This window comes from Anser cygnoides, chromosome 2 (genome assembly GCF_040182565.1).
Source record: "Anser cygnoides isolate HZ-2024a breed goose chromosome 2, Taihu_goose_T2T_genome, whole genome shotgun sequence".
Classification (NCBI taxonomy): Eukaryota; Metazoa; Chordata; class Aves; order Anseriformes; family Anatidae; genus Anser; species Anser cygnoides.
In genome coordinates, this window is record NC_089874.1 from 128,996,153 (window position 1) to 129,284,510 (window position 288,358).

The 288,358-nt window shown below is 38.4% G+C and overlaps 1 protein-coding gene and 1 long non-coding RNA gene across 21 annotated transcripts; both read right to left on the reverse strand.

The window, feature by feature from the left end:
- Nucleotides 1–70,312: 70,312 nt before the first annotated feature.
- Nucleotides 70,313–234,734, reverse strand: EYA1 (EYA transcriptional coactivator and phosphatase 1). Of its 20 annotated transcripts, none has more exons than XM_048077011.2 (20): nucleotides 234,490–234,734; nucleotides 222,060–222,169; nucleotides 155,269–155,318; nucleotides 153,715–153,842; nucleotides 151,876–151,938; nucleotides 140,690–140,770; nucleotides 138,703–138,772; nucleotides 138,178–138,323; nucleotides 133,848–133,985; nucleotides 127,185–127,267; nucleotides 126,580–126,766; nucleotides 115,009–115,151; nucleotides 113,768–113,851; nucleotides 107,607–107,696; nucleotides 83,876–83,934; nucleotides 83,520–83,680; nucleotides 83,196–83,310; nucleotides 82,760–82,881; nucleotides 80,694–80,794; nucleotides 70,313–72,565 (listed from the first exon to the last, which is right to left on the reverse strand). In XM_048077011.2, the coding sequence occupies exons 2-20, from the start codon at nucleotides 222,090–222,092 to the stop codon at nucleotides 72,485–72,487; spliced, it is 1,935 nt and encodes a 644-aa protein (XP_047932968.1). In that variant the 5' UTR covers nucleotides 222,093–222,169; nucleotides 234,490–234,734; the 3' UTR covers nucleotides 70,313–72,484. The 20 variants fall into 20 exon arrangements, with proteins under 20 accessions (XP_047932968.1, XP_047932977.1, XP_047932974.1 ...); XM_048077020.2 differs by lacking the exons at nucleotides 222,060–222,169; nucleotides 234,490–234,734 and adding exons at nucleotides 167,139–167,274; nucleotides 168,701–169,815; XM_048077017.2 differs by lacking the exons at nucleotides 222,060–222,169; nucleotides 234,490–234,734 and adding an exon at nucleotides 162,522–163,241.
- LOC136790193 (uncharacterized) lies at nucleotides 179,767–189,643 on the reverse strand. The gene is made up of 3 exons (XR_010829715.1): nucleotides 189,244–189,643; nucleotides 187,010–187,124; nucleotides 179,767–186,362 (listed from the first exon to the last, which is right to left on the reverse strand). It is a non-coding gene; the product is annotated as an uncharacterized lncRNA (long non-coding RNA).
- Nucleotides 234,735–288,358: the final 53,624 nt, after the last annotated feature.

A 288,358-nucleotide genomic window follows, 5' to 3' on the forward strand; every position in this document is an offset into this window, starting at 1 on the left:
CAGTGAGCAAATAGATATAGAAATACAGATTCACATGGATACATGCTTCTCACCAGATCCTTTCAACTCATCATGGCTTCTCAGGGACAGACAGAGAAACCTGCAGAGAAATGGCTTAGCACATGCACACACTTTTCCAGACACACAATGAGCAATGACCAGAGGACATCACTTTTACCAGCACTCATGAGTTACGTATAGTACTATAGTTATTGGACAATTCATGAAGTGCAGACAATATGCTTAGTGATGGACCCACTTTGGTTATTAGGCTGGAAAAACATCTGCTTCTAACATCCCAACCCTTTTGTTTCGTGGTTACCAAGGCACCTTGCACAAAAGACAATAGCAGGCTGGCCACCTCTGCCCAGCTTCCCCAGCAGCCTGCACAGTGCATCACCACATCTGACTGGGACATGGACGGGAGAGGTGATGTGACAAACAAAGCTCCTTTCAGCATCTTATGTTTAGTCTCTGCTAGGAATGTCTTATTGATATCCATACTGTCATTACCTCTGAGTGTGGACATAGTTATACGGGGATAAATGCAAGCATATGGCTATAACGCTTTGCTACCAGAGGAACTTATCATGAGACTAAATCATGCTCCTAATCATGTGGTCAGCAAAAATTCAAAGTGCGTAAGGAACATGCACTGTTTTTAAAATAATCCTCTACAAAAGGCTTCACTGCCACAAGGTATTGATGTGAATAGGTTTCTTTTGTGTAACCAAGCTAAACAAATTACAGTGGTATTTATCCTCAAAAGTCTTTTGGAAATAAATAAAATAAAATAAAATAAAATAAAATAAAATAAAATAAAATAAAATAAAATAAAATAAAATAAAATGCAGTACTTTCTCCATAAGACAAAATGTATATCATTTAAAGACAGCTTTTTTTTTTTTTTCTTTTTTTAATCTGGGAGAACTAAAAGATTGTGACTGAATAAGAAGAGAAGCACCACACATGATATATGCAGAGAAAATTGCTTTCTTTAGAGAAAGAACTGTTGTATGTGAGGCTGTTCTGAGAGTCCATCATTATAATTTCCTCCATAAAATAAAACTTCCTCCTTTCTTACTATATGTTCTGACACACACAGTTGTCTCCAGTGCTAGTGGAAAGAACTCACTGGGCACTGTGAGTACTAAAGAATGGCCTGCTCTTTCTAAAATATATCCCAGATCACTTTGAAGTGCATCATGCTATCAAAAATAGATGTACTTACCCTGTGCTTGCAGATTTTTCCATTTAGAAAGAAAAATATTTCTGCTTGTATGCATGCTCAAAGTCAGATACCAAAAAGCCTGGCTCATGTTTTGAGAACCCTTAAGGTAAATAGTTGGTATTTTTAAACAGGTCTGGCCTTCACAGAGACTGCTGAATTCCCAAAGAAAACTCATTAAAAGCTCTGCCAAACCCTTTCAGTGACCTCTGGCTGCTTCCTGAATCACCTCAGACTTTGCTAACACAGTCTATTTTCTGTCCTTGTAGCAAATTTGTAAAAGGTATCAATCTCTTACTTATTCATTGCTGATCACAAGGGTGCGTATCAATAAAGTAAGACTATTCCTATAGTCATCAACTTTGCATGTTCTTATCTAAACACTTAGAAAGGCTTTGGGTTTGACTAGGCAGAATTCACTAGCCACATATAAAAACCATAACTAGCAAAACTGAACACCGATTCCTTTCTTCTCTCCATAGATACTGCCCTCTCTGTCCCACAGAACTGTATTTCCAGTGGACTAACACAGAAGTCATAGGTAAAACTGGTAGTATGGACTTAAGAGAAAACATTGAAACCTATATTAATAATCCTATTTGCTTCAGCTCATTTCCTTTGAGGTCAGAAGTTAGTAAAAGATCCAAGGAACTGGATTAAACAGCCTTTAAAGGTTTAAAGGTTCCCCAAATTTCTGTAATCAGGTCAACTTCAGTCTGTTTTCAGTCAGAAAAAAAAAAAAAAACAAAAAAACCCGATGACCAGAACACAGAGATGACTACAGACTAACGTGGAAACAATTGACTGAAGATGTCAGGGGCATGAATTTCAAAATAGAGATGGTGAAAGACTTTTTTTTTTTTTATTTCACACTTTTTTCATTTTTGTTCTGGATCCTAACCCTAAAATAAGCTACTAGAATAACAAAAGAGTGAGGTAAGTTCCTGGCCATATTTTAGGTTCAAATTTTCTCCTTATATGGTTAAAGCTTATTAAACTACACATCTGTCTTTGGGTAATGGGGACATAAAGTGTACACTGAATGCTGACAAAGCCAGGTTAGTTTATTTTCACAAAATATCATTTGAGACTGCTCTTGCTTATATAGAAATCAGTAAGTACTCTTCCTGCAAGTTTGATCCTTTCTTCCTTTTCTCCTTAAAATGAAAGCACTTTAGATGTCCACCTTCCAAATTCTTTAATATTATTAGGTCAAAAAAACATGCCAAAAAGTTTATATTGCCCACTATTCTGAATAGTAAGCCAGGCAATATCTATCACCTGATGTATTTGTTATTCTGTCCATCTGCTCTTGCACATATAAACTAGCCATAAAAAAATCAAGAAAATTCTCTTGGGTGAATGGAAGATTTTAAAACTGACTTGTTCTCAGACACATTTAAAAAAAATTACTTCCAAATTCCAAATACAAAGATCCTACTTAAAATGCAGTCTCTGAAAACACAACTGGCAAGGTGGCAATGACAAGCATAATGAAGTGGGAATTAATGTTACCATAAGATTAAATATTGCATAAGAAAAAGATGGAGGAAAAGTATTCGAAAGTGCCAAAATACCTGCCAAGTACCAGAGTATCCTTCAGCTGTGTTGAATTTGAACAATTTCCCATTGTATCACATCATCCATTTCTAGGCCACCTATAATTTTAAAGCTGGTTTGTTAAGTAAAGCACACAACAACAACTCAATAAAATTGAGTAATTCCCTGGAAACATTTTCAGTTCCTTCCATCTTCCTTTCCCTTCACTGCTCTCTTTTAGAAAACAGGGAAGTGAAATAAATTTAGAACCATGTTTTCCTGCAGAATGGCTAGCTATGAATATCAGGTTTTAAAGACCTGCCACCTGCATTCCTTTTTTTTAAGTTCAGAGAATTGTATTTACTGCAGTCATTGCAATAGTTGCCATTTAAAGGCTAAAAAAACCATGGAGGAATCAGACTGTGCAGCATTACTTTAGGATTTTTAAAGGTGGTCTGCATAGAGGGCTGAATGATGAAATATTTATTACCAACACAACTTAATATCTACCAAAATATTTTTCTGACTATTTAAACTATAATTCAACATTTATGGTGGTCACAAGGATGATATCTACAGATCATTCCTCTTAATCCTTTTACCCCGCAGGAAGTTCTTTGGGTCTTTATGTATTATCATATCAATGGCACTGGAGAGACTACAAGGCCACCAGTGTGTCAGGGAATTGGGAATACTAATATCCCCAGGCAGGGCTTCCCAGCTCCTGAGGGCTGATCTTGCTCTGTCTGGAAGCATGAATACATGGCAGAGGCTCAACTCATAGCCATAAAAGCATTTGCATGCAGTTGGGACGTGCTGAAGAGGGAACTGGTGCACTGTGACCTGTTGGTAGAACAGCTCTAATGCAGACTATTCCTAGGTAGCTCTCAACCTGCTGAGCTGTTATCTACCTATAATTTAACACATGCCTTAGCGAGAGAGGAATTTCCAGGAGGGAGCTGAACAAGGGGAAAGATCACAGGCTTCTAGAGACTTCCCAGGCATAGGATCTGGCACTTCTCTGGTTCGTTGTTCTTCGCACCTGCCAGGCACGTGCACACAGCCTGAGAAATGGAGATGGAGATGGAGAGCTTTCTGTTTGATGCAAAGACGTATGTCAGCAAATTACTATATCTATCTGTTTAATAACATATATTGGCTACTCTTTGGCCAGAGCTTTACTGTAGTTGCCTTTGGCCTGTGCAACCCAACGGCATTTCCTGTCCTAACAGCAACTCCACAGATCCAGCCTTTATGTACACATGTACAAGCAAAAAAATCTGCAAATACATAAAGGTGAAATGAATGGCATGAGGTGAAAAGAGTCAGTTGTTCATTCTCCAGAAAGGACTAGCTGTGGGACTGCCTGTAGTTGCACGGTGTTGCAAATTCAGGGGCACAATCACATCTCAACTTTTGTGCTGCAAATTCAACTGTACTGGTACTTGCATGGCAAGAGTATGTGTAAGAGTGGGGGTGGCAACTAACAGAGGTAAAGAAAAGGTGCATCTGTGCAATCCTGAAAAGGAAATATCTAACCACAGCTTTCTTTGTTAAAGGCATAACTATGTCATCCAGCTTCATCACTGTGATCTGTCTGAATGGAGGAACTAGGTCTTTTACTAATGCAGTCTGCCACAATCATTTTTAGGAGGTTGGTTTAGCTTTTGTTTCATTTTTGTTTTTGTTTTTAAATAACCCCACTTTCTTTCTTCCACTAACATTTTGTGCACTTTCTGAACACATTCAAAGACTGGAACAGTAGAAAAACATCCCTCAGGAAGCATGGTTTAACAAAGATGATGTAGTAAGGACGTGTTTTGGAGAGAACAAACTTAACATCCTACATTCTTAATTTTTCTGCTACAGAAACGAATCTCCAAAGATTGCACCCAAATCCCTGGAAGTTCACTGAAATCCAGACAGGATTTTTGTATTTGTGTTAATGTCACCAAAGAAGTAAAGTCCAATAAATACTTGAATTCTGTGTCTGCTCCAGTTTGTGGTTCATTGATGAGAAAAGTACAGTCCCGAACTATACCTATCTTCTGGGGTATTATATTCTTTTTCCAACTGTGCTATCTTGTTTAGATCTGCTGTCTTGACCAGGAGAAACTACAGCTTGGGGTACAGATGATTGTGTCATTCCGGCTCAGGTTGACCTGTTTCTGGAAGGCATCTCCTGCTCTACTTCAAATGAGAAAGCCCCATGCTGTTAAAAAAGATATTTATTTATTTATTTAAATATCAAAAGGTAGTTTGATGTATTGTTTCTTATTTCATAGAAATGTAGTGTAGCAATGACACAAATTTGTCAGTCAAAGTAGATTTCTAAAATACAGTAATTTTATGAATAATATGTAATTGTTTAGGAAAAAAAATCAAGAAACAAAACATATAACTGTTTTCAATAAAAACATGAAATGTAATTTAGTTCAAACAAAACCTGAATTTCTTTTGAAGTTATGGTATGAATTAAAATTAAAATTTGGGAAATGCTTATTACTAATACTTTTAAACCTTCTACAAAACACTAAGGTGAAGGACAGGTAGTCTCTGTATTCTTGACATTTGAATACAGCCACGAAGGTAGAAGGAAGGACACGTAGTACGTGGAGCTATATCAGGAAAAGATATTGTTCCAAAATAAGAATATAAATCCCATTTTAACCACTGGTGACCTACTGTAGATAGAAGTAAAGCAATGCAGGCTGTATTAGTAATATGCAAAACACAGCAAGTTGAGGAAAAATTTATTAGGCTTTAAATTGCCAATTCTTGTCAGCATAGTGTAAGTTTTATACTAAAACAAAAATATGACTCTAACAGAATAGATAGTGAATATTCATTTACTTCTTGAGCCTTTCAAAAGTAATATTACTTGCAATCGTTCAGGAAAATTAATATTCATGCAGCTGTTTGATTTCAAAACTTTTTTATATGCATATAAATATTTAATATTAAATTAAACAGGATTATTTTGGGAATAGATATTATTGTGTATCAGGTCAAGAGCAAAAGAATCTGAATATGAACTTTGCTTCTAGAGCTGGAATCAGGAGGAAAATGAACTGGGAGTTTTAGTAAAAAACACTAATGCTGCACTAGTTTTTAAAACTGTAAATTCAATTTTTAATTCTTGGATAGACTTTCCATGTTATGTTAAAGCAATTTACCCCCACGCACCATGCTCTATATTGTCATTTGATGCATCCTTATTGCTTCTCCAGGTATTAAAGGGGTATGATATGTTTTCATTTCATTAATCTTCTCTCAGGGGGCAGTGATGAGTTCATCCAACTCTCTACTCTCAAGACTGAAAATTCTTTTCAATTAAAAAATCATCTCCACAGATGGTACTGGCATTAGCAGCAGTCCATTCTGTCTACAACAACAAATATTGAGATATTTCAGGAATTACCCTATAAATCACTGGACATGGAATGATCTGCAGGATTAAAAAAAAAAAAAAAAAAAAAAAAAGGCAACCAGAGTTAAGAAGATGAGAATCTGGCCCATATGGTTTATTGTCTCATCGATGTATCAGTTTCATCACTGTGTCTGGACAATTTAATTGCATGTTAAGGTGAAATATAGTGAAAAATTTAACGAAGCTATTAACTGTAAATACGTTATCCAAAACATTAGGATCACAAAGGTGATAATAGAAATGGTTTAAACTCAGGGAAAAAGCTCTGTTAAAGGGGACTAAAGAGACCATTTATTGAATAGGATGGATTTCTTCCAACCCCCTATGTGCAGAAAGCATGCAATGCGTGAATAATTCATCCAGAAATTCTATCGTGAAGTTGTATCAGTTTCCACAGTAAAACCTGGCTGTGGAGGAGGAAAATACATCAACATCTGTGACAGGCCCTATGAAGAGACAGTTGCAAAGCCTTTCAGGCACCAGGAGCAAACCAAAATATAATAAATTCACTGAGTGTCAAATTTGTGTCGGCTGAATAATGACACCATATGTCTGGGTTGCTGTGTCACTGCAGGCTGCCCCACAAAAGCAACCCCCACGCCTCCCATTCTCACACCCCCCCAAAAGACACCCCCATGGCTTTATAAAGTATGTGTTGGCAGGGGAAGTGCTTCAGCTACTGTTTTCCACCCTGAAGATGGATAGAGACCTACTTAATAAATGCGATGCTTGGCCGTTCTTTTAAATCGGAGCTCACCCAGGTATTTTATCCCCATCTCCACCTAGGTGAAACGGTCACTTCCAGTCCAAGGCGAGTTCTCTAATTTATCATCTGATCAAATGGAGGCATCCGGGCCCAAATGGATGGTTAGCATTCCATGAGAGACAGCCTTTTCTCAGCCTGAGGGGCGTGAAACAAAGCTTAAAACTTGATCTGGAGCTGGCTGACGGGACTGGTGGCAAACCATTGCTACTCCGCATGAGAGGCTCCGTCTTGGTTGTAGTGATCTTCCCTGCAGTGAATAAAGCCAATAAATTCTGGTCTGGTACTTGTGCCCCAGAAAAAGGTGCTGACTGCACTGTTCCTACTGTCTGATCCCTGCTGGCAACTGCCAGACAAATAAAACAGGAGAGAGGAAAGGGGTGGGGGGCGGGGGGAACAGCAAGTTTTATGCTGTTAAATTGACTTCTCTATACAGCAAAAAATAGGGACAAAGAGTGAGGACTCAGTCTTTCCCTGAACTATCTGTGCTAACAGGTGAAATCAATCCAGCTGACATATTTGACTCAAATCCTTGGAAAAGCACCTAGACTTCTCTCCAGCTTCTTCTACAAACTGTCTCAGAAGCTGCCAACTTGCATTTTGTTTTAGAAAGCTTACATTTTGTCAGCCAGAGCTCCCCTGCTTTAACGCTGTGACTGCTGTTCCTTATCCCATAGCCACCTTGCCCTAGCTGGTGCCTTTTAAAATTCTGTGTTTCATAAAGCTCCATTTAAGAAATGGAAGTAAAAGATTTTCTGAGCATAATAAAAATGATCTAGAAAAAATAAATAGGTAACTGGTTATTGTGTAACAACTAACATATTATATGGTACGGTGGCAAAGACAGTTATGAGCTCTTAAGAGAATATCAATAAGTTATTATTCTCCCTTGTAAAAAAGAGGGATATTAAATAAACAAAATGTGAGATCAGTTAGAATATTTTATTTATTTATTTTTTAATTTCAGGAAAGTAAAACAAATGTGAATATATGTAGGATGGAAGAATAGTAGGAAATTTTGCTGCCCAACAAAATGCTGTATCTGTGACATCTGGGCAGTAGGAATAATCCTTAAATCCCTAAATACACTTGCTCTGAGGAAGGGAAAACAAAGTAAGTAGAAAAAAGCAAAAAGAAACATCTACTAGAACAAGTGAACTCCACTGTGAGTTTTTCAGTTACAGACATCTATCTGTCATCATTGCTTTTATGAATATCAGAATCAGTGACAAGTCTGTCAATAGAAGAAGAGGAAAATGAAACCATGTCTTTAAAATAGAGGTGAAATATATCATATATATATCTGTGGGCTGTCAAATTAATGTGCACATAGAAAACGAAAACCAGAATGCCCTCTAAGCAGGTCATTGAAATAAGGAGGTTAAAGTTATACTAGAATAGTCTTGGTTTGTAAGTTTTGCTCATTTACTGAAGAACTAGAGATGCATGAATAAAATTTTGTTTGTAAGAAAAAAACAATAAAAGTTTGATATTTGGTTGAAGATAAACTTGTAATTTGCAATGAACATTTTGGGCAGAATTGAACTCTTCATAGTTATTGAATGGCTAGCTGATTGCTATTTGCTTTTGTTGACTGTGCTTTATGTGACTAATCATATAGCAACTATCTTACTAATAAACAATTGCACTTTAAAAAAAAAATATATATATAATTAAATACATGGATTTCTTGTCAAGATCTTCTGGGGTCCAGTGGAAAAGGTGGTAACATTTGGAGACAGGGCTTACAAATGTATAACTAGTGAATTTGACAAGTTAAAAAGCCTTCTGTATTGCACCAAGTAGGCCATTCCATGGAAATACCTCTTAGAAATGTAGGTAAATATCAGGCTTATTGAATAATGAAAGAATAAAAGGGTGTTTTGTATCATCTGATTTTCACAGAGCAGTTATGTGACTGTGGGTAATTTCAAAAAGAGAGGTCATATTTTTTTTTCACACTGATTTGACTTATTCCAATGAAGGATTAGAGATCCCTATACACTCAAAGGTTCAGCAAATTCAATCTCTGTGAACTTTAGTGCCTGATTTCTCTAAGTCCTTGTGTCAGTAAGTTTTGGCTGTGAAAATGGACATAGTAGCAGTTTTGAATACAGATAATTAATGTTTCAGCTTGAACTAAGTCAACTCTTGATAAGTTTATCAAGAGTTACTTGGCAGCAGAGTTTACTACTTGGCAGCAGCAGCAGTAATTTCTTTCCAGACTCCTCATCAGTCTTCTGCTCGCCTCACTCAGCTCTACTCAGTCCCTTCCTGCCTTCTTTCCTGCTTTCTCTTTAGCTCTCATCCCAGTTTCTACAAGAACATTCCCGTTTTGTCTCCCAGTGCTTCTGCTCACACTGACATGATGGAAGTTAGCCAGCTTCTCCCAGACAATTCAAACTCTTCTCTATCCCCCTTGGCTTGGTCTCTAGGGAAGGTAAAGCCCCAAATGCAAAGACAGCATCAAGGTTCATTCAGTGTCTACAGTGCCAAGCTCCTGAACATGACAACAGCCATTAGAGTAACACAATGCGTTTCAAACAAGTAGCGAAAGATGAAAAAAAAAAACCATACAATAGTGTCATCCATCTATAAAAACTCTCGAAAGAACCAAAAGGAGTACATTTCTCTTCTAAACTACTGCAATTTACTTTTTTTGGACATAGTCATGAAAATGGAGCTGGGATGAGGGAATCCGCTGCTTTCTGGAAGAGTAGAAACAGTCAGAGATATATGGGGAAATGTGTCTGTGAAAGTGACCTTTACCCCTGGAGCAGAGTGCTCTTTGATGCATAAATCTGAAGGAGAGAGAACCAGAAGGGGCTTTAGTTGTTGATGAAACTCTTTCTTTTTCAGTAATAGTGTAAGATAGAAAAAAAAAAAAAAAAGCCTGAGAAATGGTTACTTAAGAGGTATTAAAAAGGTTTTGAAGGAAAGTGTCCCAAAAAAGGCCGAAGAAACCTCAAGTTAATGACTAAGAGACTCACTGTGCTATATTTAGCTGAGGAAAATACACTACATTTGTTTGTTTGTTTGTTTATTTATTTATTTACTTATTTTAGAACAGATGTAGTCTGAACTCTCCCTGTTAAAACAGCAGGCTAATCTGTATCCTTCTCAAGAGTTTCAGGATTTTATACAGTTACAGAGTATTCAGTAGAAACCATGGGAATTTTACAGTACTGAGATAAAGCTCTGTGAAAGTGCCTATACATCTCCACAAATATTTCAAAACTCAGAATCTCAGGAGACTCATTTTGCACTTAAAACCAATACGTGAAATTTTGTGAGCATGAGATTTTGGGCAAAAGTGATCCATTTTGTTCAGTGGGCTGTATGCAAAGAAAAGCCACTGCACGTACCCTACTGGTCCTGCTACCTTATTATCTAAATTAGGAAGGCTTTTAACTACTGCATCCCCAAGCCTTGTGTAACAAATTAGACGCAGCAGTGGATTTCTGGGAATAGCTTCATTTCCTTTTCTTCCTGTCAAATTCCTCACAGCTTTTCAAAGCTGATATGGTCAGTCTTATGTGTTTTAACTGCATTTAGATGTGTGACTTTATTTTTCTGCTACGCAGAAAAAACAATTTACAAACTCATTTGCAAATATAGATTTAATGGTAGAACTGTGGACCTTGGCATTAGCTTCACTTTACTACTGTCTTGCCCAAACGTCTGCTGTGAGGTGGAGGTTCTACATAAATACTCAAGAAAACAAATGAAAACACCAGTAAGATGAACGCCAGCATTTTTCTTTGCTTGGCACTAAATAAAGTGAGCATGGAAATATGATTGTAATGGAATGTATTATGCAGTCATCTCAAGTAAAATACAAGAGTTCCCTGGCTGTATAAATCCAGGGGAAGTTAGTAGCCTAGAGCAAAGAACAGCTTAATCCAGCAGAGAAATGTTAGATATTTGATGCCACAGATGATTTTCTGGGCACTATCTTCCACCTTAAAAAATTATATAAACAGAATGTGAAAATATAGGAAAATGCAACCAAATTTCACTCTTTGAAATAAATATCTAGATCATGTCTGTCTTCATAGACATAGACATAGACATGGATACTCTCTTTCTAAGAACATGAGGGAAAGGACAGATGAAATTCATAATGTATTTCAGACAACCAATGGAGAACTGGGCATTGTAACACATGATATCAACCATATAATGAGCTGGAATATTCCCAGTAGAAATAGACTGAGACTTTATAGGTATCCAGATATGACATACTGAAACCATCAGTATTTATTTCTCTTTGACCTAAATTCTAAATTTAAGAACATATTCTAGAGGGGTAATATATTTTTGTGGAAATTGCACTGAGACAAAAAAGGAAAGAGAGAGCGGGGAAGGGGAAGAGAAAGTGGAATATTTCTATTAGTAGAGGTTTTTCAACTATTTTGATCTGATGCTTTGTTGAATCCACCAATTATTTGTTATGACTGATGTCCCATCTCCAAAAGACTTTTTGTCACATGGTATATATTCTGCAGAGTTTTATTACAAACCAGATGCCATTTCCTAAGCAAAGACAGAGATATAAAACACAAAGTTCAAATTGCTATATGGTCATCCAGTCTATTTTGCTAGGGTGCACTGGATTTATATAATGCTTATGTTTACATAAATTCATTTTCACTCTCAGTGTAACAAAAATGAAAAGAAAGAAAATATGTTCTACATAGCAGCACTGCTGCTTACAGCAATTCTAATAATTTGGTAGACTACTACTACAAGCACAATGGACTAACTTAAGCAGAACAGACTGCTCTTGCCAATTTTCAATGAATTAAGTGTTGAGGTCTGAATGAAGTGCATCGTGTATGCACTTGCCTATTGAGAACGTCTCCCTGATGTTTTGTTAGACTATTTCCTGTTTTGGCTTCTGTATAATTTTCTGAGAGCTGTTTTTGACTTTGCCTTAAATTGCAGTTTTCTTAATGTTTATTTCCTTTTCAATCTAGAAATCTTAAATGTTACATCCCCATCCCCAGATTATTGTGCTACACATAGTAAGTGTCAATGAACAATTGCAGACTTTAAAATTGGTCATCATTCAGGCTAAATAGTACAGATTTTTAAAATCTTTTCTCATGTGTAGGTCTCACCAGCTCCAATATTATTTTTACTAGACTTTTCTGAACTCTCTCCAATTTGCCCTTCTTCTTCTGGCAATAACTTCCCCAAAGTTGAGCACAGACTTTCAGGAACGGTTACACTGTAGTTGCACAGGAGAGTCATGATTGCCTTTGGTCCTTGTAAGGTGATGTTTTTCTCAGAGGAACAGCTCCTGAAAGAACACAGTTATTGTTTTTAAAAAGTATTGTGGTTATATTTCAGCATAGATCAGTACACAATACTTGCCTGAATATATTACAACTGTATCATGGCACAGAGTATAGACATAGTGTATGCATATTGATCTTATCCCATGGATGCCATGCCATGCTAGTGAATCTAAAGCATTTAAAATAAATATCCAAAACACTATTAAGCTGAACTCTTTATCTGACACTTTTTTATTTTTTTATTTTATTTTATTTATTTTATTTTATTTTATTTAAATTTTTAAACTTACATATTGTTTTCATTGTCAAAGAAATGTAAATGTCTTTCAAGGATCTTTTAAAAATTCATCACGTTTTGGTTTTAAATACACATTTAAAACCTTTGATGCACAGTTGCCCTCTGTTTTACCTGTAGCAAGAGCAGAAAACCTGTGAGGACCAGAAATCACCTCTAGGCATCAAACCTGCAGCCTCAAAAACCACTAAATAAGTTTTTTTTTTTTTTCCTCTCACACACATCACTTCTACACAGCAAAATATTTAAAGTGATGCCAGAAACATAAAGAAGATGAGCTACCTTGTAAACTCTTTGCTACCAGTGCTTGCCCTGGAGTCACAAGCCCATTGTTTACCTTGTCTTTTGAAGCCTGGGAAAGAAAAAAATCAAAGTATTTCAGGCTGCCAGAACTTTGCACACACAGACACTGGCATTGTGACAGGAAACACAGATGAGAAAAGATGTCTAGGCTTAAATATCACACTCTCCCCTGAGCTCTTCTTGGGAACTTGAAAGCAAGCCTGCTTCAAGGTAATGATTATAAAATCTTACACAGAAATGAAAGCACTGTACAGCTAATCTATTCTTCCTCTGTGGTTCTGCTGGGCATTTCTTCACCCAGACTCAAATGGGAAAAGAACTGGAATGTGTTGCTTGGTTTTCCTGTCCATGTTCAGCTGCTCCTTAGGGTTTGCCATTGTCCAGTGGAGAAGACTGCACCATTTTGCAGAGAAAGTAAAATATTTTCTAGGGTCACATACTAATTTACAGAATGGACATAGATCCATTTTATATTGAAAGATGCGGCGATGTGGCACAACTTGTAATAAACCATGTAGTTCTACTAGGAGAAATCCTCTCTATAAAAACATTATTTCTTCAGGAAGACATTCCCTTTTTCTCAGACCTTCCAAGTAAAGGTTTTTGCTCTCAACACTTTTCATCTGTATCTTCCCTGCCTCCAGGTAAATATTCAATTTACAAGGAGAAACTCTGTGCTGTAAACCACTCAATTTTGACCACACAGAACTTGCATTTTTCGGATGCTAAAACAAATTACTTCAGAGAACCATGTAAAATCTTGTACGCCAGCCATTCTGTGGTGTTAGAGAAACTAATCATGATGCTTAAATGAAGAATTAGACAACTTCTCTCTCACAAATAATGCCCAAAATATAATGCCCCAAACAAGACAGACTTTCTAAAAAAAGATACTATATTTCCTCTACTAGTTCTGAGTATCAGAATTGTTCCCCTATATCACAATCCTGAGATGTCCAAGACTTAAAACAATAACATGATCTTAATCCTTTTTAGGTTCCAGGTGTATGTGGTATGTCACCAGGCTGAGTAGAGCACCAGTTAAAACACTATTCTACTACAGCTAAGAAACCTTTGTATCAAAGACGGAAAAAGATATCCTTCCAACACATAGGTTTCTCTGTTGCTGGTCTCAGGGACTTAAAAATACAGAAATCTGGCAACGTATCTATCTTCTTCAGCTCAGCTTTGAAGGATTTTAAAGCAATTGCCTTTTGTTTCTCAGGCTAACCCACACAACCCACTTTGCTCTTTCTTATATAGACTATGCAGTGGCTGGGGAACAGAAAGGCTGCAGCCACATGTAGACACAATAAAAAAAGGATAAGGTATAACAAGGCAATACTAATCTTCCAGGTTATGCATATCCCAGTCATTCACCCCTACCCCTGCCACAACATTCCTTCAGGAGACCACCCTGTCACACAATATAATAAGGTGATACCTTCTCCCATCTTTTTCCCTGTTTTTTTTTTTTTTTTCTTAAGCAACATAACATCTTTATATTCCAGATGTTCACACTGAAAATCATTTCAATATTGCATTGAAGAATAAACTGTTCCATGATATTGGCAACTACCAGCTGAAATTCCAGTAACACACAATTTTAACATCAAGATCTTCTGTTTGAGCAACCTCTTTGCTCTGGGCTATATTCCAGCAACACCCTTCTCTATTGTCCTAGGAGCAGAAATAGGAACTGTGAATATGTGAAAACCTAGGGGAATAACTCCCTTTGAGCAACCGGTTCCCTATTTCATGAGGGAACTGTATTTGCAGCTGTTGCTCCTACAAGACCACCTGTACAAATTGTATCTGCCACCCCAAGACTATTGGTCTGCCTGTGAAGTTGCATCCCATCCACAAACAATTAATTTTTATTATGAGGAACTGTTGTAAAAATGTATTTTGACTATAATTTTGCCTGATGAATGTAAATTAAAAAATAAGTCAACAGCTAACTCTGAAGGACTATTTCAGGTAGCTCAGTATTTTTTGTGTCAAGGAAGGACTTCCACTATTATTCATTATCCCACACGTCAGTATTCTCAGTTCCAACATCTCTTTACCTCTGCTTTCAATACGGACAGAATTTCAAAATGCATCTCAAGTGACTCTAAAGACACTTGAGAACATTTTTGATAGAATCACAGAAATATTAAGGTTGGGAAAGGCCTCTAAGATCATCTAGTCCAACCATCCACCTACCAGAAAAATAGCCCACTAACCATGTCCTAAAGTACCACATCTACCCTTTCCTTAAACACCCTCAGGGACGGTGACTCCACCACCTCCTTGGGGCAGCCCCTTCCAATGCCCGACTGCTCTTTCTGAGAAGAAATCTTTCTTCATATCCAACCTGAACCTCCCTTGGTGCAACTTGAGACCATTCCCTTTTGTCCTATCACTAGTTATCTGTGAGAAGAGGCCGACCCCCAGCTCCCCACACCTTCCTTTCAGGTAGTTGTAAAGAGTAATAAGGTCTCCCCTGAGCCTCTTCTTCTCCAGACTAAACAACCCCAGTTCCCTCAGACGCTCTTCACAGGACTTGTGTTCCACTCCCTTCACCAGCTTCATAGCCCTTCTCTGGACATGTTCCAGGGCCTTGATGTCCTTGTTGTAGTGAAGGTCCCAAAACTGAACATAGTACTTGAGGTACAGCCTCACCAGAGCAGAGTACAGGGGGACAATCACCTCCCTGGTCCTGCTGGCTACACAATTCCTGATACAAGCCAGGATGCCTTGTAGTGCAGGATAATGCCAAAGTGCAGGAACTGGCACTTGGTCTTGTTGTACCTCATCCCATTGGCCTCTTCCCATCAATTCAACCTGTCCAGGTCCCTCTGCAGGGTCTTCCTACCCTCCAGCAAATCAACACTTCCACCCAGCTAGGTGTGGTCTGCAGACTTACTGAGGGTGTGCTCGATGCCAAATCATCAATAAAGTTATCAAACAAGATGGGCCCCAGCACCAACCCCATCGGAACAAGGTTTTTACCTCTACAGGTTCCAAACACAATTAGAGAGTAATGTCATATTTTTCTCTTCTATCCCAAACTAGGTAATAGTTTTGGTAACATGGAAATAGACCTTCTGTTCTAGTAGTGTAGCCCTATAAAACTTTAAGTCTCAGTATGCCAGGGAAGTTAACCAGATTTATACCATTCATATTTTCACTTGGCAATGGAAATTCTCTCTGTGTTGAGCATGCACCTGAGGTAGGTGACCTCTTTCTGAAAGAGCTCACATTTCTTTGGATAACATTTCTAACTGAAATGCTTAATCTTATCGCAACTATCTGTAAGTTCATCAGTTCACTCTGGAAATGGTTAGTGTGCATCAAATTCAAAACCGTCCACATGGTATATCAAGAAATAACTTCTTCAGTGATGTAGAGCTATTAAGAGAATAATACAAGCTAAACTCAGAACATTCACACTCATAATACTCTTGCCCCTGTATTTTGAATCCACTTCCACCTGCTGAAAGACACTTCTAAGAACAGATTTGAAAAAATGAAGATGAATCTGCTAGCTGTCAGCTACACAACTGAGTGAAAAAATGTGGGATCTTTAAGATACACTGAATCATTTAACAGCCCAATAGTTCTGGTCTTCAATTTGGGCTTTTTCTTTGAATAACTGGAACTGAGTGAGATCTCACAACTGGTTGTAAGCATAGTCATGATTTCAGTACCTTGTTTAATACCATAAAAATCTCCTTAAAAATGGTGACTACAAAGATACCTGTATGATTGTACCTGATCCTTCCTTGCTCCAACAGATAAAACACACATCCCTGCTGTGTGTGGAGGACAGTTTCCTTTTCCTCTTGTTTTCAAATATTTTTATTGCACTCCATTTGAAAGTACAGCAATGTCTGAAACCACTCCCATAAAAACTCAGGGTCTACAATCTGTCATTATCCAGTAATGTTTTCCTTGAGCCAACAATTACTGGGATTACACATCTTGCCACCATGGATATGTTCTTTATCTGTTTCTGCTTTAAATAAAAATAGTTCATGTGACATGAACTAGATTCTGCAACAAGCTCACAGCAAAGATAGCTGCTAGAAGTTCCCTCCACATTTGTTTACTTCTAAGTCATTACCCTGATGCTGTTTTAGTCAGCACAGATCAGACAAGCTCCTCTTGCAATTCATCTTCAGCAAAGCAGTTGTTCCAGTCAGGATACATGATTTTGGTATTACCATAATATTTTTATCAGCAGATGTTTCAAAATTACATGCGATGTTTAAGAAAGTTTTGTAATGTATTTAAGCTTTAAGTTACCATTATTTGGCCACAACCCCAATGGAATTTTAATGTATAGTTTTGTAGTAGTATTGACAATATCAACATCTTATTACTGTTAGAAAAACTTTTCCAGTTTATCCTGGAACCACAGTTTTCTTTCCTCACTTGTTCCCACCTTATCTTACTGTATCTTTTAGTTACATCATGGAAACAATGCGGTTAAGTTTCAAATCATATTATTCTTCATATGTGAAAAATTAAAGTTGTTTTCTATTTTTATTTTTTTTTTCAACAACAACAACAAAAGCAACAAAAGAAGCTCTGAAAAAAATGGTTAAAAGACCCTTTCCTGGCTTGGGAATTTGTTTGAGCTTGCTGTGTTAATATCTCACAGTGATTGAGTTATAACAAAACCACTTCATCCCCAAGACAACAGAAATTGTGAGATAAACTCTGGAAACAAATCAAGGATTTTTGTGGGGAAATTCATGTGGCCTGTGGAGCAAAAAGACTTGTAGGAAATGTCTTTGAAATCAAAGTTTATGAATCACTAGTGTCTATAAAAATTGCCTGCAGATGTTATAAAGTGCCCCTTCTGTTTTGATTGCCAAGAAGGTAAACTGGAAACACAGCGATGTAAAAAGAAGGCATACAAGGATTATCAGTATGTGCTGGAGAAAACTTTTATTTATTTTATTTTATTTTATTTTATTTTATTTTATTTTATTTTATTTTATTTTATTTTATTTTATTTTATTTTATTTTTATTATCTGTATCTTCTGTTGATGCAACTTCTGCAGCTGATATCAAAATACAGACATAACAAGTTACCTCTTGATTCAGGTTAGTTCTTCTACATTTGTGCTCTACCATTTGCTCCTAAATACAATTTAAAAGAGTTCAGATCAGAAATTAGCATTTCTGATCCTCCCACAAGCAGTAATCTACTTTTCTAGAGCAGCGTTCAAACCTCTTCTCAAATCCTTGCACAGCTTCATGACTTTCCTTGATGCTTTTTTGTTGCTGTTGTTGATTTATTTTTGCCTCCTTATTTTTATTTACTGCCCTATGTTTGGGAAAGGCTATATCACAGCCTTTCAACATTCTTTTCCTGGAAACAACAGGCAAATGGTAAAAAATTTCTTTTATGTATTACATAAACCAAGGACTGTGCCTGTTTTCCAGTCATTATCCTACCACTTATACAGAGTTTCATATAGACTGGAAAAGTCCTTATTGAGATGTAGTAATACTTAAAAAAAAAAAAAAATGTTAGCTGGTGACACAAGCCTTGCAAGTGCTGAAGCAAGGCAAAGTGTCTGTAACGCACACCAGGATTTCCCTCTATGGTTATTTCTTAGCCTAGCTAGCTGTTACTGAGTGCCATGTACACTGATATTGTCCATAACTGTCAAGAAATGTCCTCTTCCCATAAAAACTAATTTCGCGGAGCTAGTCTATCATCCCTGCCTGATTACTTTTAGCAAGCCTAAAAATATTTCTTCATTTTACTGTTAGAGATCTTGGCTTTTCTCAGCTTTCTAGGTCACATATTTAGGAGTCAGGAATCATCCTGAGATCTCAACTTCGGTTTGAGTTAAACAAACTTTGTGGGAATATTTTTCAGAGCAAAGGTATTTAAGTTTCACACTTATGAAACTATTTTTTTCCACTGCAGAAAATAGGGTGGGGAAACTACACATTTCCTTTGCTTTCTTTGCCCCTCATATGGATGGTTGGGCACATCTGAAAATAAAATCTGGCTGGGAAATAATTCACTGAGTTTAAGTAAGTGATGAAACAGCATGATGTATAGACTTAAACAAATTGTTCAGGCATGTGTGCATAATGCTTCAGATATGTAACAGGGCATTAAGAAATCTGGATTTTTTACCAAATAAAAAATGCAGTATATATTTCTAAACCACTCCCCTGAGCATCTATATCAAAGACGTTGCTTTAAGATTCTCATTTTCACTTATGCCACTGAATGTTGTGCGATAGAAGGGGGAAAAAGTTAGCTCAGCATTTCCTGTCCTTGGTTATTTTTAGAAAATTGAGGTACTGTATACATCTGAGAAACTGCTGCATCAACACAAAGCACTTTGTGCCAGGCTGCTCTAATATTGCAGCATTCAGAAGGAACAGAAAGAAAGGGTCAAAGCAGGTGATCGTCTCAGAGAGCCCTCCATCTGGTGTTAAGTGTGAGTGAAGAGTGCAAGGGGTGATAGTGGAGATGGCAATGATGCAGAGCCCAGGAGCATAGGCCCTTTTCTTTTTTTTTGGCCTCCATTTCCATTGACTGAAGAGACAGCTTAGAACAGCCTGGGAGGTTTTCCAAAATGGTTTTAGTGATTGAAACAATAATAGCTTCAACTTTGCTTGCACTGTCTACTTCAGCTTCCCAATGCTGAACCATCATGCTCAGTTTGAACGTAAGAGAGATGGTATGGGAAGAAGTACTTGAGAATGAGTCAAACTGGAATGAATCACTTCAGCATTTAAAAAGGTCACCTGCTATCTATAGTTCATTATTATTTGAGAGAGAAATCAGAGCTGCAAATGATACAAAAACATCTGGAGCAAAGTAGCTTGACATCCAAAGAAAGATGCCTCTTGCAATAAGGGACAGCAGCCCCCCTACAACTGCAGAAATATAGCGCCATAAAATATACAGGCTGAAGTGCGTATGGGTTTAATTCTCGTCTCACTGAATGTTTTTCCCATGTTCTCAGAGATTGTTATCGAAAACTCCACAGGACCCAAAAGGGCATTTCCATCCCTGTGACTTCAAGGCTGAGGTTGGGAGGCCTGTAATTCCTTTCACCTGCACACCACCACCAAGTTATCACAAAGTACCTGAAATGAAGTTATCACCCAGCAGAGCCTGATTGGATCTCATCTATACCCTGAGGCATGAAGCTTTTCCTACTCTCAGGTAAAGTCAGCTTTTCCATTTGTCATGGAACATGATGACTGCTAATCCAGCTAACCTAACAACCCCTACGTTAAACACCTACATAAACAACTCCTGTTTTACTCTTCAATTTACAGGGGTTATCCTTTTCTTTCCAAAAGGGCTGTCAAAATAGTCCAGCAGTCCTACTCATTTTGCATAATTAAGTTTTTCATTTCCTTGTTTCACTCATTATGCTTGATTCCTCTTGTTCAAATCTTGGTATGTTCAAAACATCAGGTTTTTCTGTTCCCTGATTATATAAGTGGTATCTTTATATTTGCATGAGTGTGCGTTGAACTTTAGTCTTCTGAAGATATATATTATTCTGCTAATTCTTTTGATTTGTTTGTGTTGTGGCCAGATCCCAAGAACTGATTTCTGCTATCGTTAGGCGTGAGCTTCAGCTACAACCTGAATCCAATGAAAGGCTCTATAACACTACAAAATGTGATGCAAAGTGATTTTCCTTCCACAGAGGAAAAAGGTAAGTCATTCCTAAACTCCTACCATTGCTAAATTATCTGATATTGGCAGTGGTTCAGAAACAATCTACAAACAAAATTATAATCGCTATGCCTTCAGTTTCCACAGGTCTGGCCAGAAAAGATTTCTCTCCCAGACAATATCCCATTTCATCTTGTTTCTTTTGTCTTCATCCCTTCTCTCTCTTCTTCGTACTTAATTTCTCACACTTGTTTCTGAATCATTTTCTCAGTCTCTGCTTTGGTTTCTCATTCCAATTATCCATCCATCTGTTAATAACAGAAGATGTGAGAAAATTCTAAGTGAATTTGATTTGGCACAAGTTTTTTTTTTTTTTTTCCTCTCTTCTAAATATGTTGAATTCCCAACTATAAATACTAAAACATGAGTGCATGGATTTGGACTCCTATAGTCTAGATTTTGATGTCTAAATAAATGTAATTGTTGAATGATTTTGAATATCTGCAGCTAATTCTGAAGTGTTAGGTGTTCTGTTTAGACATTTACCTATGAAATATTTTTAACTGCAGAATTTAAACATTTATGATAGCTACAATTTTTCTGAAGTGACCCACTATCTTGTCTAGAACTAAAAGTTTCATACCAGTAAAGATTTAAATGCTGCATTCCAGCCTCAGGAAGTCTTTTATTCCACCCTTTGAGTGGGTCACAGGAGCAAAAAAGACCAACAGTACATATTCAGTGATTGATATTCTAATCTGATCTTTCTCTCACTTATGCCTATGTAATAAGAAACTTTTAAAATAAATCCATTGATTTTTAGTGAATACTAAAACTAGAGATTAAAATAAGACCATAACTTCAATTACGAATCAGGTACTGTTTGAACAAACCCCTGTGATGATCTGAGTCAGATTACCGCCAAACTAATCCCTACCCCAGAGCAAGGCTACTGCAGTCTCCTAGGGTGCTGGACCCATGCAGGCCTGGTCGTGGTATGGGAGAGAAGGCAAAGGTCTCCTCGTCTAAGGCCATTACCACTTAAGAAAGCTGATCCATATCAGGGTGAAGAGAAAGGTGACCAGACTCAAAACATACTTGCGAGTTTGTCTCTTTTCCATACACATTTAGCTCCCTCTTTCTTTTATTGTTTATTTGTTTTGTTTAGGAATTCGGGAAGGAGAGAAGAAGACCCAGTTCCAGGCATGAACATCTATTAGAGGCCTGAGGCATTTGCACAGATTGACACCACGTGTTGCTAACAGAGAAATATGGATGGAGAACTATTACTGCCTTGTTCTGCTACAGCACTGATCCTACTCCACATTGATCAACTGTACTCTCACCTTTACAACTTCAGCTTGAGAGCATTTGATTTGCAGTGTCAGTTACGTGGCTGTCTCTCTCCCTGTCCCCACGAAGAGAGGAATTTAACTGGGAAAATTGGAGTTCTAATGGTTTAGTGGAAAGGCTACAATAAATATTCAATTACTTTATGTTTTTTATTTTTCTTAAGGACTTCAGCATAGTTATACATGTGCAGCCATAGCCTGAATAGTAACTTGAATAATGTCACATTTCTCATAACATGTTTAATTACAGTATTTCTTAGCCAAGTTAATGACATAAAAGTTCAAAAAGGAGCAGCAAGACCCTAATTAATAATAATCCCCTTTCTAAAGAATATACAGAAATTTGGGAAATTAGTATGGAGAGAACTATTGGTCTTTCTAATCCATCTTTTTTCTTTGGACTGCTATTCATTAGCCATGCCCCAAAGTGCTCTCTGCTCACTGCTGTTCAACTCCATGCTATTTGAATCTTCATCTTTTGTTAGACTTTTCAATATCCTAATTATGTTTTTAAGTGAAAAATCTCTCACTAAATCCCAGCATAAACCTCCTTCTCATTTCTAATTTCAAGTCACAGTGGAAACAAGACAATGACCATGACAAAGTCAGACTTCTTTGTATTACATTTGTTACATTTAAGTTGTCCTGTCAGCACCATTTTTCAGACCAAGGACATTCAAACTCTGAAAGACAAGCAATGGCTATAACATAGCCAAAGGCAAAAACAGCAAGGAATTTTCAGTAAGGATCTTTAGGGAAGCTTTTGTATGTGGGGATTTCTTTAGCTTGACATTAATTATTTAATTATTAAAGACTTTATTTTTTTAGACCAAGTAGAGGAATATGGTCAAGAAAAACATGTCTAGTACCAATTGCTATGTGGGTTTTATTGTGCCATTTGTAAATAAAGTTTTGGTTCCTAGATCCAATCTCTCTCTGAAGTAAAGGTCAGATCAGAGTGGGGAAAATGTGGGCAAATTGCTTTTTTTTCCCCATTAAAAGTGATGAAGAACTTCCTTATACAATTTAAATGACGTGCCTGTGGTGGTATGTGACAGATTGTCTCCCCACAATGCATTTTTCTTTCTAAACATCTTGTCAGTTTGCTTCAATGAGTTCTGAATTGTCTTATCTCTGCCCCTAGGGAAAAAAGTCAGTTGTCTTTATAAACTCATGTTTTAGGATGTTTTGAAAGTCTGGTCTAGTCTATGAGGAAGAGACACTCTGTGGCACGTTCCTTAGTCATGGCCCCAGTGGTGGCTGCATTCAGAGGAGAGCACATGTTGGAAAGTGATAGAGAACCCTTCTGGGCTCAGCAACTGTGAAAAATAGGCCATGGGAAGAAGACTGAAGTCTGCTCACCTCTTCTGAAATGGATTTGCATCATGCAGCCCAAAACCTTCAGACCATGGAAGTGTACTTTGTGTCCCCTCGGGTGGTCATAATCGAAGCATGGTATTTAAAAGTGTTAATCAGCTGCAAGCAGGAACATTAAACACTTAAAAAACAACAAACAATCAAACAACAACAGAAAACAAAACAAAACAAAACAAAACCCATCTCTTATGTGTATGACATTAGATGCAAAGTCTACACAAGGTGTTTCATAAGTAGGTGAAAGCTTCCAGAACTTCGCAATGAAGTATGGAGTTTGTAAATTAAATTCCAAAATTGCATGAGATGCCAGTTTAACCAGTTTCCTTAGAACCAACATGAAATGCTAAAACCAATTCAGTTGTTTATCAGTACTATCAGTATTTTGAGAGCTGTAACCCACTTGGTTCTCAGGATTTAGTTCTGGGGTCTGGCTGACATGGTCCCTACTATTAATAAAGTACATGTATTACCACGTGCTGTGAAAACCTCACCATTCTAGATGTTTACATACAACTCTTGTCTATGTAAGTAGTCTGTGTTGGATGTTGTGCATTTACATAGACCCTTGAATAGGATTATGGTTGCTTTGTATTTTTGCTTTTATAGTAACCATGGTTTCTGTAACTGCAGATGTAAGCTGGCAGGCACATTCTCCAGCTGACATATCTCGATGAAGTCCCATCTCACAAGTTCATGTCAGGACCAGCTTTAAAAACTAACAGCATAAAAATCTTAAAACATCACATAAAGATAGATGACAAATGTTTGGCTTTCTTCCACAAGCTGGTAAAGGGAAAGATATAGCTTTCTAAGCAGTCTTTCTCAGATATCTCACCATGCTGGACATTCCCCAAGCATTTGATCCCAGCTAAAAACATTTGTTCTTTGCTTTGTTCTGATCCCTATGACATAAACGTATTGTAAACCTCTTACTAAATCCCAAGAGAGAAACTCCTTCCATTTCCCAAAACCGGGATAGGAACCTCTCTTTAAAGACCAGCCAGAAGAGAACCACATGGGACTCGAGAAGGTTACCTTTTACGTACTTTGGCAAATACAGCCTCGCAGCATCCTTTCCTGTACAGGACTAGAAGCTGTTAGGAAAATTAACTATCTTAAATGATATATCTGTGATTTTCTCTGTCTTAATCAGGGTAGACTGATAAAACAGGAGGTTGAGGGAACTAAACACATAGGAAGTTTTAGCAGTTGCCCAAGTAAACGCTGTGCAGGACAAGAATTCCAGCAAGACTAAAGTAATTCAGGCTGACCCAAGATAACTCACTTTGATAAACTGCATCCCTAGTAATTTGCATTCTTTTATCTTGTGGATTGTTATTAAAAAAGAGCAATAAGAGATTAGTCAGTAAGGCAATAAAATAAGATGGAAGATTGGCCATTGCCAAAGGATTATGTGCAATACTGCCCATGACATAATCTACCAGCAAGGAAAATAAAAGAAACAAAATGTAATGCTAGTCTATAGTTACGTAGCAAGATAGTGCTGCTGACTTGCAGCCACTAGCTTTACATTTACACAACAGGTGATGCCTACTATACTTTATACAAAATGTATTTAGGAGATGGATGTGACTGTAATATTATTATTAACTTATTTGTTGCTTAATGTTTAAAATAAGATATGTTCTTACTTTTTCTTATCTTTGGAGAAAGAAATTGCGAAGGTTCATATGAAACACAGTCCTTTTGAAAAATGCCTATGTGGCTGGGCCCAACATGTCTTCAAGTGTTTGAGCACCACCAGCTCTTTACCTGAAGTATCTCTTTGCCTTCTTGAAAGTGAGTAAAGAGAACCAAAAAAACCTAACCCATTATGTTGAGACACAAACAGCTGAACTCAGCAGTCATTCTCAAAAGTGATCTTGACACCTCTCCTTAGCACCAGAAAATATTTCACATGGGCTCAGTTTGTCATTGGTGAAGATGATGAAACCCTGACATGACCCCCAGCCCGAAGTGACCTGGGAAGGTGACAGGAGGTGGCAGCGGGCTGCTGCAATTTTCTCACATGGCACAGGTGCGGTTATCCCCATCGTGCTGGGTCACAAGAAACAGGCACGCTGCCCCAGCTCAGTTGCTGGGCCATGGCCAAAAGGACATACACAGTCCTGGGCTGCAGCCGAGTGCTGCAGCCAGCCTCCTGTGCCTGAAGCCCACACACCAGATGCAGCTGGTGGAAATAAGGGCCAGATGTGTGAGCTGGATGCATAAAATGTGTAAGCTGATGCGTCTGCCAGCATCCCACATCCATTCATCCACACTATGTAAATCCCTCAGTAAACCCATTCAAACCTTGGCAGCCTAAACCTGCTTCCATCAGCACTGATCCCACCTGAGCCTGGCGGCCCTGACCATGTGGACAAGCCTGTGGGCACCAACAGCGCTGCACACCTGCATCACCTAACTTGTGTGCAAAGAGGGAAGAACATAGTCCTTCTTCAGCATCAACACACCTCGTGCCATGTCCTCAGACCATCGAGCTACGTCTGTATACAGCCCTGGCTGAATTTGTTCTGTATCTGTGCCTGTAGGTAGCTCAGTCCAGTCAAGCAGCAAGATGACCCACACATGGCGCTGGAAAACACAGGTGTTCTGTACATGTCTTGAGGAGAGCGTTGTGTTATGTGTCCTTACACAAAGAACGCGAGCATAACTTCTGCCCTTCTACATCTCTTGCTATCCATCTTAAATTAAAATTGTATTCTAACACAAGTTCTGAGTGCTGGCTAAGGAACCAGCAAACTCTGTACTTTAATCCTACTATCCTATTAATTTGCTATGTGACTCTGACACACTCTGCTCATAAAATACAGAAAAAAATAAATCCTAATTAGTAAAATCACAGGGACTATATTTTAAGGTTTATAAATTTATTTGAACATATTAAGTACTAGTGATTAAGCACATTTTTGTGCCTCTCTTGGAAGTTAGTTTTGTTGCTAACTCAGATGAAGGACTGGTCACTAACAATTTTTTTTTTCTGTATTTAGATTATCACCAGACATACAGTAGTGTCTACTTGGACTTTGTATATATTTTAATACACTCTATTATTTAATTTAATTATTTTAAAATATTATTATAAAATTAATTACTTGAAATATATTTTATTTTAATTTAATTACTTTAAAATATTAAAATATCTAGGTAAGAAAATGGTCTTACTATTGAAGTCTTCATTATCTCTGCTGCCACTGATCTCTTTTACTATTACATATGTAGCAATAGCTGTAGTGCCACATAAAATCACACATATAGAATGAATGATATACATATTTTTCTGTTACTGTATATTATATTCTCTTCATTATAACAAAATGTCTCTTCATCAGATGACTCTCAAGAGAATATGATCTCTGTGTTGAGATCTGAAGGGTTTGTATTATACATTTGCCTGGGGCTTTCATTATTAATAGGCCCTCCTTGAGCACCTCTTAGCTAACTGACATTCATTTGAGACCATTGGATTCCTAAACTTCCCTGACCTTGCAACGTTAATTCAAGATTCATGGTCTCAAGCAGAATGGATAAATCAAATAAAATATTTTTATTATGAGGTCTCAAATGTTGCTAAGCTGACAGCAAAATAGACACAATAAAATTATACTGAAAGATGTTTCTGTAGAACAATATTCTTTTATTCCTCAGTATGGTATTTTCATATTATTTCAATTAAAGAGAAACAATCATTTATCCACTTCCAGAATGGTGCTAGTATTTTTAAGTAAAAAAAAAAAAAATATAAAAAAATAGTACTAATATAATTATATTGTGTTTGTAGCCAAATTTTCAGTGAAAGATCTTTTAAAAATGATTTTCAAGAGTATTTGAACAGTCAGACTAACATCACAGGTTTTTTACAGTAGCTTTAGTCTCCACCAGCTATAGTATGTCAGTCAGTACAACTGTAATATGAGTCTCTAGTAGGGATAGGTATTGGATTTGTTTTATGTCAAGGCTTCCTTCAGATTTTTCCATAGACTCCCTGATGAACGGTTTTTCTTTTTAACCTGTCTTGAATCTCTCTTGTGTTTTGAGTCACTTACTGTAAGCACTTTGTTCCTTTGTTTCCAGCACTTTTAGAAACAGAGCTTGAGAGGAGAGGAGCCTCACAAAAAAATCCTGGCCCCTATGCAGGCAATGCCAAAAGCCCTTTGTTTTTTGGAGGTCCCAAACATCATGACCTTCAGCAAGGTACAGCAGGCAGCTGGCAGCAATGGTGGAAATCTGCCCTTTGCTATTCTTTCCACCAATGAAGCTGATTTTTTTTACCACAAACCATTCTACTAACCATTTCTTGAACCTTCATAAAATATTTGGGTATTTATAGTGCACAATAAGTACCACAGTCCTCAGGGTTCACTCCTGGTGCAGCTGAATATCCAGGAATCTAAGGGAAGGCTCATCCCCATGGCTTGGTTAGAAATTTTTCCCTCACTGAGTTCTTGCTAGTTCAGGAGAGCATGAAGTCCTACTGAGAGCCCCGGGAGGATTTCACCAACAAAAGTTCAGTACAGGTGTGGAAAACCAGGACAGATGATTAATAACATAGATGTCTTTGTCATGTAGTTAGGAGGAGATCTGAAGAAATAGGTGGAGAGAATGGAGCCCTTAGACAAAGGTAACTGTCTGTCTGCATGGACATGCTGTTTCATAGAAGATCTTTCTAAAATCTATGTTGGCAGGAGACATGTAAACCCTACGCCATGTACCAGTTACATGGCTGATCCTGAAATCCTTGTTGTTGTCACATTGCCCTCTACAGAGTGTGTATGTCTGCCTGAGGAAAATAATGTGGCATGTTTTCAGAAGTCCATCATTTTAATTTCAATACAATCAGTGGACCCTTTCTAATGGATGGCCAAAGAGCACTCTGCTTATACTTACACCTATCAAGGCACCCTAAAAGAAGAGATGATAAACTATGCATAAGGCTATTTGTGTACATAAGCTTTCTGAATTTTCCTTTGAAAGCAAATCACCCTCCCCAAATGCAAATAAGGGGAAGGTTGCATCTGATATGTCACCTTAGGAATATAAGTAAAGTGATTTGAATATATGCCTGGAAGTATCTTTTTCCACTGGCTACAGAAAAAAATCCAGGCTAATTGTCTGGGATAAATTATTCACTGAAATGAGGTTCCTGAACTTAGTGCAAATGTCTCTTTTGCCTAGCTCTTTTATCTTAGGGTTAGACTTCTAAAGGTGGGCATCCATCAGCTGAGGATGTGCAGACATTAGCAACAACATCTAGCCAGAGTGGAAAAAAAAAAAGCCAAAATATTTACAAAAGAACATGTCCTTATTTTTAATAAAAATTCTTCAGTTGTTTTGAAGACTTGCCCTCCTGGGAATAATTCCTTTGTGCTCATAGAGAAGGACATTTCTTCTGGAAGTTTTACCTCTTTTGATTTACTCAAGACAAAATGTTGCTTTCATCCAGAGGTTTGAGGCATAGAAGAGCAGTTCTTGTGTCCCACAGTGGAAGCCATCCCCTTGGTGAGCCAGGTTGGGCACTTCACAATATCGCTCCATCCTTTCATATTGTGGTGTCCCCTGGCCACACACGTCTGTGGAGGGACTTGAAAACAGTCCAAGTATAAAGTGAGTTGTGCTTGGGATTTACCCAACGCAGGACAATGCCTCAGAAAGTTTCATGGGATTTTGAATGTACTGAAAAGGTCACAGCAACTCACCGGGAGTTAGGGCAATACTAAAGCAACACAGAATACTGAGCAAGACCAGCTCATTCCCAGAAGCATCTGTGGTATGGCCAGTAGTGGCCCCTCTCCCATGGGGGTAAAGATGACATGGTTGGCAGCTGCCAAGGGGGTTGAGGCTAAGGAGTGCGGGTGCAAAGCAAAGGTGAGGCAGAAGCACCATTCACAATCTTGTGCATAGGAAAGACTGGGAAATATCATAGCTACTGCAAAGTGGTACAGGACAGACCCAAGGATGCTGATGGGCATTCAGCAGTGGAGAATAAAGTGCCAGCCCTGTTTGTCTGACTTTGGAGGGATGCCAAGGATTTTTCTCACGGGGAATAAATTATAAAATATGAGGCATCGAGTAATGTAATTAGCTCAATTTAGATGCACTATTGACATGACACTAGTGCTTATTACTAATGAATATGCTGCAAGTGAATCATTAATGATGTGAGTATCTAGCTACCATGCTTATGAATGCTTTATTGTGGAAAGGTGGAAAGTTCATTTAAGCTGCTGGATTTTGTGGGCCAGTTCTTTGTCTCACTGTCAGCCTTTTTGATCTGCTATTCTGAATTAGCTTTGTGAACAGAAGGAAAGAGCATGTGTTGATTTCAGAAGGAAATTGGGTGCCAGGGATAATGTAAATGCCTTGAATGCCTTCACTACATTTTGTTTATATCTGACTTACAGTTAAATGCCGGGGAAAGTAGTTGAAGGGCACAGAAATCTAGAAATATCTAATGGAAGCAAGAAACAAATTAGCAATGGGTAGACCTAGAAAAAAATGTGATGGAAGAAGAGCATTTACATGTTCAGAGGTGAAGGAGACATTTTCAGAAGGGATTTGCAAAGGTACAAAGGCGGCTGCAGAGGTGTGGCAGTGTGAAGAATAACGGTTGCAGGAATCTGCACTGCTGCACGTGCCATGTCCTGAACCTCAGCCCTGGTTCAAAAAACTGGTTCTACTCAAGCAGGTGCACTGGTAGGAACAGAGACTTCACCTGTGAGCAGGAACATGCCATCAGTGTGTTGTGAGACCTAAGGTGTAAGGAAGGGAAGATTTTGGCCAAGCCTTGTGCACGATTGTTAAACTTCGGCTGTGACTTTTGGCACTAGAGGGTTAATAATAATCCCAAACAGATGGCTTTGGTTCAGCTCCCTTTATTAAGACACAGCTCAGGCATGGTTGGATAGCAAATGGCATTGACTTCCTTGACTTCCTCTTTCTCATTCTTCCCTTCCCCTTTTATTTCCATGTTGAGTGTTTTTCTATTCTGTGCCTCCCACTACTTCAAGAAAATATGAAGTCATGAAGTCCCAGGTCTACTTTAGAAGCTTTGCCATTTATGCCCCTCCTTACTGTTCTCTCTTTCTCTTTCCTTTCCTCTGCCAACCCTTTTCATAACTGATTTTACTGGGCATGAAACTGCAAAAGCTGCTGCTGCATATTAGGGGCAGCGATGTCATTGAGGCCACCTCTGGAGTGACTCCTGGAGAGGAGGGAGGAAGGCCTGGACCCTTCACGTGTGGAACTGGACCCAGCACCCACCACAGCTGCCTTCTCACCATGGCAGTTGGTGCTGAGTGGTCTCCATCCATTACAGACTTCCATTTTGCTGCTCACCAGAGAACATGTGGACCTACCTACCTCAGGACTTGTTGCTACATTGAAGGATAGCTGCTTTTTAATGAGATAAAACAGGATACTCCGGATGCTGCAGGGATATCATGCTTTGTATTAACAACACTAGCTGGAGCCTCGTCAAACCCAAAATATTTTACAACCTTTTTGGAACATAGGCAATAGTATGTGGAGACCTGGGGTCTTGTGACAAGCTGGGTTAGTTTCAGATGTTGAAGCTGTTCAGCTGATGGGATTCTGTAAGCCCAGAATCAGCCCTTGTTATGTCCTTGTTAACTGACTGATGCTTCTCTATCCACATTTTCCCACGCAAGAAGAGACATATTTTTGAAAAAAAAAAAAAAGTTTGTCTTATGAGAAATACAGTTTTCAATTAGAAAGAAAAGTATAATTTCATTATGTTTTGAGGTATTCAAAATTATTTATCAGTTCAGAGCCCAGGCTGCTGAACAGACACCTTCACAGAGACCCTTCTCCCTGTAACCACAGTGTAACTTCCATTAGTTGTTTTGCATTTTCATAACCATCCCCAAACCCATCCTGAATTTCTCAATTTCATTCTACTATGTACTGCCACAGTACTCAATACAAAATTGTGTGTAGGAAGGACACTGTTGGATGTCAGATGAATAGAAATTGTATAAATATTGTCTTAAAAAGAAAGAGTTGTCTCCAACAGCTGCTTAATTGATGGAAAATCTCCATTTGACTGTGATGCCCCAGGCACAAACTTAATAGCTTTGAGCAAGATGACTTGTAGAGGGTTTTGTTTTACACAGCCCCACATCTTTTGTTGAACTTCCAGTTGACTAGCAAACAAGTCTGTCATGAAGGCAAAAATTAATCTGATGTTTCAGCTTGTGCATTGTTTTTTTCCTATGAGATTCACTAATTCAAAACCAAACCACAATCATTTGTGGGTAAACTTTTTATGAGTTTAGTTTCATTTTGTTCTGAATTCCTAAACAAGTATCTGATCTGTGTGAACATCTCCATGTTCAGATGTTCTCCATGTTCACTCACCAGCCAATGGGACAAACTGGTTTCATGATCTTGATCTCTGAACTCTTTTATGAGTCTGAGGGATCAAACCCAAAATAAAAGTATTCAGATTAGTAGCCTTTCTCACTTGGCTTTTCCAGCTCTGAGGAGGGAGGTCTCAACCTACACCCAGCATAGCCTCTTTTGCATGTTTTCCTCCTCTTAGCCCAGATGAGTCATGTGAACCATAGGAATCCACTAGCCCTCACTGTACCAGATTGCATCAAACTATTTTGACAAATATCAGGTTTTTCAATACAGTTGACCCAAAAAAGTCACACAGTATTTATGACTGATGAACTGAAACAGTTTCTCCTCTAGAGTTCATATGTCTCCGAGTAAAACAATAACTTGTAGAAAGACCATTTTCTAATAAAAAAATGTAACCATGCATGAACATGTGGTGCACAGTTCTTCATAGATCATGGAGTAGTTTAGCACAGTATATGGATTTGCGAAGGAAAACAAATAGACTCCATGAACAAATAGACTTAATTGCTTGTAAACTAGATGGTTTCTGTGTGCACCCTCCTGGTTTCTCTTTCTTGAATTACAGTATCTTGGAGGAGATTGTAAGTGATTCCCAGTTCAAAAGACAGCAACAGAAGGTATGATAATTCCCCTGATAGTCTTTTAGATAGACTTTTTTTTTTTTTTTTGGCGTGCTGTACATCAGGCAGAGTGTTACAATCTGGACAGCAGCTGATAAAAACTCTCAAAAAGGGAGCCTTTCTCTCCATATAAAATATATAACTATTTGCTAGCATTTGTTATGATTTTTTGCAGTAGAATATTTCTGTGTGACCATGTAATAAAAGGCCCCATAACTCTAATCAGATATTTGTGTACACAGCCTGAAAACCAACAAGGCTCTGCACAAACTGCAACCCCATATCCACAGCAAGATGGCTTAGATTTCAGGATCAATGCTCAAATTATCCCAATCTTGAAGTATGATTAAAAAAAAAAAAAAGTTTTTTTTTTTTTTCTGAATTAAGGGGAAGGAAATGGAAAAGCCATTTCCAGTGTGAACAGACATGTCTATGCCATAAACACAATCCGTGTTAGTTTCAACAGAGATGTCAACTGCCATTGTCAACCTCGGGAGTGTTTAATCATTCTGGTGGTAATATATCTTTAAGTATGGGAGGTGCTATTAAGGAGTTGTATTACTTTCTAAAAGCTTTTAACAATCTTTTTGCTTGAAATGACTACCCTGTTGCTAGGTAGCTTCTGGTTGTGAGCAAGCACAATATTTTCTACCCAGTATTCAGATTTTCAGTGGGTATTTTGTGCCACTTGTGTCACACTTAGTGGTAAAACTTTTGGAAGGGTTTGACCCATAAAGAGGACTGTACATCCTTGTTTATCCAAGTTCTGCTCCCCAAATGCCAAATATTTCCACTACATGCACACAGATGAACTTTACAGCACGTGCACAGTAAACCCAATACTTATGTCACATTAGACCTACTACACATGTGCATGGACTATATGTATAGTAAATGCGTGGAGGATCTGATACAAATTTAGGACACTACGGTTTTCTACATAGCACTTCACAGTCCATACTTATATATTTCTTGATGTCAAATTCTTAAACATAGTATGCCTACCTCCTTCCCCCATCCTCCTATCCACTGGGGGACCATTTTCAAAAAAGCTGTTTCCGTTTTGGATGCCTGGTGGAGGATGGTGTGTTGTGTGCTGAGCTCCTGTTACAGATTAGCTGTAAACAAAATATGGTAGGTCTGTAGGATATTTTGAGGATTTGTAAGAACTTGGTGTCTGAACCTAAATCTGTCCCCAACATCAGATGTTGAAACACTGGAAAACCTGTGTCTCAGTAGGTTTTCTTTCACCTGTTTAGCAACAAGATTTGAACAAATAATTAAATATCAATATTGGGAAGAAGAAGATCGACTTCAGGCCAGATTTCAGGCCAGCTGAGTGCCTGGCTGCCAGGCCAGCACCTCCCTGCTGGGGGAGGTGACCGTCCCATGCCCCCAGCCCGGCACAGCTGCTGGGGCAGCCCAGGACTGCAGAGCCCCACTGGGGCCGCATTCTCTTGGGCCGACCGTGAACAGGTGATGCTGCATAGCTGGAGGTCCTGCAGTGCAACCCACCCCACCTGACGATAAGCCCAATGAGCCTTAAGGCTCGTCTTATTAAATTCAGAAGAGAATTCCCTACACTGTGATTTCAGAGTTGCCTTCACCACATTTCTTTTCAGTACAAGCCACATAAATGTTTGGGCTCCTGCATAAAACTCTTTGTTTTTTGTAGTCATGTGCTGAAAGGTGGACCAGGGTACTGACAGCAGAGTTTGGCTGAAGCAGTAAATAGTCCTAAAAAGTTCCGTACAGGAGACAGTTTAATACATGTAACACCTGTACAAATCACAGTTGTGTATATTTTTCAGTCATTCCCTGAATATCTCACATACTGCAGAACCAGTGTCTGCATTAAGGATATAGTAAATTATAAATTAGCACTTTGTAATTTAATAAAAGGAGAAACATATCTCCCCTTCCCCACATTTTCCCCACTGGTTATTGCGGTGGTGATTAAACATGATTCTATGGATGCATATGGAAATGTTTATATATTTTGAGAGACAGCTGCAAATATTCAGTAGCTTTGTCATTTAGATTTGCATTGGTGAATATTCTTAATATTAATTTATGGGTGTACGAAAGGTGATTATTAAGGTAATTCAAGTCTCTCAGAATTTTCTATTTGAGATCTTTTATATACTTTATATCTTCAAGAACTGAGAAAGTTTTATGGAACTTCCATCCTCCTGCCACCTCCCAGATTTTTCAGAATCTCATGTTGTTCATTACTCGTGGTGACTCACTTCAAGAGAAGAAAGTGGATTTCTGACTAAGAGGAAGCTTACATGATGATTTTCTGATAAAATAACATCCTTCCAGTCTTAGAAACAACGAAAAAAACTAAAAACCACAGGTGAGCTCACACAAACCAGTAAGCACTACATCTATGCTGGCTGTATAATAATGACTGTCTAGATCATTTTTCTTGTGGTAGAGCTTAGCACTGTTGAAAACACAGTTTTCAGTTCACTGAAGCTGACTTACAGCCTGATTTATAGCAAATTTCTGATCAACTGTCTTTACTATCCCTTCTGTTTTTCTTCTCTCTGTCCTTTTAATCACTCTCTGGCAACTGAAGAGTTATAAAAGAGGGGTAATTTTTGAGTTTAAGCTGAACTTTCAAACCCATCATGTTCATGTTGGCTGGAATTTGGGGAAGAAGACTTCACAGGGGCCAGCAAACATGACTGCCCTGCAGAAGTGCCTGAAATTACCCATGATAATTGTTTTCATATTATCTGTACTGTAACTCTACAGTGATATATTTACTGCCTGCTCTGGCAGAGATGCACCAGCGCTATGTGGGCAAGTACATGTCAGACATTCCTGTGTTTGTAATTATGGTTCCTTGCACATACCAGATGAACTGAAGCATGGCACAAGTGCCTGTGTGTTTCTTCAGCCTAAATCCGTACACTTGCTCTAAGCTTTCACCAGTCTGGCAGAGGAATCTCTCGTATTCAGCCTTTTCTCTTCAGCATATAGAATTTTTTATTAAATTACAAGAGTGATGAAATGTTGAGACCATCTTCTGCACATCTGATACAAATCAGAAGGCAAAATTTTTACTCATATGAGCAGTTCAATTAATTTCAATGAGATCATTTTTGTGGGCTTATTATTCATGCTTGTGTGGGTAAATATTAGGAAAAATTGAGACTTTAGGTTTTTGTTACATTTGTTGTGAATGAATGTGACATAGCTGCAAAACTGGGAAGGGAACCTAGGGAAACTGCTATGTACCACAAAGGGTACTGCCAGGGAAATCCTGGTTCCAATGAAGTTAAGGGGAAACCTGATGTATAGGACAAGCTTCAGAAATATGGTGTATAACCACAAGAATTCTCAGGCATCTGATGTTAGTTAAATGGCTTAGAAATTTTACTTCTTACATAAAATCTAATATTAAGAATATTTTTGTTAGTTTAGAACTCAGATCATTTGAAGAGCTCTTCATTCCAACATATCACTTTTCATATGTTTTTTATTTTTATTTTATTATTATTATTTGTGGTAGAAGACTAAAATTTGTTCCCACTGTAGAACATAATTGTGTTTTGTGTGAAGTACTGCAGATGAATTGGGAGTATAAGATTTTTTTTTCTAATTAAAGCCAGGACTTTTGCCTAATTAAATCTGAGTAAGGATTTCAAAACTTAGGTCTGACAGTTTTTGTGTGTGTGATAATTTTATTGTGGCAAATAAATTAGATTCAGTCTTATGAAGCTACATTCACTGCAAGATGGAAAAACAGGACCAGGCCAAGAAAACTTCATATCTGCAATTGGTTGAAACCCCTTGTGAAACTGAGTGGTCCCAGGATTATGTTGAAACGAGCTCTGAGTGTCTGTGTCCAGGCTGCGCTGGAGACTGGAATGGTGGGGTCAGGGTTGCTCCCAGATATTCCAGCCATGTCCCTTATCCTCAGCAGGGACTTCTGCAGAAAAGTCCTGGGGGGTGGCATTTACAAAAAAAAACAAAACATGTGGTATATATGACATGGTGGAGGCTGTAGAGAAAAAATAAAGGCTGCTATGATCGTTGTATGTCAAAACATTCTGAAAAGTCTTTGAATCCTCCTTTTAAAAAAACATCCAGATACTATTTACAATTATTTAAGTTCCCTGTAGTGTAAACAAATTTACTCGTTAAAAACAAGTAAGTACTAAAAACAAATGTACCCAAGCATGTAAACCAAATGCAAAAATCTGCCAGTCATTTGTGAAAATGGTTTTGATTTGACTATATCTAAATTAGTGGGGGTATTATTTTCCCTCAGTACTACTGATGTGGTTTTACATAAGGGGTTTAATAAAATAGTGGCATTAGAGAAATGCAAAAAAATGTGTCAGGGATGTTAACGCCTGAAAATACTGAGAGGAAAAAGCAATAAGCACTGTGAATTTCTTTGAGCCAAATGTACCCTGTGTCATCTGTTATGAGAAGGAATCCAAAGCTACAGTGATAAGTGTTCAGTTGTTTATAAAAGTAACATAAATTGTGCTCTCATATTCTGCTTTTTCTATAGCACCCATGCAGCTCTCTCAGTCGTGAGCCAGGGAAGCAAGTCCCATTCAATTCCTGTTGTACTCAGTTTGTAAGCATCCTTTTGTGCATTGGTACAGCAGTGCCTGTAGACCCACTTTGTCACATTGCTGAAATGGTACATCTACGGGCCAAAGTCATAACATAAATAAAGAACTTTTTTCTATTTGTAGGTGGGAGCAGAAGCAAAATAGCAAAATGAGGGGATAAAATAGGGGGTCCTAAAATCAGACCTGTGCACAACACAGCTGACCCCACCAAATTCTCTGCTAAGAGATGTCTGAATCTGCATGTACTATGGCCAGGCTGTGAGGGCTTCCAGTGATCTTGATCCTGTAAAGCACACATTATATCAGGCATGGAAAAAACGTCTCCCATAGGAATCTCTCCAGGAATAAATGCCTTTATATTTCTTACATCTTAAAATGTATTTTTTGCAGCAAATGTATTGGTAAAAATCTTTGAGCTTAGCACAATTCCCATGAGAAGAAATGATAATATGGGCTTGTTCTATGCATAGTAACTGCATTCCTAAAACTTTGTGGCTAGTTTTCATTATACTTTTCCTGCACAGTATGGTAGTCAAATTAGAGAAATGTTTACTTAAATAGTTAAATACAGTAACATACATACTGGGACAAGCCTGCATAAATTTGGAACAAGACTCACTGACTTCCATGGAGTTTGTAAGGATTTATAGCGTTACTAACAACCTTTGACCCTGCTTCTTTTCTATATCTGAATATATAATGTATAAACCCCAGATTTGGAGTCTCCCAGCCTCTCCACATATTAACTCTTTTATCTGGTTTCAGTGTTTCAGCCTCAGGACCCATTGAGATTTCTGGCACTAAGGGTTCAGGATCTCCCTGGGTTCTACTCACACCTGCACCCTTCAGAGGTCAGGGGCAGTTTTGCAGCAGCAATTCATTGCCGACTGGCCTGAATAATCAGCATACACTTTCCTTTGCAATGGTTTTAATGTGCCCAAGGCATCTTGCATAACCAGAGCTGTCCTTGGACAAAATCTTCACCTCTCAGCCCCACACCAATGGATTGCAGTAGTTGTGCAAGCAGCCAGCATCCTCCTTGACAGCTCTCCTTCACCTCTGAGACATGCACACAGTGAAGGAGAGGCAGTTGTGTGGATCATAAAGCACTTATCTGTCCTAATTTGATCATTTGCTAGCCATTTGCAGTGGTAACTTATTAACTGCAGATAAGAGACAGCATTTTTTTTTTTCCCTGCACAGTGCAGTACAGGATGCCCTTGCAAGGAACAGGCTCTGAAAACATAGAAACTTGTAGAAGCAGAGGAGAGTTGCCAGCCAATTAAGAGATTTTTTTCCCTCCCTGGCCTGGTCCCTGCAGGTCCTCTGCATCCAGGGTAGCTTCCTTCCCAGGGACAGAGAAGGAAGAACTCAGGATTTGCCCCAAGTCTATGAGCTTGGTCCAATTAAAATCACAGGCAAGAGATTTGCCTGTGACTGGCCCTTTACAAGCTAAAATGGATTTAGCTGCAATTGTGTTTATTGTGTTTTTGAAGAGATTTACATATGGTTTTCTGCTCTGAAGAACACTGGAAAATGTGTAAAATACCACAGCCCATGAGACGAGCAAACCCTTTCTCCTTCAACGGCATCAGTGACTTCCAGCCAAATTAATTCCTGGCTGCATATGTCTGCAGTAAATCTTCACCTTCTTCAATGCCTCCATGTGATTTGCTGTCTCTAGGCATGCTGACGCCTTTTCTCAGTGAGAACTTTACAGCTCAATAGCCATAAAGAGACAGCTGGCCCTTTGGAGTGGTCACTGCTTACTCTCACCTCCTAGTTAGTTGGAATTTAAATATAGAGAAATGTACCTACAATTCTTGCTTGTAACACAATCGACGGGAAGTGCTCCTTTATCTGTTAGCTTATTACTGCATGGATATGTGCCTTAAATCAGCATTGGCTTTAGAAGTCCCTTTTTAATCACACAGCAATTAGCAGCGGGCTCAGTCTGCATGCTACCGATTGCTGAGGGGTCCAATCCTCAACCTGAACCAACAGGTCAGGCCCATTTCCAGCCACAACTGCATCTGTGCATGCTGTACACAAAAATCAAAGGCATGGGTAGGTGTTACTTAGGAAAAAACAAACAAGACAACAACAAAAAAACACGACATGATGATTTAGTAAAAGACAGAAACACCCACTTCTATAGTATCACTTACAATCAAATGTTTAAAATTCAAGGCTACCTTTAATGCCAACAGAATAATTAAAACATAAAACCATAGCTATGAAATCAGGGACCTGAGCTTGAATCGCTTGTGTCAAAACTAGTTTTGTGTCTGCTTTTATAAATAAGGAAAAAGCCTCAAGGCTTCTTCTAAAGCATTAAAAGGCTTCTTTTCACCTACCCCATTCCTTCCTTTCTCCATGTTGTGCTGGAGGTATTTTATTTTGGACATGATGTGTCAAACACCTAGTTTACAAGGCGCTGGGATTCTCTGTGATTTCCCATGCAGGAGCAGCACTGCTTTGTGCTTTACAGAGCAGGCAGGGCTGCATGGACAGTGACTGATTACCTTCATTTATCATGCTCCCAGTACCCTTGCAGGTAATCTGATTGAAATCTCCCACTTGCCAGTGGCCCTGGAGCCCTCAATTCACAGGACTTTTTGGTATCAATTACTGTTCTGGTTGCTAAGGCACTATAACACAGAGAGGATAAATTGCACTTGCCAATTGCTGAGAAAACGTAAGCCTTCAATATTACCTTTAGAAATCCTAAATTCAATAATAATTTCAGCTCTGTGGCTCCTGCTGCCACATCTCAGTCTGATGAGAAAGAATAGATGTTAAGGGTGAACTGTTGTGTCCAGGAGAGAAAGGACAAAGGACCATCAAGAACATCCCTGGGTCTGACTTGGCCAGCCTGTTGCTGTTGAACTGTTCATGTTTAGCTGACAACTAGGTTTAGACACCCTGTGCCTTCCCCACTGATGGGGATCGGGCACTGGATGCTGCCTCTCCTCCCCTCGTGGGGAGGGTGCTTGGCCCCAGGGAAGGTGTTTAGTGGGGCCATGAAACCTGCCCTTCTCTCCTGTGGTGAGGAAGGCACCTGCACAGGAGCAGGCAGCACTGGCATATGTTCCCCACTGCTCCCTCGTACAAGGAAGTCTTTTTGCTGCTGCTACCTCTTGGTTGAACCCTGTTTTGTCCTTTGGGAAAAATGAGTTGGAGGTGAGGAAATGGGATGGGTCAAAACAGCAGTTGTCTTGTTTCTCTGAAGTCAGAAAACCCACCACATTTCTCAAAGGCTGTAGTGACATCCCAAAATATGATAAGTAGAAGCTGTCTTTGCTTGATTGTTTCTATGACAAAAATTCCTACAGCAGGACCCAACCTTATTTTGGGCAGTTTCTTAAAAACTGCCTTTTCTGATGTGTTAATGGTACTTCTTTTTTAATTTTGTCACTTCAAGATTGGAAAAAAAATATATATATATTTTATTTTTTCACTCTGCTGTGTTAAATACTTCTCAATTCATGTGATCTGCCTTAAATTCTGCAATATGAAATCCCCAATTATTTCACCAAAAGTTTAGTCCTTGTGCTCCTCCATTATCCTCTGTAAAAGTCACAATCCTCTACCCTGCCCTCTTGGATTCCTCATCAATTTTTTTACCTAACTGAATGAAATGTTACCTTGTAGTTCCATGCACTTCAGAAACATCGTTGGGCCCTTCATAGGAGACCAGATTCAGAGGAAGACCATGCGTTCCTATGTTCCAAGATCTTTTGCTACCTTTTTCAAAATTCACCAAAAATAAGAATTAATGTATAGGTAGGGAGAGTTGTATTTTATTGTGCTTATTCTCTGTACTACTAATACGAACTTTTTCCCTGGAAATCCTATAAATCTTATTCATGGAAAGATGTCAGTTTTTAGACATGAAAATGAAACCATAAAAAAAAGTCTTTTTTTTTTTCAATTGCAGTATTCCACAATAAAATTAATTATTGTTTAGACAGTGATTTTATTTTCCTATTTGAAACATTCTTGGAATGGAAGATGCTGAATTGATTCACTGGCTTAAGATCCAAAATTTCATTTATTTAATGTTCTAGATCTCTGTTAAGTATATTTTCAGCCAGATTAGTAGCAGCATAAGTCTATGGTTTTGCTAGTCATATGCTGTATGGTATTATGTTACCTCAATAATATATTTTGAATACCACACACATGCATTACTCTACAATGGCAGGCACTTTGCTTCTGGCTATGCTCTCCTGGATATTTCCTTACACTTATGACTGACATCCACAAATACTTATTCTGTTTGTTAACTATGTATTTATAATTCAATAATGCATTCCAAGAACAATCACTTATGGCTTCAGGTACCTGGAAAGTCTGCAGAGCAAAGCCAACACATACTTGTACACATTTCATGACCATTTGCCAGCACATCCCACATTTTCCTTGACCTATTCCTTACTTTTGCAGCTTATTAAAGTAGAGCTTTCCTGAAATAAATATTTCTTTTTAAGGTTACCTCATCATTTGGACTACAATCACTTGAGCTGCAGATTAATTTCTGTCCTATTCAAGTTCTGCACATACAATAAGAAAAAGCCCAGTCAAGTATCAGAGTTCATGACCATCTCCCAAACACTTTTGGTCTTGTATGAACCTTGCTGATTTTCTATTCATAGAGCAGGTAGGAAGTGTTTGTATCAATGCTGTGCTATATTCCCTAGCAATTATTCTAATGAAGTTCAATTTATACTAAGGCTCTATATTTCCTAAGCTTTTATAAAGGAAAGAAAACTTGAAAAAAAATCATACAGCTGACACGCCTAAAAATGGTGACAGGAATACAAGATCAACAGAAGCCATTGAAAAAAGTCCCCTTCCTGGGCAGAGGAATTAAAAAAAGCTTATGGTAATGTAATTATGTTTACAATTAATTTAGGAAGATATTTTACTATGATCTGACTTTTCTCTTTGATACAGGTAGGACTCCTAAAGGAAGATTACCAGTGACAAGAGAAAAAATTGATGTGCAATGTGAGACTGTAGTATCATTTCCAAGCCTGTGGTTTTTTTACTTGACTTAATGATTTTTCTTGAATGTGAGAGTCACTGGACTGTGTCTTCACAAAAATTTGAAGTAAGAAACAGATGACAGAAGGCATTTTGTGTGATTTTATGAACAAATCAAAATTTCACTGGTTTGGGAAAGTCCTTACATCCTGCTCCCTCCCTCTCATTGCAGAATCTGCCCCATATAAGTGCATGAAGTCCTGTGTGCAGCATTACATCAGAGGTTCAGTGGGGCAAGAGGGTATTTGCCTGTTCTGCTGCTGTGTGGGAGCATTGGAATGTGTTGCCCAGGGAGGTGGAGGAGTCACCGTCCCTGGGGGCGTTTAAGGAAAGTTTGGACGTGGTGCTTAGGGGCACGGTTTAGTGGGTGATATTGGCAGTAAGGGGGTGGTTGGACCAGATGATCTTGGAGGTCTTTTCCAACCTTAATGATTCTATGATACTTTCGGCCACCTAATAATTCTTGTACATGAAAACATTTGTTTGAGATTGCTCAGAGCGGTTCCAGCCCTTAGAATGAGTTTTAGGAAAGATGGATTAGTGGCTATAACCCAGGTAATAACTGATCCAAACTTCACTTTAACCCTGAGGTAGGCCTATGACTTATCAAAACCAGTCTATATTTATAACACCTTAAAACAGAATCACTGCTTCTGCAAGTAGACTTTATTTGTAAAGCAAAAACATTCATCCTTACTCTAGAGACCTGGCAGACAGTGAGGGAGTGCAAATTCTTGGCCTCCACATAAGCAAGTGCCTGTAGGAGTGATGGCTGGCACAGCTGCTGCCTGGGTAGCCCAAGGAAGGGAAGAAGAGGTGGGGAGGAAGGTGGGAAGGTGGGAGGCCACACCTGCCCAGACTGTGGCACAGTCTGGGATGCAGCTGATGGCACAGCTCCAGCCAGCAGCAAGGTCAAGGATCCTGGACACAAGGCAAAAAAAAAAGACAGCTACCTGTTAACATCCTTAATTTGTAGGTAAGCTATCCCAATAGCACTTGTAGGATGAAAATAATCACAACTACCAGAGGGCTGTGTTCTAATTACAGTGTAAAAAATAAGCAAGGAGACTTTGCGACTGACTGCACCATTTTAACATTGCCAAACAGACCCAGAAAATTAAATTGGTTTGACCTGACTCTATGGCTTGTGTTATTTTTCAAACATATCTTTTTCTTGCCAAGGACATTCCTTCAGGAGTTTGTTAATCAAATTGTAATTATTTTAACATCACAAGCCACAAGCTGACACTAGGTTAATCACAGATTTATTGCTGCTACAGGCAAATAAAGAAAACCAACCAAATTTCAGTGGGTGAGGGGCTGTGCCATCACTGAAACCAGCTTGCAGCTGGGGTGCTCCCCTCACTATGATGGAGTAACACCAGGCACTTGTGGCCTCTTCAAGTCCACAGATCCCCACCGATGCAGTGAGGTGCCATGTCTGATGACAGCAAGCTACTCCTGCAGGAAGGAGACATCCTAGCAGAGTAAACACAATGAGAGCAATTCCTCAGACAGAAGAATTTTTAGCATTGCTTTAGCTTCTTGTCAATTTTCTTTGAAGGGTCACAGGAAATTTTTTCCTCTCATGGAGGAAGGCCACTGAGGCCTGAGGCAGACGTACCTCAGAGCTTGGGCAGGACATCAAGCACATGAGCATTGCCATTGCCTCCAGTGGGACTATTCTTGAGCTGAGGGTTAAACGAACAGTTAAATGCTCTCCTGGCTTTGTGTTTTACTTTGCACAGATTTTTAAGGCATGATTTCAAAGATACGGTTAATTTTCCTTAAGCATTAAACAATACTTCATACTATTGCAGGGTGATATAACACGACAGGTTCACTTTTTATGCCAAATTAAAAAATAAATCTGTCCTCAGTTTTCACCTGAACTTGACATTTCCCTTACTCTCTTTGTGTATAAATTGCAAAGTGGTAGCCTAGGGGAAGGCATTTGAAGAACTTGGTGTTTATAAATGGTTTATATTATATTTTATATATATAGGCAGCAGCTATAGTCTCCACTTTTAGGCCTGAGGGGAAGGCAATGGTTTCCTGCATCATGGACTCACAGCTCCTGTGTGTAAGCAGGTACACAAAGCTCCCTTTAACTTCCTCGAAATGAGCGGTGAGATGAAACATGCCCACTGATGGTTAACAGATCTGTCCCCAAAGACTGCTTTCCTCAGAACATGGCATTTGTTTACACTCAGCTAAAGCTTTTAGCATTTTCGGGCCTATAAGAGGATTTGGCTGGTAGCCCTGCTGTTGATTGTCATATTCCCTAGCTAGAAATGTCAGTTACCACTTTCCTTTCTTCTTCCGTTCATTAAACTTTTCGTATATTTTCTCTCTCGTTCCCAGGAATTAGTGATGACATGTGCCATTTGCATATTACTGTAGTCCTTCCAAGGGATGTGAGTGCACACACAACTTGCAGCTCTCAAGCCACCAGGGATTCAAGCGATGAGGGGCTACATAATGTCATCTGAATACTATTTGTAGCATAATGTGTATAGAGAAACCTATTGAAAAAATAAGAACCTTTCAGCCGGAACTGAATATGCCCAAATATTTCTTTTCTTTCTAACCTACCACTGAGCATTTTCTCTGAGGATGATATGAAGGCATTTCTGGAAATCCATCACAGTATAACTAACTGGAAGGGTCTTGCTGCTGAGACGGTTTAACCCACTCCTTTATTACCCATGGCACTGAGTCACCAGAATGGCCACACTGCTGGTTTCTCAGGTTTCCGGCTGAGGAGCCCTGGCTGGGTTGTTGCTGCACTGTGTCTGCCTGAGAAACCACCACGTGCTTTCTCTGCTCCTCTCCTGTGCTAACCCATAACGTACAGGGGAGAGACACTCTTAGAGAAGAAGACCTTCATAACATAGAGAATACTGGGTGGTGCAGGGCTGGGGGTCAAGCCCACAAAACAGAAGCTTCAGTTGTGTTTGACTGATGCAGTCCAGCTGCTGCTGACTCATTTTTGGGGGTTTCCACCCCAACTCCAGCAGCTCATTCCAAGACAAAAACCTCTGGGTAAAAAAAACCGCTGGGCAAAACCTCCATTATCCATTAAGGTTTCTCCCCAGGGTTCTTTCACAAACCCAAAGTGCACTGACAACTAATTCAGCCAGCAGAACTGAGGAGGCGATGGCCTGGGGGAGGTGGGTAGGAGCAAATAGCTGGGCATTGCTGGCTGTTGATTTCATTTACCTACCATAGCTGTCTTCAGCTAATGACAACACTGACCTGGAAGGCTTCAACTACACTGGAGTTGTTTCACTTAACATTGATTTAGCCAGAAGTTAGGAGCTTGTCCTAACTCATGAGCTAATATCCCTTCGGTGTCTAGGAAGGAGGCAGGAACCACCAGAAGGAATTTCACATCTTAAGTATGTGTCTTATGTGCTTTCAGAACAACTCATCTGACTCTGTCAGATCACCCTGGATGATGGTAAAAGCACAGGTTAGGGCAACCAGGCTATATGGATTTGCCTTGGACATCCAGGGACCCAATAAATCTTTCAAGACAATATCTTGTCCAGATTTCAGTAACACTGACAGACCAGTGAATACCCTGCAAGGGATACGTCTAGGATGTGTCTTCCTCATTGATATGGGTCTTAGAAATCCTTATTCATTTCAGACCTGCAGTGGGACAGGAGACTTTCTGTCCTCCCATGTCACTGAACACACTTTTCATTGCTATTATTACCATTATTTCTGTTTAGAGTAAAGTTGCCCTATCCCAAATGGCCAGAATTGACTATCTTTCTGATCTCAGATGGTTAAAATATAGGGAAATTAGTTGCATTTTAAAAGGTTAAAAATGGTATAGGCATGGCCACACTGGTTATAAACTAGCCTATACTTGTTTTTGCCAACCAGTTAGATCAGAGAACAATAGTAAGTAGCTACAGCAGCAGAGAGCTCAGCCCAGGCTGCCAAATCTACCCTTACTGAAATGTATCATATACCAATGCCAGCACTCCTTCTAAGCAGGGCTGCATCCATGGCTAAATCCAGCAGCTACACAAAAACTAAGGCTGCAATACACAAGTAACCTATGTGGTAATGAAATGTGCATGATCCTCCTCCCTGTCAGCCCCCAAATGACGCTCCAGATTCTCTTTAACGATTCTGACCTAGAAAGGGTGTCATTTATTAAAAGACCCACAGTAATCCCAGCTCAATTTGTGGCTTGGCGCTTGGCTTTTATCTGTGATGAATTAGAAAATGGTGTGGTTCCTCCCCACACTACAGGTTTCATTTTACTCTTCTTTGTGAGAAATTCTTCCCTTTCAACCTACAGACCTGGAAAGCATTTCAAAGCCTGTCCTGTTCATGTGATAGTTTGGTAATTCTTCAAAAACTGGTGAATTTAAAAAGTGACACTGTTCCCCACTTTCAATTCTTGAAGCATATCTCAGGGCCATTCAGGTTGTTTCCATCTTGTACCACTGCTGGAATTTCAGAGATAACTTACTTGATTTTAGCTGGTAAAACAATGTAATTTATTTTCTAATAATTCATCTGGATCAGCTGAACATCCATATCAGTATGAATACTGCAAAGGGCAAATCATCCTGACAAAATTTTTATTGAAATTGCCCAGGAAGTTGCACAAATTGCATATGCTGATGTCTACTTTTTTCAAACAGGCTTGTTTGACTTAAAGATCCTATGTCTAGTCATTGAAGCATAATGGCCTTCCCATTCAGATAAGACATACAGAGATTTCAGTGGACACTTGTACCTTCTGAAAATGCACCACCATAACTCAGATAGAAACAGGGTATGTATACATTGCACAATGGAGACTTCTGATGTAGCACCAACCTGAGCTAAAGCCAGAGGCATCATGTAAAGGACTGTGCACAGGCTTACTAGTGCTGCTGAACTGACAAATGCCACATGCTTTTGGAGGAAAAATTATGAAGCGGGAAATATTATTCTCTCTGCTTCAAATAAACTGTCATGATATATGTATATATATTAGTATAAAATGCTCTATAATTATTTTTCAGTTGTAAACTGCAATTTGCATGTGAGGCTGCACATCCTCCTGTTAGCCTCTGGACAGTCCAGTGAAATCTCTGCTAGACACAGTATGCAACACAGCCCAGCTGCTGTCGGATTCAGTTTCATTAGCCACTTCCTGCCTGTTCTGTGCTATTGCTGGGACTCTCAGTTATCCTCTGTCCCTCCTTTCAGTTCACTCCCCCCTCATTTATTCTCAGTAGAGTCATATACTGTAAGGTACATTAGCTCCGGTGTCTTTTCTGAACAGTTTTCAAAAGAACTGATATTTTTAAAGTATGCGCAGATGAGTGTATCTAGTTTCACAAAAGTGTACATAAATTAATAGGAAAGAAGGAAAATTTAGGCAGCGACTTCAGTGCCAGCAGTAGCAGGGCTGCATTTGAAGCTTGCACATCAGCATGTACTTTACACTGTCTGAAAGTGCAATGAAAGCATTGATGGAGAAGGGGAGGGACTGCCACAGTTTTGGAGAATGGATGCCTAACAAGCTCTTAAGGCTGCCTAGGAATTTTCTCCTTTTGCATTACTATTATTTTCCTTAAAGTGTCACCTTTCAAACTGGATTAGACATCTAAAGGACTGTTTTCTTTTGCAATTTTTTTTTTAGTTTACAAAACAGGTTAGTTTACAAAACATGGTCTAGTCATTTTTAAGTGCACCATTTTAAGTGCAATTTTTAATTTTATAAAAAATATTTTTATTATTATTATTTTTTTAGGCTATACGTAACTTCTAATTACTTATTGGATAGATTTTAATTTGGCACACAAATAGTGCCATGGTCTGAAATGTTCCTGCATTTCAACAGACTGGTGAAAGTCCATTTTCTTTTGTCCAGATTATCACAGTTAAGTATATGCAGCTTTGTAGAAAGCACAAAGTGATTGTTTTCCTAACTATCTGCCTCTCAGTTTTCTCCTGCCTCTGTGCATGCCTGTGTAAGTAACCTGAGATGAATGTTCAGTCTCCGAGGCTACAACTATTCTAGTAAATTAAAAAGTGGCAAGGAATGTTCCCAGGCACTAGGCTTCAATTGCCTGTGCTGCTAAATTTTTAAAGGAGGTCCCAGGGATGGCTTTGGCTCATGTCAAACAGCACTCACCCAGACAATACCCAGGCATGGTCTGAGGGCTAGCAAGGGGCAGAAACTCTTCCGAGTGGGCAACCTGAATGCGGGGACCCTGTTTTGGAGGGCAAGAGTGTGAAAGTGTGAGTGCAAGTACCAGTTGCTGGAGAGTGGTTCTAAGGACATTTAATTTAGTCTATGACTTTGATACATGAAGCACCTATAAAATATCCCTCTCATTTCAAAGGACCTGCTAATGGACTCACAGGAGCTTTGATGTACCATGATACTTAACCAAGTAAGTAGTTCTGTGACAGTCAGCAGTGTAACTCATACACTTGAGGTTAGCTCCATCCTTGTGACATCTCTGGGCTGGAACCTAAAGTATGTAATTTTGAGCTGTCTGGCCTCACTGAACTTGGATCTTCCCAGGGCAGTCTTTTGTTACATCATGAAAGGTATCTGAGGAGACACAAACTCAGCCCAAATTCAAAAATGAGGCTTTTTGTAGTGTATCCACTCTCTTTATCTGTTCTGACATATACAGCTTGTGGCCACTGACACTGTTACTCTGGATCTAACTTGCATAGTATAGAAACAGGAAAGGCATCAGTGATACCTCACGTCTCTTGTCTCAGCAGACTGATTACAGGACCTGTGTTGTCATACAAATTTGCATCTTCATAACTGCACAGCTTTGGACAAGGCCCGTACAGATGGAGGCCAACACGGCTGACTCAAAACTGTCAGGTGTCATTCATGTTTTAAATTGTCGAACAGAAAAGTTGGTGCATTTGTCACTTTGATGGAAAGAGAGAAAGATTCATTTTAACAGTTTGAAAGCTAGATCTCTGATCTAACCTGACTTATGTTTCTTTTGAGGGAGAAACTGCTCCAAAGGGAAATTTTGGTACCTCAAATGGTGGTCTTAAACTGTGTGGCTTCTGAAAGAGGTTTTTGAACGCTTGGCACCTTTTACATAGCTAGAAGTGAATCATACTCTAAATCTTTACATGAGTATTTGTGTATCTTTCTAAAAATATATTTTGTTTCAAATAGAAATAATGGGCCTGGAGCTGTTCAGTTAAATTGTGTGGGCTGTGTTCATATTAGAGGAATTTCACAGTACCTCTGGGTTTCAAAGCTACCGGTCAACGAAATTTTGCAAAGAGATGGCATGCATTGAATGAAACAAGCAAGACATATAAGTAAGAATAGTATAAACATAGATGGTTTTGCATTTTTGGGTCTACCAGAATCCAAAGATGTATACTTGGCATCAGTCTTGACATGGCATCATTTGATATTGGACAATTTTTGTGCCAAGCAGCCAAAATAACAACATTGGTTTTAATGTGAGGCTTGTTTGCCCTTGTTGTCTGCAAGAAGTATCAGCAGAAACATTGTCATAACACAAAAGAATTCCTATGGAGACAACTGAGCTTTGGTGATCGCTTATTTGTATGAAACTCTGGCCATGGTGACAACTCTGGCAGACACAGTGTAGCCAAATACTCACTGCAGTAACCAAGCTATGCAATCCTGACTAAGAAATAAGAATATTATGTTAGAATGGATCAGAAGGGCATCTGCTAAAGTTGATGGAGGATTAGAAAACATAAACATTTACTTACCACCTTTACCATCATTTATCAACAATGACAACCCCTTCTCCCCCCAGAAGTGAACTGTAGCCAAGAAGGGAAAGTAGCTAAGAAAAGAAGAGATTAACTATTTATTCAGATCAGAGATAGCCCAGAATGATGTGATCTAACATGGCATCCTGGTGAGGATGAGCTTGTCTGTAGCCTGTCTGGTGGTGTTCTGCCACGGTGTTTGTGCAAGGGTTCCCATAGCACCAGTTACAAGAGGAACGGAGTGAGCAGGATGCACAGAGGTTACAGGCAGTGCCTATCAGAGTAACAGGATAATCAGTCCAGCCTGATATAGTAACAAGTAGACAGCAAACAGTCTGGGTGCGAAAGAACAGCCCTGACAGAGCTGTATATCTTGATTATAAATAGATGGGCACATGGACTTCTAGTACTTATTAAAGACAATTTACCTCTCCTTCTACTGTGGACTAAAATACAGCAACTTTTTAGAAAGAAGTCCAGCAGCTCAGTCAGATAAAATGAGTTTCCAGGTCCAGAGTGCACAACAGTCTCATAGTGGGAAACATGAAAGTTGATTGCTGCTTCTCTTCTCCCACCCCTTCCCCTTGACCAATTTGTCGCATCTGATTGAGGCTGGCTGATTTTGCACTGCAGATGACAGGTCTAGGCAGGCAGTGCTGCTTGTACAGTAGAATCAGGAGGGAAGCCCAGGCAAATCTGTGCCAGCTCATGAAGTTAAAACAATTTTGCATATAAAAAGGAAACCATAACTAATTAACACCAGGCAGGTGGTCTAGCTGGAAATCTAAAATCCAAACTAGGTCACAAGGGAATATGGGACTTGGCAGATGAAACTGTAACTGAAATAATCTCCCAAGACCAGCCAAGTGAGAGCAGAGCCAACTACCCTTATGAAAAAATATTTCTGTGCCAGTCATTTCTGGGAAAAACAAGCCAAGGACAAATGACTGCAGCTCTCAGAATGAGCATGATTACATTTAGTCTTCAGAGCTTTGTTTCTAAAAGATTTTTTTTTTTTTTTTTTTTTGTTAATGCCAATCTTATTTGGTCAGATTCACAGTGAGATCAAAATCAGCTTTCATGGTGCTTTAAGGAAATTAACAAGGAAGAAGACTGGGGGGGTGTCAAACAGGAAAACAAAGAGGAGGGCATGAAAATCTATGTTAAATTTAGGTGGGGCTTGCAGGAAGCAAAAGACCCTGCTGAGCTACAAAAGTAAAAGCAGATACCAGCAAAGTACAGAGCTGGCTGTATATCAACCATAGTATCAGGGATTGTGGCTGTTACCAGAAGGGGGGAGGAGTTTTTTTTTGGAGAAAAGAAATGGAGAAAGTGAGATTTGTGAGGTGAAAGGCTCTGCTGTTATGCTGAAAATAAGGACCGATCAAATACAGGAACAGTGTCTTAAAACTTACCATGAGAAGCGTATGCACTCTGGGAAACTGAACACCCAGATCACATTTTCAATTGGTGGCCCTTAGGGATACAGAAATTATTCCCTTCCCTCAAGCTCCTGAAATGCAATCTCATGACATACCAAAATGAAAGAGAAGACTGATGGGGACTTACCCGCAAGTTAGAGAAAGAGCTGATAGATTTGGACTTTTAAAAGCTTATGAGAGCTTGCAAATATGTAATGTAACAGTATGTAAAAAGCCCCAGCTTTTCCTTCTGTTGAAGGTACATTTTTCCATTCACCTTAATATACCCATGGCAGAGTTCTCCGTGTGAAAAAAATTTAACTGTTCCTATAATGCATACCAAAAATACAGCAAGTAAGGTCAATTGACTAGTTTAATGGAGTCCTTTGGCAAGCAATTCAGTGAAGAGCTAATTGCAATCAGTGAGCAGGAAAGTAGCTCTTTAGCTTTAATCAGCCTCATGGTACCATTTATACCTACTAATATAAACATTATTATGGTAATTGTATAACAATTCATGCTTATACTTTACTAAGATTATAATTGTTCTTCTTTGCACTGCAGTGCTCACACGCAGTCACTCATGGCATTATACACACATCTAAAACACCAAGGGCCAAGCTCTTAGCTGCTCAATACTTGTATAACCTACAGATACCAGGTGGAGCCCATGTACTTTCATGGAGTCTTTCCCTTGCAAATATTACTCATCCCTATTTAAGCATCTAGGAGGCAAGACATAAAATACTAAGGGATCAGGGTATGTTGGTGAGATCCCACTGGAGTACTTGGAAGACCTACTGTCCCCATTTACACACTGCTGTTACTCTGGACCTTCTCCAGCCCTCAGCTCCGCATTATGCAGGCGGCTTAGGGTCAACACAGCCAGATAAACTTCAAAACTCATCAAAATGGATTGAGCCAATCCACTAACCCTGTGCTGAAGAAGACTAGGAAACGCACACCATTCCTAAAGCGGAGGCTGTGTTGGCATAGCAAACATCTGTCAGGGTGAGTAACATCTTCTGGCACCGCAAGGTCTGCAAGGTAAATGTGTCATGCATATGAGAAATGAGCCCAATGACAACAACTAGCTCTTACCCCAGGGACACAGAAGTGAGAAGTGATTTCTCACAAAAGGCATAGAAAGCTATTTCCTCTAGAAAACAATATGAAGGAGGAGAAAAAAGGCAAATATTAGGAGGACAAGAAAAGGGTAAAGTTACTGCTGGTAGTTGGAGTAGCAGCTTACAACACATTTTATAGCACTGAATGTATTAGAAGAACTGTCAAGCTTCTCTACCAAGCTAGGAATGGACCATGCAGGAGTTAGTATCCATTTTGCCAAGTGAGAGTTTAGTCCCCCTTTTCATATCATATTCTCACTAATTAACTGCTCCGGAGACATTGCCCTGCCAACTGCTTTTCTTGTGTGCCCCCAAAAGTCCTCAGTTCATAGAAAATAACTTTTTTTTTTTTTTTTTAATAAGAGCATTCTTACAGCTGTGCAGGGGCTGTATGTTCTTTAGTTACATGTTCAACTTTAAGCAAAATACTGTCATTCCTATAGGCACAAATCCTCTCTGAATGGCAGCTAAACCAGCTGAGTACCATCATTTTACAGCTCCATACCATCACTGACCTGCTGCAGGAAATTATCTACCCAAATCATTTGGGATCCTGGCGTAGTTTGTGCACAGAGGAATGGTGGACTAATTATGCAGTCATCATAATCTCTACAGAAACACTTTTCATTTTCTTGAGGGAAATATATTTGAATCTTTAAGAACCTTTGCTGCTTATATTAAAATTATTCTCTTGGACAATTATCATACCTGTTGACTTGGGCATTCAGCTGAAACTCAGCTATTATAAAAGCCCCCTTTGGTGATCTTTGTAAAACTTTTAATTATTTAGTTAAATAAAACATCAGTTGTCTTTTAATGACTAAAATACATCACTGCACTCAGTCTTTCCCCTGAGTTTACCAGGTGCATCCAAATAAACACTAAGAGACAGCTCTGTTATTATCATTATGTTTATTGTGCCAGATAAGTGCCTGTTGTATTCTAGAGAAAGATAAATAGCAGTCTAAGTATGCTTAGACTACTTAGCAGTGTAAATGAAAATGACAGGAAAAGAGGTTCTAGGAGAATGAAATAGAAGAAGGTCAGAGTTTGGCTCCCATGGAACAGAACTGAGAGTGCAAACTAACATTGCATGGCTATAGTGCTTCAAGAAGAATGTTAACTAATGTGTTCAGCACAGGTGACACAGCCAAATACCATTCTCTGACCAATTACATAGAGGTGCCAGACCTGAGATACGACCAAAGCACAGGAAAAAAATGCCCGGGGCTGGACTGTTCCTCTGCCAGGATACAGCAGCTATTCGTACGGCACTGAGCCCAAGCACATTGTGAATCCCATTTTGGCTTTGTTGTGCATGAAGTCTACAGGAAGAGAGTGTCCAAAGTGGCCTGGGAATCATATTATGGAACTTCTTGAATTTTGCCTGGAGGCCTTAGATGCTCTTGTCCCCGTCAGAACACGCGCCAGCTGCATTCATGCATGGCCCTGACCCCTAGCAGGGGAAGACGCAGCACTGGAGCTACCCATACTGTGTGAAACAGGAGTGGTCTTCAGCAGGATGAAAGGCTTCATTGAAGCAATGTCTCTTCTCCGTGTTTAATTAGCAGCAGAGTGACAGGGCTAACATCTTTGCTATCAGTCTTGCTGTTTTGTAACCATTTAAAGTTAAAACAACAGTTACCCTGTAATATATATTTAGGTGATAAAAATGCTACTGCTATTTTCACCCCAAATACCCTTTTGGGTGAAATCTGAATCATTCCATTGGCCTCCCTGGATTTGGATGATGCCAGTTTGGCTCCCTGACAGTGCATGCAGGCACAGTTCATGCAGATGATAGTGTTACCCTTTTCAACTTGATCAGCCTTGCCAGAAAACTGGAGGCTTGAAGGCTGTTCTCCTTAAGAAGAGAAATTAATGATGGAGTCAGGTAGCTTGTAGGCAGTTCTCCCTGGCTATGAGCCCTGCGTTCTTGAATACAGGTAGTATTGAGGGAGGGATCCCACAAAAGATCTTTTTCCTCATGGTCACTACTGAATCGGGCCATTCTTCAGCTTCCTCTCTACTTTTGAGCTTTTCTGTCATTCCATTTGCACAGCCTTTTGTACGAGAAGCACACACAAACGCTCACAGACATATATACATATATCCAAATACATACTAGTTAATGTACTCAATATAGGGCTGAAGACCCACTGCCCAAATTGTTTATTTAAGTTTCTGAGAAAGATCTTACATTCCTTTGAGTGGAACCATTGGTCTGTGCTCTGGGTTGAGAGGCTGTTATTATTTGAGCTATACACTTCTACAATGGTGCTTAATGGTTTTTCCCAGGGTTTTTAAATGCAGGGGGGCAGTTTAGTCCACTTCTCTTGGCGAACTCATGCCCAGCCTTTTTCGGACTGCTTGCTTCATTCAGTGTAGCCCTTGCTTGGCCTGCATGATTCCCTCTATACGTTGCTCTTTCATTTGGTATTGGATTTTCTGCACGTTTTGTATATTTTATGCACTATGAAAATCAATAAAACAGATTTAACAATGAAATGTTAATGAATAACAACTGAGATTGCAGCTGTTTCATTTTAAGATGCTTTTAATCTCCACTAGCAAAGCCAACAGCATGCTGTTGAATGACAATGGTTACCAAGACAGACACGCTGCCATCATTACTAACAATAAATTGCCGAACAATCTACATGGCTACAACATTGCTGTGAGTGATGTGAGTTCATTCAGTGAAGCTCCTGCACCAAAATCAAGGAGTCTCTGTGCAGTATCAATTTCAAACACCCAGATCCATGGAATCAGTCCATGAAGTGACTAAACCAGCACAGCCCAGACTCTTTCCATGTCTGCTTATCTGCCTAGGGACACGTGGGAAAGTTCAGGCAAACCAGTTTGAGGAGGGAAGTCACTGCACATAAATTACAGCATGCTAATCCCTTCCACAGATGCTCTCATTTAGGTGTAAAATGGTTTAAAGTTATTGAAGTTCCATGCCACCCTTGGCAGGATTTATTTACATTTCCTGTGTGAGGCTGTGGTTTGATGTTTCTAAATGGTCACTAGCAATAGCAGCTTAAGAGAAACTTCCTCACTTAAAAACAAAACAAAACAATGCAACACAACACTACACTACATAACACCACACAACAACAAACAGAACAAAACATAAAACAGCACCTTTTTTTTTTTTTTTTTGCTAACTGATTTTTTGGCCAGATCAGTCCTCCAATTTTATTCACAGTGAAGCTGCACAAATAATTGGTAACATGCTAGAACCTCTCTCTCTCTCTCTCTCTTTCCAAATGATGCTTATTCTGAATATACTGAGGTTTTATGCCCATATGTAACTTTAAGTGGTTAAGGGTGGTCATGTAATTAATCAGGTTCAAATCTGCAAATCTGCCATACTTACTAGCCTACTAATTGCAAAAATAATTTCTAATGAATGTCCTAATTAGTGCCATATACACATGAATTTTTAAGAAAAACAAAACAATGTTAATTCACAAGCTTTCTTCCTCAACCTGTGCTTCTGCAAACCTTTTAAGTACTTACACAGTTGCAGTGAAGCTTAAAGCAAAATCAATGAAAAACTTGAAGTCTGTGCTATCACTCTGGGAAGTGAGGCATAATTCAAGAAGTACAAAGCTCACTTCACTAAGATTGATGTATTAGGCCCGTAGGTACCTTGGACTCGAAGCACCTCAGAAAGGCAGGTTGCCTAAACCACACATACCTTTGCTGAAAATGTTGGCTGGGGAAGTCAGGATGGCAGAAAATGGGACTGGAAGCAATAGCAAGTCTGGGGAGGTCATACTAACAGCAACGCATAGGATTGCAAGTTTCCGTAATCAGTCTTCTAGCTCAGAGACCTTTGTGGAGATAAGAGACTTAGGGGAAGGAAGAGAGGAGTTGGAACTAGAGTGTGAATGATTGTGTATAAAGTGGAAGGAAACTATATGGTGATACCGGTTTGGAGTGGTAGCTCTTGAAACCCTTCCAAGAACCCCAGGAAAGGGGCCAGGACTTGATGACCTCAGGAGTTAGACCTGGAAGTGATATATTCCCTGACATGGAGATGGACTGGACATTCTTCCTGTAGTGGGGAAAACCTCATTAACTCTACAACAGCATAGCAGGAACTACTGAGCAGGTACTGCCTAACTAAACAAGAGGCAAGGACCTTTATTCTGTACTTTGCTGTGGTTGGACACACTGAATAAATACTGGTAGAAATGTCACTATGGTACCTGGGCCTGAGTATTAAATTCCATTGCTAAAGAATGTGCTCCATTCAGGTGCACTAGAAAATGTTTGAAACTCCTATTTAAAAATTCTCTTTCACTAAACCTATTATCTATTTAGGATTATTTCAACATTAGTCAGTAACATTCTTTGAATAATAGACTAGTGTCCAGCTCCCTGGCAAAACTCACCTTGCTCTGTATTATCATTTAGACTCCATCTGAAAACATCATTAATTTAAATAAGCAATAGAGACTGAAATAAAATTCCATTCATGCTTAACTCTCCAGTGTGGTTTTGAAAAACCTTTCTTCTTTAGCCAGTCTTATGTTACATGCTGGATGGTCTTTGCTTTGACCACCTCATAAAAAAAGGCTCATAAATACTTTTCATGTGTTATTTAAACTAGCGGTACTCCCTGAGGCACCATGCTTTTATTTTTAAAAAAATCCTTTGTGTATTCCTAAAACATTTCTAAACCAGTAGCAGAGGTAAATGTATATTTTAACCCAGGAAAGCCATGTTCTGTCAATATCAGGCCACAAATTTTCCTACTCCATGCTGATAAGAATAAAACATTTCCAGTAACTTCCACATGATTTATATCCTTTCCTTCTAAAAATCATCAATTTTTTGAGTATGAGAGAAAATAACTGACATGATTTTGCTTGACTCAATGCTTTCCAAGCCCAAAAGTGCATTCCTGATATCCTGCCTCAGGCGCGAGGAGCAGACCAAGAACCTTCCCCCTGCAGCTGCCTGGGAGTGCTCTGGAGGAAGGCGTGAGAGCAACCCCTGGGCTGGCCGATGGCTTGCCTGGAGAGGAGTGGGATGGGTATGGTGCAGTGGGCAATGACCGTAGAGCAGGTGGGCAGATGGGAATGCAAATCTCACCTGGCGTAAGAGACGTTTTGTGTCCCTCAGCTGAGAAGCGTAGATATCAGTAGAATTAAGATCTACTATAAGCAGAAGAGCCTGGACTGATGGTAAGTGTAGGAAACAAAAAATACACAGCAATATTGATAGGACATTACATTTAACCAAATCAAATGTAAAGAGGTACTTAAACCAAAAAGGTTAGAAACCAGGTAACCCATGGCAAGGGTTTAGACTAGATGATCTTTGAAGATTCCTTCCAGCCCCAACCATTCTATGATTTTATGAACAGCCATTAGACAATTACATAAACCCAGAAATCTCAGAAAATCTAGAGTGGTTCTTCCACGTTCCAGTTCTGCTCCTCATTTACTTCTCAGCAAGGGAAAAAAAAATAAATCACTATTTTTGGATTACAGCCTAAGAATATTCTTCTTGGCTCATGACATGTGGGCTTCTTTGTATTGTCTTGAATTCGAGCAGAAATTACATCATCATCCTGAGTGAGACAGGTGCTCTCATCCCATCCTCCTTCAAAGACCCAGCCTGCGGTGCCTACAAAAAGAGCCAACAATAAAACCAAGAGAGACAAGGCAGGATTTCTGAGCTAAATCTTTTCCTTAGACACTGCTTCTGCAGCGGCATCTCCTTCGACACATGGAGATCAGTTGGCAGAATGGGTAACGTCTTCCTGACTGCTCATGGTTCTTGCAACCTCTGCCAGGACCTGACAGGCCTTTAGAGGTTCACATTTCTTTAATGGATAAATCCCTATGAAACAATTTTGCATCCTTCCGCAGAACCTGCAAAAGCACTAGCTGTCACTGAGATAAATCACTATGATCCACTTACATCTTTCAATGTAGCTGACTTGCTAGATATGGTATTTTAATCCAAATTTTGCTGAAAACTGTTTACATATTATCATTAACACTTTCTCAATCAAATGCTCTTATTGTCAAAGCTTCATTTATATTTTCCTCACAGATTTTTTTCAATAAATACCGAGGGAAAAAAAAAAGCAAATCCCCCACTGCTTCCTTATCTATCCTAATTATTTGGTAGTGAATCACACATGAAAATATGAGGAAGAACAAGAGATTATTGAAGAGTTTAGCATTATATCTGGTAAGGGAGTGACAAAAGTGACCTCAAAGCAGCTTTAATAACACTGGAAATGAAGCAGTCTTTTCTGTATAATGATTTCTTTCTCCCTCTCTCACACCCAGATTGTACCCTTTAGACAAAAGAAAACCTTTCACAACACCATTACCATTCAGCTGGCACAGTAGCTCTAGGATTCAATTCCAGTTCAAATTTCATGACCCATGAAAGGCTGCTGGGCTGTAATTATCTGGCACACACCTTGAGGATAGCCAACGTGGGAGCCATGTCCAGGGGCAGAGGTGGAGGTACAAGCATTGCTTGTAGAAGCATTTCTCCTCTGAATACCTTACCAAATTTCACAGGAGATGAGGTTCCTACCTGCAAAGCCACCAACCTTGAATTTAGAGGGGTGGGAAATGAGTAGTGCTGTCTCAGTATGCTTTTGCTATGCAGTCACAAAGGATGACTGTTTTCTCTACTGTGTACCACAACCTGTGCATGACAAGGAGTCAGAGCTGGGACACAAGGAGACCCTCTCAAGGGACAAGGATATTCAGCAGAAGAAGAAGGAGGAGAAGGACTGTCTCCCAAGAAAAAAAATAAATAAATAAAATAAAACCAAACCAACAGAGCATCTGGCTGACCTAATGGGAAGTGTGGGGAGTAAAGAAAATAAAACAATTTAAATAGAAATAACACTGAATTTAAAATGGAAATGCATGTACAATAAAATACTGACACCATTGAAAACATTTGACCTTTTATTATAAGTTCAAGAGCTCATAGTGCCTCACAACTGCAACCATGCCAATGTCCCAACAGCCATATTGTGTATGATGTTTTCTTTACTAAGAGGTAACAGACTTCAGATAGAGCTGTTAGGTCATTTAGTATGACATGGGATCAGAGGACACAACCCAGCCTTCTCAGCCACCCTGGATCCCAGAGCTCCAACAGCCACCATTTGCCTTCCAATACACTACTGCTGACTTGCACAAGATATCAGCTCTACCTGGAAACTGTTTTTTTCATGACATGCATTGGCTTGAGGAAAAGCAGGCAATAAGGACAGAGACTTGTGGCTGCTGGCCATGCTCATGCTTTGCCTTCCTATGGGCCCTAGGACAGTGTCCAGGGCATGTGCACGCTGTTCAAGTCTGCACAGTGTTTAGTATATTTAGCTCTAGCTCTGATGGTGTTCAGGTGTCCCTGCAAGTACAGCAGAAGTGGAGTGAAGATCCTGGTTTCAGGAGAGGGCCATGCATAGCCACGCTGCAGCCTGATAGCTGGTCTGGCCGTGGAGCACTGCCTGCTCTCCTTCCAACTCTGGAGACAGATGGGTTAAGCCCCAGCCAAACTATTACAAGATATTTCAGCTAACATGGACTTTAAAATTAACCACAGGTGCTGGCATAGCAAGCAAGATGCTCTTTAAGCCAAGTCATTTCTCCTAGCCTGGCCAATCCTTTCTCCCAGGCTGCTGCCCACCATTTAGTTTCTGGGAGATAAGTAATGATTGCTGTCTTTCCAAAAGTTGTGTTATTCAACCAAAACCATTTATTTATTTTGCTGCTTTTAATCCTTTCCCTTCCTATCCTTTTATTTTATTTTTAAAGGTCCAGAATGGTTATTATCTACCCAGCAACCTCGACAACTCTTAAAAGAAGGAATAGTAGAATATTTGCAGACTGATGCAGTCAGCATCTGGCAAGCTGAAGTGCCGTGGCAAAGTCGCAGAGACCACAAGCTAGGTTTGTGGGCAGAGGCTTTTACCATTATCCTATTTGTTTTTTTAGGTCTTTGGTCTTTTTCAACAGCTCTGCCAATTAGTGTTACTAAAACATGGTTCTTTAGGATTTACTGTCTGCACTACAGAACTGAGGATTTGGGGAATTCTGGCAGAACAAAATATCTCTGCTGATGGATAAATAAGATGACAGTTGTATGGGTTCAACTTTTGGCTGAGTAATTTCAAATCATAGCAGTGCCTTTCAATTTATATTTGTTTGCCTTCTTCCAAGCAGCAAAGAAAACAACAAACCACTGCAAGTTTACAGGAAAATATAGGGATGTCAGAGTTGGTTATAGTCTGACCGCTAGGACTGCATAGTTTATTTTTTATGGGCTATATCACTAACAGCATGCTTAATATATATTTTGGAGAACCAATGATTAATTTTATTTATATACTTAATGCAATTGTTTCCTCCTGTCATTGTTTAGACAGGCTTAAATTTTGTACACTGTTGTTAACAAGTGTTATAATGAGTTTGAAACATAGCCTTTCTTCTAGCCATAGATATAAATACATGATATTTTGTTTATTTTACCTCAGGCCACCTTTGGCATACACTGAGCAGGAAGAAGAAACTGAAAATTCTCCTTCAAGCAAAGATATAAAATGGATGAGACATGAGGACCTGACAAGTGACTGAGTGACTTGAATTTAATAAACAGGAACCAACCTGCACAGAAGAGTCAGTGTGCCATGACAATAAGACGTAGATTTGTTATTCCACTTTTCACATTCTTGCAGCATTGCTACAGTGAGTGTAAGCGTATGCAATTAGTACTGTGTAATACCAAAAGGTCAGAGCCAACGGAGCTGAGGAATATGTTCTGCAGATATATGAAATAGGGCAGTACATGGAATAGCTTGAACCTAGCTGTGGCAGAGCACTCCCTGCATATAAGATGTTGAGAGTTTTAATGAGTAACATGGGCATGGTTCTATACACTGCTGTCTTTGCTTCCTGAATCATCATAGCACACAACTGACAGAAGAAGGTGATTGGTGGCTTCACAATCTTGGTAGGTTCACAACTGAGTTTATCTAAGGATGGGTGGGAAAGACACATTGTGGCCTCAGGTCCATTTGGGAACTCCTCAAGCCCACACTGATAGTACCTGTGCAACTGATGGTGGAAGTGAAATCCAAGTGACTAGGAACAGAAACATTGTTTAGAGACCTAAAGCATGATTGCTAGATATGTTTAAACACGTTTGTATACCAGTTCAGCCATTTTGTCACTTAGTTTTCCCCTTGTAGATTAAAAGCAATGTCATTTGGTTATTTAGGTCGATTAGTAAATCAAAGGGCCAAAATCCAAATCTCAGTTTTCTGCTCAACTGTGGGAATAATTGGACTGAACATCAGACTGCAGCTGTCCATTTTTGATTCTAAATATGACTGAAGGGGCTCTACTTTCCATTTCCAGTTAGAAAGGAGTGGATTAAAATATTTTTATCTTTTTTCCATCTATGAGAGCCAAAATCTCCCTACGTTTTATGCCAATGAATTAGAACACAAACCTCTGAATCTCACCTCTGAGTCTAATAAAATCTAATTAACAGGCTGATTTGAAAGCAGCATTCATAGTTCACCTTCAGATTTATGTTACTTAATGAAGCATTTACAATAGTCTATTCTTCTTTTACAAAACAATTAGGTCATTTCAAATAAGATTTTTATTTCTATAAAATTATTGGCAATTAGTTTGTCATCTGGATAGTAAAACCATCTGTCCAGAACTATTCCCACCAGGAAGCTGAGGGTTTAGAAATCCCATGTACTTCCATGCTTTAGAACAATACCACAAATATTCAGCAGAAAGCCACTGTCTAAGAATTAAACCGGTGTCTTGTGGAACAGACTCCTTTTGCCAGCATGTTTTCAAAATCACTAGAATGGTTTTAGAAACCTGACCAGAGACAACATAAGTGTTCAAAGTCCTGCCAGAGACCTACACAAGGTTTGAACATCAGTCTATATTTGGTACAGATGAAAGAGTAATTAGAAGCCTGTGGAAAATATTAGTATCTGAGCTGTAACTTCTTCTGCACATTTCAGGTACAGTATTCTCCATCTCATAGCAGAAGGAAATGTATTATACACTATTTTGGAAGTATTAAATAGCTTCTGTCTCAGATGTCAATGTTTAAAACATTGGGGTATCATAGAATATGGAGAAGGACATTGCACCCAGTAGGAAGACGTTCAAATGGCAAGAACAGTATCAGAGAAGTCAGTTCTTCAAACCAAAAAAGTGTAGGAGAAAAGATGGTCAAAAAAACAAACAAACAAAAAAAACAGCCTGTAGTCAGTATCTTCTCTCATCACCCAGTGGCCCAGCTCAGGACTTGGACTGCTCAGCAGGAAAGAGGAAATAATATAAAACCATGTTGTCAAGCAAAATAAGGTTCAAGAACCAAGTAAAAGTCTTCAGAAAAGCTCTGATTCAGGGATGCTATAGCAATGGTCAGGCTTATATAGATTTTACTTGTAGTGGAAAAACAAAAAGGCAATTATTTAGGAAAATGTCAGTCAAATGACAATGTACGGTTACAGATCTGCACAGATGTCCATAACTTTTGCAGACACTAATGAGTGTCCTGGTGTCTAGTATTTGTCATAGTTTAAGTTTAAGTTTTGATGGAAATTTAGTCTTTGGATTCAGTGGAAGTAAATTTTAGGCACCATAAATGAATTCCAGTTCTGTTTACCTGTAAGAAAAAAGTAATACCAAAAATAGTTCAAGAACTATCAAGACCACCAAAACTTCTCAGCTGTCATTTAGCAAGCAACTACATTAGCCTGTTTCCTATGTTAAGCAAGAACAGACTACGGCAATGAACATCTTTGCTCCTAAGAAGATACCGACATTGGCTCCATCAACTGTCCTGGGCATCCACCTCCTGACTTGGGTCTACTGCAAAGAAATATCCAAAGATCCTCAGCAATATCCTCAGACTCGCTACTTCACACAGCAACTGGTGTAATGGGGAGAGAAATCAGGCTGCAGAGGACGAAATATCTTAGATATATCAGATAAAAAAGAAAGAAATTGGATAAAGAGATAGACCAAGGAGTTATAGAAGGTTGGATTTCAGCTGGATCGTAAGAGCACAAAAAAAGCATTGCAGACATTCATAAGAGCTTATCTCTTTCCCATACAACTGATATTTAAAAGAAATATTGCAACCTTAAGTACTTGTTTCCATTTTAATTTGCAAATTCATTTATATTTGCTTTATTTTTCATGTTATTTTTCCTTGTCTTCTAGCGAATTAAGCATATAATAGGACTTTTTTTCAATTGCTATTCACATTCTTCTCTATTATTGGGGGTGAATCTGGGCCTTTTTAGTAGAATTTTAAATTCCTGTTTCATAAGAAGATAGCTGAAGCAGTCCTAGAAGATTTACCTGCCACGTAGCAGAGATACGACTGGACTAACCTCTTGTGACCCGGAAGTAATGACAAGTACAAAGTGGTATGTAAGTATATTTCTGAAACTCTGACACAGATGCTCTACTGATTGATTAGTGAGTAACATATAGATAATGACTGCATAGTTAGATTTAAGAGCTTGAACATGAATTTAGTGCAAGGTTAATAATCCCCTCTGTAATTACAACATTTATTGAGGTAAAAGGGAATTACATGATTATTTTTTTTTTCAATTCAGTTGCTCATCTTTGTACAGAAATTTGCATTTATGTACTCTGGAGAGAAGGGAAAATATGTATTGTTACTGCTGCATCTGTTTCAGTTTGTTCAGCGGATTTTTCTGAGGAAAGCAATGGGCACAATTATAATTCAGTGGCGTGAGCACATATTGCAGAGGCAGAAGCCTGGAGTCAAGTACCAGCTGCCACTCTGTATTGGGCTTACATGGCAAGGTTTTGGTAGCAGGCGGGCTTCAGGGGTGGCCTCTGTGAGCAGAGCCCAGCAGCTGACCCATGTCAGAAAAGAGCCAGCCCCAGTCGGCTCCAAAGGGACCTGCCTCTGGCCAGAGCTGAGCGAGAGAGTGAGGCTGGTTGGGCCTCTGGGAGAGCAGATTTAAGGAAGGGGAAAACAAACAAACAAACAACAACAATAAAAGCAACTGCTATGCAACAGCAGCTGAGAGAGGGGGTAGAGAAGCAGCCCTGCAGCCCCCAGGTGAGTGCAGCAGGAGGACAGGAGGTGCTCCAGGCAGGCAGCAGCAGTTCCCCTGCGGCCTGTGGAGAGGCCCCTGGTGGAGCAGGCTGTCCCCCTGCAGCCCACGGGTCCCACACGGAGCAGATCTCCACGCTGCAGCCCGTGGAGGAGCCCCCGGTGGAGCAGGTGGATGTGGTGGGAGCTGCTACTCTTGAGGGACCCGTGCTGGAGCAGTTTGTTCCTGGGGGATGGACCCCGTGGTACGGAGCCATGTGGGAGCAGTTCTTGAGGAGCTGCTGCCTGTGGGCAGCCCCCGCAGGCTCAGTTCGGGAAGGAACCCCTCGTGAAGCAGGGGCAGAGAATGGGGATAAAGTGTTATTGACTGACCTCAGCACCCATTACCCATTACCCTGTGCTGCTCTGTGGGAGGAGGTAGAAGAGGGTGTGTGGGAAGAAGATTTTTTATTCCTAGTTCTCACTGTTCCATTCTGTTAATAATAGGCAACAAAAACAAAGTACGTTAATCTCAGTCTGTTTTGCCTGTGGTAGTGTCTGGTGAGCAACCTCCATGTCCTTGTCCCAGCCCGTGAGCTTTTTTTTTTTTTTCATTATATTTTCTCCCCCTGTTCTGTTGAGGAGGGGGAGAGAGAGAGTGGTGTGGTGGTACTCATTGGTATTAAACCACTTCCACAAAAATTCTCTGATTCTCTAATATTGGCAGTCTCCCAAGAGCTGGATAGAAAGGGTAGAAAGTCAGAAAACAAGTGGGCAGCTGCCTTTGGGAAAGGGCTGTCAAGACATTGAGACGAGATACCCGGACTATGAGATGTGGTACCTGGGAAGGAGCCCGGTAGTTCTTCATGAGGCTTCCAGATCTCTCCATGGAGAATACACCTGCCCAGGTGAAACTGGGGGTGCCCCTTGGGTGGCCACCCACAGCGACACTTAGCATTGCTGAGCATGAGGCATTTTCTGGTCCAGAGCCCTAATGATGTGCCTGGGTTGTTCTGTGGTAGAGCCAGGAAATGAAACTTGCTTTCCTTAACCAAAAGCTAATTCACTCCATGTTGGACAACTCTTCATTCTTCCTGTTCCTTGCTTTGGATTGTTTTTCCCCAGATTTATTATTTCACATTTTTAAATCAAATTACATGTTCTCTTTCTAACTGCTCTCCACCTCCTCTGCATTTTATGTCCTGTCTCTGCAGTCTCAGCCACTCAGCTCAGTGTGATCTCTAGCTCTTATTTCACTTCCATGTCAGATCTGACTTCAGTTGGTAATGAAAAAATGAAGCAGTCGGGGGCTTCCTTTGCATATGTTTCAATCCCCACTTTGGAAAATTAATGCTGCATCTATGCATAAGACTGGAAAAAGCAGAGTGTCAAAAGTCAGTCCTCCAGTTGTCAGGCTCCCATGCAGAAGATTTCAAAGCGTGAGTGAGAAACAATGACCAAGCCACAAATACCTCTTCCTAGCATAGTAGCTGCCAGCAGTGGTGAAGCAAAGGAAAAGACAGGTCACAAATAAAATATTCACTCATGCATTGGGCTGACTTCTGCAAGGTGTTAGCTGGCAACATCAGGTAGCTTCCATGGGAGCTGACAGACAAATACTTTCCCTTTGGATAAATCCAGTACTTTTATGTTCCTTCTGTTGTTATTCTAGCACCATTAACAAAAACTAATAGCCACTTAAAAACCAGAGGTGGCAATGTAGAATATTAGTATAAAATGAAAAAAATATTTTTCCCTAGTGTATCAGAATGTGAAAGTTTATTTGCAGTAACACAGAATGAAATGATGATAAACAGTTGTAAAGATGGATGAGTTGGCTAGGCAAATATAAGAGTTTTATTTATATCCCATAGCTCTGCTGGAGAATGAGAGTAAAGGGCTTTTTATTTTGCAAACCATTTACTGTAAAGTTGGTGGGGCAGCAGGCTCAGTGACACACCATTCTAGTTCCACTGGCATAACCAAACTTGGCAACATCTACATATGTTATGGAGAGGTTCATACAATTTATATATATTTCACAATGGTTCACACAGTTTACTTATATATATTAAGGAAAGGTTCACACAGCTGACAGGCTGTGGAGGGGCTCCAGGACACATACCCCACAGATTTCCATATCCTGCTGGGGCCCTCCTGGCAAGGCTGTGCAGTAGCTGTGCAGCAGTGATGGGGACAGTGCAAGAGGTTCAGGAGAAGCCAGGAGAGGAACTGCAACCAGCCTGCCCTTGATTTACACCTGCCTCATTTGAGGACCATTTGAGTGACAGCATGGTCCCTGTTCTCCTTGCTGTGGCCAAGCTGGCCATACGCACAGCGACACAGCTGGGACGGGGTAGCAGGGAGGCTGTGGAGCCTGTCACTGCTCCCTGGTCCCTGAGCAGAGCAGTGGGCAGCTCCTGGGAGGCCACTTGGGACTTCTGGGTGCTTTGCTCCGTAATCCTCCCTGTTTCCCTGCAGACCCTCTTTGGAGCTCTGCAACCTTCACATCTCTCCCCTCTTTTCAGCCTGGAAACTGAGTGCTTCCCTCTGCACGTTCCCTGTTCTTTCTAGCCCATTGCCTGCATGAGGCAGCTGGAAGGTCTTAGCCAGTCCCTGGCTAAAAGGAGAAGACCGTAAGTGGCACTTGTGCAGTCTTGTCATTGACAAAGAACAGGGGACGGTTGGGGCAGGACTGGGCCTCTCGTGTGACACAAAGCAACATGTCTCTTGACACTTGTCCTCTGCTCACATTGCAGGGCAGAATTCAAGAACCATGTAATGGAGAGAAGCAGGAATTTGAAGGAAAATGCAAAGGAGAATTTCTAACAATTTATTGGTTTGCATTTTTGGGGCAAAGGTACTGATTGCTAAGCGTGATTTTCAGACATGAGAGACACACAATAATTGCTATTATTAATTTCACTTTCTTGGCCCTACCTCGAAGTTACAAAGCTCTAATGATTCTGATGCATTCCATTCTTAGAGCTAAAGCTATTGCAGCTGAACATTGCTGTCAGTGAAAACTAAGAAATGGAAACTTCAAGCAGTACTGACATGTTCTGAAAAGCAGACAACGAGCTTATATGTTAACTACATAACATGATGCTCTTCCACTCTACATAAATCCCTTTATTATTATTATTATTTTTAAAGATTTAAATAGTGTCTTCATGTGACATTCCTTAAAAAATAATTAATTTTCGGACTGCTGACTGGCTCAGAAAAGAAAGCCACCAACTTCAGAGGGCATTTAGCTGCCTTTTTGAGTAGACTAATTCCAAGAACCATTGATGCTGCATTGAAAAGTTGTAGACAGAATTTAAGCATCCAACTTCCATGGTGGTGCCAAATATATAGAAGCAGTTACTCAATTGGTCTTGGCTTTGGTTTTGCTTTCATTTGTTGGGCTGTCAGTTTTAAAGGAAAAGGATAGAAATATAAACGAAAAGCTCAATTTCATCATCAAAGTTTTGTAAGCAAAGGTTTGTAAAGCTGTAATTGTGACTTGCCACTGTAAACTTAATCTTTTAATGGATTACAGCAGAATAATATATTGCATCTGGCTTCTTTTGCTTCAAAAACATCGCGTCCTGTACATGTAATCATTTTAATATGGAAAAGTTTAAAATAAATGAGAGACTCGAGGCAACATTTTTTAATATGAGTATGTTTATTCATGTATCAAAGGAGCTGATTCACAATGTAGAATATTTAGGCTACGCAGGCTCCATCAGTATTGTCAAGTAGTGTTCAGCTACAGGCCTGACAGTTTTGGAAGCAAATGTTTGGAGCTAAGCAACACTTGGAATTTCATGTTCTTGGTTTAAGATTAATCTGAGATCAGAAGTAATGATGAAAGATGATGTCTTTAAAACATTGCGATCATCCACCAGCCTAAGCACCAAACGCAACACAACCTCAACAGAACAGGCAGTGCATTTTCACAATCAGTGTAGAAGCATGCCTGAGCAGTGCATTTGGTCCATTGTAGAGAGGAGATTGTTTTAGAGGTGGCTTCCTAAAGCATGGCTAACTGGCAAGGAGATTTCAGTCTCCAAAATGCCTCTAACCCGGTAATCACATGAGATGGTAAATACCAGAGGGTCTGCAAAAGTGAGTTGCAAAAACTCGTGAAATTACGGCCAGTATTCTTGTTCCAGAATGTGCCAAATCCTACTGTTTAGAAGAATTAATTCAACTTCTGTGTAACAGAGAAAACTCCTTCTTGAGCCTTCTAAGGGTAAGCAGCTTCCTACATATAAAATTCTGGCACCTGGTGGCATAGTGGAACTAACTGAATCCTTGACACACAGTGGAACTGTAGATATTGCAATAAGCAAAAGAAAAAGCTACACTGCAGCAGAACACGAGTAAACATTTGTTGTAGGAAAGGAAAAAGTGTGGAAGATACAAGAAAGTAAAGGTGTTTGGAACATGGAGACTGATAACACCACAGCCTAGTTTGTTGCCCATAACCTTTTTTTTTTTTTTTTTTTCTTTCCCAGGCTATTTTCCTCTTCTATGGGACCAAGGGAGATGCTAAAGGCCAGATACAGAAAGAATTCAAGTTACCTAACGTGGGACTTAGACACTGCAATGCAGCTGTCATCCTGTTCCTTACCCCAAATTATCAGATACTACAGTTTTCAGAGTTGGAGTTCCCTGTATTTAGCTGTCTGATCTCTTTAGATATATCCAGTCTCGGTTCCCAGCTTATTCACAGAGCCAGAATGGAGCTGGAAAGTAGACATTTCTTCTCATAAATCTTCTAATGCCCTCACTTGCCAGGCAATTCCAGCACCTCAGACACCAGTAGGATCAAGTGTCCCAGATAACGTGTCAGACATCAGTTAATTCTACAACATGCTGGGAATGGCTGCAATGCACTCCTTTTGGTCACTGCTGTTTTAATCAGGCAATTAGTTCAAAAAGGAGGTTTTGCAGACTTAATTCCCTTTTACCCTGAGAAGACACAAACTCACTTTTAACTAAGCCTCACACTTCCCACCTTGTAGCACTGTCCCTCTCTCCTTTGAAGCCATGCCATAATACAGCAACAAAACTCGGATCTCACTAGTCCAGAAAGCTTCTTTTCAAGGCTTGTGGTTGGAGGAGCAGAGAGGGCTCTACACCAGCCATTGCAAAAAATCATACATGGTTGATAGCACAGTATCTGATCCGGCTGATCCTGCTTTTCCATTCAACGCAGCCATACTCACCTTCTGGCTCACTTACTTTTCTGCAGTCTTCAGCTTGACTAATCTCTGTGCAGGTGGCATGGCAGTACCAGGAGGAATACCGTTTTTCTTGGGCAGATTAGTCTAAAAGCCATTAATTCACATGAACTTGTGGAAGGCTAGATGTGAGTATGGGCATACCCCTCGCCATCACTAAGAGAGAGAATCAAACCCACTCTTGAGTCAACACTTCATTGGTCTATGGTAAACCAACATGGGTCTGCTTTAAAAAGGTGGCATTGCCACTTCTTCCCTGATTTAAAGGGTGACCCTGCTCCATGCTTGTAAAAGACAAATGCAAATCTTTAACTCCCAGAGATGCTTGGGCCTGTAGATCCTCAGAGGTTTGGAGACTTGCCGTAGCCCAGAGTGAGATGTCTGAACGATGGAGTTAATCCATTCAGGGCATGTTTGCACTGGGGTAACCAGCAGAGGCACCACAGTACCTGACATTTAGGCACTTTTTATAAGTCACTTAGACACAGGTTTCTGGAACGCTGTGCACCAACTCCTATTTGTAGAGCCATTTCTGCACTGATCTTCTCTAGCTCCCCCTGATAAGCAAAACAACCCATCTAACTGAGCCTTTTGTAAGCTAGGAACAAATATTGTTATCCTATTTAACACCTCAGCAGGGCATAACCAGGTGAACGACTTTTGCCTTGGGACAGAAAAGAGAGATGTCTCCCCATTCCAAACCTAGAGGGCAAAAATATCATAGACTTGCATACAAGAGGATTGTTTAATATGTTCACAAATCAATTTTATTAATTTAAAACAAAATTAATGAAGAAAAATTCTGTACACAATTGTGGACACAACACACTTTTTGTACAATAAGGCCCAGATAAACTTTTATTTTTCAGTCCGCAGGTGACTAAAAATTGAAAAGAGACCAAAAAAAAATAAAAATACAACCAACTCCCCATCACTGTCTAATTTGCTTGAAGAAAAAAAAAAGGCTAATTATAGTCTCAATTCTAAAAACTACCCACAATGTGCTTTATGTATGTATGTGAGTACTGTGTGAATTCCAGTACTCATACTGGGTAAAGTAAAGCACATGTGCAAGTCTTGGTAGGATAAAAAACTCTTTGTTGGTAATAAAGCAATCCACAAACATTGAATTCTAGCAGCAATATGATTCCTCCAATAGAGAAGGGTGTTACTTTGCAGCTACATTGATGCTTTGTAGCTTTGCAGGTAGCTGTTTCAAGGCTGGTGTTTTTAGCAAAAGAAAACAAGAAGAAAAGCTGGAGAATGAACCAACAAAGCTGATGCTTTTTTTTTTTTTTTTTTTTTTTTTTTTTAAATGAAGAGATTCAAATCAGGCAAAGGGAATTGGTACAATTCAAGCCAAAAAGTCAGACTGACAGTTTATCTGACCAAGTAGCTCATGGCCTTCAAGATTAGAAAAGTCACAAGTCACAGACAGACACAGTCTAGGTTTGTCCTATAAGTGGATATAGAGAAAAGCAAATTTTAACTCCTTGGCAATAAGTATTTCAGTATTTCCATTGCCGGCAATGGATGTTATATCTTAGGAAAATCTGACTCCTGGTGGAAGAGGATTAAAAAACTTAAATGTATATGAGTATCCTTGTTCAATTTCTCCAAAATATTCCCATTTCTAATTTCTAAAAATAACGATGATGATAATTTCCTTTATTTTTGGACAAGACAAAAACTATTTGGTACCTAGATGCCAGTTTAAGTCATGTCTTAAAATATATTTGTGTTCTCTCTATATTTCTTTATGGAATGAATCTGTTAATTCATTTTTCAATACTCTAAAAAAGGGTTAATATGTTGACATTAAAAGAGGAAACAGAAGACAGCAATGCATTCCTCTTTGGTTGTGTATTATGTATATTTCCTTAGTGGGGTAAACGAAATTGATCTTTTCATAATCAGAGTAGGTGAGTGAGGAAAAAGGTAGAGAAGTAGCTGAAAAGAACAAAACCCAATTCCTATTGACACTTGACATCCATGCTTTTGGTCTTGACAAATTTATCTAAAAAAATCCATTATCTACATATTTATAACCAACGCATTGATAAGGCACTGCACAACAGTTTGTGCACATGTGGCCTCATTCTTTACCAACAAGGCATTACTATCTTTCAATAGCATTTACCTTAACAATATGTAAAAGAATCATTCATTATTACAAATTTACACAAAAAATTCTTCCTGTACATGATTGTCTCAGTGATGTACCTATTTGTTTAAATTAGACATATTTTAAACTACTCTGTAATGTGCTAAAATCAAAAGTAGTTGCTGTACCATAAGGCAAAGGCTTATAATAGCCTTTATTCCTATTATACATATCCTCAGTTATATGATGTCAAAATATAGTCTGTTCATAAATAAGTAAAGATGTACAGAGTACCCTGGGTATGAGAAACCAAAAAGTAAACCTTCTTTACAAGAAAATTACTCCACTGGTATTTTGAAAAATCTCAGTCTTCATTGTGCAATCAAGTTCGCTGTGTTGAAGAAACGGTGTGTGTCACATTGAAGAGTCTAAAAACAACAAAGCACTTGCAGGTCCTTTTTTTCTTCACAGGTACGAACCTTTTATTTCCTTTTTTTTTTTTTTTTCTTTTTTTTTTTTCCCTTTTCCATTTCTTTTTGGTAGCAAATACGGTAAAGATGAGTTGTTAAAACATTCGCATGGCTTATTTTCGTTGGACTTGCAGTACCAGAGTCAACAGCTGTTCTGAAGAAAGAGACATGCTCCTCCATTTACTGAAAGGGCAAGGGTTAAGACCAATTGCAGCTGTACGTCAACATGTTGAAATCACAAAGTTCTGTAGTCCAATGCTGACACAAGACACAGGCATACCGTCCATGGGCAGAAGGAGGCTCTGGGGTTTCAAAGTGCTGCTGAGCTGCTACAAGTACTCCAGTTCCAAGGCATGGTGAAGGGCCATAAGGTCAGAGTGGCTCGAGATCCTCCAAAATGGCATAGCATGCTGTGAACAGCACAGACAACATGTAAAAATAACCCAAAGCATTCTGGTATTTAGACCCACCCATTGTCTTTTGCATGAATAAGGTAACACAGCAAGGAAAAAGCAAGAGTCAGAGTTCTTAAACCCCCAAGCCTTTCACATTTATCTCTGGTTTCTCTGATCCCCCAGCATAAATTATCAATAATAGCACATCTATTTGCCAACACGAATAACAATGTCATGAGATCTTAAGGAAGGGAGGGATTTCTCATTTCTTTTTAAGAAAATCAAATTACCATATATTGCAGAAGAAAATGCTGTTTCTAGGAAAAAAAATAGGAAAACTATTCTATACATGAAGCAGGTGGGTAATTCGAGGAAGGGAACAGGACTTCATCAAAAAAAAAAAAAAGAAAGAAAGGAAGTGATAGTAATATTTACTATCAAAACATATTTATTCTTTGGGAAACTATCCCTGGCAGGTGAGTTATGAACATAGCAGAAGATGATTCAGAATAGTTCATATGTTGCTCACATCACTTTGAAGGGAATTTTATCCCGGTGGTTTGTACAACATCATTCTTTGTTAGCACTGATCTTAAAACATATTTTCCATATGGGACAATTTAAAAATAAATACATATTTTTTTCCTATTAACTGTAATAAGATCTCAGTCTGGAGCACAACTATGTTCGCAAAGAACCTGAAGAAACCAAAAACAAATACCAGAAAAAAGCACACATTACCTCATCCATGAAGGTTAAAAATCTGATTAAGAATACTTATTATCTTTAAACTGTAAAACAAGGATTATACTGTCAGCAAGAACTTTTGCATAAATAAATAATAACAAAAAAAAAAAAAGATAACCATCAGCTTTCTTCAGGAAAATTTCTATCAATCCCATGGGAAAATAGTTTCAATGCAACAATATTCTTAAGGTTGCACATGGCCATATTCACCATTTCATTGGGTCAGCTTGTGTCCAGCATCTTTAGGAGGCAAACCACAAGCAATTTACTATCACAATAGCTTCTGAGATCCCCAGGCACTTTATTGACAGTTTCTCAGAAAAGTTTTCTTCATCCTCCCTCAGCAGTTCCTGAGGAAATTCCAAATTCTATTTAAATCAGCAGCAAAACTCCATCTCTTCTGATCATCGCTTCTCTGCTGACCTCCCCCTTTAATTCAGGTCTTCATCCTCAAATTTTGAATAGAGAACAACTTTGAAAACAACATAAAAGCACGATGTGAAACCCTCTCTTTCCAGGTGCATGTTTAATGTGAACCCTGCACATTTGCTCTAAACCTGCCCCATCAATCAAACACCTTAGCACAGAGCTTATGATAAATTTGTCTTTAGAGCTCAGGTAAACATCTGTCACTATATAAACACGAATTATTTTTAGGAGGATAATGCTTCAATCCAGATATCAATGTGATGATGAATTGGGTTCAATTTATGGAATAAAGCAGAGATTCTTAAACCTAATTAAGTGAGTATTGGCAAGTCTCTCTGAAATCAAGTGGCAACTGCTAAGGAGTAATCATCGGTTTCTTTTGTGAAAGACGGAGGAGATAATGCTGGATTAATTAATATTAATCAGCAAGGCTTTGCTAAAGAATGGTGTATGACCAGCAAAGGAGCACTCTAAGGAATCTGGAAAGCATGCACCAAATTAAGGACAAGTATTAGCAAGTAGAATTGCATAATAGGAGGGACTGCAGAGTGATGGATGTGGGGCTGAGCACCCAGTGTCCATGTTTCAAGGTTTTTATTTCAGAATAACTCTAGTTTTCTACCATGGAAAAAATGCCCACTAACAGCTGGAGAGCATTTGGTGAGCACCTCTTGTTTAGTTCTGCCCAAAAGAAATCAAATTTTTTTTTTCCCCAAAAAAACCTCCGGGATGTTAGTCAAAGGATAGTGAAGAGGACGATCTGCTTTAGTATGACACTCATGATCTGGAATAAAATGTAATAGGGATGTGTAAACATATGTCCTCATGCAGAGTTTGCTTTTACAATAAAGAAATTTCTTCAGGAAGAAAATAAAATGACTGACAAGAAGGCACCACTGGAACAGTTCCTCTTCTACTTTGTTTTACTCTGGATTGTCACAAAGACTTAAGAAAGAACTGACTAAGTCTCAGCTTGAAGATAAATAAGTGAGCCACAGCTGTTTGGGGGGGGGGGATAATAATTCAGAGACAAGTGAGATGTTGGAACAAATGTTTAGATTATTTTCAAAACACTTTTACACATTACTTCTCTCCTTAAGAAGGAAGCATTAACCATGACATCTACTATTTCAGCATCTTCAATCTAGACTTCTATTGAGTTGCTTCTATGCTCCACCAGTAACAGAAACTAGATGCAATTAGCTCATTGAGTTACAGCTCCCAGTGTCTTTCCTGTTACACCACACAGACAGTCTGTCCTCTTCACTGTCAGGTCAGGCACCACTGCTTTCCAACTCAAATCTTTCCTAAGGATTCATTTATTGCATCATGCTCAGGAAGTGAATGAACAATAGCAAAGAGAAATAAAAATTCCTCATCATGCTGTTCTCCAGGATCTCCAAAAGCTTCTGTCTATCTATCACTGCAAGAGGCTGCAAGAACCTCCTGGCAGAACTTGTAACATCTGATAGGGGCATTACATCAAGGACAAACAGGTACAGGTTTGTGTTTGCAGCTGATCTGAGCCGTGTTTGCAGACTGGGGGCACTCAGCAGTGCCGCCTCCCTTTCTTGCACGGCTGCAGTTTCCCTCTCCTCTCACGAGCTGCGAGGCAGCATGTACCTGGTCTCCCAGGTCTCGCTGTTGGCTTGGCACCAGTTCTGCCTCAGCCACTGGGTCAGAGGAGCGTAAATTGCATACCAAAGCTGTCGTGCGGTGAGGGGTTTGGTGGACATCTGCCTTTGAATAGTGTCTATGCAGAAGCCAAGAGTCAATGACATGGAAGCCCTCCAAGGTCATACAGCAAACTAATGAATAGGGAGAATTGTAGTAATAAATTCTTGGCTTCCAGCTCCCACCTCATGCAGCTCCAGCATTATACTGCTTCCCTAGTAACAACCTCAGCATCACAGAGTGTACACACACCAGGCTTCTAGGGCAGTTAAAGATCCTGATTGTTTTAACAGAAGGTTTAGTTTCTGCTAAATCAAATCACAGCGATTCTTGCTAAGATGCCCATATGCAATATTGAGTTTTCGATTACCCTCAGCTGTTTATGGTCAGATTTTAAACCAAAACTTTAAGTGGTCATTATTTTGGCTATATCTTTGCAAGTTCGAAATTCACTTTAGTGTCCTCTGCTTTATTTATGTCTGTCTGTGAAAGGAGTATACCTCCATTTATACCATTCAGTTATAAGAGTGAGGTGTGGAATGAGAGCCTGGAGAGTCCCGTGAAAACAAAGAGGTTGTGTAAATCTCAGGATTATAATTATTTTCAGTTCTCCTGCATATAGGTCAAAGGACCGGCAGTACACTCCCAAGAAATGAAACACGCTAGGAACGCAGCGGCTGCACGGGGACTGGAATCTGCATGGGCGCTCCGTGCATGGGTCGAATGTGGCTGATTCAGATCTCTATCAGTTTGACCCTACAGCACAGACTTCTAAGACTTCTAGCTAAGAGGAGGGGAAACAAACGTGATACAGATCTATATATAGCTATATGCATGTGCCTGTGTGTGTATATGCAGTCTCGTACACATATGTGTCTATATATATGCATGAGTGTTTACTAGGTATATACAATAATTTTCACCTTATCTAAGAAAACAAATGACTGTACAAAAGAAAAATGCTTGAAGGAACAGAATGGTCATACAAAACCTTGCACATTATTCCTGTATTACCATGCCCCACATATCTACAACTATTGTCAACAGTGGCAACACAGCCATGAGGCAGAGGCCCATTTTTTCTTACTAAATGAGCAGACAAGAGTTTCTTTGGATATATATTTACTACATATTGCCTTCAGAAAGCCCTCTCTGCCAACACTTACCACAAATGTCATGCACAACACGTGTCTTCTATTCTGGGCGCATGAAAAAATGCTAATATCTCATTTACTACTGCGCGAGAATGGACGACAAATGCTAACCACTAATAAACAAGCAGTGTAACTGGATGCTAATGAAACTATGAGAAAGCTTTTCTTATTGCTTATTGGAGGAACATATGACTAGACTGGTAGTAAAACAAGGATTTTGTTTACTATTTCAGTATCTTCCAAGTAAATATGAAGCTTTTTTCTACTAAAAGGCATGAATCATTTTGAAGATATTTAATAATATATGATACTTGATAATAAATTCATTTATGACTGTTTTAATGAAATTTTGAAATGAAATGTGGTGGTGAAAGCTTGACTTTGTGTTAATTTGGTAAAAGCATGAAAAATTAGATTATTAATTTAGTAAATCTAATATTTATAAAATTATTCAATGACCTAAACATATTAAGGTAATTCATTTCTGAAATAGAAACAGTATTATTTTTCAGCATATATTTACTAAAAGAACCAATCTTCAACTATTTTATTCAACCAAATAAATGAAAGTGTTTCTATTCAACACATGCACAAACCAAAGACATTTTTTGATGGCAATACTGAAAAGTGCAGACTATCCTCCTTCCCTGAAATGAATACATATTTCTAAAAAAACCTTACTCCTGAGATTTGTGACACATTTGAATAGAAAACTCATAAGTTTCTGTCATCTTTAACAGTATTTTTGTTGTGTTTCTGCCAGATTTTGCTAAGCAGTCGTCTTTGCTTCCTACCCCAAACCTGAGCAGCACAGTGTGACTGCAAGCTTTAAAGCAGTGGCAGATTGGATACCCATTTATATTCTATTTATTGCTCCATGAAGATTTATGATTTTTCCTCTCAATTTCCCTCCAAAGCAGTGCAACCATTTCAGAGACAAAGGGAGAAACTGATTTGCCTAGGCTCTCCCAAATCACCTGATTTAAAATCCAGCTCCTCCATGGAGCGATCCTCCTCCTTTGTCTCATCTGGCAAATGAGAAACCCTTTGGAGGATTCTCCTAAGTAGGAAAATGCAGGACTTTTTTCTGCCTTATGGATACTTCCCAACTGTGTCTCTAAATGCAAATGCAAAAGAAGAGCTCAAAAAAAAGGGAAAAGGAAAAACAAAAACAAAACAAACAACAACAAAAAAACCCAACAACAAACAAGACAACAGAGTCTCTGGCAGAGAAACCTAGAAACTTATGTCACTGCAGTGGCATGCAGATGTACGCAGGGCAAGAAGGCAGCCCCATGCCTGGGCTTGCTGCAGGCACATGTCCCCACACTGTACCCATCCCCGTGCACCCCTTGCCTCTCCCCCCTCTTCTCTCTTCCCTCCTCTCCCTCTTCTCCTGGGGAAGCAGATCCAAAGGTAGCAACCTCCACGTGAACCCTGGAGCTACAGCTGCCCTGACTGCTTGCTGAACTGATCCAGAAGGGTACGATTTCTCCTCAGCCTGTAATGCAAACGTCCTGAGGATTTTAATTGTCTTATAAAATATTTTGCAGGAAGTGACAGCTCAGCCAAGGTGTTGATACCATGGCTTGTCCCATGCTGCATGAAGTGTAAGAGTATGCGGTTTCCTCAGTGTGTTGTATTTATTTTCATCGATCAAAGGAGGCAATTTACTAAAAATGTCTGTCCCAAATTTTTTTTTCAAAACAGCAATGACCTTTTCACCTGTATTAAAAAGTATGTATTATTGAATTTTTACAATAAAAGCAATAGAAAAAAGATTTTTTTCCTTTCTTTCATTGTATTGACTCAAGATTTAGATTAAATAAAGGACTAAAATGAAAAACCTTGTTTCATGATTAAGCAATTGACTAAATTATTGGTAAATTATTTTTAATAAAAAACCTTATCTTTATCACCTCCTAAGCTTGAAGTTCAGCTCTTTTCACTAAAGACTCGGAATAAAAACCTTTCATATGAAATAGATTTGAATTTATATGCTCACTTAAAAATACTCACTAGAGTAATCAGTGAAGGGCTATTCAAACATTAAAGAAGGATGTACTGTCTGTGTCCTATGTAAAGAAATGCACATACACTAAGGGCTTCCCCACAGGCCAAAGCCTTTCAGCAAAGCACAGTACAAAGGAATAACATAAAATCTGTCCCTGCCTTGAGAATATCTCAAAATCCAATATGCTGATGGAAAGGAAGCCCCTACAGTGTGAGGGGGATAAGAAAGGTAATGGAGACAGTCACGTCAGTTTGGGTTGATGGGCTTCACACTTTCTGTAGGGGTAGATCCTGGTTTCTTTCCACACCCGCTGGAGAAGATCTAGGCTTTTACAATTTTCTAATACAGCAATACCATTTATTCATTAGGCAGGGCATATGTCTTAACCTTAAGCATAATCTAGGGTGCGTTCCCATGCTTACTCCTCCTTATAATGCTAAAAAAAATCTGAGGAACGGATAATCAATAAGGCATCATCTGAGTTGGGAGCAGCTTCCAGTACAGCAAGGCACTATGTGGCTCTTTCTCTTGAAGCATCCGAGGGCAAACCCTGCTGTCACAACTTGCAATGGTGAATTGTTTTTAGGTGGAGCAGGACAAAAATCAAAGAAGCATTTCCCTTAATCAAATTAATAGTTTCTGCAGAAAGGCTGGGCTGCTGGTACACTTATTGACTTCTCTGGCATTGCTGTAGGAGATAATTTAATCCAGAGCATCTAACATACTTTAAATCTGAAAATTCCTTCCACCAAGAAAGAATATACAGAAGCAATGGCACAAAGGAACTTTCTATGCTGCTACACCTCTTAGCAACTGGAAAGGCTTTTTCTTATGCTTTTCTGAATCATGTTTCCTGTTGAAAAAAGCAGTGAATTAGATAATGTTACCAAAAAGGACTACTCCTGCCATTATCATATACAACACTATTTCACCGAGCAACAGAAAAGGAACAAAGAAGATTTTTTTTTCTACTGATCTTAAATGCAGCTTTTAAAATGTAATCATTTACAGCGGGAAAACATTTCTCTGCAAAGATGAAAGGCATTTCTGAAGGAGAAAGGAGCAAACTGTTCCCGTCCGTCCGCCAAAGGGATATATGAAACTGATGCTCTGCAAAGTGCCGGGACAAGCCGGGAACCTGCCTGAAATGCTCCAGGGGCACAAAAACCAGATTTCATGAAGCAAAACCAGTCATTGGTGCATCTGGTAAAATGCCATCTACGCTAATTTGTTTTACTCTGCCAATTTAGAAAGTTACAGTGGAAACAGATATAGAAGTATCACAGAAATTTTTTGTGGTAAAAGAGAAGTTGTGTAAAAGCAATTTACCTGTAAAAGGAAGCAATAATCAAAATGCCCATTTTCATATTCTTTCTCCTATTGTTCCAATAGTCAAAATTATGCCTCATTCCTTCAAGCGAAGACTCCATATCTGCTTCTCTTTGATAAAAGAGTGAGGCTAGGAATACTGCTTATTATTTGCCAGCAGGAAGTATTGCTCTTTAAGGAGCTTACTCCACACTGGGGAAAAAAAATATGATTTTTTCCCTTTCTCCCAGAGGAAAGAAAAAAAATAATAAATACACATGCAAATAGTATCCTCTGCTCAGTTAACTGAGGTTATGAATGCAGGACAAGCCACGAGTATTTACCTGAATACTGAGTTGAAATTATGGACCCACAAGAAAACTGAAATTTATGTGTAAGTACTCCAGCCCTACATACCTATTCAAGGTGTGACATATGTATTTCATACGGTCAAATAGCACACTGCTTTTGATCAGTAAGAATCACCATTTTTTGCTTATATTCATAACATCCGATGTGGTATTTTGGGATGCCAATGAAAACAGAACTATTAGTTCTTGGCACAGAAGCCAGGACCCATTTTCTGGCTCCTTTTTGAAATACACCAAACATACATAGCTAGCATAATGTGTCTTTTGGAGAACAGCAGGACACATCATTATCTACAGTTTTATGCAACTATCTACTAGATATGATCAAAATGTTATAATTCATAAAGCAAAGATACAAAAATCAAATGCCAGTATACACTGTTCCATATCTAACAAAAGGATGGTTTTACTTTCAGACCCCTGAAATCTTGAAAAAGAGCCATTACCTTCTTTGCGCCTTGTTCTTCTTCAACACCATCCCCTATAACCACATACACTACTTTCCTTCCAAATCTCTGAATTATTCGCTCAAAACAACTTTCCTTTCCTGGAAGAAAAAAACAAAACAAAACCAAAAAACAAAACAGACTATTCAGGATAGGTGGTCATGGGATATCATGAAATCACCTGCTACTACTTTAGCTTGGACCCCCCAAAACTTTGAATACATAATTGCAACTACTGCGAGAGAAGGGAGAAGAGCCTCTCCTGCAGGATGGCACCTCTCCTGGTGCTCCAAAGCCCACTGAAGCTTTGCTTCTGCCAGAGCAGCTGACAGGCAGCATTCAAATCTGCCCTGAAAGGTCCTTAAATGCACACGACATGGTAGATGTAGCATACCAGAGGTCTGCAATATCACCTTTCTTGTCTCCTGCACTAATCTGAGACAGGTTTCGGAGGGGATTTCCCCACCAGGAGAACTCTCTACCAGCTGTGTACAGCCAGATTCCTCAACAGAGTAAATTGATTGAATCTGAGTAGAAATTCTAGCTTTTTCTCTGCAACCTGTGACAAGATTAATCACAGCTCCTGGAACAGTAGTATCCTGACGCAGGAGGTTGCCAAAAAGATTTGGATTTAAAGGCCTGTAATCCAATACATGGGTAAGGTCCTTGATCCTACAGTGGGATCCATTAACTTGGCTCATTACTTCACTGCATAGACCTAGGGAAATGATCCCAATTCTGTACATACAAGGTACCGATACTGGGAAGCCAGAACGTAAGTGAATGCTTACGGTCAAGTTTTCTTAAATTCTCCCATTCTGAAAGATCCCTTCAGTCTGGTCATAATGCATGCTTACCTGTCTGTCTACTGGGTGTCTAGAGCAACTGACAGGAAGAATTGTAATTTTCAAAATAGTTATTTCAGCTACAGGACAATAGAAACCAAACCACTCACTGACACACTTTAACAGTAGCACTAGGCATAAAAAACCTGCAACACTAACTAGGTAAAACATTCTTGAAAATTATGAGTTGTGTCATGTTACAAAAATCTCATGATTTTCTGTGACAGTCAGTGACTGGACGCAGTATTCCAAAAGTACCTGCCATCCTGTGTTCTTAAAGTTATAAGTGAATATTTACTACTAAGTTGTAATTAAAATGTGTATTTAAAGTATTATAATTCAATGTTCTAATTCACCTTAAGGATTCTACAGACAGGTACAGTTACATTTCTATCCAGGAATTGGTTTTAAATCTTTTAGGGCACTGCTATCTAATTTCTATACAGAATTCTCAACCAAGTTTTTTAAAAAAACAAAACCAAACAAAAATAACCCACCATTTTTTTCTTGGCCATTTGAGCTTCCTGTATTATAGATACTTAAGAACACATTAAAAATGTTTTCATGTAGCCCACAATTTTGAGGGAATCTGAGACAGAACAGATACGTCATAATCATGTTAAAAACTACAAGCACCATTGCCATCTGGTACCATGTACCTCTACATGCTCATAATAACATCTTTTATATTGAACCACAAAACAGAAATAAACATTTGCCTGGCTGAAGCTTATTACAGTCAGTATGAATGAACTTAAATAATTACATTCCGCAACAAAACATTCTTGCTTCTGGTAAATTGTTTACCAAAATTTGCTCCAGAGCACATGAAAATCAATGCAGCCAAGGCTTACCTTCACAGAATTTATTCTGTTAATCTGAGATGACTGCAGTGGTCTCTACCGACAACCTACCAATAAGCCATCTAAGCAGCAATATGCATTCACAATTTTGAGAAAACACATAACAAATATGATTATATTTCCTTCTAACAGAGGCTGCATCACTGTTTATAGAGATTAATGAAGTTTTCTGTGCTGGATCATGACATACATAAATAAGCACTTTTAAGGTGCCTTAGCATGAAATGTATTTCATGAGATCAATTATTAATCTGTATACTTCTAAATATGTATTAAGAAAAAATACATAGAGACTACAGTAGCTTTTCATTTAGAATTACAGCTACACATATAGCACAACATTATAAAAATAGCTCACCTATTTTAGTTGCGCTGTAAATATTCTCTATGGGAAATACTACCCCTAATCCATACAACAAGACTTTTGCCAGAGCTGGAATTAGTTGAGTAGTTGTTACAAGAATATTCACACAATTTGTCCTGTGGAATAGAAAACACAAACATTTTTTTTTTTAACAAAATGAAACAAAAAATCAAATCAAATCCAAACAAAGAAAACCTTATCCCTCCCATCAGAACCCTTTATCATTATTATTGTCACTTACTTTGTGAAGAAACTTATTTTTCTCCACCTTATGGCAGATCAAAGTATAGAACATCAGCGTCAGACCGGAACAAAGAATGAGAAGAAGGTCCCCCAGGCCAGTGTTTTGTCCACCAGACCAGGCAGCCTCTTCTAAATCACCAGCAGACATCCTAATGTTTTGTAACTACTCCGTGCTCTTCATACTCACCTTGAATGAATAAGGGTGAGTGCTTTCAGTGCAAGTGTTAACCAAGAATCTGTCAGAGCTTCAATTTCTGCTCTTAGTTGTAACCATGCCTCTCTTTTTGCTGGACCAAGAAGACCTGCGGAGTAGATAAGGGCATGTCTGCACCGAAATTAAGTGACATTCTGTCATTTTCCTTTGCTTTCATTAGTTCAGACACAAGTTTCCACACAGCGCCAACTAAACAGCTTGTTAAATATTACAATGTTAAAAAAGCAACAGAAAACAAAAATCCTTCCTTTTTGCTGCTTCTCATTCATATTTGTTATATGCTTCATAGTCACTTGCCTCCAACATTGTTTTTGTAGGTATTGTATATTTCTTTTACTCGTCTGTAGCGGAAAGCCAATTTTCTCATCCAGTCGACTCCTCCACGCACGCCCGTTGCGAGGCACAAATTAGCACTGGTGGCAGCTGCGGGAAAGCCATCCGTTCCAAAGTTATAGGTGCTATTTAGAGATAAGAAAACCCCAAAATTAACTGAATGCAATAGGCCACATTCAACCACCAGCTACTCACTGCTGGGTTGCAAAGGCTAAAACAGCTAAAAAGACAATGGGCTACTGTAAGCGTTACAGCAGTTTATCACTTTCCCAGGGAGGAACTTGCAAAGCAACATTTTATCTCTGTCAGTTCTCTTGTACCTTAAATCTTGACCGTTGTCATCTGAAGACACGTCATCAATGTGAACCTGGTCGCATTCCTAAGGTGAAAGAAAGACTTTAGGATTTTCTTGATCTTGCAAATCTTAAAAATAAAGCTATAAAAAAACACGAGCAATCTACTCATCAGGGATATTTTTAATTGTGGAAATCAGTAGATGGCAGTCTTGTTAAAACAACTATTTTACCTATTCCTTGTGCTCATTTCTTAGAATAAACACACACCATGATTAGCTACTACTGTTAAATGGCTTTCCAAAAACACATTTTTGTGTTTAGAAAGGAAAGTGGTTAAAAACAATTAGCATATGTGTTCCATAAACGTTCTTGTAGCCTTTCAGGTACCTTAAAACATCATGCTGCTCAAAGCTGATTCAGTCAGTGCATAAGTGTAACTGAAACCAGACATTTTGGTAAATGTAACATATTAGAAAAATTAAACCTGATGCTAACCGCCAATGAAATTATGACCTCTGATTGCTGTTGAGCCACACACCAACACAGCCTGAGGCCAGCGTTTCAGAGGACTGCAGACGAAAAATCTGTTCCTAGTTTGCCATTCATTTGAGAGTTGTGAGTTTCCTTCTCTCTCTTTGGTCTTAGTGCATGAAAGCAGCATGCAATGATGAAGAAAATCTGAACAGAAATAGCCAGATGAAACCATCTTTCTTCAGCAACTTGCATGCAAACTAACACGGCATATTTATAATTACCTTTGTCCATCGCTAAATTTAAAATCATAATGCATATTGTTTATCCACTAAAAACTTTAAAGCATTACTATTAACGATTTAACATTTGGCAGGAAAACAAATAGACCTCTGGCACTGTAGATCAATCTCAATTCAGTGCCTGAAACATAATGGATTTGAGTTATTTTAATAATTTCCTCTTTTCTCACTTAATGTGAAATCCTATAACAAACATGATCTATTTTAAATATGAAAATATTGCAGTCCTTTATTTTTGTGTTACTGCTTTCCTCTGAACAAATTTTTCTCTCTCCATGGATTTGTGAGGAAGGGAGGGAAGATAGAAGTGGAAAGAAACTCAAACCAGCTGTTCCCTAACAGAATTAAAATCATGACCCTCAACCCTTTTTCTAAAACATCTATTTTCCAGCCAACCCTCTCCCAGCAAGCAGCAAGCTCCAAGGAGGAAAAGACTTTGACCCTGTAACCTTCTCCTCCTCTCCTGAGGTCAACAACCTCAGATAAGAAAAGAGCTGAAGAAATCTATTTGGCCTCACATGATGGCTGTGAATTTTAGATTTTTAAAAACATGGGTCTATGAAAAATACCTCAGAAACTTTTCAAATGATTTTGAAGAGTAATTTGTGGTCTTTTGCACTTCTACAACATGGACTTCTTCTAATACACACTCTTGTATATTTTATATACAATAGTAATAGTAATAGAGGCAAAATGACAACCAGCACAGGAAAGACGACTGCATTTGCTCATATTTAACCACCATACAGTAAATTTCCTCCAAAGGCAGACCAAATGTATTAGATGTACAGACACAGCTGAAACTACAAGTGTGAACATGTGTTGCAAAGCTTTGAAAACCAACTTGGCTAAAAATCCAGAAGCTTCTTCAGCAAGTTATCAAATTCAAATAAAATAAGTTGTGTTGTTGTTTTTTAAAACCAAAAAGTAACTTTCCATCCAAATGCCTGTGAAGTTAACAATTGAATGTACACTGAGTATAAGCTGTTGAAAAGACACCCTCCAAAGTTACCCATTTTAGTTTTTCTTCCATTGCACTCAGTGTGTTCTATCTGGGTCTCCATGGATAGAAAACTTAAGCTTGAATTGCCAATGTAGTAGTGAAAATTATCAAGTCAATAGCCACCTCTGCCAGCTTGGAAATGATGAATGACAACTGGAAAAAGTTGCTGGAGAAAAAGATTCAAAACAAAAATTTTGGAGAAAGAGACTTTTTTTTTTGTTTTTTTTTTTTTTTTTGTAGCAAGCATAAAACTGAAAGAAGGAGTACAAGATCATCTTAAAGGAGAGGCTGAAAAAATGAATAACTTTACAAACTTCTTAATTTCACTCTCTCAGGTGAAAAACAGAATCATGACGGATGAGACCATCACACCTTAGATCCCACAGTTAGAGAGGACCTGAGGACTTGGAACTTTATATTACAGTGCAAGGTCTTAGGACCATCACAAGCCCTGGGATATGTCAGATCTTCTTCCCTTTCTTCTAACTGTCTATTTGGTAGTTAGAAAGTGAGAACTGAAATTAAGCAAATGATATAAATCACAGTTTTGAAAGAGAGATTTTGGGGAGAATACAAAACAAAACAAAACAAACAACAACAACAAAAAATAAAGACCAAAACTGGTGAAGTAAAGGCTGAGAAACTGTGTCAAGAAAGCAAGCAAAGTGAAGAAAAGGTCATAAACCTCACAAATTTCATGTGAAATACTGCATATAATGGAGAGCATCCTCTTTAGTGAGAAGAAAAAAGTCAAGTCAGCAAAATTTAAAGCACAAGTGATACATGTTATAATTTGGAAAGGACTGAAGACAAATGTGATTGACACTACGTTACAACTAAAGGAAGGTCACAAACAGTGCACAACTGTTTTGTTCCTCTTGAGTGGCAGGGCACTGCTTTCAGGCTAAATGTGAGATCTGAGTGCCAGGTATTTTTTCACGCTGTCTAGCTGACTTGACTTTGTGTTAATGACTGATGGGGTGCATTTTTCAACCCCTGAACATAGGAAGGAAAAACACTCATTTAGCAATTGCTCTTTTAGCAGTGAAGTTATTTAGCAATAACTCTTCAAATAAGCCAGTTACTTGCCCACTGTTAATTGATCTGGTCCAACTTTCTTTTTGAACACCTGGTGTTTGTTTTCATCTGATTTCTTTCTGTGGAGCATTTTGCTCTTGAGCAAAGACAATCACCTGAGACACTGTCCAGTTCCCTGACTAGGTATAAGCAAGTCCCCACATGTTCAACACTTTAAAATAGCAGTTCACTCAATATTCATCATAACCAGGGGTATAACACAATGAAGTTTTACATTGATCAACAGATAAAGTATGCATTTCCAATTAGTACTTTTTTGAAAAGATATAACATTTTACATATAAGATAATGAAAATATAAAGACTCATAAATTCCTCAATTACTTCCCAAAATAGCTTTTGTGGTGGGAACCAGCTTAGGGCTAAACAACAATACAGAAAACAAAACAAAACAAAACAAAAATGGATTGTTTGTAGGTTTATCATTTTAAAACTTTACAGAATATATTTAAAACTTTTGTAAGACTTTTGTAGGAAATACAGTACTAGTGTTGTCCCTCTAATTTCTCTGGCAAAGTGATATTTGAAATTAATATTGAAAGTCCCTGTAGAAACACTGCAAATACATGTTATTATGCAGATGTATTTTATTATGATAGAATCAGTTTAGTAGTCAGCTCCAAAGCAGAACACTAAAATTGTTGGATTCTCTTTTAAAATAGCCTGAATTGGCAAGTGAGGAGCAAAGTATCCCGTGGCTTATGTATAAAGATTATGCAGCAAGCTGTGTTTTGCTCCTAAAGGTGTTGACCTTGCAACTTCCGTGTATCCAGTTTGAAATCTTCATGAGGGACTACAAGTGATGACATGTTTGCACTGAAGGTTTAGATTTCAGGCAGGCAGGCTGAGATGCAGCTCTGTGCTTTGGGAGCTCTCTCTGGAAAGCTAAATGCAGTTCGTATAGTTCAGGGATAATATGTTCAGAAGTGCAAAGCATCTTAAGACACCTAAATCCTATTCTTGCATAGGTCCACCTAAATTGCACTGATTTTAATAAAGCCATTGCCAAAGCACTTAACTTACCTTTGAAAATGGGATTTGGGTGAATAAAACATACAGAAATTATAAAAGACACTATGCATGGTGCCATATACAACTTCACTGCGTGAGGAGCAGGTACAGGACAGGACAGATATTCCCAAAAAGCAATTTAGGCTAGGTAAGTGACTCTGCTCTGACTCTCCCCCAGTCAGGGGAGACAGAATTATTCAGAGTGACTCAGACAGCTCAAGTGGGAACCCTGATCTCAAGTCTCCCACCCACAGGAGTTTACTCCCCTGCAGCTATGGTAGTACAAGCCAAAGGAGCCAGCAACATTTGCTGAAAATGTGGCGTTATTTAATAACTTCCTAGACAGTCAAGAAGGCTGTTGCCATAACATTTGCTCAGTGTTGAAAACACGCTCCACAAGGAGGAGGTATGCTGCCCTTTAGAGAGATAAGCATGAGATGGTGTGCAGGGAGCAGAGTCAAGCTGCACAGGCTGGGAACAGCAAGCTGCTGTCCTGCAGATGCATTTCCCCCTTCCCTTACAGCCAAGGCCAGCCAGCAATCAGAGGGTAGACACCCAGGTTGGTGCTTTTCCTTGGTCAGTTTTCTGAGAGGTCAGCACACTGACTTGATGGCTGCAGGGATGGGCAGGAGTGTGGCAGGATGGCAGGAGCAGGACTGGTGTTCGGGATAGCAGCCAGACTGCGCTCAGCACAGCAGCCCGGAGCTGCCTCGAGGAAGCACTGCCTGGGAGCTGGGGAGATTTGTTCAAAAGGCCTCATGGAAGAATTGTATTTTATTGCATTTGCATTTAATTCATCTTCTGCAAAGAGAGAGAGCCGGGCTTTTTGTTACAGAAATGGCGCCATGAAAGAGAGCAAACTGTGAAATGCAGGACGATTTAAAAGCCTTTAAGAGGGAGAACCCCAAATAAGCAATTGTGGAGAGAAAGGAGGTATTTTCCACATACTTTTAAAGTACAACCGTCGGTGAGGGAGGACTCTATCAACATGCTTAAAGCATGCTGAAAGCATGCACATAGATACATCATTGGTGATGGTACTAGGATTTATCATATAGCCTAGGGGAAAACAAGCCTTGTACCCCTCAGACCTTCCAATGCCACAACTGGTAGCTTAGCTTGAAACACATCTCCTGCAGCAGCTAAGTTAAACCAACAGATGTTGCACAGAATAATCAAGGCTTGTTCCTGCATTCCCTTCCATCAGCTCTGATTTGGGGCTGGGACCAATGGCAGATATATGCTTGCAGGAGCTCCTTAAAATTGCTGCAGTTTTTTGCTAAGTCAAAAAATGTCTCCAGTGAAATGCACTAAGCCAAAGAAAAACAATTGAAAATGAATGACTAGATGAGTCTACCCTAAGCCTTGTACATGGAAAGCTTCTGTCTTCTCCCTCCTCCATTCCCAGAGCATTTGCTAACTCCTTCCTGCTAACTTTTCTTCCTTCTCTTTTCTGTTTTTGTATGATGAGCCAAAAACTCCCAGAGATGCTCCAGTCATCATTCACAGCTCTTAAAATGCCTGAACCTATGTAGCCTTCTGGAATTGTTCCTTTAAACTAACTTCAGATTTTTATAAAGATTCATATGCAAAGCATTAAGTTATGGCAGAAATGTTCTGCGAATATTTATATTACTTTGTTCCTTCACTACCACCCGTCAAGTTGTGCACTTCTGCCATAATTATGTAAAATATGCCTTACTACTCAATTTACTGCAGGAAAATTAATAATAATAATAAAAAAAAAGAGATTAAGGCTGCTACAGGAGTTCCTCTTATCTGTGCCAATACCGCATGCCAAGTGGAGTGATGTAATGGCTAGCATGTTGATCTTCTACATTTCTGTGTTAAAAGACTAACAAAATAATAAGTTTTCTGCCTTTGAATAAACATTGAGTGTAAGATAACTGGACAACTTTGCACACTATGAAAAGGAATAATGTGAATAATGTTATGAACGTAACCTCAGAGGATGCCACAGTATTACCATCCCAAATCTGCTGACTATAGCTAAAATACATTTCCACATTTGCTTAATCTTCCTAAGTTACCATGAGAAAACTAACACCATGCTGTCAACTAACTGTTTCAATACCTTAGTCTGCAAAGTAAAATGACAGGAAAAGAAAAAAAAAAAAACGGAAAAAAAAATCCCAAAACTTCAGAACAAGCTATTTTCATTTTGCCTTTACATCAGCGTGTCCATTGAGACAACCTGGAAGCTGGCCAACTCACAGGAAATGATTGCTGGGATTCTCTGTTCCTCTCATATCTGTCATTACGCAATTATATCCACTGCTTCATTTTCCCTACTGAACGGTAGAGAAATGTGGTCATGTACATGTGAGAACAGATCTGGCATAACAAGTTAAAGCTGCAATCCTTTATAAATGTGGTGTATCTGAAAACCCTTAATTAAAAAAAAAATAATTCTCATGTAAGCTGCTATGTGTTAGGTACTTTTTTACAACAGGAATATCTCTGTGTATGTCTCGTCTAGAAATCAGAAATATCCCCTTTTAGGTTAGTATCTGCTCCACAGATATTTGGAACTTCTATAAACCATCACAATGTGTGTCTTTGGGAAACAAAGGTGCATACAAATTCCAAAGCTAGTTTGCTAGGTTGTGACTGACTTTTTTTTTTTTTAATTATTATTACAAATCAATTGTTTTCTCCATCTTTTTACTTATAGCTGATTACTCCAACTAATCTCTATTCTAATTTTAGAAAAATAGCATGCAAGGATCCCAATGTTATTTAATTACAGTAATTAAACTCAACAAGTAAATCTCCATTTTTTTTTCTTGACTGGAAGGACAGCAAAATCTCTAGTATTTGTGCAGTTTAGAAAATCAACATAAAGTGAAACAACACCACACGTGAACCTGTATATATGCACACCCTGTGGCAAATAAGCCTCTACTGTACTTGCTAAACATACAAAAGAACTCCACACTTCCTTTCAAGCCGAGGCAATAAAGGCTTAAGTGCTGAACTTCCTAACCCATCATCCTGGAATGCCTGCTAACATACAACATAAATCCATGTGAAAAAGCAGAGACTACGGTTCGCAGGTTCTCAATACTGGCACTCAATTGGCAGGACCTGTCATCTCTGTCTAGCCTGCACTTTGTGACCCTAACATTTTCTCTTCTTTCCCACCACAATTATTCGTCGCTGAAGAAAAAAGGTGCAGATTACCTGTGGGTCAGGCACAGGATATGAAGAACAAAGAGAGTTCTTGAAATCCACTTCATTCTGTCTGACAATTTGTGGATGAACAGTCAAGGAATTAAATCAGGCAGTGAAGACTTTAAAAACACTCCCATATTAAACTTAAGACTATAAAGAGAAACTTATAGTGTAAAAAAACAAACAAGCAAAAAGAAAAAAGAAAACAAAAACAAACAAACCAAACCAAAACAAAACAAAAAGACATGTTTCATGGTTAAAATGTCAAATCAAAACAAAGAAATAAAATTAAGGTTATTAGCTATAAAAAGATGGAAAACTATTATAAGCATGGAGGACTAAGAACTGAAATTATTTAACAAACTCGTTGGAGATGATGACTCAGAAGTTCTCTAATGCACTGGACATTTAACTGCTGTAAAATATACAACAGAGCCCGTTATTTTCTAATAGAAAAAGAGATTAAAATCCTATTCTGCTTGCTTGCATGAACAAGTGCATTTGGATTAAATACAGTACTCCCAAAGTAAACAGTATTTGTTCCAAAATAAATACAGATCTCATTCTGCAATTTGTGTTTATTGCAGTAGCTACGCTAAAATCAAGGTTTACATTTTCTTTTCAGCTGCACCTTGTAACTGGGAGAATCCAACTTAAAATAAACTATGATCTAAGAAATATCTATATAGCAACTATTATGTGCCAGTTATGTTCCCACAGCAAAAGAAAACACTACTTTGCTAGTTTGCTTTACCTTACGAGTGTAATGAAGCATGTATTTCAAGAACTGACAGCAATACATTAGGATCTTTCCATTTTCTGTTGAAAAGGTAGATCAAAATGTAAAATCATACTTGGTCAAAGGGTCAGCAGAGCTCAGGACAATCACAGTAAGTGTAGTCCTCTAAACCCCAGAGCTTTCTCACTTGCACTAGGGTGCAGAGTGCCAGGCCAACAACAAACTCTTGCTAGAACTCCAATAGAAAAATTTGCCATTCTATTTCCACACATTTTGCAGGTAAGACAAAGCAAGAGGACGGTATCAGAGAAAAAAAAATTACCAATTGACAGAAAAGGCTAAATACTACTCAAGTTTATCTTTTTAAAGAGCCTGTGTAACTCCTGGAAAGGGCAGTGCTAAGTTCAAAATGTCAAATCCACTTCAAAAGTTCAGCACTTCACATTGTAAATACCTTCTTTACGACATGATTCATGTTATCTACAGATATATACTTTTGAAAACAAAACAAAACAAAACTTATGACTAAAACCACCTATGACTAATGAAAGCTAGTGAAAATAAAATAAAAATGTGTTTAAAGAACTAACAAAAGTCATGAACCTGGTCAGCATGTCCTGAATTATTCCCAAATGTGTTAACTTGAAAGTATACTTTAGGAATACATACATTTTATTGAAACTATATACTAAGGTTTTTCAAAAACATTTAAATTTCAAACAATTTCAAAATTAAACTTATGAAATGACTGAACTGTCCACAGAAGCCTTAAAACAATGTCTCGTATCTCAGGAAATGAGAGTGCTCTTGCAGTTTACGTGGAAACTTTTCACAAGAAGATGCGACCTCTCTCATTTCTGTGTGACCAATTCATTTAAAAAAGCTAGCGGGACAAAGACTAGGATTAAAATTCTCTCCAATATTTTTTTTTTTCAGTACAGGCAGCTAAAAGTTTTGCTCTATAGGCAGCCTAAAGAGCTTTGCACAAAACTTTGCATTTTTCTCCCTTCCTTTCTTCTCCCTCCCCAGATGTTGTTGGGCAGATGATCTGTGGCAGAAGCAGGGAGTCAGCTGAGGCAACACTGCCTTGTCCATCTGGAGCAGAGGATGACTATCTGTTTTGCCAAAGCTCTGGAAATGTTAGTTGGCAGGGCAGGATCTTTAGTGTCACCTTACAGCCTTACATTTATAAAAAGGGGGAAGGAATAGGAATGTAAATTAAGTGATAAAGTGATGTTATGAACTTGGTAGGCTTGCTAATTCAGCTGAGTTGTATGCATGTAAAGACCACTCCATCTGATTTTCTTGAGAAAGGAAATCATACAAGGCTTATCTTCAGTGGCACCTAGTTTGAAGGTACTCATCACTGGTCACATGAAATAATTTATGTGATTAATAATTGCATAAGCCTATAGGTATGGTTTTCCCAAGTGAACTATGGAGGTATTTGTTATTCTTTGTAACTCATACTCATGAATCACAGCAACACATTCCACAACAGCCAGGCATCATACATTTCAGATGGGTCAAAACTTTTAGCTGGGTTTTGCACATACCAGCAAAGCCACAGTTCTGCCTACAAATAAATACTTTGTTTTGTTTTTCTGTTCATTTACCTACAGCTACATATACAGTCTAATTTAGTTCCACATTCATGAAGAGGAACTTCATGAGCTTTCTGCAAGTCACCCATGGTTGTAATATCACGTAGATGACAAACTATTTCCAGTCACTCCTTCATATACTTATCAGGGAAAACTCCTTACCCTGATTTGTATTTCCTTTCTTTTCTTTCCTTCCTTCCTGCAGTGAAACTGAGCTGTTCTTGGATTGCTACTGTGAAAAAACAAATGCAAATAGATGGGCATTTTGCTAAGATAACTCCACTGCAGTGCCTGCTGGAATAGAGTTCACAATCATTGGTTCATTAGAAAGTGAAATCTCCTAACCGTTGTAGGATTTAAAGTACCTTAAAAATTAGGTTTGCATCTAAAAATAAACATAGTGCTGTAAAACAAACAAAAACACCTTTACTGAAGTTTTTGAAATAATCACATTCTGTTTTCTTAGAATTCTCTATTACTGAATGCAAACCATCAAAAGTTAAATCATGGGATTCACATGAAACATACCTAGCCACAGCCTGGTCAGGAAGTTGGAAGCTCCCATTACAGACAGTACAGACATCAGGAGGAGGTGCACTCTTATTTCAGCCCAAGTTTCAGCCCCTTTCTGAACAGATGTTCCTTTGGAGGTCCTGAGTGACTCAGACTACTCTGGATGACCAGAGAAGTTCAGCTGCCGTCCTTACAGTATTCGGGGATTGGAAGGAGATAATTCAGCCAGTTCTATCTGAAGTTATCCCCTCTCTGCAATCTTCCATTACATTTCACTGGCAAAAAAAGCTTTTTCATCAACCTGTCCTGTATTTGTCTATTTCTGAGTTTGATGGCCCAGAAATCTAGTTTAACCATGCCCTACATACCTTCCTACCTGTTTTTGTAATACCTGACTAAAGCTGTTTCTTATTCATCATCCAAGTAACCACTTAAGAAGTAAAAGGCCCAATGTCCACCAACACTTGCTAGGTCCATCTTCCAACCAGCCAAATCAGGCTAACTTTGCCAAAATCAGACAGATGCCTCATAGCTGTAGAACCAGACCTAGTAGCCTGAATATGAACTTCTGTCCTTTTCTTCATTGCTAAATGAAGCTCATTCAGCAAAACCCATCACTTTCTTACATGCTGGACTATTATATTCTCAACTTTTGTATTCTTAGCAATCAATATTCACATGATCAACATGAATGATTACATTCAATAATCATAAAGAGCTGATTCTGTTTTTAGCTGCATCTTAGGCTCTATGAAATCTACTTTCATACAAAATATATTTCTTTTATAGACTGGTATCTAAATATTTTTAAGGAAGACATTCACATCATGCAAGAATGCACATGCTATTTTTTCTAGTGTGAGAGAATATGAGAACATATAATGTCCTTAAGAAATACATTTACTTTGGCATCATCTTTGTCAATATTTACTTTTGGGTCAGTCTCCTGTCTACCTCAAGAGGAGATAATGTCGAGTCATCAACAGCACTGTTCCTCTGTACTGAATAAATATATATTTTTTTCTGACATCAACACAGCTAGGTTGTTTTTCTTTGCCGGTACATCATTGGTGATCTCAGCACAACAAAGAAAATTCATACCATAATGCTACACTGAGTTCTTGTAATGTTCAGAGACTAGTTTGCAAATGAAATGTTTTAAATAGAACAGGGGTAATTGTGCATAAGAGAAACAAAGAGCAGGAAGCACTCCAAGTCGTGTTTACCCCTTAAGCAGCTGCTACCCATTGCTGAAAAAAAAACATCCTAACCAAAATAGTAACATCCCCTGCTATCTTTCAACAGCTTTCTTTATGAATGATTGAACGATTAAAACTCATAGAATTGCTACATGGTTTTGAGAGAATCATTAGTTCTATACAACTTTACAACTCATCTTGAATGAATGATAATACCAGCTCTAATAGAGGTGCTGCAGACCAAATCAATGGTTTAAACTTTGGAGCATTCTGAAAGCTTATCAAAAACAGTACCTAAATGAATTAACTGTTAATGCCAACTAAGTTCATTAACACATTAATGCATCATCCATTACACTTTCCTCCTAAAAATATTATTTCAAAAAACAAGTTAAAGTGATACTGAGAAATAATAATAATAATAATATATTTATAAATATTATAACTAAGAATTATAAAATAATATTAAACATCTATTCACAGGAAAATATCTCATTTCTCCTAATTATTTTAAATCGTACATACAAATATTGTATGTTATCTCAAAGACAGTGGTATAAATTTGCAGTAATTTTACTGATTTTGGAAGAATTATTTTATACCCCTGCAACTGAAAAGCTAGAAGTCTCACTTGCTTTATGGACAAAAGAAATAGGAGCTATTAAACAATACACACATACTATAACAAGTAACTTGCTTTGGAACAGATGTACTTAGAGGAGGAAAACTCTAATTTACTGTTGTTCTGATTTCTTCTTTTTTAATGGGTTACCCCATCATTTTATAAACATAATTTGTCACCAGCACCAGCCAGAGTTCTCTGTAACTACTTTTTGCCTTTCTTTCAGATCTGTTATCCCTGCTGAGAGAATCTACTAAAGAAGAATTTTTCATACTGACACCAACTGTAGTCTTGCTGTGAATAACCACATTCCCATAAAAATCATTCCATTTATTGCAAAGTTGTTGGCAGACCATAGGAATAATAGTCAACTCAGGAAACCTTTTATCCTGAAATCACATAGCTTAACCCTTCACATGACGATATGAAGTTTATATATAAAAACTATATTAGCACACTACTGATTTAATGCTTTAGGCCAGGCACTTTTGCTGTTGGCAAGTTTTTAAAATAACGCTTTCATGGTACTTCTTGTTTAATTAAAAAAAGACAAAAAAAAAAAAGACTAATGTGGAATCAACCAAGCAGTATCCAGGACTTTTCTCTTAATTTACAAAGTTGTATTTAAAATTATAGATTCTTTCCCAGTACCTGAAATAATACATTAGCATAGACGCTTGGGTGCATTTCTGATGATAATCTAAAGATTTATGTTCATACAAACCTTTTTCTATTTTTTCTATTTTCCTACCTTCATGTGGTAAGAGAATAGATGCATTTATTTACAATATAATGGAACAATTAAAATAAAATGACTTTGTGTGTGCGTTTGTGTGTGATTTCTCTGTTAGGCATTATATTTGCTTTGTTAAAAGCAAATCTATACCAAAGTAGTCTAGATTGGACTCAGGAAAGAGACATTACTTTTGTTATTCCTCTTGATACTTTGGGAGTCAGAGGTTGTTTCTATTCAAATTTATGTCTGAATTTATTAAAGTGATGGAGCAAAAAAGTCGGTGTATGTTTTCATTGCCTTTTTTGTTCTGTTTGTCAACCCTCATTTGTAGCTAATTAGGGCTTAATTTATGCTTTATTCATTTGAAGAAGTCCATAATGGGAGTTTTGTATTTACATACATACTTCTAAGAAATATATACACTTTTTTTTTTTTTTTTTTTCCCCAAATAAGTGAGTATCAGAATATTTGACTGGTATTGTTAAACTTTTCAGTCAGAAAAAAAAATCTTAGAAAATCTCTTGAGTTATAATTGCTGTTACAATTGGCTCTCTTCCATTCTTATCAGTGTTAGGAAGCAAGTTATTCCCTTGTGTATCCATACTTCACATTCACAATGTGGATATATAAAATATGTAGAAGAAAAAGAGGAGATCCTTCAACTGATTGCAATGATTTTCTACGGTTCAGAAAGGATCATTTGCTTAGATACATCTGATCTTTCTTTTGGCAATAATATATCAGCTGAGCTTAGTATTCATGTCATCAGTCTGTATTCTGCTGTCACTGAACATTTAGGAACTATAATCTCATAGCTGCATAGGACTTCAGGTAACTTTCAGAAAGGGCGCAGTGTCTCTGCCTGGACTGCCCTAGTCTGACTGAACAAGGATCTTGGAAAAAATAAAGCAAATACTTTGTTACTTCAATAACTCATTGTTTCCTTTATAAGCTTCCCACTTACATTTTAAAAATCCTCTTTAAATACTCACACTTTAACAACACACATTAAGATTGCATTAGTTCAGTAGTTAGAATCACCCAGCTTCCTGATCACATTCAAAGACAAACTTTTGAAATGCAATTAACAACAGTCAAATTTTTCTTTAAAACACAGAAAAATAAAAGTGATACTGCAATGAGTAACGGGAATAACCCCCTCCCCCCTTTCTTTAAAGTTTCATTAGACCATTGAACTGGATGAAATTCAGATAGAGGCCTTATTGTAACCACACTGAAACAGTAGAAATCTCCCGAGACCATGAAATTCAAACATTTTGGGAACCAACTTCAAGCACTCCTTTCGCGTTTTTAACTTTTAAACATTAACTTCTTTTTAAAGAAAATGAATGAAAGACATTTCTTAATTTTTATTCCTGTAGCAATATTTTAATATGACCCTCCTCCCCCTACCCCCCCCCCGAAAAAGCATAAACAAATCTACTTAAAATACAAGTGTGTGCATATTTTCTTACGATTTAAACTACAGTCCTAGCAGTCAGAAAACTGCCACACCAACACAAACTGCATGATAGCTCTTGAGATACTAGAAAACTGCACTGGTTATATTGCAAATTCATGCTAGAACTACACTGTGGTTGATTGAAACTACCTACCATGCACACTGCTGAGATGCTTATTTTGTGGTTTCAAGTATTTGTACTTATATGAGGATTGGCTAATATGCTCTCAGCCTGCAAAATGGTATGTAAGGATAGCTTTCCTAAAATAAAAGGTACGAAATTGTCAGACACTAAGAAACTTAAAGCACCAACCTGAATAATGCAAACTTGAGGTTTGCTCTTGCAAATGGTCTCAAATAAGCAGAGATTTTTTTGAAAAGAGCTATTATGTTCTTTCTTCAATTTATCTTCTTGCATCAGAAAAGTCCAATTATTGGGGGGTCGGGGGGGAAGGTTTGTTTGCAAGTGGTGGAATAAGCCCAAATTAACTGTGTTACATGAACAGAAGGGGGGGGGGGGGGGGCTGGCAAAGACATCTGAGTGTAAATTAATGTTGATATTAGCTGGAATAACTTGCACTCTTCAGTATTTGCAGCTTCACGAGGGGGAAGACTGGCTGTATGAGATTTTACAAATCTGTCAGCTAAAACAGAAACCCGAACACAAGATTTATTGGTCATGAATGTTACTTGAACTTGTGAAACATTTTTAGATTTTTAGATTATAAATCAATAAAGGATTACTTCAGAAACTTATGAATGCGTTATATAGAATTAGTCATAACTAGTGCATTGACATCTATAGCAGCAGACAGGCTTTTGTTCCAATGATACTCATAATATTTGGGGAAATGTAGAAAACATTTTGTTCGAATCAGGTCCCTGAAATATTAAAAGCCAAAGAGAAGCCTCTCTATGCAACAATAAATGAAAAGCAAATTAATTAATATCAATATTAACTGCTTTCATCATTAGTAACAACTATTTACTCACTCATTTGGCATCACCGTTCTATTACTTCAGACTTCTGGGATGAGTTAAACAATAAAAAGAGCCTATTCAAATCTGAAATGCCAATTCTGGCACTAAGAGGCCTTCTAGATGAATCCCTGAAGGATTATTACCTGGTTTTGGAATTAACGTGCTGAACCATCAAGCAGCATTTGTTCCTATCACATTTGTACTTATGCCATGATCTGCACTAGCCGAAGAGCTCTGTGGCATGTTATATGGGATGCTGCAACCCCTCAAGTATAAGAATTCATTATGGGCAGAAGTTTATATAGATCAACAATTTAGCAAGTCAGTGTTTTGAAATCTGTTAAAGGATTGACAACAAAAGCATGGAAATTTCCACTAAGCCTTAAACAAGTTTTTTTTTAGAACAATTACTTTGTTTCATTATTCATTACAGGAGAATTTTTAAAGCATTGTCTGGCATCATTCATATATACAAATTTTAATTTGTGTATAGAAAAGGGAAACTTTTCTAATGTTTCTCTTGCAATGAAAGCTGTCAAACCTGGGGTAGGTCTGTGATTCCAGTAACAGATGCTGCCTATATGCTGTTTTGATGCTGATATTACAGTGACTTCCAGGTACCTTACATACAGGCATGCCAAGCAGAAGCTGCACTAGCAGACAGTAGACTGCGTGGACTTCATACTGGTTACCGGCTCACAAACACAGACACCTAAAACGCTGCAGCGATTAGTGATGACAGATGGCCTTCTGCTCTGAATGTTTTTTTGTTTTTGTTTTTCCCTGTTGTTTTTAGAAATGCATACTTTACTTGAAAAGTTTAAATAACTCAGACGTGAACAACTACAACTAACCAAAAATCACCAAAAATAATTAAAAAAACAATAGAAAACAGATAAACAAATATAATGGAAAACTGGAAAGTTGTCTTGGATGCCTATTTGCAATGCTTTTTGTCTTTTTTGTTTTGTTTTAAGTTGTTTGAATACATGCATTTTCCAACTGTGTCAGCAGAGAGAGGATTTTTGCTAGGGTGTTCCTGAGGAGTAAGACATTAAAGAGACCAAGTTGAAGCATTGTTAGAGAGCCTACAACTGTATACAGTAACAACCACTAACCATCACTACATCCACCAGTCTGATGCCCCCTTTTCCTGTCTCCTTTCCCTCTTGAGTACTTTCTGATGGAATTATCATCCTTTTATCTGTAGACACCATCCTCCACATCATCATCCTTATCTACAGATAAGGGGATTAAGGCATGAAGAAGGAAACACTGATCAGGCATTACAAAGTAGTGGTGACCACAAAAAGGGACCTCATATTGCTACATTCCACTCACATATGTGTGCAAAATACGTGCACCAGACAACTGCTTAGTAAATAATGTCAGCAGAGGCTTACCCTGTAAATGTGCAGAGTCTGGAGCATAGTCTCAGACACAAAACAGTCTTGATTTGTTTTTTTTCTATGCAAAGAAGCTGAGAAAGCTTTTCCCTCTGGTGATCATGTTTTCACACTCCTCCACTTCCTCAGCCTGCCTGGCTACATCTGTGCAGCTCTGCCAATTGCCATTACTGACTGTGCACCTCCACCCAACTTAGTTATGCTTAAATCTAGGCATCACCAGACCTGACACACCTGCCTGAAGCTGGCTCTATGACATTGCCACAAGGTGTGAGAGAAAAAATGACGGACTTCCAAACTGCTAATAGCTGGCAACCTGATTTCCCAGCTTGCTCTGGAGCTTGCTCAAAGTCTGCACTTAAGGGCTGGCTTGCATCCAAGCAGTTCAATTGTTAGATTACTCGATTCTAGGACCAGATGTGCTAAAATGCCTTAAGAAAAAAAACAGGGCTTTACCCTACAGTGGTCATGGTTCTTTGAGATGTGCAGTAACCTGCACACAATAAGTCTGCTGAATGTTATTATTCAATAATGTGTATTATCATAATGCCTACAATCCCAAATCATGCTTCAGAGTGCTACTGTGCTAAGTTACCAGCCTGAGTCTGTGGTATATTAAAGTATCAGGTCTGAGAGGAAGTAGTTTCCCTTTCTCCTTCAGATTAAAGAACCAGAACATATGGCATTATTGCTTCAAAGGCATTCCTGCAGGGCACTGCATGGTACACGGGGGACATATCTGTGTGCATGGTCACTGAAGGACCTGGGAGGAAAGTCACTTAGTCTCCTGTGGTGTTACTGAGAGACCTACAAAGGAGAAAATTCTCAGACTGAAGAAAAGAAGAATATATGTCCCTGTCATGAAAAAAGGTCTCCTTGATGCCTAGAAGTGATTTATACGGTGCATATGCTTTCAACAGCAGGGAGTCAGCCTAGTTTCACCTGTAAGAATTGAAGGCAAAGGACAAAGAGGGACTAATTTTGTAGAAGTTTTGCTCTGGGATCAGACTTCATGGTTGCCGTGCTCAGTTTTAGCTGCTCTCTTTCTTAAGCCTGAGCTCTGTCTACACATCTCCCTAGAGCATCTCTCCTTGGGGCAATCCTTCAGTGCCCAGTGTCACCACAAACGGTATCACCTCCTGCTTCAGTGCCCCAGGACTCTGCTTTTGAGTCCAGCTACTGCAATGTGGGCCTTAGAGGTCCTTTACACTTCCTAAGTGAACAGAAGGGCTCGGAGTATTGCTGGGTGTCAGACATCCCTTTTTTTTTTTTTTTTTTTTTTTCAAGCAGTAAAAAACTGACCTCTTAGCTGCCTTCAGCTTGTAAAGGAATAAGAGGGAGTGGTAGTGCTGATATTAATGATAGCCCAGTGATGGGGAGCTACAAACGAAGACAGCAGACACAACCACATAGTAAATTATGCAGGAAACAACCCACAAAGTGCAGTTTTCATAAAAAATACCTGACGATTATTTTCTCCCTATCAATTTCTAGATCTGAGTAAATTCGAGCTAGCAGTTAGAGAGATGCAGGAGTTCTGGAAGGATTTATTGCCACATGAGTGGAGAGAGGAGATTTAAGACCAAACACTGACTGTGAGAGTGCAAGGATGCAAACAATGTTTATTCTTTGCTTCAAACTGTGAAAAGTAGCATCGATGTAAGTCAGCATCTCAGTGCTTCACGAGATAAGGGTACATTATCATGCATATAAAGTGTAGGATTTTTAAAATGTTCCCATATGAATCCAACTTTATTAAGCCTCCCAGGGACTGAAGAGACAGGAGAACCTCTTCGGGGGGGAGGGGGTTGCTCTCTGAGGAGGAGAGGCTGCAGCGGAGGAGAGGCTGGTGGGCAGCACAGAGGAGCAAAGCAGCCGGGAGTGGGAAGCCAGCACTTTGGCCCCTGCCTGCCCCATCTGAGGATCCAGCCTGCCTTGGCTCCACATGCAGCAGAGGGATGCACATCATGGGAACTGCATGTAAAACTAAGGTAGGCAACTTTCTGGAGGAGTCACCACACAGTAATATGCTCCTGCAATGTCTTAAAGGTTCAGCAATCTGAAGTAGTGAAAAACTTAACCATAAAGAAGTTTATGCAGCTCTTTTCTTCACACATACAGGACTATGATCTAAACATCCATCAGGAAGACAACAAAGAGCATCCAGATGGATTTTAAGTAAGAACTTTAAAAGAAATTAATATAGATCCCTGTTGTAACGCCTGCCCCTTGGTCCTTATTCCTTCTTTCTTTTTATTGTTAAAGTGGCAAATGTGCAAAGAAAGAAAAGAAAAAAGCCAACAGCAGTAATCCCAACTGTTAGAACTTTAACATCAATTATTTTTCTTTTATTTTCCTGAAGAACCAAAATCATTGTATTACAGTATTGCCTGCTAGCGTTCTTTTCTTTTGCCATTAAGAGAAATACCTCAAGTAGCTTGAATCTCATACCATACCGCCATTCATCACAAATGACTCCCATACACATATAATCATTTTGCATATAGAGCCTTCACAAATAAAAGTGAATTGTGAAGCCATGAGCATGCATTACGTATCCTTCACTGATGGAAGAAAACGAGTGCCAATCATCATTACTGTGCCCTTAGGAATGGTTTCATTTCTTAGAGGTGGTGAAATTAATTTTTTAATCGTTTTGTAATACATAAAATCTTACTTTGAGCCCTTCCACAAAACCTGAAATGAAAAAAACAGAAATAAAAATCCTAAAAGAGAAAAACAAATAAGCCTGACAAAAACCTATAGACTAATTGGAGTTTAATTACTTTAATAAAATTAAACCCTTAAAAAATATATCTCATTCATAAGAAGTGTTAGGTAAGGTTAAAAAAAAAAAGGCTTTGTGTGCCTGGAGAATGAATACATTGGCATTTCCAGCCGCAGTAAATAAAATTATAAGTCTCTAAAGGTACAGATCTAGTAAGATGGTATCATCTTGGAATGAAGTTTGCAAAGCACTGAACTCACTTTTTAAAATAAGGTGTTCATAATCAGTCACAAGCAGCAATTCTTCCTTCAGCATACCTAGTTATAATGGGCACCTGGTATGCCAAAGAAATGAAAAAGCTAATCTTTTAAGAGGATCAGTATACATACATAAATATATACAATCTTTAAAGATGCAATAGGTAGATGTCACATTTAAGTCCTATCATCGGCCTGCTAATTTCCCTAAAACACTTGAGCACACATTCTAAAATACCTAATATGTGTAATTGCTCCATACATGCCATTAAAATATTATACCCTATTATCCCTATCACAACATAATCAGCATGTAAAACTCAGACATTCTTCCCTGATGAGATAATTCTGGTTCTCTCGAGAGCTCTACATCAATGTATTTATTCACTCCTGTGCACAATTAAAATTCTACTACAGAACAGAATATGACATTTAAATAATGATTTTCAATACAGAAAACCTAAACTTCTTATCTTGCAGCCCAAAAGCACACTTCAGAATCTAATTTTTGGAAATACAGCACTTATTTTCTAATGCTTGGCCTAGTGTAGTGCTATAATTCCATTGTGAAATTACTATTAACTTAATAAATCATTGCTTATGATGACACTTAAATCATATTGTACGCTAGTAAACAATATTTTCTTTTCAGTATGTTAAAATACTTGTCATATATCTTTAACACTCTGTGTAAGAATATATAATTGCTCCTTCAAGATTTCAAATTGTCTGATAGTATATCAATTTGGAATCAATTACTACAAATAAATTTGTGCAAAGTGAAGCAAATAGGTCATCTCTTACTTTTTTTTTTTTCAATCTATGAACAACTACAAAATCAGGGTTTGATAACTAATGGTAAATCTAAGTGCAACTCACACAAGCAGAATACTGACTTACAGCTAGACAGTGAAATCAGACTGAACTTTTTCAATGAGTTTTAAAAATACCAGTAACATCATCATTATTATTGCTGTTGTTACATAAAGAACAACATATAGGAAATTAGCTGATTCATTTACTTGTCTGTATCTTGTATTAAGTTAGGATGGGTAAACTGAAGTTCTAAATGCTACTGTACGTGTTGGCATTTGTTCACTTTATACAAACTAAAAAAAGACTGCTGAAGTTTAGAGTTTAACCTAAAAAAATAAGTATGTCTCTAGGTTGAGATTTGAAAACCCAATTAGGTAATACACAAATCAAGTGATCCTTTAGAGATCACAACTGTAACTTTGTCCTTTGTATTCAAAATGTAAATCAAGCCTTCAGCAGTTTATAAGACAAAATACTTTCCCTCTAACTTGGATGACAAGAGAACTGTTCTGATTAGAGCTTTCTGGAAAGCATTGGATAAAAAGAAGATTAAAAAACATTAACTTGTGGTATCTGGAAAAATGTGCGTCATAGGCCAAAGTTATGATAGATGATTGCCTGCCTGTAAACCCAGCCTCTCTATATGTCAGGAAGGGTTCCCTCTGAGCCTGGGTGAGGAGAGCATCAGCTTTCAGGTTCCCGCTTTGGATTATGCCTAAACCCAAAGACGTGTCTCTACACGCAGGTCAGATGTTCCAGATCCATATTTGCCTGTCTTCATACTATTTCTGGGCAAGAATGTCCAAGCTCTGCAGCTCACTGGAACAGTTGCCTACTAACCTCTCGATCCATAACAGCCTGATCCAGACTGTCATGGACACGACACTCCTTAGGCCTGACCGGGGTCACCAGGAGATCTTCCAGACTCAGTACTTCGTCAGCAAGAGCAGATGTTTTGAGCCTGAGGCATAGCCAAGCCAAATTACCCACAGTTTTGGTGGAAGCCTGTCAAGATGCTGGGCAGCCTGAACTTCCAAACCACCAAACCAGAACTTTGAGTTTCTGGGATGGATGGGCGGAACCTGCTCTGAAGCCACAGACCTTGGGAGCCAGGCAGGCCCTGCTAATAATTGTGATGCCCAAAAGAATGACAAACTGCAGGTCCAGGAGGCCATGTACTTTCAAAAACAACGTGTCTGTGGCATATTAAAAAAAAAAAAAAAAAAAAAAAAAAAGAGTTCTGCTGAACTGAAAGCCTCAATTTTTGGCCAGGTCTACTCCTTACATGAAATGCAGGCTCTCTTCTTTCCCCTCCCTGCATACTTCTCTGAAGAGCTATGGTGATCCACAATCACAGAGCCACTCTGCCCACAGAACATGCCCGCTCCTCCCTTGGACGGGGACACAATCTTTCAGTTTAGAGCTCCTTAGAAATAAGGACAGGAACTATGTTCACTGTGTCTTAGGAGCACTGAAACATTGCTGGAGTTGTGTGGCAAACCAGGAAGAAACACCAGCATTTCCTTTCTCAGCTTTCCCCTACTCAGTGCTCATGATCTGTTGTCTAGTTGTACTGTGTGGAAATCCCAGTTCAGATCTGAACACTCCTGTGGTAAAGGCTGTACGAGCAGGAGGAGCAGGGGAAGCCTGTTGCTACAATGCCCTGCAGACCAGCACAGGAAGGATCCTTTTCTGGGGCCTCTCTGCAGCACACCCAGGGCAGTCTCCAGCACTTTGCCTTGATGTACCACCCATTATAAGCACAACTGCTCTCTCATGTATGAAGATAGACTACCGTATAGATATGGACAGTTACACTTGTGTTGGGAGACATGAGATAAAGTGGCTTGCTATGGGGCAAATGCAAAGAACCAAGTTTATCCTCTGAGCTTCTTGCTTCTATGAACTACTTGCATCGGTAGTTTTTTCCATACTTCAAAGTTCTGCTGTGAATAACCTGCTAAGGTTACTCACTTACTTACTGCTAAGACCGTAACATATCAATAATCTACCATCCCCAAGCTGTGGTTGATTAACTTCCATTAAAGTCACTGACATTAACATTCATGTGTCAAGAAGTAGCTATCAGTCTACTATGCATCTGGTCATGCACATCAAATGAAAATACATTGAACTTTATTAAATATGCTGGTAAGGTATATTAGTACTTTCTCTTTCTGTTCTGGATAAAATGAAATATAACCAGAAATCAGAAACAGATTTGGAAAATAACTAGCATTGTTATATTCTTCAACAGATCTGAAAAAACAGTCCTATACATGCAACTCACTAATGGCATTTCTTATATCCAAAAAGTATCATTGTTACATATAGCTACCTTAATGAAAAATAAAAAAAATACTACTATAAAATTTAAAGAAATCATCTATTTTACTGTAAGTATATATATAAAAAAATACTCCGCTAAGGAATGGAATAAAAAATAAAGCACATTTAAATAATTTCATTACAGTGAAAGATGCCAAATCATCTGTGAGTGGTTTCTTTTTAGATGAAAAGAAATCAAAATATAGGACAGATGTTGGACAAACCACATTTGAGGTCTATCACACACTGGCATTTTTCAAATGATTTTGGCTCATCTATTAAATAAGGTGTATTTTGCTTGATTTTGAAAAGGGAAACATCAGGAAATATTTAAAGGCCAATTGCTGCCAATTAACTTTGATCAGCAAAAGTTGCATTTGAATCTTTTAGATTCTTTTGCCTGTCTGGAATAACACACTATTCTAAAATCTAGCAAAACAACAACTTGATGATTAATGTGTGTTGGCAGCCCCACCACAAGCTTGCTTAACAGCTGGATTTTAAATAAACAGCTGTCTTCATTATGATGGGAAAGAAATCTGACTGTTTTCATGTTTTCTTGTTATTAAAATATGATCAGAAATTGCTTTTTCCCTTTTAAGATGAAACAGCCAGGCATTATGGTGACAGTCTCTTTCAGCAGTTCGGATAGTTTTAGAACAATCTCACAAGAACCGCCAAACCATAGTCTATGTAGGCTGAAAAAGCCCTTGGCATGCTGACACCGACTCCTCACAGCATGCTGCAAGCGAGAGGCATGAGCGGCAGAGAAACCTGACTACATAACAAATTGTACCTGCCACTGGGGAAGGCAGAAGACCCAGAGTAATAGGCCACGGCGACGGACAGTATATGCGACATTAATGATTTCCCTTGGGTTTAAGGTAATAACTTCCCCACAGTGGGATGTAAGGGAGAAATCTGTACCCAGACATTGACTGTTTATAGAAGCCAAAGTTTAATATTTAATGGTCTGTGCAGACTATTGCATTCCAGTATTTATAGAAGCTTTTGGTGTATCCACTTCTAAAACTTGTCTACTGTGGTCATAAACACAAAGACCCGTGAGGAAAAAAAACACTACCGCTTCAACTATTGTAACCTTTGAATGCCAACACATTTAGCGTAGATGTTACTGTATATTTAAATGACTAAATTATACAGATATTTTATAAATATTTTCATATTAAAACTGTGAAACCAGAAATAATTGTCAAACCATCTAGTAATACATAAAAAGAAACAAATGTTAATTAAACTCTATTTTGAAATAACGAACACTTACTTCTAAATCATTAAAGAATAGATGAGTGTCTGCCAAATTGAAAATCATCTCTTCCATTCGGAGTCCAAGAGACACTGAGGTTGGTGGATCCTTAAGAAATTAAGAGAGATTACCATCAATACTGTATGTAAACATACATACTAGAGTACAAATGACAGGAACTGTTTTTCAAGAGAAATTATCTGATGTATGAAAAGTAACATCCACATGTTCATTACCATTTCAGCTACTCTTTAGGCTTGTAATCATGCTAAGATAAACCTAAAAAATATGACCAACTCAACTGGTACCATGATTCTACAGAGGGACCTCTGTGGTCACACTTGTATTGACACAACCTTGTGCGGTCACTCTTGTGAGTCCATGTAAAGGATCACTGCCCTCTCTACAGAAAGGGAGGGATTCTACCAGAAGCAAATTAATTTCACCCAAAACGTATCCATATTTTTCAGCTGTTTACAAGTTTTATGATAACTGAGTGCATGATAATGCTATCAGTACTGAAAATAAACTCTCACTGGCCACAGGTGATTTGGCCCTGTGAACACCTAGGGACTTTAAAGAAAATCACCATTAATATTTTATTTGCAAATAGCAATTATATTTAAAACCGCTCCTTGATTCTACACAAAACCATACTTCAATTATGCTTTCAGTTGGGCCCACCCATGCAGAGTGAACAAATCTATTGTTTGTTATTAATACATAACACACTTTAACTTCTCTACAAAAATTACCATAACAACTTATTCCTTACTGAGCTAATAAACTCAAAAAGCATGTTCAGCATTGTGGTTACCAAATGCATTGCAGATGTTTGTCTTGTTTTGATATTTTTTGTATGTGTTTTATGTATTTTCAATCTGAAAAAAAAAATTGAAAAGAAAACCTAATATATACATTTGATATACAGTTTCTCATTTATAATGCCAAGTATATCCAACCACACAAAAGCATGAGTTTGAAAGAACATGCTGTATTATCTCATGACACCCTCTATTACCAATATTAGTTTGTTAGGAGTTATATTTTAAATACAACTGCAGAAGTGACAACCCATACTTTACTTAAAATAAGTTAATATTCTAAAACTGATGACAACTCAGAGTTAAAACCAAAAGATGTGGTCCATACTTTCCTTTTCCACCTCTCAATCAAATTAATAGGTGTTTCAACATGATCTCTGAACTTTCAAACATTTTTCTATAACTGCTGGTCAAAAGGTAAAATGTGTCAGTAGCAAACAGCTGGAAAAGAATGGTGATCTGGCAGCCTGTTTACCTTCTAGAAATGCCAAAATCCAAGTAAAACTAACCAGAGAAAAGAATTTTGGAAAGAAGCATTTAGCAACAAACCTATATGGAACAGACAAAACAACAATATTTGAACTCACACACACTAAAAGCAAGTAAGTTTTCTAGTATCAAAAAAATAGCCCTCATAAATGGGACAGAAAAAATGCATCATGCCCTTTTGTTCACTATAATGACACAGCTCCTAAAAATAAGCCTTCTATTTAAGTTCTCCCCCCCCCAAAAAAAAAAAAAAAAAGATCATTTTGCTTCCTAATTCAAATGGAAATACTTTAAAATATGAGCAAAATTATTCTGCCCCTCTATTTTCACATCCCCCTGTTTGTCTTCCTTTATGTTACTTTTGTAGGCATGTGAGGTGGAAACCAGGTGATGTTTTCTCCCTGGACAGGCCTGAGGTTACTTCCCTGTCACATTCCTGCCTATCTTTGAACCTGGCTACAACTCTGCCATTCTTCATAGCTCTTTAGGCATTTTTTTTTAAACCAAACAAGGATTTCTATTTTCCCTAAGCACTAATGGAATTCACACCACAGAATGCTCTGCTCTAGTTAACAGGAGTTAGATCCAGGACTAAGTGTCTAACATGCAAATGACGATCTTGATCTACATCTTGATCATCAAGTGATAACACAACATTGTACAATGAAACCCATTTTTAGCTTACATTTGTAAATAGGAACATCATTTTGAAAAGCAGGATAAATCAGCAGACACAGCAGGACATTGTCTATGAATCCATACAGTTAATTTTAAACGAGTAGCTGTGAATATATACGCTAATTTCAACTTATGCCTGACTTACAGTAAAAATTTCTGTTAAGCTTTTTATCACATATTTGAGTCTGAAAAAGATTTTTTTTTTGTAAAAATTTCTGTAGACCATGTCACTCAAAGGTATTTTTAAATGGTTGACAAAAAAGAATGTGGATTTCTCTAAAGTAATATTAAAAGAATGTCATTTACTAGGCTAATTTAATTAGAAGAAAAACAAATAAGAAAATCATTGGCACCTACTGAAAATGTCAGATTAAATACCATAAAAATGAAGAGAAGAAACAAAACAGGTTTCTCTTCAAAGAAGTCCTAATTCTTTGATTAAACTCAATCTTGTTCTATAGAAAGTTCCAATTAGCATAAAAACTGAGTTAAGCTGCAGCTCTGGATACCCACACATTTAACAGATGCAAAAGCTTTATCTGTGTTAGTGTTTTAGTTATCTGTGTAGTTACAGTCTTGCAACTGCTCTTGTAAAAAGCACAAGAGCCTTGGTTTATGGCACTGCAGTAGATTATACTCTGCTGCCAGTCATTACAGTGATGGCTGAAAACTAATAAAGACAAGGCTAGAATAAAGTTTTTTTTTTTTTTTTAAAAAAATCCCATACCAAGCCTTCTTTTGCAATTTTAAGCCACTAATTGCTAACTAATTATTGTGAGGTGTCACACAATGAGGAGGAAAGCCATCAATCTGTTCTTGTTTATCGGGATTTGCAGGTTCAATCTGAGTGTCTTTTCAGGTATGGTCAAAATCAGGTACAAATCTCTGGGGGAGGTACAGTTTAGCCAAAGAAAAGAAATACCAATGTCAAACTGCTTAAGCAGGCCTCTTGTTTTGAATACTGGTATTGGAGCCAAAACATTGTCTGTATGTCATTTCTAAATTCTACCCACTTGATTTCTTTGTTTTGCGGAGAAACAAGAAGCTGAAAAACAGGAAAGTTCACTTTGGGTACAAGGCTTATTTTCCACTTAAGCCTACAGGTCACAAATGAAGGGTTAAGTGAAACCAGGCTTTGTGTTTCTCAATCTCTAAAATATAATAAACCACATTAAAATAGCTTAAAAATTAAAGAATAATTCCTTTAAAGCATCTGAATATATGTGCTTTCACAGAGAACGGAAATGTGAAGACCACAGCATTCTAGTGCCAATGCATAGCAGTATTTCCACCTGCTTCAAGATGCTAAAGAAGGGTTCCAACTTTTTCCCAAATTCCAAAACTTCTTAAGTTGACATCTGGCTCAAAACTAAGTTTGTAGGTGTTAAAAGCCCTAATGTCAAGTAAAGTAACGATAACGTGACATTCGATCAACAGATCTCTCTATACATACAGAAATAGCCAAAAGCAAACTGATTTTTTTTCTTCTCTTCTGGACCTCCAAATCATCTTCCTCTGCTAGCTTCATACATATCTGTGAAATCCACAAAATTCTAAACAACTTTAAATAAAAACGTAGCAGTTTATACTGCTGCGCAACGCCAAAAAAGAACCATACTATTTTGTTCCAATGCTGAAGGACAAAGGCAGGGAGAAAGCAGAGCACAATAGCAGCAGCAGGAGAGCAGGTGATAAATAGGAATGAAAAAGGAAGAATACAGAGAAAAGGGTGGCATAACCAAGATGTTATGAGGAATGAGGAAGAGAATAAGGAAAAGAAAACCTATCCCTTCAGCAACAGGGCTGCTCATCATTCATAGTCATTCACCATGAAACTCACTCAGGCATTATGAGAAGAGCTGAGTGCCAAGCTGCCAAATCCCCTATTTAATTAGGATATTTTTGTTTGTTTGAAGTTTCAGCTTTTGTATTTTAATGATTATGTGAGCAGCTTAGATTTAATTTTTAAAAGAGCATTTCTAGCCCTCACCACAGTGTAGAAACACATAAGGGGCGAGGTTAAATTGCTAAAAAAGCAGGTGAAAACATTATTTTTTTCCCTAGAGTTCTGATTTTAAAGGACAGAAATCAATAGGAAACAGTCTAAAAATGTCCACCTCACACTGCTGCAAATAAACTTGAACTCTTATATGACAGTCAGTAAGCCAAGAGAAGCCACGATATGAATGAAACTTTAAGAAAATAAAGCAACAATGGCATGCTTGCACAACTATCTCTAGAAGCCAAGGACATGCACATTGCTGCCCTTCACCAAAAAGTTATATTTATCTACAGTGCATAATGCATTAATTCTTAGCATAAACACTAACGCCATAATCCTTCTTAACATCAAACTTTATTTCTGTTGTTAGCAGAGATGATATCCTGTAGTTCCTTGTTATGTGCATATATGTGCTGTAGTATAGCAACAAGTACAGCAAAAAGACAGTTGTCTTTCAGTGATGTGTAACTATTATTCTGCCATGTGCCGTGCAACAAGAGGTGGCCACGTAAAGGCTACATCTCAAGAAAACAGTGTCAACAGCAACAGTACTGCCATCAGAAGGCACCCCTCTCTTGCAGCACGCATATCTATGTGTCTTTGCAGCTGAATACCAGACACTTTCCTCAGCCTCAAGCATCCAGCAAAAAAGGTGTTTATATTCAGGACCCAATTAATGAACCAAATGGGAAAAATATGCTCACACAAGTACTTCTCGGCCAATGAGTAATTAGCCTTTTTCAGCATTTATTTATTTATTTATTTTGAGAACACTGGGATTTGTTCTCCTCTTTTTGAACTGTCACAGATTTGGTGATTTTGCAGTGCCATACAAAAGCTGGTTTTCGAAGGAGTTTGACATATACTCATAGAAAGGCTGAGAAATGGAAAACAACTTTTTGTAAATGTTTATTAGTCTATAATACTTCTGTTTATATGTATTGACAGAATAATTTTCAAAAGATCTAAAGTTCTAGTGTCTTTTTAACTATGTAAATATAAACTAATAAAACCTAAGAAACCAAGACTGCTTTTAATGCACATAATGAAAAAAAAACCTAATTATTTTCCTCAAGCAGGCAGGCTGCTATTACAGAAAACACTTCTGAAAATACACCACACCACCTGAACAAGCAAGAAGGGTTACAAAGAAATACTGCTTTAGATTTTCATAATGCAAAAAGCTATTAGAAGGAATTAAGAACCCAAACCAGACAGAGACTGGACTGAATCAGAAGTAGCTTTGCCCTTCACTCAGCTATCTATAGAATAAAACCTTTTACGACAAATACAAGTTTTACAAGAAGACAATGTGATTACATAAAGCCAGACAGAACTACCCAGTTATTCTTCATATGATAATTTTTGAAGATTAACAAAAACAAACAAACAAAAAAAACAAAAACAAAAAAACCCCCACCACATTCTTGTTATATCTCACTTGAGGTGAGCATGAAAGGACATAAAACAGATTTTAGCACAAGCTGAGACATTAGCTTTCAATACAATCCTGGAAAAACAAAGTCTGATCTCACTAGGGCATTCCAATCATAAATTGTTCTTATTCACCTAAGGCCATGTTTCTCTTCTGAGAATTACCTAGGAAACCCACAGTCTGCAGGCATATTCATAAGTTCAGTTACGATTTATAGACTGTGCATAATAGAAAGATTTGACTCATAAGCAGACTTTCAGAAACATCAGTCAATACATAGATTAAAATTAAAAAAAAAAAAGCTGAGTTAAAATATTTTAGACTAATCCATCTGTATCCAGAAGTATTCTTCCTCTTGCCTTCTCAGTACAGAGTACAGTCCAGTACTGATTTTTCAGGACTAAAACGTTATTTTTGTGCTCACTTGTGGAAGTTCTTCACTATCTCAGAGGAGTTAACTCTTTGCAGATTTGGAAGATATCAACAGGTTTCTCACACTCCATACCTACAAACAAAACCTAACGTGGTCAAAGTGTTACTCCCAATGCTGTTTAATTATTTAATGAAGATAGGACCTGAGTAAATGCAAAGAATGGGCACATGAAACAGCTTTACTCCTTGAATTTTTACATCTTCAAACACCACTAGTGGTTTGTCCCTGAAAAGTAAACTAATGTTCTTGTCTTTTCTGCGTACCACCCATAAAACAGTAAATATTACTGAAAATTTCCATTAGTTTCTTGACACTTACCCTTCCATATCTGTTAGCATAGGACCCTGTAAGCAAGGAATGGAAAATGATGATTGTCTCATCCAAATCCCAAATGAATACTCTCTGTAAAAAGAGAATCAAATCAACGTGTTCCTCTGTGAAGCTGATACTTGAAATGGAAAGTTAAAATTTGAATCAGTAAGCGCACAAATGAGAAAATTGTATTGAAATGGTTATATATTAAAACCATAGTTTCCTTGCCATTTATTTTCAGAACTAACATCTTTTTTTCCAGAAAAGGGTAATACAATCTGTTAGCTTTTTACTACAATTGCTATTATATCAAATTATTCCATTAGAATAAAATTATAGTCATTGTCAAATACACACAGAAAATGAGATTGTACAATATATTGTTTTAAAGCCAGATGTGAGATAGAAACCAAAATAAGTGAAGAGAAGCCTCTGAAAATTAAATCTTTTGCATTTGAATTCTGTATTTCTGTAAGTCTTACAAAGCAAAGTTCATACAACTACTCTTGAAAATGATGTCTAACATGAAAATAAACCAGTAAATTGTTGCTAAGCAGTTACATCCCCTTAATCTACTTTCATTTTTAATGGAATTTATGCACCTGAAGAATAAAAATTGTGAATTCAGATGTTGCATGCGTAAGAATTTATGGCATCAGTAAATATTTATTTTGCTTACAGCCAGTGGAAAATATGTGCTTTAAATTTGTCCTCTGACCACACACAAAATGATGTTTTAATGAAGAATAAAGTGTTCAAATACAAGTATTTAAACTCTTGGTGAGATTGTATTTCCCAAATACAAATGGGCTAAGCTTTTGGAAAGGATAAGTAATGCAGTGTGGACACTCATAGCTGTGGTGTGTCATTGGAGATGTGTTCTCAACATAAAGCATGGCCACTGAAGGGAATGTGAACTTAGCATGAAAGAATAAAAACCGCTATGTGCTAGAAGTGTCTCCTGTCCAAAGAGAAACACTGACATGGGAGAAGCTTTTTTTTTTTTTTTATCAAAAGGAAAAAGAAAAGACCAATATTTTTCAGAGAACGTAGATGCTCTTCATGAAGAAATTTCTTTAGAATAAGAACTCCAAAAGTCTTCCAAAAAAAAAAAATAAGGAAAGAAAATAAGGGCTCCAATGCCACTTTATTTTTCATTTGTAAATAGTATTTCTCTCTGCAAACTCTGCAAAATAAAGATAAAAAAGAGAGTCTATAACAGGTCAAAAACATCTAATACAGTATACCTCTAGGTCAGAATCTGGTGGTGGTGAAGGATTATTGTTTCTTCTGCCACGTCCACGTGATTTTCCATCTGAACTACGACGCAATCTATCTGAATCCGAATCTTTAATAGGTGTTGATGGACTATGGATTGTACTGTATTCTGCTGTATTAAAGAAACAAAATTTTTACTTTTTAGTTTAAACTTCAAAATGTTCAACTTGCTTTTTAGATGTGACATTAAAAACAGGATGTTCACAAAAGAGTTCTAACTAAAATAATTACAATGGCAAATGGCACTACTACATAAATTAGTTTAATCAGGTACAGGTTATATATAATAATAAAGAGAGAATAATTTATTTCAGTAAACAAATAAAGAATAAGTCCAAAAAATTTTAATTCCTTCAAATCATAAAAGATCATATGACTTCATAAAGAAAATCATGCTCTAAAATAATAATAATTTTAAGGGATACTAGCTTCATATTAATTCAATTCTAAGTTTTCAAACATGCTTTAAGATGATCATCATGATGACTGGTAGAAAAAAGAAAAGTCCATGTCTAAAAGAATTAACATGTAAAAAGTGAAATGTAAATGTTTAAAAATATTTTAAATTGCTTGCCACTTTAGCTTTAGATGACTATATTTGAGCCTTTTGAATAGAATTATTTCTAAATATAGCATGCAATTTTATTATTTTCTTAGGGCAAGTTCAATGAAAACATGCATAAACCGTGGAGATAAAATTTAAAGTAGTCTTCAAAGACTTATCAATACTGTACTTTTTCAATGAGTATATTCCAGAACTGTATTGTACACTAATTACTATGCTTCAGAAAATATTTACTGTCATTTAACAGGTAAGAAAATAACGATGATTTACTTATGTAATAAGAAAAATATTTTCCTGAAAACATGCCAATTGTAAGATGTTTTGCTATTCTTAACATCCACAGACTCAGTAACAGTGAAGTGCTTGAACGTTAAGAAAGCAGACAACCTAAATTATCCTTACTTTCTCATATAATGCCTCTCAGAAAAGCAACAACACATTTTAAAATCTCTTTTCAAGACTTTGTTTTGCATCCTTAAATTCAGAAAGAAAGGACTTTATTTTATTTTGATGGCTTTTTTTTTTTCCAAAAATAAAAATAAAAATAAAAATATATTTCTGTGAAGGTAGTTAGAATTTTCAACATATGATATATTTAACAATTTCATTTCTCAGTTAGCATTAACTACTATTCAGAGTTCAGTAGATGTGTATATTTGTTTGTCAATATTAATTTACTTTTCAATCAACCTAGGCCATGGCATTCTACTTTGAACAGACAGGTATAATTCTCACACAAGTGATCCTTTTTCCTAAAAAAACATCCTGTTGAGGTCAAAGGTTAGATTAAGGAGGAGACTCTGGACATCTGTGTAACACCACATACTCACAATTACTCAAAATAATAATGTTTGCTTGTGCTCAATTACAGAAAGAGGTCTCAAAGTTCTCATGTTCAGTCTTCAAAACTACACTTTAAAATTCATACATATTATCTATTTTATGTTGTACTTTCAGTTAAGTCTCTCAGGCTATGTTAAACAAAGCTGAGTAACAACTTAGTATTCAACACAAGGTAAAAGTCTTCAAAAGACACTCAACCTGTACTGAAAAGAGTGATTCTATGTATGTGCTTAACAACAAAAAAGTTGACACAGCTGTGTCAGTCTACATAACTAAAGGCAGAAACTGAATCTTAGAATATCATGTACATTCCAATAATTATTTTTTTTCATGAAAATGAACACTTCAAAATTATTCAGATTAATATATTGAGTGCTGATTGCTCTCACCTACTGTACTAAAACATAAATAAGAAAACAAAATAATTCAACTAGAAGAAAATTTCCCAACATTTTAAACTTAAATGAGTTTCTTGTCTGCTATACATTATTTTACTGGGTTATAACTTATTTCAAAGCTTTTTTGCATTGTTTTCTTTATTTTGCTTTTCTTTTTTCTTACGGCTTTTGATAATTTAAAAACAAACAAACAAAAAGATCAGAATTTGTTCAGCAGGTATATCGTCCAATAATACTTTAAATATGTGCTCTAAAATTCAGATGTAATGAGAAATTGCATTTCCTATTAACTAATTAAAATTAGGGATGCTCTTGGCCTCTGACAATATTTTTAGGAGTGAAACTTTAGATCCCAGTTTATTAAATTCTTCTCACATACATGATGTGCCTAAAACTTAATTATTAAACTTGGGGTACTTATAATAACAACAGATAAAAAAAAAAAAAGAATGGGTAGCATGGAAAAATTATAAGCAAAACTTCACGACTAATAAAAACTAGTGAAAAAATGAGTGTGCAGAGCAGAGCACGGTGAGTGCAGGGGAGGTAGTCTACCCATAGGAGCCTTACAGCTTTCCACTTTCACAGAAACACATTCATGTATATATACTGCATTCAAGATTTCAAACACTTGGCTGCAATTTTGAATAAAGATTCATTTCCATGTTCCCTTTACACATGTGAGGCATTTGTCTGAAAGGGCCAGATCCTAACCTGACAGAAAGGCTCCCAACCCCACCTGGGGATCCTAAGGTTGGTAGGGCACACAGTAGCCTGCCTTTTTTGGACCTACCGTACCTGCATTGTTCCCAACAGAGATGTGCTTCTCTTGTTCTTACAGATCTCTCTGGGCAATCTGCTCTGCTGCTTTGATAGCTATGCCATGACAAATAATACAACTTTAGCATTCCTTCACAGCAATTGAACCTCTGGGAAAACAGAGAAAAACTCTTCCTTTTATTGAATCTGTGTGTATTTGGACATTGTTCCCATATCCCCTTTGTTGTAAGGGTAATCCTTCCCTGATGGTCCTCTTTTCTAGGCTCTGATTATTGTTCTATTATCTCTCCAGAGTGGACACAGCAATCCAAAGCAAAGTAGAGCAAAGCTGTGCTTCTGTGTCTCACAGGCTACTCTTCCCTGGACTCCACTTAACAGGGGACAATTTACATTTGCTGTGATATTTTTAATAAATGTTAATTTCACCATCCCCAGATCAACTTCTGAGGAAAAAGCGACACTTAACTGGTTGTTTCTCAAGGATTTGGCCAAATATTACACATGAACTGAACACACAACACTGCTAATAATCAGAGCTTCTGCACCTACTTAGGAGATAGCCGCTGCGACCATTCTGCTACAGCAGCACGACAGATGGCAGTAGCCAATGGGTGAAAACGTGACATAGTGTGTGAGAAACTTGCCCATGTATGTAAAGGGAAACCATAGCATGTATTCTTTGGATTAAGGCTGCTCGACTGTGCAGCCTCAGTGTGCGCGGCTGGGTTACCAGCTCACTGACCAATGGTCACTCGCAGGTCCTCATAAGGAAAGCCAATTAAAGAATTCAGTATCCAGCTGAGCTCTGAGCCTTGACGAGCCCAAGCCCTGACAAATTCTGGAGCAAGAAAAACAACAGCGGCTGAGGGTACTCGGTGTGCCACTAGTATTTGGAGTACTGAGAGCGGTCTGTGGGGAAAGGTAGGGCCTGGAAGGAGCTGCCAACATTCCCCATCCCACATTTGTGCAGTTCATCATTCCTGCCTAAATGTATACCTCACACCTGCTCCTATTCAGATCACATCTCCATTTTTTGAGTTCTCCTCCTGTCTCCAAAGAACTCACAGCCCCTCTCAGCATGGTGTCATCTACATATTTAATAGGCAAACACATTCTGTTCCGTCATCTAAATGATTAATGAAAATGCGGTCTGGTACTGGGCCCAAGACAGACACTGAGGAATGCTGCTGTAGCCATCCTTCTATTTTAATAGCGAGCTCTTACTGGCTTCTCTCTTGACATGGTTTCCTAAACAGCTTTATATCATTCTGCTGTAGTTTTGGCTAGATTGCTTTATCCTAGTTTGCTTTTAAGACTGTTAAGTGAAAAGGTCTAGTTGTCAGGGCAGTGAAAGCCTTGCTGAAATCAAGCTGTATAGCCACAGTACATATTACTGTTATGCCTATTATTCTACATTCCCTGATATGAGTATTTAATTTGTTCAGCCTCAGCTGACTACATAGTAACATATTGTAATATTAGCTAAGGGAAATTACTATGTTTTTAAAGCACTTGATTTAATTGTATCCTGTTCTTGGGCACCACAAACACAGGGAGGTGCAGGAGAAAACCCGAAGCCCTACAGAACCGTGAGTGGAAGAGTGGGAGAGGATCAGCTCTTCACTGCCTGCCCCAAAACTCAAAGTACAAGGTCACCAAAGGGAGCTGGTAGAAGTCAGGTTAAACAAAAGAAGGAGGAGTTCAGACCACAGCTAGGAGATTTGTGTCACCTTTTCCCAGAAAATGCCTTGCTCTCAAAAGATTACAAGGGTTCAGGAGGAGCCTGGAGATATCCTTGGAAGAGACACATTGAGGGGTGCTACAGCCATGCCTGCATTAGTGGGTAGTACAGTTGAGTCTGTGGGACCAAACGGGTGGTGACAGCAACCCCGAGGCCACACAGCCTGTTTCTGGGACATCATTCCAGGCTAGGCCCAGCCTGGTGCCCTGAGCACCCTCGTTAGGGGCTGGAGGAATTAAGTGATGCAGGACACCTTTCAGGTCAGTTTTGTCTGGTGGGACGCCAGGACTGCTCTACTGAGCCAAAGCTCTTCTCTTCAAAAAAGACTCCTGCTCCAAATTAAAATGCTAATGTAGTCACATCCTAAACATACAAACAATGGCAGCTTTGAAATCCCCTGAGATGAAAAATATCTGGAAGCTAGAAAAGCGCTCAGGGCGAAACCTATACAAACTTTGCCTGTCCTCATGGCTCTCAGGCTGTCTGCTTACAGCCACTGTGGCAGGTAGGGTACAGGGACGGTTGATTCATCTCAACGACTACATTCATTTCTGTGTGCTACATACACCTTCAAAACATTATTTTAATGTTGTAGCAACAGTTATTCTGCATCCGTTAATTGACACATATAATTTTACATCTCTGCACTCCGTTCCAGGCTTTCTGTACCGAAGTGTTACAGCTTGTTCCTGCTTCACACACTGAATTTTCTCTCCAAACTTTGACTTGGACCAAGTGTAAAAGACTCAATCTTGATTTCTCTATACATTAAAAAACAACCAAATAAACAAACAAAACACAACAAAAATAAAACAACTAGCATCTTAAACCCAGATTCTATAAGTGTCTATCTCCTTTCCCAAGCCAGACAAAAATGACACATAACTCTGAAAAATAAAATATATTTTCATTCTGCTCTACCTGAAATGCATGAATCATACTGCAGTAGACTTTAAACTATGTCACAAGGAACCGTATAATTGCAACTTGACATGCAGTGTCACAAGCATATACGTCCATGCCACACAGCACTGTATGCAATTTTGATGGTTTTATGTCACACAGGAATATTTCCCATCACCTCATAAATTAGAATACTTCCATTACTTATGAATAGACAATAGAGTCACAGAGAACATTTGCAATACAGTATTTTGTGCTTCCTTTCATTTGTTACAGAAATTCCCCATAAGTAATTGCTGTATTTTCTTACTATTGATTTCACTAAACAGGAATAATATCAAATGACAAATCTGGGGAAAACTATCTGTCGCAGAAATCTCAAAATCTCAAAATTACTCTAAAGTACATATTTAGGTATTTCTCACTGGTGAGTCTGTAGGTAGATTTATTGACAAAAACATTGCAAATTTCATCAGGCTTTCCCTACTACACTGCAAGAGTATGCAAAAATGAGTAAATCCACATTATCAAAGTAATCCTATCTCATGTCACAATGTAAATTATACAAACAAGATGGGTCTAGGATAGTTAGTATAGCCAAATGTTTCTGCAAGTAGGTACATGTAAATATTTTCCATTTATATTACATCTAGATTTCCCTCAAATTTTATATTTAGTTTTGAATAAATATCTTAAATTCTCAGGCAAGCATTATTTCAGCTCCTGCATACTAAAATAAAAATTTAAGATACAGATAGTTTCAGTGTCAGTCTCATGCTATGATTTCCTGACTTTTGTATAAAGCTAAAAAAGATTTCATAAGCACTATATCAAGTTCTTCCTTTATGCTCTTACATAAAACTGGACCAAAACTGAACAATGCATTTTTTTTTTTTTTACTTTCTGTATAAATATGACCACTACATTAGTTGTAAGTAAAAGTACTAAGAAAGTATTGCAAGAAATACAACAATGTCTGCTAATGAGATTATAGAAAGAATCTCTAATGTTGTTTTGACCAAAAGCCAAAATCTTCTCCACGTGAAAAATGAATCTAAAGTTTGTCTATTGAAGACTATTAGCATACTGTTATAAGTTTGACAGAAATCCTAAATAGTCTGTTGATAAAAAAGCTATTAGATCTATAGGCAAAAAGGACTATTTATTTTGAGGCTTGGGTGACCTTTTCATTATTCAAAATAATGAAAAAAAATAATAACAGTATTTAGTATAAATAGCAGTAGACATTATGTATGACTATGTGCAACAACAACTCTCTTAACAGCGCCTGCAGTGGTCTGAAGCTTTCTCTCCAATTTACAGTGCTGAAGGAAAGAAAAGATGAAGCACTCCTATAATGGGCAGGTAGTACCTCTCTCAATTTCTTCCTTAGTCATTATTTATGGTTTTAAATGATTTGAAATAATTATTACTTTTAATCCTACAAAAAAAAATCCTATTTATCTATTAGAAATATATACTGAAAGGTGCATTAAGTTTTTATCTTGTGATGATGGGTCAGGCTATATACTGTTGAATGCAATGCAAGAGTTAAAAGTTATACATTGTCAATGTAAAAAACAGAAGAATAACCAATATCAGAAAAGTAAAACCAGTGTTATATTTTACCATTCATTACTGTATCCAATCTCATTTCAGTTTTTACAGAAGTTTCATTGTTTCCTTCCTATATAAATATATACTCCAGATTTACTCTGGACTTTTATTTATGAAAAAGAGCAAATAATTGAACACCAGTAATATACTGTGAATAAACACTATATATTTCTTTACAGGTAGTAGTGAAAAGTTGCCTGTAAAGTATCTTTGCTCTGTTTCATTTTCTTATCTTTAATTTATTGTCATGAAACTTAGTAAGGAGAAACTGTAAAGGTACTTCCCTTTCACAATACTATATACGCTATATCCTTTTGGGATATAGTGTTCAAGGAAAAAGACGTTTAGCCCTTAACAGCAAAATCGTGACCCATGGCTGAGAACAATGTTTGTTGGTTAGCAAAGAAATTGTGAGGTTTTCAATCTGCATTGGGAAGTACATGAATAATCTGGATCCCTCCCCCCCCCCCAAAAAAAAAGAAAAAACATACACCAAAAAACAAAACAAAACAAAAAAACAGCACAAAAACCTCCACCTACCAGTAATATTTTAAACAGACATTGCAGTTATTGCAGAAACCAAGAAAACTGAGATCAGATCTAAAGAACAGTGCAGCCCTCTCTTAGTAAGAAATAAGAAATATTATGTAATAAATCATAAATACAGCTTCTTATGAAATAAAAGGATAAATTCAGATTTGTTGTCTGCATTTCTAAGCCAAAATTTTCACAAATCAAGAAATTTCTGTTACCAGCTATGATGATGGAGTTGAAATACTGCAAGAGAAAATCATTAGAGCTTTAGAAAAAGTAGTCATTTTCTACATTAACTCTTATAAATACATGTTCTGGCCATTCCTCTTTGAGAGGAAACAAATTTGAGAACATTGGGTTGGGCATCATGGATTGATGCAAAATGGCTACTAGTCCAGGATAAATTTCAATATCAAGTAGCCAGTTAAGAGAATTCAAAAAGGCCAGACACATGCCTTCATCCACTGTTTCCAGGCATTTTTTCTGTCAAGAATTTCTTGAAACAAAGTTGGTATCTGTGTCTAATCTTTGAGTTTTTCTAAGATTGACAATGCTTGAACCAGCATAAATTTTCACATCAAGAACATGCTGCAGGAAGGAGCTGCACAGCTTACCTATATGCAAGACAAAGAAATACTTCCTTTTGTTTACTCTGAAACTACTTTAATGAATTTGAGTACTGGAAGGAATAGTGGATTTTTGCTCACGTGTACTTTTATTATTTTTATAACTTTAGTTATTATTACTTCTCTTATGTACTAGAGCTCAAATGAAAAATCAGCAATTTGCTGTTCATACCTGGGATAATTTATTCACGTAGGGATTTAAAGCTCCTCCCAGAACGAACCTAATATTCTACTGTTACTCTGATGAAAAGCATTTTCTACTGTAAAGTGAAAGTTAGAATTTTACAAGTGAAAAAAGCCACAAACCTTTAAAGATTCTTACTTTTGAATTAAAACAAAATTTCCAATGAAATCTGAAGTAAAGCATATGTTAAAAATGTTAAATGGCATACTAAGCTTTATTATTTTGTTTAATGATTTTCTGATTATTTCATTAGCAAAATTACAGCCTTCCCAGGTTCCCAAGAAAATAGCATTAATTTATATGTCTGATTTACGGAGACAGGAACTATCAACTTTTGTGTAATCAAGAGGTTTAGTGACCAATGTACAAGAGATTTTTCAGATCCACAAAGGGAAGAGAAAGAAGAAATACCGAGCATGACAAATTTCTTATTCTTTTGCAAGCATCCCTGGATGTCCTGGATCAAATGAGAAAAACGTGCATATTTAACTAAGGACTGTGGGAAACCATAAAAGGATTATTTTATATTTGAACAAAGAATTAAATACATTTTAAGTGAAAATATCTGTGCTTTCTGAGTTTGCAAAACTCTATTAAAAATGTCTAGAGCTCATAATTTCTCTCTTTTCACATTGTTTGTTACCAAACTCCCGTGTTTCACTTACTGGCAGAAATTCATGGGAACCCCCTATGTCTGTCAAATGATTCTGGTGCCTCTGTGAAGTCTGAAGGCTGTTCTGTGCTTGTCCTGGCATATTTCAGAACTGCACAGATTACATATATATTTTTTTAATACACAAGATGTCTAGGGCTGTCAACATCCACAAAGAACAGCTGCAATTCAGCAGCTGCTGCCCACCCTAATAAGCGGTATAGCAGCCTAACACGATGGCTCTGCACTGCTCCCCACTATCCCTTACATACGGTACTCCAATCACAGCAGAGACTCAGCAGTCCAACTTGACCAGATGTAAAATATTCTACAGAAAACTGACTAATTGTGATATATTTGCCCATTTTATTTTTATTTTTAATTTGGTTAGTTTGCTCATTTGTTCTGTGGATTTTTTTTTCTCTCTAATATGCGTTTCACTCATATCACTCAACCAGAATTCCCTTCTCCCATGCTGTTCCCTCTTCACTTTCACTTCCTTGCTTTATCTCCCAGACATACTGTGTAGGAGCTCAGCAGAGGTTGTGTGATAAGCCTAAGCAAGAAGAAAGTAAAAATTAATATTATCCAAGGGAAGATGTCAGACACAGCACTGGATTCACTGATTGGTCGCTGCTTCTACCAGGGTTCAGGGTTTGTGAGGCAAAGAAATGATCCTGCCTAATTTTAATATAGGAACCCAGCATGGTAGTCAGCCACCTTAAACTGCTCTCATACCAATGGAGAGACTTTGGTGCCTCTGGATGAAGATTATAGTTAAACTAATCTCTAAATATTTCTCTAGAAGTGCTGATCTCTCTCCCCTGACTAACTTAAATGCCTCAGCAAAATGCATTAAGACAAATGGAGAAATCAGTTACTTTAAGACCTGTTACTTGCAAACCATTTGAAAAAACTTTGTTTTGGGAATTATTGCATCAGTAACATAAAAGGAGAGAGAAGGCATTCCCAGCAATGTCAGAGTAGATGTGCACATGACTAAAGAATGGCTATGTCTAAGCAGAGCAGTGACAGGATACCCCATGAATGTATGTGGAAGCATAAACTTGATACATCCATGGTAAAGCCCATCACCTTCTTCCAAATTTTTAGACAAAACCTCCTTAAAAAGAATATAGCAGATCTGAGCCAGAAAAGAAAGCCTTTTGAAAATGAAAGTGATAGAGAAGTCCTGTCTAGGACTATGGAGCACAGAAAACTAATAGAAAGACTTTGACTAAACCACTAAATTTGAGCTTTGGAATAATACAGCTCCTCTCTCCATACATGCCTTTAATGTTGCTTTTAGGAAATATCAAATAGTTTTTTGTTTGTTTGTTTTTTGTTTGTTTTTTAAAAGTGAAGATCTTGCAAGAACCCCAACCCAGATGATGCAATGATTCAATGTAAATATCTTGATAAAAGCTAAAACTTAATCATGTTTGTTTTTCAGGGTAAGAAAAATTTATTGCTTCCAAGTTAAAAAGAAAAAAATAAATCCAAAAACTTAAAAAGAAAGTGAAAACCAGAATCATTATGCAGACTCCACTATACATCTGTATATTTGAAAGCTGCAGACACCAAAATGCATTCATATATTTAAAAAGATTCCCTTCTCAAATATGCTGATGCACTCACATGGGATCTTGTGTATATAAACACACACCCCAACTGTATTTTCTTCCCTACTTATTTTCAGAAAATGTGAGAAAAAGCACAACGCTGCATACACTTTCTTCACATACACGCTCATACAGAAAAACAACAGTGCACAAGCAAATTATATCAAAGCTGACATTGCACATGCAAGACTGGTCTCATAAAGTAGCTCAAGAAAACTGAAAACAATATTCCCCACAAAACCTCCAAAATAAAGCCTCTTGGTAGCATTGCCAAATCATAGCTGCTTTTCCACAGCTGAGAAACACACCACATTACTGAGAAATACATCTGCAAACTTGGACCTTCTCTCTGACAGATTTCAAACTTCTGCCATCTACTAACTACTGACATGCTTGAACTGTTAATTTTTTTTTTCATTTTTTATTTTTAATAATGGGAAAAGTATTTTTCACCCCTCATTTCCAAAAACAGCTGGAGCAGTTTGGCATACATGTTCAAAAAATACCTCAACTAGTAAAGGACTGCCAAATTCCGAAAAGAAAGGTAAAATGACTGGGAAAAAGGACAAACCACTGAAAATCTTTACTTAAAATGGAAACACTTGTGCAATTTCAACTACCTATTACAAGCATTATTATGTCCTCTGAAAGTGAAAAATACAAAAGCTCTCTTTCAAGTGGACACTCAGGCTGTGGTCTGAAGGCCTCTCAATTTCAGTCTTTCTTAGGGAAAATCAAAGGATTTTATCTTAATGAAGACAGAGCTCAAAAGCAGCAGGTTCTGGTTTAGTGTAAAGACTTTCCTATATCCCGCAAATTTTTAACACAAACATTTTACAAATAGATATAAAAACTTGTGTTTTGTAAAAGCCTTAAACTTTTACTGATCCCCGTTTCTCTTTAGTCTCTGTTCTGTTAGAATCTGTGCAAGACGTGTCACAGGCTGAGGATTAAGAAATAATAACAACAACAAAAAAAAAGCCGACGACTACTACACAGAAAAAAAAATCCAATTCAACCCCCTTTCAACTTACAAAAATGTGCCTCATAGGGACCATAAAATCCATGTAATTACCTGCTGCAGGATCTGTAACCGCTTGACTGGTGATGCCAGATGGTGGTTCTTGAAGCTGGTATGTTGCATTTGTGGAGGGTGTCGTCGGGCTGGTGTTGCTGTTTGTCATGTAATGCGAGGGATACGGTGAGCTATTATAATACTGTGCATATTGGCCCTGGCCAAAACTGGGATAAGAGGGATATTCCTGCAAGACAAAAATATGCAACTGAATAGACTATCAAAGTTTTGCTACTTTTTAGTATAAATTCCAAAATATAACTACAAACATATGTCAGGCTTTCAGCACGTATGCTTCCTGGACTAGATGCTATAGGACCTAAAACTGCAAAGCAGTAAAACTAAATCTATATTACAAATAATTTAGTATGTCTTCTCATACAAATAGCTTGTTAGACAAACTACTGAAGATGTGTGAATAAGAATGTCAAACCCAGATAATTAGTTCTATTACTGTAAGTTGACAATTTGAAGAAAAACATTCATAAACATTAATTTAACTTGAGAAAATAGCTTTCCAGAAAGCTATTTAAGAGCTACATTTTTTCAGTGGATGAGAATTCTAAGTTTGTCAAAGTTTCCTCCAGTCATATATACAAATTTACCTGCTGTGAACTATTAAATCCAGTAGAATTTGTGAGTGAATTATTTCCTGCATATATTCCTGATGATGTTGTAAAACTGCTGCCTGAAATGAAATGAAAAATTATGTGAATTACTAAAACACAGTATCGGAAAATAACTTCCATCATGCAATTATATTATAAGGATATGGCATATTTGTAATATTTCCCATATGCTGACTGATCTGGTTGTCATCAGGTCTGTAACATGTTAATACAGGGAAAGTGATAATTCATTGTTCCTATACCCTATGTTTCATTATTGAATTAAAACAAACAAACAAACAACAACAACAACAACAAAAAAACCACCACCCTGCTTTGACAGAAACTTGAAATTTAGACAGGAATCTGCAGACACCTAGGATCAGATAGCAATCAGGGTTTCTTCCTTTTCGTTTTTTGTCAAACAATAACTTTGAGCCTTGTCCTGAGAGATGCTGTCTCCCCTCTCCGAGCCCATGGACTCCACTTCTCCTGCTGCCTTCGAGCATTGTGTCTCCTCTTATCCCTGAACCTCAGTGCCTTGACGAAACAATAATAATAAAAAAAAAAAAGCCATAACACCCTTTTCAAAAATGCTTACCCTGCCTGTGAAGCCATTAGGATTCACTAATCGATCATAGACAGCCTTGGGCCGTAAAACTACTTTTTTGATAGAGTCTATCAGGCATGACACAAGGGAAAAAAGTACCTCTCTTAGAAGAGAGACTGAAGATTGAATTTAGCCCAGAGACTGAATTACTGCCTTCACCTCCCTCTCCTCTCACATCCCCCTCACGAGCCACCAAAAATAGACAGATGGGTCTCTTGTTTAATATCTAACCTGAGAAGCCGTTCCACTAAAAGGGCAGCAACCCCCTTTCAGCTGTTTTGCCCTTGCTGGTTATAACCCAGGATTGACACAGCCACCAGCTGAGACATATGGATGCACAGGGTGAAGCTCTGTAAGCCACCAGAAAGTCTGTAATGAGGCAACCTATTGAACTCGTACAGCAGGAGAGCACCAGTGAGCAAGGAACTCGCATCAAAGCACACGGGTTGTTTGCAGCCTCCCTCACCCCTGAAACCTGCTTAGCACAGAGGTACACTGAGATCTTGGAAGGAAAAGATGCACATGAGCAAAAGAGACAAGGAGGGATGAAAGCCAAGAGGGGGCCAGGTGTTACAGGTACACCAATAATCTGGTGTGCCCAACACAACTCAACAACGACATCTTACACAATTCATTGGGAAAAGTGACAGTTCTTGCAAATCCAAACAGCAAGGAACGCAGGCAGGGCTGCATGCTTAGCACAGCCCCTATAGGGCATTTGTGAGCTATATATGTTTTTTAAACAAACAAACAAAAAAAGTTTCCTAGCTATGACATGTCAGAAGGAAAAATATTTAAATGCTTCAATTGCAAAAGTTACTAAAAAAGCACACCACTTAAGCCTCAGAGTAAGAGATGTGAAATATGTCCGACAGCAGTGGGAGTAAAAAAATGAAGTTTAAACTTAACGTGTGATAATGACTGTAAACATTTTTCTTGTATTTGCTATTAGCACTAAAGCTCTGTGGTTGTTGATAGACGCTACTAATCCTGTGAACTAAAATCAGATTACTTCAGCAGAAGAGTTGACATCCAAGTTTAGCAGATAGTACAGATAAACAGTACTAATGAGAAAAACATGTTGTTTTAAATTTAATTTAAAATTGGAAAACAGATGTTATTTTTTATTATAACAAACCCCAGAGCCAAAATACAGCTGAAAAATGTTTTAAATTGCAAAACTTTGAAATGCTATTTTATTTCTAAGAGTGCTTTGGCTGGAAGAATGTAAGTTACTGTGTCTCTTTTATTTCTGCAGTTATTTCTGAGTGATGCAGTAATACATTCAAACACCAGTTTTATAGGTGCGTGGTTTGAACCATTCTGAAAAGATATGAAATGCCTCTCACAGTCATAAGGAAAAAATACAACACACAACTACAACCCACAAACCTTTTCTTGAATGAATACATTATCTTTCCACAGAACGTTTGGCAAATAATTTGCAAGAGCAAATGAGAAAAGTAATTACATGGCAGTCAGCATCTCTGCCCTCAGACAAAGACACACACATACTAACACACAGATCTCTCCCTTTCATCTCATGGTCAGCGCTGGCTCCTATGGAGGAGGGGTGGGGGTCTCCTAGACCGTAACAAACACGAAGCAGGTTTTGCAGAAACGGCTCTGTGGGCCACCCAGAACTACTGGCCTAAAGTTGCCTTTAAAATACTTCGATTTTGCCATTTGTTTTTTGAATAACCAGATGCAGCGTGGCATAGAGCTGCTGTCTCTGCATTAGCTGAACAAACACAAAAATAAGAACCTCCACGAAATGCGCAAGATTTACTGCGGCAAGTTGGCCAACTACGCAGCTTTAAAACGTGATAAAAGCTGTCAACTGCAGGTCAAAGGTCTATTTGGCAAAGAGCAAGAGCCCACATGAAAGCTGGGAAGCCCAGCCAGCATCGGAAGGCCGCCGGGCCCTGCTGGGCCCAGCGCGGCAGCTCCCGGCACAGGCTTCGCCCCCGCGCTGCTGCCATGGGCAGGATGCAGTCCTCCCCTGTGTATTTTCCACAGAAGCCCATTTGCTTTCCTAGCTCAGTCTCCTTGCCATGGGCTACGTCTATCATCAGGGCACAATATATGTGGCAGAAGTTTAGCGCAGCTCTCTTGGGAAAGCCGAGGACGGCCAGATGGGCTATTTAAGCTCAAGGTTTCTTCCGTTTGCTTACAGTGTTTAAAAATCTTTGGCAAACTCCCCCGTGTTGTCCTAGTAACTGCTTGGCCATCTAGCACGATATTTTTATACTGTATAATAATAACCGAATACCTTAACATTTACTTTTTAAGGATGAATTCCCAAGCCAATTGGTTAGTATATTCTGAAACATCACAGTCATTGTAACTAAAACAATGTTGGTGTTCACCACAGGTTTAGCACCCTTCCAGCAGCAGGCTACCCCAGTGCACAGTAAAAGCTATGTTTTTATCACAGCAAAGGGGATACTCAAGAAGACAGTTGCAAATGGAGCCCTCTCCTTGGCCTTTCCCCCAGCCCTTCCCCGCTTCATTTATCCTCACTGAGCAATCCTTGTAACCATGCCAATATAGGAACAACGGCCCATTCCCACAGTCATTAGTCATGTAAGTGGTCTTTCAACATCTATGAAGCAACTTATATGAAAAACAGCTTAAGGAACAAACTCATTAAAGCAAGGGCAGGAGCAGAGACAGGCAAGCAAAATTGCGTAGGTGCTCTTCCCATCCTCTCCTCTCCTCTCCTCACCCCCCATTACAGGGATAATACATCCCAACAAACAAAAATCCAATTACCAGAATAACTTCAGCAAGGAGTTGCACACAGTGATTTTCCTCACCATTTTCAAAAGCTGGCAGCCTCTTCCCCTGCTATTGTTCAGTGACTAATCATGCTGTAATTTTAGCAGGGTCAGGAAAAGCGCTGGGTTTAATTGACTGCACACGTACCGCGATGCCATGTTGTGGTGTTTCAGGGAGACATTCACCTCAGGGAGAAGAGCCAGAATACCTCCAAAGCTTTTCAGCACAAGGTAACCCCAATCAGGGAGCATAAACAGAGCAACTGCTAGGCCGCTAGGAAATCCCATTTACTGCAGGCAAGGATGCCAGCAGGGCCCCAAGTGCACTGTCATGTAACGCTTGTTTATGAAGGAGGTTGTGGGATCCATTATCTTCATTTAGCAGCTCAGCAGCCACACGCAGGAGATGAAGAACGGCTATGGCAGACTATGACAAGGCTGAGGCTGCTGCCTGCCCATGCACTGCTTGAGGGAAAGGGAGAATAAACTCATTTCCCTCTCTGGAGGTTTCTGTACAAACAACCAAACAGCAGTAGCACTACCCCAGTCTTCTGTCAAGAGAATCAATCCTATCCCTAAATAATAGTCAAAACTATGAATGGTTTCTCATTCCAAAATTAAACCAGGAAAGGGAAACAAAAGCTCCTGTTTACTTTTAACATCTGGTCAATCAAAAGGAAGAATTAAGACAATTTAAAGTCATTTGAAATACAAAAGTCAGACTAATGAAACCATTAAAAATATGAAACCATTCAAAGCATATATTCAAATATATAGTATAAATATTATACTGTCAACATTTAGCAGCAAGAAAAACCTGGTTAGCAATGAGATTGTTTTCTTCCTTAGCTTCTAATAACTCTACAAATATTTCATTTGAAACATTCTCCTTATTTCCATTCTTACACTCTGCAAGGTTTCTGCAGGAGACTAGTTTTTTCCTGTCCATACACTGTGGTTACCATTCATGAGCATGACAGAACTGATACATGCACCACAAGGACTCCCAGGCTCTCCCACTGCTACCTGTGTCTCCTGCCAAAATCAAACACCTGGCTATCTGTTGCCTCCTAAGTACGTGCAGTTCTCAGCCCAAGAACAGCCTAGCTGGAGAAGGACCCAGACTCAGACCACCTCCTCCCTCAGCCCTGGGAACAATACTATCATGAAATCAATGCCTGTGTCCCTCCTTCCTTTAGAGCTTCAAAAACAGGTCATCTTTAATACATTTCTTTTGCAGAATATTTTTAGATCCTGGTGTTTCAATGTGTACAGCTGAAATGCTTTTCAAGATCTTACTGTTCAACCTCTTGACAACTGCCACCCTTTCATGGCCTTGACAGTTATGTTCTTAAACACATTTTGCATGCTGCATAAAGCAAAGCAACACCTATTACAGATCTCTTATGTAGTCAATTGACTAAATCCTAGCTTTGCTTTACTAATGCCAAAGTTCACTGCTTACTCTTAAGATTTTCCAACAAGCACTCCCTCACATTATTCTATGCTGCTCCCCCTTTCCTTCCTCCAGCAAATGAGCTTCCCGTAGACATCTGCAAAACCACTTCATTATCCTCCCTAAAATCCCTTTTTATTGACATCCCTCTGCTCTGTATCTTACAAAATAAACCTTTAGAGTTGTTAGATAACCAATATGTGGTGACGAATATTTATTTTGCCTAAGCAATGTCAGCTTTATTGTTACATTATGCCCAGCTAGCCTGTATGTTTTACATTAGCCTCTGACTTATATGGGGACTATTTTTTCATTTTTCTATATAAGGTTAGCATAACAGGATCCCAATACATAACTGTGGCAGGAAGGCATTACTGCAACAAAAATTATAGGGAACACAGACATGATTATTCAATATCTGTATTGCCATGAATTATCAGTTCCTTAAAAGCTTGAATGTCTATCCAGGAGCTCCTCATAGCTGCTGTCAAGTACCTTGAGATCTCTTACAGACTGGTGTTTTGTTTTGTTTTAAAATGCTGTGGCTATCTGCAGGAAGCAAAACTAGTGACCTGGTTATGGATATATTTACTCAAATGAGTAGAAGTTCACCCCTAACTGGTGTGTAGAGAAAAGTTAGCATGCTAATCTTACACCATCTTCCTTTTCCTTGCCAGAGCACACTACAAGTAAGAGATACTTCAGATGTCAGATGGTCACTGCTGCCCCACTGAGCTACTCAACACACAGTTCAAAAGAGGACTTAAAAACAAAAACAAAACAAAACAAAACAAAACCAAACCAAACCCTCTCTTGCGTCCAAGCGAAGGACTAGATCAGTATACGCTTAAAACCATGGTACAAAAGCAAAACCTCATTCACTTTGTCTTTGAATGCACTTCTATGTCAAGTCATTTCAGAGAGTGCTAATGTGACAGCAAGCAGTTTGAATGGCGCACAACAATAAAGAGAGTTGCTGAAATTAAAAAACGTGCTCCAACTCTGTGAGTGCTCTACAAATTGCTTATTTCAGCAATGCTAAAATCTGCAATGCAGCTAATTTCAACCATCAAATTTAGGGGAGAAAAGTCCTGACACAAACCTCCAAAAATAGCTACTTGTATTTAAAAAAAGGTTTCTCAAATATCTCTCAGCATGGTGAAAATCCAGAACCAGGCACACCCAGGGGCTTCCCAGTACAGAAGGGGGAAAATGAATCAGGGGAACAGGTTGGAGAGATATTAAGTAGACTAAACAGGCAAGTAGAGCTACAAAATATAATTGATAATAATAGCTCACACATACAAAGACTTACAGCTTTTAAATAGACTTCAAAGAAACAGACTTCAATCATTACTTAGCTACCTCCACAGCTGCAGTAGGTATTTTTATCTTCTTTTCCCTCCCCGAATACACTCAGGTGTCAAATTATATTTGGCACTTCCTAAATTCATAATCCTGACACGTTTTCCAGGACTCACTTCGTCACATTCACTATTTCTTCAACTATTGCTATTCAGAGATAACATTTTTACTGTAGTAACACTACAACACCTCACTATGTAAGAATTAATGAAGTCACTAAGTGAGGGATCTTCCAAACTGCTGAGAGCTGGCCCATCGCTGCTCTCAGCAAAGGCAATCATCATTTCAGCTCCAACTGAAATAACATCAGAGGTAAGTGCTCAAGCAAACTTTCATTTTTATCCCAGGAATGTAAAGAAACAAGGGAAAAAAAAATGAAAAGAAAAAAAAGAAAAACAAAACACAGCATTAACTGCATCTAATTAATGGTAACATCTATATATACAGACCTTGCATCTGGTAGCTATAGGGAGCCTGTCCAGGTTGAGGTGTGCTAAAGCTGGCACCGTAGCTTAGAAATCCTGTCTGTCCAGGTGACTGTGACTGTGCCAATCCACCTTCTGTCTTGATGCCTGCCCACAATGCACCTAAATCAGTTAGTGACAGCAAATCTATTTGTTCATATTCAAACAGGGATGGAAAATAAAATCGCTTAATTAATAGCACTTTTAACACATACCTACTATTGCATGCATGAGAAAAAGAATACCGAGAGTATGCACAAATGAATGGGATAAGGGCAGTCTAAAAGAACACATAAAACTGAAGTTCACCAGGGAGAGGTTAAATTCAAAACTGTGTTTCCAATAACTGCAAAAGAAATTTATACATGAACAGGAAGTTGCATTATTCCTTTTTTCCTTTCCTGCCAGAGGCTAACTTTTCCATATATTCATGACATTTCGCAGAGGTAGATTAGCAACTTTATATGATTTTAATGAAGCGTAGCATAGCCAAGCTCTCCTGCCATCCGCCCTTTAATGACATAACTGAGATTTGCATTGTATAATATTCTTACAAGAAAACTACATGGCTCCAAGTGCGATGGCATTCTAAGGAATTAAGCACCTCTTTAAAAGTAGATAGAGAGCTAGCAGCATAAAATACAACGTGGATTTTCAAAACTAATTAAATACTACAGAATGCATTTAGTCTTTTAACAAATAAACACCTAATAGACAGGAAATATTGCTGAAGCAATCTCCCAAACCGGGAAAAACACAGCAGAGAGTCATTAATCTGTACTGACAGGGAAATCCATTACACATCACCTTCTCATTTCCAAATTTAGTAATAAAAGAATGAAAAGTCCAATTAAATGAATGACTTGCCTCCCTACTTTAGTGATTCTTACACCAATTTGTAAGGCAATAAGCAAGGAAATATCAGCAAGTGAAATACTTAGGAAATGCACACAATTCAGCTTCTGTCTCTTAGTTTTAATTATAAGGTTGTCCCGACATGAACTACCATTTAAAAATAATTATAGCCAAAGCAATGGAAAAGTAATACAATACTCTTACATTTCACTATGGCATTCAGTGATACCTCATTGTTCAAAAGCCACGGTTATTTGAACTGAATTAACTAAGTGTGAATTAGTAACATTCTTTTGAAAACGTCTGTTGATCTAAGCCCATTGCCTGGTTAGAACTTCTTTTTTTTTTTTCTTTTAAATAATATTCAATGATGTTTGAAGGTGGGAGAGGGCTGAGAAGCTACTGTGTTTGCAAAACTTCAGTATCTCCCTACATACAAATGGTGGCATATTTCCTCAATTTTTATTTTCTTTAATTTGTCATTTAAATCATTATTTTTTAGCTGGTGTCATTAATTATCCCTAATTCCATATGCCACACTCGCTAGCTGCCAGTCTAACCCTGTTTGCTTGTTTTCCCCTGACGCTTGCTTCTTCTGTTTCACGTTACAAATAAACAATCACAATGATGAATCTGACACCTCGTTTCAAGAGGAAATTCCTGCTATGGATACTTTGGTATCAACGATCTGTGTGCTTAAGGACTTCTGGAATGCTGATTAAATATTGTGCAGAGAAAGTTTAACTAAATCAAGCATTATATTTCTACACTTCCTACTCTAGCAGCCCGATTCAACTCCCAATCTCAGATGAAGCAGGATCAAAGGCAGTGGCTGGAGGATGCCACTTGAGCGAAGACAAGTTGGCACTGACGTGTCCTTTTGCAAACCTCCACACCGTGAAGAGCCTTTCATCTTCTGGGACCTACTCTTCCCACCTGCTCTCATCCATAAGGCTTTCACTCACCAAACCTGGTGCTCCCTTCTCCTCCCAAGTCTGATATATGCAAGGGAGTGTGAAGGGACAGTGAGGAAACAGAAAGGAACTCAGGGTAAGGGAATCGTTTGCTAGATGCGGGTACCAGGGCAGGCAGAAGGAGGGAGCTTCAGGAAATTCTCCAGCCTCCTCAGTGGCTTTGCAGATGAACCAGAGCCAGGAGCGGCAGGAGGCAGCTGACACTGGCATTCCCCTCCACCCCCCTTCCTGCTGTCAGGGCTGCACCACGGTGGAGGTGTGGGAGTGCAAAAATGCCCAGATAAAGGTGCATTCAAGGCAGCACTTTCACAAATTCTGCACTAAAGAGAAAAGTTGAGGGGGATTGATATGTGTATTTATGCACACTTTTTTTTTCTTGTTTTTTTCTCCAGTAACAAAAACAAAGAATTCCCCCCACTGCAACCCCCATTTTTTTTGCATATGTCATAAGTCTCCTCTTTTTATACCTGTTGCAAGCTCTCTGCCTGAAAGAGAGAAAGGCAAAGTATATGATACATGAGATCTATGCTACAGAGCCAAGAGAATTTGGGTTCTAAACAAGGTTTCAGTTGCAAATCAGCCTGTTGCAAATCAGCATCCCAGGGGTCCCCATGTAATTTATTTTGGGAACTAGGATTATATGATGAGCCTTAAATATGCAAAGCTATGGTCTTAGCTCCCAAAACCTTGTGGAAGTTATTTGCTTTCAAATATTACTGCTAGATGATAAAGTACATCAGCAAAAAGCAGCTTCACCCCAATCGGGGGCGCTGGCTGAAAAGAACAACGTAAAACATTGAGAACAAAACACTTTTCTTGCAACGTAAAACGTTAAGAAAAAAAAAATATCTGATGTCCTAGGTGCAGGGGATGGAGTGGGAAAACAAAACAGAAGAGCAGGCAGGCACGTTAACCCCTAGGAAGCAGCTGCCAAGAAAAGCAACTCTCAATTATAGCTCCGACAACAGCGAGACAGCTCAACTCAAGTCGTGAAATCAGGGTCTTGCTGAAGTTGGTGAGAGTTTTATAGCTGACTTTAGTGGGGTCAGGATTTCATCCAGAGGAATGATACAAAAACAAAAAAGTCAGTGTTTGGGCTGCCCACACCACCACAGACAGACAAGTAACATGAAGTGTCGCAGGAGAAATGGAAAAATGTGTCAACGAAAGCACAGTGGGAAAAGGGGTCATCTGTTATCATACCACCTGATCCAGCTGGAAATAGCAGACAAGCTCGCATCAGGAACATAAGCTTTTATTTTTTTTTTCTTTGCGAGGGGAAGATTCCCCATCTCCTTAGACTTGAAAACTTTTATATATATATATATATTTTGTTTGTGTAAGTTTAAAATATGTGTAACTGAAACAAACATCCAGCTCATGTTTATAAACATTTTTGGCAGTAAGTAATCAAGATTGTAGCCACAGGAAGAATATTTCCTTGGATCATAATCATTAATGACATATTAATGAAACTTTTTTTTTTTTTTTTAAGGGAAATAATAATATATTTACTCCTATTGTCTACAGAAATCTTCTGGAGGATTTACTTGAGACCCAGTGGATTTCGGCTTGCAGATTTCATGATGAAAGATTCACCAGCATTGCATTTAAAAGTTTTAATAATTTTAAGGGACACTACCTATACTATGAGTTCTCTTTTCTTGGTATGAAAACCTGTATTACTTGAATATATTGTTACAGAACATACTAAAAACATGCTAAAAGCATGTAGAACATACATTTTCAATATATTCCCCTAGAGGAATATAAAACCTATTTTCTAATAATGTACCTTTGCTGCTGAACTGCTGTGTGCACTGCCAGCAGAGAGCCTGGCAGCAAAATCGTCTCACCCACAACAGATTGTTTTTAAATTTTTTTTTTTTTTGGGGGGGGGGGGAGTAATATTTGCTACTTAGTACTATCTTCTTCATCAGGCAGACAGAGCTGTATTGGCAATTCACCTCAGTTTTCACCTGTGTGGAGTTCTGAAACACTGAAAGAGAGATTTGCAGTGGGGGTCTTTTTGAATTAATCCTTTACCTGATGGAAATCACTGCAGCTTCACTGACACACTCAGGTTCCAGTAACGTGTATCAGCCTTTATTTGCCAACTTCCCCTATTGCATTGCTAGAAAGCACAACTCCTCGGCGAGTTACCAGGAGCTGTGCCTGTTTAATGGAAGTCCCTAGATCTCTTTCCCTGTTTCAGTGCTGTTTTTTTAAATCACCACTAAAAGCCTAATGAATCTTTTTCCTTGATCCCAGAACAAAGACGTCCTCTTGAATAGCTTCTTAGCTCTTTAATACATAAACTGCACTCACTCCAATAGGGAAATTACCACTTTTTCACGAGAAATGCTCAAGAGCATGGCAGTCCCACTAAGCAGTGATACAAGGTCATGTAATCTTGTGCAAAAAAAAAATCGTTTGCCTTATTCAAAAAAAAAAATCATTTGCCACATAGGGATGTGGTTTCTTACCATACGAAGGGATTCCATAGGGCTGTCCGGGCTGCGGGTAGGTGGCGTAAGCTGTAGCTTGTTGCATCCCTGTTGTAAACTGTGTCTGCCCATATGCAGCCATCGTTTGTGAAGAGGGGGTAGGAAGAATATGTGGGTATGGTCTGCTATTGATTACAAATGACAGAAAATAGGACAGACACTGCATTAGACAGACAAGTGTGTATTTATTTTTAGCCTTATTATAAGCGTATTACTTCATTAACAAATAATCATAGATGTGCTAGACAACAGAAATTGTAAGATAAAGACAAAACAACCATAATAAATCAATAATAGAAGAATAAGTAAAATAACAATTTTTCAAATATTTTTCAAATACATTCTTAGCATTAAAAAAAGAATATTTTTTTTTCCTAGAAACTGCTGTGGTTTAAATTATGACTTAACAGATGGACCCAATTATTATTTTAAATGAGGTTAAAATCTGCCTATTTCAGTTATTATTATTACTACTACTAGTATTATTTTTAAAAGATATCATACTTGGAAGGGTAAATCTGTGGTGGGGAGAACTGGTGTGTTTGTCTTGGGCTGAAACCACTGCTTCCAATTGCTGCACCAAGGAGAAAAGAAAGCACACAGAAGTGTAAATATACACACCTAAGATAAATATTATTTTTCCTAATAGAATTTCAGAGTATTAACAAGATTTTAATTAAATTCAAATATCATTGGTATTTTAGGTAGAAAATAATATTTTATTAGCAACTATACATGAATGCTTAACATTAAAATCTTGATTACAGCTTTCAAGTACTAAATTGCCCTTTTGTACAACTCCTGAGCAATAGTTTATTCTTTGCTTGCACACAGACAACATTTTTAATGCAAACAATCTATTTCCTATTGGAAACATTTTCCTTCATATTTTTAAAGGATTATTGCTATCTCAAGTGCAACATTTTATTAACTTTTAGAATTTTTAAGACCTATGTTTTATGAAGGAGCTTTATACACGCCTGTATTGAAAACACATGGTCAGCTTCAGAACACGTGCCTTTTAAAAATAATTCCATAATGCATAAGGATGTGTTACCATATTACACCTCCTTCTCTTTTTCCCTGTGTTACCTGCTTTCTAAAATGCTCTCACACCTTTAAAACACTCAGTATTCCATAAAGATGTCATGATCAACATGCAAATTCTCTTAGGGAAACACTTAAACCTAACTGAGCTTCTCCTCCCGCAGCTTAAGGGTTCCCCAGACCAGTCACTGCTAATACAGACATTTTTGCAAACATTAATTTCTTTCAGTATTTTTGGGTGCTGCCGAGGTCATCTTGGATGCACCCATGCGCTCTGCTCTCAGCATTCTTTGCAGGAGCGCCGTACAGATAGTGCTTCCCTCTCTGGTTACCATTTGGGTGCCATTTCTTCTCTACGTCCCAAGGTCGATTTTGAAGCCTTTGCCAGGAAGAGGTCAGCTGCAGGTTATGAGACTACTGTAAAATCAGACAGCCAGAGAAACAACAGGCCCTATTGCTAAGTACTTGGAAATAAACAAGGCATGGATAATTACCCTTTGCCAGCTACCCCTTTCTTGGCCAACTACAGGGAAAATCCATCATCTTTGCACTCTCAGAGCGCTCGTGAAGTGTGGAGCAGATAATCTCTTTCTGTTCCTTCCACACCTTGTATTTTCCTTTTCTGTGGCCAGGGAGACTGCAGATATGTCAAATATTATAGTCCCACCTTTAGTCAGATCACCACAGATGTATGTAGCTATGATTAAACACACTACCTTTCCTATCTTCAGAGAGTTAACTTATTCTAGAAAACTTTTCTTTTGCCTTTAAAGTTTGATACTTTCACACTGCAGCATGCACAGAAAATTGAGGCTGTCACGAGATCAGAAAAGGGTTGGCTACTTAGAGACTAACTGGTGGCGAGATTTCAGATTTTGCTACTCTGACAGTGAAACCCCATGATATATTATACTTTTTCATTTGATTTGTACCATAAAAATTATGTGCTAGAAATACCACAGTTAATCCACAGCTATGCAAAACTGTGCAAACATCTTAGGATTTTCTCACAGTATTTGTCTCCTGTGTGTTAACAGCTAAGATGTGTTTGACTTCCAGAAAGACAAAAAGACTGACAAAAGAATACCTCACTAATAATAAATTTCAAAACATGAGGAAGACCTACTCCTCAATTACAACACAAGGCACAGAGGCAGGTAATATTTACACAGAGAAAACTAAAAAGAGTAAATCCTTTGGGCCAGAATGCTCCCCAGCTCCCTAGTGAAGACACCAGTGGTCATCAATAAGCCCGATGCTCTAATGCCTGTTACTCAGGGAATGCTCCTATTGCCTTACACTGTCTGAGTAAGATGAAAAGAAATAGGCATAAGCTGCAAAATGCACAAAACTTTTCAGCAGCTGTGCACAGGTTTAGACTGCATGGGAAAAGAAAATAGTAAATGGAAAATTGCTGAGCTTAAAACCTTTGTTTAGTCCTTACCTGATCCTGAGAAATTGTCTAAAGACCCGTCTGTGGTAGTAGTAGTAGCAATCTCACTGCTGCTCATTGGTTCTGTTTTAACTATAGAAATATAAATAAAATATATTCTATATGCACCTAATATTCTTGCACACGCATGCACACACACTCACTATAGCCACAAATTCAATAAAACAAAAATCTGCCAAAAATATTTTAAATCATGGTTATCAATATTTTGCATTTTGTGAATTTGTGTATACAAACAATGCAAAGTACTGGTAGCTATGATTTGCACATACATATAAAATGATCACAAGGGTTATTTCTGTCCCCAAGGAATAAGAGCCACTAAGTCCCCATGCAACTCTCTGCACCTGTCCTGACTACTCTTAATCCTGCAGACCCAACAATAAGGGTCCACATTTAGATCAGGTCACATAGTCATTTTACAGGCTTGAAAGACAGCGATTTGAATAAGACAAAAAAGGAGATATAATTTTTAAATGGGGTTCTCTGAGAAATGCTCTTTTTTTTTTTTTCTTTTTTTTTTCTTTTTTTTTCCCCCATCCAAGTAATTTTTCAGAGGAAAAATGAAAATTTCTAATAAAGGAAAACACTTTCCTCAGGGTGGATTTTTCCTCTCACAATGAAAATTAACATAACAATCAGCAACCCTGATTACGCAAAGGGCACACAGTCCTCAACCAGGTACTTCAAAGAATGTTTTTACATTTTATTTCCTTTGCACCTGTGAACCTACACATCTGTCAGAGAATAAGAAAAATTGAGAAGAGAGATTCTCTCCTGGCTCGTGCTACTTCATAATTAATTATAGATTAACGTCTTTCAACAAAGCCTCAGGTAAATAAGCAATTTTCACTCTGTGCTGCTTCAGTGCCATCTCAGTAACAACAGCATTCTGATCCACGGACCAAAGACAGGGCTGACCTGGCGCGGACGTAGACAGGCACCATCCCCACTCCCAGGAAGCTATCAAATCAGCACCACAATCTCTCAAATCCATTTTTACATATCTAGCCTTTGGAGTTACAGCACACCAAAAGCAACTGAAGATGGTGTTTCACGAAACAACAGAGCTGATCTTACTATCAACATCTCACTGCTTTTGCTCCCGTTGACGCACAGTCACTGCTTCCCACGCACCAGAGCTGGTGTGTATCTGACCTTTCAGGGAGGCAGTTCAATAACACTGCAGAAAATGAATCCAAGAAAAGTGAGGTAAACTGTGCCCTGTTTGGCACATAAAGCCCTGCCTGTGTGCACCTCTCTCTCTCTCTCAGAATCGCAGCCATCATTAGCAGATGCCCTTTTGGTGCCAGGTTTGCAAAGGCTGAGGGAAGTGGAACTCTCCCCTCTGACAAAGGACCTTTCCTTTCCTTGCCAATACAAATTCTTATTTCCGCATGCCTGTTTCATCCACCTGATCTCAGCCAAGGGCTTTACATGCAATGATCAATATGAGCTCCACACAAAACGCTGCTGTATCTACATTAGTAAGCAATGAAGCTCAGTAAGAAAAGTTTCATGGACTAAAACAGTTGGAGCAGAGGGGCCAGTATCCATAAGTTAGGTGTTTTAGGGGGAGCATTGTTTTGTGCTAGGTCTAGGCTTTGTCCTAGGTGTAGATATATACAGCAGGTTCTGTATGTTTTGTTATTTAGATATCAAGAACTGCATCTACATTATCTCCTGCTTTTTCCTATAGATTAATCACAACTACATTATGCAGTCTGACTAATACTTTGTTCATAGATTACTTCAGCTTTCCCAAAACCTTGCAAGTGTTCCTAGTCTAATTTCTATAATGCAATTATGCATTTGGAAATAATAAAAGATGCTTTTCTCTACTGCTGATGGCTGTGGTGGAGGAAAAGAAAGGATGATGAGACGGATCAACCTAACTTGGGCTACAGGATGGAAGACTTCAGTATCTCCTTTCTACAAACTCTCTCCCTCTTCTCTACTGGAGAAACAATTCTTCTATTCCTTATAAAATAAAATATAATTATTTAGAGTAAGTTTGGCTCACTGCGAACTACCACCCCAAGAACTATGCTGAACCACATATTTAGCATCATTTGTTCTAGATGATTTTTTTTAAGGATAATTTCTAAGTGGATGTAAATGCCTCTCTTGCCATTGGTTTATAAACCAACTTCATGTGCACTGTTGGCCACTTTTCAGGATCTCAGAAATACCATTTTTGGAAAAAAATAATCAAAATAGGATCCCTGTCTCTGATTCATGAGAGATACTTCAGTGTGACAAAGATTGAAACTGAACACCATTTATAAAACATATTACTTTTGAAGATACAGGAAAAAATATGAAATTCTCTGCAGTGCCTTCTTCACGGTGGCCTATTCTATCTTCTGACTGAGGTGTTATCAATTTTTACATAACTGTTCCACGTGTCTCTTCTCCTGAATGTATGAAAAAGGAGATAAGAAAGGCTGTTCACGCTGCTCCTGATCTGGATGCCCATTTGTAGGGTCACAGTAAATAAGCTCTATCATGCCTTTTTAAGAACAATCATGACCTTAACAGACGCTGGAGCTGGTAGGGAATTTAATAAAGATGGATAGCAACTTGAAAAACCCTCCATTCGACAAGCATTTTAATCAAAATGCCAGTAAATATTTGTGTATTTCTTTCTGTCTGAACAAAAAACCTTTTCAAGAGATTGAAAGCTTTTCTATACAAAGAAATACATGGAGGAAAAAAAACAGCCATGGTTCTACCAGTAAGAAATTTTTACTGCATGGATTCTCATTGCAAAGGAAGGTTGCTCATTCGCTGAAGACAAAATTTGACATGCAATAGCACACAGTTTCCCCAAAATCACAGGGAAAGAGAGATGCAAAAGGATTTTACAAGTCTGCCACTCTGTCCTGGCAGTGCTTCAGTGACCCATGTCTGTCAGGAGGGACGAATGGAGCTTTCCAAGGAAGCACGGCTCTGGAAAGGCACAGGTTTGGACTTCAGCTGTCCCATGTTTTCCATGACCATAACATTTCTACAACGTGTCCTATGCTTTTGCAGGATGACACTCGGGGCAGGGGAGGGGAGGGGGAATTATCGAGAATATGGCCTCATTTACCTGGAACACTTAGCAAGTTTTCCAGGAGTTTCCAACAACATGCTCAATCATGGCAGAGACCGTTGAGAAAGAAACAGAAGAGTTCCCTTCTCTGCTGCTCCATTATCAAAACAGAACTTTTCAGTGGTGCAGAATAATCAGGCTTGCATTATAGAGACAGATTTTCATTTTGAAATATGTCACTAAGTTTTAATGCCAGTAGAATCACTCATCTAACAGATTATCAACAAGAAGTTCAAGGATAAATCTAATGTATTCCTAATCTGCTTTAAAAAAAGAATCAATGGTTATTTAGAATCACTGATATAGACTTGGTTTTATACCAAGGAGCTTAAGAATCTATGTCAATGGAGAGACATTTTTCCTCCTTATTTTCCTTTTCTAGTCATTTATGAGGTTCTAAAACCAAAATTTAAGAAGAAACCATTTAAGAAAAAAACACATCAAAATAATAGGGAAAAAAAAAAAGACTAGCAGATAATGAATAACACACATGCTAGCTCTGAGAAAAAAACATAAAAATATGAGATATGCTATCTGAGATAGCATAACTGCTGATCCAACATTGTATTGATTGTCAAGATATTTTATCCTAAGTCATTCACACATTGCAAGTGCAATGTGTCCTGTTTTGTCAGTACTATTACAAAAGGTGGTTGGTGATGACTTACATAGCAGTTTCTGAACTGCACTGAGAAAGAGAACTTCAGACCATCACCCTTAAGTTCACCCAGCTCATTTTTGAAGTAACAACTTTCTGAGCCAACAGGTTGTCATGCAGTCACTGGCATATACAGCAGTAAAGACTGCTGCCAGGAATGAGATGCTGGCTGTTTTAAATATGGATTTAGAGACTTAAAATTTGGCCATTTCTAACACAAAATTCATATGAATATATCATAAAGATTGCACCTTCAAGCATGCAAAAAGTAAGATTTTAAAATATTTCTTAAAAATGTATTGATTATCTAAAATACATACAATCATGGCTTTACACATAAATCATGCTTTACTAAATTAGGCTTAGTTTGTTAACTGCTATGCTATATACATTATACCAGAATAAAAATACAGTAAACATGGCTGAATTATTAAATCAGTGTTAATGTTGCAGTCTTAGGACTGCATTAATACTATAATGTTATATTCTTTGTATTACATGAATAAGTGGGCAAAATGAAATAATTCCTGGCTGACAGCTCTCAGTGCTCATGAGGTACAAGTCTTATCAAAGTGAGTCTGTCAGTTTACTACAGACATATATATAAATGCAATATCTAGCTCTATTTGGTTTTCTCTCAAGGTGACATCTTCAAATAACGTTAGTAGCTAAACACTATGTTGATATGCGTTTTCACTACAGATACTGCCCTGCTAAATCTTAATTATTTCATTTAGCCATTAATATTCATATATTATTTTGTTTGGTGCCATCCTCTTTCCGTACCCAATACACGCGTAAAGCTCAAAGATAATTATTAGTCACTAACAACAGTACAAAAATTCTACCTTGAATATCTAAGCTGATAATATTTTCCATTACTTTATTCAAAGTCTAAACTGTTTGTACTTAAGAATATTGCGATTATAAAGAGGTTACTAAAGACTACGGGTTACTTATAAAAGAGTCCACTAAATTATACTAATTCCTATCTGGGACATTATTCTCTGTTTGTCACAGAGTATCAAATCATCAGCTTTTGACCATGAAGCCTAATAAACCTACTTTGCTGCTGCTTCTCAAACTAAAGACCCTTCCTGAAACTCATTTGTCTGGAAATTACCAGAAGATAATTACTACAAGGTAATTTCCAGCTTAAATTTATGTTCAGTTTTCAAAGAAAGTCCCTGCTCAAAGAAGCACATTCTATTTCAAGCCCCGACTGTTTCCTGCTCTACCCTCTTCTGATGTCAGAAGTCTTAAAAACTTGTGTGGTATTCTGGCTACGGCTAACACCCAGCTTTCACTGCATAAATGGCTCCCCAAGAGCCTTGTCCCCCTCTCTTTTGGTTGTGATTTGCAACCAGAATAAATTGAATTTCATTGTACCTGCTCATCTAGCAGTAAAAATGCTGGATTTGTAAAGAAATGGCAGCACAATCATAGTACTAGAAAGAAAACTCAAAATCAAAACCATCTGGGTGGAAACAGGTCTTTGTCATAGAAGGACAGAATATGCTGAGTCAGAAGGTACCCACAAGGATCATGAAGTCCAACTCCTGGCTCCACACAGGTCCACCCAAAAAACAGACCATACGTCTGAGAGCATTGTCCAAAGGCTTCCTGAACTCCAGCAGGGTCAATGCCATGACCACTGCCCTGGGGAGCCTGTCCCAGCACCCGATCACCCTCTGGGTGCAGATCCTTTCCCTCACACCCAGCCTGACCCTCCCCTGTCCCAGCTCCATGCCGTTCCCTCGGGTCCTGTTGCTGTCCCCAGAGAGCAGAGCTCAGCGCTTGCCCGTCTGCCCCCCTTGTGAGGAAGCTCCCCTCAGCCTCCTCTGCTCTGGGCTGAACAAACCCAGGGACCTCAGCAGCTCCTCATATGTCTTGCCCTCTAGACCCTTCACCATCTTCGTAGCTCTCCTTTGGTTGTTTTCTAACAGTTTTATGTCCTTGTTATATTGTGGCATCCAAAACAGTGCTTGAGGTGAGGCTGCACCAGTGCAGAGCAGAGCAGGACAATCCCTTCCCTCGACCGGCTAGCAATGCCGTGCTTGATGCACCCCAGGGAATGGTTGGCCCTTTTGGCTGCCTGGGCACACTGCTGGCTCATACTCAACTTGCCATTAACCAAACCCCACAGATCCCTTTCCATGAGGCTGCTCTCCAACCTCTTATTACCCAGTCTATATGTGATTACTTCATTCCACGTGCAGAATCCAGCATTTGCTCTTGTTAACTTTCATACAGTGACAGTATTTGTAGCTGCTAATCAAGATTTAACCTCAATATTCATCTGAGGAGCACACCCGTGGGTTAACATGGTTCCATTCATCACAGTTAGGAGATGAGACTATCTAGATCTAATATTCTTGCCCCTTGACACTCACGTCAATTTATACCAAATGATTGTACCACCTGTCCTTTCCAAACAGAGGTGGCATATACCCAGAAACAACCCTTTTAGAGTTATGGACTGGTGTTTTTTTTTTTTTTTAATTTTATTTTTATTTTTCTCCTTCCTAAATTCTCCATTGGGAATCTGGCCATTGAAACTCCCCTACACATGTGTAATAATGTGTGCTGTGTGCGTAAAATATCTGGACTCTTTAACCAAAGACAGATGTAATGACCACACAACATCATAGTTACAGTCATTAATGGCAAAGAAGGCAGTCTTCAGCTACCTTCTGAAAACATAGAGGGCCTCCAGAGAAGACAGAACATCAAGAGAAGTCAAGGCTGCTCTGTCATTTAGGTGTACAAGACATATGACTGAGACACAAAGGCAGAAGCCGAATGACAAAGTACACAGGGCCTTTCATAAGTAGGAAATAATATCCATTACATTTGGCCAGGGTCTGAACTCCAGGACCGCCAGACTTAAAGCCAAATTCATCCAGACAAAGAAGGATAACACCAGACTGTGTTCCCCTCTACTCAGCAGTAGCAGGAAACTCCCTAGCTTGTCTAATCAAACCAGGTGGCACAGGAACCTCTCTCCAAGTTTCTGCACTCACTGGCCAGGGGCCAGATGATGGCTAACGCTGAAGTGTGACCAAGTTTCATGCTTATTTTTCCCCTATGATAAGCAAAACCCCTCAGAAGACTACAAGATACAAATGTAAGTGCTAGATCATCTTAAGTGTCACAAGTCCCTGAAGTTGCTAAGGCTTTTCAGATATCACCCTATTAAGGTGTGATCTTAGTCTAGACTTAAACGCCTTAGTCCTGTTCCCTGGAATGCACACCAAAAGAATGGGCTGGATTTCTTTTCTTCTGCATTACTGCCCATATGTATGATATTTCTATCTTACGCTGTGCAATTGTGGATGTGTTACAGTTTTTAGTGAAGCAGCGAACATCTTGATGGGTTCTTATCATCCTGCAGCTCTTGATATCCCGTGGCCTGAGCAAAGTCACTGTGCCAGCAGGGCTCTGGGACCCCCAGGCACACTCAAAGGGTGTTCTCACACAACCATGCTCCATCCACAGTCAGGAATGGCAGGTGTTGCCGATGTCTTTATGAGCAGCTTGCATAAATAAATTGTGTTAAAGATTCTTTTTTTTTTTTTTTTTTTGGGGGGGGGGGTGAGGGGGGCAGAACTGAGGGGAGTGGGGGTATTTTTCCCCTCAAATGGATCTGGGAACCAGTCTTGTGACTGACTTTTCATTTAAAAGAAATCTTTTCTTTCAGGGAAATGTTATGGGGGAAAATGGTGAAACCTCCAAAACCAGATGCACATACATGATGAAAAACCAATAAATGCATGAATATTTATTTGTGCTAGTCTCCTCCTCACTCAAGACCTTGCAATGGGAATTGCTGGCCTGAGCCAACAAGTGAGTAGAAAAGTTGTTTCCCTGGCCAGAAAACTAGGAAAGAGGAATAATAGAGCATTATTCTACAAGTGCTCAGAAGAGACAGGAGGACTCTTGGCGAAGCTGGAGAACAAAAGCACAGATAAGACAAAGAGTCTGGAAGGAAGCCAATGTAATACAGCAGGAAAAAAAAAAAAGGTAAAGAGCAGGGAAGAAAAAGGTAGTCCAAGTTATCCCATTGCCTTCATATAAACAGTCAGAGTGATGTGTATCTTGTTTTTATCCTCCGTAAGTGGCAGCAGGCTGAAGAATATTACCAGTCCCTACGGACATCCAGATTACTTTTACCAGTCTGGTTGGCCTGGGACTACTGCAGTCTTTCCTCCAGACACACAACTGTCTTCTTGTGCTCTTCCAGTGAGAAGTAAAGAAGTTAGCATCCATTGTTCATGATACTAATACTCTAAAGAAATGTGAGTATTAGATTCACCCTTATAGGTCTATTATTTTACGGTGTCCAAATGTGGAGGTACCACTGCATCAATTAAAATTTTTATACCATCAAGCTCTTTATCACAAACACATGTATAGAAATGTCAGCATATATGATTGGCAGAAACTCCAGAAATGAGCAACTAAAAGATATCAGAAGCCAAGCACCTCCTAAAGGAGGAACGTTTTGTCTGATTGTCATCACCTACTAAAACTTTGCACCCTACAGCATAAAATAAATAACTATTACTAAAAAATAAAAATAAGAAAATCACTGCCAATGCGAAAGCTTGATTGCAATACTGAAAGGCTATTTTGAGTGCTACAAAGTATCATTAAAATTACATCGAATATTCAACATATTGTTTACTTTCAGAAAGCTACGTCAGTGTGTTCCATAACAACTACCAGGACATACCCACTCTAATGATTTTAATCTTTTACTACACCATAACTTCAGAAATTGGTGAAATAATTTTTCTGAATTCTATAATACAGCAACTAGCCAGCAAACATACTATCCAGTGCTTCTGAAACCCTGAAGATGGATTTCTATTCATTAGACTTAAGACAACCTTTCTAATGGCCAGCCCTCTTCACATAGTGGGGAAATTTGAATGCCTTTGTGTGGGATCTGATTCTCATGTTGCAGCAGGTACTTAAGAGCAAGAGCCCTTTTTTTTTCCAAAAGAATTTTGATGTCCAACTCTCTTTGAAGCCTTCCTTCCTATGTATCTTTGAAAATCTGATCTTCAATTTGTTATCCATTTTCCCTTCCCACTTGATCTGAAAATGCCTTCTCTTCATCCTTCTGAACACTAAGAAACAAGGGTAGATGCAGCTCTATACTCTTAATGCAAATGACTGGTAGTTGCTTGGAATCATGTCTCCTTCTCCCAATCTTCATTTATTCTTTTCCATTCCAGTTGAACAAAACATCTTCATGATATTTCTTCCTATATGTAATCCATGAGTACCGATTTACGTTCTTAAGATAAAAGTAAAGATCACTGTAGGTACAAAGTGAATACGGCTGTCCACTGCGGAAAACAGCTTTTCAGCTGAAAACAGCTTTTTTTTATTTTTTTTTTTTACATTACTCTCAGCCTTTCTCCTCTTAATACATTTCTACGCAAGTGGACACCATTGTTGGAGTAGCCACTAGCCGTCTGATAAAAGAAAAAAATAAAAAATGTCAATTTTTAGCTTCTGTTGTTATTGTTTCTTGGAGTCCTTTAGTATCAACCCACCAGAGCAATTTACTGACAAAGGAAGTTTAGAGGTAAGACACGACTGTGAATGTTTTAAGACTTACTTCAATTCTCTACTCTGTTACAGATTTTCTTAGACAAGTCATACAGGGCCAAATTTTTAACGGTGTTGAGCATCTGCTGTTGCCTACAACAGAGGGTATTTCGTGGAACAACACTTAAAGAGATCATGGAAAACTCAAACAGTACATTACTTATATCATCAGCCTCCATGGTGGCATGCCAGGACTGCTTTTGCTGAGTGTCTTTAGCCAAACATTTTAGTGTTACTCTCCTGCATTTGTTCCTGAGAAATTTCTGACTGATCAAGATCTGTAATTTCCCTGTTACTTCCCCATTACTGGTTTGAAGACCATGCTGCCTGAATTGGCCCAGAGAAAAGGAGTTAACCACCCAAGCACCAGCAATGTAATTACTTATTATTGGTTATGACTTTTCTACTCAAGATATTAAGGAGATTTATTTTCCCCTCACCATGCATGTATCCAGAGCTATGAAGACCATCTCATGGTTTGCAACAAACTTAAATGAACAGTGTTTGATTTACAGAAATCACTGTGTTCTAAAAGAAACCCGATGAGAAATTGCTACCTGAAAAGCAAAGTTGCAAATCCACCTTGTTTAAAAATCTATAGAGAGAAGGAACTACATAACAGTTACCTAAAAAAATAATAAAAAAAATCTTCAGCTGTGTTCCTTGGCCGACACTACCTGGTCAGTTCTACACCACAGCAATTTTGTTCTACCAAGAGGAAATTAAGCACACAAAGAGTTATTCTATCAAAGCTGCACACAGAGATTAAACTCAGACTCAATCATACACGTAGATCCCCATTCAGTGCTTTGAAAATTTACCACTAAGTGTGAAGCTAAAAATATTAGCTAATGATAGTGAGCTATCTTCCAACCACATCCTCTTGTAGAACAACATCAATAAGAGACAAGTCTGAAAATGTGCCTTAGAGGAATTAATGTACATTTGTTTGAAACAGGGCCATTTCACACTTTGGGACAGTTCCCCCCCCCTCCTTTTTTTCTTTTTCCTAATCTAGTGAACATATCCTGTACTTTGGGGTATGGAAACCTGCCTAAATCACACCCATAGTCAAATCAAATTTAACATATCTTTACAACACATTTATAACATGCAAATAGCTGGAGGCCCTGTTTCTCACTCACACGGAGGTCCTTTATGCCAGAAAAGGAGGGCTCTTTCATGCTAGTGAGAACGAGTGTGTAGTAGATCAGAAATTGGTTTCACATATTATATTTAACATGTGAATGTTCAGCAACCCGCATCTCCACTCCACGTGCAACAAACAAGCAAACCAAGGCGCAGCGGTGTAAGAAAAGTGCTTGGCAAGCCATATGGCTGCATCCTTACAGTCTGTCATTTGTGTTTCAGCAGGGTTCTGCTTAAAGAATCTCAAAAAAAAATAATAATTGCATCCTTCATTAAAAAAAAAAAAGAGTAGAAACTCTTGCTGCCGACACTTGATTTTTTCTTAAGCCTGTGTAGCAGCTCAAGGAACCCAAAAGAAACATTTTGTCAACATAAAACAGATTAACAGCCAAATTCCACCTTTAGATTCTTAGGCTCACAAATTTTGTCTCTTGGAACACATCTAATTCAGAAATAAATGATTCAATTATGTTTCTTTCAAAACTTTTCATTATGTGCCATGTAAGAACAATCAGAGACAGGAATTTGAAATTTTGAATGTTTTGACTGGAATCACCGAGCACAAACTATTTCTCAGGACACTTTCTGGACAACATCTTACAACGCATGCTGACTGCACACTTCTGGTGTGTCCACCACAGCTCCACAAACCTGCAGCGGTCTGTGTGCTAGCACTTAGTAACCAGTCTGCAGTGCTGAGGAGAGTCATGTCACCTGAGGGAAAATTGCAAACAAAAGAAAACCATTTGGCTTCATCTCAGAAGTTAAACATGTATTTCACACTTTATCTTTCTTGGTAGAATTCATCCAAAATCAATAAGCCTGCACTTTAAAATTCTAACAACAGGAAAAATAAGTTACTCTGGTTTAATTTACTTTTTTTTTTTTTTTAAATAAACTCCAATACATACTGAGAAGTTGGGATATAATTTCCAGAATTATTTGCTACATGAGGTTAGTGCATGAATAGATACAGCATCTAACTAATTTCCTGACAAAGTAATATTAAGCACCCAATTTTTCAGAATGTAAGCCCACACACAACAGCTATTAAGACGTCTGGCCAGATGGTGGGTGTCTTTCTGTGTTTCAAGGAACACGTCATATTTTTGTGCTAGAGAACATTAAAGCTGCATATAAGGTACAAAAGCTAGTGAGGTTTACTGCAAATGCTTTAGCAAGTAAGAGAGATTTTAATTCAAAAGTGTTGACCAATTTTATCCTGTATCAAAACTGGTATATACCTGATAATATGATACAAAAATATAAATGGCATTAAAAACAAAGATGACTCATCTGTGGACATGAAATATTTTTCTTCTTAAACTACATTAACACATTTAGTACTTTATTCTTTAAAAAAATACTTTTTTTTTTAAATGGCTTAAATTTTGATTACAGCAATAGTTTTACAGCAATAACAAAAAGTAAATTATACACAACTCTGGCACAAAAGCCTGTTAATCTGATAACCCATAAACCCTCCCCACTACAGAGGACTCCAATTAGAATGAATAACAGAGATGTTTGGGGAATTGAGGGGGGACGACATCTGTTTGATTGACATGTGCCTTTCCTGGAAGAATGCAATGCATGTCCACAATCCTGAACAGTCTGACAGCACTAACATGACAGTTTTTAAAAGGGGAAAAAAAGGCATTTCTTTGCTACAACAATATTTTAACTCTAAATTTATATTGAAAAGTTTTATTTAAAAATGCATGCCTAATTTCAAGTAATGCATTAAAAACACTGTCCACAAAGCTAGCCAAACATCATGTATGATCATTCCTGCTATAGCCATAGAAATGTCACAGGAAAGAGTATTTTCACTGCTTATTATATAAATCCTTCTGTATTTCATTATATGTCATTACTGACAAAGCAGTTCAGTTGTTCTGCTGTTAGTATTCTACTGAGAACAAACATAACTTATCAACTGGCTGACTGCTGCTTGAAAAATAGGTATCAGTTTACCCCATTGAATTACTACACCTGTTTGAATTTTGGCCACTCCATCAGAGCAGCAAGCTAGCCCTAGGAAATTTCAACACTCAGTTTTATTAGCCTATTTGACAAAACTTTCATAGCCTTAGGAGCTTGCTAAAAGTGAGAACATGAAAAAAATACTGATATAGGGAAAAAGACTGAAAGATTGCATTTTGCAGTAGGACAACTGTAAACACTTCCTTTCTCCTCATCACTAAAATAGCCTTTCAGGTTTTATGGATTTTTTTTAAAGCTCTGCACATATTACCTGCTCAGTCCATTCAAACTAGGTGAAAGGAATATGTAACAGGAATGAAAGCTATTGCTGAAACTTGATAATAGTAACTGCTGATAAACACTGAACATCAGATTTATACACCGCATTACATAAACACGTAGTACCTTAAATAGTAAAACATTTTTCTCTACATAGTTTACTGACTGCAAGAGCAGTCAAGGAGAATGCACAAACTACAAAACACTAAAAAAATAGTAGCTCACCTTCTGTGCCATTGGGTGTCATGGAATTATTATTTATATGAGAGTTATCAAGTTTTGGACCACTGGGGGATTCACTACTACCACTTAGTCGGCTATGTGGGCTGGCTAGATCCTGCATTTCCATAGACCTGAAAACAAGATGTGTCTAGTTTTAGTGACATGTTCAATCTGGATTACAGAGGAATTACCAGTATGACATGCAGCCCTCTCTTAATTGACATCCTCAACACATTTAGTAAAAAATGAACAGCTTCTCCCGATGTGATTTTTTCTAATGTTAAACTCATTTTGTCGTGCCACACACAACTGACCATCTAGGGCAACTACTTCTGCAGCTTCTAACAGAATAAAATGGAGATACAAAGTACCATACTTTAAACATTTATGTCGCCTTCTATTTTTAAGATATGCACAAAGATGGAATCACCACTATATGAATCCATATATTCTCTTAACAACAAATTAACACCGTGCTTTCAAGATTTACCATTCAGTGGCAATATAATGGGCCTCCAAACCAAATAAAACACTTGAAGCAATTGTTGAAACCTATCATCTACTGACAGGGAATGAGATATTCCTGATGTATGTGTTTACTCTGGCAAACTACTTAATTGTTCCTCTGTTTCCGTTGAAACAAATGCAGCATTAAAACATTATTATGTCTGCTCACTTGTTTGCTTTGTGGATTACATAAACCGTGCCCAATTGAAAAGGGATATGACCAACATACAGTGAATCCATATAGGCGTTAGTATGCCTTAGCACTCTGCAGTATCTCAGCAGCTGTCGTTTAGTCAAAATAATAAGAGAGCAATTCAGATTCAATGCAAAAATTAAACATTTACACAGCACACAAGCAGCTGAGTATGTCCGATTTGTGTTGTTAATAGCCTTGTATAAAAAGAACGATAGACCTCACCACCATGATATATCCCCTCAATTATGTTGGGGAAACTTATAAATGAAGTGCCTCATATTCATTTGTTTATAGCTAAAACTTTTCATAAGGTTTTTGATGTACTTATTTTAATTGCTCCAAGTAGAAATTTCACAGGTTACAGTGCCTCCAAGGCATATGAACCCACACATTTTCTGTTTAAAAGAAATGCTTAGGCTCTTTTAGAGACTTATTAAAATTATATATAAAAAAATCTTTCCACCATAGTGGTATAAATATCCTTAAACATAAGTGTAATTTCACCTATGAAGTTTTCATATTTTGACTGAGATTTTATTGCAAGTTCTAAACACAAACCCTTCATTTTGTATTTTGTTGCTTAAACTAATGTGCAGATTAAAAAACAAAAACAAAAAAAAGATGGTTCCACAATGAGTTAAAAAAGACAGTACCTAGCACAAAGTAAAACAATTTAGTGAAAAACAGTACGTGCTCACAGCTGGCAGACTTTGTTGCACACATAAAAGAGAAGCTACTGCGCTTATTTGTTCTGCTCCATTTGGAAAACAAGAATAAACATTTACTTATCACCTGAAGGTAAAGAAAAAAAAAAAAAGTTGCAGAAAAATAGCAATTTTCAATCATATCCTTACCTGCAACTGGAGGAAACAGCAACATCTGAACCAGTTTGGGACTTCTGCACCTGTAAACCAGGGAGACAAACAGAAGCCTCTATTACTCCGCTCTCATACGAGGCCTTAATTTAAACAAAGACCATCACCGCGGATGACAATTCTGTCCTTTAAACCAAAAAGGAGAGGAGGAGGGCACGGCGCCGGTGAAAGGCATATTGTCTTTAAATTGAAGGCTCGCCTGTTGTTTCCTCGGCAGGTCCCTCTCCCTCCTCCCCGCGCTGGGGACGGCGGCCAAGTGCCGGGACAGTGATTCATCAGGGGCCGTGACAGCTGCAGAGGGGCTCACTCCTCCCCCAGCACCGCCGCTGCGCACCCCAGCGAGGGCAAGCCCCCCAAGGGCGGCGGGAGAGAGCCGCTCTGCGCCGAGCTCCCCAGCATCCTCCGCAGCTCTAAAGCTCCCCTTTTGTTCCCGCTGCCCGAATTCTGTCTCGCTCCCATCCCCTTAGCTCTTGACAGCTTCTTGCCCTCATCGCCTTGGCCGTCCTCTCCCTCCGCTCTTCGCCATTGAGCCCTCCTTCCTCTGGGGACCCCACAAGTCACCACACTCCAAAAATGAGGGGCAAAGCAAGGCTGACGCTATTTTTATTTTTATTTTTTATTTTTTTGAGGGGGCAAGGGAGAGCAAGAGGGAGGTCTGTCTACTGTAAAGATCTCCAATATACGAGCTACATTGTTACACAACCATCTCCAAAACGAGCCCATCACCAAGCGCAGAGAATTAAAATAAAGCACATGTTATTGCACAAGGTCTTACTCGTAAAAATTCCAGTCGCTAATGAGATTTCTGATAAAATGACTTAAAAGAACACTTCTGGCTAAATAAATGTTAGGAAGCTGCAGCATTTACCTCTTGAGCTCACTCATCGAAAAAGGAATCTGGTTCCACTGGGAAGCCCAGCAATAATTTTCCAGTTTAATAAAACAACTCCTTTTATAACTCAGGTGAGTAATAGATTTTCATATCCTATTAGGAAAACATTGCTGCTCTGCTAACAGACTCTTCTGTGCAGCCAGTAAGGATTGTCAGCAGGTGATAAAGTTCAGGTGAAGATATGCTGCTAGATACTGGTAGCCTAAAAGCACACAAAAGCTTATCCGGGAAAGGTATGTATCGTCCTAATGTCTGCACTGTGAATCTTTCATGTGTGTTTCCATTCAACCTGAACTGACATCTCTTAAGTGATCACAGAGCAAAGGCAAGAGAGATGAGGCATTTTAAGTGCCATAAAAATCATCCAAGCAAATCCTACTTATGTGTCTGTAGTTTTTTTGTTATTTTTAATCACAGACAGAATTACTACTAGCAAGAGTAAACAACTGCTAGGGGCAGCCAGGCAATGCATAACGTTACAAATGATGTCAAGAAGCATGTAATAATGCACACTAAAAAACATCAATCTTTTTATAACTGGGTACTTAAAGTACTGCATAATGTGCTTTTCAATACATCAGAGCATGCCAAATCAAACTAGATGAGCAGCTACATTCAAAACTGTGCATTTTGTTTTAATGTTTTTTTTTTTTTTTCAATCCTTTACCCTCAAAACTGCAGCAGAGTGCCTTAGGATATGTTTCTGCTGTTACTTCTAAACACCTGGAAAAAATTATAGGTGAGAACTAAGTTTGCTTACAGAGCTATCTTCACTCCCTCTTGCATAGGATACTTTAAAATGTATCTTTTATGATAGAAAAAAACTTCCCTTTAAAAATAGATGTTTCAATTAACTGATACTTTCAGACGTGCCCTACAGTATTATTCATACTTCACTGAACTCTAATATACATTTAATCCTCACTATTTTATTTACCCAAATTAAAAAAATATATTAACTTCCGTACACTTATAAATATATACATCAATGTGCACGTGTGTTGACAGTGAGACATTTCATTTAAGGTTTCATGGGAGAAGTTAGAAAAAAACCAACTCATTCACAGAGAACTAAATATATACCTTATATGTCCTCTTACACTCTATGATTTGTGAAAGTTCATATCCACAATCTTCATTTTCATTAGACATACTTTAGATATATTCCTTTGTGTCTCAAGGATTATTTAAACCATGTGTTGCACGTTACCATATTTAAAAATGACTCTTTAATCAAAATAACTTTAAAACAACTAATCCTCACTTAGGCTGGTCAGCTGAATCCACATAGTGGTCCAGGAAAAATAAATCTACTCTCAAGAATGCGAATGCAGACAACAATTAGACACAGATGTGAGTGAAATTAGTTACAGTTTACAAAATGCTACACTTCACATGCTTTCAGTTTTTTATGTGTAGTACAAAATTACAATGTAGTAAGGAACCACACTTATGATGACTAGTTCATAGAATAAAAACATTTCTGGGTGGCGTGTGCTTGCTCTTGTACATTCTCCCATTTTGCCAACAGATTTCTGGATAATTGAAGTTCTGCAACATAACTCACATATCAAACAAAAACTGGAAAAAAATGCAATGGCCTTACCCGTCCAAAGGGGCACATTAAAAAAAATCAGAAAGAGAAAAAGGAGCTGTCACTCACCCTTTATGCTCTGCACTCTGCTTAAACTAAAAATGCCGTATATGATAAATGACATGCACATTCTCCTTAATACATGAAAAATATTACCGCGTATAATTTGATTGTGGTGAGTAACATTCACATCTTTCTGTTTAGCGTGGATTGCACTACATGGGCACATGACGTGAAAAAAAAGGACAATGATAGCAAGGCTACTTAAAATTCATCCATTTAAGAATCTTAAATCAGTAACATCAAATTCTGATTAGTTAATGAGGTCTTTTAAGTTTGCCTTTTTTCTAATTAAATTTATAATTCTTCACAGATGTAGGTTTTGTTGATGTTCAATTTGTCTCTCTCATTTTGTTAAACCTCACATAGTACTCCACCAATCCATTGAATAGCCACATTAAATCTGTTAATACCATGCTCTTCAACCCCAGAAATTATTTCCAGAAGGCAAACTTGCTTTGAGAGATCATCAAACAAGACTCAAGGTACACATTTTATCACATTTTCCCTACCACAGAGCTCAGGATGCGGAGGAAAATTCATGACTTTTGCACTGTTTATTATACTTTGCTAAATTACAAATCAAAAGCATCTGACAGAAGATCATGTATGAAGCCAAAAAGTTAATAATGTTCTGTGAAAAGTAAACTGTAAATGGGAAGGGATTCTAAATTTCAGCAGCACAGAGCAAATAAAATGTAGGTACTTGTCTAAATTACAGGTTTTCCACAGTATTTTTGCTTGCTAGAAGCAATTTTTTTAAATAGCCATAATTTAAAACATTTTTCCAGCTGAAAAGAAATTTTCTAAGTGAAAATAAGAAGTTAGCCCAGAAAACTATAGCCAGCACACGAGCTTTCTCTTAAAGTGCATTTCTACTTAAAGAAACAAATTTCATAGACAATAGCAATTTTCAAATCAGTATTCCTCCTTAGGGGAAAAAAAAAATCTGTCATTTTTAACAGGGGGTGAAGGGAGAGAGACTTTTTCCTCAAGCAGCCTTCTTTTCTTCCTTACAAGTTCTACGCAATCAGTATCTACAGACATAATGGTTTCAGCAGCCCAAACGTTCCAAAACCAAAATAGAAATTGGCTACAAAAAGGCACCTTGCTGACAACACATGCAACTTTATCATACTTTCACTCTTTAAATAATCTTATTGCTAGACTATAAGTGAGGAGGCAAAACTCTTTTGCTAAATACTTCAAAGACAAATTGCACTTCTTAAAACAGAAGCAGATAATTACAGCTATTTAATTTTTAATTACTAGTTTAAATTCTTCTGAGAGTGCTATCCTGCATACTGAGTTCACACACTTATGAATGAAACGTTTGGAAACACAAGCAATGTCTCCCTTTTAAGAAAGAAGTGCTCAGTGTGACAATGCTCCCATTATGACCAGACATTTAAGAATGCCTCTCTGCTTCTCCAAGATTTTTTTGGCTCCCAAGAAATATTTCATACTTATTGAAATTCAAACAAAATGATTACTCATTCTTTTTTTTTTTTTTTTTTTTCTGCTCACTCCAAAGGCGAACCGTGACTCAAGCAGTCTGTCACTGCACTGGGCTCCTCCGAGGGGATGGCTGCTCATTTACCAGGCCTTGGGAAAACTCCTGCAGCTTGGAGGTGCTTGGCTGAACACCGCGCTGCACGCGCTTGTGAGCAACGTGTAAAATGGGGCGTGCATATGTGTATTTATGTTATGTGTATTGAAAAAGTATATAATGTGTTATATCCACACATTACACACAACACACACACACACACATATATGCAGACATATAGGCATTATTTATTTTACATGTCAAACCAGTAGCCTGCGTCCTGGCAGATGCTTTGCAAACTGTCTCAGTGAGGGATGGAAAATAAGATTCCTTATCTGTGGTATCTAATGTTCAAAACTTCCAGGGATGCACTGAACGTTTCCATTTCCATTTCTTTCCCCAATTTTCGCTTGTGATCAGTTTAAATTTAAACAAACTACAGGAAATGTGCTATTTTTTTATTTTATTTTTTTTTTACTCTGAAAGCTATTAACTCTTCTGCTTGCACATTATTCTTAAATGCTTGCTTAAAAATAAATAAATAAAAATAACACCAAAAAAACCCTTCCAGCCTTCTGAGAAACACTTGAAAATGCACTAACACCTTTACTTTTCCAGAATAAACGTTTCACTGCAAAAGGAAGTCATCCCTCTTATTGGTGTTTGTCCAAAACACCTACAGAAAGGCAGACTCGGGGATGTTCTGGGGCTCTCGATCTCTCAAGAGCGAGAAGTAAGTTTCGTGAAACTTCAAAAGCCACATAACTTCCTCGTTCTGAGCCCGTAGTTCTAAATAAGCCACCTAAAATGTCAATAAACGTCAAATATTCCACTTGTGTAGATGTTTATTCTGTCATCTTGAAAAGTTCTCCTGTGGGGATCTGTGTGTTTTCCTTGGTGTTTGGAAAATTTAAACACATTAAGCAAAAGGATTTCCTGCTTCAGAAAGCGCTGTCAAAATCTCTGTCATGCATTCTTCCTTCCAATTTTTTTATTATTTTTCTCACGCTCTCGTGTCTCTTTTAGAAAGATCTGCAGATTCCCTCCCTGTGTTACTTGCCTTCCCCGGCATGTAACGTCTCACCATCACGGGCTTTACATTTAACGAACCATTAGCACTCGAGGAAATCAAACAGGAGAATCCCCAAACCTGGCTGAACACAATAAATAGACCCATGTTAACATCTGCTTTGTGGCAAGCCTGCAAACCCCAGCCTGAAACACGGCCAAAATTAAGTGCCATACCTAGTGATTTATAAGCGAGGATTGCTCTCACCGGCAGCAAGAAAGCACCCCTGCACCTTCACGCCAGGTTAATCCCGCTGAAGGACTGCGGGGCTGTTTCGCAATTAGGCTATTTTCTTTTTTTTTTTTTCATTTTTATTTTTTTTTCCTTTTTTCCTCCTTTTTTTTTTAATTTCTCCTCTTTTTTCTTTTTTTCTTTTTTTTTTTCCTTTTTTTTCTCTTTTTTTTCTTTTCTTTTTTTTTTTTTCATCTTTTTTCCCTTTTTTTCTTCCTTTTTTTTTTTTTTTTTTCCTGTCTTTTCCTCCCCCTCCTGCCGTTTCCGCGCCTCCCGCCTGGTACTCACGGTGCTGCCGGGGGGGGCGCGCAGTCTCGGCGGCGGGGCGCGCTGCTTCCGCGCCGGCGGGCTCAGCGCGCCGCTCCCGCCATGGCGCAGCGGGGCGCGCAAAGCAGCGCAAAAAGAAGCGCAAAGCAGCCAGACAAAGCCTCGGCGGAGGCTGCCTGCGGCCCCGCCGCCTGTTTGCTCAGCCGCGTAGGTCTGCCCAGGCAGTGCCTGGGGGCACGCTGCCGCTCCCGCTCAGCCTCCTCACTCCCCTTTTTCTTCTCTCTCTCTTTTTTTTTTTTTCTTCCCTCTTTGGGCTTTGTTTTTGTTTTTGTAATGCAAACCGCAGCTATTCTCTTTTCCCGGCCTTATTGGTTTAAAAAGCGGCGAGGCTTACGCGGCCCTGAAGGCAGCCTTCCCGGCCCGGGCGAGGTGCAGCGGAGGCTGCCGCTCCGCGGAGGCTGCGCGCCCCTGGCCGCCACCCGCACCTCGCCCCGAGCAAGTAATGGGACCCCCCCCCCCCCCCCCTCCGCCCTCCCTCCGGCTCCCTCCTCATTTAAATAGCTTAATTGTGTGTCGCTGCGTCCCCTCTAGTAAGCCGGCTTTAAACAAAAGCCGTCCTAATAGAATAACTGGAATTAAACCAACATTATATCAATGAGAGAAGCTAAATAAGGATACTCACAGAGGCTCTTAAGCACACAAGCAGCATGCACGTCCGGACATGCCGTTTTGATTGGATATGTAACAGATTTGTTCTCAAATATCTGAGATTCTTGCAACCTTGTAAAGAAAGGGTCTGCTAAAACTATTTAAGCCAGCCTTCTCCAATTTGAAGGTATTTATTAAATAAAGTGTCTGGAACTTTTTAAACAGTTTAAGCCACGCAGATACGTGAAATATCTGTACTTCTAAAGACGATCATAAATACAGTCAAATTTGTATTTTAAATTATTACTACTCGCCTACTAAAGTTTTAATATTTAGAACTGTGCAAAGGCCTTTTCCGTAGACCTTAGAAATATTTCCATAGAAGAGAGAGATGGTTGCATAGAGTTAAATTTGAGCATTAAGTAACAGTAACTCTTTAAAGCTTAGCTTTTACCAATCAATAAGTAATTAAATAACTTAATTAGTAAGCCATTAAACTGGAATGGGTTTATGATACATTTCTATTACAGCACTTTTAGTTGCTCCTAATTCAGAAGGAACTGTTTTAAAAATACATACGTTATGTTAAAAACCATTATAACATACACAATAACTACATTTGTCCAGGGCTCTCTGGAGCATTTCCACTTTGTAGAGAGTATCTTGCAATTCATGTAACTTATTTTTCTACAGTTTTTCAGTACACGTAGTCCAAATATGATGAGGAAAACAGCCTAATGATTTGCAGTACCAAAAAAAAAGAAGTCTTCATGCTATGCCAGGTCTAAAGTACTAAATAAAATGAAAAAAATAAAATAAAAAAACAAACCAACAATGTTATTTTGTATAAATAGATTCAAACAACTTTTTTCTTTAAAAAAATAAATAAATCTGTGGTTATTCACTGCTAGTATATCCTTACCTTCAATTAACTAATCTGTGAATGAAAGCAATACTTCTAGAGGAGAAATGTCTTCTGGCTACTACATCCAAGTAAGCGATACATTATTTTGTAGAAAGTACATTGGGAATACTTCAGGAAAGAAGATCGTTTTGCAAAACTACAAGTCAACCTCTAGCTGAAAACGCACCTAAGATTTCATTTTGTTTAGTGCAGAAAAGGGATCTCGGGATGGTCCCATACCATATATGGGAACTCATGTCAAAATAAGCAGATTTCTATTGGGCCCGTCCGGGTAGCCAGGACAAACAGAATCCGTTTACTTCTTTATATTCACAAAACAGATCTCATGCCAAGAAAACTATCCATGATGTTCTATATTAAACTGTGAAAGAACTACAAATTACTCGTTATGGAGACAGGCAGTTTTGTCAGGTAAAATTCACTGAAATAATCAAATTCAAGGAAATGCAGCCATTCTGAACTATCGTTCTGAATCCTCTGGAAAATACTTGCTGTTGAAGCGTTTACAAGTGTAAATAAGACAATTTAAAATAAAAATCTACCCCATCCTGTATAGAGTTAAAGACATATGTCTTGCTTCCCCGCTTCTAACGACTTAAATGAAGAAGGTCAGGGACATGTTGTCAGGAAGCAGAAGCTTAGCTTTTTCTGAAAAAATCTCAAAAAATATGGTATTGTTGCTGCGAGGTACTATCTGACACTGGAAAATGTAACCCAAAACCCTCTCTCCAAAACAGCGATATTTAAATGATGCCATGGAAATCCAGAAATTATTAAAAAAAATAAATGAATGCAACTTCTGCTGTTGCATGAGAATTTTTGCATAAATATACCTTAATAACAACAAACAAACATCACAAATATATGAATAAATTTTACTATTGTGAAAGTAAAGCTTACTGAAAAAGGTTTACTGATGGAAACTGCAGTCCCTAATGGGAATTTTGTCTAAGTAATAACTTTAGGAGTGTGCCCATGTTCTGTATTTAATTAAACTAGGAGACTTCCCCCCCCACACACATACAGAGCTTGATGATGTGATGATAAACTTGGGATAAATTACACAGGGGCTAAGATGATCCGAAAAAAGGTGTTGACGATGCATTGCAAGAAAAGAATCGACTTTGAATTTTTTAATCTCTTCTGTAGTATCGCACATAGATGGTATGGGAACTGAAGCCATATAAATGAGACTTACAGAGAAGGGATATAAGATTAAGTGAGGTCCTCTGTGTTTATACAACCATCAAACAGTACCTTAAAGGTCTTTATCTGATGTCTGAAGATCAGACTTCAGATTGGTGTATATCATTACCCCATGGCACAGTCTAACCTATGAACTTACCATACAGCTGATACTATGGAACAGATCCTCATTTGTTTTAAGTCAGTGTTTATTATTGCTTATTATTATTATTATCATTATCATTATTATTTCAACTTCACCTATTTGAAACCAGGTTATATGCTTGTCGCATATAAAGCAAACGTTTGTTTACCTGGCTTTTTTTTAATTTTTGCTTTGTTCTTCCAACTAACTGCATACCAAATCAGTACAGACTGGGTTGTTGATCACTGGCACCCAACATAAATTTTAAATCACAATTACACTAACACCGGGTTTGGAATAGAGATTTCAGTGGGATTTGTATCTGTTTACATCAAGCATGAATTTGCCCTGATTCTGCATTCCTGTTGACTCAGCTGGCACCTCAAGAGTAATAAGAAGGACTGGGCCTATTACATAATATCAAGTGTACAATGAGCTGTTGGGTATATTTTTACAACTATTACTCACACAATATGGTTTTAACTCCATACGCAGTGTCATACACTCACTTTAGCACAAGTAAAATGGGTACATTCTGAACGCAATACTGACTGCTGCTTAGATGCCAGAATTACAGATGTACTAATAATTAAGAAAAAATAGATATAAGGTGGATATGGAACAGTGTTTGAAGGTTTGTCTCTAAGTAGGAGATGCTGCTGAAATATTTAACATTATAAATACATACAGAAAGGCCAGTGTAAAGCAAAAGGTGTATCCTGTCGCTCCTGGAAGGCTCCGTGCAGCTCTTCCCGTAACAACTGCAATGCAACGTCAGAAGCCTCTGACACAGGCAATATCTGTCCTATGTCTCCATACAAGTTTTATCTTACACATAGCAGCTGTTGCCTAGAGACGTCCCTGGCTGGAGCAGAAGTTTGCAGCATTTGACAGGAGCCCTTATTGTCTCACGCTACTCATGTGGTCAAAAAGTAGGAAGACCTTGGTAATTACAAACAAAACAAACAAAAAAAAGTGACAGAATCGAACCATTTTAGCTGTTCTGTCCAGAAACGAGCAGTGTGATTGAGAAGGACAATTTAATTAGATTCTTTCAAGATACACAAAACAAAATTAATAATGAATTAAGGTCTAAGAGTAATTCATTGCTGCTAACAACTGTTCTTACTCGAAGTGTGCATGAGCAGCTAGCCAAAATGACACCTTTGCTAGTTTGCATGGAATTAGACTTATTTTAAGTCAGCAAAGTCAGTATGAATGGAAAGATCATTTTGTATAATTTAAAATAGGAAACAGTAGTCTTTATTAATGTGAAGTGGATATTGCTTTAGCTTTTTTTAATGAGTTCATGACTTAATATGATTCTGAAATTATTCTTGACAACTATGATATAAAAAAAAGTGGAGATTTTCCTCACAAGTGGTCAAACTCAAGGTTGAGAGCAAATACACTAATCTTCCTCAATTTTTCGCTTTCCAAAATCTTGGTATGGATGTATTTTGTTGTTGTTGGTGGTGGTGGTGGTTTTGATTTTTGCTTTTTGTTTTTCTAATTGTTTGCATCTTAAAACCATTATGTAGCAGGGAAAAATATATAGGACATATATGTTTATAGACAAAACCAGTGTAAAGTATAAATATACACAATAAAAAAAATACTGAAGAATAAGTAAGTATTTTAGCAGGGGGAGGGGAAGGTTTTCTATGTGAAGGTAAGATTTAAATGTTTCCAATACATACATCTCCCACACCACTTTTTCTTTTAGAAATCTCATCAAGGTAATTATACATATGGGTACCACACAAAGATACTGATCACTTTTGGTCCTCAGATCATCTGAAGTAGACACTCTACCCAAAAGTGATGGCATTGCTTTTCCCCAAAGATGGGGGAAACCAGAGTCCACAACACTTGGGGGGCAGAGTTTTGAGATCTGCTCCTGATTTAAGAGTAATGTTGTAGCTCTAACTACAACAGTCTTAATTTAGGCAGTGTCTTATCTATTAAATTGAACTACTGAAAATTAGTTTCTGTTTTCCAATAAAGTTCAATAGCTTTACAGGGAGATTTTTAACACTGAGGTACCTAAGAGTCGGTGAGAATGTCACTTCTTTGCACAAAAACCTCAGCTTGAAAGATACATAAATGTGTTAGTAACTCTTTATGAAAGTAGTCCTGCTGAAGGCTGTGTAATTGTTTTTATATGGTGAATAAGCTGTTTTGCAAGAGAGTGTGTGAAATGAAAGGAGTAAATTGCAACCTGTGAGCATCCTAGGGAGAGAGCTAATTTTTCTCATTTACATAAGCATTTTACACCAGCTCAGCATGGAAACAGAATTGCCTAAAAATTGAAAATAATCATCCTTCACTGTGATGTGTGAATAATAATTTGCTTACAAAAATGAACAAGCAAAATCAAATGCACCGGTGATGATGCGAAGCAGCTTGCTATCACTCTAAATGGCAACAAAAGCCATACTCTGTAGTTCCTCAGAAGACTGTTGTATGAAGAATGCACTACAAATGAGAGATTACCAGTGAGCTGACAAAATAATCAAGCACCGTTGTTCTGTAAAGACTATAAAACATATCATTTCACACACATGCAATTTTTCCATAGTTCAAACTCCCACAACTATTTAAGCCTTCCTCATCTTTCATTTAGTGCTTCTAGAAAAAAGTTAGAATTCACAAATCATTGCAGGATTTTTTTTTTACAGCAATAACTTATATTTTGCCAGCGATATAAATACAGCTCACTGTATAACATGAGTCAGCTCAGTAATGCTAAAAGACAGTCGTCTTTTCTCCAACTATTTTCCATTAACATGAACAAAACCAGTTTTGTCAGCACCTCGTATAAGGTGAAAAGGGAAATGGAAAGTTCCTCTGTTTTTCAGATCTGATTTAAAGTAGTATTCAGAATTCTTAATTCTGCAAGAAAAATATGTTTGTTCACTAACCACAGAAACAATAGGTTTATTTGTTGCAAATTCTATTTTGTTATTATTTCCTAAATGCGTTCCGTATTTTTTTCCTGAAGCATTATGCATGTCACTGTTCAACAGTAGATGGAGCAGTAGATCGTTACTGTATTTTACTTATCTGTGTCAATTATTGCATAATTTTTCAGCTGCTGACATGTAAGACTGGAAAAGCAAATGCAAAAAGAGATAAAGAAATATAATTGTTAATTAAAGAATTTAGAACTATGAAGAAAACAGAACAAGAATCCAAGCTCACTCTGGCAAATGGCTAAGAAAAGCCTGCATTTATGGCTTAATAGACAAGATTCATAAACACACATTCATAAAATTACAAACCTTGTGTTAGCTGAATACAGTAAATATGAACGTCCTTAACCTTGAAACACTCAGTCACAAATATTTTTCTTATGATGATCGGGAATGATGAAGTCTCTTCTAAAAGTGAAGTTCATAAATATTCCACATTTTAGGCCTTGTAATGAAAAGGAAAAAGTGTAAGTCTAAGTTAAAATAATCATTACAAGGGCAATTTATTTTACACTCTCATCAATTGCTTTTCCATTAAACTGTTTGTATGAAATTTACCATAATAAATTGTTTTGAACTTGACAGTAATTATGCCATGACCCTCATTTGTTCAGCAGGGGTTAGATTCCTCTTGCCTGACTGTAACCACATAAAATGAAGCATTTAACTTAAGATAGTCATCCCAACCCTTATCTTTGGTGGAGACAGACAGACAGACAGTTCCAGTTGATGTGTTTAGGGAGGCTCCCAATTTTGAGGTTTCTTCTCTCCATAGACATAGATGATCACCTGAAGCTAGATTTCAGGTTTAGATGGCTATGGCTCTCCTAAGAATCCAGACTTTGTATAGTTTCCCTTAAAATCAACTGGATCTTATTTACAGTAATTGTATTAACAGAAATTTCAATAGCTGCATACTCTATTTTGAAACTTCATATAATTACTTAGCATCAGACTGCCAGTATTTGTTGTTACAAATCAAGGCCAGGGGAAAACTTCTCGGATGGCTTCAAAGTTCCAGTTCTCATTGACAAGCCCACTGCCCTCCCCCGCTTCCTTCCAGCAGCATTAACTTTTTCTCTGCAATCTCACAAATCGGAAAAAGAGTAACCTCTAAAGCTGTTTTAGACTGAAGGTCAGAATTCAAAGGATTGGTAACTTTATCCACAGAGCCCTGCAATGACATTGCTATTGGAAACACACCCAGAAGCACCAGCACTCGAGATGTTTTTATTAAGCAATGTCAATAGGTACAAAATTTGAAGGTGCTTCTTTTTTTTTTTTTTTCCCCATACTGTAAGGTTTATCAAGATTTGTATTTGCAAGAGATCAAATTGCTTTCTGCCACTGAATTTTAGTTTAATGTTCTCTGAGGTAAGGAAACTGGGCTCTGTGTTACATGCTAATGAAAACAGCAGCTTTGGTTTGTTTACCTAAATACTTAAAGAGAGGCACCTCCTGCAGCCAAAATGTAAACAAAGCTTAAACTCCTTTTACTGCATGGATACTTCCAGGCTGCTAATGTAGGTTTTTTTTTTTTTTTTTTTTTTTAAGTAAATGCATTATACAGATTTTCTACATATATTTCCTACTTGACAATCTACCTTTCCAAAGAAATATTTGATTCCTAAACCAATTATTCATAATTAAATCTATGTTTTAAGTCCATGAACATGAGATGACAGATCCCTTTCAGAATTAGGCTTAGAAAAAAAGAACACAAAGGGCAGTCAGTACGTTTGTCTCTGCAGACCCAACATTAATTTAGAGGAAATAGGTTAAAATAAGGATTTCAAGATGGTTTCACAAGAATTAAGAACAAGAGACAGTTTGATTTCAGTATCTTTAAAAAAAAAAATAAAATCATGTACCTTGCACCTCTGTCTTGTACCACAATTGCACGCACAAAAGGCTAAAGCAGTCTTATCTGCCTTGGAGATTCACCTGATGAAGTTCTGAGAACCTGTCTTCAAGGGTGTCTTGCTTTTTATACTACAGGAATTTCTGTACACAAGGCACTCCACTAGATAGTATTGCTAAACTGCTGTTTCAGACAGACACAGACAAATGAAAAAACACCTTACTCCGGATGCCAATTTATATGTTGAAAGACACAATGCAGAACACTTTTCCAACAGTAATGCCAGAATAATGCAATAACAAAATCAAGAAGACACAATGATACTCACAACAGAACAAAACTATATGAACTTGAAGCAAAGCTGGGTAAGCAGAGATAAACAATTTTTACCTGTCACAACTTGATTTTAAAACATATTAATTAGCATTTAGCAGTATATGGAATGTGTTGAGTACAACTGAAAAATGCTTATTTATCTTAGTGCATCTGATGGCGTTTTCTTCGTATTTGTAAGCAGGGTACCTTTGTATATATGGGTTGATTTTTAATAGCTCTTCTGGAAAGCAGCAAAACCTAAGTTAGATACACCCAGGAAAATTTAGTAGATTTAACAGCCTAAAATTCAGTAGCCTAAAGTGTTCTCCACCAATGTATTCCACTTCAGATGACTACTTCCTGAAATAATTTCACAATTATCCTGCTAGAGACTGGATGGTTCAAGTGATGCTTCCTGGTGCCTGGGACACAAACAATGGCTCTATTGCCCTGGGTGAGGACACCGCTGGTGCTGCTCTTGTGTCAGCCCCAGATGCCTGCTCCACCAACCCCCAGCGGGCTGCAGCCGTATGGGAGAGCATCACCATCCCCAGCAGCCACTGATGAATTGCTTCCCTGCCCCACACTAAGAAGAAAAACAAATGTACAGAAAGAAAGCTCCCCCTCCAGAACTTTAATCCACATCAGAAAGGGTTTTGAATTCAGTAAGTGTCTCAGGAACCACGTGGTGACTACAGTTTGGAAGGGGGAAATCAAAGGGACCCAGCCCTGCAGCTGGGTACAGCTCAGGCACCATAAGGCTCTTGTCCCTCTTTAAGACCTGAAAGAGCTGCTGCAAACCAGCACTGATACCCCTACAATGCATTTATTTTCCTGCAAGTTTCTTCCCTCATAAAATTCTCATTATTATTTATAGTTGTAAACTTTCATTAAATAAGAAACACCATCAATATTTTCACCTCCATAATACTATAAAATATCATGTATGCATCTTAAAGCCTGAATTAAAATAGGATTGATGTTATGCTGAGTCTTTTTATGGGATTGGCCTCAAGCATATGTGGTATACCAAGCACAGCAGGAGCTTTATACAAATCTTTCTCTATTAGATGATGAGTTCCAGGACTTGGCTTTTGTTTTTCTCTGGTCAGTAAGTAAATAAAAAACTAGTTATACAGTATGCATCATAAAGTAACAACTGGCAGATCAAATATTTTTTACTGTAATCTAAGATGGGGATGCCTAAAATTCTTTTGAACATCTGCTGAATGTTCAGGATGAAATACATTTCAGCAGGCCCTACACTGGGAAGTTCCTGTCAGCCAGTGCTGGAGTCTTTAACAGTCCTTCAGCTTAGACCACCCCTAGTCAGATCCAAAATGTTGACTCTGGTACCCATTAATATCCTTTTGATTTCAAAAGGGTTGTGTACTGGTGTCAGAGCCTACCCTCACAGCTCAGGTTGCAGGATCCAGGTCCAGTTATCTCTTCCTGTCTGCATGCACTGAAGTCCACCAAACACAGGTTTCTCAAAATTTGAATGGGTACCATAAAATGCCTTGACATGAACTTCAATGAAAAAATAGCTGGAAGTTAATATGCAATAAAAATATCTCCCATTAATTTAGTAAGAGAACTGGACTTCAGAGACACTGAATAAGAGGTTTGAAGACTGCTGTTTACTTTTGGTTTAGAAATTCATGACTATGTATAAAAAAAGCATAAATCACAGTGATTTAAGAGATTGGTTTAAGACACTGATTTGCTAAATCTTTATGCTCACCTAAGCTTGCTTGTAACTTTGTAAGACATAAGTGTCTTTGTTTCAATAAAACTGTACTGTATGGTTTAAAGATACATGCCAAATTTCAAACTTTAGCTCTGTTTAAGCACATACATGGCTTTTCTCTTGCTAGAAAGATCCATGTATAATACCAATAACCTTCCATCAAATACCAGAGAACTAAATGTAATGAGAGCTATTAGCAATTAGAAAGCAGTGATATCATTTAACTGTCAACAAACATGAAAGTACATGTGCAGACATCAATGGGAAAATGATAACCTAATAAATAATAAAAATGGCAACATGTAGACTTTGCAAGATTTCTACACATCAACATGACATAAGCACATAGGTGTCATTTGCTTAAGGAAATTCATTTAATATCTCTTCTAGCATATGAAAAAATGTTTCTTTCTTCCCAGCCCAGAATAAACCAAAGCATCCTTCCATAACACCAAATGTGACAATGTCCAAATTAACATCTCAATAGTGTGTAGTGTACTAAAAACAGAAGTAAACCCCAAAATTTTGTTCTCTTGAATGGATTGTGGATTAGCTCCATGATTTGAAAAACCCAAAGAACAGATTTATCTCTTACTCTGCTTGCTTTCTGAGATGTGCAAATGGATTTACAAAATTCAAAACAACAGCAAAAACAACACAACCTAAGAAATTTTAAACCATCCTTTTCTAAAGGCTTGATAGAAAAAAAAAAGTATGCTTTGAAGTGTTCAAATTGAAGTTCAGCCTTTAAAACTGAACATGAACTAAAACATTTATCATACCTGAATACCAAGTGAAGGTTTACATCTTATTAATATTTGTTGATTAACAATTGCAATAAATAAATTATGATATGCTATTAAAATTTTGAGTGATTATACTGGATAGTTAAAAATTGAGTCAATAAAGTTAAAGGAATATTTTTTCTTGTCTTCCAGGAAAAAATAAATGCCTCCAAACTGCTCTCGACTCCATAAATTGGCCAAGGTTTCAATCTAACTTACAACACAACCGAAATAATGGTATTGGACATAACCTAAGAAAAATGAAAGAATTAATGATGTCAGATAGGAACTCCTTCTGGTGCTTAACTTGTACTACTGTATATACTGAGTGCCTTTTCTCCCCTTGCAGAGGTATGCACTGTACTTAGGCTACCATTTGCTGCTTTATGAGGCCTAATGAGATTCAGAAGACATCACGGCATCCAGATCTTCAAAGAAATACCGTCTGCTAGGACAAGGACTGATGGAGAAGACCCTGCAATGGAATGTGGGGCAGAATGGTGGTTAGTGGTCCCTCCTGTGTCTCAGGACCTACCTGCAGGTAGCTGAGCAGCCCTCAAACCCCGGCTCTTGCTACCTAGCTCATGTCTCTCACTTAGAATCATAGAATCGTATAATGGTTTAGGGTGGAAGGGACTTTAAAGACCATCTAGTCCCAACTCCCTGCCATGGGCAAGAACATCTCCCACTAGATCAGGTTGCCCAAAGCCCCACCTAACCTTTCACTTCCTTACAGTGAGAGTGACAGAGCAATGGGACAGGTTGTCCAGAGAGGTTGTGGAGTCTCCTTCTCTGGAGATACTCAGAACCCACCTGAATGCATCCTGCGCAATGTGCTCTAGGTGATCCTGATTGGCGGGGGGGTTGGACTAGTTGATCTTCAGAGGTCCCTTCCAACCACAGCCATTCTGTGATTCTGTGACTTCCAGGGATGGGGCATCCACAGCTTCTCTGGGCAACCTGTGCTAGTGCCTCACCGCTCTCTGAGTGAAGATTTTCTTCCTGATATCTAATATAAATCTACCTTTTTTTTTTTCAGCTTAAAGCTATTCCCCCTTGTCCTATCACCATACTCCCTGGCAAAGAGTCCCTCCCCAGCTTTCCTATAGCCCCCCCTTGGAAGGCCACTAAAAGGTCTCCCTGGAGCCTTCTCTTCTCCAGGCTAAACAATCCCAACTCCTTCAGCCTGCCTTCATAGGACAGCCCCTTGATCATCTTTGTGGCCCTCCTCTGGACTCATTCTAATAGGTCCGTATCCTTGTTCTGGGGACCCCAGAGCTGAACGCAGTACTCTAGGCGAGGTCACACAAGAGCAGAGTGGAGGGGGAGAATCACCTCCCTTGGTCTGCTGGCCACACTTCTTTTGATGCAGCCCAGGATACGGTTGGCTTTCTGGGCTGCAAGCACAAAATGCTGGCTCATGTTGAGCTTCTTTTCAACCAACGCACCCAGGTTCTTCTTCTCAAGGCTGCTCTCAATCCATTCTCCACACAGTCTGTACTTGTGCTTTGGATTGTCCCAGCCCAGATGCAGGACCATACACTTGGCCTAGTTGAACCTCATGAAGTTTGCACGGGCCCATCTCTCAAGGCCATCCAGAGCCCTCTGAATGGCAAACCTTCCCTCCAGCATGTCTACTGCACCACACAGCTTGGTGTCACCGGAAAACTTGCTGAGGGTGCACTTGATCCCACTGTCCATGTCACCAAAAAAGATGTTAAACAGTGCCGGTCCCAATACTGGCCCCTGAGGAACACCATTCATTACTGATCTGTACCTGGACATTGAGCCATCAACTGCAACACTTTGAGAGTGACCATCCTGCCAATTCCCTACCCACTGAGTGGTCCATTCATCAAATTTATGTCTCCAACTTGGAGACAAGGATATCATGTGAGACAGTGTCAAAAGCTTTGCACCAGTCCAGGTAGATGAAGTCAATTGCTCTTCCCCTGTCCACCAATGTTGTAAGCCCATCACAGAAGGCCACCAGATTTGTCAGGCACAGTCTGCCCTTACTAAAGCCAAGTTGGCTGTCACATATCACCTCCTTATTTCCCATGCGCCTCACTTCCTAGATGACACTCTCACTTCCTAGATGGCACTTTAATGACTCAGTTGTAAGAGAAGCAGCAGCAGCAGCATGCAGGCACCTGCAGGAAGGGTTTGGGTTCAAATCTGAAGCTCACTTCATGGAGAGGTGCAACTGCAGCTCTCAGATTTGCAGATGGCAGCAGAAACCTGCAACTGCACATTATCTCCTTAGTGCTGGTGCACTTCTGGGATTGGGTGGGCAAGAGGAGGAGTGCAGAATCAGTCCCAGGTAGAGTTTCTGCATTTTCCCTTTGACTGGTAGAACCTGCCTTTAGTCTAGCTTTTAATGAACTTGGCTAATCTATTGCTACAGAGGAAGCATTTTCTGAAAAAAAAAAACCGATTCTGATCAAATCAATGTTTTTCTCACCTGCCATTTTCACAAATGTGTCTATAAGACTTTTTCAATAGGAATGTTAGCAATGTGTTTACTAGAATGTTTTGCATGTTTGTCAGAATGTTTATCAGTCATTGGATGAGATGATGGTGAAAGTAAGAAAGTATCTTTTTAGTTTAAAACACACACACACACAAACAAAAGAGCTATTCATGAAAGTTTATTTTCAGTTTTTCCTGTAATATTTTTAAAACCATTTGGACTGAAATATATGAAACACTGTCTTCATTAAAGTCTAGAAAAAATAGAAAACATAAATATTGATTTACTGTTTAAATTTCTTCATTTTCCTCACCTGCCTACAGTCACAGCTCTGACTTCATTACTGAAGCCTGCTAAAAGCGTCCCCACCATCTTCTCATAATTGCAACCTGAAAGAGTTCTTAATCTCTTCAGTCTTGATCACCTTCTCTGATTACTTCTCCATTTACATAATTCCTTGTTAGCTCCAGAAATTACTTTTCAGTAAGTGTTGATCAGAAAGGTCAATGCGTCATTCAACACGAAGGTGCCTAGCCCCTAACCAAATTATAAATAGTTTCTGAGGTGTCAGTCCTTCCACGCAGGGGTGACTGTCTTACTGTGTGTTGGAAGCTTATTTCCCTCCTCTTAACTTTGAAGATGAGAGAAGGGAGTGGAAAAGACCATTAGATCTCTTTTGTGATTATGCTCTCAGCTGTCTTGGTCTGGATCACCAAAGTACGAATTGCAGATATGCTGAATTATATTCACAGTGGACACAATACTTTGACAGTAGTTGATCAAGGATGTTTTTCCATACCAAGTTCTATTATCCGGCTGTTTATGAGCCACTGTGAACAGCTAATGACACCCACATTTATCTGGCATGATTTTTCAGCCTTCCTTCAATTTACCCTTTGATTAATTAATTTTCACAATTTGTCTTTCTTTATATAAACTGGTTAATCTCTCCTCCATAGAAGAACCAAACATATTTCCCAAGGCTATGTATTCTCTTAGATTTTCCACAGAATAAAGAGGGAGCTAACATTTTGCTTGTGATATATAAGGGATCACTCTCTATCATTTTTATCTTTAGTACTGCTATACTTATTATATATAGTACTGCTATACTAAATATGATGTTTATTATATATAGAAAATATAAATATAACAATATATTATATATGGAGAATATATATTATTATATTTATTATATGTTTCTCCTCTGCCTTTTAATCACTCCTACGCTAAGTCTCACTAGGGTTTGAGCAGCTTGGTCCTATTGGAGATGTGACTGTTTCCTTTTTCAGTTTGAGGTCTTTGGGAGGAATTTCACTGCTTTGCAACTTCAGGGGAGGAGGATGTTTGGGTTAAGGCTGTGTTTTCCAGAGAGAAAGCATAACATTTCTTTTCTCTTGATATTTGTTTGGTACCTAGTATTCAGTCCATACTGCAGAGAAGTTAAGATAAACTGACAAAGTCTATGACAGACTAATTTGTGATGGAATTATTTTGCAGAAAAGTGCTACTTGGTTTGACAGAACTTCAGAAATGTAGAAACCATTTGGAAATGGAAGCACAGAGAAAGCTGCAGAATATCTATTTTCCTTACAGTTTTTTTTAAGATTATATTGATTTAGAAATATTCTCATTTTGCAGGCATTACTATTCTTTTACCCAGCTACACCCATCCTAGGAAAGCAGCAGTACAATCAGGATAGCAGCTGAAATTTGTTCTGGGGGTTTTGAGTTTTGTCTAGAGTGCAGACAGCACACTATATATATATAATAATAATAATTATTATTTTTTTCAAACATAGCTGCTTCATCTTTTGTTTTTTCCCTGAATTGACCTGGTAATCAGGAACCAGGCACCTTGGTAGTTACCTTCCTTTGGATTTATGATGCTGAATGAAAGCGTAATAAATTAACACCATTCATGACTCAAATAAATATCACCCCCCTATTTATTTTAGTAAGCCAGTAGCAGCTGTTCAGAGAACACTGTAAATGTTCAGGTTCTTAAACAAGTGCGTACCCCTTTCCTTTTACCTCTTGCACCTTTCTAATATAGGCCTTCAGTGCAGGTACAGTCTTCTGAATACAAAGAACTAGTTTAACACAACCTTGACATCAGTACTCTACCAAAAGGCTGTTTGATATCTGGTGATCGAACTGACATCATCACCTCCATCATCTGTCTTTTTTTTTTTTTTAAACTTACTTAAGTTAAAATACTTACTTAACTTAAAAATACATTTGTTAAAAGTGCAAACAGGTTCAGTGACTTGTTTATAAACTAAACCAGAGTAGTATTTCCTTTTTTGCAATAATTGCTGGTTTTTTTATTATTATTATTATTATTGTGTGTGTTTAAGTACTTTGTCACATGCATTTTTTATTACTGGACAAAAGTGGAATTTATGTCAATAATTAAAAACACGTAAATTATGTGATCACTTAGTATTTACACTGGCATTTGCTTCATAGTCTGGATTTTATTTCTGATTGCATAAATATTCATAGAGAAACACCTAGGGAAATTTTCAAAGTGGTGAGGAGAGACTGAACTATGCAGTTCCTATTAATTTTAATAACAGTCACATGGTTATGTTCTCACACTCTAATTTGAAAATTTCACCCCTGCTTTCCACTATCTAAAATAACGGGATAATTCTAAGTATGCACTGTCTGCATCTCCCCATCTACTATCTATAAATACACAAGGGACATGCAGTCTTTTCATATAGATTCTTCAGGATGCCCTGGTGCCTTTTTATACCCAGAGGAAAAGTCCCCAGCCTAATCAGAGTTACAAAACTCCTGCTGCTCCTAATCCTCATCTCTACAGACATTTTCATTAATTTCTTTGCTGAAATGCTTATTTAGATACATTGAAAATTAATATCCTGGGAACCTCTGACATAATTAAAAGTACAAATGCCAAAAAAGTATGATCAAAAGCATTGCTAAAACCAGAATAAGACATAATCAACCTGGTAACCCATCATACAGTCCCAGAAACCATGCTTTAACATTCCTCCCTAAAAAGCTAATGACAGAGAGTTATAAATGAAAGATTTTTGTCATTTGACTATATTTGATCTTTCCTCACAATGTGCCAGGAAGGTCAGGCAGGGTATTTTAGAGCAAGGCTGTGAGTAGACAGAATTACAGCCTTAGAGTTACTGACAGTGTCTTGCCAGAGATTACCATATTTTTACAGTTTGTAGGCTTCAGTTTTCACAGTTATTGCGTCTAAGCAACTTTTATACATCTCCTGAAAACCAAGAGTAGGTGAAAGGAGGATGTCTTTTTTCCCCGCACAGAGAACCTTGAGAGGTTTGGCAGCAAGGGAGACAGTGGTGGTCACTACGGGCAGCCAGCAGGAGCCCAGACAGCTCAAAAGAGAACCTTAAAACAGGCTGAAGGGAGGTGGTGAAGCAGCTGCAATAGGTTTGAAGGGTTCATAGTGGGAAACTTGGAGAGAAGATCATGGACAGAATGAGGGGAATCAGGAGAGAGAGAAGATGGGGAGGTTTGTTGATGAGGATGCTGTAACCCCTAAGAGGAAAGGGTTAGTATTCTGGGATGCAAGTTGCTTAGAAGTGCAATATCTGGGCTGAAAAGCACTGAGGGCATATGGATTAGGGTTGACAGAGATGAATTCTGCCACACATCTCTTAACAAAACCCCAGCTAACCTCAACTGAAGACCCGCATGCCTCCAACCTTTCTGTGGTCAGTATGGGGTTGCCTTTTCCTATGGATTTACAGATGGCTACTGAAAGATACATTTGTCTTTAGCCTACCACCAGCCAAGGACATCCATTCACATCCTCCACAACCCATCTGCCTGTTTTTAAAAAACTTGAAGGAGTGTGGTATTTTTGAGACTGCTAGATCTCCATCAGACTGGGTTGAGATTTCCCAATGAATCAAGACGTTATCATTAGAGGATGTACAGCTAGGCAGACACATACAAAGAATGTGGTTGCAAAAGCCTTTTTTTCCTTAGGAAACCAAGTTGTAACAAGAAACTGCCTGACCTCCATTTACAGTTCTGTTCAGTTATTTTAATGAACTTTTTCAGTTTGCTGACAGAGCAACTTTGTTTTATGTAGAAAGACAGTTCCCCAGAGGGTAAGATCTGTCAGTTGCCACAGGAAATCCTTTCAGACCCTACCCATATAAGCAGAGTGTTACCTCAAGAAATCAGGTTCATTCTGTAGACCTGCTGAAGGAAGGAAAACAAAATCCTTCCTCAATTTGGTTGGGTTCTTGCAGTTATGGCTGCAATCAAGAAGTCACTTCTTCACATTATGCTATCATTTGGGCTTTCTTTTTCAGTCAGCATCTCAGCCTTGAAGCTGTACAAAACTGGAGTGTCCTGCCTTATATGTTGGCCAGCCTGACCTTCTCTTCCTCACCACCTAGCAGCCAGTCATGAGTAAGAGTGACATCAGTTAAGAAGTTCTTCCCTTTTTACTCATTGTTTCAGCCTACTTTGATGAATACTAGAAAATAAAACAAAAGGCAGCATAGGGGTAATAGTGAGGGATGAGATCACTGGAAAAGAAGTAAAAGCCACAAGAACTGACACCATGTATGAGCTCATTATGAATCTGATTTTATATCAAATAGGTCTTGAAAAGGCTTCATTACACAACCTGCTGGGAAGTTGTACGCTATCAGATTGTTTCAAGGAAAACGGAAAGATTGTTGTCAACCTGAGAGCCTAAAATGGGGGAAAAGAAGCTCAGCATCAGGGATAGTCTTTCCCTCTGTCTTAATAACCCGAAGTCTTCATGATTTTGCATTATGGTTATTTGTATTGGGAAAATTATCTATGTTCTGCTGAAAAGGAATCTTTTCCTGAAACAAATGAATCCTAAATTTCCAAAGTTTTTCCACCCAAGCTAAACAAAGGCTCTCTTGTCTAAAAATATCTTAAATGCTCTAACGTTTAAAATAATAATAATAATAATAATAATAATAAAAGCTGTAGGCTCTTTTCATTTAAACTGTCCTACAATTTTGATTTTTATTTTGCATTCTGTAATTTTCTGAAAATCTGTGTTCTCCTCCACTTTACTTTTTTTCTTTTTTAACATAATTTCCATGATACAGACATTTTTACTCATGTCTTAACTCCTCTGCAGAAACCAATTTCTAGTTAAACAGCTACAGAAGGAGAAAGTGATCAACAAGCAACAAATATGGAAACTCCAAGTCTCCAAGTAATATTATCATTAAACTTTATATCCAAATTAATAGTTATCTTTGTTTATCTTCACAAAATACAGTGCTTTAATTTAAGTGTTAACAATGCAAATACTCATGCCATATAAATGCTGCCTACACAAGCTACAGAAGAAAGCCACCAGCCATTAGTGGCCTCTACTACCACTTGCACTTTCTTGCTATGCTCTGGGTTCTTTAGCAAACTAGATTTTTATTCTACTCTATCCTTAGCTTATAAATATTTTAAATGATGTCTGCGGCAATGATTCCCTACAACCACTCTTTTTCTCTTATTCCAATCAGTCTTCCATTCTCAGCTGTCTTTGTATTCTCAGACTGGCTTACTATTAACTTCCTGAAAAATATATTAAAATACTACTTTGAAGCTGAGAAGATGTCAAATGTAACTCATCTTTTCACCATCCAAGTGCTTGCAGCTGGTAATCTCATTGCAGTGTAATGTTGCAAAGGTTTTGCTCTAGTTCCTCTTTTTTTTAGTTTCACGCAGAGGTTTGGTTCTGTGGAGAAATAGTCAGAGACCAAAATTACTAGTTATGGCACCACCACTCACTACATGCATGATCTTGGGACTTTGACAGAAGAAAGATACTTGTGTGTGAGTACTTACCAATCTGTTTGTATGTGCAAAATCTGGTCTTACAAATGAGCATATCAATTCAAATGCAAGGTGGGGTATATTCTGGCAAGTCGGAGCTAGATCCTCAGCAGGCACAAGCAACACACCAAAAAGTAAACTTCAGTTCTGAGTATCATCAGGAGACCTATCCTGATGAATGTAATCTCTCTCGCAGGAGTAAAACTATTCTACCAAGCACGCTGGGGTACACTGAAATTTAATTAACAGTCTTGACTCTGAGGCAGAAAGTGCCAAATAATAAGAAATAGTGATGCTGATAAATTGACAATTACAAGAAATGACTGTTTTGCCAAATACAGGCACCACACGTTTTTATTTTTTATTTTTATTTTTATTAACAGACGCATCATGTCTCATTCCTTCAAGATGAGGACTGAAATGCTCTATGGGAATTTGTCTGAACTTTGGGGCACATTTACTTAAATCCTCTAAAATATGCTATTTGGCAAGCAAATTTCAAAGTTAATGAAGCAAACATCCTCTTACATATATAAGTGAGGAAAAAAAGGACATAAATCTTTCTGTTTGACCCTTTTTCACATCTGAACATGGAACATGAGCACTCTCAAAGCAAGGTAGAATTTTGTAATGTATTAAAAGCATCTGTTAAAGCCTGCTGTTCCTAAAAAACCTCCTGCCCCTAACTTTATCATTTCACTGCATATCTCACCTAGCAGGTGTCTATGAGCTTTTATACATGTGCTATTTCAAAATGTGAAGAAAAAAAAGGGAAAGGAAAAAAGGTAGAAACAATCTTATGATGACTTTGCAGTTTGCAAGAGAAAGGTCTTTGAAATCCTGCCTTGAGCCACACAGAACTCCAGCTGAATAATTAATTACATATTGACAAGGTCTTATAAAAGAAAAGCTCAGAGCTATATTGACATTTACATCTTCTTAACATTCATCAGAAAATGTCATTCTGCTTAAAACAATTACTGGTAGCTTTAATGTTTTTGAATTCATATCCAAATTCTTAGCAAGAACATATGCAACCGATGATGTTTTATGGCTACGTACAGTTGAAATATTCATAAATTTTAATCTTTACTAAAATTACTAATGTACATTAAAAGAATATTAGAATCTTCTATAAATTCATAAGAACTTCTTGTATGTACATAGCTACAAGCTACATTGTGCTACAAATATTTCTTTGAGCTATTCTAATTAGGCATTACATCTGAATTTTTGTGTAATTGGAAGCTATTAACACAAAAAATACAACAAAAAATGTGAATTAAAAAAAAGTCCATAAACTTTATAAGGTAGGATGTAAAATGCAAGTTGCACCAAATAATTGCAAAATGTGCAGTTCTGCCAGTGTACTGTATTTCAAAGGAGATAGAATAAATGTTCATATCTCTGTTTTCTTATCATATTTGTAATTAATTGAAGTAGGATGGCATATACATTTCTACTAGATCTCCTCTGTTACAGTATTTCAGATGCACTTAATAAATTGCACCTTCCATGAAAAGAAAAGGTGATGGATTGAAAAATGTTTAGCACAACCATGCATAATTGATAGGTTCCCTAGTGCAAATAAGTGTCTAATAAATAATTAAATTTAATCTCATTATAAGAGTTTTCATAATGGGATAATTTAATTAAATGAAAGCCAAAGGGTTTCTAGGGGTTGAAAGATGCTGCTGTTGCTATATTTGGCTAATGGTCTAGGGATAGTAGAGTGAAGAAGGGTAATTCACATGGGTGCATGCATTATTTAATGAATCCCTCTGAGATGGAGGAAAGGACAGATCAATGATAACTTGTCATTTTATCATTGCTTACAATGCACATTTAAACAACCTGGGAAATGTTAAAAACACAGACAGAATTTTGCAACTCTTTGAAACTTTCTGCCATCAGGCACCTCTCTGGCAGACAAATAGCGAGCATTTTCTTTCGTACTACACATTTTCACTTTCATCTAACATTGTTAATTTTTTCCTTTCTTCATATCAAAAATAACAGCAAACCTTACCAGCTACTATACAGTTAGGGCAAGTCTGCCCCTAAGTGAAAGTTATAATGGATACAGCATGTATATCTGATACTAAAAAATTGATAGCTGTGTCATGTGGGACCCATTAACAAGCTTTTTGAGTGGGCTGAGTTTTGAGCTTTAAGTCTCCAGAAGCACTTAGCTAGGCTAGGATACTAAAACCATACAAGTCTAAGTAGTTAGCTCATTTGCAGGTGATCAGTTATGAATTAATATGAATGGTGAAGGTTATATCTTTTCAGATAAGACAAGTGTCATCTTGCACACAGTAAAAGTGCAAGACCCAAAAGCTAAATGGAGTGGGTTTGCAATCTGAACTTCCGTTTACTAATGACCTGCACATGCACAAGCATTTTCTCATTTAGAAACTTTTATCTTAGTGAACTCTGAACACAATGCCTGCAGTCTTGTGGTCTGTCCATTCTAGAAGGTCTCACTCATCTGACAGTACTGGCCACTTTTACCAGAGAGATGAAAATCACTCTTCTGGAAGAACAACAGGGATACAATTGCTCATAGTTTTATCATCTGCAACATGAGAGTTAAGTAACATCAACAAAAAATCGTATTTTGTTCATATGATCAGTATTATTTTGTCAATATCCTTTTAAATCCTTCTGAATTTTTCTTCTATGGGAAACACAGGCTTATTATTTGAAAGAACACAATTGTTAGTATCAATGCAACCATTTTAATTTTTGACTGATGCCGTGCTCTGAGTAGGAGTGACAATAAGCTACGAAAAAAGATGCCTGAATCCCTCTAGGAGCTCTGACTGCTGTAGCTCACGGGATTCATCCAAATAGTTTACATTATATTTGCCAATTATATCAGGTCCCATAGGAATTCTTCAGTCTTTCCTAATCTTCTTCACTTAACTAATCCTGTCTTAAATTTTCCTCCTCTTTTCTCAATTTATTTTTAGATGATTAATAAACATATTTATCAAAGTATTTATAGTATAGATGCTGAGGGGCCTGCATGATGAATATCAATCTCCTGTTTCTATTTGTCCTCTATTCTCTCTGCCACTTTTCAGTCCACGCAGAAGTTTATCATTAATGTGCTTCTTGAATTACTTCCTGTGAGAATGTAAAGCCTTTTCGCAAATCCAAATATACTATATCTGTTTTTTATTCACCTTTTCAGTGACACACATGAAGAATGCAGAAGTCATATTGTATCTCTTATATGTTCAAGGGATTTACACTCCTATAGTCTCTGTTTACCTCAAACAAAAGCATAGCTCAGTGCTTTCCAGTATTGTTGCTCATTTTTTAACCAACCCCTTCTGAAGCTGAAAAAGTTATACAAGTAATATAGTTTTTTGTCTTGTTAGTTTGTTTGTTAGTTTAGCACCTCCTTTACCATTGTAAATGCAGCGGTTCCTCAACTTTGTAGAAAAAATAGGTGTTTAATTTTACACAAACATAAATGAATCATTCTTGATTCAATAGAGGTATAATGCCTCTTTCCTTCTCAACTACTAATTTAGTCTCTTCCAGTTTAATAGCCTCACTGAATAATATTTCAGCTTTTACGAAATGAGTAGTTGGATTTTTTATTTTATTTTATTTTTGTGCGAATTAGCAAAAGGTTCATAAGAAAAATTACCGAATTATTTTTTGTTATTTATAAGATAACCTCATCTATCTATTTCTCTACATGTAAAAAAGAAATATTTATATGTGTCTCAGGAAAATATTAGGGTACTACTTTTGCTGACTTGGGTGCCCAGAATTCAGTAGCTTGATTTGTATAAGTTCAGTATTCTCAGTAATTATGAAATGAGTTTCAGAGGCAGTGGATTGAAATTAAGATGTTCTTTTCTATAATTCAACTTCCTCAGGCACAGTCTACGTAAAGCTCTGGGAGGATTTGTGTACATTTACAGCTTATTTAATTCAAAGAGCTGGGAGTAAAATCTCAGCTGATTATTCAATAATCTGTCTCATCCTCCAAGAATTAATGAACTTTTACATCTACTTCTCTGCTTTTCTAAGATGACCTCCAGTAAGCCAAGCTGAAAATACATGAAGCATTATAAAATGAATATTTTTTCCTTGCTTTATATAAAATACAGTACCAATAAAAAAGACGCTTATTTCTTCCTTTTATAGGTTGCAATCCACAATTACCTCTTGGAGTATAACCTTAGTTCTGAATTGCTCTGAATGATGTTCAAACTTTAAAGGGTTAGGGCTGCAGGGATTTTGTTTGTTTAAGAGTGGCACCTTCTTTTTATTTTTGCTATTAAGTAAAAAATACTTTGCCCCCTTCCCTCACCCCACCCCTCCCAGGTACTAGTAGTCTTATACTGAAACCTAAGCAGATAGCTATGTCCAATGTTTCAACAGCTATCATAAAATAGATTTAAATTATAATCTGTGATTTTTACTCCACTACAATGCTTCCCAGACAGTACGACAAAATTCCAGTGAGTCATAAAAGGGAAAATGAGAAATAAGAAAATAACATGGAGAAATTTTAGTGGGAAATCAAACTCTATCTACTCAGTATAATTCCCTTTTTCATGGTTTCTGCTCCTTATTAAAATTCCCATCAGCCACATTAAACTCCAAACTTTGGCGGTCAGAGGTTTCGTGCAACACTCCTATATATTCGAGATTTAACATTGCTATGTGGCTGAATAGCGGCTCCATCTATTCTAAAACAGTAAAATAACCACAGCACAGTATGGAAATATCGTAACTTCAGCTTGCAAATCCACTTTGTTCTAACTAGTGACTCTATACGTCACTGTCTTCTAGTAAAGAGTTGGTGTCTGGCACTAATGAATATGCCAATAAATGCTTTCATAAAGCTCTGCTTTTTACATACATGCACTACTGAAGCTCAACACACAGGCGCTAGGAGGAAACAGAAGAAACACATGCAATATTCTTCCTGTTAAATGTATTCCAAAACAATCTGAAAACTGCATTTGCATCTAAGTTATTGTGCATTTGGGGCATATTTGGTTTATCTAATTTTTCTTTTCGTTTCTTTTAAAATCTACCTCTGTAAACATAATTATTGCACTACTATCACTTAAAGCAGGATTGAGTCTATTTTATGATGACATTGGGATATACTTTGGGTGACCTATTCAAAATATAAAAATTAAACTTGAGAATGACTTCCCAGATGAGCAGATATTTTATTATTTCCAAAAATTACATGAATCAGTATCCCACACTGGCTTTTATATAAAACAACAAGCAACAGCACAGGAATTTACACATCTAATTGCTAAAGCTTGAAATACAGGAAGGACCCCAAAATAATTTTCTTTTTCTCAGTGTACCAATTCATATCTCGTAAGTGTTCTCACCTAAACATAATTTTAATAGATCTCAATAACCAATGAAAAAAACACAATTTTACTGTCCATTTCTGGACTCCTTCCTGCTGATGTGAAATCCTTCCCCAGCCGATTTCCATGACCTCAGTTCTCTATGAGACATACTAGCTGGCATAATGAACAACAGAACTTCAGTCACACTGGAGACAAAGTCTACTTAAAATAGAAAGAAACCAAAACACTAATATTTTTCCTGCTTACAGCCTGGGAGGGATGTTCTGAATAGAATCGGTCAAAAACCTATAGAGCTTGGACTGGGTGCATCCTGCTAACTAAAACCTTCCCAATGCACTACTGGGGTGCTGTCAAACAGAAGTCAGCAAATATGCTCAAAGAGCTAACTCTCCATCCATGTTTATGTGGATACTGTTTATCAGTATCTATCACTAAATCTAAATAATTCTGATTTCTGCTATTCGGAAGGACCTGGTGATCTGCTTGCTCTCCTACCTTCCCATGTTTTTCTATCCGTCCACCTAGTACAATTCTCTGAAGACTCACAAAGCACTGAATGTCCCGTGAGTTTTCTGAGGGTGAGTATGAAACACTAAACTGCCACACATTCCCATAAATGAAGAAAGCAAAGAGAAAACCTTTCTACCTCTACTTTTACACAAAGTAAATTATGTCTTTACAGGAGGAATAATACATATTGTGGTGAAAACAAAAAATAAAAAAATAAAAAAAATCTCTAAATACCACAAATGAAACTGTCAGAGAATCTCAAGGAATTCATGTTTCTTGCCAATAGCTTATACTATAAATGAGCTGTTGGATATACTTCACTAGGGCTTTATGAAAGCTTCAGTTTCATGAAACCCAGCTACAAGTCCACAGTTCCCCTGCATGGATAAAAACACTGACATGGAAAGATAAAGTCATGATAAATGAGCAAGGTTCTGAAGATATCTATAAATCTAGTCTTTCTAACATTTTGCACACATTCATTTTTGGTGTGCTGTAACTGCTTTATGCAAACTCGTTAACAATGCTGAGCAAATTGGTTCAGTGTTTTTGAACTGCTGGCCAGTAAATAGCAGATCTTCACTTTTACCTCTAAGCATGCTCAGGAACTCTTCTTTCAGATGGAAAATCTAAAAAATAATATTGATACAGTGTTTATTTTTGGTCAATTTTTACATTGTACTTTGAAACAAATTGTAAGACACCCTTGAGTATGTATACTCCATGCACTCTCCCCAGTCCAGTCTCAATCCAGACAGAGGAACAAATCAATTTTGGATGAAAAATAATGAAGACAACTAATAGCAACTTTGAAACACACTTTCAGGAAGCTGAGATGCATTTGTTCCTCACTACCGCCCCCCCCCAAAAAAAAAAAAAACCAACAAAAAAAAAACATAACAACAGATGAATCACTTTTCATAGTATGAACATTTTCAGACACCTCATTGTAAAAATTAAATGGCAGAGCAAACCAGGTAAGAATATAAGAGAAGAAGAGCAGAGCTAAGTGTTCCATAAAAACTACTTACTAAGCAAATGGTAAAATCTGGTGAAGATGAACTAAAGAGAAGTTCTCTGAAGATGAACTTTATTCCCAGTACCTTTGTGGATCTTTGTGGATTCAGCTTTTCACCCTCAATCTCTAAACTTAAAGCCTATTTGAGAGTTTAAAATCACCACAAAAGGGCAGAAAGCAAAAAGGATGTAAAGAAGAGAGGATGTCCTCCTGAACAGATTAAGTGGAAACAACACAAGAAAGGAGCAATCCACTGACCTTTGGAGGAACCTTGCGTGACTAATGTAAATAGCAGATTACTCCTATTATGTGAAGAGGCACTTGAAACCAAAACCCTTCTGGCAGCAAACAGAGAACACTGAGTGTCCACAACCTAAAAAAAAAAAAAAAAAAAAAGAGAGAGAGAGAGAAAGAGAGAGAGAAAACCCTACCATTTTAGTTCACTACACATTGAACCTCTGGGCACAATGCTCACAACCTCTCACTGATTTCAAACCAACACTCAAACAGTGCAGAGGCACTACATTAACAAGCAATGAGGGCAAAAAGTCTGAAGGACCTAAACATGTGCTAAAAGTGAACTGTTGGGAGCTATTTAAAGGGAAGAAAATGGTCTTTAATCCTCAAAACAACATGAGTCTTGGCCAGTCCATTAAATCAGTTAAATTCTACCAAGTTTAGCAGGCTTAAGGTACACTAAAAGCAGCTTTCCAATACTTATAAGGACATCATCAAGAAGACAAGAGCCAGGCTCTTTACAGTGAAGCATGGTGGGGTGATGAGGGACAACATGTATAAGCTGAAATTGAAGAGTCTCAGAGTGGATAACAGGAAATCCTTTTTCACCCAGAAGTGAAAACCTTGGAGATTTTCAAGACTAGATACAGCCCTGAGCAACCTGGTCTGATTCTGCTCTGAGCAGGAGGTCAGAGTAGAGACCTCCTGGGGTGCCTTCTAAACTGAATTTTCCTATAAACTTAACATCCTAAGTTATTAACAATCTGAACAGATAATGGTTCAATAATTGAATATTAGTTAGAGAATTCATACACAAGCAAGAACTTGTACTATATCGCTTAGTATTAGCCACTGCATGGTAGTCTTTCAGATCTGGTACTTAGAACAGAACAAGAGCCTCCATCAACCCTAACACAGCATATATTAAAAGCTCAGAAGAAAACCAGCACAAATTTTCAGTTGATAATCCATAAATTAAATTGTCTTTATGTAGATCTTGACATGATACATTACATACTCCTTCAGTGGGCCTTGATACGGCACGTTATAATGATTCATATGACATTAGCGTTTCATGAAATAATACGATATATGTAATCCAAAATTTACGTTTAGACATAGTGGAGAGGGATGGCTACAAGAAGTTGGCTTTTCATCCAAATTCCTGACCTCCAGCTAAAAAAAACAGGAGCTCACTTTTACTCCAAACAGTACACACAGTCCATTGAATGATAAAATATAGAAAAGTTAGCTCTACCATGTCTCTACCTTAAGTTGCACTTCTTCTAACAAGAATGATATAGGAAAACCATTTGTATTCTTTCCAAGGCAGCACAGGGATTCTCACTGTCTATCAAGGTTTGACGGAGAAATCAGTGCTAAAGCAAAATGTTACAGCTCTCCAGAATAATTTCTGAACATTTTTGATGGAACCTTTTCCCTAAGTTCTGAATATACAATTCACTGTTGTTACACTCCAACAGTGTGTGTGAAGTTGTACTTGCAGTAGGACTGCAAGGGTAACTGGATCATCTAGTACCTGACTTATCTGCTGTAGGTCTTCTACAAGCCATAATGTTTTTAAGGTCTATATTTTATATCCAATGCTATATATCTCTGTATGTCTGGGTATGTATTCATACAGATACACATATGCATATAAATACCACAACTAATTCTTCTAGGAATTTTTAGTTTCCTGTCAGTGGTTGTTTTGCCAGACCTAGGTAGTCCCATTAGAACTTGGAGAATGGATAGCTAAAAAAGGTATTTACGATCTATTAAATCAAAAATATGCTGAAAATCAAATTCTATTTACAGTATCACTTTATTTGCAGTATTCCTTCTGGTGCAGTGAAAAGTAAGGAAATAACTTTTTTTTTTTTCTTTTGTAGTTCTTCAGTAGTTATTTTGCAGAAATATTTTCCATTTAGCAAGCAAATTGTGTTGCAGAGCTTTCTTAAATAAAGAAATGTAATATTCAAACAATAAAATTATGGTGCTATGGGTTATTTATATCACTGATATTAAACACGCCGTAAAGGTTCAGAAAGGTACAAAAACATACCTGCACAGTATTATCTATTAAATATACAGAAAATACTCATTGTTTTGGGGAAGAACTATCCTTGTTCTCTTGTCCTTGATGAAGGTACAGTTTCTCCAATCTGAACAGAAGACTTACTACTGAATTTAACACAGAACATCTGTTTTTCATTTGAGGTGCATTCAAGTGTTCATTAAAGTGTCCTTACCGGTCATTTTCAGCATTTTTTTCCCTGCTTCACAATGGTTTGTCTCCTAACATTGTGGCAATTTCAGCATGTTACTAAAAATAGTCCTTGTCATTGTACCATTTCCTTTGAAAACATCAAGAGAAACATGAAACAGAACCAAATGTGGACCTCATGTCATTTCTGCATAAAGTGTAAGAGCAGCTTCTATAGTTCACCTTTTCATACTTCCTAGGGGTGTTTATTTTCTGCAATTATTCATCTGGGCTTCACTGAACTTGAATACTAATAAATTTTAAGAAGTGAAACAAGAAGCCTTCATATTGTCTTCAGGGAGGCCTTGAAAACTCTGAGTTAGGTTGTGAGTTATCTACTTTTTTACTTCCCACAGCAAGCCAGATCAGGTAAAAAATACCTGGAAAAAAAAAAGGATAAAAAACTTTACTTTTTTTTTTTTTCCCGAATACATGTTTATCTCTGAATACACGCCCAATTTAAAACAGAGGGTTTCATTAAAAATTGTAAATATTTTCTTCAGATTTGTGTTGTGGCACTCTACAAAATTATTAGATGTATTTCATAGAAACATGTAATTTAAAAATATATATATTGAAATGTTAACTTTTTTAGTAGTTTATAACTAAATTTTGGGAAAATAGTCATTTAATTACACAAGTGTTAGTACATTATATTCACAGTTCTAATTTAAGAAGACAGCTGTGCTTTAAATTTCCATCTCAATGCTTTACTAGTTTAGGTAAAAAAAAAAAAAAGTCAGCAGTGTGCAGTAACTGCAACCTAAGTAAATTACTATTGGTCTGGATAACAAAACTATAATCATCCATAACACTTGACTGGCAAGTAAAAACACAATATTACCTTTAAGAACTCATGCATCTGGAGTTAGACTGAAACCACTCTTAAATGTGCAAGAAAAAAGAGCAAAAATTAATAGGGTGATAAAAGGGGTCTTAAACACAGATAGGATGCACATCCTCATAATTGTTTTTTTTTTTTTTCTGTTTGTTTCCTTGCTTGCTTTTTTTTTGTCTGTTTGTTTGTTTGTTTTCCTGAAACTAAAAGACGTATTTTTTGAAACTAAAAGAAGGACCCACGGGAATGGTGTCAAGCTGAGGCAGGGAAGGTTTAGGCTAGACATCAGGAAGAGGTTCTTCACCGAGAGGGTGGTCGCACACTGGAACAAGCTCCCCAGGGAATTAGTCACTGCACCAAGCCTGTCTGAATTTAAGAAGTGTTTGGACTGTGCACTTAGTCACATGGTCTAAAATTTTGGATAGACTTATGTGGTGCCAGGAGTTGGACTAGATGATCCTTATGGGTCCCTTCCAACTCGGTATATTCTATGATTTTAATAATTGCATAGGTTATACAGAGGTGGTTCTGATATCCAGTAAGTGTAACCCAAGCACTATCTGACTGCCCTGGACTATAAAAATACAAGCCCTGAAGCCTTCCAGCAGAAGGGTAACAAGGTAGCTGAAGAAGAAATGGCTTTTCAACTTACTTTCTAGCTTGGCTGGCAGAGGCCTAGAAAACTTAAATGTGTATGCATGTGCCTTAACTACTAGGGAAGCCAGTTCCACAGTAAATACCAAATAAAGAGCTGAAAAAATAAAGCTATAATGAACGAACCACACGCTATTACCTACTGCAGAAGAAATGTATACTATCACATGCTGTTTTATACAAGTTTTATTATATTTTTTTCAATTTTATATTAGTAAGTAAACAAAATTAGCTTCCAGGTGGATATAACAGCATTCCTATCAATCCTACCCATTTATGAGTAGTTATGGAGAAGATTGTCCTGGGTGTTATTGAAAGGCACTTAAAGAACAAAGCTATTAGTAGGCATAGTTAGCGTGAGCTCATCAAGGGAAAGTACTGCCTTAGTAATTTAATCTTCTATGGTAAGGTCGGTCACCTGCTTGGTGGATGAAGGGAACGCAGTGGACATAATCCTTGTGGATTTCAGTAAGGCCTTTGATACTGTCCTTCATGGCATCCTGCTGGCCATGTTCAACTGTGAGATACAGGTTCACACTGCATTGGGTGTTGAACTGGCTTGATGTTAGAGCTCAAAGTGTTGTAGCAAATGGAGACACATTTGGCTAGTGGATGGTCACCAGTGGTGTTCCCCAGGACTCAGTTCTAGGGTTGGTCCCTTTCAACATTTTTATCATTGATCTGGATGCAGGACTGGAGTGCATCCTCAGCAAGTTTGCTGACGATACTAAACTGGGAGGTGCTGTTGACTCCCTGGAAGGATAAGAGGCCTGGCAAAGGGATGGAAATAGAATGGAGCACTGGGCAATCAGCAATGGCATGAAGTTCAACAAGGGATGGATTCTGAACCAGGACTGGAGCAATGCTGGACACAAGTACAGACTGGGAAATGAGTTCCTGGAGAGCAGCTCAGCATAAAGGGCCCTGTGGATGCTGGTTGACAGCAGGCTCAACACAAGCCAGCAGTGTGCCCTGGAAACCAAGAGACTGAACTGCATTTTGGGGTGCATTAAACACAACATGGTCAGCTTGTCACAAGAGGACAGTGCTGAGACCACTGGTGTTCAAAATACTGGGGATGCCAAGGGGAACACCTTGGGGGATGACCATGGCTGTCCCCAACAACAGATGCAAGCAAATGGCCGATATGCATTCACATTCAAGTGTTCTGGCCAGCCCAATGACACAGCTATATACACTAAGGCTGGGCAGGGAGCAACTCTTTGATAAGCTGCTACTAAAGCAGATAAACAGTCAAGGAAGGAAAACAAACACATAGGATAGGATAGGAAATGATACAGGCATGCTTCTGAAGAGAAGATTAATGATCAGAAGCCTTATTTACAGATTCTGCATGTGATTACTAAAGTCAAGATAACTGAGATACTTATTTAAGGTAGGACTATTTCTTGAAGAGAAAAGGCTTCTGCATCAACATAAGAAAATGTTATCAATAATTTTTCTAAGTATAGAAGGTGGTTTATTCTAAGCATACTTGTTCATAGGAGTTTACATTCACACCGCCTACAGTCTTTTTTTTCTTCAGTCTTCCTTTCTTTTCCTGCTGCTTACTTGAACTGACATATCCTTAATATCCAAAAAGTATTACTAAAGAGGGACAATCCAGAAATCTCCATTCTTCTCAAGTCTTTGACTTGAGAATGACTACTACTACTTTGTTGTAGCCCCTTGCCTACAACAATATCCCTATGTTTGTTGAATGCACCACTTAAGATCTCCTTACATAGCAAAAAATAGCATAGGTTAATTTAGCATTTTTCACTGCGATCATCTTAACTAAGTCAAGTATCCAAGAAAATGTCGTTGTCAAAGAAGACCCTGAACAGGCTGAGTTTTCTATTCCCCTAACAAAAGCCATGGCATCTGTGGACACTAAGCACATCACAGAACCAAGCTCATGATTAAACAAATATCCACAAATCCCAGCACTCACTTTTCCATGGTATTTTTAAAATAAACCAAACTTAAATACGTATTTTAAATGAGCTTTTAGTTCTTACAAATTCTACACAATCTAAATATTTCTTTTCTATCCTACATGTGAACCATGTAATATGCCACATTGCTGTCTGACTAAACACTCCCATTTACTACAAACAGAAGAATAATTTGTTTAGCTATATAATCAGCAGAGAGGCAGCACACAATAAAAGAAAGCATTCTAGCTTTAAAATGAATAAAAATTGATTGTGTCCCTATAAAAACTAAATTGGCAGAGTGTTAATTGCATTTCACATAAACATCTGTAGCAGTCGGTGACTCGTTACTGTGCTGTAATGCAATACAGGACACTTAGGAATAAATGCATCCTCTAGATGAGTTCATAGAGATTTTCTAAAAGCGCCTGATGAGATTGTAAAAATCTGATTAGTCAGAACTGCTAATGACACTTAAAACAAAGGCAAATCTTTAAATAAAATTATTTTGCTTTCCTTTTCTCTTGATAAATTATATGCAAATTACTGTTGATTGAAAAATGCCTGCCTTGAAGGGAAATTCATACTAATGAGGGAAAGGTCATCAGACAACAAAAGTATTTGCTAAAGAAATCTGCAGGCACTTGAAAATTTGGAAGAACCTAGTTTTCTCTGTGTACAGCAGTATGCTGGAATAAGCAAATATACCTATTCTACTTATTATTTATTATTATAGTGCACTACACACTCTCCAGGGAGGAAAGCAGACTGAGTTGCTTCCCTGAAGGCCTAAAAAAAAAGACTTAATACTCAAAAGATATAAACACGTTTAAATGTATGTGCTGCAATCAGTCACCTTGACCTTAACCATAATAGTTACCTGCAAATGTATGTCTGCAAGAACATGGTCTAGGAAAGCAGTGCTATGGGACATCACCAAAGCCAGCAGTTCATGTCTGAGCATCTGACATAAAAATACTAATTAAATTACAGAATTTATTAGTAAAAATTAATGTCTTTCCAAGACTTCCACTAAAAATACAATAAAAAAGGATTGATAATATTTTAGTTACAGGACTCTGGCATCGAAAAAGATATGTAGGTGCTTTAACCATTTAAAATGTAGACTGACCACTCTAGTTGAGGTATTGCTCTAAATTTAATGTGTACTGACAGGTATGATAAATCCCTACCGGTTTCTAAAAGTCTATCACAAAGATGGCAGAGAATTGCCATGTGCAATGGGAATGGAGAAAACTCCAGCATCACAGGTTTCAAAGGGTGTGTTAGATGAGCATCCACTGGTACAAAGGTAATTAAGGTATTCAGTCCTTCTTCAGAGATGGTGATAGCCGAAACGATCCACTGAAGTGAGTTCTTTCACATTTGTGTTTCTATTAATATTGTTCAATTTACAGTCAGCATATTTAAAATATTATGTCAATATTTAATGTAGTAAAATCATCATTAGGAAAGAAAAAGTCCATTAAAAGTTTTAAAAGGCTGATTTCTTTCCCATTCATATATCATTGAAAATTATTCTCAAGTGGGTCTCTACATTTATTTAAGAAATGTCCTTTTTAGATAAATGGTAAAACAACTATTGATAACAAGATTAGGAGTTGTCTTGTATCATTATTAGTATTACCACTTAGACTACAGTATCAGCTGAAAATGGACTTTATCTTCCTCGTATTTCTACAAAAAGGAGTCCCACTCCTGACAAAAGTCTCTGAAAAACACTCTTCTATAGCTCTAAAAATAGCAACTCCCAGCTTCAAGCACTGGTTTTAATAGCATAAACTCTCAGAAATTTAGGGAAAGAATTAAACAGCAATCCTTGAAGGGAGGATGCAAGAGTTTCAAATAAACGTTTTCACTTCAGCGTTACATGGAGCATATCATTCTAAAAGAACAAAGCTTTGTGTCTTACTTCGCTGCATACTGTATATTCTTACCTCCGACAGATTATAATAATATCTTGTAAAGCAGCTTGGTCTGAACTGTGGATAGTGCAGCACCTCCCAATAAATGAAAGAAGGGTGGACATGTGGAACCACTAGAATCCATTCTATTCGTCTGTTAATGGAGGGCCCTAAATCATGAACGGTAAGTTTATCATGTTGGTAGCTGCACTGATTATAATGAGACCATTTACTTCTGAGGTTAATGCTTAAACTGATTCAGATTCTTAAAGCAATCAGATAAGGCTGGCAAAAATCTGGTGTTAGACAGAACTGGATATTCAGAGTAGTTCAAAGGGATTTCCCTATTGTGAAGCTAAATAGAAAGGCCAGCTGCAAGGTTTTAATCGGGCTGCCAGGTAATCTGTATTGCTAGCAAGGTTCAGCTTGCACAAGCTGACATTTCTCAACTGCTTTGTGACTCAGAAGCAAGATAGGTCAGCCCTGTTGAGCACTGGGACTCTTCCATCACTTGTTTGGAAATCGCAGTCCTTCTAGCCTTGATTTTTCTAAGTATGCCATGAACATCATGCAGCTTTTTATTTGGAAGGATTTTCGGATGGGGCTCCTACAATGAAAAGGTTTGTCCACCTCTGGTCTAAAATCTGCAGTCCTGTGGAATGAAATGCACCAATAAAGTTCTTCCCCTGAGATCTCAGCACAAGACCTTTGCTTTTATTTAGATCACTGAATAGAAAGCACAACAGAAAATATAATGGAATCCTATCAATTAATATTACTTTTTTTTTTCTGTAGTTATTTTGTATTTATTATTTATTTTTTTGGTAGCAAAAATTTTATCATTATACAATGACATCTGGCATGCATCTTGATGAGGCAGTTCATTCTTTCTTCAGAATGCACAAGTGGACAATACCTTGAACTGGTAAGTTCTAGGTGCAAGAATGAAATGATAATGCTTTTAGCATATGAGTATAGGAGAATGTCTGTATGTTTATACTTCTACATCTACCAGAGGAAAACCTGATATTTTCACAACAGCTACAACAGGAAGATCACTAGAAGACAACTCTGTCAAGTCATCTTTTTGAAAAACAAATATAAGAAAGTGAAATAACTGTTTTTCAGCACACTAAGTACAATACTTTGATCTGATATATAGCAAAGTATTTTTCAAATTCAGTTATTTAAAAAATGGAAAAGGTACCCTGCTGAAAGACCAGAAACATTTCTGATTTACTGATAACAAATAACTTCTATTCTTTAAAATCTTTAAAATACATACAACCTATAAAATACCCTTCTAAGATTGTGTGTTGTAGCAGTCTGGTATGAATACTTCCTGAAATATTTCCAGTTCATCATAAAATTAAATTGTTTTCCAACCATTGGCTCTTAATTTAGATAACAGAGTAAGATCTGGATTCAAATTGTCTGTTGGTCTACAAGGCCCTCCTTATAAAGGATTGCATATTCAGCTATTAAGAATTTAATTTTAGGTGGCCTGTAGTTATGTCATATACTTGAAGTGAAAACAGGAAGAACATATTGAGAGAAAAATGATCAATGAGGTGCTTATGTGAGCATTTATGGGGAAAACATTTAGACCTGATGTTCACACAGACTGTAAACAATTTGTAATAGCATCCACATCTTCACTATGAATAGCTCATATTTTCTTCCTTTTATAGATGAGCATTCAGATAAGAGGAACCGAGTTGGTTCTGGGTTAAACATCATTGCAAATAAGCATCAGTTTTAAACTGAAAGATGTAGTTAATTGCTTCTCTCTAGCATGTAACTGAATCATCATCTTCTCCTCTGTAAGGAATGACTGAATGTATCTCTTCCATGGCAGCAATTTTCCATTTTGTCAAACCCTTCGCTCCTCACTGTTACACTTTAAATAAGTTCAGTGAGTGAAGAGTCTACCACAGAGAGTTCATTTTTACAGAGTGTTAGTTCAGCTGCTCCTTCTCCTGAATGATTTAATACATATAACTATTATGTAACTTAGATTGTCTTCCAATGTTTTAATTTATTCAGTCATTTCCTTTTTAAAACGTGCTATAGGGTACAACATACTTCCTGGTTGTGATTTTGAAAGCTCTCAATCCATTTGTGACATTTCTGACACTAAAATATTTAGATTTATAAATGTAAAGAGTTAGAAAATTTGGAAACCATTGTTTTCACATTTTACCCCTGTCTTGCATTAAGGGCTTTTGTCCCAAGTTGAATGTGGTAATGAAGTAGATGGGATTTGGATAAGCCCTAGATAAGGTATTTTGTTCCAGAAACACACAGTAAGAATTTTGTTGGGAGAAAAAGTTATAAGAATCAGAGCAACCCACCAAGGATTAAAGGAAGGAAACTTGGAGCTACCTCTCTTCTGGTGTTCAAGTATGAGGTAGTCCAACTCATTAGTTATCTTATTCAACCTTGACATTCATTTATATGGAGGACAAGGCTACAAATGACTTTAGCAGGCATGCAGTGTCTCTTCCTGAAAGGAATGTAGTTAGGAAGAAAACACAGTAGTCATTTTACTGTAACTTTCAGGAGGAATGTGGTCAATGTTAGGAGTTTATCTCAAGACATGAATTATTTGTTTCCCCTAATAAACATCTTATTACACTGGCTACTATGTTTAGGCTCAGGATTGACAAGGAGGCCTTGCATAGCAAAGATTTAGCTACTGTCTCATGGTGCTGCAGACCAGATGCTGAAAAAACTTGTCTCACACAGAGTTGTTTTAATATTTGTGTAGCAGCCAGGCAGGCGAGTTTCCTGTATAAAAAGAACATTTGAACTTTAGGCATCAACACTAGAAGAATTCTTGTTCTTTAATTAGGTCACTGATCCCTCTAAATTTCCATGTCTTGACTAGTGCAACTGCTTTTTCTGGTCCTCAAGACAGTCAGCCTGTCCCCTCTGATTCATTTGAAATAGGATGGTTATAACTATCTTTCTGGAAGACTCGTCCAAACGTTCTGCACTTTGCATTGTCATTTACATATGCATCAACTGTTTCTACAGGAACATAAATAAAATCAGTCATGTTGTATACTCCTTTACAGAGATGTATGTATTGAAACATGGAAACCTGCAAGCAAGAATATGGCCCACAAATCTCTGGATGTGGTGTGATCACTTTTAATTTTCTGAGAGTTATAGATAGTTGAAGATGACTTTTAAAAGTCTGTTGGTCTATTAATGTTGTTTAATATAAAAAATAGAAATAAATATTAAAAGACATATCCAAAGTTTTATGGACCTGTATCATTTTTGTGTTGGATAGGAACTGTTTTTTTTTGTTTTGTTTTGTTTTGTTTTTGTTTTTTTTAATTATGAATCATCGTGCTCTTAGTCTCTGTTTAGTCATTAAACACCAAGAAATTTCATCTACTATTAAGACTAGATATTACATAATTAATTCAATTCAGAGGGATGACATGGTACCCATAAGACAACTACTTGTGTTCTTACTAATCCATATAAGACACAGAAGTCAAACAGTTGAGGTTACACTTCCCTGTTAAGCTCCTCCACACTTCCTATCTCACTTCTTCCAGCATCTTAAATAACTACCTTTTGCTTCCTTGAAACATGTTATCTAGGTTATCAATTTTATAATCAAACTCTGTGAAAGATCTGAACTCTTATTTTAGCATGTGATCTGAATTTTAAAAGGATCCTATGGAGTGCTACATGACATCTAATTTCTTTCACTAAAAAGTATATTTCAGCACAGGATGAAGCTGAAGGATTTACCTTGCACAATGACTTAACTGTTAGTTATATTTTCTATATACATTTGATATTGGTGAAGTTATGTTTAAATCTGATTTTTTATTATTAGTATTTTTTTAATTACATGGTAAACAAAAATCCAATCTCACATGAAAAGAAAAATACCAAGCATTTCACTTTTGCACAGGCCATGCATCTCATTCTTTGCTTGGTAACACCTCAACCTTGCAAACAGAGTGCTGCTTCTATGGTGGCAAGGGAAAGAGGACCCGAACTAGAAGAGTGGTTCTGATTAGCTCTTCCCCATAGAGGGAAAGGCTACCTCATAACCTCAGTCAGATTTTAGATGCTAGAAAATTCTCACAGGAGACAGCTACTGAAAACTGAGCATAAATTTCACCATTCAAAGGTCTACTTTTGATCTGATGTAATTCAAAATAATAGTCTTTGAAACGCACAATAGACTAATAAACTAATCCACTCTAGACTAATGGTAGAAACTGGCATGCCCTACAGTGACACTCTGACAGTTTTTTTTTTTTTTTTTTAAAAAAAGTATTTGGGTCATGGAATTATTTCAACTAAGAAAAAATGATGATTGCAAAAAATTTTGGAGCTTGGTCCCTCTGAATTCACTGGTGATCCTCTTTCTGACTTCAATGTGGTCACAATTTCTCTCGTGATCTTTGTATTAGGTCCAATCATTAAAAATAACTACATATTTCATCATTCACCTAGGAATACTTTGTGATGAGGCTTCTAGACATTACAGTGGACCATTTATATATTGCTAGTGTTACAACAAACTAATAATAGTTCATAAATATAGAAACATAAGGTTTGCAAAAGCACTATTAGGTGGTAAGACTAATTATAGTACCATTGAGATGTTCCACTTACACTCGCTTTATACTGAAGATCTTCCCTGTAAACTTAAAAGTTCATGATGACAAATCATCCAACTATGGAAAACAGTATGATGAATGACCTGCCTAATCATCACCTTGTCCATGTTTCAAACATGTCAATCACCTTAAAAAGGAGTCTTGGCACTCGCAGAGTTTTCTCAGTAATTTTCTTTCAAACAGATACCTAGAAAAGTTAAGCATAAATTCCCTCTTACAAGTATCCTTCTGGGATATGTGATCTGCCAAATCAAGACTTTTGAGATTTTTAGTGATTGTAATACTTTGCTCCTGCAAAGATAAATACGGCAGGAACAAAAACAAGGGATTCAGTATAAATATTTCTAAAATTTAATTAGCATTTAGAATAAAATTTACTTTAATAGTTCTGTTTTCATGTATGTAAATTTGAGATCCATTCACAACAGATGATAGTTATAGTTTCAGTACTATTGAAATGTGTTCTACACATCCTCCCAATTCACTTAACCCATATGTAACATATTTATATGTGTATTTACAAAATACCCAAGTTTTTACTCAGGTATGTTGTACAGAAAAAGAAAATTTGCTAGCATGAAAAGTTTAAAATCAATCACATCATCCCAGATACTACTCACAGCTCAAAACTGCACTAATATTCAACTATGCCTCACTTTCCCCTTTTTGAATACTTGTATAAATCTTTTTAATAAAAAATTGACATCTGTATGGGATGTAAAAATGCTTTTAGCATAGAAATATTTATTTCAAAAAGCAGCCTCAGTAACATCCCCCTGTGGCTTAAAAACCTGCCCTTTTATTAAGGTCTTTGAGTTGCTCAACAGAGTTTCAACTACTGTGACTATTCCATAGACTGAGAAAGTGTACCTCCTACTGCTAAAGGATCAAGAAGAGATGAAACTTCAGGTCCTTTTCGTATTTTTTTTCTAACTTTGTGCACATTTTAGAAAATAAGAAAAAGTTATTTTGATATTTAACATCTTGAGTTCTAGGTTCAACAAATATAGGACTTTAGGAGAAGCACCTGTGATGGTCCTAGTTTAGTTCCTAGATGCAAACTACATTATAAAACTAAGTTTTCATAATTTAGTACAAATAGCATTTTGTGTTAAGGATGTCCCCAGGCTTAAGGTCAGCAGGGCAGCAGCTTACTTGCTGGAAACCTGACAGCAAGTAGGGAGGGACTACAGAATTTAAACTAGATTTTGGTAATTGTTCTTGAAGTTTCCTTACCAATTTCTAAATTAAGTGTGTTGCCTCTAGCATTCAGTAACATAGACTGGCTAAGGTGCAAGAGACAAAGCAACTGCTAACATTTTAGCATACATATTTATATAACTCAATTTCTTCAGCAATTCAGCCTCTTCCCATCTCAATCATGAATTCAGCACTGTATTCCTGATCATACCTTATCTCACAATGTGCACATAAAAAGGTCTACTGACAGTAACTGAAGAGTTACTACTTTCTGTCAACTTATCAGTAAATTTACTCATTTATTATTGTCTTTCTCTGAAGACAATAAAAGGGGCAGTTATAAAAATCTTCAAAATAAGAGGCACAGAGCTGTAAACACCCCAGGAAGAACAAAATATTTTTATTTTTTTTTTTTTTTAAATGTTGTGGCTATTGAATTTATTTTCTGCATTGCATAATGGAAAAATATTTGGGCCCTGGAGTTTAGCTGCATTAAATAGCTTTTGTGGTTATCAAATTTTGTAACCTAGCTTCAGCTTTTAGAGGTTTCCACAAGAGTGGTTTACTCTTTTGTACACTGTATGAGAATAAATACTAACAAGTAGATGAAATGACGTAGAAATTACTGGTCATTCAAAAGCAAGGACTTCCCCCAGGAATTGATAAAATTCTATCAGGCTCTCAGGAGTTGAGGGCTCTGTTTATGCCATAAACATCACACAGAAACAACAGTATTCAAAATATAATAATTACTTTGCATTCTTCTGTAAAGGGAAAACAAAAACAAAAACAAAACAACCCACACAAATCAATTTCCTCTTTCAAGCTAATAAGCCATGGTTTACATCTGCAATCTGCACTCACATTTTACTGTTTTATTTCTTTTTTCATTTAAACAGGCATTCAGCCAGCTTTAAGTTTTGCCAATTTCTAGGCAAATGCTCACTTATTTAAAGCAATTTCCTTTGAAGCTTTTGGATAAAAATGGACATGAAAAAATTCTTCCTTCAACTTGAGATAAAAGAGTTTGTCTCAAATCCATTAGCATGTCATAGGGAGCATCCTTCCAGTTCAAATGCAGCATGGCCTTGGATGAGTTATTAACGGGTACGACACGGTTATGAAAGATACAGCAAAGCCACAGCACTTCTCCTGTGACTGTTCAGGTGTTCTGCATCTCACTGCTCTGCCATTGGCTTCTCAGGGTCCCCCAGCCCCTCCAAATCACAGTGCCACCCACCTGCTCCAGTCATACATCCCTGGCAGATCAGTGCAAGCTGCTCTCTGGAGTGGCTCCAGTTTGCTATATCACTTCAAAGAGCACCTGAATGACTATTTTCTAATAAAATCTTCCCGGTGCCAGTAAATCTACATTTATCCTAACACTGAGAATGTTTGATCACTTATTACAAATACAGCCTGTAGACTGCTTTTTTTTTTTTTTTCCTCATCTAGGAACAAAGGACCTCAGCAAGGACATCAGTCCACTGAATGAAAAGCTGCTTATCTAGCTGCACATTTACAAGTGCTATCAGAATCAAGCCTTATGCGTGCACTAAACCTACAGATTAAAAAGTGAATATGGACTCTTTTTTTGTACTTCGTAATATTACAGTCAAACATAAATAGTGCTTGTAAATACTTTTTTCCTTTTTTCCTTTTTGATATAATAATTCAACAAAAATAATTAAAACACAAATTCCAGTGTTTTTAGTTTTCTTGTCATCAAGTTTCTTCTGCGATATGTTTTTCTAGTCAGTTTACACTAAATAAACTGATTTTCCTGAAAATCTGAGAGAAACAAATCAATTACTTTCTAAGGTTTAAAATGTCTCCTGAATCAAGCAATAAATTAAAAACTATGTGAGGTCCTGTTTCTTTGTAAGACTTAGAGTTTTCCATCCTATCTTAAGTCTGTGAAAAAGAGGTGCATGCATTTGGATTCAGCATCACATTTAATGAGCAAAAATTGCCCATGTATTGTTCCAGAAACACTGATAGAACAAGCATAATAATATCTAGCTGCTCTTCTGGTTTGATTTTCAGTGGGCTTTGTAATGTCTGCAGTTTATTGGTATACTAGAAATACTAACTGATATTGGTGGCTGGTATGCCATCAATGTGTAAGGAAATTAACATAGTGATAGAAAAATAGGTATTATTATATAACATGCAATTACCTCTTAGCTGTACAGAGTTTAGTAACAACCCTATACATTCACACATTTACAGTGCATTATAAAATCACCTTTCTTCTGAGGAAAAAGGGGAAACACTTTTGGCAGATCTTTCATTCCTACCTTTCTTAGATATAAGGATTCCTTGATCTAAACAATATTTGGATATTATTTCCAAAACATAACAAATCCTATATGCTCTTTGTAGCATCAATATAAGATACTTCTATGGACTGACACTTTGATCTTTCGACAAACCGAATACAATTTATCAGTGATACAGATTAATGTCAATACCAATTTCTTTATGGAAAATTGGCAATTCTTTATTGTTTCACACTAGAATTCACTGTGTCTAAATAGCAACTGCTCTCAGGAGTACCTACAATACATCTAGCAAGACTGGCATAGCAAATGTTGGTCTCATCCTATAAATGTTTTTATGTGCATGAAGATCACTGTCCCAACAAAATGTCTCTTTCTTCTCAGCTTAATTACAGAACATAAATCATATAGTAAAAGAAATAACTTTCAATGGGAACATCAAAATATGACAACTGGCTATGCAGCCAGACATGTTTCTATTTAACACATCTGATGTAAGGAAGCTATTAATTTTCTAAATGCATGGCCAAACTTCTTCGTAACACCTGACACAGCATTTTGCCAGGGTAATAAAAGAAAGCCTGACAGCTGCAATTTTCTAGAAATATGGATTAAGCTTTGCACTATGCTCTTGGGAAAGTTTTCCCTTCCATAAGCTTCTATAATTTGTTTTCAGATGGCTTGCTTCTGATCATTCAGACCCAGAGTCCTCCTACATCCGCTCCAGCTACAACTTATTTTTTTTTAACATGCATAAAGACTGCACATATCAAAGCATTAGAAAAACAAACATATATTATTCTAAATATCCTCTCTGACATGGCTTTAAAAATTTTTTTTGTTTAAAACATTTCTTTCAGGTACTCATAACTATCAAGATTGCAGTAAAATTCATGCTGATAGTCTTGACTAATGCTTCCTCTAAAAAAAAATTTAAAAATATATATTATATGAAGGGGATCATTGCAGTGAAAGTAGCTGGCATCCCCCTCTGAGAACGAGACGCACTGGTGCCTAGTGCTGTCTGGTGACAGGAACTAAATATATTATCTGCGTTCTCCATGACATTCCACTTTGAATTTAACATGCCAGTAGTTATAGTACAACTGAATAGACAGCTGCCACGAGGAAGGCATTTAATGTTTGAAACATAGATTAATAGAGGAACAACAGCTATATGTAAGACAAAGATAAGATAAATATAAGAAATACGTGGCAAACAGTTTTATATTTATCATTTTAAAAATATTTGTTCTAAAATTTGCATTGTTTAAAAAGCCATCGAGTTACAAGATAATAGATTCTTGTCACTATTAAAATTGTATCACGTAGACTTTTGGTCATGTAGCATTATTGCACATAGAAGCAACAACAGATGACTAAAGTAAGACAAAGTAAACTGTGTCTTATTTTAGAAAGAGCTAAAGAACAAGTTTAAATTTTGCTTTATTTATCCTGACATTTCCTTCATTCATCTCTCAGCACCACTTTGTATTAATTAAGCAAAATACTAAATAGACTAAAAACTACTAAACACATTCTACAATGTTGGATTATCAGAAAATATTCCCAAATAATATTCTGATCAGATAGGAACAAAGACGTGTAAGAATTGAACAGTGTGTATTAAATATGTGCTCAGTATTTAAAATTGTCAAAGTCTGCTAGAGAAAATAATTGTTCTAAAAATCAAATAGTTCACAAGTATACAAGTCTGGAGACTATAAAATAGTCTTAAGGTAAAATGTGTATGTACTTACAAAGTGGAAGAAATAATACACAAGAATATGTTTTAAGGGAAAATTACTGAGTTTCCAGAGTATAGGAGAAAAATCTGGATCAAATTCACAGCTTTAACTGTGTACACATAACTCCCACTCCCCCCACAGGGACAGATTATACAGTGTCCAAATCTAGACTTCAGATATTTATCACTGCAAAGCATAAGGTCACTCCTTGTGTATTTTGGATTTGTCCACTGCAATATAGCTGCTATGAGCATCTACACAGAGATGTCCACAAGAATAATATTTTGAGATTCTTCATCTTTATCGTTGAAAGCATAGAGTAGTTCGGCACTGGTGTCTGGCACTCTCTCACAGCTTTCAAAAGGGAACACAATTTCAATACTCAGGATTGGAAGACAGTGCTTAGCACAACTTGTATACATAACAACATCACTACAACTAACTTAAATGAGTTAGACTAATCTGACAGTAGAGAAAACATCACTACCCCATTTTTCAGACAAAGAATAGGCAGAGACAGGTGGCATGGTGTCACTATTGGAAGGAGTTTGCAGGACAGACATGGATTCATATATCCCAAATCTCCCAAATAAGTTAGTGTCTTAACCACAAAACCCTCCTTGTACCTAAACATTACATTCAGTTAGACAAGGATATCTCAAAGCAGAAAAAGTTAATTTCTTCCTCACTGAAGTCTCAAATCTTTAAAAAGCATCAGCAGAATAATCATGATATCTCTAGTGAAAGCTTGGGCACAGTAGGATAACACAAAGATTTTGTATGAAACACATCAGATGTAACAGCCAGTTAACCCAGTCCTTCAGTTTTGAGAGATTCAGGGCTGTTAAAAATAATAAAGTTTTAAAACTCCTTTGTGAACATTAAACTGAATGTCTGCGCTGAAGGAAGATAATCCCCGGTTCAGAAGCCCAGTGCCTACACTCTGCATGGTCAGCTTGTTTGTGATCCTGACAGTTCTTGTTTAGCATGCCCCTAAGAGCATCACGCACTTCATCACAGACATGTTTATTTTTGTTGGCAGACCTGCACATGTCCTGTGCAACACTTCTTAACACTTAGTTCACTTACTTTTATACCAACAAATGGCTTACAGAAAACAAATGTTAAATTATAAAATACAGCAGGTTTGTCAGTGCCACTTGTTTCTGATGATTCTCTTTGCCTTACAAAGGTAACTCACAATTCCTCACTGGGGCACAAGGCTTGCAGACAAAATAATAAAACCCTCTAAACAAGTTATCTTTCTAGGATTTGTGCCTAAAGGTATTTAAGCATGGAACATTTGCCAAATAACCCCATATTAAGAACTAAAAAGAAATAATACTAAGAAAAGAACTCTGCAACAGTACATCCCATCTGTAATAGAGACCATGGCAAGAGTTTATCATCTTTTCTAGGTAACAGCAGTAACAACTACATAAAGTCTTGCACTTAGGAGTCAGTTTGACACAATCAACAACTGCTCGGCAAAACCAAGGACACAAGTTCTATTTCTAGCAGTTGCCTCTAATGCCATGTGCCCCCTGCAGAGTTTGGAGGAAATAATGTTTATCTACTTAGCCACTGACAAAGAGAAACTAGAGTGGCAGAAAATATCAGTGGCTGAAGATGATGAGTGCTGGAAAAAAAAATATCTCAAGAAGAGCATTGGCCTTTTTTCAAAACCAGCTGAAATCCACAGATTATTATTAGCATGGTGAATGGGAGGAAAGCCAAATGTGTACCAGCACTGAAGGAAAGGACTCAGGATGACCTAAAAACCATCAGTGTAAATCTGACATTACTGTGAAGTAAGCAAACAGTCACAAAGCTTATCGGCAGAAGATAGGTATATAATGAATACCTCTCAAATTTAATCTGGGAAAATGTGAAACAAGTATTTTTCATTTTATGACAGGTCATATAAGACCTGAGAGCTCAGAGGCACAAATCATTTTTCAGGCATGACTTCTTATGTTCCTTGGTCATGTGTTAACCTCAACTAATAAAATGACTGCACTGTGCTGTGAAATGTGAAAACAAAGAAGAGAAGGCAAAGGCTAGGAAGGGGAGGTGGATGGAGGAACACTTTCATCTGGAAGTAAAAGGAGGGATCAAATGACTTGTCCTTTTATTCCAAACTTACTTGCCTTCCTTACATTTTCCACAGCATTTCACTACCTACTCATGTACACAGGCTGGTTCCCACCTTTACCATGCTCAGCACAGCCTCCCCCTGCACAAGACATTGGACATGCAGACAACAGCTGTAAAACACAGAAGAATGGGTGTGCTCTGTATAGGAGGTTTCTTGAAATCACATCATTTATTAAAAATGATGGTGGACAAAGAGGACCAGGGAGTCAAAGGCATTAGCCTGATCCTTCTCAATTACACAGTGACAAGCAGTCAATACAGCTTGGCACTGTAAGTACAGACAAACCATCATACCACCATGGAAACGATCGCCATGTAGACTGTCTTTAACTGTTAATAAAATAAAAATAAAAATAAAATAAAATTAAATTTAAAATTTTAAAAAAAGGAAGAAGAGTTAATGTTTTCAAAATATTAAGGTATTACATACTGTTTTCCTTGTGATAACGCTTCTTATTTTCTTTCTACTTACATGCTGAACTATTTATCGGGGAAGGTCCTGAGTGGGACAAAAACTTTATATGGTGTCATTGTCATCCAGATGTCATTGGATTAACTCTTCCCCAGAAGACGACTAAGGAAGAGGTAGAAATAAAAAGAGGATTCGGACCTGCTGCATAGCTGGTGTCCAATCTTCCGTTCTTGAAGATAAAACAAAGCAAATACAGAAGGGGAGGGAAGCACAATTAAGATAAAAACATAACTCCTGTGTCTCCTGCACACTTTTAATTCTGGTTTGTTGACCGAGGGGCGTTGAGCTCATAACCTTACCAGCTGTTCTCAGACTGACCAAACTGTGCTGGTAACAGGCAATGAAAGGATTGTTTTTTTAGCAGCTTTGCCACTCAAGGACTTACAACTGATTTGCTAAAAAAAGCATGTTGGTTACTTAGGACAGGTTCTTCTTGAAAAGAAGGTAAGAGATAGGGAAGATGAGGAATAAAGGCAAGGAAGGAAAAGCAGTTACTAGGTTAAGAGTAGAACCCCACACCTTGAACTCCAAGAGACTTGCTTGGGATTTGGCCACAGCGGATAGGGGTGGTGATGCAGATTCTATTTTCTGCCCCAGAAAGACTGTCCCGAGCTCTAAGATTTAGCCAGTGACATTGCAGCAGGCACCATCTCCAAAGACACAGTGCACTGATGCCAAGGTGGCTGAACTACTTGAGGCCTGAGGGTCAATAGATGTCACTGGCTAGTGATGCTCAACAACTGGAACAAAGCCTTGTATTAGAGCCAATCTTCAATTAGTGCATCGGTTCAGTGAAAAGAAAAGCAAAAATAGTCACTGACTTGCTTCTTAATATTGATTATATTTATTTTTCATAAAAACAGTAACAGAATATTTTTTCAAAAGATTAAGTAATTCAGCTCTCAGTAGCTTCTTCTCGAATAGATGGGCTCACATTGGTAATATTTACTCTTTCATCATATCTTTGACAAAAAGATGGTATCACAGAAGAAAGGAGGAGGGACAGGTGGTTAGAGATGGTGTTTCTTACCACCCTGGCTAGTCTATAATCCAAAGAATGCAAAACAGAGCCTAAACCCTACTTCTGCCTGACTAGTGCTGGAATTTAAACTTGTACCCCAGAGAAACATTTTCCCTCTTGTTTTTCTGGAACGAGCTGCTCTCAGAACTCTCCCTTGGAATATATCCATACAGGTGGGTAGGACACTCTTTAGCAAGCATGAGGTTCATCTCCTTGCTCTGACCCAAGCCATCAGTCATGACCATGCATCCCACAGCACCATTGCCAGGGAACAGAGTGAAAAGCCAGGGGAATGACATCTTCACAACTTGCTACTGATGCCAGCACCCCAGGATCCTGGCTTTTAGTTAAAACTGCTAATGCCATTTCAACACAAATTCAGAAAGCTTCCATTTCAAAGTTATTTTTTAAACTGAATACATTCAGTGAGAAAGGTTCTGAATGTTTTTGCATCTAAAATCAATTTTATTTTTCCTCCCTCTTATTCCATCATTTTAGAAAATTACATGACTTTTTCCTGCAAATCTTGACTCTTTTACCTCTTTAGTTCATCACAGCTTACACACTTACATTATCCACTATAATGAGCTCTACTGTTCAGTTCATGTATCAAATATGTTTTGTACCATGTGAAAAAAAAAAAAAAAGTCACCTCAGTTGTCAGCTGCAGAAGGGACCTCTTTTGGTGACAGCTTAATGGTGATTCAGGTTAAATGTTTGGTGATGTAGCTTACATGTTCAAACAACGCTTTCTAACAACAACAAAAAGATTTACACAGATCTGACACTACTGCTGTACCATCACATCTGCAAGGATTATAAAACCTCCCACTGTAGAAGTTGCTGTGGGACAGTAAGTTCTTTTCTAAGTCATTGGCGCATAATACAAAAGCTTTACACATCATCACAGGGCACTCTTGTCTCATGCAGAACACTTCTGAGAAACAACAACAAAAAAACTTGGAAAATCTCACACAGATACAGGAGATTCATAAAGAGAACCAGTTGCCTCAAATAATAACAAAAAGTATACTTTGCTTGCTTTGCAGCTTCATTTCAATGGTTACATATGCTGTAAGGAAATGGTCTCAAAAATGCTGTCTACTTACGAAAGTTTTGTGGTCTAATTCTCCCTGATGTAGTTTGGAGAGTTAGCCTTCAAAAAAAAAGAAAAAAAAAAGACAGGAGGATGAAATTCAAAAACTATTCAGGCTGGGATTTTAAAAATGCTTCAGGGATGTCAAAATATCTTGTTGTTTTTCTTGTTGTTTTAGCTTTGAGAGAAAGAGAAGTGCCATTGCCTGCATGACCCAATTTTCTGTTGTTAGTTTAGAAGAGCTTGCTGACCCTGAGAACACCTTGGCAAAGTGCAAGAAACTGCCACCCCCTTCTACCTCAGACATGGGCAAGACTATGGCTGCCCACCTTTAGGAAGCAAACTATTAAAATCTTTCAAAGAGTGTATTAGACCAACTAAAGAGACTCGTAGATTTCTAGTTAAAAGTTTGGCTAGACTGTATGGGAGATGACTTTCTGAAACACATGATTAAACAACAAACAAAGAATCTGACCAATAGTTCCAATAGCAGGGCTTTGAATACCAGGACTCCCATAGCGTATAAACCAGCAAAAGCTAATAACCAAGCATTATATTTCATTGCCTGGAATATTTTTTCATCTCCTAAGAAATAAGAAGAGGCTCCAAAGGTGCAAGCATGCATTTGGCTGTGCTATGAGACATACTCAAAGTACTGGCAATTGAGGTGGTAGGAACACTTTAGATATATAACTTCAGGAGGGTGGCCTGTAAGTCACAACTGTATATCCTGGAAGTCAAGATGCAATTAATCCACCCATTTTCTGGTTTTGCATTTTTATACAAAGTGCATGTGATCCATAGATTTGCTAACCCAAGGATTTACATATACAAAATAATGAACAACATTTGTAAGAGGTGAATGATCAGCATTACAACAGTACATTCTCTCTATACTCTCCAAAGATAACAAGACTACAAGAAGACTGAATAGTGGGATAAAAGACTAATAAAATAAAAATACACTGGAAACAATTCTGATGCCCAAACAAGGCTTCTAGTGCTATTTTAGACAACCTAAACACCTGCACAGGGTTGGCTGACCCGCACAGACACTTAGGCTTTCCTGGAGAAGATTCTGAGGGTTATATAGGCTGAGTGTTATAAATTTCAGCTAAATATCTGAAACTGGAAAAGGACTTAAACTTTGTAGATTTAAATGCAAAGCCAGAACAAAACAGGTCAAAGCAAACAACAACAAAACCATCACTGAATAACCACTCACTATGGGCACAGATAAATGTAAAAAAAAAATAATAAAAAAATGTGTTAAAAGCCAACATTTGCATGTAGTAATAAAGAAATTTTCAGTCAAGACACAGTCACTGCAGGAAAGTTAAATGAATTATTTGCATGGTACTCACTATGTAAGAAGAGAAGACCTTAACAGCTCTAAACCAAAGTATTAGCAGAAGAAGCTTCGAGGCAGATTGATAAAATGAAGAGGCACAGAACACCCAGATCTAAGAGTTCACCCAAGAGGTCTAAAACAATGGAAGCATGATCAAATCAGCTGGTATAATAAACAAGAGAATTGGTTGGCACATGGGAACATGATGTAATAGGGAAGAGAAAACATTGCTTTGTAAAGGGAAGTCATAGCTTCAAGCTTACTAACATTTCTGTAAGGAGTTAATGATTATTTGGATAAGGATGATTTGGTTAAGGTAGTATATTTAGATTTCTGAAAAGCTCCCACAAGCCAAAAGTTCTTAAACAATTTGTCAAAAGGTAAAATAAAAGGTCTGTCTTGAATTACTATTTAAAAGATGTGATAGAATAAGCGTGTAGTTTTCACAAAGTTACCAGTGGAATTCCAAAATGACCTGCTCTATTAAACATATCCATAAATGCCCTGGAAAAAATGGCAAACAGCAAGGTTATAATACATACGTTTATGGAAGCAAGGAAACAGAGTAAAACAGAAAACATCATAAGGTCAGAGTGCTCACATCTTGCATCTCTCATACAAAGCTCATCACCAGCCTCAGGAAAATCCTAGGCTCTTCAGCTTGGGAGAGACAGCTCAGCATTGCTAGTACACCAGAAGTCTATAGAATAAGGACTGGTTCTGTAGGAAGTGAGCAGAAGTTGAAAAGTCAATATTTCTCATCTCATAGGCACTTAACATCCCCATATCTTTTCTGCAGTTATTAGGCAGCAAGCTTTAAACAACAAAAATACTTTCTTAGAAAATGTGTAACTAACTTGTGGAACCCATTGCTACAGAAGCTTGAAGTATAAGCATGTTCAGATAAAAACAATTTCATGAAGGACTGCATTAGATGCAGTGGTTTGGATGCAACTCCCACCCACCAACTCCCCTAAATGCCCATTCCCAGGAACCATGTGATATCAAAAGCAGGATTTCTTTTATTTCTCTTACTCTCATTAAACTTCTGCTGATGGTTCCTGTTAGATACAGAAGAGCAAACTGATTTATCTTGTCTAACTCAACATAGCGGCACTTACATACCTCTTGGTCTTCTCTGCCAGTCCAAAACTGAGTGTTCTTCAAGCAACAAGGCTCCTCTTTTCTTGTCCAGCCCCAGAAGAGTTTGATTCTGAGTAACTACTTAACTGTCTTTAGTTAGACCAAAATACTGTCAAATTAATCAGATGCAATCAGTTTATTCATAATTGCAGATAGAGAAGAGATTGAGAAGATGGAGAGCCCAGCTATCAAAACTGCAAGACACTCGTTATTCCTCATGATCAAAACGGATGCAATACTGGCAGATAGAAGATAGTCTTTGAGCAACAATAAACAAGACAAGCTAAGAACAGAATGAGCTCGTGTCCAGTGCTGCAAAGATTTGGCAGTGTGCTTGTCTTCTGTTTATAGAAAGCATAATGGCAGTACACAGCCATTCCAGGGACTGCACAGAGGATTTATGCAGTGTGTGCACTAAATAAACTGGCCTGATGTGCCACTTAGCTTTTACAATGCCTTGCTAAAAACAGAGAAAAATAAAACATAAATCTTACACTTTCTCCCTTTCCAAAATGTTGTTGCAAATCACACAAATCTGACGCATCTATCAGCCTGCCACTAAATATTCCTTGTTCAAATAAAAATTATGCTTCTGACTAGAGCAGAAAAATAGAAGTGAGACAGGCCTTAAATTTAGATTCTTTTTCCATGTACAAATAACGGAAGGTGAAAGCAAGACATATAAGCATTTAACTAGTTGATTCTGAATACAGAGATACTTTTAGATCTTTTAAATTATTTACAGGCCTAAAAGGGTGGTCAAACATGAAAAATACATCCAATTATTAAGAATAAAAATAAAATAAAATATAGATCATGCTTACTTTCCTAAAAATATCTAAAGTACTAAACCCACTTTCAGCAAAAGCAAATGCCTGAATCTACAAGTATGCAGGTAGTGCTTATCTGAAAGTTCTCTCTTTTTTCATCCCCATTCATTTTGCCCAAATATAACAGATTATATTTAAAAATAATTCTGCAGCACGAAGGTAGCATGAAAGCATGCCCAAAATTACTTACTTTCCTACTCACTCCTTTTAAAACAGATTGAGAAAAAATAAGCAATTTTTATCTTCAAGCAATTTCATTCATTGACTCATGACTACTAACGACATTTATAGCTCGGTAAATTATAATCAGGATAATCAAATCCTGTGCTTCGGGGTATGAGCTGATCATCACAGAACCTGGAAAGAAATCTATTCCCATCTGCTGTGCTGCATGGTTGTATAGGTGCATTGTTGGTACGATGGAAAGTTCACCCTGTGTGAATGCTGGTGGCAAAATATAAGGCTTTGAATACCAAAATGTCACGGTGACAAATTCTACGTGATTAATGAGAAATCCCTGAGAAGCCTCCCTGCTCACTGCCAGACTCTGTTGTTGTGCCATGCACACAGACCGCAAAACCGGTGAGCCTAAAACTTCCAGGACAGCCTAGACAACGCAGTTAAAGCAAAGCAGAAAGAAATAGAGAAGCATCTCTTTCCTACGACCTCTGTATTTTTAATTTCTCCTGTTGTAAACAGGTCCTTGACTGAATAATCTTACCCCCAGCAAATATAATTTGATTTTACTTTCGCCACATATGTAAACATAATATGAGAAAATCTTGGCATTAACATTATTAACTACTAACAAAATTATATTCCTCAAGTAAAAGCTGGAACATAACCTAATTTAATCTAATACATTCCATGCACACAGACACACATATATACACTCACACCAAATAACATTAATTTAAACATCATGTTTCTGAAATCCACTAATCTGAGGACAGTATATATAAGATGGAAAACTACATTTAAACAGGATTTCTCTGCCATTCTACCACATTTGTCTGTTACCCTAGCACAACTCTAAGCACAAACATTTTAGAGAAATCTGGAATCAGGGGACTTATATCTGAATACACCATGTAAAATAACTCATAAGCTAAAACTAGTAGCTTGTTGCGCGTGCAGGAGAGATACCAGCTATATTTCAACCAAGCACCATAGAGTCCCAACTGTAAACTGCCAGATTAAAATTGCTACCTGTAAAGTTATCAGGACATACACAAGTGCCCCACGGTGATGTTTTGCAGACCCCTAAGCCTGCAGTATCAGTGTGACTACATAGGGAATGGTGTTCAGCATCTGCCTTACCCATGAATGTTATGTTCTGTATGGCTCCCAAGAGCCACAAAAGATATCTGAAGGAAAAGGGTGAACTGGTGACCAGTATTCTTGTCCAAATACTGTTTTAAGGAAACATATTTCTATTAAGCATGAGTAGAGAAACCTCACTAATGGCTTAGTGATTCCTTTGTATAGACAACACTTTCCACCAGGAAGCCCCATCTTATCTATGAATCAATGTCATGGGGACAAAGCTCAAAGCTGTAGCTGGTCTGAGTCATTAGTGTTGTTAAATACAGAATTGGATCTATCACTTAAATCTCCATGGCAAATCTAATAAAAATTTTCTAGAAGTGTGCCTCTAAAGAAGCTGCTGAAATCTGTGAAGTTGCTGAAATTGCCCCACGCCTTCTTCAACATATACATTTAAACAGACGGACATGAAGTACCTGATCTGTAATGTTTTAATTTTGTTTTTGAATATTCATATTATCTTTCTCACCCTAGAAGTGTCCGTAAAGAATTGTGTTTTTACATACACATCAAAATGCTTCCCCTTTCTGTCTGTGAGACTACTTCAGACTAGGAATCTTACTTAAAAATTAACATAATTTCTGTGCTTATTTGAATGGCACCAGGAGAGGGTGTATGAGAAAACAGGTATGGCACAGAAGTCTTTGCAGCTGAGTGAAGATTCCAGCCTTGTAAGAAGCAACAACATGCCCTTCTGATTAAAAATGATCGTTTCAAGAAAAACAGTACATAGGCATAGGTAGTTTGCGCATTACTACAGACATATTCCTTAACAAGTTTTTGTAAAAATGAAATTCAAAAATTAGTTTACCTATGTGTATGTGTAAATAAAGCCATGTGTGTGTGCATGTGCTTTCATGTGTAAATACTATACAGCCAGACACAAGCCCTTGATGCACAGAGTAAACTTCAGCCAGATACCTCAGTACTCCATTCTGAGTCTGGTTACCTTCCGGATTGCTAAGTCTTTCTAAATTAGAACAAGCAATTTCTCTTTGTTTTACCTAATATTTGAAAATGGCAAAAAAGTCCCATGGGTCACTGAAAATTATCCCTTCATTCCTGCCGCCTGTTTCAAGTCAGTCAAAACATTCCAGACTTCAAAAGGGGGCTTTGCCTGCTTAGGCCATTTTGGTGTCCTTCTATGGTTGGCCTATGAGGGATTGGTTATTTGGATAAATTAGTTTGTGGAGCCTGCTGGCCTTCTAGAAGACCTCAGTGTCTGACTGCAAATTAGTTCTACTGAACATGTAGAAATCCCTGGGCAGACGAGAAGAAATAAATGGTGATAAAATCTAATACTACAATGTTTGTAATGCGATTTTATTCTGCTCTGTAGCTTGTAAGCAAAGCTAATGTTGAATTAAAAATTTTAAAATATAAAAATGTCCATGAAAGCACAAAATCAGATCAGTATCCGAGTCACAGCAGAGAAGGCTGAATGCCAACTTTAAAGTTATGCTTCCAGCAGGAATCTTTTACAAGAGCAAACACAAAACGTCCTGGTTTTCCACAAAATCAAGTAGGTATTTACATTACAGATGCACCCCCGCTCAAGCCAGGAAGTCACACAGTTGAATTCTGCTGGAGCTTAGGCTGTGAATAAACTGCTATGCAGTCTTTTAATGCATAGTTGTACAACTGCCTAAGGAGAGTTTACCCTTAAGGAAGAAAAGTCAGAGAGCCAAAACTAACAAACATGGCTCCTCAAGCGGAACAATGGTCCAGAAAACTTAGTAAAAAAGAAAATAAACTTCACTGGCAGTTTGCTTTTTACTGGTAAGGGCTAAGCTACAGCTCCATCAAGATTTTCAAGGGGAGACTTCACACAGAACAGTATGTATATAGTGCATATATAGTAGCTGGAAAGAATCAGATGAGCTGTATACTTTTAATTATATATACCATTATACACCCACACATATATATATATATCCATTTTTAATAAGGCAATCTAAAAATGCCTCGCACCATAAAAAAGACAAAGATCCACCTCTCTGAGTTGGTACATCTAAAACCAGCAGTGATATGTGTTTGCTGACCCCAACCAAACCCCTGCAAGGCCTCTGTCTCGCTCCTAAAGCTGTGACTGTAAAGTCAGCACTGATGTGCCTGCACCAAGAATTAACTAGAATTATTATTAAGAATTATTATTGGCAGAAAATCACAAGAATAAGAGGTATGATGAATGCCGTGTTTCTGCTCTGCTCCCACAATGACTTATGAGTATGCATGACACTACAACATGTAAGTAGAACTACACTTTTCAGTGATACAAGCATTTCTGCTTACAGCACTGCAGGATTTGTGCCACAGATTAGGGAAAGCATGTCTTAAGTAACAAGAATTCCTCCGTGGTATTATCCCAAACCCCAGAATAGTTTGCAGTGAATAAGGTATACTCCTCTGTCTACAAACTGTCCACAAAGAATTACAATTTTCATGAGCATTGTCACTAAAATATTTCTGAAGAAAAAATTCTACTGATTGTTCCTGATTGAACAGCTACCACAGGCTGCCTAACAGCTGCTCGTTTCAATTTCTAAAACTTCTATACATCAGCTAGTTCTGGCTGTTCATTATTTTTGACACTTACTGAGTGTTAGAAGTTGGTTTTGTGGCTTATGTCTTCAATATCCGACCAATTTCAGATAGTGAGGGGAAGGGGAGTAGGAAGGGTGCAGGCAGTTACATTTTTATAGTCTCAGTTACAGATTGCAATTGTACAGTGCTTGTTGGTTACTGCCTTGAAGAGCTTTCCAAAAAGGAAGCGTGTTATATTTCTTCAGAATAGCAAGGAAAGGCAGAAGAGAACACAGTGTTGTGTCATACTTGGGGATAAACCCAGGTAGGATGAACATACATAATCTTTGCTGGAGACAATGCTATAAGTTTTCAACTGAAGTTAAAATACTTGTATTTTCACCCGTTTTTCTAGTAGACATTTTCCCCCTAGGTGACATACAGGTAACAGGAGTGTGTGTGCTGTCAAAGGCATTGTTCAAAGCTGGGCCTTGTCTGGCTGTCACCCACCACTGTGACAGTGGCCTCTGCAACCGCACCTGGCCTAGAAAGCCTCCCTTCCCAACCTCAGCTCACCTCCAAACAAAATGAACTTTCTAGCCCTCTTAGTAGCGAAGATAACCTTGAAAATGTGAAGGGAGTGTAATCTGATGCCTCTGAAAGACTGCAAAGAGCTTGAAACAAAGACGGAGAGATGTGAACTGCCCCAGCCATCTCTCTCTGGGCCCCATAGACTCAGCATTTCTGTGGTCGTGGAGTCTGGCGTTGTTCCAAGATTCCACAGAATCTCGCATGTTTGCTGCAAAATTCATTATTTTGCTGCAGCCAGGTGCTGGATGTTGGTTTTGTTTTGTTTTTCTCTTCTCCTTTTTCTTGCTGAAACTCTGCTGATGCTCTGCATCTTTCCATTAGCAAAGCAATGAAGTGAATTTGCCATGCAAGCACCATTCCTCGATACATGGCACCACTGCGCAGCCTAGGGCAACCAGGAGAGCAGTGTCCTGGAGGAGCCAGGAGCTGGAAGTATGCAGTCAGGCTGCCCAGAGTGACGACTGAAAGCTGAGGTTTGGGGGCTGCAGGGGGAATTAGAGAAGACTAACTGCTGAAGCAGACTACGAGCACCTCCTTTCTTGGCTCATTGGGTGCATGCTGTTTGGATCTAACCTGACTGCTGAGGGCCTCAGAGTCTTCGCTCTGTTTTATAGATGGGCAAAATTCATCATCAAAGATGCTCAACACTGAAAATACTTCTTGAAGTACAATTTTGCAATGAGTATTTTCAACTCTGAGCCTGGACAGGGTAGGTAGGAATGAAAGGTATTGTGTGCCACATATAATAACCTAACATTGCTAGCAAAGACACACTGACAGGGAAGGAGTACCCTCTAAAATATCCCCACAGGGTCTAGTAATTTCTGAAAACATGCTAATATTTACGTGTGAAAACTTCCTTGTGTTGAATCTTACAACTGAGTGAAAAATAAGCATTAAAAAAAATAAATAAAAAATCATTAGACAAATCAAATGAATTAAAATGCCTCCTTACTTCCACAATACCCTTTTGCAAGTTTTTAAAAGGCTGTTAACAGGGTACCTCTGATACAGGTATATGTCTATCTCAAGCATATCAAAACAGAATCTTAGGATTGTCAGTGTTTGTCACATGTCTGAGGCTTCTAGGGTTTCTAGGGCAAAGTATTCATGTCAATGCCAAATTTGGGATTGGTAGAGATTTAGTCTACCACAAATGTAAGCCACAACAAATTTTAAATCAATTTTTTGAAATCAATTTAGTATGCAATGACCCATTCTCAGTTTCCTTACAATCGGAATTTGTCTAACATCAAAACTGACATTTTCATCACAAAAACATTTAAACAGGATGTGTTTTTTTTTCTTCTCAGGTATGTATGAGCAATGGGACTTAATGTAAGTAACTGGCAGGATCAGGGATGAGCTACCGTGAAGAACAAAGTTTACAAACTCAGAGACTGAAGCACTAGCACAGCAAATCTGTCATGGGATACAACCCTATGCATGGAACTTCAAGGTTTAACCATGTTGGCTATGTATAATACTTGCAGATTTCAGTAGCAAGCCAAATTATATTATTTTGTTCATGTTTGTTGCAGATTCAATCAACTGGAGAGGTGGATCCACAGGAAGATCAGCAAAGTGAGCAGCAAAGCATTTTGAATATTTTTGAGATCAAACAGCCCAGTCATTAAAGCAGCCCCACTGTAGTAACTTTTAAGACATTAGTTATCACTGAGATCTCTGCTTCACTGACAAAATGGGTTGAAATTAATGACCAGTTTATTAATACAGAGATGCAAATAAAAAATAACCCATAGAAAACTTAAAAGATTCAAGAATTCTTGAATAATGATTCGAGAGTTCTTGCTTGATAAAACATGAATGGAACATCCTTAACAGATGCATATATCATCAGCAAACCACCTTCCCTCCATTAACAAAGCCCTCAGAGAACCTCCCCTTCATATATCAGAGACAGGCAACAAGACCACCTAGCCAAAAAATAAACCTGATCCCGCTTGCAAGTTTCAGTAGCAGTGTTTCTCCAGAGGAGCTCTCAGGAAGAACAGGTACAGCTAAAGCATGAGCTGTAGAGCTTCTACATTCATATCCAATTCCAGTCAATAAGATGTAGACTTAAGACTATCCTCTTTGTCTACCTCTTTTATTACTAATCAATCATTTGGGTATAAACTACTTATATTGACAGAAATGTTTCAGAACTTCTTGTTTTGCTGTTACCTTTTGCCTTACACAGTAACAGCATGGACCAAGGGCAAAAACATGAAGAGAACACTCTTTCCTTCCATGAGAGTAACTAAAGGTTTTGTTTCAAAGCCTTTTCTTTCTTGGAAAGAAAGCAACTGAACATCGGTGACCTTTTCAGGCAGGATAATACACTGATATCCTCTGTCTAGGCAACGTCAAATCTGCATTGTGCTTCCTTCTCAGGCACCTAGTAAGAGAAAGGCAGGAGCAGATGCAGCACTCAAGTTTACAAGCACATTATGAAGCACTAGCCAGGCACTTCCTACAGAACATGAACCAAATGCATTACAGTACCATTAGGACCACTTCTCCAGGTGATGAGAGTGTTGCTTAGATACTAAAATCCCCTCTCAGCTGTATGAATATAACAGGGAGCAGAATCTAGCCTACTGGGCTTACTGCGGTATCCTCTTGTGCGCATTAATACTAACAGGCTGCATTCCCAGGTGAAACACCATTCTGTCTTGCACCTAACAGAGAGATCTTGGTCAAAGAAAGTGGCGTAGTATCTACTCATCTATTCTTTCACAGTGTTGTCAGATAAACTTTTTTCCTTTTCCTTTCCTTTTTCAGTCTTCTGCTACTTCCCCCATTGTCCATCTAGCTCTGGTTTCCTAAAACATTACATACTTTCAGTTCTCAGTTGCTGAATAAAGCTCCTCCCTTACCTATGTGTACTTGAAATTGCTTCCACGGCAAAATTTGCATTGGAAGTTTACATTTGCAAGTTCCATAATCAAAGTATCTTTCAGCTGGCACTTGCAGAAAAGTTTTCCTCTTTTCCTGTAGACTACCAAGAAGCTTTAGGAGTGGCTATATGTGTTAGGGATCTAAAGCCACAAACAGCTTTTGTTGTTTTGTTGTGTGTTGTAATTGCAGAGTGTTTATCTCTCCCCCTCCCTTTCTCGCATACACACACAAAGAGCAGAATAAACAAAAAGAGTGTTCACACCATTGTCTTCATTTTCACAGAGACTATTCTAACTTCTGACTACCTATTTTAAGAAATCTCCACATTTACCTACTGACTGTTGCAAAAGTAGCAACCTATCCAACTAGGAATGAATTAAAGAGAGACCTAATTGCAGGATTTGATCCACCAGTGTACTACCACAATTTTAAGCCTATCTAATGACTTGGCAGTCAGAAAAGTCACAGTGGTCCATAGGCAAAATACCACAGTGGTAATCCTGCCTTGGGTTGTATACCTTGGGGCTGTCTGGTTCTCGCAGTTACAGAAGCCTAAGTGCTTTTCGATGCAGCAAGTCTATTCAGCAGTTACTGTTTTAGATTTTGATAATCCTGATAGCATTCATGACTACCACCCACTTGGGTAATGCGAGGGGAAATTCTGAGCAGATGAAGTGTTTTACAGGCTCTCTGGACTAAGTGGTGAAAAGAAGGAATGGAATGAATAACCCCAACAGGAGTGCTGGTAGTGCCAAACCATGAACAAATATTTCCCTTAATACTCCCGTTATGTTAAGTGACAGAGTGACAGTTACATTTGTCATTACATATGGCTCCAGCAGACGATTACTAGACCCAAGCCCACTGCAGCACCAGAAGCACAGGCTCTGCTGGCCATCCAGAGGGACAGAACTGCAGTGGGAGCCGCAGTAAACCCTGTTGGCTTCGGGAAAATGCTTCTCATGCACAGAGAAAACCCTGATCTGGTATACAACAAGGACTGGGCTTGGGTGGTGCTGAAAGCTCCATGCCTGCAACTGCAACAAGGACCATCCCTGTTTAGCACTACTCAGTAACCATGGCCACTCCTTTCTCTAGGGCTGAATTGGTCCCTTTCACACATTGCTGTAGCAGCGATGGATAAATACCCAAATGTACACATAGAGACAGACTGTGGAATAAATGAACATTGGAAAATAATCAAAACCATATTGCTTCAGACAGTAAAAATGACACTAGACGAGAAGTGCAACAAAAACACAACACAGCAGGCTTGTTATTAGGTGGCTGATTTCTTTCTACTCTGTTGCTATGTGAAAAACTAACACAAGCGTCGGGGAAACTGGTTATACAAGGGAAACAGTGAGAGATGATAGAGAGTACTGTCAAATGCAGAAAATAAGCCAGAAAAAAATGCAAGAAATAAGTCTAATCAAATTTACCAAATAGTAGTTGTTGGAGTTATTTTACAACTCATAAAAATAGGGCAGTTTTAATGTGTACTGTTTCTGTTAAAACATTCCAGAATAAAACCATCTATATGGCATTATAGTGTTCACTGAGTGCCAAGAATGATATCACAAACTAAACTAACAAATCCATAACATACACTAATCATTTGACCATGCATGAAGTATTATTTTAAAATGGTATTAACCATGTCTGATAGTTTTCAAAAATTATTACCATTGCGACTTTCTAAACAGGCATTGACATGAAACAAAAAAGATGCTGAAGATTTTTTTTTTTAAGAAAAAAAAAATTGCCATGGTACACAAGACCGCAGCTAGGAGTTCACATGGGCAAAATGAAATAACTTCAGATAATGGAATGAAAACTCTAACAGATCAAAATGTTAACAATAATATAAATGCAGCAACCTGAATATTTCTTAGAGAAAGCAACAATCATCACCTTGCAATGTGAACTATTGAAGAAAAATATTTTTAAATCTATACATATTTTCTTAAGCAATGTAGCTTTCACATAGGCCTCCACCAGTGAAATAATTTCATCATCCACTGCTTCCAATCATTAAAAGTGCATGCAGCTTTCTAAAGCTTTCCAGCGACTTGGTTGCAACAAAAATAATTACTACTTTAAAAGCAATCACTTTTTTCTTAGGACTGACATGCTGTTTACTTACAGACTTCCCATTTATTCCCTGGGGGTCTTCCATTGAAGATTTCTTCTTCCAAATTACATACGGACTATTAGTTACAGTGAGGTTCAAACAGTCCTAGTACACACACACACCTGTGGAAAAGACAGTACCACATAGATGAATTAATTAATTGGCACGAAATTAAAAGCTGATCTTTCCATCTGAAAGTTTCCATTAACTAACACATATTTGTAAGTTAGGAGCAAATTTCTTCAACAAATTGGATTAATCTATAGAATAAATATATATGCTTGAGCTGTTTATTACAGATCTACAGGAGCCAAAGGCAGTCGGCAAGAGCCCTGTTGCGCTTGCTGTCAGCAGACAAATAAAAGTCAGCCAGAAACTCCTCCACGGCCGTTATTTCTGTGCCAACAATACACGAAGGCTTTTTTTTTTTCCTCTTTTTATGAAGTTCAGCTTCTCCCTGTTATCTATCAATGTCAATTGTACTATAATGCTAAGAGGAAATAATAACAAAGAAATATGATTGTAGATTGAGCCAGGATAAAAGAAAAAATCCATGAAGTTTTCAAAACGTTACCCTCAAGCAAAGGATATTATTATACTAAATCTCTTCAAGTTTACATTAGGTTATAGTCCTAAACCCATAAATTATAAATATGGGATGCTTGGTGTTCTCTCACCTTTGGAAACCATGTTCTTTGATGTTAAAAATAACAGTGAAGCACTGAGGTAAATTAACAAATGTTTATCCCCCCCAACAGACATCAGCTCAGAATATGGTTTCCTTACAGAGACAATTTTCTTTAGAATAATACAGGGTGACCTTCCTAAAATTTAGAACTAATCATTCAAACAAATCAAATAAAGCTAACAAAAATATTCCTTAGACAAAATGTCACTTTTTTAATAGACAGGGGTAAATGCAGTCTGCTAAAGGATAATAAAAATATAAAACTGTTTTTTTGTTTGTCTGTTGTTTTTTTTTTTTTTAAAGTACTCAGAGATGTAACTATAGCAGTTTGCTCATCTATGACAAGGGACGATCTGATAGCCTGCAGATATTCAATTTGTCCTTATATATTAAAGATACATGTATGTTTCAGGATACATAATGTTATTCTGCATCTTTCTACCTGAATGGGATTTTTGCAAGAAAGTAAAATCCCTTCAAGATGAGTTGTTCTGTGCACTATAAACTTATACCAGACACTATTCATTGCACAAATTCAGCTACTTTTATAAAATTTAAACATTAAGAAAGTGTTAACAGGTCCAATCCACACCCTAAGGAAGATACTAATATGAAACATGTTTCTGTAACACGTCCACTCCCTTGTTTCTGGTTTACAATTGAGAGACTAAACCAGTCCTGCTCCTGCTGAGAACAATGGCTAATCTGAAATATTTCTGTGAGATCAGGGTTTGGTGCTCATATTTGTTCTGACAACAGATTATAGGTTAGAAAATGATTCAGGGCTTTGAAAAGTGACAATTAAAATTATGGGGGGAGAAGAGAAGACTTTCTTTTAACTTAAAAAACAAATACATAGCAAAGAGCAGAAGAAAACAGATCTCTAACAATGCCTCACTCCTAAGCAATGACTGACATCTGTTTCAAAAACTCTTTTATTGCAAAATTCAATAAATGGAAAAACCGCACTAGCTGAAAGTCTGCCACTTCAGCGAGGGAATAAAATGGAGCCTTTTCTAATGGAAAAATATTCAAAAGTCAATTGATGTAATGCTGGTATGTGGATGACCTGACAGATTTTCAGATCAGCAATGCTCTCTTTACTAATGGAAAGAAAACTTTACCAAGACTGGTAATCGTCTGCATTTAAAATGCATTTTCTATTAAAGCCCATAAGGAAAAAGCATATATTCTTTAGTGTATACTGTAGTTCAATTGTAATTAGACAAAGTAACTTGCAGAAGCTGCTGAGAGAACAGTATCTCTCTCTGGGAGAGGTTCCTATAACACATCAGCATCAAAAGAGCCCACTATTGCTCTGGCGTATTTTGCCCCTCCAAGTCATTACAAAGGAGATTTAAGAAATGGTCCTATATATACCCTCCCCGTTTTAGGGGCAAAGACTTGTCTTCCTCGGCAGATACTAGAGACCTCTGGCAGCAGAATCAAGCTAGCAGTAACATGAGGGCTTAGACATTAATGCAGAACAGCTGATTTACAAGGCAATTAAGTAATTTTGATTTTTTAAAAAATGACCTTTTAAACCTAAACAAGAGCAACTTTGTTATCCCTATTATAATTGTCATTTTAGGTTATTTTTAACTTTTAGTAAAGCTTTATGAAAACTAATTAAATTCCCTAGAGTTGTTAATTTATCAAAAATTACATCTAAATTACATAGAGTATCTATTACAGAGAAGTTGTTATATGCAAAATATGCCATCAAATATGAGGGAAAATACCTCAAATTATTGAGACAGACAAGATCTAAATTGAAGGGAAGTCATGAACATACATATCCCCTTTTATTTTTCTCTACTACTTTTGAAATCATTTGCTTGGTTAAATATTATTATTAAATACACGATGGTAGCAGTTGGAGTCCAACCAGATAAAGGAGCACTCATGCACCAGGTGCGATAACCAGCATCCCCCTTTTCCAAGCAGCTATTACCATTTTAAAGGGAATAAAAACACAAAGAGCAAAGAAGCACACAAAGTGGCTCACTGTGGGTTTTATTCCCTTCTTTCCAAAATGCTATCCAACACCGCGCGATTGTCTCTGCACGCACAGATCGTAATGCCTGCCTTTGCAGCCAGGCACGGTAAGGTTGCCCAAGGCTCCCTGGCCAGACTGCCAAGGTGGGCCAGCAGCTTCACTGAGCTCCTTGTCCCATAAGGGCTGTCCCTGTCCCCCTCCTCTGCTGTGTGCTGAGCACCTACCTGGAAATCTGACCAAATCAAGAGGCCGGTTACAGGGGAGGCAGACGTTAAGCACATTAGGGACACACTGAAATAATCTCTGAGGATTGGGCGATGATGGTGGAGGTGATGTCTTGCACAGATGTCACTAAACGTAAGGGTTTTACCAAAAAGTATCTGGCCACGGCTGACTCCCAGCACTTACCAATGCTGACGTTTAAGGACACTTAATGCGATTTCTTACGCTTGCCGAGCTGTTCTCCATAAAAGCTTTGCATTTCCCATGCAAGCCCTACTCTCCCACTAACATATGCATCTCATAGCTGTCCCAGGGCTGCCGTAACACACATTCAGCTGCAGTGAGCCTCTACGGAAACTAACTGCAATCAGAAACAGCAGGAACACAACGATACTTTGGGCCACCTTCCGATTCCCATCTCCAAGGATGCCTGAAGGAGATGGGATTAAACATTCTTCCTTTTTCCTGTGACAGCGATAGAGCTGCTCTGATGCAGAACCTCCTGGCTAGTCATGCCATTTCAAAACTCTCCAAGATGAGGTCACTTTTAATATTAGCAGTGCTCTTTTTTTATTTTTGCTTCCTTTTTTTTTTTTTTATAAGTTGCCAGACTGATCATGCTTTCTCATGAACTGACTAGATAAAGATTGTATGTCCCCAAACCATACTCATTTGCTAAAAGAGAATAATAGATAAAAGCTACACGTGCTTTATCACTGGGTATAGAAAGAAAGAAGGAAGTTATGAGGCTGGGTGAAATGTGAACTTTTTTTTTTTTTTTTTACTGCTTAGGTGATAGCCTGTGATATTTTATGGTTAATGTTGGGAACTTGATGGTTTTGATTTTAGGTGCTATATTTGGGAAGTTTCCTTTTTAGCACTTGGTAAAGGATCACTACATTTACTACATTCCCAGGTAGGTCTCTTGCCCCTGCTTCCTTTTAAGGTGTTAAATTTGGCAGATATACTGTGTAGTATTTAGAAAACAATTATTTCCAAATGGTAGGAAAGAAACTTGCCAAGTGTAACAGCTAAAAACCAAAAAGAAAAAAAAAAAAAGAAAGGAAATAAAGAGGAAGAGGGAAAGATATTAAAAAAAAAAAAAAAAAGTAGAGACCTTTCAGCAGCTTTATAAACCATTAAATCCAGTGCTTGGACTGAAGACCACCTTTGATTCAGCCTGGAACTACTGCAGATGCAATACAGCATCCTCCCTTCCAGTGAGCCTCAGGGACTGCAGTAAAACAGAGAGGTGCCCAGATGCGCAGGACCTAACACGCACATCTGCTGGAAGACATCCTGCACCATCTACAATGCTGGTGTTGACCGAAGGGCAGACTCCGGGCCAGTTTCAAAGCCCTCTGTGGACATGCAGCCTGCAGGTAACACCCTACAACAGCACATTAGGTAGGTCACTGCTTTTGCATGCCCATAAATATCCACGTCCATCTCAATTCACCTTTGTTCCATTAACCCAGACCAGAAATGCATGAAGTGTCAGGATTCATGGCTGGCATAAACTTCCACAGAAGAGTGCTGAAAAATTTGAATGTTATTGGTTTATTGGTAAGCTTTCCTTTCTAAACAAAGAATAAGCACTCCCAGTGTCCTGGCCAGGCATGTGTAAATCCCATGGCACTAACATTCACTATGATATCTAGATCAGTACCAAAATAATCTCATTCTTTGTGAGTCATTACTATAAATTAGACATCTAGATATTTTGTCTATCTGGGTGAATCCCTTTTAACTTTAAAATAAATAGATTTTTTTTAATTAAAACCAAAAATTATGGTGCTTCCTTAATGTTTTTAATCTCAATAAAAACAAACATTTCTTCTGAAGACACATGAGGTTTCATCAACCTATACAAAAAGCTTGTGTTACTGGATCAAAATAACAGATGGAGGACCAGGAAGAAAGAAAATGGGAAAGGAGAGCTATGAAAACAAGGAATGAAGCCCAGTCAAATTATATCAGTGACAGACTGGGAAATATAACTGTACTACATTACAAATCCAGATTATATTTATAAAATTGTTACAATACAGTAGCCTAAGTATATCTTGAAGACATTTGACAACAGACTTAGTGTTACATTTCTCCCATATGCAATTACGTCTAACAAGCTTGCTTTGAGAACACAAGGACCATGATACTGGTTCAGACCAACAATCTTCCTGTTCCCCTCTCTGGCAATGGCCATAAATGAGCACAGAAGAGCAAGAACAGAATAAGCATATGTCATTTCCCCTATATTTTCCCAGCTTCTTGCTATTTCAGCTCAGAGAACTTACCGAGCCTGGTGTAGTTATCTGTCCTGACACCCTTGACAGAGCTCTCTCATCTGTTTTCCTCTTGAACCCATGTAAACTTTTTGGATTCCTAACAAATCTGAACATTCATTCTTGGGGAACAGGACCATTTCTGAACACCAATCTTATTTTCTTGTAACTATCTTTAGTGCTTAGATCTCATTTCTGAATGGTGAGGGTCAACTCAGTACTCATCACTTTTCATGTACAGCTACCGCTGTTGGCCCAAGGTCTATGTTCTCTACACATAATTTCATTTGTCTTTGTATTTTCTAGTGACTTGTCTCATAAGGTCCTTGCATAGTTCTTCACAGCCTGCTCTCACTGCTATTCGCTTCAGTTGCTTAGGAATAATTTGCTAATTTAAATTGATAACCTGAAATATCTTCCATTCAAGTGGAAAACACCCAGAAAAAATGATTGTGCCTGATTAGCACAATTATTCAAACTAAGCTATTTGAAGAAAGTGGAATTAGAATAGTGTAAAATTTCGAGAAGAAATTTCTTCTATTCCAGAAGAAATAAGCAGACGAGATGCTGGCATGTTTATCAAAGAATGGGATTCTGACTGCTAATTTCAGCAAGCTCATGAAAGCTCTCTGGTCTCCTACAGTTGGAAAAGACATGGTCAAACACAAAGAAACTGCTCCTGATGAAGAGAAAGAAACCCCCCAAAATAGTGACAAAAACTGCCAGAACATCAGAGAAGGGCAAAATGTGGGGGCAAAATATGGGGGCAAAATTCCACAAGTGAGATTATTATTTTACCACTCTTTTTACAAGTTCTACAACTGAAATACAACTGGTTCAGCAAATGTATTGATAAAGTTTTAGTGCTGATTGCTTCATCTACAATGGCCAGGAATGGTTTAAATTGCCAAGAGGAATGAGGCCCTGGTGAATATGTGCATCAGGTATCAAAACGTGTGCCAACGATGGCAGGACTGCCTCGTGCATCTCCCTGGAAGAGGCACCAAACAGGCAGGCTGTGTTAGGAAGCTCCACAAAGAGCCAAAGTGGGAGAGACACATACATATATAATTTTAAAGCAAAAATGTTATTCTAAAAGTAGAGCTCTCCAAACATAGCAAAAGATCATATTTTTCATTGAATACTGAATACACATGAAAGTCTAACTGTAAAACAATGTTAAAATTATACTGGCAACTTGCTTGCCAGATTTCTTTTTAATGACTTACAAAATTAATATGATGTTTAAACTACCCAGTGGGATCGACTTTATTTGTATCTGAAATGTAGTTTGAAACTGTTCAGCAAAGAAAAACACTAACAGTTTAGAGCGAGAAATAAAGAATATTCTTTTTAGGTGAAAACATAAGGGACACTTATGCTTTTAAAAATTGTTAAAATCACCATTTACAACCCAAATTCTGTCCCTCAAACTAGGATTAAATAACTTTGCTCTAAGCATCCATGGGATCTTACCAAAAATGACAAGAGCCCCTACTTTTCCTGGATTTTTCAATGTATTACTAATAAAGAGAACAAAAAGAGAATGCAACAGCCAATTCCTTAGCTTGTGAGTTTTTTGAGCAATTGAACCTTTTTCTGCATTTTATCTGTCAAATACACTAAAAAACCAGTAGATCCACAGATTATCACTAACTATTAGACTAAGTATCATGGTTAATTAAGAATATGAAATACACACATGCTAAATGTTGAGCTACGAACCACAATATGCCACTGGAATACTTGCTTAAGTAAGGAAAGAAGTGCAAGATGCTTCACATACAAAGCTTACTTTCAACTTGTGTGGTTCTGTGCAGTGTTTCTAATGAGCAATAATTATATATGTACTTTAGGAAGCCTTTCTACACCTATTACAAATTTAGATTAAAGGTAGGGCATTACTTATTTTACACATGCTTTTAAAGTAGTTTGTAAAATATATGCAAGTCTATAAAAGTTTGTGTCCTAACAACAAACAACTGTACCACTACTGCACATCACAGTACAAACAAGTAAGGGTTTGCTAATTATAATTAACACAAATCACATGTAAAAGTTGTAAGGCTTACACAGAACAATTAAATGTAATTTTCCTCTAGTTGAAATTGTTTTATTTTAATCTTTTTTTTTTAAACTTCTATTCATTTTTTTAAATAAATCAGATGAATTTGGGTTTGAAATCACAATAACCTACATTAAAGCCCAAGCTTCCACCGTTCTAGTAAAAGCATTTAAGCAAGAAACACTATCAGCATTACTTTCAGCAGTGAAAGCCACAGCAGAAAAAATATACCCAGAAAGCAGAAAAATATACCCAAATAGGATGGGTTAGAGAAAGCATGTCTTAGTGAGTCATGCTGGTTATGGAAAGCTAACACTCAACAAGAAAACTCACAGGCGAGGTAGCCGTGCCCCAGTCACTGCATGTCCCTGCACAGGGGACCCGAGCACGGGGCTGGAGCCAGATTGCTTCGGGGCTCACTCTGGCCTTGGGAGCAGCATAGATGCATGCGCGTGGTGCAGAGCCTGGGCTACCCAGCCCGCCCAAACCCCAGCTGCCTCCCCATGGGACCGACACCAGTGTCTCCCCATGCATGCCACTTCCAGCATCCACCCTGGACCAACCAACAACTGAGATTCAGGTGAATGTAAGCATCAGTGGCCTTCCTTACGTCTTCATGAGTAAGGCTGAAGATGCTGCTGGTTTTTTACCTTCCTACATGCTCTGTATGATGAGAAATGTTCGCTGTCTCTCAAGGTCAAGACAAATGTTCATGGCTAAGTCACAACTTTCATGTACCGCAACAAGCATCTTATCTGCAATCTATGTAACAGATCAAATGCTAGAATTTATGTTTTCCAACTACAAATATTTCTACTTTATATCATGCAGTAAAGTTCTAGCTTTATTTGCAGTGGGTGTGAGTTTCACTAGTAGGTGGAAGAAGCCTATTTTCTCCATTTGGACTCACCTATGAAAATGGAAAATGGGAGACATTTTTCTATTTTATTTTATTTTTTTCTCTTTCAATCTCTGTGAAAGTCCAATTGAAAGTGAACGAACAGCCCAAAGCCTGTGAAAACCAGAAGGCTGTATCACTGAACTGTCAAAGTTGTCAACATGAGGTCCAGTAGGATATTTAAAGGCACCCTGGGAGGTTAAACATCCATAGCCATTTATCCCTATTTATTTATCTGAACTGCAAGCACCCTTATGAATGACATTAAGCACCCAGCTGTGCCTTTACTTACCTAAACACCTTTGGAAGCCTGACCCAAGGTGACCAGAAATACCAACAATCCACTAGCTAAAAAGTTATCTTTAGAACATTGGTGATGTTATATTTACCTAACAGAGATGCAAGCTGTCCTTCAGATTCTTCTGCTATGCCTTTTGGCTCTCGCCTCTCAGCAGGCAATCCCAGGGCTCTGCTCCATCCCCATCACATCTCTGCAGTCCCATCTGGGCTGTCCAGGCAGTGGCAGTGCCCGTTGTCCCTTGTCCAGAGCCACGAAGGAGCTGCCTGTGGCGTTGCCCTGCTCTGAGTGGGTACAGGGTGGAGGCACCGTCTGGGAGCTCTCTTCCCTGGCCAGCAGTCACTTCTTGTGAAACTAAAACCTCACTAATAAATCTTTGCCAAATTTGGACAATTGGTGTGAATATTAGAGGGGAGGAGAAGGAAGTGATTGTGAGAGCATTTGTAGGACTCCCAGTTCCTTGGGAAACAATGCTTAAAAATATTTATAAATGATGGTTTGTACAACTTTGTCATATTTCTTGCTTGACAGATGACGTTCTGTTCCTCTGATTTCTGCCAAACTCTGTTTTCATGCAAATGCATTCAATAGATCATCATTTTTAACATAACAAAAACTGAAAACTTAAGGGTTAGGAACCTTGATAAATAGGTTCTGCTTACATAACTACACAACGATGCATTATGTGTTCTTGGTTATCACAAAATATACCAGGTTAGTCAAACGGCAGTATTTAGTTCCCACTTTCCACATTTCAAAACTGTTTTGGCCAACAAGAATTACTTTTATGTACACATGTGAAAAAATAAGAAAGTGAGAAACACAACTGAAGTTCTTCAAGACATTAAAATCAACCTGTCCTCTAGCAACAGCCACACTTATAACAAGTTTGCTTATCCTAATACTCTTGTAATCTTTTCTATCATCATAGTTCATGATAAAACTGCAGTTATTGTTATGTATCACTGGCTAAAGTAACACACTAAAAATGAAAAACATAGCAGGCGATAGATAGTTTTAATCCATATGACATTAGATGTACAATTTGTTATAAAATATGAATTAGTTTTATTTATCAAATAATGTTACAAATAAATTATTATAAATAGTATTTTGTAATAAAGGAGAAAGTAAAGAATGTATTCCATTAAAATCCTGAGCATAATGTTTCTCTTTCCTTTGAGAACTGTATAACCTAGAAGCTAAAAATAATAAATTTATCCACACGATACCATGCAATCCTCCTCAATATTTAGATGATAAAGAACTCAAGCCTGAGTAATTGCAAGTCAGAAACTTCAGGAATTAGGCCAACTGCCCTAAGTGTCAGTAGGTGTGACTTGCTATGGAAACAACATAGGAAGGACAGAAAAACAACTTAGAGTTGGAAAAGCTTTAAAAAGCATATGAAGTACCCTGCTGTGGCTTGCTTGATTTTAAGGACTTTACATACAATTTCCGTTCATGAGAATAAAAAGAGTTTTCTCACAGCTCACTTCATTATAAGGGTAGCTGCAAAAATGCAGACCCACCTCCCAGGCTGGGAGCTCACCCCAGTGATTTTTCTGGGATGCCCAGCACAGCAGGGCCCCACTGCCCATAGACCCCCTGGGCTCCGACAGGAATCATCCCACATGCCACAGGACAGCTCAAGAGCTTGCTGTCGCAACTCCAAATCTGGTCAAACATTGGTCTAAAGCCTTCTTCTTTATGAGATGGTGCTATCTTGGCCTGATTCATAGAAGTTAATGGTAAACTCATTGCTACTGTTTCCATGGTTGTGTGGTATGATTAGCACTTGGAGACAGAGTGAGAAGTGATGCTGTGTCACAAAGAGGTTAAAAAATGTAAAATGGCATTAAAAGCGTCTGGACATTTGAGAAATCATTATCAAGTGATGTTTGATATATTAGATTAAACATTGAAAGATAAAAAGAGTAGAGATGAAAGGAAGGAAAAACTCTAGCCTCTTACTCCAATTTAATCCCTTAATTTTATATCACTTTCCCTCCCTCTAAATCTAGAAGGAAAGGTTATTTTGAGCAATAATATTTATGGATTCTGTAATTAAGTAATTGAATGAAAGAAACAGAGAAAATAGCCTCAAATTCTCTAAATGCACAGGATGCAGGAGGCCCCAATTTCCGTCTGACTTGAAGAACTTTTCAAATGACCTTCAAAGATTTAAAAATTCTCCTGCCAGAGGAGCCCACCCCTCACCCAGCACCAAGCAACAGGAGTTGCAACACAAGCAGGGTGGACCCATCAGCAAGAAAGAGTGGCCTGCTTCCTCCTTTTTCTTTCTACTTTTTTTATGACACAGTTTACATGCAGATACTGAAAGAAATTAGAAATGAAATGTCAGGCCTGGAAGAAATAACAGAGCTGTCAGGAACCAGTGACTTAGTTTTTGCTTAGAGGGCTTGTAAACATTTTTAGTGATTCTATTACAAATTCTGCAAAAGGGTACTGCCTGGGAGCTGAAGATGCTGAACCATTCATTAAGACTAATCCATACGTTTTGAAAGTTTGCTCAAGGGCACAGATACCTGCAGTTTACCTTACTCTGAAATCCATAGCAGAATGTTTCCAGGCTAGCACAAAGGTCTGGGGGTGTCCGGACTAGCGTTAAATAGGCCAGCTCCCTCTATGAGCTGTAGTCCTCAGTTAGGGACATTTCCTTCTGTCTCTTATTTTCTGGTGCAGACAACCTGCTCCATGGCTGCTCTGTGATCCTACAACTGCACTCATTGTGGTTCATGCTTACACAGCTCTTGGCAGAGAATGAACAGCTCTAATCTGGAAATTGTTTTGTAGGGACTTTCCACACACCACATTCTCTGTTTAGAAAAAAATAGGGGAATCAGTTCTCGCAGCACTGAATGACCAATTTCTCTCCTTATAGCCTTTTTTATTTATTTAAAAACACTATGGAAAGTGTGAGTATTCAAAGGTAGAGACTGCAATACTACCATTTGTAATGTCAGTGCTAGGTTAAAGGTTGGACCAGATGATCTTGGAGGTCTTTTCCAACCTGAATGATTCTATAGTTAAGTGATTCTAATGCATTTTATTAGAGCATGTGAGGTCATGAAAGTGTTTTGCTGCTAGAAACCAATGTGTGCTACTCTTCCCTTTGCAATTTAAATGCAACACTATGTTCCTCAGAGCCTTAATAAATAAATAAATAAATAAATATAAAACCCACCAAATTAACGTTAACCAAAACAATGTTATATTTTAATAATTGAAGAAAACGCTGGTATTTGACTTGGTGATAGAAGCACAGCCTATTCAATTCTAAAGTATTTTCAGCAAAAGTAATCCTCGACTCCTGAAACTAAGAACAGCCAAAAAGCACCTCGCAGCCAGCCGCATCCAAGCACCCTTCCGCAGGGGAGCAGAGGAGGGGGATGCCCGCGGTGCAGCCCCCGTCCCTGCCGCCTCTGCTCCTGAACGAGCCGCTGGGCGATGCGGGGACGGCAGCGAACTGGGGGAGCCCCCTCGCCCCTCCTCGCCCCCTTCCTCCCCCGGCCCACATGGGCGCGGGCAGCGGCCGCATAAGACCCCCGGGGACCCTGCCGAGCGCTCGGCCGTCGTGGCCCGGCACCGGCCGCCTCTCCCGGTCTGCCGGAGGAGGAGGAGGAGGAAGAGGAGGAGGAGGAGCCGTGGACACCTCCCCTGGCACTCGCCGCGCTCCGAGCCGGCAGGCCGGGGGACAGCGCACAAGGCGGCCGTGCGAACCGCACCGAAGCCCCCGCAGATTTCTTTGCCCGCAAACCCGCGTTCAGCTCAGCCGAGCCCCCCGGACCCCCCAGGACCCCCCAACCCGTCCTCCCCTTCCCACCGGGGCTCCCGCAGCTGCGCCCCTCCCCGCCTCCAGCCCTGCAGCGCTGCGCACCCGCGGAGCCCCCCGCGGCCCCCAGCACGGCTCGGCACGGCCCGGCACGGCTCGGCACGGCTCGGCACGGCTCGGCACGCACTTACTCCGCGGGGCCTCCCGGGTGGAGGCTCGGGCCCGGCGGCTCCCCAGGCGCGGTAAGTGGCGAGGAGCCGCGCTGGGCGGGGAGGGGTTTCGCCGAGAAAACTTCCCCGGAGCCGAGCGGAGCGGTGCAGCTCGACTGCCCGCCTCCTCTTCTTCCTCCTCCTTCTCTTCCTCCTCCTCCTCCTCCTCCTCCCGCCGCCGCCGCCTCGCCCGGCGGCAGCACCGCGCCTGCCCGGCCGCGCCGCGCTGCTGCCGCTTTCCGTTCCCGGGGCTGCAAAAACAGCCGCTTTTTTTATTGTTATGAGTAGTGTTTTGAAAGGGAAGGTAGAGCGGAGGAAGGGAAGGATGGGCGCCGGAGGATCCCGGCTTCCCCCAGTGCCGTGGGTGCAGCCCCGCCGCGGTACCCGCAGCATCCCCGGCCGGTGAGGATGCACCGCTCTTGGGAAAGCCATCCCTGCCCCTGATGGAGAAGGCGAAGAGTGAGTCCGGGGAGCAAGGACAGCATGGGAAGAGTGGAGGAAGCCGTGCTGTGATGAACGTGGCACCTGACCCCTCGGACCTCGGGTTATCCCCAAATTCAGAGCTGGTGCGCAGCATCCCCTCCTCAGTACCTGCGAAGAGAGAAAGTATGGGGCTGATCCTCCGGGTCTTGTACTTCAGGTACGAAGTCAGTGCAAAGCAGTGGTGAAACATTATTTTTGCTTGTCCGTGCAGGGGGTATGAACTTAAACTCAGCATGAAGCACTGGCATCTAAGTCTAAAGTTAATGAGTGCCCTCTTCCATTTGGCAGGTTGGTCCCTGAGGAAGGAGCTCAGCTGGTGATTTTTTAACGTGTACTATTAAAGACCAGCACTGCAGTCCAGGCCTCATTCTCCCTTTCTTCTTTCCTGAACCGGAAGGTGTGCTTCCCTAGACAAGCAAAATAACAACAACAACAGCATTAATAATAATAAAAAGTTGCCATTGCTTCAAGCTCTTTCAAATATTTCAAACATTTCCTTGTCTTCAGTACATACTCCTCAGCTACTTTTTTTTCCAGATCTTCACAATCCATTTCTATGACAATTTCAGAAAGTACAAAACATCTCTCTGACTTTAGAGAAAGTGAGATCTCATCCCCACAAGCATTTATAATCTTCCTTAACCATTGGTACGCAAGCAATATCATTCAAATCAATAGAGTATCTAGCTGTTTGTCTTAAAGGATCCCAATCAATTGGAATCTATTCTTCCTTCTTAATGATATTATGGGATTTCCCCCACTTGTTTCTTCTCCAGTATAGCCATCCTGTAAACTAAAGGGTGAGGGTGAATTAAAATGACAAGTATGGGGCCATATACAAACACACTGACAAGCTGAGACAAAGTGCAGTTGTTTTAAAAAAAATAAATGAATACATTAGGCCATACTTTTGACTTATTAGATACTGGATATTTTTATGTGTATATATATTTATTTTTCATTAAACTATATCTAGGACAACACAATTTTAAGATATTAAACTGAGCTTACTGTAATTCACGTTAAATTCGGTAGTTGCACTCACATTGATCCATGACAATGGGATCACACTAAGAAATAACAGATCACACTACCTTTGGTGAGCATTTTTATACTGCAGGGAAGCAGATCAAATTGTCCTAACATACCTGAGGGGAGAATGTGATCTACAGGTTGTAAAAATGGTGGTCTATAGACACACTTAAGAGAAGGTGATATGTCCACCTTCTCCCTTCTAGTGGAACATGAAATGGAAAAGAGCACATATACGTCCATAAAAATCTCTGGAAGCAAGAAGGACAACAGGACATCTGTAACATCCTGTCTCCTGGACTCATGGAATAGATGTCTGCAGCCTAAATTCTACATTGTATGGAGAAATTTCTTCAGAAATTCACAACCTTTGACTAAGCAGATGGTTGAATATCCACTCAGTGATATAGCCTTTCCTCACAGTCAGGAGTAGGGCATCTATCCAAATTCTCTCCTTTTTCGCCTAGAAGTCTTAGCTGCTACAAACTCAGAGATTCAGATTTCATTTACTAATTTTGATGAAGTAGTAGAGTATGCAACAACCCTACACGTGTCCAAAATACATAAGAAAGTCTTTGCCAGAGCACATCTAAGACCCCAAGGGATGCACTTACTTTAGTGTGGGAAACCTAAGAATAAAAAATGAACATGAGCTCCAGAGTGAGTATAAGTGTTACATAGACCTGTGAGGATGCTGGAAACACAGCCCCAGAGAGGACTATGCTCTCATGAGAGGTGTGAGCCTACTTATCAAAGTGAAAGTGTAGACCTCCTTCCTGTTGCCCTGGACAATATGGTGGCAAGTGTTTTGGATCTCCTTAGATTTAACTTTACAGTATTTCTGTTGGCCTTCCCCTTCTGCAGGTTTGTCAGTTGCTCGTGTTGTAAGAAGAATCAAGTGAAACCTATATAATTTTTAAGCACTGAGTGAAAAATCAGCATAAATATCATTCACACTGGGTGACTGATAAACATGTCTTATAGATCAAAATGTTTAAATTTTGTTTAAAATAGCCCTCATATTGCCCTCGTACTTCCTAGAGTCCAGTCTCAGGAGTTGTCAAGCATCTGCTGTACCCACTGGAATAAAAACAAGTTATGCTCCCTCCCTTCCCAGGAGCTGTCATGTCATCTGCAGCAATTGGCCCCCTTATCTGTAGTAGAAACCTTTGAAATGTTAAGTGGCTCCTACAACCTATAGTTTATCTAAAAACAATTTGGGGCTTTCTTGTACAGCTAATGAATTTAAGTAGGAATAGTGAGAAAATTTATTCAGACTGACAACTCAGAGTCCTGCAATTCTGAATACCAGTGCCTTTGAGAGCTGACAGGAGCTCCAAGGTAAACGGTTCCTTTTCTGTTATTCTTTCACTCCTCAAAACAAGCACTTCTCCAGATCTGAGAGCTCCTGGCAGGTATGATGAACAGCAAATCCTAATGAAGGATCTGGTTTGGCTAGAAGTGTTAGGACTTAGCACACTGTACAAATTCTCATCTGAAATAAGAGTATCAGGAGCCAATTTCTTGAACATAATTTATTCCAGACACTAGCTGGAATAAACAGCATTCTGTAACCTCCTCAGATACTTTGCCAGTAGGGAGCTGTCTTTACACTTCTTTCAACTAAGTTAGTGATCCAAATACAAAATTCATCACTCAAGAACACAATGTGGTTTTACAGACTTGAGGATTTGAGTTCATTACCATAGACATGATTGTGCCCTATCTGTATGTTTTTTCTTCTACTGTAGCATGCTGCTAGCCTTGCCCTGAACAGTAAAAACAACAGCACTCAGCCCATCATGCGGTTTAACTTTCTAGAAGCAACTTGAGTGTACGCTCAGTTTCTAAAATATTCATTGTTTTACTTAAGTGAACTTTCATGCTGGAAAGGGAGTATAAAAATGGAACCTCTTTAGTAAGTGTTTTATTGTCTGCCTCAGAGTCCTTTTGGTTTCTTCAGAAATAGAAAGGAAATTTTAATTCTTTTGCCCCTCACCCCCTGCACAATGTATGGGAATGAGCTAGATGTTGTCCCAGCATGGGCATTATGAACAAAAGTATTGCCATGAATGTAAACCTGATGACCAATGCAAGCAAGGACTAGTAAAACTGAACCTTTCAGTTCCAGAGTCAGATGTCATCTTCAGCTACACCTAGATGCAACTAAAAGCAAAGTCCAACACATGGAATTTTTATTAATAGAAGAAATACAGGTTTCAAAGAGAGAGTTTCTAATGAAACGTGGGAACCTTTCTGAGGCAGATGCTACTTTCTCTGAGTTCTGGAGAATTTCGAGCACTTTTTTTCAGAGTCTGTAAATTCATCTGCTTTCTAAGACCCAACAGTGTAAACACTCATGTTTGTAATTTTAGTGAAACCGCTTACGGACCTAGTTCTGAGTACATAGATTTACAGAAGTTCCTTCCATAAAACAACTGTCTAAAACCATATTATAGAGTAGATTATCAATGAAATCCTATTCTATTGCCTTTTATATTTTAAACTTTATGCTGATTTTTATTGTGTCTTTGCTCTTCCCGATGTTCATTAAGATCTTCAAGCTGACTACTGCATGTGAAATAGAATAATACTCTTAGCTTTCCTCCCTTTAAGAATGCGATCACAAAGTTCTTCAGCAGTAAAGGCCTGAAATTAGAAGCCTGTGTACACAACAAAGATACTGATGGGAGGCTGAACCATTCAGAGTGACAAGCCACTTGTTTAAGGTCATAATCTGCAAACATGGACTTGTGCATCAGTTTTGTGTGAGACTACTCGTGGAAGCAGTCTAGCACAGTGACTAAGGCAAATTTGGAACAGCAGTTTACCAAACACAGAAGTTCAATCAAAGGTGCCTTATCTGGAATCTTGGAAAACTTCTTTGTGCTTAATGTGCCTCATTTTCCTCAGAACATTATGGCTCCATTTAACTCCTAACAGTCCGAGAGGCTGGGCTGTGTAATTTAATCATCTTGTTTACGATTTAAGTCTTGCTTATCTGTCATTACTGTATCCTCAGAAAGATTATATATATCCTCAGGAAGAAAATTGTGTATATTCGAGAAAATTGTGTTTATAAAAGTATGTTCAAATGGTTTTATCATTTTGCCTGCGAAAGTCCTTGAAAACCTTAATTTACAGTGGAAGTATTTCTAGTAATGACCAGAAAATAAAAGAATAGTGTTATTTTAATGAATGAAAGGATATGAAGGCATTGAAGCACATTTCTGACAGATTAATAGGAAAAAAAAAAAAAAAGGAAAAGGAAAACAACACACTTCTTCAGGTGTGTGGGGGAAAATGTTTGAATTTAAGATTACCTTTTCAGAATTTGTTCAGGCCTCTTCTGGGCACACTTCTGGAGTTATTCCAGAAAGCGAATTAATAGTGAAGAAATTTAACGAAACGATGAATTTTTAAAAGTTAATATTATCCCATGATCCAACTGGAACCTGCAAGTGCACTAGGAACAAACCAGGGAAGAGGGAAAAAAAAAATCTGTGCTGGGCAAAAGAGCTCCCGGCAGAGTTCTTTTGTGTTTTTCGTTTGTTTGTTTGTTTGGGGGTGGAGGTAGGGGATGTTTTTCTTTTCTTTCCTTTTCTTTTTTCTTTTTTTTTCTTTTTTTTTGGCACTCCGGACACGGGGACGGGGCGGGACCCGGAGGGATGCGCTGGGGACGGCCGCCACCTCCCTGCCTCTCGCCCCGGGGCTCCTCCGCCTCACCCCGGCCGCGGAGCAGGGCTGGGGGGGCAGAGCTGGGGGTGGCAACCAGGCATTCCGGGAAATCATCCCTTTTCATGCAACCCGGGCCGATCCCGTGGTCTGGCAGAGGTGATGTCCGGTAACACCTTGGGGGGACTGCTCCTGGAGCACTACAATCAGTGGCTTCTTACGCCACAGAGAAAACTAGGAGATCAAATAGGGTAAATAAACAAACAAAAACAACTACAAAAAAAAAAAACACCTCTCCGACTGGAAACTGAGTCACTTCTCCTTCTCAGTAATGTCCCAGACACGAATATCTAATGTGCTCCTGATCCCTTTCGCTGTTTGCAGTGCGTGAGCGCAGCGATTGCCGATGGGCGCGTTCGGGCTTTGAAGTTACGGAAATTGTCTTCGCAGGCATTAGTCGGTATTTTAATAGCTCTCATTCTGGCTCGCTTGCTGCAGGATTTACAAAAGCCAAAAATTCAGCGCTCTTCCGGGGCATCTAAAACGTTAGGTCCGTCCTCCGAGAGGCAATTCAACGTAAGGCCAAGCGCGGAGAGACGAAATGAGTGCATATGTTCAAAATTACATTTTCGGCAGAAATTGAGATGCACCGGTCCGCGTTTAAATGCGAAGTGGGACAGCGGCGGGGGCGGGGTGGCTCGGTGTGCAGGAAACATCACTGGGAAACCTGGAATGTAACAGCGAGGATCAAAAGTTAATGGCCTATTTGATGTGAAAAGTGAGCCGGGGATGGCGGAGAGCGGGAGCGAAAAGAGCCGCCGGGACGCATGCAGGGCGCCCGCACCGCCGGACGATCCGCGCCCCGCGCAAGTAGCTAAACCAAAAATACAGCGCAGGTAGGAGCGCATCTAGGGCGGGTTAGCCTTTCGTCTGGTGAAATGAGCCCTCCCGGAGGGGCGGCAGGGCGGAGACCCGGCTCCGCGCATCTCCGCGCATCTCTCCGCGCCTTGTTCGGCTGCCCCCCGGCGTACCGCAGGGCGCTGAGCGGGCGCTGCGCGGGGAGGCGCAGCCAGCGCAAGGCGCGCAAGGGGCTGCGCGGCCCCGGGCGGGCAGCGGGTGCTGGAAGCATCCCCCCTGCATGCGCACCGCCTGTGCCAGCCCCTGCCAGCGCCTGCTGAAAACCCAGGGCTGTGTTTACGCGTAATTTAAGACAAGCGGGGAAACGCCGAGGAGGAGACCGTTTGCTGCGCCGCATCGCCAGGCCACGGCCGCAACTCGCCAAAACTGGGGGCACTGGATCGAGCCGTCTCCTTGCTGATTAAGCTAGGAAAAAAAATGTATATATATATATGTGTGTATATATATATATATATTCGTCACTGGTGCAATCAACATATTTCGGCCACGCCAGTGTGCTTAATCGCATTTTTCTAAAAATAACGTTCTCCCTTGTACCGTTTAATTTCTCCTGCGTTAGCATACGCTTTGAATTAAAACCGTTGACAAGATTGTAACGAAAATACTGATTGATGTAAACATGGCCTGAAACAAATCCACACCTGATTCTGTTTCTCTGACGATGATGATTAAAGCCAACCCCCGCCTTCCCCCGAGCCCGGCCAAGGTCTCCAGCTTCCAGAAAAACTCTTTGCCGAGGCGCAACGGTGGCAGGGAGCGAGCGCCCGGGGAGATGTGCAGAAGTGCAGCATTTGATGCGCCTGGGGGTCCCCGGGTAGATTTGGAGAGGCATTAAGTACAGTGAGGGCAGTCGTTTTCTCCCTCGTTGGTCTCATCCCATTCGGCTCCTGAGAGAAGTCTGCAGGCAGCCCATTGCCAGCGCTAGAATGAAAAGGCGAAGGAAAGCCAAAAATGCCTGTGGTCTCCCTAAACTACATTAAATCGCGGGGGTTTTATATTTAGGTGGATAATGAAGCGCGTAAAACGGTAGATAAAAATCAGTTGCTATGGACCGTCTAGGATTTCGTATGTTTTTATTAATTTTCATAGGAGATTTGAAGGTTTACGGGATTTCGGCGCTACAAGCGGGCGCTGTGGCTGAGCTCACCCGCGGAGGGATCAGCGGGGCCGGCGGGGAGCGCTCGGGGCGACCTTTTTGCAGCCTCCCTTCCACCAGCACGGTTCAGCCCGGGCCCTGGAGCACAGCTCCCTCCAGCTGCCCCCAGCCCCCAGCCCCTGACGAGCGCGCAGCCACCGCGGGGCGCGGAGGTCGTGGGGAACATCCGCGGTGCGGAGCCCAGCGGCCCTTTCCCTCCTCGGAGGGGAGTCTGGCAACATGGGGCTTCCCCCTGGGGGTTGTGTTCTGTCGTTTTGTTAACGACACTGTGCGGTTTTTAAAATTGTTTTCTGAAAAAAAATCTCTGTCATTGGAAATACACTAATTTTGGGGGGCTGAAAAGCCGCGTTCACAAGGGCTGGCTTTGCAGCTGAACACATGCTCGCAAGGGCGTCCGCCTAAGTCCCGAAGCAAAACCTAAAATCCCCGAGCGACCTCATCATAGGGGTATGGCGGGCCCCCCTGCCCTGTGTAGGGCTCCTCCAGCACTGTGCGGGCACAGACAGTGTGTGGCTGCACCCAGGGGCTCCTCTGCAAGCGGCGCTCCGGGCTGCGCGGGGTTGCGCGGGGCTGGCTCGCCCGAGGGGGCACGCAGGGGGCCGGCGGGGCGAGCAGGTGTTCCCGGCTCGCAGGAGCTACCGTGCCGGTGTGGCTGCGCGGGCTTCACCGGCCGTGTTTTTTTTTTTTATATATATATATTTTTATTTTTTTTCCCGGGCATTTAGGGATGATTTAACTGATTTCCATGCGCCACAGAGAGCGGTTCAGCGCCTTACACTTTGCCCCGCGAGTTGCCTTCAGCTGCGCACCGCCCGCAGCCTGAATTCCTCTGCGCTGCTCTCCGGGCTGGTTCCCTCTCGTATCCCATTTTCCACGGGGAATTTATACACCCAGCCGCACACGCTGCTTTCCAGGCGGCCAATGAACGGGGTTTCGAAGCGGGTAGCCTCCTTTGTTTAACGAAGCGGCATCATTAGCTCCCCATTAGCTGGGGCAGCGTCACGGCTCACGTCATCAGCCCAAATCACTGCGTTCTCACTCTCGCTGCGCTGCTCCCCTAAGGAAGCTGCCGGCTTTCTTAGCCCGCCAGCGAGAGAACCCAAGCCGCACCGGAGTGTTTAATCCGGTCATATTTAATGTCACACCGCAGGCTGGCTGCGGAGAGACCTGCCGGATGAGCAAAGAGGGGTTTGGATCCAAAGCCGCCCTAAGGTGGCGGTTCGCAAGCAGCCCGGGTGGCTCCTAGGCTGCGATTCAGCTTTATCGCTTTATAGTAAATAATAGGAAGAATTTTAAGAGCAGACCCCATTCTTCCGCGCGTACGTTGTTTTCTATTGCATTCTGCTTCTTACAAAGGAAGAAGAGAAAAGGCAGTTTCTGTGTTAGGGTGTTAGAATGGTATCAAGTTATCATTTGCGGCAAGGACAATGTAAAAGTTCAGGGAAGGGGGTTTTGCTTGCCAGACACTCAGAAACGCGCAAAGAAAACCAAACCCAGCAACAATCAAAGCAACAACAAAAAACCCTAACCAAACAAACCCAAAACCCCAACAAACCAAACCAAACCAAAAACAAAGCAAAAAAGCAACAGCAACAATAAACCGCAGATACTAATAAACCTTAAAAAAAAAAGTAGTTTAAGATCTATCTTAGAACACAGAAGCACTGTTACTGTACATAGAAAGTTGAACTATCCTCGTCTTTCAGGCAACAACAAACGTTTCTGAATAAAATACGAGAGCCGGGAGAGAAGTGTGCTGAGACTGTGCTCGTCTGATATGCTTGTTCGCTTCTATGGCTAACTCTTCACGTGCGGGGTAACTAATATCCACCTCAAAATTGCCAAACAACACTCTCTCAGCTATGCAAGTAAAAGTACAGAACATGTTACTGCTGTAGTTTATGCCTAGTTTAGTCTCAAGGATCAGGGGGTGTTTTCTGACGGCCAGAATATGCAAAGCGGTGGATTTCTCCCTTCCCGACTCTGGTGACACCCACGTGTGACTTGAGTGTGTGCATGCCTGTGCACCATAGAATATGACGATGTGGAAAATGCATTATTTCCTGAAAGAGTAAACAATCATCTTGTTCAAATAATCCGGCTTGTGCTGTGTTTTGTGGGTGGAGGAGTGCTTACCTCAGGTCTACTCAGGTTTCCCAAGCATAACATGTCTGTAAACATTGCAAATCATCTTCGAAAAGTATTGGGTTGAATTCTGCAAATCTAGAAATAGACACATACTTTTTTTTTTTTTTTTAATAAAAAAAGATTAGAAGAACACGCCGTTAAAGAAAAATACAGTGAAGGGAAAAGTAAAGGAAGAGAAATTGAAATGGTGTTGGAAAAGTCTTGGCTCTGGTAGGCAAGGAAACACTCTATCTTCTTCCAGCATCACTTGATGAGACCATAAAGAGACCGATATTGTGCATTTTCTCAGAGTTTTCCAATATGCCACACACATATAACACTAGCAAGTTTCGACAGCTATTGCCAGTACTCGAGTTGGTTTCCCTCAAGTGAAGAAATGCATCTTTAAGTGGGAAATCTGCCATTGGCTAACCACAGTCAGAGATGTCTGCTGGGATAAACAATATTGTTAATTCATTCAAGCTCCATCTGTGGAAATGATAAAGTACAGCCATTATGGAAGACTGCAAGGTTAAATTAATTAGGTTCCTCCATTATGCTACAGTCTTCTGAAGATGATTGCTATTTCCCTCTTAAATGCCATTATTCCTAGGTCTATCTAGCAGCTGATGCAATTAAAGTGAACATAATGTAAATTTAACAACACAAATAACACTTTCCTCCACGTATGCTTGAATGGCTCACGCAAGGGCTATATCGCAAGCTTCAGCTTCACTCAGTAAACATCTGATGTAACCTAAAAAAAAAAAAATCAAACAAACCAGTGTGTATTTGGATACTTTTCTTCTGTGAATTCTTGGATCAATACTTTTGTTTCATGTTTTCATGTTCTCAGTAATGTTAAGGGATCCAGTTACAAACTCTTGCCAGTAAGAAAGAAAATATGCCCCGCTGTGCACCCTCCTAAACACTTCTAAGAAATAGTGTTTTCTTTTCATTTGGAATGACAATTTTGTTTGCCCGATCTGCCCCGGCGAGGGAGACTATAGATTATGAACAGACACATTTAATTCCGCACCGCATCGCCGGCGGCTGCGCCCAGGCGTGCCCGGGGCTGACACGCGTCCTGCCGGCGCGGTGATGTGCGGGGCGGTGCGTAGCAGTGCGGGGCGGCCAGGAGGCAGCCGAGGGCATCCAGCGGGGTCGGGGCCGTGGGGCTGCTTCCCCCCCTCCTTCTCTCCCTCCTCCGGGGATCCCCGGCAACCTCGTCCTCGTGCTGTGCTCCCACTTTTATTATTATTATTATTATTATTATTATTATTATTATTATTATTATTATTTACTATTATTTTAAGAAAGAAGCGTGTTTTTCTCTAAATCTTTGCAATCCTTCACGGGTCATTATGGCTTAATGCAATTAACGTCACCTTTTGTAACCCAATAGCAAGTACTTCCAGGACAAATCTTTAAACAGATCGCTAATCGTAAAACAGGTTATGGTGTCTGGGACTCAAAAGGGAGCTATTTGATAGTTGCTCGGATACTTTCAAGCTTCTCCTCCTCTCTTCCCCTCCCCCTTTTCTCTAGCTCTTGCATCTCGGGCTTACGTGGTTTGCTGAAGCGCTGCCTCATGTTACTCTTACACCCCGCAACCTCCACATTTTTTAATTATTATTATTATTATTTTTTCCTGTTGCTAGGAAAAAACAGCAACGGGTTTTTATACTTTTCATGGTGCAGGCCGACGGGACCCCGTTCAAAAGCACAGGAGGAAAAAAAAAAAAAGTCGGCGAGGATGCTGGAGGTGGTGAGGGTGAGTACCCCGGGCAGGCACCGCGGGCGCGGAGGATGCGGCCGCGGCCCCCCAGCTCTGGGGCCCGAGGTGTGGCCGGGCAGGGGCTGGGGGCGACCTCCAGGGGCCATCCATCATCAGCAGCAGCATCTCCCGCCCCCTCGCTAATTGCGTTGGCTTTTCTCCCAATTAGTGCCCGCGCACTTCCCTGCGCCCCCAGCGCGCACCCGGGGTGAAAACGGGGCAGGGAAGCCCTGTGCTGCGGGGGGTAAAAGGACAACAATATAACGGGTCCCCACATCTACAGACTTTTTTTTTTTTCTTTTTTTCTTTTTTTTTTTTTCCCTTCCCCCTTATAAAGCTTTCTGCACAGTGAAGCAGGTTTGGCTGAGAAGTTTAAGTTTTATTGAACGCCGAAAGCCGTTTTCTGGCCTGCTGTTTGGTTCCTGCTGTGCAGTTTGGGAGGAAATCCAGGTGGGATATTTAAATCTGGTTCAAGTGTCACACAGATGATTTATAGGTTGGTGAAGGTAGAAGCAGATCCTTTCCCCCAAATTTAGGCTTATGCATATATTTCTGTAGGTCACCTCCACGCAACTGACACCGAAAGAGGCCCGGCTCAATGCTGCGGTACACAATACGCAACAAACGGAATGAAAAATTTGGAAATAAATCATACAGGAATTCGTGGTTCGGGGGAATGACATACCAGTACTTAAATTATTAGATTATGTTTGAATAGAATATCTACCCCACACCATCTCTGTACTTTAATTTTCCTGATTATGTGAATAAAATTGGTCCTGATTTCAGTTTTACAGCTGAGTTTCAGTTTATGTTCTCAGTTAGCCTTGAGGAATGACTGTCCCTTCGTGAACCTGACAATGAAGGTAAGTAAGTTGCACTGTCACCACGTAGTTGTGCATTATGCTACATTTTTGGAAGAAACCCTTAAAATCTGTCATCTCTTACTGTTTTGTGTTGGTCTTTTGTAGGTCGGGAACAAGAGGAAGCTGTAGGTAATTGTTATAAAGATGTATTTTCCAAAGAGGTTGTAACAAAGATCATATTTAAAAGGTCCTAATTCTATGGTATTGAGGGAAAAATAAAAGAATCACTGTACCTCATCTGTCTTTGGAGACATTCAAAGCAATCCTGCAGAATGCACAATGCATTCACCTTGTCTGGTTTAATAGAGGCAGAAAATGATTAGAGTGTGTTTTAATACTTGCTGTACAAGTGACGCAAGAAGCTAAGCCTCAGAACAGTTTAAATGTTGATATACCCAGCTTGAAAAAGCTTGTCAAATAAATCAAACCGTTCTGGGGGCAAACCCATGTTGTTTTTAAACCACAGAGTGGGGCAGTGGGCGTGGTTACTCACATGGTTGAATGGTGAATGTATAGATTTAAAATATATTTTGCCACACTGGTTTCCAGAGGATTGTTTTGGCCTCGTATTCCAGGACCATGAGCCAAAACTCTGGTCAATGTTTTGACAACAGAGCCAGGAAAAACAAAAAAGGCTTAGCCTGTGAAAAAGAAATGAAGATGTAGTGAAGGAAAACAGTAGTCTCTCTGCCACTGCCTTACTCAATCCATATGTGGACTTAAACACAGGAAATACCCACCATTCACCGCAATCAAGCCAGAGGCTTGTGCATCAGAAAGTGCCTTGTGGAACTAATTGGACTCTATTAAGATTGTCATTGACATAGGAAAGCATTTTGAAATTTTAAATCAGAACATTTAGAGAATATAGGAAAACGATAACCGCTGTAAGAGTGTTAATTTTTAAAAAATATGTTCACCACAGCACTAAAATTTTATGATGTGTTCTAGTGTGACTTTCTGCATAGATTAATTATAATTTTGTGATGTTTATGTTCTTAAACTCTTTATGCTTGCTTTTCATCTAAAATCTTTCTGTCACAGACAAAAATCATCAAGTATGTTCCAGCATCACAGCAGGGTGGAAGAAAATCCAGACTTCACCAATTTAAAATGATAATCAACAAAGTGATGATGTCTTACATACCGACAAAGTTTGCGGAGGAAACAGAGCTACAAATAATAGGTCCTGAAATGATTTTTATTTTTTTTTTCATTTTATAGACTTGAGTGAAAACAACATTTGTCCTTGCCAACAAGTATTTCGCGAAGTGTTTCTTTTAGCACATTCCTGCCAGATATCTCCTTGGGAGGTTTTGGTGATGTTTTTCTTGGCTGCAGTTTTTTATTATTATTATTATTTATTTTGTTTGTTCATTTAGTTGTTGTTGTTATTGTTTTTTATTACTTTTTTTTTTTACTATACTATTGCATTTAGATTTTTAGCATAGTGAGGCACAATTAAACATGAAAAAACTATGTTGTGTTTGCCAATTAAATTCAATGTCTAGGCAATTTCCACTGAATTCACAATCCTGTGAACTCTTACTCTCTTTGCCTGTTTGATTTTTTCTTCCTCTTGCTTTGTGACAAATTAGTGGGACCACTTTTGCTTAAAACGGCACAGGATCTTTAGTATGCTGCTGAACAGTGAGTCAAATCTCTTAGCCTTCTTGATAGATGGAGAAGTGTTTGAGGAGGTGACATGTTTTCCCCAATTTTTAAGTCACCAAATAGCACTGTTGTAGAGCTGTGTAAAAAAAATATCAGTTCCTCCACATCAGCAACACAGGGTACTGTGGCAGGACTAGGGACACAGATGTCAAGTGTCTTGTCTGCTCTCTGTACCTCAGGTAATATATTTATTTATTTATTTTCATTATTTTCATTCAGTTTGCCTTTTTGATCCTTTTTTTTTTTTTTTAATTATCCAAATGGTACTTTATCCAGATTTCATGAAAAATTCCTATTCATAAATCTTTACTTTTGAAAGACTTGTAAGAGCAAACATGTTCATACAGAGCAGGAGCTGCAGTTGTAGTTTCCATGTGTTGAAACTCAGCTGACTGATATTTGGAATACAGGTAGCAGAACCTCTTCTCCCGATGCTGCATGTTCAAGCCTTATGTTCATCGGCAGAGATTTTAACACATTGTCTATGTAAAATACAACAACAGTGGAAAATTTGTCTATTTTGGCATTTCTAGCAAATGAAAAACCCAATTTTCATAGCCTGGTCGACAGCCTGGGATGAGACTTGGGGCTCCTGAGGGTCACCGCCTGATTTTCTCTGTTGTCTGCTACCAGTATGATAAAGCCATGGCAGAGCACCCCAGCTCTTCCTCCAGAGCCAGTCCCTGGATGACCACCACCTAATGCCAATTATCAGTTCTTCTAGCTCAGGTAGCAGCCTTATCCTGATGTTTTGTAACTTTTGCAGATTTGACTTCAGGACTTGTAACACCATTCCATGCATTTTATGTGGTCTGTTGAGGGAAAGAGCGGGGGGAAAGTCTGTGTGTAAATACATAAAATGTGATGACTTTACAGGCATGACTTAAGTCTGATTGTAATGTAAACAAAGCTGATTATTGTGTTGGTAGATGTCTACAAAGTGTATTTGGAGTACAATAGCACATATGATATATTCAGAAAGCAATTGAATATATGATAAATTAAGAACAGACAAAACAGTTATTTCACTATGAAGTTGTTCATTCTCTACACATGTGATTCTTAAATTTTTCTGAACGTGAAACTGTATATGTAAAAAGCTGATCGGAACAAAACACTCAGCCCTATCCATGTATCCACCCACATTCCTGTGGGGGGAAAAAAAAGGAAGAAAAGAAAAAGTTGGCTTCTTGCGATCTGGACTATTGACAGATGCACCGTCATTAATTTTTAAAAATAAGAACAAGGGACTATAGACACTAAGATCATATCTGGAGATTTTGTATTGCTGGCTTTGGAGTGAAAGAACATAAAATTCACCCCAAAGGTCAATATAATTGGACTTCTAAGTTATCCATATTTTCTCTGATGAAGTGAACATTAGACTGAAATGCGTTGGAGGCAGAGAAATTTGAGTTTTGGCTTTTTCAGTGACTTTGTCGATTAATTTCCTTGGCCATTACCCATTAAAGTACTCTGCAAAGGCAGTGTTTACACCAACCCATTTTCTTTTGCTTTCTTTCTCCATAGATACCTAAACATATAAAATGGTGCCATTCTTTAAGGAAACAATAAGAGAACAGAACAGAAGAGATATACCAAACAGACAAAGAAAGAAAAGAAAAAAGGTGGGGGGGGAAAGAGGAAAAGCAGAGATAAATGTGTCTGTGTATAAACATACTTCCTTTGAGTGACACTTGATGAAAATTATACATTGCAACATAAATAACAGTAAAGCCTTTGCGAGGTCCATCTGCATCTCAGCCACTACTGATCTGGTGTCTTGCACCCTCAGTAGCATTTGATCGGATTCCATGGAGATATGCACGGAAACCATTTGTAATTGAGATTTGTAATTAAGATGCAGTCATCCAAATTGAAACCGGTATGAAAATATGAACTTGAAAATAATAACTGGTATTTATCCATGACATCAGGTTACCAAAAGCAGTAAGCAGTCCAGGGGCTGTCCTGGACCTACTGTATCTTGATTTTGGCATTGGCACGTAGGACTCAAATTTCTTTCCACTCCCCGAGTACTGTCAGTTATGCCTGTGGACCAGCCTTCTGAGTCCAGTTACTTCAAAGAAAGTTTTTTAACTCCTCAAAATTATAAACATCTTTACCAATGAACAGTGTGAAGACAACGGCACAGACTATTCAAAACATTCCCTTTAGTTTGCTAACACATAGCAATAGTTGTTGGACCTAGAGTATAAATTAGATAAGACTAGTGAAGACAGTAGGATTTTTCTTATGGGCCATTGCAGAGTTCTCAAAATAACCATGTAATCAAGAATTAAGTCCAAATCAGTTAAGCTGTCTTGGGAAACATACTACTGCTGATAAGTGATAGATCCTCAGCTGATGTAAACAGATGTAATTCTATTGATGTACTCCTCACACAGCTGTGGATTTATCTCCATATTAATCTACACGGTGGAAAGTTTTCTTACCCCCCACTGGCCAAATGACTCCCCAGTGTGTTGTCTGTCCTTCTGGGAGATCAAAAATGCAGAGCTGAAAGTGTGTGTATTCTGAATTGAAGAAAATGCAGCTGTCAGCATATATGAAAGCGTATTACTGGATCAAAATAAAAAATAACCAATTTATGTCTGCTACTCTGTGTCTTTACTGAACAACAACGACAAAATGGTATTATTTTACATATTACATTTTCTAATATTCCAGGATGAGGGGTCTGGAAAAATCCAAATGGTATTTTTAGCCCTGTTTTCTCTCTCACTCTCTCTTTCCCCCAGTTCTCCCTCCCCACAAAAAACAAAAACAAAAACAGAACAAAACAAAAAAACAAAACAAAACAAAACAAAACAAAAAAAAAACACGAGCCAATTTCAACCACATCTGAGAGAGGAGGAGATTTCCCAAACATTGTTAAGTTCCAAAAACTGCCATGAAAATCTGTGGTTGGATGGAGGAGAAGAAACATATTTGTTCCTCCAGGTAACCTGGCCCTTGTTCGGCCAGCTTTGCTTCTGCTTGTCAGTGGCCAGATGCACGATGAATGCTCCTTGACATGTTGTCCAGCTAATCAGTAAACCCATAGCTTTGGGCTGGCCTCAGGCTATGTTCCCTCTTGCCAAAAGGGATTATAATGTAGGAATGTGAGAGATGGATAGGGTTAATGCAGCAGTAATGTATAGAGGTTATGAGACAAACATGCATGGGGATCAGGCTCTGTTAGCTACTCACAGAACAGCTTTTTTTTTTTTTTTAAATATGTCTAAGGCAGTTATTACATTTTTTTTACATGTTGAGTCTATAATCCTTGGATAATTTATCACTTTCAATAAATAGTAGTAGTTGATCTTCATGCTATGGTTCTTTCAATGAAGGCATTTAATTGAAACAGAATCTGTGGTATTTCCACACCAATGCATATATCAGCTTCTTTTTAAGGGCAAAACATTAAACTTATGTTTAAAAATATCTTTTACTGCAGAGTGCATGTGTTAGTTTTACAACTCTTTCTACTATTTTGCACGTGTTATTATTCATTGTTTAAATTAATAACCTCTCGATATACACACCTTTTTAATTAGACTGAAAAGGTTTTAGAAAATAACCCATTAAAAAAAAAAAAGACTAAAAAGAGAAAAAAAAAAAGAATCCCAATAGACATACAGGGTTAAGCTTGTAACATGTCTTTACCTGTAGCTTTTGCTTTCAGCATAAGAAATCTAGAACTGTTTTGGGAGACGTGACGGTGGATCACTGCCCTGTTGGGGGGTTGGACTCCTTAGGTCTCCTCTGTAAACCAGGGAGAGAAAAAGTGTCTTCCAGAGGGAAGCCAAGGAAAGGATCCTGTGCTTGCAGCCCTGAACTGTCTAGAGCAATCTGTCTTGTTTTGCTGACTGTGGGAAACTGGAGAGACCGAAGCCCTACTCAGACACTACATTCAAATGCCTTCAGATGGATGGTGTAAATAGCTTAAGTGATGAAGGAGCTTGTTCAGAGCATCCTTAGCACTAGATCAACAGCCACAACAATGTAAGAAGAGGTTTCTTTTCCCCACAGGGAGGGCCAAAATAATTTTTAATTTTTCTCTTAAGGAACATGGTTAGGACCCTCAGCTGCACAACAGCTGAGCACTATGGCATCGCTTCTCCATGGAGCCCATGCCAGAGGGGCAGAGGTGGAATGACCACTTGCAGAACAGACAGAGTGATTCCATCAAGGTCTCTGTCATTTTCTGTCTCTTTGCTGCCTGATTCAGGGACTACCCTTTGGCTGGTCTTTCCCTGCACCAGCTTTACTGCAGTGCTTTCATGGAGACAATCACCACTTTCTCCAAGAGGATTTCTTTTGCTGCTTCTCCATCAATTCTCTTCTGTGTTCACTTGCTTTTTTGGACAACTGAATTAGTTCCACCTCTGACCTCTTAATGCTTCTGGAGCTGCCCTGTACTTTTCTTCCTACATTCTCTGCTCCTTTTATTACCTTTCCTCTCTCTGCCTTTCAGAGCTTTCATAGTCTTCTTAAGGCTTTCTTCTTTCATTGTTCTCTTTCTGCTTTTCCATCTCATCCCTTGGCAAACTAGCTCCTTCTTGTGGCCTTTTTTTTTTTTTTTTTACCATCTCTGTGAGGGTGGCTACCAAGTTTAAGTTTCTGTTCCTGACAACGTCCTTCTTTTTTGCCTCTGGGATTCTCAGATTTCAACCCTCAAGTTAACCCAGTGTGCAGTTGCCAACATTTTCTGGCTAGGTCTCTTCACAGTTTTCTCACTATTCAAGTGAAAGAAGAAGAAGAAAAAAAGGCATACCTTGGTTCTCTTTTCTCAAGAATATGAGGGGGATGTTTCTATTTCTGGTGGCATACCAGGTAATAAAGATAAACCTTGCTTTATCCTGAAGTGCAGACTAGACTGAATATATTTATATGTAGCTGCTATGGTGATATTTACAACAAATCATTATCATGCACATGGAATAATCTGTCAAATATGCAGGGATTTAAATATTTTACCACTAAAAATTGCCTGTGCTTTTCTTAGTTTTATGTTGAAATTTCCACATAGTTCTTAAAACAACACTTTCTCTTCCAATATATATTTTCCAAAGTTGTATTATTGTAAATTGCTATAAATGATCATCATTTGTGTGGGAGAGAAGGATGGCAACAGGAATGCTCATTCCACCCAGACAGTCTTTGTTTGAACTGGCAGAAGACAATCAAGATCCTTCTGCCTTCAGTATTGCACAGGATAGAATAGAGAGGTTAAAAAAAAATAAAAATAAAAAAAATAATAACAACAAAACAAAACAAAACCAAACAAAACTAAAACCAAACAAATAAAAAACCCCAACAACTTACCAGTGGTAACCTGGCTGTAAGTGAAGAGATTTGCAAGACTGAAATCAGGAAGGTGACTCCTCTCCAGAGAATAACTGAGAATAATTCCATCCAGTTTCATAGATAGTGATGAGCCATGGACAGGTTGGATAGGTCAGTGTCAGGAAAAAGGAGAGACACTTGGAGGGTACAAGCAGATATCATGGATCAAACAGTTGTCTTTGCTGCCGATGATGGGAACTGTCTACTGGATCCTAAATGAAACAGCTGCATTTATTTCTATGGTATGCTGGACACCGAACTAGATAATGGAAGCTGTCCTTCTAATGTGAAAGAGTATGAGTTTCTACACAAAGATCATACTAATTTATAGGTCTGCTGACCTTTTGCTACAGTATCAATTCCTGGATGTGTATAGCCAAATGAGAGAGTGATGGGATGCCACACACCAGGCCTGTTTGTGGTGCAGGGAAGAAGACCAAAGAAACAAAAGATGACAAATCCAGCCACATATGAAGAGGAGGAAGAGGACAAAATTAGAGTACCCACTTTACTGTCATTAAGGTACAGACAGAAGTATATTACTTTTTATGTTGTATTAATTCTTTGGACTAATACCAGAAACAACACTTTTGTCTGAATTGAAAGCTCTTATTTTCAACTGCCAAAAATCCAAGATTTTCTATTAAAAATCCCAGAGAATTAAAAACAATAAATGTTCTGTTGCCTCAGATCCACTGGTGGAGAGCTGACATGCAAAAGTCTTCCTTTCTTTTCAGTAAGGATTTCTGCAATGTTTGTCTCCCATTAGGGAGGTCAGTAAAACTGAAAACATAAGACATGCTTCATACTTTTGTTTCAAATATGAATATTAGGCATATTTATTGTCTTCTGGAAAATCTTGAAATATGTGATGGGCTAAATTCTGGCTTAGGAATTCTGCACCTAACGCAACAACGTAGAATTTGATTTTGTGGTTGTTTTGTATAGCCCAAAGTCTACCTTTCTGCACATCCTACGTGAAGCAGACCCAAGGGCAACAGGAACACAGGATGGACAGAGGACCGTGGTTTTGCAATATGTACACACTGCCACTACATTTAGCCAGGGTCGCTGAACACAATGACTTCATGCATGCTGGCGTGCCTGAAGCGTGACCTCAGCTCACTTTGGCTTCAGTTCGTGTTGAAGGTTCTTAGCAGGTGCTGGCAGCTCCATGGATGTGACACAACATATATAGCTCACTTTTCATCCAAGATCTAGGATCAGTTTCATGCTGACCCTGCAAATTACATTTGCACTATGCAGAGTTTGTCCTGTTGTTGTAGCTTGGATGATCTAAGTTTACAACCAAGTCAAGGCTTGTAAGGAGAGGTGGTGTCTTTCACTAGACATAACTGGAGCAACAAAACACAAAAGCAACCCAGGAGTTTCCAGGAACAAAGGTCTGCTTGGTGCCTCCCTGGTTGAAAACCAGAAATGTTGAAGGTCCTGTGTCACTCTCCAGAGATGTACCATTGCTTGCGAGTTTGTCATTATACATATCTTTATTTTATTATTATTATTTTTTCCATTCTTTCTTTCCATGCATTTTTAATAGGTATTTCCCCATGAAGGACGTTCACAAGAAAATGACACCTTTTATTTTTATTTTTTTTCTTCAACTGAAATTTCACCTCTCAACAAACCATCCACTCAACATGCAATGCTTCTTCATGAGCCAGGAAACTTTCACCTGATCTGAAATCTGCCACTGTTTCTACTCACATAACCTTCTTCCTGTATGGCAAAACCAACACTGGTCTCAGAACCTGTGCACACAGTAACAGGTAGTATGGTCTATTACCTGCAGCAGATTGGTGGAGCAAATCTCTTGGTGTTGTCTGGTTCTGGAAACTGCTAGCTACCTGTTAGCTGTCGGAGTGCATTGAGTACAGTCCTGGAGCACATCTGGTTTAATTTCCTCCAGAAAAATAAATAAATAAATAAAAAATTGCAGTAACGTCACTCTGTGCTGTGAACCAAAGGATAGAGAATGGGAACAAGCAGGAGATTTGTTCAAAAATGCAGTCTTGGTCTCATCTTAAATGCTGTTGTAGGTTCATCTGGAGCATACCATACTATAGCCTGGCCCACTAGAAAGACCTCATCCTTCATGGTGCATCAGTACTTCAGTTTGGCATTACATTTTTTTTTTTTTTCTCAAAGAGGCACATATTCCTCCAGGAGATTTGGGATGGGGACAGACATTTTGGCTTATGGCATGAAAATAATAGTAAAAGCAGTTACTTGTAATAAGTACTGTAATAAAAGAAGTTACTTGTAAAGCCAGCTTGCAGAGAAAATTTTCTAAGATCTCCAGGCAAATGTTATCCCTGGGACTGGGTTACAATGCCATAGATCATCTATGAGTATGTATATGGAAACTTGACTAACCAGGAAGGTACTTTTTAGGGAGAAGTCCTACCCAGACTTGATACCTTAGTATCTATTCAAAATGAAATATCCTATTGTTAAGGTTTGGTGATGGAATCGTAAGTTTCTAAAAACAAAAAAAAAATAGTGTAAAAAAAAATCTAAAAATCTTATCCCTTCCCTCAATCTCTCTTTCTCCCTCAAACTCGCTCCCCCCCCCCCCCCCCCAAAAAAAAAAAAAATAATAATCAAAGACACTTTTAGAAGCCTCTGGTAATATTTTCAAGATAATGGAGTTAGAAACATGGGTATGAACCAAGAAATAGATTAAGAAATTACTTTTTGTCTTGACTGCTACAGTTAATAGTAAAGCTGTCACTCTTGCTTTACTAAGGTCTTCCCTCTGAAAGTAGTCCCACTGATTGTTGCCAGAAGATACTGTTATTTTCCAGCATACAGACACTTGTGTGAAACTGGTATCAAACCTGACAAGAGGAAACTACGTTATAAAGCATTATTATTACTTTATCATTATTTTGGGTCATATTTGATTCTGTCTGGTGCTTCCACATTAGGGATGTTGTGGACACTGTTCTGGAGCTCCTGCGAGTGTGAAGAAGAAACTTTGAAAAGATTGTAATGAATTTGCATTAATTCCAACAAAATTCTGAAGGCTTTCTCTACACTTCTCAGTTTCAGCTGTACGCTGACTACTCTGAATTGCAAGACTTGGCTTTAAGAACAGTTTGAACTATAGGAAGGTTTGGAGCAGACAGCAAAAAGTACAATGTGTGCCTGAACACATTGTAAAATAAGTAATGTAAACTATGAATATGGAAGAAGAAAACAGAAAGTAGATTTCCAATGTCTTCATAAACCATAAAATATGTCCTACAAGTAAAATAAAATCCTTTGTCTATGCCAAGTATTACTCCACGGTAATTTTTCATTACACTGTATCCATTTGCATGAGCCACTAACTCTCATTTGTAGCCGTCCACTGGTCTAGACAGACAAATCTTTGGAGATCTATTCGTTTTGATGGATTTATCAGATTTCCAGCCCTATTCCCCCCTTCTTTTTAATTTTGATTCCTACCTTGCTTTTGTGCTGGCTGCAGCAAAATACCTAGGTAGGGCCAAATAACTAATTCTGTGGCACCAGGGCTAGCAGCTGCTTTTTTTTTTTTTTTTTTTTTTTTTTTGGCCTCCCTTTCTTTTAGCCTCGTTTGATGTGACCCCCCACCTCTTACATATCGCAGTGTGGAAACTGGCTGCCTCTGCAGAAAACGTAAAGCCTGTATGGTACAGACAATATGTTACTGCGTAAGACTGCAGAAAAATAACCAAGTCAAACTCCTGTGCTTTGAGCGCCCCAGCTCTGTTAACACAATGCATCTTCTTGCTGTGCACACTTTTGTACAGCATGCGCACTGTGTATCTAGCAAGCTTAATACTGCACTCTGCAAACTTTGTTGGTACAACATTGCTAAAAAGGGCTTTAATAAAACTGTTTTCTAACATGGTAGTTTTTGTTTATTTTCAGAGTTCAAGAACACCGTGCTTTGGTAGTTCTGCAGTCCCGGATGTGTAAGGTATTTAAAAATCAATTCCAGAAACCAAGGAAGTTCTATCCAAGGTACATCAAGGGCTAGATTCCAGCCACACATTCAGTATAAATAATGTAAAGCCATCAGTCATATTTTATAGTAAGCAAAGTAAAATTGAAGAAGTAAAGACAAGCTAATAAAATAATTAATATTAGTGGAAAATAATCGGTATATAGTAACAAATACATTTCTGTAGACATAACACTTAACTCTAAGAAAATATATACATACATATATGATGGCTACAAATGAGCTTGTGATTTTCTTCCAAAAGTATTTGAGCAGGAAGTAAAACATTTTCCCAGTGCATGAAATAACATTCATTTTTGCCAATCTAAGCAAGGCAGATTTAAATTTTATGTGTGTCCAACTGCTTGTTCCCCCTCAGCTAATAACCTGCCTGCTGGAAATGTTTCAAATGAAAAGGAGTTCACAGTTCCTAAGCCCAGCTTTGAATATATCTGCCATGCATGTAAACAAGTAAACCATTATGTTTCTTGTTGAGATAAAGAATACCATGATAAGTGGGGACTTTCACAAAACAAAGGGCTTCCTATTGCGAGTGTGGATAATCTTCCAGAAAACCCTGTGTTTTGGCAAATCACACCAGATTAATCTATTAGGCATCTCCTTTCATCATCAAATTTCCGCTGCCTATCACAGTGGCTGCCTTATCAAGCCCCCTGTTTTCAATAGCAGGCCCATTCCTAGGATTTCAGGTGCTGGCCTTCCATGCTCGGAAAACAGGTGTCCCCACTGTTTTCGGGCAGGAAAGGTCCCTGCACAGAAGCCTGGGAAAGGGCAGGGGTATCAGCCGCTGTTCTACCTGAAGGAACAGGTAACAGGAAACTGTTGATTCAAGGGGTGAACTTAATTGGCATGCATTAGTCAGCAGCAAGCAGTTTTTGTGAATTACGAATCCTAAAACTTTTGTCAGGAGGAATACTTATAAGAAGGGGACAGATCCATGTCCAGAGGCACCTTCCCAGGAATAACCAGCTCTTGTAACTATTTTGAATGTGTATTCCAGAAAACATGATCTGGGGACGAAGGGCGGCATGTCAAGCTTTGCATCATGTAGTGCCTGAACTGTTAGGCAAATTGCCTATATTCAGGAGGAAATGGATTTCAAATTTCAACTAAAGGCTAATATTCCAAACCAATTAGTATGACGGATCAGGTTTTTGAGCTCTCAGTGTCTCCCCTGGCTGTTTTTTTTTTTTTTTTTTGTTCTAGTTAATGAAACCAGGCGTATTGTTTCTGACCAGACTATTCATCTATGAACCAGAGCCATCTACTTGGTCAACCAGAAATACTGCAGTATGGAATGAAGACAAGGACAGGGATATGAAGAATGTCATTGTAACATTGACAAAGAAATTTGTTTTACAGAAGCCAGCAAATCCATGTTCCTCTCCTTTAACTCCCAGTGCTTATCTCTTCTTGTCAAGGCAGCGTCCAGAAGTTTCTCCTGGCAGGTGCCTCGGTGCCTGGCTGCAGTCCCCAGCAGGAAGACCTTCATCCTCTGCTCTGAGCTCAACTCCTGAGAGCTTGTGGAGGCTTTACTCTATTGAAACAAAGACGCTCAGGAAGGCCACCGTAGCGACAGCAGGAAGAGCCAGTCTGCTTTCAGCTCTCTGCTTTGACAGCAGGACTGCTCTGAAACACGGAGATGAGCCCCGCACCCTGCTCTGTGGGTAAGAAGGGTTTGATAAGCACATACCTCGGCATCCGGTGCTCCACAGCGCAGCCTTTGTTTCATCCGCTGATGATTAAATGGTCTACGGGGCAATTACGAACTGAAGGAAGGAATAGCCAGCTCTCTCCAGGTTTCCTCAATCAGCACGATTGAATTTCTCAAAGGCAGGCAGCAGTAGCAGCAGCGGCCCCAGTGACTTTTCCTGAAAAATGTTCTCCAGTTTAGGATCGAGCTTTCGTTTAACTGCTTGCTGTTTCATTTTATTAAGTGCAAATTGTGACTTAATAGATTTACAGTTGCCATAAACTTCGGCATCATGAAAGCTGTCAGAGTGGCCAGTTGCACAGCATAATAGTAGCATGATGTCAGAAAGGGTGAGCTGGACAAGCCAGGCATCAAGAAGCTCTGCAGAGCATTTTAACAGGTCTGTGCACAGTCCTGAGAGGCAGATGCGACCCCGTGGAATTGAAATACAAGCAGTGGCTCGCACTAGATTTCTTTTGTTCTTCTTTTTTCTAGGAATTAGAGGTGGAAGGTTTCAGAAGATTATCTGCAAATGAAAAATAGCATATTTTGCTTTTTCAGACAAACTTTGTAAATTAACTCTGCTACACAGTAGCTACCAAAGTCCAAAGATTTATTTATTTATTTTGCATACCCATTACACTGTAGCTCTGTTCTGCACTCATTACACTGTGTTTAGCTCCTGATACATACCAGCAAAAAATGTAGACATACTGGAGGGAGTTCAGAGAGAAGCATCAAGGATGATTAAAGGGGAGGAGGGACAGACTCTTCTGAGAAGACTAAAAAATGAAATACAAATGGTTTGGTTAAGCAATGATGGGGCAATGGGCCACCTACAGACACTTTCCTACAGAATGAGGCAGAACAAAGACTGCAGGCTGTGCAATTTTGAGCAATGCACCTCCAGGTAGCCTCCATTCCCAGCCAAGTGACCATGTTACCCAGTTCACCTAGTTACTATGGGGAAAGCTGGTTACTTTCCTCAAAAGAAACCACGAGAGAAGGCTAAGGAGAAGAAAAGATGTGGTTTAATTTTTTTTTTTTTCTTCTTTCTTTCCTTGTTAATAAACTCTGATTTGGGAGGCTATTAATTTCAGAAGTCAGCAGCTTTTCCCACCAACCATAGTTTTTGACAAAGGCCTGGAGCCCATGTGTGTTGCCAAAGGGCTGGCTAGGTCACCCAAGCAGGCTCATAGCATACATAGGGGCCTGGGTCCTCCCTCACCCAGGTATGTACAAAGAGATCTTGGGGATCTTCAGGAAAATTTAATACTAGAACAAAACAAGGCTGCTACAGCTCTGTCTCATCACCCAAGCAAAGAGCTCTCCCATGTAAGACTGTCATGGGGGGAAAAATAAAGATCTGGTGTCCTGTGAAGGACAAATATTTTCCCTTTGCATACACACAAGGAATTTCACATCTTTGCCTTACATTAGTATATGTCTCCATATGCACCCCAAATATGAAGTAGTAGAAAAGGAAGCCACAAGTCAAAGGGGGAACACATTTTTTTCTGTCACAGCATTTGAAAATAATTTGTTTCTATAGTCAACTCTTCGGAGAAGCACTGAGATGCATGCATGAACTTTGCTAAGTGACAACAACTGTATCAGAGGACAATATAGCTGAAGACCTGATAATTAACTGAATGTTTGTTAGTGTGATGGTCCTTCATGAAACAAGACAAATTATTTGAAAACAAACTTCACGGGCAAATAATTGCACAATGACTATAAGAGTTAAATTGCCTTCAAAGTGTGTATTCATAGTCAATAATGTCTTGTAGGCAGGCATGGACCTACCAACAGAGAGCGAGGAGACTTTTGCTGTTCCATGAGGCCAGCAGAGCTGAGAGCCCACAGCCTCAAAGCTGTGGCACCTTACACCCTGCTCACCCTCCTTCCCTGCCAACAGCTCTGCCCCAGCCTGTGGTGTGGGGTGTAGATCACAGCTGGCACAGAATTACAGTGTCCTGGGACATGTTCAGAGGTGCGCAGATCATTACCAATAAAACACCAATAACCTCCCAGAAATAAATAAAGGAAGTTTATTTTCTACACCTGTTTGTGGTCTAGCTATTAAACTATACCTTAAGGGAACCAAGTAATGTTTCTAAGGCAATGTGACAGTACTGCAAAATCAACTACAGTCCTTGAAATGCATCCTATTCATTCTAAAGAAAGCTAAACCGTGTGCTTTCCATGTCTTTCAGCTAGAAAAGACAGCTTAATAGATACTTGTTAATAAATCAACAACATTTTTTTTTTCCACAGTGACTTCATGTAAATTCAATTTATTTGTATCTGTAAAACAGATTTTAAATTATTTTTATATACTTCATGAATAGCTGATAACGGTTTTAGGGCTCTCAGTCTTCCTAGCTAGCTGTAGCATAAGACACTTTACATGTTTGTTGCAAAAGACAATTTTGAAAAAGCTCAAGGATCTCAGAAAATTGCCTAAGTCTTCTACACTTCATTAGCAAAATTCATGTGTACAGATTACCAGTGTGTTTAATGGTGACCGTGATAATAGACAGCTGCCAGCACGCTGTGGTGAGCAAGGCCATTTGTAATTCTCATCAACAGTTCCACCATTTTCAGTTGTATGAAAAGTGATAACACACTGATCTAGTAGTCATTAAGAACTTTTTCTTACTCCTTTAGGATTAATTTGCACTGACCCAGAATTCTGTATTTGCTTAACACAAGCAGTGGGCCACTTTGATGTTATCTGCTTCTATAAACAATAACGTACAGTTCTCTCCTGGGCTAAAACAGCTCTTATTCTACTGAGAATTAGCTGTATTAATCATTCTGAAGTCCAAGAGTGCATGATCATAAATTGTGTGCCGGGACCTCACTTAGCAACTCCCAAGACTCTCATTTATCAACATTTTTTTTCCCTTCCTGGATATTTAGTATGTAGGGAGTAATTTATTTCTGAGCCGGTGCTTTGTGATGTCTTTAATGTTAAAGTAAAGTTGGAAAACTTTCTGCAACAAATATAATTTTTCTTACTCCCTTAATGCAGAAGCAAAAATTATGGACCACAGCTACAGACTGATTCCCTCAAGTGGCCAGAACAGAGAACACAGGCCAAGCTTCAGATTGTATGAACTAGGTGGTGGTAACTGAAAATCAGGAGAACTGCACAGTCAATATGCCTTTTATTAATTATTCAATTCATTTTAAAAATGTGAGGCATCTTTGAGCTGATATCTACCTAACTTTTCTCACCTTTCTCAAACTAAGCAGATAAAATATAGTTAAGATATAATTGAGGCAAGATGAAATCTTTAGAGAACACTAGTTTAGTTTATATCTTCCAGAAAAGATCTGGTTTGATAAATGATTTTTTTTTCTTTACCATTTTTCAGTAATTTTCTCAGCTTCAAAACACAATAGAAATTTGTCAGAAATGTAAGGGGAAAAAATGTTGTTCTTTATCAGCTCAGAGTTGATCTGATACTATTTATTTCCTATTTTGCATGCAGCCAGGAAGATATGTTATTTAAAGTCTCCTCTCACATACAAAAAGTATAGAAAGTCAAAGCATCCAGAAATCAAGGATAGAGGCAGTGAAAACATTTTGAGTGAATGGATTAAAACCTCCAGTCTCAGATGGCTATCTTTGATCCATATGGCCCAATTTCTTCAGCTTTTCACATTTTTCATTGCATAAAGCAGAAGTGGAAACAGAGGCCCTGATTCTGCTTTTCTTGAGACTAGCATACATGAAGCATCTCCATTGACTTACTGGGGAAAGTCCAGATTTAAGTCATTTTTGATGAGAGAAGAATTTTGGCTCAACTTGAGCAGAATCAAACTCATGAACACAGAAACATTTCTATTTTTTTCCCCCAAGTTTCATCCTGAGCTTAACTTCGATTTCAAAGCTCTCACTGTTTTATTGTAAACATGTGGTTTTTAAAATACTGCACTGCTCCAAAGTTATCTGCATGTGAGTTTATTTTATATTAAGTACTTCAAAAAATGTCTGAACATAAAATGCCAACAGAAACAACAAAAATATAAATAAATCACTACATTCAGCAGAAATACTTTAATTCAGAATGTAATAAAGACAGTCAAGGTTTAAAAAGTTTATGCCAGAGTTTAAACTGTAGGAATTAGTAACTTTTTTCCCCCGCAGACAGTTTTGCTGCCACAGCCAAAAGATTCTCAAAGGTAGTTAAAAAAGAAAAAAAAGAAAAAAAGAAAAAAGAAAAAAAAAAAAGAAAAAAAAAGACAGTGGAAAAATGTTTATTTCCCTTCAAGAACTTCTGGCTTCTGTGATTTGGCATCGTTCTCAGCCATTTAGAACATTTGTGCTAGTGGAGGCCAAGCACTGCTGTTATATTTGCAGATTCTCCCTCTCTTCCCATAAATAAGTTTTCAAGAGCTGTGATCTTTCCTCACCTAGGGCTGTGCAGTTTCTCTGATGTCCGTAAAAGTTTGAGGGCAGCTGCTGTGAAAGCTCCTCATTCTTCAGAGACTGCTCTAATTCTTCCTGGATTTCTAATTACAGAAGATTTGGCTTCTAGATTCAGGGGCAAAATTCTTTCAGCAGTGATGCGCAGGCACCCTGACTTATTTTGACCCAGTAAAACTATCAGTGACTACGTGGGGAAGAACTTTCCTTTAGGACTACAGACACATGCTGCACACGCAGAGCAGCTAAAGCCTGTGTAGTGTGATGCCTAAGCCAGACCTACCTCAGCGATGTGAAATTCTGGGCATCCAGATTCACTGGACTGGTGGTGTGTCTTTTTGTTGAAGTTATAACTTTTTTTCCCTGTCCTTTTCTTTCCCTCTTCTCCTCACTCCACTGAGCACTGCACACATCCTTACAGTGCAGTTAATCTTCTGCACATCAGCTCATCTTTTTTTAAAATGCTGTGGATGGAGGCTTGATGCAATCCTACAGTTACTTCTGCATCACCCATGTACTGAGAACTGTACCCCTGTCTGAAACAAAGGTAAATAGGGGCTTTCAAGCGCCGTCTCTTCAATGCATGGTCAGCATGCTTTTCATTGGTTATTCTCTGCTCCTTTGTATACTGCTGCTGCAGTGAGATTTGATCTGGGCTTATGCCTTCAGCATTATCTACTGGATCCTGTGTCTGTAGCCTGAGAGAATGAAACTATCTATGTGTTTAATTTAAGATCCATTTTAAGAAGTTATAGCACTTCCACTGTCCTTGTCACTCATGCTTGCATTAGCATATCTGTGAAGAATTGCACAATTTGAGTACCGCTATTAATTCATTAAAGCCTTGCTATTGTTATTAACTTCCCTGAGACTTAATTCCCTATATTAATTTTGCACTTTCCATTATCTGCTACAATATATTCACTTGTTTTTATAGGAAATCTATCTTTTGTTCTAAAAGCATGTTCCCAGAATTTACAATGTTGAAATATATATTCACTTATGAAAGCCCAAGGCTCACATTAAAGTGTCATCTAAATATAAAACTATAAACATAAAATTATATTCACTGGTGACTTTATAAATAACAAACAGTAAGTTTTATAGTTCATTCTTGTTCTTTCCTTTTCTGGCTGTATTTGGTTGCTCACCTGAGAGGACACAGATTCAAGGTTCAACCATTGAAAACTCCCTCACTTCTAGTCCCTAGATATCTCTATAAAGACAAAAAACAGGGTGTTTAACAGCAAAAACACATATTGAGATAATGCCACGCCTACAGAAGTCTTTTTTCAGATACATTATCCTACTAGCAAAACCTATTATATCTCCACGCGAGAGAGCAGAAGATTATCTCACTTGGGGAAGACCATCTTCTAAAGAAAAGCCAGCTATCTATTTAGACTCTAAAAGACAGGCAGTGAAATCATATTTTCCTGTAATATCATACCTACATTCTCTGCTGTGGTTTAAGAATGTGTCATACAGTATCTGGCCTTTGAAGGCAAAGGCAGGCCTTCCAGTTGGCCTTCTCTCATCCCTACTGAAGGCACTGATATCTCTGAACAGGATTTCCTTCAAAAGCTAAAGAAGGGGCAGAAAGGAAAGCAGCTGCATTCAATTACCAAAAGCATGTATCTACTACTCAGAAAGAAAGGGTGGCTGCTCCTGCTCAGACAGAACAGCTCCCTGTTCTTTAGAAGCGAACTCTGGCAGATCAAAAATACATAGTAGTTGATTTTGGTGAGAACACTTCTTTGAATAAGCAAAGCAGAAACTGGAGGGGCCTCTGAAGAACTTCTATTTTGTGGTGGTCCCTCTAAAATAAACAAGCAAAATTCCTTCAAAAAATCAGTTTCTCCTTATAAATTGCTTCTGTTGTAGTTTGGGGGGGTGGGGGTGGGGAGGGTCTCTTTGATCAAGGTTTGTCTTGAACCTATAAAAATGAATAGATGAAACTTGATGGTCTGTGTGGATAATTTGCTCCCCAAACATCCTCCCCTAATGGTTCCCTTCTGGTCCTTTGGTCCCTGGAAGTTTGGTTTCTTTCAAAGTGAAATATCAAAGTGATAAATGAGGACTTGAGGAAGACATCATTTGATGGGAGGATGCAGCCAGATTTTAGAGGCAATGTCAAGAGCTTCATTTACGATCCAGTTGTATGTTGAACAGCAGGAAATGAGGAATCTGCTCCCTGTCAGCAGGTACTCTACATACCAAAAGTGATAACTCAGATGAAACCATTTAGACAGATACTCTATTCCTCAAACATTGGCTCTGCTTTTGACATGGTGTATCAGATTCTTCAGGAGGGTGGAAGAGAGAAGATGAATATGGGAGGGCTTCAAGAACAGTCCACAGATACAGTGCTTGTGACAGGAAACAAATAGGCATCTCTCTGCTTCACGTTGTTTTTTTCTAAAATGTATGCTGACTACTTGAAAAATTGAATTGTATAAGACCACCAAAATACACTGAATTTAATAGAGCTCTGAAAGGGAACTGGAAAAAATGCACATACTATGTGCTCTTTAGTTGGAAAGCAGCCAACATTGTTCTCAGGATTTAGGTGATCTTGGATATTAGTGTATTTAATATTTGATTTGTACGCAGTCTCCAGTTCATTTACAGTGGTATTAAAAAATAATAATAAATAAATCCAGAATGCAGAATTTAAGGATTTTAGAAGTAGAGGAAGGAGAAGATCATACAATGTTTTACAATTTCCTTACTGCTAATGAGTTATGGGAGGATATACAGTTGTTCCAGCTTCTGAACTGTGAAGGGCAAACAGGAATACATGTTCTGTTGCCTGAAAGCAAAATCTGGTAATTCTATCCTCAGAATGTTCTTTGTGAAGCACTTTCTGTCTAGGAATTCAATAAATACCTCACTTCCAGAAGGTGTGATGGTTTTGAAAGTGCTCAGTAGTAAAAAGAGGCACAAAAAATTTCCTCTGAGCCTATTGACATGTAGTAGTCATTTAAGCTTTGGAAATTTTGTATCATTATTCACAGATAATACACCAGTCATGGGTACAAGCCTTTCTGATGGGCTGAATGGGACTGACCGAAGGCCTAGGTGGGTGGTGTTACAGAGGGGGTTAAGAAGACAAGTTGGGAACAGAACAGCTAACAACATCAGCAGTGACAGCTGAAGCAGTCCAACTGCATAGGCAGATGACTTATTTAACACACAAAGGAAGAGACAGCTTGGGTCAGGCTCCAAGGGTTTGTGTTGACGATATCCAAAGTCTGAGACAACACAAAGAAATGGCTTCTGACATAAAAGGAGAAATAATTCTTATAACCAGAAGCTTATAATGAAGAAACTTCTCTCACTATTCCCTTGCTGTGAGAGAAGAGAAAATTGCCGTTACCACTTTGGTGGAGAAGGAAGGGACAGACAAGGGAGAAGGTGAAGACAGTACTACTTTGGCCAAGAAAAGCCTATGAATGAGATGCTTGTGACAGAAGGTGAATAATCATCTTATTACCCATGGGACTTCTGTCTGCACTCAGTTTTCCTTCGATGCCAGTCTGGTTTCCCTTACTCTAGCATGAGTAGTTCATTCTCTGTTATTGCATGAAGTTGCACCCATGCTGTTGTGCAGTCATTTAGACCAGGACTATGTCTAACTCTTGAAATTCTATATCAGTAATTATTATAAGTTTTAAAAAGTGAGTAATCAATTATAATTAGTTCAACGCATTATTATTATTATTATTATTATTATTATTATCATTATCATTATTATTATTATTATTACTATTATTATAAATCAGCTACTTGGAGCATGCCCCCTCTGCTTCACATCTGTTTCAAGATACACAGTTAGCTCCTGTTTCTGTGTTATACCATCTGCAGTTTCACAGCTGCATGTGTCCTACACGCTGCTCTTTTGTTCAGCAACAACATTTAGATTAAGTTATTATTTTTTCCTATAGTCACCATTCTGATATATGTACATGTCTTTTCAAACCCACCTAGGGACTGAAATTATATCTACCTCAGTATAATCTACTACCATTAAGTACAGGCAAACAATATTTTTCATTTGAATTAGTCACCCATTAAACAGAAAGCTTCAAGTATTGTAATTTTTAAGTTAACATTCCTTGAAGATGACAATATTTTATTTTTTATACACCAGTGGCCTAAGTACTAGTAAAAAAGCTTTCAATTTTTCAAGATCCAGCATTAGTTTCAGGAACTGAACAGGGAGACTGTATGTTTGAAGTAATGGAGTGCTGAAGTTTTTCTTGAAGTACAGATGTTTTGACCATTTTAACAGACATAGCAATATCTCAGCCACTATCGTTCTGTTGTATCAGAGCACTTAATGAAAGCATATGATAGGTTCCCAGAACTGAAAAAGCAATGCTGGTTATCAGATCTGGTCTGTGAGAGACATTTACTCACCTATATAAACTAATGGAAAATTAAGAAATTTTAATATTATCAAACCTCAGGGCACTGTTGGCATTTGAAGTGCCGATTTAACTTTAAGCCCCATCTTTGATATGCTTACTTGATGACAGTACATGATGGCCATAAATCCAACTTGGCAATGATTCTGGAAGGTCACCTGTGGATATTGTTTTTCACGGTGTTAAATAGGTTGTAATGGTGTCATTATTTCTCCAGAAGGACAAGTGAAAGTCCCATTGGTCTTCTTGCTGTCTCATAAATAATTAACAGACTGTTTTAACTGGGTCTAACCTTTGTGCAGATTGGCTGAACTTTACTGCATAACAGAGGTAAAAGAGATTCAGAAAAATATCATCCATCACTGATGGTACAAAAAAATTCAGGTAATCTAGGGATAAAAATAAAAGACTGATAATCAATTGATAATCAAAAGTCTATATACATCTGAACATTTTAGCATCCTCCAGTATCCATATTCTTCTTATTCTTTTTATATATTGGTACATGACTATCAGCTTACTTCTAATGTGGGAAATTTAAGTAACTGTGGAGCAACTACAGGTGAGGAAAAGTTCAGAATTTTTATTTTTTTTTTGTCTGCCATAGATAAAATGTCTAATGTTCAATAAGAGAATTAAAAGAATAACCATATTATTTTTATTGCCAACATAAAACTCAAATCTTTCAAGTAGAAATGGCTGAAGTCAAGCCTTGGTTATGAACACTGTAAATATTTCCTGTTTAGTTAATAGTCCTCTTCAGACTTCCATTCTGATAATCTTCAACAAAATATCTTTATCTGGGTCTAACATGTGTACTAGATCCACTGTCTAAAACACATTGCTGAAATCTACCACTTCTCACCTGGAAACTCCTCAGTTTTCTTGGTAACAACAGCTTGTGTTATCAAGAATGAGACAGGTCTGAAACCAAGTAAGATGTTTGTCATGACAAAATGAGAAGGGGAAAAAGTGTGCTCGCTATAGAAAATATCAAAGATTCTCTGGAAAAGAAATGCTATATTCCATCCATGTAGTTGCAAAGAAATAAAATGAAATAAAGAGAATTAGACAAACAGAATCAGAGAGAGATAGAGAGGAAAAGAGAGGCAGAAGAATCTCAGTCTCTCAAACAATTCTGTTTTGCAGAAAGTCAGACACAGGTACTCACAATTCTGTTCATCTTTTTAATGACTAAATTCTTCAAATGTAAACATCTCTACTTGCTGTTTGGAAACAAATAAACCAAACCCTCCAGTAAATTTCAGAGCAATGCAATACTCTGGCTTTGGTGATAAGATTCAGAAATGACTGTTTCCTACATAACTGTTTCCTTTCTGGTCTGTTTTTAAACCAAAATTTAAGAAAATGAACTGCATGTTTCCACTACAACCATTCCTTTTGTCTTCTTTGTTCTACATTTTAGGAAATGAAAATATCTTGCATACAAGTCATGGCAAGTTCATGCAGAAAAAAAAATAATGGTTAAACAATTTTGCTTTTGAAGTTCATTTCTGTGTAATTGTATTCTCTCTTTGGGCCCTATAGTCTTGGACTGATGAATACATGATAGCTAGAAGAAAGGGAAAGCTCTGAGCACCCATCACAGGAGGAGATGCTGTGCCTTCTTCCTCGATGCTTTTGGCAGCTCCATGAAGCACAGACAGGAGGAAATATACGACGAGTAGCAAGAGACTCAAACAGCATCTTTCAGACCCTTACAGGAATGTTAGCTCCTTTTCCAAGCCATTATCTGCTGGTGGCAGCATGTCTCCAAGGAAGGATGCCAGCAGTCAGAGGAGTCTAGAGTCAAGCTTCATGTGAAGGCTGGGGGACTTTTTGAGCTGCTTTGCCCTATTGATCCTTCAACTTCATGGGTGTTAGAGGATTTGCTCTCCTGCCCTTCCTGCCAAGAAAACAAACCTTTCCCTTCTAAAGAGACACTCATAAAATTTCCAGCTTAAAGATATTAAAAATGAAGTCCCAACAGGGGAAGCTTCCCATGTATCTTTCTGGAAACTCTTGTAATGGCTGGGGAACACTTTACAGTCTTAAAGTCAGGCTTTTGAAATTACTTTTGCATTCTATTTTTAGCTGTTTTCCAACTTTTTTTCAACTACTTTATAGGGAAAAAAAAAAGTAGAAACAAAAAGGGAATGTACAGGCATTTACATTAAACAGCTGCAATGTGTAGTGGTCAGTTGCTCTTGCATGCCACAGAAACTCAGTGGTACTATCCAAGATGTCTCTGAGATGAAGGGGGACTGCTTGAAGAGCAGCTTAACCTCAAGTTAAAAAGGATAGATAAATACACGGAAGTCTCCTCCTAACAGACCTCAGTTCTTTACAAATAGTCAGAAATGAGTTGAACAATTTACAATTTTTTATCCCAAGTTTCATTACCGTTTATATTACTTGTCTTAAAGTTAAGCTGAGGAATAACATTCAGACTGAAGTGCAGAGCTCCCTCTCACTTAAGGAAAAAAAATAAAATAAGAGAAAATACAAAAATGCAAATGAAGGCCAAGAATATCTTCCCACTGCATGTGCACACTTGCATGCACACATACACACACACAAGCTCTCCTGGTCATGACAATGCCTGCACTTGTGAACCTTTGTGTTATGCCCTCCTGTTCAGCAGCTCATGTGCACTCAATGGGCAGTTTCAAAGCTTCATTAAAAAAAAAGTTCCTTTACTGGCTTCAGGAGGTCAAGCCTCATACAAAAGCAATTTGAGGGAAAAGAAAAAAAAAACATATTAGTACTTGTTGACATTTTTTTTTTCTGACCTGAAAAAAATTTGAAACTGCCTTTAATTCCATTTTAAAGCAGGATTACAGAAACCTAAAGGTGACAACTTGACTTTCATCATCAGCCCAATGGTGAACATCAGCGCTTACTGATCATGCCTTGGCGTTAACTAATGTGGTTTCAGCGCAACCTGAGGGCATAACTACAGGCTGTTTGCAATATCCCAAATTTCCCCCATGGTCTCTAATGTTTACTTAAACTCTAGAAACTAAGATGTGGATTTTCATTCATTTCAGCTTAGAAAATACTGTGCTCTTACTGACTGTTACCATTGTCTACTGAATGCAGTCATGGGATAGAAAGCAAACAAACCCTGAAGATGCAGGTGTGTGATGTGTTGAAATCTGATACCCCTCACTGCCTGTAAGTAAAATAAACAGAATTGACTTAAATTAACTTAAGTGTTGACTGTAACCTCAAAGTCATTTTTTCCTTTTATCTCTTGAATATATATATTTTGGTGACATTTTAAAACCCTAGGTCTTAATTAATTTTCAGGGGGAGTTCTTCCTAAACACACAGGACAGATTCTGATCTTCTCTGGTGTTTGGTGAGGTGTAATGACAGAGGAAGTTCATCCTGTTTCATCACTGGCTTCAAGGGATTTTACAAAATTTCCCTGTGTTATAGCAATTGTATAAAATGAGACCTGGATCTGTCTTCTTATTGCCAGATTGCAATCATCACAAAAACTTTAAAACAAACAAAGAGCCAGAGGCTACCTGTTCCTGTGCGCAGTTACTGCAAACTGCCAAGACTGGAACACAGCCAGCCTTCAGGTCAGGTTTACATTATCACCAGCAAAGAAGAAAAATCAGGTCCCAAAAAAGGTACTGTAGTTAATAAGAAATTGAAAAAATCTGATTAGCACATCTGTGATTAATCAAAGCAGTCACAAATGATTCAATGAAATGTAGCTCTGTTGAAATCTATTTTGATTCAGTTTACAACAGCCTTCACGATTGTGCTGCCCTTCAGAAAAACAAACAAACAAAAAAAGCAATATTATTTTAACCCTATGCTCAATGACTGCTTTTCTGTATACATATTACTACAAGTCACAGAACACAGAACATTGGAAGATTGGACATGTTTCTGTACCTCCTACCCATCAGATGTATATATTTCTTAAGGGCCTGTATCCTTGGTATGACCAACTGGGAGTCTGGGAGACACAATGGAATAAAGTGGTTTTGCTTTGGTAAGCACCTGGAGGAGAGGCTGCCAAGGAAAGTTTGGGGCCTGTTAGAAATGTTGTCCACAGCACAGCATACTTTCTCCAGACTCTGCGTTTGATCAAAGCTCACGTGTGGTTTCAAGAGAAGCTGTGTCCATAAGGAAAACCTTTTTCATTTCTTTTTTTTTTTTTTTAATTTTATTTGAATGTAAAACTGAAGATCTGACAACTCTTTTTAAACCTTAAAGATCCCTTGCAGCCTTTCATGAGAAACTATAACATCAATAATGTTGCTTTGGCTTCCTGAGTTTCCCTTGCAACTTTCTTGGATTCATTATTTTCCCTCTCCAGGAGAAGCAGCTGGGTTGTTGGGGGGGAGCAAGCTATCCCCAAGGACACAGGCAGCCTGTGATCCTATGCAGTGTCAAACAGCTCGAGGAGGAAGGGGAAACTAGTAGCCACAGAGATTTGATAACAGCACTCTGATCCTCATCTGTCTAGCTTCAGCAGGAGCTAGAGCAGCAGGAGGTCTCCAGCTCCTGCTACAAAAGGCGTATCTTAACACAACCAAAATGGTTACATGCAACACAGCTTTGTTTCCCACATCTTTCATTGTTGTTATCCCAGCCTCCATTTAAAACCACTTAACCTCCCTAGATCCACACCAGGTCTGAAATGTGATTGTGTGTATCTATGACAGAAATGATACTTTCAATACATGCATGTTGATGTGTGCCAGCACCCTCTCCAGAACTCTCAGTACACAACTGTAACTCCTTTAGATAGTGTGCATAGTTTCACCTTGGTTCTACACATGCTTTTTCTTCTTTTTATTTTTAATACTTTGTCATAATTTAAGATTTAGTCTTGAAAACGGCCAAAAACCAGTGTACATCAAGGGCACAGTCTGTAGAATCATGCCTGAGAAGTGCAAGATCTTGTGGGAAAGGGCTGTGCTTCTCACACCTAGAAAGTATCTTAACCACTGATGTCTTTGAGCAAAGATAGGAAGGCCAATAATAAATAGGGCAGTGAAGATGTAGTGAAGATGTATTTTCTATCTCCAGTTTCACTGAATCCAATAGAATACTCATACACTGCCTTTAGTGTATCATAATAGCACATTTATTTCATCATAGCCAAAGTGTAAACAAACAAGACAAAATATAACAATTCTCATGATGTTAGCTTGGTATGATGGAGTGGAATAAAATTGGATATAGTGTTGTTACCCTTCTCTACATCCACATCTTTGGATGTTGTACAAGTCTTGGAAATAGCGCTTCTTCATGGATAATAAAAAATGTGAACAATGAATATCTGATCCAAACTTTGGTGGATAATAATTATTAGAGAAGTGAATATTCCCAGGAAGGAGGTCTTTATTATTGCTCATGGATATGTTCTGTAACTCTTTTTTTTTTATTATATATATTGCTGTCAAAATGTCTAGGGTGGAAAATCATAGGCAATTCACATCAAGTAAAATGTGCAGGCCAGGAGTTTTGCATTAACGTATCCGCTAGGCTGCAGTGAATTTATAACCCCTTAAAACAGTACAAAGGGTTTTAGTATTGGATGTAAATTATGTATAAAACACTCAGCATGAACTGTTGTCCCTGTATTAAGGTAGGTACACCGGGCATAAAAAATAAATGACAAAATCTACATTAATGTTAAGAGGTTAACTTTAAACTGACAAAATCAAGGAAATGCAGAATTACTGCTGAATCCTTGTGTCACTCATTTTACCCCCTACTCAGTTCACACTGGGTCATCCCATTTCTTTCTGTGCCCCAGTAAAACTCTGCTAACACAGAGGGATCAAGAAAGAGTCACTGGCTTGAATACGCATGGGACAGGTGATGACTGGGGATTGCTGGTACCGATCTGCTTGTCCTTCTTCTCAAGAAAGCAACCATCCACTTATGTGACATGCCCCTTTCTTCTCACCTTACCAGCACATGTTATGCCCACTTGATATTTAGTCCATTGGCCCTATTTAGAAAGATTTCTATTTTGGCAAAATAGAACCCCAACATGTTTGGACTCTAAGCTGTAAGTGATAGTATTTCTAATCATTCTGAGATATTGACGTTCTGGGAAAAATGTCTCTTTCTGCAAAGAAAGCAAAACAAAACAGAGGAAATATGCAACTATTACCAAAAAAAGAAATACATTATACTGAATATAAAACCAAAACTAGGTACATCACATTAATTTCCTATAAGTTAAACAATAAAAGCATTGTTAGTGGCAAGAAGAGAAGGGTGAATGTGAAGCAAGGTTAGTGAAGAGAAGTTAGATCATCACAGTTACACCACCACTAATCACTAATATATCAACATTCACATTATGGAACTAATACTACGTTAAAAAAACATTAGAACTAAAGAGTGACATTACTTTCTCTAATGCAGTATCTCACGTCCCCTAAACTAGGGTATGTAAATACATACATACAAACAGACATATACAGTGAATAAAAAATGTATTTTTAAAGAATCTGGTGGTAAAATTGGTTTCAGATAAGTCAGCGGGAATATGGGTTACATCCATACATTTCAGGTTCAGAAGGGACTAATGTGTTGAGCAGTCTAGTTGGCAGCTCCTTCCAGATGACAGGATTTCATTCTTTTCTGGTAAAGAATTGCTCTCCCTTGTGTCACCCTTATTGACAGTGATTAGATCAGCACTCAAATAAATGAACATTATCAAACTCAGTAACTTGTGACTGAAGAAGAAAGATGTTCAGTTGAAAGGCTTCATGTGACAAAGACCATATTCCTTATTTTGCTTCAGGGAGCAATTACACACTTAAAAAGTAATTTTAGTCCCACCTGTAGCCATTTGATTACATTATGTTCTAGTTTTGGAGACCAAAGAGGTCCCTATTGCCACGTGTAAGTAATTACAGATTGTGATCTAGTTGTTATTGTGAACCTAATAATCCATAACAACCTAGCTGCCAGTTACACATGGAAGGTTTCAGTCATCTCCTCCCGTATCTAAGTCAATAATTGTCAAACCACAACCTTGACTTATTGCTGGGACACAGTGTGTACTTGCTTAGGATTTCTAAAAGGTTTACATTTTTTTTTCTGCTACAAAATAGTTTGTGAGGACAAAGAAATTTCAGGTTTTACTTTCAAATTTTTACAGACAGAATAATGCTGATACTTAGAGGGTTAATTGATGCTGAACCTTCTGTAAGACCCTGGGCACATAATTTTAGACATGGCTATCTACAGATGCTGTGTCCAGCTGCTGTTCTATAAATATTCTTTCAGGTTAGTTAAATACAAATGTTTCTTCTTTCTGTTATATTTCTATGGGGACAATGGCATGTATACCACCTTTCAGGAAGATCAATATACATAACATGAAGCTTACATCAGTAAATGCCAGATAGCCAAAAACTTTCATGTTCCATTTTCAGTAGAATTGCAGCACTAAAATAACAAAGTTTGTGTTACTGTGTATTGTGTTATATTTACACTTCTGGTTTTCAGCAGTTTTGCCTTTCTCATAGTGCTGATTGAAAGGTGGGTCCTCCTTGTACCCCAGAGGACAGGATCAGGGTGACCTGCAGATAGCCAGATGGAGGCTGAACACAACTGTTCCAGCACATCTTTTCCACAGTTACTACAAGTTTGGCACCTTTTACAATACAATATAAAAATGAAGGATGCATTTTCTACTTGTAAAGTCATCAGGTTATAAGGGATGCTGAAAAAAATTTAACCGTAATCTCATGTATCCAGTACAATTTCAACTGCTTTGCAGGTGAAACACCTGGACAACAACATCTGCCCTATTGTACTCTTGAGACAGTGTTATTGGAAGTATATTGTTGAATTTGGAAAGAGACAGGACAGGATAACATAACTTACAGTAGTGAATATCTACCCTGTTTATTATTATTATTATTATTATTATTATTATTATTATTATTATTATTTGAGAACAGCAGAAGAAAAAGTTTATTTTCAGACAGTTTGTATGATATAAATTATTAGCAGAAATTTTGGTGTTTACAGAGAACACTTGTGTCTTTCCGGGATTCCCAAGAGGAATAGAAACTTGAGTTGAAGAAGATCTTCAAAATAATTAATAAATAGACCAATGATTTGAACCTGTGTGGTCCAGTGAATTATGAGGGGTCATGAGCTGAATGTACTCAAAATACATTTAAGACAAGAAACGAGGCTGTGATTTCTATTTGAAAGAACAGGCAAGGAATAACATGTTGTCAAAAATTCCTTGAAAAAGTAGCTAACTAACCCTTCCTCCCAAACCTAGAGGTCATGAATGAATTAGAAAGAGGTAACAATCCCCAAGCATTAGATACATAGCAAAGACGGAAAGCTTTGTGGTAGGAGAGGAATGATATGGATACTGCATTTGCTGACAGTAGGAGATACAAATAGCCAATATGGAAACATTCAAAATTCATTACTTTTTAAGTTCTAAGTGAGCACAAAAATTCATCTATGCTTTTGACTTTTTTATTTGAAGTGTAATAACACTTTAAATGCTGAAATTTAAAATCTGTTCTACAAATGTCTATTTTGTTACAGTCTTTCATGAGGGCATTATGGCTTTCAGGTGCAATAAACTACCCCTTTTTGTAACAACACCCCTTTATAAACACAAAGCAAATCATTATGTGGAAAGGGGAGAAGTTAAAAGCCCTAAATCTTCCATTCCCAAGGATAGTGTTACCTTCAGTTAGAATGTATTTTTTATGTATGTATTTACTGCTTAAGTGTAGTATAATTCCATTGGGTTTAACTGACAAGATTTTAGGGAGTTCTTTATTACTGATTTATATATATACATATAGACACATATATGTTCAACTACCCTCTACACTTTTTTGCTTCTGTTTCCTAACATAAAATTATTACCTTCCCTGGAACAATGAAAATGCAACTGCTTTCTAGACCAGTGACTATTCCTTCTTTGAAGAGGCTCATAATAGGATGCATGAAACATCTGGAAGAATTAAATCAAAGGGTGATAGAATTCCCACTGGAGAACACATGTCAAACAAGAAAAAGAGTCTTGTGGAACAAATGAGATTTTGCCCTGAGAATTAGCAAGTACAACAGCTAGGCTTAGTTTTGGATTGAGACAAAAACTCCTAAGAGGCCTATTGATACAATTTTTAAACGTCCACTGTGCCTAAGAGAGAGAAAAAGAGAGAGAGAAAAAAGAAAATGTGTAACAGTCTGTTTTCCCCATCCACGATACAGAGCCTTTCCTAAGATCCACAATGATGTACGTGTCGGAAAGACAGTCTGGGAGACTGACTGCATCTAATAAACACACAATACAGTTAGGTCTTGACTATATCCCTACAGCTGCAGTGGGAAGGGGCTACCAAATTCAGTAGACATGTAACGACCCACAAGGAAAGCAATAGAAATTCATGCTGTAAGTGAGGATGGATTAAGACTTGTTATCCCATTCTAATTATGTTGTCTGCTCACCTATTGTGGCATGGAAAGCCACTTGCAGAACAGCTAGAATGGAATTAAGACCCACAGCTCAAGTTGCTCATTTTGGCACTGGTGTAACTCCGGTTGGCATGCCAAAGCTGAATTTCATTCTGTATTTCTCTCAGAGATTGTTTTATTAGGGAGAAGATTAAAAGCAATTTCAGAAAAAGATCACCTCACATATGTGCATGTTTGCTATGCACAATCATACTCATATCTCACTATCAAACTAACAAAAATTTAAATATTTCTGTACATCAATACCAATTGCCAAAAAAAAAAAAAGAAAAGTATCATGTAATGAACTGAAGCAATTTGAAGAGTAATTTAATTTTACTGAGGAATGAAAATGCTCCTTTATCCACACCCCAACAGCTTTCTTCATCCAATTTTGTTCTATTTCTATCACTGCATCCTTATAAACTGTCTTACAAAAGGCAAGCTACAAAGAATGGGGAAGGTTATGACTAATTATATGTAACTTTGAATGAAACAAGAGAGGTTTTCAACCCCCCCCTATTTCTCACTGGTCCAAAGGCAGCTCAAGAGAGCAATGATGTCTTTTTTTTTTGTTTCTGAAGTTGTCTTCACCCTCACTTACTAGAGAATGCTTTGCTCATAGAAGAGGGAACAAGCAGAGCTGTGACTGAAAAAACCCGAGTGATCTTGGACTGGGAATGCGTTTGGTGGTTGGATTACTTGATGGGGTTGTATTAAAATATTTTAGATTTTTGGATCTATAAAAAACATCCAAAAATTTGTTGCTTTTTGGACTACAAAAAGTTTTCTGTTTCCTCTACAACTGGACTAGGAAGGTGGTCTGGTACTGAAGAAGGTGGTGGGGGAGCAGATGTTCTACTCTGGATAACAGAATGTATTTGCAGTACAACAAAATGTGAAATGCCTCATTTCACCCTTCTGTATCTTGTGCAGTGGTACCCTTGCCCCTCCAAAAGGACCATAAGATTTATAATTATAAATGCTTTGATGCTTTTCCATCACCTGATCACATGAGGAGTGGATAACCAACTGCTGCATTCATGGAAGCCTTGGTCTGTTAGGCCTTCATTGAAACTCTGGACCACTGATATCAGAGAAAAAAGACAGTAGGAAATATTTTAAGGATAAAACTGACTTTTGGAATCTCTGCAGAAAATGAGCTTCCTATACAGACATAACAACAACAACAACAAAAAGTTATTTTCACCACATTTAAACACTGAAACAATACGAACAGTATTCTGAACAGTATTACCTTAAATGTGAATAGTGCTGTTTAGAAATTTCATTCCACAGTAAAATTTCCATTAACCACATATAGGTTAGTATATAGGACCCTTAATTCTTTTTAACACACCAGTTTCCTAGACTACCATTTCTAAGTTTGGCTTTATTTTTTTCCTTAAGAAAAAAAGAAATCCTTTGTCTACTGCTATTCTTCATGCAAATTTAAGAACTATTTCCTCTTTGTAGGTCTTCAGAAGTACATTACATTTTCAAAAATAAGTTTCCAGACGTGCTGGTTCTCTGCCTTCCTGTTTGCAAGTCCAAATTGTGCCAGAAAGGCATGCTGCTTTTCTGTGATCACAAAATTAATTGGCTTTGTCAGCAGTAGTCTGATTTATGTCTCCAGTTCAAATCACAAACATGTAATCAGTGCTAAAAGTGATGGTTGATAGGTCAGTGTGATGAAGTCTTTCACTAATGTTTCATTTTCAGAGAAGCTTCATATATTCAGATTGTCACTAATTTCCTTCTGACTGCTTCCTACTTCTCTAATCATCTCTTTTTCCATGAACCAAAGATTTGTTCTACTACCACTATCCTAAAAGTCAGCACTAGAAAATTGCTTTAGCTTTTTTTTGTTTTGTTTTGTTTTGTTTTTTGTCTGAAATACACAGAACAAGAGTGTGCATGTTGTTAAATCTGAGTGATTTTTACTACCTATTTTGCAAATAACTTGGATAACTTGGAACATAGCAATCAAATTGTGCTTCCCCCCCCTTCCCCCCCTCCCCCACTGAGGACTCTATACACTGTTAAAAATGAAAAATAATATAGTTCATAATTAAAGAATATTTGTCTTTAGTATTAGTAGCTATTGTGTTAAAATTGCACACTAAAGGAATGCAGTAGAAACTCACAGGCACAAATGTGAAGCTCGTGCTTATAGACCCAGTGTCTTCAATACCAGAGAGTAATGGAAAGTATACTATAAAATAAACTTAGTGAAAGAGTTAAGAATATTGCAACAGTGCAGCAAGTAAGACTAATTCTGCAATTTAAAAAGGAAAATTACATTTTCTTCTGTGTAAAAACTAGTAATATTCATAATGTCAGTTGTTAATAAATGAAAGATTTTTATGTATTCCAGTAAAGTTTCTTTCAACACAATTTCTCCTTCCCACTTTTTCTGAACAAGAAAGCATCTGAGCTGCTCCAGCACACATTTTTAAAGCCTATTGAATGGCATTTAAAACATACACACAACATACACATCGAGCTCTACTTCTCCTTCCCCCCATGCTGTAAAGGTGCAGAACAACTCCTGGTGATTAAAGTAAAACCTGAAATCTTGACCATTGTGGTTGCTAAAGACCCGTGTACTTTTCAGAAGAGGAGGGGCACTAACCACAGCTTCCTCAACAAATTCCTCACCAGGTAATTGACTTCAGCCCGCCTGGAAATCTCCCATCCAGCTTCAACTGACTGAGCTATTTTCACTCCCCCCTTTACCGAAACTGTTCAAGGGTGTTCCAAGTGCAGGATGACAGCTGTGTTCTGTCTTAGTGCTCTTTGCTTTACTGAATATGAAAACAGTGCTACCATAACACAATAAAATGAACCAAGTGACAGAAATATATTTGCCATAAACTTTAGGAACAGCAAGCAATCTAATAAAAGCATTTGTAAACCAGGCCATTAATCTCTACAAAAGATAGCCCTGTGTAGTAGGTTATCCACTGCACCAGATAACACAGAGGTGAGGTGAAAAGTTGATGATCCCCAGTTCACACATTTGACTGTGCACATGTCATCTGGATTAACTGAGGCAAGAAGAAGAACAGCCTGGACTAATTTCAAATGTCGCATATGCAAGTAAGAAAAAAAATGAACAAGGAAACTCTGCCATTCACCCACCCATATTTTCAAGCATGCTGAAGTAAGGGTTTTCTGGTTTCTATCTTCTTGTGACTTGATGGGAGCCTACAGGAGACTGAGATGTTCAGACAGAAATTCAATGATAGCGCTGAGAGTAAAGTGACACAGCTTCCCAGATACACTCCAGAGATATTTAATAGTTTCTGTCATAATCCATATGTTCTCTTCAAAAAATAAGAATAAAAACCAGCTGCCTTATAATAAATTCTAACTGCAGCATGAGTTAATTTTAAACTGATGTAACATTCAGTCAGTTTTCATTTAAAATGACAGTGGATATCTTTGCCAGAGTAAGTGCACATTTGTAAAAACAGATGAGGAACGGTAAAATGTTTTTCCTTCAAGACAAATATTTCTTCTTAACACGGAGCTTTTCAATAATAGTGTAAGTGTTCAAGCGAAGAAAGCCTTAACATCCACTGCCATGCCAATCTATTTCCAAAGTAGTGTGCTCTTGGAGACTATTATACGGCCCTCAGGGACATGGCTGAGAAGAAATGGGGAACGGTGTCTGATGCCAACCCTGCTGGCGCTGGCCCTGGGACAACTTCCCAGCTCTGGTGGAGGTGGGGTGGTCAGCGTGGCCAGCTCTTGGTGTGCTGCCTGCTGACTCCAACCCCAGAAGTCAAGGAAGCAAGGAAAGTGGCAGGCCAGATTCTGTTTATTTGTTTATCCTTACTCGTTCAGACTGAAAGAGTTGCCTCTGTGAGGTTCCAAGTAATTTGGGCATTTTCAAGTATCACCCCATTTGAACAGCAAAAAATAACAAAAATACAGATCGAAGTAACCAAGATCCACATTACAAAATAGAGCAGGCAACCCACTAATAGTTCTCATTCCTCTCATTCTAACTGCTTGCAGCTTCTTAGAAAACCACAAATGCCCAAGAAAGAAAGTAGGCTTGTTGCATGCCCCAAAGATCAACAAAAAGAGCTTGGCTACCCAAAGCTAAGGCCTTTACAGGAAAAAGTCCCAACACTACAGCATGTAAGAGAATAGTAACTATGACAGACATATAATTTAGACACATTCTGATATCTCAAAATATCTTTAAAATGATGTTTTGTCCTAGATCTGTGAAATAGCAGGTCAGACAGGTAACTGTCATATATGCCTTCTGGTGTAGACAAAAGATTTTTCCTTTCTTCCCTGCCTGAGTTGTGGCCCCAGTTCGTACAGGGATACAGCTGCAAACCTTAATCATAGTCTAACACCTGGAAACAAGGCTGATATAATCAACATTGCAAAGACTTACCATATTCAAATAGACAACCTGAATGGTACATACAAAAGTGCTAAACTAGCTTTGACTAGTCAAAAGAAAAGTCTGGGAGTCACTATTTTACAGATGAAAAAAAACAACTTAGTGTTCAGGACTGGTATTAATGCCATACAGTGCTACTAATTGTTGAGAAAGAATTAGAAGCAGAGAACCCAACTATGTCAAATCCTGTATGCTCCCGTCTTTTGAATACACTCTGCATCATGGCATCCCATCAAAAATGAAGGATGATAGTTTCTATAATACCAATGCACTCAATGCAATTATTAGGCATGAGGTTTGCAACAAATCAAAGAAGGAATGTTTTGATCTAGAATGTAGTTAAATTATGGAGCTCATTGGTACAGCATGTTCAGGAAGCCAAAGGCCCAAACTGGCTCATAAAGGGACCAGACAAGTTCCTAGAAGATAAGTACATAAATATAATAGTTTATATTGAAACATGGAATCAGAAAACTCTAAATTTTTAATTGCTGTGAACTATGAAAATATACTAATGGGTGGATTGTTTCCAGTGACTATACTCTATATACTCTTCTTCAAGTATTTGAAACTGACACTGTTAAAGACACTGTGCTGAGTTAACAGACCTTTGGTACAAACCATATGGAAAGTCCTATGTTTTTGGGCGGGTGGTGGGAGTGTAAGAATGAGCAGAAGAAACTACTTTTCATAAGCAGAAAATGCAAAGCCAATTTCAATTTTTTAAGAAAAGTTTTTGTCAATAAGTCAAAATGGTTCATGGAGAATCTTGCTATCCCAAAAATGACATGCAAATTTGGCTTCCCCCTGTGACAGGTTAACTAAACCTTGAATGGATGACCTATCTTAACTCTAAAATAATTGTTTTTACTGTGTAAGCTCCTGACTATGCAAACATTATACACATGCTTACCTTCAAGCATGTGAGTGCTCCCTTGAGAGCCATGTATCTTTTTTTTTCTGCTGTTGATATGATGTCCACTGGGTTCAGAGTTCTGTAAAGTGGACATGTCACACATAGATGGTCATTATACAACACTCTTTTGATGGTTAAGGAATCTACCACAAATCTTTCCAACCAAAATTTAAAAAAAAAAAAAAAAAAAAAAAAAGCAATAGCAATGCCAGGACAGTTAATACAGGAGCAACAACACTGTATCAACACCAGACTAGGGTTAACCCAAATTGTGTAATTTACTTGATTGGTAAAACAAACCCTCTTGTTTTGAGGAGATGTAAAAGCAAGTATTGTTTAGCTGTTAGGCTGGTTGGCAATGCAAAAAGATTTTCTTTTATTTTCCATTTCTCCTTGCTTGTCTCTTCTATCTCTTTCACTGACTTTTTTTAACCACATGTACCATAACAAATCCATGCAGCTTAAGATCTCTGGATCACACAGGAGCCTGAGAGGAAACAAGACTCCTGATGATTCTTGCCACCCTTGGTAGCAAACTGCAGAAAAATGTGGCTGTTCAAGACTTTTCCTTGCTTGCATCTATTCAGCCACTTCGGCATACAATACAGAATACCAGTATATTTCATAGAACCTCTTCTGTAGTTAATTCTTACAAGAATGGAAACTTCTGGGCAAAGGACAGCTCAATTTACACTGAAAACTGACACTGACACCTTAGCAAATACTCTGACACTACTCTGTAAAATATTTCTCAGACCTTTTTAATGGCCTGCTGGCTAGATATGATGTACATTGTCAAAATATAAAGGGCAGTGAATTAGTGTTATTAGGTTAAAGAAAAAAAAAAGTTAAATCTAAACACTTACTTGAATAGGAAGAATACCCTTTACTTGGACTAGATATTTTATGTTCCAGTTATATGCAAGTGTCTAGAAAGTGTCATCATTTAAATCAAATGTTTCAGATTTCTTTTAACTGGAAGCCTGTTGAATGACGTTAGTTTATTCTGAAAGGCACACTGTCTGAAAATGAATGCCCTGCGCCTGCCTGGCACCTTCTTTCTGAAGTCTAAAATGCACTTTGCAAGGCTGCAAGAGCCCTGTGGTATAGAGAAGCTTTGCAGGGACTTGTGGCAGAGAGAGAAACAAAGCCTGTGAAGGATGTGTAGGAAGTTCTTAGCAGCTGGGAGCGGAATAGAGCTCAGGACTGCTGGTTCCTACAGTCATGCTTCAGCCAGAGGACTCTTGCTCCTCCTCATCTACTGTAGGCATTACATTTTGTTATTTATTGACTGCTAACTGTGCAAACAGAGATTCAGTTACTGCCATCTACTACAGTTAATTAGTAGGGGGAAGGGCTGTAGCACACGTTGCAAAGGAAGTCAGATGATTCCACCACAGTGCTTCCTTTTGACCTTGAAATCTATAATTCTATGAGAACTATAAAGAAAGCCCTACAGACATCATTAGGAATCTTAGCTAGTTCAGGGAACTCTGCACAATACAGCTCAGGTCAGAGCTGTCTTGAACTTTGAACACTGGTTTCCAGGGCATGATGGCCATTGCACAAGAAGAAATTTAGTAAGTGACCTTGTGGTGCCCATGTCACTGTTTTCCAGACTGTATTTGTCTATCTTACCTCTGGGTAGCAATACTTATCTGTCCCCTCTCTGGATGGCAGCAGCACCTACTCTTCGCATTTATGTAGAGCACGTAATAACTAGAGTCCGAGTATATGTGTAAATGTGTTGACAGAGATCTAGGTTGTCTGGGTTTTCCATGATGGTCTACATTAGTGTTGATGATAACTCCTGACCTGATAAAAAGAAGCTTTCAATTGTGTATGTGAAGCTTGGCCCATGCCTGTTACAAGAATGGACTTCTGTCCTGGAAAATCCAAACGAAAATGTTTATAAGGAAATTGGTAAGGTAGAATAAATCCCTCTAATTGAGTAACCTAATCTTTCAAACAATCTTTCTCAATGCAATGCTATTTACTTTGGATTTGGATTAAAAAGGGAGTTAAAGGACTGATGGGGCTTTAGGTTTCCCAATAAACTAGTGGCATTGTAGAAAAGGGGCAGAGTATGAGGTGATATTTATAGAATATAAAACATCTGTTAAAAAGCATGAAAAGAGAGCTATGCAGCAATGTTCATTATTTCACTGTGGGAACTCCTGTGGAAACACAATTCAGATATAAAGACATTCAGTGGATGCTGTAGAATGATAGAGAAGAAGCAGCAGTTGGTTTGCACCTGCCCCTACAGAAGAATGCTCTGCAGAGCTCCAGGTGACAGACTTGTGAATGTACCTCTCTGCACCTATGAGCTATATGCATTAAAATCCATTACTTTTAACTTCCTGCACTTCCATATATTCTTTGGGTGTCCAGAGTCTGGAAAGTCCAGTACACAACCTTAGGACATGGCCCTACTGTTCCCCAGTCTCTCATGCAGCCCTGTGCCTCGTGCTCTTCCTCCCCACAACCATGCTGCATGGGGATTAGACAGAGAGGAAGAACACACTTCCCCAAATACAAAGAGTGCAATTCTTCTTCCTGTACATCTGCTTTGGCTCCTGTTCTTCTACTCGGCCACACCAGAGGTGATCACCTCTGCCTAGTTCTCCATTTTTCATTCCACTTTACTTTGCTTAATAATGTTATTCTCACTGCCTACACCCCTCTGGAGGTCACAGAGGAGGGGACAATGGCAGCATATTACCCAGCTGTGAGAGAAGTCTAAACTTAAAGTCTAAAATTAAAGTCTAAACTTTAATTTTTTATCTGAGAAGGCATAATTTGGGAATGCTTTATTGTAGGGAGAAGGCAAATAACAGATTCTTCATTCACTTATGATAAGACAAGGACAACATTCAGCTTCCATTTCTAGTTGCGTAAACCTGAGCCATGCACTTAAACCAGCTGGAGCTATTCCAAATTTACACCAGTGCAAGGAGGAGTACCTTGACTTTACATGTTTATTAGTGATTTTTAGCCAGTTAAGTTAAAGCCTATTTAACAGTTTAATTTTAAATGCATTAATACCACCAAGCCTTTTGTTTGACCACCCACTGTTCATGGCAGAATTGAAGTAGTGGTATATTTCCCAGTCCAAAAATTGACACAGATGCTTATGTAGATAAGTACTACATATACCCTTCAGTCTGTGTTCCAGTGCTACTTGGGTATTAAAAACATTAATATCAAATAAGGTATAAACAATGTGAACTAGAGTGATCCCTAGTTTACAATAAATATCTGACATGCAGTTATAAGGATTAACTGACAATCTAGTGTTTGTTTAAATTGCCTGCCAACAATGTTTTGTTCTTCTTTGAAGGATCCAATGTGTGTATAGTACCTTCTGTTAAGTCTGGATCATTCTCTTAAATGGAAAATACACCCTACTGACCTCATTCGAAATAGCTGTTTGGACTAATATAAATTTACTGCAGAACTATTTACATTTCTTAGCTCTTCTTTCTACACTATGTTTACTGAACGTGACAACTTTAAGTAGATCTTAAGTGGATAATATTTTTCATCATGTTGTTGCTTTGTTACTTTTCAGACTGCTCCTTAATTTCCAAAATGAGTAGGAGTGCAATGTAAAATATAACTTACTGACATGAAGTACTGTCAGGCAGCATTCTGCCTAAGCAATAAGAAACTACTCATTCACAGCATACATATTCAGTATTTCCACAGTATATCCACAGCATACATATTCAGTATATCCACAGATTTCCTGTAAATTTGAGAGGCCCAAAAGAACCGTGACAGATATTCTTGTTCACAACAACAGATGCAACTGTGAGAAGGAGGCCTCATCAGTCTGCTTAGCCTTTGTGAGCACCATTCACAGTTGCTTTCTTAAGCTTGTTGCACTGCGAGTCCCTAGAGGACATATGAAGCAGGTGATATATTAGCTCTGAGCAAAGAAGAATTCATTTTTAGGGAGCAACACTCTTTCCTTGAATTTGGAGTGGTAGGTTTGGTGGTATTCAGTGTTGCTCTTGGGATGATAGCTTACAGACATACCTAGCCTGTGGCTTTTACTACAACTTTATTGAAATAAATCAGAGCTCACAGGTTGGATTTTATTTTTCTTAATTCACTCCTCAAATCAAATAGTGGAGAATCGCTGCTTCCAGTCATTCTCATGTGTGGGGTCAGTGAGGAACTGCAAGTCCTGTAGGAGGAGGGAGCTGCCTTCAGAGAGACGTGGGACTTTAGCACCACCTTCATTTGCAATGTCCAACATGGGATAAGACCTTAGAGAGGTAGGTCTCAGCAACCTTATAAGGTGAAAAAGGTTGAAGAGTGACTGGTCTGAGAAGAGAGACTGTACTGCTAACCTCCTGAAAGCTCTCCTATACTTTGTCTCAGAAGTTCCCACTGACATTGTGTTACTTCAACATCACTGATTTTTTTTTGTCGCCTTTTTTTTTTTTTCTTTTCCCAGCAGGTTATATGAACCTTAAGAACCTTTCAGAAACACCTGATTTTAAGAATATTGAGGAAAAAAAAGCTTATATTTTTTGTTCTAATGTAAAATTAAAAGCTCCAGTGATGAGAAAAGAACCTTAAATTGCATCTACATTGTAAGAAAAGATGTGAAGTCAAATTCATATTTCTATACTATATAATAATTTAGTATTTCAATGTAGAACATTTTCAAATTTCTCTGTAAAATTTATTATGGAAATGTCTACACTAGCAATGGAGAGTCAGTTTTAGAGATCTAAGGTCAACATACAAAACTGTTGCGGCTCCATATTTAGCACATTTATTCTTCAGGGTAGATTTTTTAATCTTCTAAACCTTTAAACACTTCCATATGAGTTTTTATAAAATGTTTGAGGCATCATATATGACATTCATTGTATCTTTGTGAAAAAAAATATCTTTATTTCCATTTCAAAAAAATCTGTTTTCCTTTAATATGCAAAATGACTGATCATTGAGCCCTTTATGAATGTTTCAAACATTTAAGATAAAAATTTGCAAAAGGGAATGATTTTCCAAACTCTGTCAAACAACCCAAGTGTAAAGCTATCCTATCACCATATCTGACTTTCTAAAACCCAGCAGATCAAATGGTTTTGTTGTGTGACCAGAAAGGCAAGAGACTCATGATGTGGTGAGTAATGATAAATTCCACAACTGGAAAAGCCTTACTGAAAGCTCCTTGTCTTTAACTTGTTAGTTAAATTAGACAGCTGTAACTCTTTACTGCTGTTGCAGCTGTTACTATGAATAAGTATTTGTGTTATCAAAACAGTTAGAAGCAATCACTGACCATGACTGCTCTTACATGAAGAGTCCTCACCTTCTTCCCTGCTCCTGAAATGCAGTTTGTGTCCCAAAGATCT

Coding starts and splice junctions, on each gene's coding strand:
- EYA1 (XM_048077011.2), bottom strand. CDS start 222,092: ATGGAAGACCCCCAGGGAATAAATGGGAAGTCT. Junction 155,319..222,059: donor AGGGAATAAATGGGAAGTCT/GTAAGTAAACAG, acceptor CCTGGTTTACAG/GTGCAGAAGTCCCAAACTGG. Junction 82,882..83,195: donor CTCACCCTTATTCATTCAAG/GTGAGTATGAAG, acceptor TCTATTCCACAG/GACAAATTGTGTGAATATTC.